Source organism: Perognathus longimembris, chromosome 16, assembly GCF_023159225.1.
Source record: "Perognathus longimembris pacificus isolate PPM17 chromosome 16, ASM2315922v1, whole genome shotgun sequence".
NCBI classification, from domain to species: Eukaryota; Metazoa; Chordata; class Mammalia; order Rodentia; family Heteromyidae; genus Perognathus; species Perognathus longimembris.
The window spans coordinates 140,523-347,500 of record NC_063176.1 but is presented as its reverse complement, the minus strand read 5'-3'; the positions used below and the strand labels follow the sequence as shown (position 1 = coordinate 347,500).

Sequence of the window (206,978 nt, the reverse complement as noted above, 5' to 3'; positions counted from 1 at the left end):
TTGAGTAGTTGTACCAAGGGGTTACCATTAACTAATCAGCTTGTAAGTACAATGCATCTTGATTGATCATTCTCCTCCAGCTCTCCCAACCCTGTTGTTTTTAAAGAGATGGGGAGAAAGGTGTAGCCCAGTGGTAGAGCATTTGTCTAACAAGACCCTGTGTTGAAATTCCTAGAGAGGGAGAGGGGGGAGAGAGGGGAGAAAGAAAGAGAGCGAGCGAGAGAGAAACAGAGATTCATTTCAGCAAAATTCTAAAGTCAAAATACAAAGTTACAAAATATTTGACATTGAGACACAAGTTTGCAAAGAACAGCAACACTCATCAGCATAAATAAAATATAACAAAGATCTGATATTTTAATGGAGGAAAATAACCAGAAGGAACACATACACAAAATACCTTAAGAATATAGCATCATTGCCACTACACATAAAGACATACATATGCACACAAATATATATGAACAATTTCAACTTGAACACTTAATTTTCCAGCCCTCTTTGATTTACATTCAGAAGTCCTGGTGATTTACTGTGGTTTGTGCACTGGTCACTCTCATTTCAGGCATTCAGAATGACCTGTCATTTCCCAAGCAATTAAAAGGAACACTTCCTGTTAGACATACAGTACTTACAGGCTAATTTTTAATCTTAATTGGCAAGAAGTTTAGTGCAAATAAAACTATACTTAGCAGCTGAGAAAAGTTCTGATGGGGAGACATTCTCCTCTTAATCCTACTCCATCCCCAGAGTGAAATTCTTTATTTTTTTTGAGTACCAAGGTTGGCCATTCAAACTTATTGAAAACTACTAGTGAGAATTCTGTTTGTTCCTCAGGGAGTTTCCCCGAAAGATGGTTTCAGTTACCATGCAAATGAGCCATGCTGTTTTACACTTGGAAAGTTCCTTTTAGGTTGATAATAAAATGTAGGGCCTAAATGCCAATCATTTCTCTGGGAGTGGAGTTGAGGTTAACTGGATCTTACCCAACTGCTTTTCTGCTCATATGACACCTACAGGAGGCACTAATGAGGTCACCCACTAGCCACCGCAGGTGGCATTCAGAAGGAGATTTGGACATGAGGCTTAAGGAATCTCTTTAAATTCAGCTCTCCAATAATGTTCTATTTTAGTGAATGCCAGAAAGGCATATAAAGAGAAAGAAAGCACACCATCTGACTTCAAACCTGGTGCCTTCCACTTCCAGCCAAGATTTATTCTGCAAATGGAGAGAAGCCAGAGTTTTGGGCCAGAGAGGAGCTTGTCTGAGCTTTGTAAATCTCTCGCATTGCTTCTTTTGGTTGGACATCTGTTCTCTCTCTAGCAAAGGCCTGGAATTGCTGATTTAGAAAAGCAGGGGGCTTGCCTTTGGCCAGACCTTCACTGTTACTGGAGAGGGAAGAGCCCTTCCTGGGTTGGAAATGCCTTGTTCTGTCCCTTGTCTCAGTTTTCTCTGGCCCAAGGACATGACCTTCTAAAAGCTGCCATGAGCCTCAAGTCCACAGTCCTGATGTAAAATCCAGGAAGGCTATTTCACCTGGCCTCTCTCCACGGCTCCTAGCACCTTCTAGCCCCAGATTCTCTCCCGGGTGATTGGAAGAGGGAGGCAGGGGTGTTCGGTGAGGAAGAGGAAACTCCCTCAGTCACTGTACTCTTCTCTTTCTTGGGGAGCATGGAACTTCTCATACTGGTTGGCCAATTTCCACTTACTGTGCTGATTTTTGAGTAGAGCAGCCAGGGAAGTTTTTCGGGTAATATTTCTAGATATATCCCGGCTCTTGGCCTTCCTAGGGGGGGAAGAGCTTCGGACCAGGGGGTATACAGGAAAAATGGGCTTGCCCCTCGGAGCCCCTAGGAGCTGCCATACCTCCCCAGAGGTATTACTGCTGAGATACTGCCATGGCTTCTTCCCACTGCTGTCCCGGATGTTCACCCGGGAAGCCAGCCTCTGCACCAGCAGCTTGATGACTCCCTGGTGGCCATGCATGGCTGCGAGATGGAGCGGGGTGTACCCACAGCCGGACCGCACGTTCACGTCCAGCGCGATCCCGGCCCTCCGCGCTCCGGACGCCAAGGCCTGCAGGGCCCCGAGGTGGCCGTGCTTGGCTGTCCAGTGCAAGGCGGTGTACCCGGTCAAGAAATCTCTGTGCAAAACCAGCTGCGGGTCCTCCCGGAACAAAGTCAGCACCTGCGCCCAGGCGCCCCGGGCAAGCGTCACGATCCACGCATGCTCCCTGGCGTCGAGGGGCACCAGGGATGACTTGGGCTCGGATCTTCGGGGGACCAAGGCCGTGAGCCCCTCCCTGCCGGGGCCGCCCTCGGTCCCGGCCGCCCGGACGTCCCTCTCGCTGGGTGTCAAAGCGGCGTCCACCCGGGGGCTCGGCGCCGGGCCGGCCTTGGGGGGCTTCCTGGGCCTGGGGGGGCGCCGGTTCCTTTTCCGCAAGGCATCCTCCAGGTGCTCCTCCTCGGAGGAGGACGGCCCGGCCCGGCCGGCCCCGGAGCTCCTGCGGAGGGACCTCCGCGGCCGGGGAGCTGGCTCCGCGGGCTCCGGCGGGCCGCCGGCCGCCCCTCCCGGGCCCCGCCGGGAAGCCGGGCCGCCCTCGCCGGGCGCGGGGGCGCGAGGACCCTGGCCGGCGCGGCCGCCCTCCGGGGACGCAGGGGGTCCTGCCGCGGGGTCCCCCGGCCCTCCCCGCCCCGGGGCGCCCCGGGGGGCGGGCAGCCCCTCCTCGGAGCCCCCGGGGGACTCCCGGGGCCCGCTGCTGCTCTCCTCGCTGCCGTGGCTCTCCTGGTCCACGAAGTCCCCGAGGTCCTGGAGGGACAGCTGGCAACGAAGGCTGCGAAAGACGCGCGGAGGGCGGGGAGCGCGCCACGCCGCCGCCTCGGGGGCCGCCGCCTCGGGGGCCGCGGGGCCGGGGGGCCCGGGCCGCTCCGCGCGGCTCTCCGGGACCCCGGGGGCCGGCTCCCGGGTCAGCCCGAGGAAGTCGTCCGGCAGCACCGTCCAGGCCCGCGCGGGCCCCCGGTCCCGGGCCGCGGGCGCCGGCGGATGTCGGGCCACCCACTCCTGGGTGCGAAGCTGCCGCAGCTGCTGGGTCCGGCGGCGCGGGGAGCCCGGGGGCCGCGGCGGGTCTCCGGGTGGCGGGGTCGGGCTCGGAGGGGCGCGGGGAGCGTCGGGTCCCGGCGCGCGCTCGGCGGGCGCGTCTTCCCGCGGCGGCCCCGCAGGCGCCGCCCCGCGCCGGGCCGAGTCCGGGAGCGCGCGGGCCGGCGGCTCTCCCGGGAGCGGGCCCGGGCCGCGCTGCCCGCACTCCCAGCAGCAGCGGCCCCGCGTCTCGGCCGCCGCGCACCTGCCGTCCGCCGGGGCCGCGGTCGCCCGGGCCCCGGGGCTGCCCGGCCGCCGGCGCTCGGCCCGGGGCGCCTCGCGGGCCCCGCCGGCGGGGGCACCGGGGCCGCCCGCGTCCGGAGCCGGGGCGGCGGCCCCTGCCGGCTGCTCCCCCCGCGGCCGCTCGCGGCGCCGCCGGCGGGACTGCGGCGGGGTGCGGGGCGCGCCGGGCGGGGTGCGGGGCGCCGCTCCCCCCGCGGGGCCGGGGCCGGGGCCGGCGGCGGGCGGCGGCCCCTCCTCCCCCAGCAGGTCCCGGTACCTCCTCTTGAGCACCACGTACTTGGTGCCGTCGGGGCCCGGGCGCACCGCGGCGACCGAGTTCACGAAGCCCTTGAAGAGCTCGCGGCGGCGCTGGTGCTGGGCGGGCTCGGCGCCGGGGTCCCGGAGGAAGCTCCTGAAGTGGCTCAGCAAGGCGGCGTTGGTCACCCGCCCGCCGGCCCGGCACAGGAAGTCCAGCAGGGCCTCCTGGCTCAGCTCCCGCGCCATCGCCGCCCGGCCCGCGCCGGCGGCCCCGGGCGCCCTCCGCCGCCCGCCGGAGCCGGGGTCGCGCGGGCCTCACCTGCACCCCGGGCGGCGCCGCGCCTCGCGCGCCTCGCCATCCACCGGCCGCCCGGGCGCCGCGAGGGCCGCGGGTCCCCAGGGGGCGGCGCGGGCGCGGCGCCGGCCAAAGTCCCCGGGACCGGCGGGAGTCGGCGGCACCTGCGCCCGGGCGACGCCGCCTCCGGGGCGCCGGGGGCCGGGCCGGGCCCGCCTCCTCCGGTCCCTCCGCCCGCGGGGGCGGCCCCCACCCCCGCCCCCCATCCCCGCGGAGTCAGGCCGGTCCCCGCCCGCCGGGGAGGTGAGGCCGCGCCCCGCAGGTGAGGGGGCCGGCCGCTCCCCGGCGTCCCCGCCCCGCCGCGCCCCGCCGCGCCCCGCCGGGCGGGAGGCAAAAGCCGGGCCGGGCCGGGCCGGGCGCGCGGGCGGGCGGGTGCGCGGGCCCGGGCTCCGCGGCCCCTCCGAAGGTGCGCTCGTGGGCGCCTTCCGTCCTTCGGTTGAGCGCGTGTGGGTGAGTGTGAGCGCGCGTGAGTGAGTGTGAGCGCGCGTGAGTGAGTGTGAGCGCGTGAGTGAGTGTGAGCGCGCGTGGGTGAGTGTGAGCGCGCGGGAGTGAGTGTGAGTGTGAGCGCGCGTGAGCGTGCGCGCGCGCGCAGGGAGGCGGGGACGCCGGCGGGGACCTCGGAGCTCGGCCGGCCCGGCAGGTGCTCCGCCGCCGCCGCCGCCGCGCCCCCGGCCCGGCCCTGCCGTTCCCCAGGTCCGTTCCCCCTCTTGGCCCGGGCCTCGCTCCCGGCGCCCGCCGACTCCGGGGATGGCCGCGGTGCCCGCCGCCGCGGCTCGCCAGGTGATTTTCCTGGCCTGCACCGGGGCTGAGAACCGGGAAACCCATCCTGGATCCCAACCAAAAGTCCTTCCAGATGTGGAGATCCGGAGCCGGCTGATCCTGCGGCCCAGCTTCCCGGCGTCCAGACACCGCCATCCACCCGAGCCTGAGAGAGCGGAGGAGTGGACGGGCGGCGGGGAGGGCGGGCGGCGGGGAGGGCGGGCGGCGGGGAGGGCGGGCGGCTCCCCCACCCCCCGGGAGGCCCGGGACCTCCTCCGGAGCCCCTCACCAGGGCGGTTTCTCCCTTTCTTTTTCCTCCATAATTGCGGGGGGGGGGGTGTCCTTATTGGGTAGTTTATTGTCCTATAAGTCAAAATCAATAGGAATTGTGTCTTGCCAGTTAAGGTATTTGATACATTATTTTGTTTTTATTTTGTCTAAATTTTGTGGACAGAAGAGATTCTGCAGTATGATCTATGTTGGCTTATTGATGTAGTCTTTGCTTAGGGAAAGGAAAGGAAGGTTTGTTTTTTTCCCCCCACAGATTAAAATTGTTGAGCCAGCCACCCTTGGCTCAGGCCTGTAACCCTAGCTACCTGGGAGGAACAGTGTCGGGAGCCAGCCCAGGCAGAAGAGTCTGTGAGACCCTTACCTCCAAAAAGCAACTTAGAAAAAGGCAGAAGTGGTGCCCTTGAGCAGTAGCCTTGAGCACAAACTGGCTTAGGGGCAGCACCTAGGCCCCAAGTTTAAGCCCCAGGACTTGCATACATACATACGTACATACATACACACACACACACACACACACACACACACACACACACATATATATATATATATATATATATAGAGAGAGAGAGAGAGAGAGAGAGAGAGAGAGAGAGAGAGAGAGAGAGAGAGAGCAGGCTAGCTTAATTTGCCCTCACGGCTCCCAACCAAAGTTACCATGGCTGCTTGACTCATTTTCCACTAAAGTGCCAGACTTCACCCTAGTTTATTTACCATTTGTAGAGCAAAGCTGTATTCTTCATTAGCCTTGTGAAGAGGTAGAATTACAGCACTGCCCCCCAACCCCCAGATGTAGCTCCCTTTATGTTTTCAGTTTACATGTTGATCCTTCTAGTCTGAGACCCTAGGAGCCTCTCATTGTTCTTTATCAGTCCTGTTTACACAACTAATTTACCCAGTGTTTTTATCTATGCATATTAGCATCTCTCTCTCTCTCTCTCTCTCTCTCTCTCTCTCTCTCTCTCTCTCTCTCTCTCTCTCGTACTGGGGCTTGAACTCAGAACCTGAGCATTGCCCCTTACTTTTTTGCTGAGGGCTGGCTCTCTACCACTGAGTCACAGCTCCACTTCTGGCCTTTTTCTTTTTTCTTTTTTGGTGGTTAATTAGAGATAAGAGTTTCATAGACTTTTTATTTCCTGCTTAGGCTGGTTTCAAATAGCAATCCTCAGATCTTAGCCTCCTGAGTACTTAGGCTTACAGGTGGTAGCACCTAGCTATCTCTTTCTTTAGCTTTGCTTTCCATTTATTTCTGTTGTAAGACAGCCTTGTTTTCCCTCCACACACACACCCCCACCAGCCCCTTTGACACTTCCCGGCATCTTCTCATCATTCCCCATGACAAATGCTCTATTTTCTCCTCCTCTGTCATCTGGCCCTCTTCTGTACTCTTTTCATCTTTCCACATTTTCTGACTGTATTTCATAATTTCTGAGTTTCCATCAGAACCTATTCTCTTTTTTTAAATCAAGAGAAGGCATTGTAATATGTTGGTGGTACAATGATAGCAGTTAGCAGGGACCAATCTTAGTGACTGTGGTAGAGGCCACATTTCTGAGCTTTATTTAAAAACCCCTAGCGGTATTTTTCCATGAATGGATTGGCCTCAACTCTAATTTTTCTAGGTCAGGAGAAAAAGAACTAGAAATATACGTACATATGTACTGGTCTCTTTTGAGCATTTTCTAGAACTTAAAAGCCATATAGGATTGAAAGGGAGAAAATAATGGTTCTATTACATGAAGCCATTACTGTAGTTATTTAGAGAATGGTTTTGCAACAAATTACAGCTTATCTTTGTGTCTATTTCCTTGTATCTCTTGGTGTGATTGTTAGAAAGTTCAGGTGGAATGCCGGGTGCTGATGGATCACACCTGTAATCCTAGCTACTCAGGAGATGAGATCTAAGATCATGGTTCAAAGCCAGCCTGGGCAGGAAAATCCATGAAACTCTTATCTCCAATCTACCACCAGAAAACTGGAAATGGTGCTGTGGCTTAAGTGGTAGAGTGCTAGCCTTGTGCTAAAGAGCTCAGGGACAGTGCCCAGGCCCAGAGTTCAAGCCCCATGACCAACAAAAAAAGAAAGAAAGAAAAAAGAAAGCTCAGGTGGACATTTCTATAAGTGGACAGAATTCCTCTTTAGCACTTTTCAAAATACCTGCTATCAAAAGAAAGGATTTAATGTAAAAGGGACCATGGTATAGAATGAAGCTTGGATTTAGAACAGTTAAGAAAACAAGAGAGAAAGGAAAGAGGTATAATCAGAGGTGTGGATGCTGAAATCAGGCCATCTTTAGTTGAAGGGGGAATTAGTAAATCTAAGAGAAAGCAGAGACTATAAGAAAAATAATCAATTGCTTTAGATTTCTGTGTGCCCAGGTAGACCTCTCTTTCTCTTTCATGGCCTCAGAGTAAGGGGATGGTTAGTTAGAATATACTATTCCTTCTATCAGGAAGAATTTTCCTGATTCTTTTGTAGCTACTTCATTTTAAAAATGTTTTTGGAGTAATTATGTTGCCTGGGCACTGCTGGAAATAGTTATAAAGAAGATAGGGGCCAGGCACCAGTGGCTCATACCTACACAGGACGCTGAGATCAGTCTGAGGATCACAGTTCAAAACCAGCCCAGTCAGCTACATCCAAGGGACTCTTATCTCTAAATAATCAGCAAAAAGTTGAAGGTAGAGATGTTGCTTAAGTGCCAGTTTTGAGTGAAAAAACTGAGGGACAGTGACTAGGCCCTGAGAACCTAGAAGTCATCCACATAATTTAACAAGGGCAACCACAGAATAGAGGAGGTACTTAGAGGAAGAACTTGGGGCAGGGGTCAGCACAATTTCCTCACAAGTGGCAACATTGATTTAAAAAGTAAGAAAGAGCTGGGCACTGGTAGGTGGCTTACACCTGTGATCCTTGCTACTCAAGAAGCTGAGATCTGAGGATCATAGTTTGTGGTTTTGTGTTTTTTTCCGGAGCTGGGGACCGAACCCAGGGCCTCTCGCTTGCCAGGCGGGCACTCTTCTGCTGAGCCAGATCCCCAGCCCCTGAGGATCATAGTTTGAAGCTAGCTTGTGCAGGAAAGTCTATGAGACTCTTATCTCCAATCAACTACCAAAAAACCATAAGTGGAATTGTGCATCAAGTGGTAGAGCACTAGCTTGAGCAAAAAAGTTCAAGGACAGGGCCCAGACACAAGCCTTAGGACTGACATCACAAAAAAAAAAAAAAAAAAAAAGCAGAAGAAATGTCTTTAAGGTGGAAGATATGTTGATACAGATGCGGAGGGATCTGAGGTACCATAGCTATTTTTGGGAAATAAAGCAAGTAGCTGCACTTGCCTGCTTAGAGTGGAGCAAGAAAATGTGTGGTGTGTAGGAAACTGCAAAGGCTAGGTGAAAGTCGGCTGAAAGGCTTTGGGGAGAGCAGAGTTTGTGAGGAGTTTTCCAGAGGGTAGCAGCCTGACCAGATCTATTCTTTACAGAGATCTAGAGGAAAGTGCTGGGTTGCATGATGAGCAGTCTTCCTGAGTAAAAACAACACATTGCAGAACAATACTGATTTGACAAAATTAAGATACATTAATTGCATGGCATAGTTTTATTTCAGAGATACTAAAATATAAAAAGTACCTCCTAAAATAAAAGAAATGAACAGCTTTTAAAAACATACTTTGGGGGCTGGGGATATGGCCTAGTGGCAAGAGTGCCTGCCTCCTATACATGAAGCCCTGGGTTCGATTCCCCAGCACCACATATGCAGAAAATGGCCAGAAGTGGCGCTGTGGCTCAAGTGGCAGAGTGCTAGCCTTGAGCAAAAAGAAGCCAGGGACAGTGCTCAGGCCCTGAGTCCAAGCCCCAGGACAAACAAACAAACAAACAAACAAAAAAACATACTTTGGCATAGAACCCATGGCATTGCACTTACTAGGCCAACATTTTGCCACTGAGCTATATCCCAGCCCCACATATTTAATAAGATTCTGTTTTTAGAAAAAAACAACCTGTAAATGTGCATTAAGGAGTCAGATTTGAGGACCACATGAAGGATAACTAAATTTTTCATTTTTAAAAAAATTTAACTTGAAAATACTCTCATAGCTATGTGCCAGTGGCTCGCATATGTAATCCTAGATACTCAGGAGGCTGAGATTTGAGGATTACAGTTGAAAGCGAGCCCGGATAAGAAAACCTGTGACTCTTCTTTCTTTTTTTAATTAAATTTTATTGACAAGGTGATGTACAGAGGGAGTACAGTTACAAAATAAGGTAGTGAGTACATTTCTTGTCTTATTTGCTACGCCCTCCCTCATTTTTGTTTCCCTTCCCTAGTTCAGATAAGCATATATACAATATCCAGTGTACCAAAATCATACACGGTGACCACAGGGGGTATGCCAAAGGAAATTCACTTAGTACATTAAACATTACGACAACAATAAAATCCTCCTGAGTGACTCTTATTTCGAATTAACTACCAAAAAGCTGGATATGGAGATATGGCTCAAGTGGTAGAGTGCTAGGTTTTTTTTATTTTTGTATTTGTTTTGTTTATTTGTTCAATCATGGGGCTTGAATTCTGGGCCTGGGCACTATCCCCGAGCTCTTCAGCTCAAAGCTAGTGTGCTAACACTTCAAGCCACAGAGCTACTTCCAGTTTTGTGGAGGTTAATTGGAGATAAGGGTCTCATGGACTTTCCTGCCCAGGCTGGCTTTGAACTGAAATCCTCAGGTCTTAGCCTCCTGAATAGCTAGGATTACAGGCATGAAACACCAGTGTCCAGCTTAGAGTTCTAGTTTTGAGCACAAAAGTTTAGAGACAGTGCTCAGGCCCTGAGTTCAAGCTCCAGTAACTAGCACAACAACAACAACAAATCTCATTGTGTTGCAATGAGATTATATTACTCTTTGAAAAAGGCAGTCAAGAAAAACTTGTCATAATGAGTAAGAACAAAGCACATAACAAGGATGGATAGGATGGAATACACTTATAATTCTAGCACTCAGGAAGTTGGGCCAGGAGGTTTTGAAGTTAGAAGACATCCTGTGTTATATAGGAAGAATTTGTCTCCTAAAAAGAAAGAGAGAGAGAGAAGAAGAATGAAAGAAAGAAGGGAAGAGAGAGAAGAGACAGAATGAGACTCAAGTTTTCATGCTAAAGGAGGAAGATTACCTAGCTATCAGGGACTCCGGCAATTGCTGAGATGGTCCAGGAAAAGGATAAAATAGGGTCTGAGTTGAGCAGCAACCAAGAAAGGGAGATGCACGGAAAGGGTGGAGAGGCATCTGGGAGGGAATTGAATAAGATTTGTTGCTGAGCCATCTAGGGGGTAAGGAATAGGCTTAACTCGATTCACCTGAGTGGCCAGGTGAATGGCTGAACTATCTACCTGGATTAAAAAAATTTTAAGGCATTGCTTTTGGACATGAGTAAATTCAGTTTGGGACAGACTAAGTTGGAGGTGCCTGTAAACCATGAAGACAGAAATATCTGATGCGCAACTGGAAATATATATTTGAGGCACTAAGGATACATGGCATTAAGATCGGTCATTTAAATCACAGGATGAATTTGGTTAGAAAGAGATAGGTAGGCAGTGGAAAAGGAAGAGATGGAGACAGAATCCACATTACCAAAGACAAAGGAGAAAAGGAACCTGTGAAAGAGATGTAGAAGGGGCTTCTGGGGGAAAGGGAGCCTCGGGGATTACCATATTGCAGAAGGGGAAGGAGAGACTGCCTTCTAGAGTCTCTGCCAAGGTAGATAAGAAGTCAGACAGGACCAGAGCCAGTCAGGTCACTGGGGCAATATAGAACAATGTCAGAATAGAGTGGGAACAGACCAGGTCACAGAGGAGCGAGGGGTGAGTAGAGGGAGGAAGTGGGGTGAGAAAGACTTCACAATGAAGGGAAGGAGAAGAGGCAAGTCCAGATAGGAAGAATATCAAATAATGTAACTTAAGATTTTTTTCCAAAGGACAGATCTGATCATATCTATGTGCTAAGGGAAAAGAGCCAGGAAAGGATAAGTTGAAAATCTAGAGGAGAGAGTAAATAATTAATGAAATCAAGATTGGGGATGGGGTGGGAGTCCAAAGTTCAGGTTAAAGGCTTCTCTGGGACAGGGAGGAGAGGGCAGGGAAGGTAGCTTAGTGGTAGTGCACTTAACCTTAGCCTAAACAAAGCCCCAGCTTTAATCCCTAGCACCCTGCCAAAAATATAGATAAATAGAATAAAAAAAGAAAAGTAGATATTGCACTAATTCAACTATACTATTACAACAAACAGACCCTAACTTGTAGTGACTCAAATACCACAAAGTTTATTTCTTGTGTCATATTTTGACAGTCTGTCAGTCAGGGATTAAGGCTGATGGCAACTTTGCCACCTTTAACATATTGGTTTCCATGTCACCCAACAGCTGGCCAGAAGGAGAAAGACCATGATGATGAGAATGTGGGACATTTTTTATAGACCAAGCACATAAGCAGTATAAGCCAATAATACTGAAATTCTACTGGCAAAGAAAATTAGTCACAAGGGCTGGGAATATGGCCTAGTGGCAAGAGAGCTCTCCTCGTATACTTCATGAAGCCCTGGGTTCGATTCTCCAGCACCACATATCTAGAAGACAGCCAGAAGTGGCGCTGTGGCTCAAGTGGCAGAGTGCTGGCCTTGAGCAATAAGGAAGCCAGGGACAGTGCTCAGGCCTTGAGTCCAAGCCCCAGGACTGGCAAAAAAAAAAAAAAAAAAAAGAAAATTAGTCACAAGATGACACAGAACTTCAAGGCAGGATGTGCGAAGTGGTGCTGTATGTCTAGAAGGAAGGTCAGGAAGTCTCTACCTCAGCTGTGGGGGTGTGAGTATTTCATTTGTACATTTTTAAAAATATACAATGACCTCCATTTCCCATGGTATAGAAGAAGGAGGCTGCTCTTTGCTAAGCACAAGTACCTAGGAGAGAGGAAGAAGCATCAATAAAGTCTGTGTATAATTGACAGGTACTGGAAGTGGGTAATGGGATTACCATTTGGTTTAGTGCCCAACCACAGACAAAATTGCTATATATGGTTTTTTTTTCCCCACTAGGACACAGAATCACAGGGCAGGAGGGTAGACACAGAGAAAGCAGGCACTGGACAGTTCTAGGGTGGAAGGCTGTCAGATAGAACATGGACAAATACGGTAGGAAGGTGATGGGGTGGTAGGATAGTAAGGAAGTCATCTCAGATGAGTGATAGGAGATTGGGATTAAGTGTTGAAGGAGTCTTGGGATTAAAAACCAAGTATAATGGAGTGAATGTGAGAGCCAGAAGGTTAGGATAGTGTGAGAAAAACCTGTTTTTCTTAAGTCATTTTTTCCAAAGTACAATAGCTAGAGATGGTGACAAATTCAGAGTGTGGCAATAGGAATGAATCATGGTAGAGGTAAGCCATTGGAGAGGATAGTACCTACCGTGGAGCGCTTCTCTCTCTCTCTCTCTCTCTCTCTCTCTCTCTCTCTCTCTCTCTCTCTCTCTCTCTCTCTCTCTCTCTCTCTCCTCTCTCTCCTCTCTCTCTCTCTCTCCTCTCCTGTGTGTGTATTGGGGTATAAGTGATGAGTTTTACACAGGGACACTGAGGTCATCTGACTGGGAGGGATGCCAAGAGCCATCTGTGTAAGTCCTTAGTGTTGTGACATGAGTAACAAAGGTGTCTAGTCAGCAATCACTGTAAGGTTGGAGTGACTTGTATCTGTGTGCCACACCTTAGAACACTCTTCTTTACTGATCTTCAGAACACGTGTTGGGGAGTATGGCAAACAGAAATCATTCCTATAATGGACTGTTTGTGCTCCCTCATTTGTCTACTGAAATCTTAACTCTCAATATGATGATCTCAGGAAGTGGGGTCTTTGGTAAGTGTTATGGTTTGGATTCTAAATGTCCCCCTAAGGCCATATATTGAAGGCGTGGCTACCTTCTCTATTACTGCTGGAGGTGGTAGAACTTTTAGGAGGTGGAGCCTAATGGAAGGAGTCCTTGACATGCCCTTGAAGGGCACCCTCCCTGCACTCTTTGTCTCTCATCACCCTCTCATCTCTCCTCCTTTTATTCCAGGCCACCAGGAGGTGAGCAGCCTTGTCCTACCATGTGCCTTCTGCTATGATACACTGCCTCACCACAGGTGAAAGAGCATTGGAGTCAGCTGACCATCAATTAAAACCACTGAAATGAAGAGCCAAAAAAAGCAAACCTTTTCTTCAAGCTGATTTTTTTGTGTATTTTGTTACAGTAGTGGGAAAGTGACAGACACGGTCATGACTAGGTAAGGAGGCTGGAACCCTTATGAATGGGGTGAATGCCCTATGAGAAGGCAGGGCCACCACACAAACAGGCGCCTTCTGTACACAGCTGTTTCCTTTCTACTTTTTGACAAGATAAAGCCAGGGGCCTATTGCAGAAAGCCAGAGTCATACTGTTTGGACTTTCAACCATTAGAATTACGCTCCAAATAAAACTTTTTGCCCCCTTTTTTGTGATGCTTTTGGAGTTGGAACTCAGGGCCTGGGTGCTGTCCTTTAGCTTTTTGCTCAAGGCTAGTACTCAACTAGACTAACTAGATTAGTTGAGCCACACCTCCACTTCCAGCTTCTTGGTAGTTAGTTGGAGATAAGAGTCTCACAGATATATGGCCTCATGGTAAAGTGCTTGGCTCATATACATGAAGCCCTGGGTTCGATTCCTCAGCACCACATATATAGAAAAAGCCAGAAGTGATGCTGTGGCTCAAGTGGTAGAGTGCTAGCCTTGAGCAAAAAAAGAAGCCAGGGACAGTGCTCAGGCCCTGAGTTCAAGCCCAGGACTGGCCAAAAACAAAACAAAGCAAAAATTTGATGTTTATGTCCTGCAATTGGCACATATCTAAAGAGTGCCAAGGAATCAAATTTAGCACTCTATTAAAAAGTCTGGCAGCCAGAAAAATCCTTGGCAAATGCACATATACAGATAGTTGGAATTCCCCCAAATTTCAAAATGCCAATTTCTTATCCTGCATCTCTACTATACTGAGGTAACTGAGATTCAGAGTACAGTTCTTTTTGTTTATTAATTGTAAATGACTGGCAATTTTGCTTTTTGTTGTTGTTTTAAGACAGGGTCTCACTATGTGGCCCAGGTTGGCCTGGAATTCACAATCCTCTTGCCTTAGGCTCCTACAGGCTGAGACTATAGGTATATGTCACATTTTCTGGCCAGTTTAGATTATCATTATCAGTTTGTTCTCATTTTCACTCATTTATTATCTTGGCAGCAGGGTTACAGATGGACTTTGAAGTTAGTGTCTCCCTACTACAACATGTGGGAACTTAAGCAACTTATCTAAATTTTCTGAGCTTCAGTTTTTGCTTGAGGTAAGAGCTGGGGGGGGGGGTAGTTTAGTGTTAGAATGCTTGTCTTTTGTTGTTGTTGTTGTTTGTTGTTTGTTTTTTGCCAGTCCAGGGGCTTGGACTCAAGGCCTGAGCACTGTCCCTGGCTTCTTTTTGCTCAAGGCTAGCACTCTGCCACTTGAGCCACACAGTGCCACTCCTGGCTGTTTTCTGTATATGTGGTGCTGGGGAATCGAACCCAGGGCTTCATGTATACGAGGCAAACACTCTTGCCACTAGGCCATATTCCCAGCTAGAATGCTTGTCTAACACACATGAAGCCCTGGGATTTATCCTAGTATCTTGAAATGACAGAGAAATGAAAAAGAAGGGAAAGGGCTGGGAATATGGCCTAGTGGCAAGAGTGCTTGCCTCCTATACATGAAGCCCTCGGTTAGATTCCTCAGCACCACATATACAGAAAATGGCCAGAAGTGGCGCTGTGACTCAAGTGGTAGAGTGCTAGCCTTGAGCAAAAAGAAGCCAGGGACAGTGCTCAGGCCCTGAGTCCAAGCCCCAGGACTAGCAAAGAAAAGAAAAGAAGAAAAAGAAGGAAAAGGGGGAGGGGAAGGGAAGAGAAGGGAAAGGAAAGGGAAAGGCAGGAAAAAGTTGTACAGGATGCTAGCTTACATTCTTATGTCCAGAGGGTAGTGTCCTGGTCACATCTACTTTTTTTTTTTTTTTTTTTTTGGCCAGTCCTGGGCCTTGGACTCAGGGCCTGAGCACTGTCCCTGGCTTCCTTTTGCTCAAGGCTAGCACTCTGCCACTTAAGCCACAGCGCCACTTCTGGCCATTTTCTGTATATGTGGTGCTGGGGAATCGAACCCAGGGCCTCATGTATACGAGGCAAGCTCTCTTGCCACTAGGCCATATCCCCAGGCCCTGGTCACATCTACTTTTGAAAAGAGCTCAGAGCTGAGAATGTGGCTTAGTGGTAGCATGTGCTTAGTGCCTAGTGCTTAGGCTTAGTGCCTAGCATGCATGAAGCCCTGGGTTCAATTCCTCAGTACCACATAAACTGAAAAGGCTAGAAGTGGTGCTATGGCTCAAGTGGTAGAGTGCTGCTAGCCTTGAGCAAAAGAATCTCAGGGACAGTGCTTAGGCCCTGAGTCTAAGCCCCAGGACTGGAAAAATAAAAAGAAAAAATAGGGAGTTTATTATATAGATATAGGTTTATCCATGGAAGCACTTTGGCCTTTGGTCAGGACAAGTCTATTGATGGATCATCTTGAGGATATCAGGACATTTATACCTTGAGGCTCCGGACACTGCTTTTAAGCTAATAGCATCATCTTCCCACTCATTTTGCTAACCTAGCTGTTACTGTGTACTTATAACTGACCTTATGGATTGTACTAACCTAAAATTTTTGGCTTCTTTGACAGGCATCATTGTATGCCTAGTTTATCACTTTTTCTGAAAAATTCTCCTTCCTATAGTCATGTATTGGATGGCCATCTTCTTTTTCTTTGTTTCTTCTTTCCTTCTCCTCTTTGGTTTTTGTTTGTTTTGTTTTGTTTTGTTTTTTGCAAGTCCTGGGGCTTGAACTCAGGGCCCCAGAACTGTCCCTGAGATTCTTTTGCTAAAGACTAGCACTCTACAACCTAAGCCACAATGCCACTTCTGTGTTTTGTTTGTTTGTTTTGTTTTCTGTGTATGTGGTATCAAGGAATCAAACCAAGGGCTTCATGAATGCTAGTAAAGCACTCTACCACTAAGCCACATTCTCAGCCTTCTTTTTTTCTTTTAAATTATCTTTAAGGAGTTGTACAAAGGGGTTTCAATTCAACATATTAGTCTATGAGTACAGCGCATCTTGGTCAACGTCATCCATCTGTTCCAACCTCACCTGGACGGCCATCTTCTTTTTTTCTTTATTGTCAAAGTGTAGTACAGAGGGGTTACAGATTCATATGTAAGGCCGTGAGTACATTCCTTGTTCAACTTGTTACCTCTTCCCTCATTCCCCCCTCTCCCTCCCCCTTTCTCCCTTTCCCTCCACCTTCTTAGGTGACTTGACTTCCCTGGCTACACAGATAAGGAAACAGATCAGCATCTGACTCAGGCTACTCAAAAGAAAATCTTTGTTCAGGTTGTCAAAAACTAAGGGGAATGCTAGGGATATGGCCTAGTGGCAAGAGTGCTTGCCTCATATACATGAAGCCCTGGGTTCAGTTCCCCAGCACCACATATACAGAAAACGGCCAGAAGTGGCGCTGTGGCTCAGTGGCAGAGTGCTAGCCTTGAGCAAGAAGAAGCTCAGGCCCTGAGTATAAGGCCCAGGACTGGCAAAAACAAAACAAACAAAACCCTAAGGGGAACAATTTTACTTTCTTTGTGAGTAGAGATATAAGATCTATTGGTCTGAAAACACTATTAGTGGAAATGTAAAACAGTGCTACTCTTCAGAAAACAGCATGGCAAGTCTTCAAAACATAAAGATGGGGGCCAGGGGAGCTTAAGGGGGAGAGCTCCTGCTGGGCTTGGAGAGGGAGGAATGGAGTGTGGGGCTTGCAGATTCTTTCCCAGCATTCCGTAGCCACATCTTTCTCAACCTACCATTACTTATTTAGCCTTAAGGAATTTCCATCTTTTTACCTGAAACTAAATAGGAAGTATACTTATGAATATGTGTATATATGTAATATGAGATGTATTATATATTTCATACATATATACCTCACATATATCAAATATATATGATGTGCCATAATTTGACAGCTCAATGTTAACTTAATTAAATGTTGATTTGATGTGAAAGCAAATGTTTATTTTTGCCCCACCCACAATTCTCTGCCAACCATCCCTAATCTCACATACACAGTGGCTCTTCATTGTCAATGCTGGCTGTTCTGCTCCCCCACAGGTAACCTCAGTCATTACTATGAGCATTTTTACTCTTCATAATGAGCCCTCTAAGCTTACCTGGACTTAAGCTACTGAAGTGGCTTAGTGTATAGCCTTTAGGTAGTTTTGCAAGAGGGGATGGCCAGGCAGCAAGAGCAAGCCCAGAGCTAGAGGGCTGGAGTTATTGCTTTAATCAGTTATGCCTATGTAATGAAGCTTGGATGAAAGCTAATGAGGCTCAGCAAAGTTCCCAGGGTGGGGGTGGCAGATGCTTACTGGTGTGCAGAGAAAGAAGCTGCCTTCTCTCCTCCTGCTTTAACTCTTTTCCAGGTGGCCATTTCCAAGTTGTATACTCTGAATGCTACTTGCAAGTATGGCACTTTCTTGTGTGCCTTGAGTCCTAGCAAGTGGCCAGATCTTCAGGGGAGTTTGAGGAGCCCTGGATGTGAAGCCATGCTGGCTAGTAAAAAGTGTCAGAGGCGTCTGAGACTGCAGTGTCTGAAGTGGAAGCAGTCTTCTAGCACAAAGCTCTCAACCCTTCGGGTTGGCACCAACTCAGGCAGTGTCAAAATGAACAGACTTGTTGGAAATCGATCCGTGTCAGAGAACCTTGGAGTGTGCAGGAGAAGGTTGCATTAGCTGAGCTGACATTATCTATCTACAGAGTTATAGTACAATAGCACTACACCTGGAATATAAAATAGAAAGCAGCGTCCTCGATGAGACACAAGTACCAACAGCTTTAAGACTTGAGTCATTCTTTGAGCACACAAATGTGTAAACATACTTTAATAACAAACAAAACCAATCACTTTCTTCCCTTACTATTCTTCATTGATATAAAAGAGAATGAGTCTTGTTTACTCAAAATTATTTGGGGGTAGATCTATCCAAAGGTCCTACATGACTATATTTATTTCCATCAAGACAAAGTCTCTCTGGATATTGGCAAGAATATTTAGGAAACAAAATAGCTACTGCTCTTCAGGGAAGAATGAAAGGTGTAACAAGTTGCATATCCTTAATGGATATTTTTGTTACATTGATTCTTTTAAAAGAGACAATTATTTTCATTGTTGCTAGCCTCTCTGGCCTCCTTCTTTTAAACCTGCTAAAAAAAAAATTACAGTTGGTCATGGCTACTATTCTGACCCCCAAAAGACTGGACTACAAATCAGAATGGAATTATTTTTCTTAAAATTGTATGCCACTAAATTGTTATCAAACCTTTCAGGAACATCAGTAGAGAAAAAATTATAGCCAAATTTCTCAAATAGACCAATTTTAATGGCCTGCTACTAAAATTCTCTTTTAATTCTCCCTTCTCCCTTAAAAAGAAGTTATCTGAAATAACTATACATTAACAAATCTGTTTGTTCTATTGTTGTCTTCCTGTTTCTAGTTAAAAGGAAAACAGGTTTAAAATAATCAATCCATGTTTTTGTTCTTTCTTTCTGCTTTCTCTAGAGCTCTGTCTATAAAATCAAAGTCCTTACTCAACTTGTTGGAATACTTGGTTTATTCTATAGAATGAAGAATATCCTAGAATTGCAGAATATCCTAGAAAGATGTGTTTTTTTTTTGAGAAGCAGCTACATAAATAATGAAGAGCTAGTTCAATGTGTGTGAGCAGAAGTCTTTATTTTAAGGAATAATGTCAAGATTGGACTGCAACTGTATCTTGCTAAATAAGGATCCCCATAGTTGGCATTGACTTGCAAATTAAGATTAAAATAAAAGACCAGTTTCTCCCTTTAGATGCAAGCAGTGAGTTTAGGGTTATTTCAGATGAGGATGTTTAACTGTATTTTGCTGAACTACTTCAGTACCTCATAATTGGCAGGATATAATGTTATTTTGTCTTATTTTAAATGATTATTATTATTGTCTATGATGGGTCTTTTTGGACTTCTTTTTGCACTAGAGAAAACATCTTATATTGCTTTTCTAATATTTTAAAACTATTTCAGTCTCTTCATAACACCATCAGGAAATTGTGAACATGAATAAAATTATGCTGCCAATTTCTAGTTTGCTAATTGAATAACACTTTTCCCAGAGTAGTTTCTAGAGACCATAACAAGCAGTTCATTCATTTTTAATTGTAAATTTAATTGTGTCAGTAACACTCTTACTTAGGAAATGACTTCATAGGAGTCATAGGATAAAGCATCAGGCAACAAGAACAGAAAAAATTCAACAGTATCTTAAAGATGGTTAAGATTCCATCAGGCTCAGGGTTTTTATTTAGAAAAAATAATAAGAAATTATTTAGAAGAAATAAGACTTTTCTGTAACTTTAACTCTCCAATGTAATGTGTTTTAAATTGCAATAAAATAAATATATATATATATCTTTTATGTAATTGTTATATGTTGTTATATGTAATTATGTGAAGGAGTTTCTGATTGTGTGAAAATCTGGAGTATTGGCTCCAGGTTCAACTCTGTCACCATCCATTCCTGTGATCTGAGGCTCAAGTTAGTGTAGCATTTCTGGACTTCAATTCCTGGTCTGAGAGAATTTACTCAGAAATCTCTAAGGTACTTCCTAACTTCTGTGATTGATTCTATGACCTTCAGGGAGTATTGGCCTATTAATCTGCTTCAGTACTAATCATGAGCATTGACTGTAATCATACATTATAGAGCTCAGTTCTACAGCCACTTGCAAGGTGATCTTGGGCTGGTAACCTTTCTGAATTCCAATTTCTTAAACTAAAGCAGGGCTGAAGCATGAGACACTGTCGATGCTTTGCACAAGGCTAGTGCTCTAGCATTTGAGCCGCAGCTCTACTTCCAGTTTTTCCTGGTGGTTAATTACAGATAAGAGTCTCAGGGCCCTTTCTTCCTAGGCTGGCTTTAAATGCAATTCTTTTTTTTTTTTTGCCAGTCCTGGGCCTTGGACTCAGGGCCTGAACACTGTCCCTGGCTTCTTTTTTTTTGCTCAAGGTTAGCACTCTACCACTTGAGTCACAGCGCCACTTCTGGCCATTTTCTGTATATGTGGTGCCGGGGAACCGAACCCAGGGCTTCAAGTATATGAGGCAAGCGCCCTTGCCACTAGGCCATATCTCCAGCCCTTTAAATGCAATTCTGAGATCACAGATCACAGGTGTCCAACTACAATTCTTTTATTTAGACTCCCCAAGTAGCCCAGATGACTGGCACAGAACGCCACACCCATCTATTGGTTGACAGTTTTCTTCTTTTAACTTTTTGTCCTAGTGACCTTTGAACCAAGATCCTCTCCCCCTGATCTCTTTCCCTTGAGCAGCTAGGATTATAGATGTAAACCACCTCATCTAACCAAAGAATTTTGGCTTCATTGTTTTCTTTGCCTTTTTTGTTTCATACTGAAGACCTAATTATACAAAAAAAATTACCAAGAATTGAGAACTTTTCCCTTGAAGAAATAATTAGAACATTAATAATGTAAGAGGCATCCTCCATAAAAGTATAACTCTTTTAACTATAATTGTGATTCCATGATTGTTTAATCATGAATAGGTCGCTTATTTGACTTTTCCATACCAATTCCACAGGAAATGCTAGATACTATGAGCTTCCTCTAGTATTTGGATTGAATTTCTTTAATCAATTCTTATGTATACCTTCCCTTGGCAAATACACACACACACACACACACACACACATCTTCTGATTTAGTGGCAATATCTAGTATTCTAAGGGACTTGAACTACATGCATTTTTTAGGCTCATCAAAAGGAATAGTAATGGTCCCATGATGATGGCTATGTGAAAATGAGCCATATTACAGCTCTTATAATGAACATGCTTTAAAACACATTCACTAACAAATTCTGCAGCTTAGCCAATGCTACACAAAGTGGAGGGCCCTTTGTGGTTGTCCTTACCCCTAGTTGGCAGTGTGTGGAGCCCTCTTTCCATCTGGTTTACCTGTTAACCTCCAGAGTGCTCTCACCTGGGAAGTAATCCCCACTCGGAGAAAGAACAAAATGCCCATCTTCCAGAGCTGCTGATGAAAGTATTTGTCTTCCGTCTCTATACAGCACGCAGCCCCGTGTAAACTTCATCCAACACTACTGAGCAACTATTCTATGTGTGGCATAAAATGGCTGCCCCTAATTTAAAAAGACTGGATGTCTATGGGACAGAAATGGATCCCAGCTGACAGGATTCGCACCGTGCAGGTCTGCATGGGCCACATCAGAGGCTGGGCGCGTGGCCCTCACCGTGCTTTCCCTCCGTCTCCGGGTCTCTTCTGGGCTTGTCCTCTCGGCAGAACTCAGCGTCGAGGCCTCCTCGCGGACCGACCCGAGCGCCCCAGCGTCTACTTCACGTCAGCCGAGAACCAGGGGCGGTGGAGGACCACACACCTGAGCCAAAGGTGTCAGCGCGTGTTGGGCCCCAGCGGCCGGCAGGAGGGGCAAACTCGAGGCCCCTCGAAGCCCGGGGCTTGAAGGTCTCGGCTCAGACTGCGTCCTCCCGGCCCCCACCCCTAGCTGCGTAGGCCTGGTTTCCTCAGGGCGCCATCCCTTGGGCCCCCAGGTTTAACACAGCTGGCTCACCCTATCCCCGCGGCCATCGGGTGGCCGTGGGTCCCCCCCTCCTGCCCGCGAACTCCACGGAACACGACACACACAGCTGTCCAGACGATGTCCAGGCGGCGCCCCCCCCTGCACGCCGCGGGAGCCGCGACGTCCCGCGCCCCCGACACGCCCCCGCGCCCCGGCAGCCCTCGGCCAGGACCCGCCCCCCCCGCGGCGCTGGCGTCCCGGGCCCCACGCGCCCGGGTCACGCCCCCGCCGGCCACCCTCGGGGCGCCGCGCCCGCCCGCCGCCAGGTCTCCAGCGGGCTCCGCGCGTGGCCTGTCCCCACACACCCGCGGGGGCCCGGTCCCTGCGCCGCAGAACCGCCGCCAGCCTCCGGCGCTTCTTTCTCTTCAGAAGGCCGAGCAGGAGTCGTCCGCGGCAGCCCTTCCCGCGCCGACGCGACCCACGGGGGCGACGGCTTCCGGCTGCTGTCGGTCGGTGTCGCCCGCGGGGAGGGAGGACGTGGGCCGGGCGGCTCTTTCCGGCGCCCCCCAGCCCCTCCTGGGTCGCCCACCGCCGTCCCCGGGGGCCGCAGCCGCTTCCTCGCCGGCTCTTCCGGGTGGGGCATGCTCAGCCACGGCTGACTTTCCGCGACCAGACGCGGCGGCCGCCGGCCTCTCCCCGGGCTCCCTCCCCCGCCCCGCAGCCGAGCCGGCGGCCCACGGCTCCCCGCGCGCGCGGCGGGACGCGGGGCTGAGACCTCCGCGCCCGGGCGGTGACTGGGACTCCAGCACTTGGTAGCGCCGGGGGTGACGGCAGGGCGCAGGCTTGGGGGGCGTCCGAGACGCGGGGGCGCGGGGCCCCTAGAAGAGAGGGACCAGTGGAGGAAAGGTGACCACAGCTCGCTGGCCCAGCCTCGGAGACCGCCGACTCCCTTTTCTCCATCGGCCGGGCACTGGAGCCGGCGCCCACCCCTTCCTCGCGGGAGCAAATGGTTCGGTCCAGGCGGGTGGCCATGTTGCTGGAATAAATCGGGAGGGGCGGCGGCGTGGGGGAAGCAGATGCCGCTGGCCGCGAGCGGGAACCGGGCGCGAGCGCGAGCGCGAGCAGAGCGCAGCCGCTAGGAAGGCGCGGGGGAGGCGAGCCGGAGCCGGAGCTGAGCCCGAGCCCGAGCCCGAGCCGGAGCGCTAGCAGCCGCCAGTGGCCGGAGAGCCCCGGGGCACAGCCGGAGCCGGAGCCGCCGCCGCCGCGATGGCCGTGGCCGTGGGGAGACCGTCGGTGAGTGCCGGGGCCTCGCTTCCTGGGCGCGCTGCTCCGGGGGTGCTGGGTGGTCTGCGTCTGGGGGGCGGGGGCGGGTGGGGACCCGGGAGAACCGGGCGGGGGCTCCGCACCCCGGCGCTCGGAGCTGTGGGTGTGTGCCCGGGTTTGGGCGCGAGTCTGGGGCCGGGAGGAGGTCGCGGATCCCCCCCGAGGCAGCCGTGGCTCGCCGCGTCGCGCCCTGATTCCCGGGGTGTGGGAGGAAAGAGACCCCTCTCCACCCTCGCGGCGCGTCTCCACGGCCTCCCGCAGCCCGCGCGCCGCGGCCCTCGTGACGCCCGGGGAAGGCGCGGGCGCGGGCGGGGTCCTCCCGGGGTCCTCCCGGCTCTCCCGCACGCGGGGCCAGTCGGGGCTGGCGAGCGGGAGCCGCGGCGCGGTGGCGCCGCGTGGAGGAAGCGGGTCCCGGGAGCGGGGCTTCAGGGGTGGCGGTCTGCGTGCCGCGCTCGATTCCGGACACCCCGGCGCCCACCCGGCTGCCCCCGCCCGGCCCAGGATGTGGACAAAGCCCTCGACCGACACACAAAAGTTTTCAAAAGGCTCCCTTGTCGGGGTGGAGGGGAGGTCCTGCCGTGCTCGGGGCCCGGAGGGCCCGGGGCGGCGGGCGGGGCGGCGGGCGCGCGGGAGAGCGCGAGGGGGAGGGCGGGCGCGGGGGAGCGCCCGGGGCGCCCGGAGCCCCCGGGCCGGGGGGGACCGGGGGGGCCCGGGGGGGAGGGAGGGAGGCGGGGACGTGCCGGCCCGAGTCTGTGGGCCGCGCCTCCTGGAGGGCCGGCTCGGTGGGCGACTCCGGAGCCGGCCTGGGGCAGCGGGACTTGGAGGATGCGGTTCCGCGGTGGCTGGACATCCCCCGGTGGAAGGCGGACGGGAAGGGTGGTGCAGCCTTTGCTTTCTGTAATTGAGAGAAGCCAACCCCATTGGCCCGGCGGAGACTCTTTCCTTTCCCCCTTTTCTTTGTGATGTTCCAAGTCTACTTTTGCCTCCTGGGCTCTGTGGGCGCTTGGGGTGAGATCTCTCGCTGGTCACCCCCCAACCCCCTTCCCTTTTCTGCTGCAGGTGGTGGTGGCCTGAGAGATTTTGTGGGTGTAGACAAAGGTTTTAGAGAGATGCTGGAAAATCTGAAAGGCCAGATTGCACAAAGCTGTGCCCTCAGACCCAGGGCCCCTTCCCACCTCACCTTTTGCACCCTGCAGCCCCAGCTGGGCGGGGAGTTCAAAAGATCCGTCTCGGCCAGGTCTTACCGGGCTTTTGTGCTTGGCTTCCTGAGTGTTTGAAAGACTTTCCACGGTCAGAAAATGGACAATGAGCCTAGCAAAGTATAGCTGTGCTTCTTTTAAACTACTATTTAGTGACAGAATTTTGATTTTGCTGGGGTGGGGGGTGGGGGGTGGGGGTAGGGGACTGAGATACCAAGTTCTTTTTTTTTTTTTTTTTTTTTTTTTGCCAGTCCTGGGCCTTGGACTCAGGGCCTGAGCACTGTCCCTGGCTTCCTTTTGCTCAAGACTAGCACTCTGCCACTTGAGCCACAGCGCCACTTCTGGCCGTTTTCTATATATGTGGTGCTGGGGAATCGAACCCAGGGCTTCATGCATACGAGACAAGCGCTCTTGCCACTAGGCCATATTCCCAGCCCCGATACCAAGTTCTTGGTTCAAAGCTAGCCCCTCCGTGAGATTCTTGCTTCCAACCAAAAATAGACCTGTGGCTTAAATGGTAGGAATACCATCCTTGAGCAGAAAAACCTAAAAGGCCAAGACCAGGCTTTGAATTCAAGCCCCCAGAACCCCCTCCTTCACAGAATTCTGGTTGGTTTCCTCTTGCACACAAATCATGCTCTTGCTAATTGTTGAATCTTGACTCTTCTTGCTGAGGGAATTTGCATACTTTCTGAGCTAATCTTTTAATTTTTCTAGTGAGGAAACTGACACTCAAAGAGATCAAGCTTATCTGGTTAAAGCTCTCCCTTTCCCCCATAATTATCAGGCCAAAGAGTCAGAGAACTAGAATAGCTAGCAATATATGCTTTAGAGAAACTGGGAATGCAAAATGTTCTGTGTGTGTGTGTGGGGGGGTGCCTTCTTCTGTAACACCTATTGTGGGTGTATTCTTGAAGGCTGGGGGAGGTGGAAGAAATTATTTGCTGCACATTCTCTATAAATTAGTAAGCTCATATGTGTCAGTTAAATAGAAACAATATGTGGATTTAAGATTTAGTTGTGTGACCATAATCATATCCAACTCCAGGTCTGCTGTCCATATGTAAGCTTAGCCCTTTCAGTATAGTGTAAGACTTTTCTCATTAAGATAATGGAGATTTTTTTCAAAGTATATGTGTCTGAAAGAGGTTACTTTCTTTATTCTCACTGTTGTCACGGGAATTAAGATCAAATGATTTAAAATTTAAAACCATAAGACTCTTTCTGAGTTGTATGGTGATCATAACTGACTATAATTGCGAAGTCTTCATATACTACAGAAAATGTGACTTGTGGGGCTGGGAATATGGCCTAGTGGCAAGAGTGCTTGCCTCGTATACATGAGGCCCTGGGTTTGATTCCTCAGCACCACATATACAGAAAATGGCCAGAAGTGGTGCTGTGGCTCAAGTGGCAGAGTGCTAGCCTTGAGCAAAAAAGAAGCCAGGGACAGTGCTCAGGCCCTGAGTTCATGGCCTCGGACTGGCCATAAAACCAAAACAAAACAAGAAAATGTGACTTGTTGAGCCACCACTGAGCTTTACTGATGATTGGATTCTTCTCTTAAATTACCTCTGCAAAACAACCCCTAGTCAGTGCCAAATGGCTCTAGTCTACAACTGTGGCCTTACAGCATGAACTCTGCTTCTCCAGTTCCCCTAAGACTGTAATTTAACACGGGAAAGAAAAGGTTTGGGAGGGGAAAGAAGCAATCCCTTGATTTGTGTGTGAATGGAATTGCCCTAGTGACACTTTTGAATTAAGTTTTTTAAAAGGTGGTATAGGGGGGCTGGGAACATGGCCTAGTGACAAGAGTGCTGGCTTCATATACACTTAGCCCTGGGTTCAATTCCCCCAGCACCACATATATAGAAAATGGCCAGAAGTGGCGCTGTGGCTCAAGTGGCAGAGTGCTAGCCTTGAGCAAAAAAAGAAGCCAGGGACAGTGCTCAGGCTGAGTTCAAGGCCCAGGACTGGCCAAAAAAAAGAAAAAAATGTGGTATAGGAAAACTTAAGTATATTTCCTTTTCCTGCAGACTACCTTGTCTATCAACATGGAAGAAAAATACAATCCATATAACTTGCCCACAGCTGGGTGCTGTGGCTCATGCCTGTAGTCCCTAGCTACTCAGGAGGCTGAGATTTGAGGATCATGGTTCAAAGCTAGCCTGTGCAGAAAAGTCCCTGGGAGTCTCTTATCTCCAGTAAGCTACTCTGAACAAGCCAGTTGTGGCGCGGTGGCTCAAGTGGTAGAGTGCTAGACTTGAGCAGAAAGAGGCTCAGGGACAGTGCCCAGGCCCTGAATGCAAGCCTCAGGACTGGCAAAAAAAGAAAAGAAAAAATTTGCCCTCAATTTTACACATTGTAATGTGCTACTGTATTTGAAGTAAACAATGGCATTTGGAGGGGCAGAAATGCTTCTGTGTCAAATGTTATTTATTTATTTCTTGGTGGCCGTATCCCTTTAATCTTGTCTCTTCCCATGAGCTATTGTCCATCCCCCTTGACCCCCCACATTGAACCTAGGACCTTGGGCTTCTAGCCCTCTACCACTGAGCTGCAACCCCAGCCCATCAAATGCTGTATTTTCTATCTTCTGAAGTGGTTATATTCAGCTACAACTGTTTAAATCTTTGGCTTATTTCAAATATGTTTCATAGGAGAGGTTTTTTTTTTGTTGTTGTTGTTGTTGTTGCCAGTCCTGGGCCTTGGACTCAGGGGCCTGAGCACTGTCCCTGGTTTCTTTTTGCTCAAGGCTAGTACTCTGCCACTTGAGCCACAGTGCCGCTTCTGGCCGTTTTCTATCTATGTGGTACTGGGGAATCGAACCCAGGGCTTCATGTATATAAGGCAGGCGCTCTTGCCACTAGGCCATATTCCCAGCCCCCATAGGGAGAGTTTTTATCGATTGTGAAACAAAAGCTTCAGCTCAGAGACATACTGTTGTTTTTTTTTTTCCAGTTTTAATCTCCATTCCTATCTGGTTGTGTCCCCTCCCCACAGGGGCCCTGAAGCAACAGAACTGATGATTAGCAAGAGCTTTCTCTCACAGGCATATGTCTACTTGTGAATGAGTTAGTCCTTTTGCCTTCATGTTCCAAAGCAGCTGTTGTTTTTATTTTAAGTAGCATACCATCTTTTGCTCTGCTTGGGTCCTGGGAATCAAATCCACCTTTATGTAGTTAAACTAGTTTACTCTCCATATGTGGTATCCATGAAGTTACAGATTCCAGGAGCTCAACAGAATGTTATCAGTTATTTGATTCAGTCTCCTTCCCAGTGAACAAGTAGTTTCTCCTTTTATTCCTTTCAAAGCAAATAAATGTTCAGCTCTTCCACTGGTGGGCATTTGCCTGTGACATCCTTCAAGATATTTGTTAATTGCTCTTTTATCTGTTAAAGCAAAAGAAATGGAAAACCATTTGCTCACTTAACTCCATTCTTGAGCATCTATTGGTCAGCTTGCTGCTGTCTGTGTGTTGGGTAGACAGTGAACAAGAGAGAAATTCTTTCCTTATCTGGAGTTTTCTTTTTTTAAATGAGAGTTTCTGGGGCCACTCTGTGTTAAAGTGACAAACTGCAGTAGAGTTTGTAAACTAGGGAAGAAATCAGTTATGCATCTGGTGCTGAGTCAACAGTCATGATTCAGATACAGGATCTTATCTGCCTGGGGCCACTGAGATAGTTGTCTATCTTTAAGGATGTGCTGTGTATGAGGAAGTGCTAACGGAGAAATGTTATTTTTCTTGGTTTGAGAAATTAACATTTCTATGACTTGAGGACATGACTTCAGATGAGTGAGCTGGCTGATCTACCTGGAGGAAGATGAACAGAGTTGGCAAAGGCCTGGGGAAGGGTCATCTAACCGTAAAGGGGCTGGCCTATATGGAGAAACTTTTAAAATTTAGAGCTCTTGCCTGCTCCGTAGCTCATGCCTATAATGCTACCAACTCAGGGGGCTGATTTCTGAAAATCATGTGTTGGAACTGGCCAGGGCAGACAAATCCAAGAGACATTTATCTTCAGTTTACCAGTAGAAAAGCTGATCTAGAGATGTGGTTCAAGTGGTTAGAGTGCCACCTACGAGTGGAAAAATTAAGCAAGAGATCTGCCTTCAAGTCCCAGTACTGGGACACACACACACACACACACACACACACGCACGCACACACACCACACAAATAGAACTCACTAGTTAATTATATAAATTAAAGGGGAAGGGGGAGAGGGGAGGGGGGAAATGAGGGAGGAGGTAACAAGTAGAACAAGAAATGTACTCACTGCCTTTCATAGGAATCTGTAACACCTCTGTATCACACTTTGACACTAAAGAAAAAAAGCCAAAAAAAAATTAAATATATTGAAGACATATACTTAATTACTAAAAGTGAGAAGTATTTGAAGTGCAGTAGTCTTCCACTTAAATAGTTTGAAAGTTGTAGATTAATCATTTTATTTTTTTAAATGATCATCTTTAAAAATGATGTGTCTACACTTACAATGAAAATAGATTTAAGGAATTGGTTCAAAATACTAAAACTATTGCTTGCACTAAAACGTGGTTAAAAGCACTAAAACTACTCCATATGCCTATAATCCTAGCTATTCTCAAGGCTAAGTTCCTTAAGACCTGAGGTTCAAAGCCAGCTTGGGCAGAAAAGTTCCCGAGACTCTATTTCCACAGAGGGAAGCTGGATTCATTGACTGCCACCTGTGATCCCAACAAATGCCTGGAAACCTGAAGTACATGTGCCAGGCACAACTTTTTTGTTTTTGTGTTTTTGTCAACTTTTTGCCAACTTTGTGGGCAAGCATAACCTAACTTGTTTAGACTGCTTTTGTGTGTCTGGATGGATGCTGAGTGTTGGGTATCAGCCACACCCTTCTATAAAGGTGAAAGATGGGTCAAACTCTGAAGCCAACTCCAGAATTTTTTCAGCCTTTTTTTTTTTTTTTTTTAATAGGACCTTAAAGTGGATTAGGGGTAGTGGCTGCTTCTGGGTTTTGTCATTCTACTGTGATATATCTATCCTGGTTTAGGTTTGACCTGTGCCTACCAGGGCCAGCAGAGCTTGAACGAAGAACCAGCAGGCCTAAAGCTTCTCTCCTTTTACCCAAGGAGATCTGCTTTACAATATAATGGTTTGGTTTGTGTTTTGTTTTTTAAATCAAGACTGGCAGAAAACTCCCTTCCAACTAAACAATCCTTCCCCTGTCCCACTCAGCTCTACAGGAGCTATCTCTATAGCTCCTGGTGAGAATAGAGAAATGATATTTGGGATAAGGTGATACTGGCAGGCTCCTGAAAGGAATTTGCTGGGTGATTTGATCTGAAATGAAATGTGCATCATCTCAGTTCTGGCCTGAGTTTTATCAGAATTCTGTCTCAGAAGTAATTAAAGCCAGGGTGATCCAACCACCTTGCATTTTGGGGTTAGCACCAGGGAGTATGAGAACACTGCTTATTGACTGACACAGGAAGTCCTGTTGTGCAGACTTGTTTCCTCTGTCTACTTGGTAAGCAATGGGATGGCTTGGGATTCCTTGGGAGAGCCGTGAGAGGGGATGGGCTGAGTAAAGGAAAAGGAAAGACATCCTGTTTCACAAAGGACAACTTTGGCACCCGGCAAGAAGACTTTGGCTCTTGGGTTTTCTCATTGTGCAAAAAGAAATCAAAGTCACACAACCTAAAGTTTACCTTCTTGTTTTTTGGTTAAGTAGCATTCCTTGGGAATAATTTGCAGGATTTAATTTAATTTTTTTTTTTTTTTTTTGGCCAGTCCTGGGCCTTGGACTCAGGGCCTGAGCACTGTCTCTGGCTTCTTCCCGCTCAAGGCTCGCACTCTGCCACTTGAGCCACAGCGCCGCTTCTGGCCGTTTTCTGTATATGTGGTGCTGGGGAATCGAACCTAGGGCCTCGTGTATCCGAGGCAGGCACTCTTGCCACTAGGCTATATCCCCAGCCCTGTTGTTGTTTTTTTGATACTGGAGCTTGAATTCAGAGTCTGGTTACTGCACCTTATTTTTATTGTCATGGATCCACTTCCTGCTTTCTTAAAAAATTTGTGCATGTGTGCACGTGTGCACATGCTCATGCATTAGAGCTTGAACTCAGGGCCCAGGCACTGTCCCTGAGCTTTTTTTGTTTCAGACTAGCGCTCTACTACTTGAGTTACAGCTCCACTTCCCACTTCCTGCTTTTTGGTGGTTGATGGGAAAGAAGAATCACATGGACTTTTCTGCCCAGATTGGCTTCAAACTATGATCCTTTCATCTCAGCCTCCTCAGTGAGTAGCTAGGATTATAGATGGGATACATCAGCGCCCAGCACTGGTTTTGAACTAGTGTCACAATGATATGTATACATTAGATATTGAGAAACATGAATCATTCTTGACTTTCTAATGCATCTGTCTTCTGTCCTACGTGGAGGTAGTGATGTAAGGTTGGGATAGGTAGCCCTTGCTACTCGCATGAAGTCTGAAGGATAGATAAACAGCTGGGCTGAGTAGGAAAGTGAGTTGGAGATGACTGGAAAATGAAGATGGAGAAGGAACACAGAGGAGGAGCGGTCTAGTTACAATATGACAGTGTGTCTTCCTCTAGTCATAGCATTGAATGCTTCAAGATTGAAAACTGAAAGTTTTTATTCTCTGTTCTGAATAACTGAGTCCTGAATGGTGGGGCAGGAGGAAGATGGAAAGATTTGGTCGCACCGTAGACCTGAACTGGCAGTCAGTGTTGTCTAAAATGGAAATTAAAAACCCTTGAATCTTATGAGTTTAAGAGAAAAAAGGGCTAAAGCAGTTTTCTTAAGACTTAAGACCTATTCATTGATCTCATATGTGTTTTCACACACACACACACACACACACACACACACACACAGAGCGAGAGTGTTTAAGAGAAAGTGACCCAATAGGGTACTCACTAAATTATTCAGACCAGTTTTTAAAATATAAAAAGTTTGACCAACACCTTTGGGCACAGGCTTCCTGTTTAACATCATGATCCCCCTATTTTTTTGTGATGCTGAGATTTGAATGCAGCGTCCTTGGGCCATACCCTCACCCCTTCCCGCTTTAGTTATTTTTTCAGGTAGTGGAGTATCTTGTTTTTCTTGCCCAAACAGCCTGGACTACAATCCTCTTCTAGGTATTCTGAATATCTAGGATAACAGATGCCTGTCACCATGTTTATCTTTTTATTGGTTGAGATGATATCTTCCTTTTTGGGGAGGGGGCTGGTCTGGTCTCAAACTGTGGCTGATTCTCTCAATCTCTGCTTCCTAGGATTACAGGCCTGAGCTATCATACCAAGCCCCACTTGTGGGGTTTTTTTTTTTTGTTTTTTTTTTTTTTTTTGGTGATACTGGGGTTTAACTTAGGATACTTACCACTTGAGTCACACACACAGCTCTATCCCTTTTAGGTTTCTGAGACAGGATCTTACTGCATACCTCAAACTGGCCTTGAACTTGTTTTGTAACCCAGGCTGGCCACCCTCTCAAGTGCTGGGATTACAGTGGTGTACTACCACACGTGGCAGCATCTTGACTTTCAAGTTTATTCTATTTAAATTAGTGTAAGGACAATCCTATCTCCATCCTCACACAGTAGCTATGAAGTAATATGGACAAGAAAGTGAGACACAAAGTAGTTGTCACTCAACTAGTCTGATTCAGCTGGTAGTGGAAAAGCCCAGCTTTGGAACCATCTGTATCAGTCAGTTACTCTACATTATATTGAGGAAACAAATTGGCCCTGAGGGTCTTGTCTCTTTCATCCTGTGCCATACTCCAGGCTGTATTGACTCCAGCTTCCAAGCTAAGCTTCCCTTTCTGCAAACTGCCATTGAGATTGCAGAGGGAAAAGGACTTGTGGGCCCTGAGCTGACTTCCATGGGTCCCTTCCTCGTGGATTTCGGAGGCCAAAGTAAGTGATCTCCTTCAATTCAGCAGGATGGGGCTTTGTATGTCACTTGGCAAGTGTGAGAGCCTGGAGACAGGAAGTCCTAAGGAGAAGCAGTGTTCTTAGTGACAAGCTGATCACAGCATTGTATATTGGGAAGCCAGGGGGTCTTTATTATTATTACTATTTTTTTTTTTTTTGTTTAGTGCCAGGAATTGAACCTTAGGTCTCGGGAATGCTGGGCATCCTGCTTCTGAGATAATCTCCAGTCCTATGAATTTATTTATTTTGGTAGTACTGGAGTTTGTTTTAACTCAGGGACTTGCTAGCTTTTTTTTTTTTTTTTTTTTTTTGGCTTTAGTTTGTCAACTAGAGTCTTAAACTTTTTTTCTGGTCCAGCCTTGGGCCACAATGCTTTTACCTCTATCTAGAATAGCTGAGATTACAGACATGAACTACTACCCCTGGATTGTGGGTTGGCCTCAAGCCACAATCTTAACTCTGCCATGCATGTTTCCATTTCTTTTTTTTCTTTAAGTGTCTGTCTGCAATGATTATTTTTTCACTTTTACTTGCCTATTTCTGATTCCAGCTGAACATGGTAGTTCGATGCTGATGAGTGTATTGTGGGGAGTGAGGGGGTGTGGGAGTGTGATTGCTCATCTTGCTCACCCATGATGAGCTTCCGGTGGTGTCCTCACTGAGTAAGTGATGAGTGACCTTCTGGAAGACCTGGGCTTCTCCTTGGTGGCTTCAGTTTGGGATTGGGCTCTGGGAAATGATTGTGAGGCCATTGCGACTTCCAGCTGCTTGACAGAACTATTTTCCTTCCCTTGGGAAGCTTCCAAATCAGATGGTTCCCAGCATGTCTGTTCTAGCCTGCAGATGTCTCAGAGACTCCCTCCCTTCCTGCCTCTGCTTTCTGTGCTGGAGGCTGCAGCGTGGAGCCTCTTGTGGATAATTCATATACTCTGGGCCTTCTTGGCTTGGCTTCCAAGGTTTCATCTTTGTGCTTTGGCAAGCTCTTTGGCCATAGGCAAGTTACTGCAGAATAGTAACTGGACCTCCACAAAGAAGTTAGGTGTTAAATGAGTTAGCAAATAAATAAGTAAACACTTAATTTATTTGCATTAGTCCACCAGCTGGTTATCCCAGGAAAGAAAAGAAGGCAGAAGTGCTAACAGTGTCATCCAGAAGGAATAGAATTATACTTCTGTTCCAACTCAGCACACCTTTGAGAAGCCAACCTTTTGCCCCAAGCTTTATTCTGCCTCCCAGCTTCGGTACTTTTCTTCTTTTAGTAGTAGTGGTCGCCTTCCATAGTTCTGTGGCATACCCAATGTTCTAGAGTCTCACTGTCATTTTAAGCGATTTTTTTTTGCCAGTCCTGGGCCTTGGACTTAGGGACTGAGCACCGTCCCTGGCTTCTTTTTGCTCAAGACTAACACTCTGCCACTTGAGCCACAGCGCCACTTCTGGCCATTTTCTATATATGTGGTGCTGGGGAATTGAACCTAGGGCTTCATGTATACAAGGCAAGCACTCTTGCCACTAGGCCATATTCCCAGCCCCATTTTAAGCAAATTTTTAAAAAAGTAATGAGGAATTTAAAATAATATATTGTGAAGTTTGAGAAGCATAGAAACCTTCATTACCCAAAGCAGTAGGTTCTAGCAGCCCTTAGCTATGTTCATACTTTCTTGGAGTGCATTTGCAGACTTAAGCATAGGGGATCGGTTATAGGCTTCCCTCAGACATTTGACTAAAAAAGGAAAACTCATTTGGCTCAGTTGGCTAAGACTACACCGGAGACCATGAATTTGGGCTCTACCTCCTCACTCTTCAGCTTTTAAAAAATTTTTCAGTGCTGATACTAGGGCTAGAACTCAGGGCCTCACATTCTTTGCTCAAGGCTGGTATTCTACCACTTGAGCAACACCTCCACTTCCAGCTTTTTGCTGATTGATTGGAGATAAGAGTCTCACATTTGTCTAGGAGAGCTGGCTTGGAAGCACAATCCTCAGAGCCCAGCCTCCTGATTATCCAGGATTGCCAGTGTGGGCCACCAGTGCCCGGCCCCTTCCTCTTTTATATCACTATCTGTTGCTGGGTGAGTGTCAGGAAGATGTAGATGCCATAGGTCCCCCAAACTTCCTGCTTCTCACTCGTGTCCGCATCTAGATCCCCATTCCACAGAGTAACCCTTGATTGATGTTCCATCATGGAAGCTGGTGGGTAAAGACTTACTCTATTGTCAGAAAGTTGGTTTTGACAGCTCTGGTCCAGGGTCCTCACTTTAGCCTCAGCATGCAGGGGTGATTAACTGTATAATCTTCCGTATGGTGTTTTCCCTTCTTCCTTATTTCACACTCTGGTACCTACTCCATTTCCTCTGGATTGCTTCACAAAGCAATTGCATGCATGAAGGTTCTTGTCTCAAGTCTGCATTTTGGGAAAAGCTAGGTGAAGGTGTTTACCTCCTACCTTGGGGCTTTGCTGTTACCTTATACTAATAAGGGAATGTGACAGTTTTGTAACATATAAACTACTTTGGATGTTAAAATATTGCTCAAAAGAAATTGACCTTCTAAGGTTTTACTTATAACTGGACTTCAAAACTTTTGTAACCGTGAGACCCAGAAAAGAAGAAAAAAAAGATGCATTACCTTAACTTCTTTAGAATTTTTATTTCTAGTTTATCCCAGTGAAACTCCCGACTCTTGAGTGTGTAGTGTATACTTTATATACTTTGTGTAATTTACTTTTTTTTTTTGGTCAGACCTGGGGCTTGAACTTGGCTTGAGTACTGTCCCTGGCTTCCTTTTGCTTAAGGCTAGCACTCTGCCACTTGAGCCACAGCACCACTTCTGGCCTTTTCTATATATGTGCTGAGGAATGGAACCCAGGGCTTCATGTATACGAGGCAAGCACTCTACCACTAGGCCACATTCCCAGCCCCTAATTTACTTATTTCTAGTCACATTTTTCATATTTGAGGAACTAGACACTGAATGAATGTGGAAAATCCTGATTTGGGTATACACAGTTATGAACTTGGGCCAAAGCTTAAAACTTGCAAAAAACTAAGAGAAAAATGTGGGCCTATACTGCCTGGGTAGATAGAAAACTTATAGTATGTTTTTTCTGGCTGTGACAAAATACTTGGGCAAAATAACCTGTGGGAAGAAGGATTTATTTTGGCTCACACTTTGAGAGGTTTCAGTCCAAGGTGCTTAGCTCTGTTGATTCTAGGCTGGTGGTAAGGCCCACCATTGTGGTGCAGGGAGCTTGTATCAGAGCTGCTCACTTGATGGCAGCCTGAAGAAGAGGCAGAGAGAGGCAGAAGACAATATATAACTTCCAAAGCCCCGCGCGCCGCCCCCCCATCTTCCTTCAACAAGGATCCTCCTCCCAGAGGCAATCCTAATGCACTAATATTCAGCAGTTTTAAGGCTCTGCATTAGTTGTCTGCCAAGAGCATGTAGGATAATTGTTCAAGTGATCTTTTTCTTCTTCACTTTGTATGAACTTAGCCAAAAGCAGTTTCTGGAACTATAGCAGAGACCTTAGAGGGGAACATGGACCAACTGATTCATTCTTAGATTCTCCCTAAATTTCACCTTTGCCTCCATCTTCGACAAGTTCAGTTTTATTTCCTTTTGTGGCCAGTCCAAGATGAGTACCTTAGACTGTTGCACCAATTGCACTATCTATTACATACCTCTTTGTTTTCCAAGTCTTTCCCCATCCTCAGTCAACCTCTTAATCACCACTCCCCTAGGCAGTTGTTGATGGGAATGTTGATAGTCTGAGCTGTAGTAGTTTTGTTTTTTTTTTTAATCTCAGAACCTGCTAAAGTATTCTAAATTGGTAGTCATTAGATTTGCTCCATTCTAAAACTAAGGTTCCAGAGTATTTTATGATCTTAAGGTAGAAAATTAAAGTAAGATTTCAGCTATGGAAATTGAAACCTGAGATTTTAGACCCCAGACCCCAAATCCATGTGTTCCAAATCAGGCCTGGCCACGCATCCCTATATGCCAAATAAAGAGATTCATTACATGGCCCCTGTCTACCACGGGAAAATAGCACTTTCTCCATCTTCTGGTTACACACTGAGCCTTAGGTACTATAGACAAACAACTGGAGACAGGGAAAGAGAAATTTGTATAAAGAGTCATAGTCAGGTTGAGCCTGGTTGTTCATTTTCTCAGTCCTTGTTTCTAGAGAATTCCACAGAAGTTATCAGCTGTCATCACTGGTCAGAAGAAACAAGTCGTCATTCCAGATGGGTGATCTTGTTCTGAGGAGTCCTTATTGTTCCTGAGGGATAAATTTGGCTTTTTGTCACACAGATGTTATTGATCAGTCTTGTCTTTCCTGGAGCTTGAGGTAATGGCAAACAGCTATCAAGAGGATAGCTTAGAGCAGAGGGATATATGCAAAGTGGAGCTGTGAATGCCAATTAAAGCCTTCTGCTTTAATTCATGGGCCCAACAAAAGCCAACATTTAGCTCTTGCTTTTCTTCTTAAGTGGTAAACATGGGGAATTTGGGTCAGCATTCAGAAAGGGAGGGCCCATTTTATTTCTCCTCCTTTTCCCCTTTGCAGTGTATTTTGAGGAGCACTTGATAGTGATCTCCAGGTGTCTTAGGCTACATTAATTCTTGGCCAGCACCAATGGCTTACCCCTGTAATCCTAGCTACTCTGGAGGCTTAGTTCTGAGGATCATGGTTGTAAGCCAGCCAGAGCAAGAAGGTTCATGAGACTCTTATCTCCAGTTAACCAGGTAAGAGCTGGAAGTTGAGCTTTGGGTCAAGTGGTAGAGTGAGAGCCTTGAGTGAAAAAGGGACAGTGCCCCAAACCCAGAGTGAGTTCAAGCCCCAATACCAACACAAAAAGAAAACAAAACAAAATCTCAGTCTTCACAGACTTTTAAAATAATTTTCCTAACTCCAGGTCCAAATAGCTTTAGCTAAAGAGATTTGTATTTCCAGAATAACTAGCCCTTTCAACTTCTTCTGCCCTGTCTTGCTAGTACATGCATGTTCCTGCTTAGGGGCTCTGTCTGTGTGTGTATGTGTGTACATGTGTATTGGTGCATGTGAATGAAACTGCCCTTGCCTGGCTCAATGGCCATTACTAGTTTGTCTTGGGTTGAGAAGCAAATTTTCCCATGTGGCTTATTGATCTTTTTACTCCCACCCCCATTATGATAGAGGTGATTGAGGGTTTTTTTCTGTTTTTGTTTGATTCTTTGTATTTTTCTGGTATCTAATCTACATATAGAAATGTGATCTTTTTTATCCATTTCCCTTTAATTATTCCAGAATAAGAGAAAATAATTCTGGATTCAACATATTTTCATGTAGTTCTCATAATGATCTTTTTTTTTTTTTTTGCCAGTCCTGGGCCTTGGACTCAGGGCCTGAGCACTGTCCCTGGCTTCTTTTTGCTCAAGGCTAGCACTCTGCCACTTGAGCCACAGCGCCACTTCTGGCCGTTTTCTGCATATGTGGTGCTGGGGAATTGAACCCAGGGCCTCATGTATACGAGGCAAGCACTCTTGCCACTAGGCCATATCCTCAGCCCCTCATAATGATCTTCATAATTCTCTCTCTGAGGTTCTCCATTCTCAGCAGGGAAAGCACTCATCCATAGATGAAGCTGAGACTATGGTCCTAGTTATCTTCCTGAGTTTTGCATTCACTCAGTTGCCTTGAGTGTTTGACCCAAATGGCCCATGACAAATGGCCTGTCTTCCATCATTTAACTTTTAATCCTAACTATGAAAAAAAAATTAAGTACTAAAAACCAAGTAAGAAGTTATTTGATAGCCCCAAATAAAGAGTGTAGGAGGAGAAAACAAACTTAAGGCTAGAATATGTGATTTTTTTCCCCCCCACTTCTCAAGCTAGAACTGGGCTCATTTTCAGATATATGTCTTTAAATGTTCTCGTGGAACTTTATGACCTCGCTACTCCTTGGTTTAGCCACTAAATTCACCATACTCAGTACATTGTTGCCCCAATTCTGATAGTGCATTTGCACATGCTTTCCCTGTGAGATTTCAATGGGTAAATGTTGATCTGTACAGCAACTTGGTGAACTATTGTTCTTGGTCCAACAGCTTTACCCCCTATGTGATAGATGAGAAATCAGAGGTGCCTACGGTAAACAGTTATGATCACAAGGTCACGTCTTCTGACTGTTGCTTTCACCCTATTCTTACCATAATGCCGATGCCAGGCTAAGCTCAGAAGAATGCTCAATGCCAGGTAGAATTTTCTACTTGATAGAGAATGTTTTTTACTGCATTGTCCAGTTATATATGGCTGTTGCTACTTAAACAACCATAGGGGGCTGGTGGCTACCATATTATATAACAACTTTAGGAATACAGGAGATAATTTCTCTGCTTTTCTTTTTTCAGTATTGGGGCTTGAACTCAGGGCCTCATGCTTGCTAATCAGGAGCTGTACTACTTGAGTCATGCCTCTGACCTAGCAGTTTGTTGAGACAGCATTTTCCTATGTATTTCAGGGTGGCCCAGAACTCATTATGCAGCCTATTCTGGCCTGGAACTTAGAGATCCTCTTGCTGCTGCCTCTTGTGCTTTAGTGTGCATGATGCCCAGTATTAAATTCAAAGTCTCCTGTTTGTTAAACAAGTACTCTAACCTTTGAGCCACACTCCTGTTTTTCTTAATGAAAATTCCAGACATCTACAAGAGCAGAGAGATGGTATAAATTCTTCTATCTTATCATTCAGGCCAAACCAAACAAAGATGTGTGGATGGTGAAAGTTGTGGCTTGACAAAAAGTGGATACTGAGTACATGGATGGGTAATGGTTTGTGTGGGTGAACTATTTCACTACCTTAAAAAGGAAAGTTTGAGAGGCTAGGTGCATAGTGCAAGTGTTAGAGTGCTTGCCTTGCAAGGGTGAAGCCCTGAGTCTAAATCCAGTATGGTCCCCAAAAGAACAAAAGTTTGAACTTAGGTGAAATACTTATTGAGCCAGGCCTCTTTTATCTGTGCTTATATTGAACTTTGGGCTTATGCATAATTTAAAACACCAAAACATTATTCATATGCAATATTTATCATTGAGCTTATTGAATGCCGGCAGGGTAGCATCATGGAAACTTTACAAGGTAGGGAAAAGCTAATGATCATTTTTACCTCTCTCTTCTCAGAACGATTAGACCCAGCTGGAACTGAGTTTTCATCAAGTGGTCTAGTGCTTTCTGACACATCCCAAGTGCCTTGCCCATGGATTCTCTGTGCTAAGTCTCTCCTACCCACATCTCCAAAGAGAGCAACCTCTCCTTAATACATTTTGCAGTGTATAGATACTTAGGTTGGGGAGAAGTGTTTTGGTCATTGACAGCATAAGGGAGTGGTTTATGAAATGTGAGGCTGAAATTTATGCCCACTACTGGTAGAGGTTATTATAGGAAATGTTTTTGTTCTTTCTGATTCTACAAGGAATGCTTGTGGCAAGGACATTTCAGTCATGTGGACACATCGAAGGAAATAATGTTTGCATCAGTGATTCCCCTTAGAGCATAAAGCAGGAATTGTAGTCATGAACTTGCTGTTGAACTTAAGAGGCAATCATGATTTTCTGTTTAGGATGGAGGGCAGACTGTGGACATTCCTAATTTGGAACCCTATACTTAGAATCTGAGGATGTAAGGGGAATGAACTTTTAATGCTTAAGCATCTTGTATCATCAGCAATGCTCCCAGGCCTTTGCTAAGATTGGCTATTGATAGATAAAGATAGTATGCTTTAGAAAGAAGAGATATTGAAAAATTCAGCACATTCTGGACTACTGCAAGCCTTCAGATGCAACATGACCCCATTTTTTTTTTTTTTTTACACATTTCAAACAGAGTCTGCGCTTTGGATTTTCTTAGCCTTTTGTGAACTGTTTCGGAGAGACAGGGAAAATCTTCATCTAATATTATTTATACTGCTGTTTAGTTCAGTGTTTTAAATTATTTTCTTAGTGGAGAGGGTGACTAGCTGGATATTACCTTATGTGATTCAGCTTTCTGTTACTGTAACAAATATCTGAGACCATCAACTTACTGAAGAGAAGAGGTTTACTTTGGCCCACAGGTAAGATAACACTTCATAGTGCAGAGTCTTGTGGAGTAGAGCTACTGACCTCATGGCCCTGGCAAAAGGGAGTCAAGGGAATGGACTTGAATTCAATTGTCCCGACCTTCAGTGTCGTGCACCCCATGACTTAGGATTTCCAGTAAAGGTATGCCTTTTAAGATTTTCACCCTGCTCTAATGGCATCAAGTTGGGACTTCATCATCAGGACTTTTGGGGGATAGTCAACATTCAAACTGTAGCCAGTCATCCACTGCCTCCACTCTGGAGGTCAGGCAGGAGGCTCATGAGTTGGGGGCCAGGGGTCATAGTGACACCTTGTCTTGTTTCATGGAACTGGTATTTGAGGTCAGGGTCTTACACTTGCTAAGCAAGTTCTCTACCACCAAATTACACCTCCAGCCTGCTTTTCACTGCTTATTTTTGAGACAAGGACTTGCTTCCTGATCAAGCATATGCCAGGGAGGTGATTACCTATTTTAGGATTCCCATCTTTTCCCATCATAGCTAGGATAAGAGGAGATCAACACCATGCTCACCTCTAGGTTGAGAAGGGACCTTACAAACTTTTCTGCCCAAGCTAGTCTCAAACTATGATTTTTCCCAATCCCAGCCTCCCATGTAGCCAGGATTACATGTATGAGACAGTGGTACTTAGCTTCAAAAATTTTAATTAAAATAAAAAAGATTCGGGGCTGGGGATATAGCCTAGTGGCAAGAGTGCCTGCCTCGGATACACGAGGCCCTAGGTTCGATTCCCCAGCACCACATATACAGAAAACGGCCAGAAGCGGCGCTGTGGCTCAAGTGGCAGAGTGCTAGCCTTGAGCGGGAAGAAGCCAGGGACAGTGCTCAGGCCCTGAGTCCAAGGCCCAGGACTGGCCAAAAATAAAAAAGTAAAAAAGATTCAAACTATAGCTTGCCCTATATATTACTACTACCACATTCATCAAGGTCTATGCCATTTTTGCAAATAATATTCTCATGAAATGAATCTTTTTGTCTCTAGTTGAATCTGTAATAGAGCTAAGAACAAGATTTAGGAAGATATTTCATCAAATCAGTCACACCGTCCTTTTTAATAAAAGGTGGTGACAAGCAACTGTTAAGGCCCTTAAAAGACTATGACCTGATTAGACAAATGTGGCAATGATTTTCAGCGCAAGATCAGTATAAGTAGTTTTTTTTAATATTAAATTTATACATTTTGAAATGCTCTTATAATATACCAAATTTAAATCTAGTACCTTCTGAAAAAGAAAGTATATAATCTAGATCTCAATGAATGCTTAGCATCAACTGAATGTTTAAGGGTTGGGGGAGTAGATTGTCAAGGCCTTTTGCTTGCCGTGAGCCATACCCTCATCGTTTTCACTTTTTAGTTTGTTTTTCAAATAGGGTCTCCTGCCTAGGCTAGTCTTGAACTACAGTCCTTTGGTGCCTACTTCCCTAGTAGCAGGGATTACAGGTATTCACCAAGCTAAGTATTATGATACTTAACTTTATATTGCTATAACATTAATAAGAAATAGATATGTATTTACTTTTTTAAAGGTATTTAGTATCCAGTGATATAGGTCATGGTTTTGATAAGCTTATTTGGTTCTAAATTATGCTATTGGTGCTATATAATATAAGATAGGAAGGCAGTCACATTCATAAATCTTTGATGAAAGGGATCCTCCTCTTTTATCTCATGTATTTGTGGAAGAAAAAGTACCAAGAAGGACAATGCTAGGATCTTTTAGTACATGCCACCTATTGGCTCTGGCTGAGAAAAGAGGGCCCTTGGTGCCATAGTTTGATTTTTTTTCAAGAGGAGGTGAACATTTAGAATTTGAAGTGAAATTTTCACATCTGAAAATTTTGGCAATCTTAAGGAAAATATTTGAAAAATACTGTGTGGGTCACATAAACATGTTTGTGAATGGAGTCTGTTGTTGCAATTTGATTTCCATTGAGGAAAATTTTTTGTTGTATTTGAATGAAAAAAATTGTTAAATTTTTGGTATAGTTTTTAGAATGCTTTCAAATTTGAACAATTTAAAGCCTTTTTGCATGAAAAATATGCCTTTTTAAAAGATAAAAGTGAAATAATTTTTTTTGACTTCTTGAACTTTATTTGTGAGTGAGTAGGTTGTTTAAGGCCTACACTCAGCCTTTCCTTAACAGGAACTCTGAGCAACTCTGGACTATTAGAGATGAAATTGGGAGAAGGGACTGAGGTGGGGCAGGGTTGAGCAGAAAAGGTCTAGAATTGTGCTCTAGTGTGCCTGGTAAAATATGCCATGTATAGTTAAAGGGTCCCATGTTTTCTTTTTAACTGAGAGTTCATTAACAGTTCATGACTATTCCCATCAAGCTACTTTATTGAAGAATTTCTCAGTAGGATAATATAAAATGCAAGTAGGAATAGGTAGGTAGGACAAGGTGTTTTTTTATTTGTTTGTTTTTTAAACCATATTTAAATACATTGTTGGCCATAGAGCCAGGAGGGACTTGAGAGGCTTCCAAATCCAGGACCTTTTTCCTTTAAGATGAGAAGAATGGCTAGGTGTGGTGGTACATGCTTATCATCTCAGATATTTGAGAGTTGGAGGCAGGAGGGTCTAGAGTTGAAAGGCCAGTCCTAGCAGTTAGTGAGACTCTATCTTAAAAACAAACTGAAAAGGGGTAAAGGGCTTAGGGGATGTCTTAAGTGGTAGAACACTGGTCTAGTATGAGCAAAAGCCTTGTGTTTGATCCTCAGGCCTGGGAGCAAGGTTAAAGCTTACATTTCTCATCGTTGTCCAGCAGGATTCAGTACTGTTCCTTCTTAGCCCCTTTCTTGCTTACAGAAAAATGTATTGGGCTGGGAATATGGCCCAGTGGTAGAGTGCTTGCCTAGCATAAATGAAGCCCTGGGTTCGATTCTTCAGCACCACATACACAGAAAAAGGCAGAAGTGGTGCTGCTCAGGTGGTGGAGTGCTAGCCTTGAGCAAAAAGAAGCCAGGGACAGTGCTCAGGCCCTGAGTTCAAGCCCCTGGACTGGCAAGAAAAGAAAAGAAAAGAAAGAAAGAAAAGAAAAATATATCGTCTAGGAATTTGTGGTGATATCTCTGAAGTCTTGGGAAAACCCCAAAGACAGATGTTTAGTAAATAGATGAATTAGACAACATCTTCCTAGAAGTCTGACCTTGCCATTATTCTAATTATTATTAGGACATTTCTGTTAACATTTGTTGCTTTGTATGGGTATTGATCCTCCCTCTCCAAAGCCTACCCTTTTCTAATTAATGATTCTATCAAGCAACCAACCAGCTTTATCACCAACAGCAAAATAATATAACAACAGCAGGCATAGTTTGGCATACCTGTAATCCTAGCCCTTAGGAGACTGAAGTAGGACAATCAAAAGTTTGAAACCAGCTGAGACTATACAGTGAAACCCTGTCTTAAAAAATTAGAACAAAACAAAAACAGTGGCAAAATTGCCCCTGAATTCTGTAGCGTTTTCCAGTAGTGGGTTGAACCACAGGAATAGTTGATATTTAGCCAGTTCTCTCCACTACAGAAAAGGTAATTTCATAGGATTCAAGGTGGTAGCCTGAACAAAGCAGCACTAAGGAGTTTTGGGGTATCTTTCTTTTCTTAGAGGCATCCTGGAGTATTTTGTGTGGCATTGATCACATAGCCCTTGGGGTTTGCTCTGCATAGGAACATGTGCTAGGGCCTTTTTTTTTTTTAAACTGAGAAACACAATTTGGAGAGTTACTGGTTTGGTGTGCACAAGTGGATGTCTCTTCCTTTCATGTGTTATGTTTGGCTATGGACACCTCCCTTGACTCCAAGAAAAGACTGCAACTAGAGCCAGATGCTTAGGCTGTCTTGAATTTTGCAGGCCAACAGAAATAAGTGGGAACTGGAAGTGCATCTTGTGTTGGGTCTTGCTATGCCATTACTGGTAGGTACTACAGCCTGCATGGATGACCTGAGATTTCTGAAACATGGCCTTATTATTGTAATTTGTCTTGTGTGGTTCTGATTTTGAGGAGGAGATGAATGGGCCCACGGAAAGCAAGAGAATAGACAGGAAATCTATTCTGCAGGTTTTCTCAATTGAGCCCATTGTCTGTTTGCTTTGTAAAAACTTTTCTAGGAGAAGTAGTGTTTTAGCATTTTGGATCTTAGAAAAATAAAGTAAGAATTTTAAGTGGCTAACTTGGAGAGTTATGGAAGAATTTGAAATGTTATGACCTCTGAATTGCATTTCAGGACCCTGACCAAATAAAATAAATCTTTGACTTTAGGCATCAAGGGAATTAGTGAATGTATGCATGTTCATTTTTCTCAAGAAATTAAAAAAGAAACCTGCTACATCCAATCAATAGAAGCAAGGCCAAATTCTCTGAGCTTCATGGTTCATAAAGACCAGAATGTCCCTCAGCTGAATAAACATAACTAAAGAGTCATCACAAACAGCAACTTGGAAATGGGATCTTTCTCTACAGTGTTAAGCCAGAGTGTTAGAAATTCACTTCTGACGTTAGTTAAAAATTTAGCATCAGGCACGGGTGGCTCACGCCTGTAATCCTGACTACTCTGAAGGCTGGGGTTTGAGTATCATGGTTCTAAACCAGCTTCTATTTGCTTTGGTAGTCAATTGGAGACTCTTACCTCCAATTAATTACCAAAGAAAGCTGGAAGTAAAGGTGTGTCTCAAGTGATGAAGGGCCCAGACCCCCAGCTCAAGCCAGAGTGGCAACAAAAACAAAGAACAAAATAGAACAACAACAACAAAAAGACTTTCCAGAAGTCTTATCACTCCCCCTCTCCCCTGCCCACCATAGTTAAAAGGGCTAGTCACCGAATTCCCAATCTTAGGCTTCTGTAGTAAGCAATACTTTATTGTTCTGTAGGTTTTCATGTCTATATTTTAAACATGGAGAGACTGATACAAAGGAGTTTATAGTACATGCTTCAGAAGTAATGTGCCTTCTTCCTATGTAGAGGAATTTAGTTGGGAAGAATTCCTGTGGCACATCATCCTTGGAGAACAAGGCATTTAACAGTCTGCTACACTTTCCCCAGGAATTCTCACAGTTATCTGTGTTTGCTTAGTAGCTGAGCATCTGACTGCAGGGGGCTTCAGAGGGCTGAGAAATGAGTGCATGTAGTGGGCTCAAGAGTTTCGTTTTCATTCCAGCTGTTTCTAGCCCAGCCTCATTCTCCACAGCTCTAGGCTGTGCTCCTTTATCACCTGGTGGTGATGTGTAATGTGACTTCTGCCTATTAATTAGAAAGCACTGCAGGGACTAGGAAAGGCAAAGGGGCAGTTAATTCCTTTGATGCCATGCTTGAGGCCTTCACTTCACCTTATTTTTCCTAATACTTGAAAGTATACGTATAGCAGTGAACTCTGAAAATTTTTGTATGGAAATTAATAGGCACTTTTCAGCATTTTAATTTTCATTGCTCAGTTACTTTCCAGAGTACTGGCAACATGCTTGGTGAAAGAAAGTTCTAGAAATAGTGTGAGAAGAGGTTATTCATACAGGTCTCTACCTTCTGAACCTGAAGATAAGAAGGCTCCTGAGAAGAACTACAGGATCACATTTTAAAAGTTTACCTATAATATCTTTGTGTATTTCATTAAACACATTATTAGATTTGTAGCAGAGTTGATGCTAATTGAGGGGGAAGAATGTTTTAAATATTGTTTGCTGTAGATTTGCTTAATATGGGGAAGACTGCTAGGTGCTTTGCAATTTCTTAGTTGGCATTGTAACAGATACATGATATAGGTAGATATTCTCTCCATTTACAATTAAAGAGGCTTAAAAATAACTTGCCCCAAAGCCATTGAGTAAATCATGGCAGAACGGGAGCATTCATATCTGACTTCCACCCAGTGCTACCCCACAGTTCCTTGCTGTTTTCTTTTTTATATTAACCACAGAGATGTTTTCCAAGCTTTCCTGTCACTTAAGATTTATATTTGAATGCTAAATTTAGGAACTGTGTGCAGGCTTTTTGAAGACATGTCTGAATGGATATTGGAGAAAGGAAACATGGATTATTTTTAAAGTTTACATAATTTTGTGCATTGTTTTGGGACTGAATGTTGAGATGCCTGTGTTAATTAAGTATTTTCCCTTCTTTTCCTCCTTCTTCCTCCTCCTCCTCCTCCTCCCTTCTCTTCCTTCTCCTCCCCCTCCCTCCGCCTTTTTTTTCTTCTTCTTTATCTCCTCCTCCTGTGGGCCTGGGCACTGCCCCGGAGCTTCTTTAGCTCAAGGCTAGCACTCTACCACTGAAGCCATAGTACCACTTCTGGCTTTTTCTGTTTATGTTGTACTGAAGGAATTGAACCCAGGGCTTTTATACATGCATGCTAGGCAAGCACTTTACCACTAAGTCACGTTACCAGGCCTATTTTAGCTAAGTATTTCTTAATTATGATCTTTGAATCTTGTGTGTGTTTGCCAGTATTAGGGTTTGAACTGAGGGCTTTGTGCTCTTCGTTAGTTTTTTCACTTAAGACGGTACTCTACCTCTGGAGTTATACCTCCAGTTTTGGCTTTTTATTGGTGAGTTGGAGATAAGAATCTGGCATGTTTGTCTGCCTGGGCTGTCATTGAACCACGGTACTGAGCTCAGTCTCCTGCCTAGCTAGTAATTACAGGCATAAGCCACTGGTACCCAGCTAGTCTTTGAATCTTAGTCAATGTCAGTACTTTTGTGATTTTCTTGAAAGGGTGGCATTTTCTTGGGAAAGAGAAAAGCACTTTAAAATGAATCCAGCTTGGGAGCTGTTGAGAGGAGCATTGCTTGCTGTGAAAGAAGCCAGACTGAACTGAGGAAGGTCAGGAATGAGAGGCCGAGTACAGGTGCCCCACAATCTCACCATGAGGTTACATCCAGAAAGCTCCACTGTTAGGAGGTTTACATCAGGACATCCTAATGTAAAACACATCTAATACAGGGAACCTACTGAACAGCCTAGCTTAGCAACACAGGAGGATGGACTGTCAGTTTCCCTTTGTGATCACATGGCTGATGGGCGCTGTGGCTGCTGTTGCCATTGCTGGAGTCCCAAGGGATCATCTTACACCACATCAGTAGCTTGGGAAAAGAAAAGAATTCAGCATGCAAAGTGCAATTTCTCCTGAATGCCCATCACCTCCCCACTATTTGAACCATTGGTGGGGACCATGTGTGTTTTGGTGCTGTGCCCTCCCTACTCCGCAGTATTTTAAAATACATGTCTTCCCCCCCATCCTTTCTTTGATTTGTAGCATTTCTGGGTCTTTGTTAAGGAATGAGGGACGAGGTAACAAACAGTACAAGAAATGTATCCAATGCCTAACATATGAAACCGTAACCTCTCTGTACATCAGTTTGTCAATAAAAATTAAAAAAAATACACGGCTTTTATTGGCTTCATACAAGGTCCACATGATCCTACAAGCTCTAGGTGGTTAGGATGCCCACTGCCAGGACTTAGTATAGCTGGACTTCTTTTCATATGGACATTTATATTTATTTCGTTGTGCATACCTATTCACATCAACTTTGTTCTTTTATTTCCCTTTTGTTGGGCTGTTTATCTTAACCACTTTATTGAATGTACCAGTGTCTTCTGGAAGCCATCTCTTCTTGTTAATACAGAAGCTTTCAATGTTTCATTATTTCTCTTTGGTTTATATGTTTAGTGTCTTTTAGAAATCTAGTTCACTGGTCCTGCGGGTTGAACTCAAGGCCAGGGCACTGTCCTTGAGCTTTTATACTCAAGGCTAGCACTCAATCACTTGAGCCACCTCCACTTTTGCCTTGTTTGGTAGTTAGAGATCAGTCTCGTGGATTTTCCTGCTTGGGCTGTCTTCTAATCAGGAGTCTCAGATCTCAGCCTCTGGAGTAGCTAAAATTATAGGTGTGAGTCACCAGTGCCTAATAAGGGATTCTATTTTAATAATTCTCTCAATTGCTTTATTCCTGGTTCATAGGTCAAAGTAAAGTTTTCCCATTAATAAAAATAATAAATAATATTGAACACTCTGTAACAAGCACGAAGTCTAAATATTTCAAGTGAATTATGTAGTTGACATGCTTAGGAGTAGGTGCCATTCATTATTTTGCCATTTTACAAATGAAAAAGCCTCAAAAAGTCTGAACAACTTGTCCAATGTCCATAGTTGTCAAGTGAGAGGGTTTGAATTCAGTTTTTTTTTAATGCTAGAGCTGCCAACTTTTCTACGTATTTTAAAAATAAAAAATTTAGTCATCCTCTGGTACCCTTAGGAAAGATGTGGCATCAAAATATGCTCAAGTCCCTTTAAAAACTAGTTTAGTATTTGTATACAACCTATACATATTCTTATATTTAAATCCTGTCTAAATCATATAATCTACTACAGTGTAAATGCTGTGTAGTTATTACATTTTGTGTTCTGGGAATGTCATGTACAAAAAGCCTGTACATGTTCAATCTGAGGACACATTCCCTCCTCCCCCCCCACCTTTTTTTTAAAAACACATGACAAAGGTTTTACTTTTAAATGATTATCAGTACACCAAGTAACATGTAGTAAGTTCTTAAGTCCTATCATCTAGTCTTTGTTGGTGGTGGGGCTTGAACTCTGGGCCTGCACACTGTCCCTGAGCTCTTCAGCTCAAGGCTAGTGCTCTACCACTTGAGCCACAGTACCACTTTCAATTTTCTGGTGGTTAATTGGAGATAAGAATCTCACAGACTTTCCTGCCCGGGCTGGCTTTGAACTTTGATCCTCAGATCTCAGCCCCCAGAGTAGCTAGGATTACAGGCGTGAGCCACCGGCCCTGGGCTCATCTAGTCATCTTAATTAATGTAAACTAACGGCAGTTAAAACAAGTACATTAGTATTCATTGCTCTAAACACTTAGTCAGAATGGACTTTTAAGGCTGGTTGCTGCTCTGTACAAGTTACAAATAACTACTTACTACTTTTTCATAAAGCCCCTGACCTTTAAGAAAGTGTAAGGGAAAAAATTACTTAATCCCTTTTCTTTCTTCAAAGAATTATAATTTTTTTGTTTGATCCTATTAACATCTAAGAAAGAAAATGGTGATGCACATCGTTTGAGCTGAAAGGCATATGAAAACAGACAACATATACTCATTAAATCTCTAACAAAGAAGAGATATAAAGATGAACCTTTTGATAAATACTAAATTTATACCAAGAAGCTAGACTGCCTACTCTGCAAAAAGTGAAGGAACCTACTGCAGCATACAGAAATAATTTAATGTCTTTCACAGAACAGAGCTAGAGCTTTGCTAACACTCCATTGTCCATGAGGGCGTCTACCACCACACCAACCCGTGGAAAGAAAATGTCCTCTCCATTTATGCGGTAGTTCTCGTGGATTTCTGGCTGGGTGTCACACACAGATGCCGAGAGGTTTTCTAGAACTTCCTCCCTGTTCTGCCGGACGCAGTTCTGGAGGATGGTCATCTTTTGCGTGGTCCCCTTCTCCACCTCACTGCTGCAGCTGCCGTGGGGTCCCAGGGCCGCCGCCTCCTGGGCCTTGAACCCTTTCTCCCTCTGCCGGCGGCACGGTTCAGTTTCGGCCTGGGCTGCTTCTTGGGCCTGCTTCGGCCTTCGGCTCTTTGGCTTGCGGGCCTCGGACACCTTCTCGGCGGCACGCTTCTGCTTCTCGGCCTGCGGCAGCTGCTGCATCCCCGGTGACTGACTAGCCGTGGCGGCGGGGACTCGGAAGCCGATCCTCCCCCTTTTTGATGCCAGTTCTGGGGTATGGATGCAGGGTCTCATGTTTTTATTTTACTTGTCTTGCTGGCTTGTTCACACTCTGCCACACCTCTGTGCAGGCTTCGTGCTGGTCGTTTTGGAGAGAGAATGTCACACATTTTCTGCCTGAGTTGGCCTTGAGACCACGATCCCCTGGATCTCAGCTTCCTGAATACCTAGGGCTCCAGCACAGCCTATATGGAAATTTTTTGAAGTGAATGTTGAAGTTAATGTTGACATGGGTTAAAGTCTAGGCTTTGTTCTGATATCTTAGATAAATTTCTTTATGCCTGTGATTTAGTTTCCACGTCTGTTAAAATGAGGGTAATAAAATTTATCTTACAGATTGTGAGAATTCAACTTGATGTGCATATACCTGGCAGATAAATAGGAGAACTTTCTGTTTTATAGATTCAGAGCAATAAGCCACTTAGTCCACACATATTGTTATTCTAATCTCTGATCCTTTGATGAATTGATATCACTTTCACTTCCTCGTTATCCATCAAAACATCTTGGTGGTCTTTTGAGAATTAAGGGCCATTTTAGCTGGAAAACCCTCCTTCTGGCTCTAGTCTGTCTCATCTCAGCAATTTTGGTCACTCAAGTGTTTTTGTCTCCTGATAGCTTAAAGGATGGGGACTCTTGCCCCTGGTACTGGTGTTCATAAGTTTTGCTCCCAGCAGCTGAAATCTTGATGCACACATCCTGGATGTCCTGGATGTGTTGACTCTCCCTATTTCCTTTTCCTGTTGTTCTCCTCCTTCTCAACATTACCCATCAGCTGTGGCCCTTGGTGACTGTGTAAAGGTCAGTTGCTTATGTGACATTGGTGTGCTCAACATCAATCCTGGCACCTTGGGCTATGGAGGCAAAGTGAACACCCTGCAGGTTTTGTTGCTAGGGGTTTGATAGAGTGGTAGTTCACACAGTTCTTTTCTTTTGTTTATTTATTTATTTATTTTTGGCCAGACCTAGGCCGTGAACTCAGGGCCTGAGCACTGTCCCTGGCTTCTTTTTGCTCAAGGCTAGCACTCTGCCACTTGAGCCACAGCGCCACTTCTGGCCATTTTCTGTATATGTGGTGCTGAGGAATCGAACCCAGGGCCTCATGTTTACGAGGCAAGCACTCTTGCCACTAGGCCATATTCCCAGCCCAGTTCTTTTATTTTATAGAGAAGGAAGTCAAGACCCAGGAGAATAGCTGACCTGCTTAAGATCCACAGATCCAAAACTGTAGCCAGGTCCCTTAACTTTTGTTTATACTACAGATCCCAGGATAGTAGAGCTAAGGCTTCCAGATTGTAGCATGCAACAAGTTCTCCAGTAGTTTCCCAGTGCCTCGTGGAGAGTAGCCACTGTCACTGGTCATGTATTAAGATTCTGGTTATCTTATTTACAGTGAAAAGAATGTGATAGTTTTGGGGGAATGGCTGCACATGGGCTCAATCAAATTTCACTTGAGTTCTCAGTGTAGCTGAGTAATGGGAGCTACTCTTTGATTTAAAAAAAGTGAGACAGTAAAAGACAGGCAAACATAGCTCAATGGCCGTTGGTGCTCTGTGTGTGTGTGTGTGTGTGTGTGTGTGTGTTTTCACCTCCAGCTCTGACTGAGGTACATAATGACTTATCAACAACATGAAACACTGAGAATGGAGCCACCCAGGAGTTTACTGTGATAGTGTCTTTTTGCTATACTTTCTGGTAAAACAAAGTATTTCTTTCCCTAGGCATTCTTTATAACTGCACTCTACTATTAAGTTTTGAATCATTTGCTTATTAATGAAAGCAGCAGTTCTAAACACTACATAACTAACATTGTTTTTTAAAAATAACTTTTTCAGGAGGGAAACAGTGAAATGAGCTGCATCATGTTGCATTTTTGCAAATCTCTTTCCTGTCTTACTTAATGGAAGACAGCTGGGTCTCCGGCCTGCTTTCCATTGGTGTGGATGCATGCAGTACATGGATTGTCTTGGCTGCGTTCCATGAAGAAGATGTGACAATGTGGTTGGGAAAGATGGAACTTGGACACCCTTCATAGTTTCCCCAGGGATCCTCTGCCAACATTTGGAGAACTCCTAAAAATGAACTCTTCCTAGCTTCTGTTTCCATTCTGTCCTCTCTAGGGTAGGGCCTGGAATTTCTTTCTAGGTGTCTTAGAGAAGGAAATGAGCTGTTGTGTTATTTTGAAGTTAAAGACTTCTAGTGTGGTAAGTAACAATTTAAAGAACACAGAAAACACGATTTAATTAAATTCTAGATAGTGTTTTTCTCTGGTTAGGTCCATTAACAAAGATGCCAATTATGTAGGATACTTGAGGTTCCAAAACTTTCAGTAGTGTTGTGATTTGGGGGCTGGGTATTCTGTGTGTAGGTGATTGTTCTATGTTCTTTACACTACAAAGAGATGTTGTAAAAGATTTTAAATAAACCTGGGCACTGGTGGTTCACATCATAATCCTGGCTACTCCGAAAGCTGAGATGTGAGAGCTGAGATGTGAGGATTGCCGTTTGAAGCAAGTCTGGGCTTCCTTCCTGTGAGACTCTTATCTTCAATTAACAGTTTCCACCCCCACCCTCCAAAAAACAGTCAGAAGTAGAAGTGTGACTCAAGCAGTACAGAAGTAGCTTTGAGCAAAAAAGCTAAGGGATAGTGCCTAGGCCCAGAATGGACATGTGTGCTTGCACACACACAGAAGGGTTATAAATATATGAGGGTGTATTCATCATATTTCAAGGCTATCTTAAAATTGCTTGGAAAGGGCAAGCCACTGTTTGACTTTCACTTTGATCCATCCTGCTGTCTTGTTTTCTCACTTGGCTTCAGTATTTTGTCCTTTTGTTTTGATGACTGATATCCACTAGCAACCTTTCCTGGTTATCTCATAGCCAATGATAGAATTCCATAATTTAAGACCTACATACATGTTGCCGATGAAAATGATGATGATGATGATTTTTGGTGGTATAGAGGTTTGAATTCAGGGCCTTTGTTTGCTAGGCAGATGAGATGATTTACTACTTGAGCCATGTCCCCAGTCAAAGACCTAGAGATTATTTATTTACCCTTCCTTAGCAACTCTTCTTCCATCCACTTATGTATGTGTGCGTACTTGTTTTAAGGTAAGTCTTCCAGTTATACAGTACAATGTGAAATGAGAGAGAAGGGCACAGTGCTCTAAAGAAAGTGTATATGGTAGGAGAGAAATTTAGATTCCAAGAAAAGGTTGAAGAAAAATGACTATTGATTTTTATCAGAGAGGGAATGTGATATTAAATAATATGTGATTTGAAATGTATGCAGATTTTGACTTTGAATGTTTTACTATTTGTTACACTTACAGAAATATTATTTCCTAAAACAATTCTTGAATTTTTTGTTTTATATTCATGAGCAACTATTTGTAATTAAATTACAGACTGCTGCAAAATCAATGCCTGGGCTTTTTGTTGTTGCTGCAGTGGTTGTAGTTTAAATATTTGTTCCAGATCTCAAAGCCACAGAGAAGTGTATGTTAAGGAATGAGAGTGTAATTAAAATGCCATCAGAAATGGGAGTTTCAATAAATGTTATTTAAGTGAAACAGTGTTAGTATAATTGTGTTAATACTCTGCTCAGAGAAGGCTGTAGAATCATAAATATTTGTATTACTAAATTTCAATAGTACTAACTTTTTAAAACATAAACTCCTTAGTAAACTCAGATTTTTTTGTTTTAGTTCAGTTTTAAAATAAATAGATAAGGCTGAACTCATGTCTGTAACTTTACTCAGATTGAGATCAGATAATGGCGGTTTGAAGCCAGGTCAGGCAAGCATGTTGGTGAGACTCTGATCTCCAACTACCAAAAAGCTGGAAGTGGAGATGTGGCTCAAGTGGTAGAGAGCTAGCCTTGAGCAAAAAGGCTCTGGGACAGTGCCCAGGTCCTGAGTTCAAGCTCCAAGATCGGCCTACTCCCCCCAAAAAAATTCCACAAAAACTAAACTAAACTAAACTAAGCAAAATGCCTGAGTAATGACAGTTTTTGGCTTCCCCTCTAGACAGGATGAGGGAATGGATCCCCATGGGGGTATCTTCTCATCCCACAAGGTGCATCTTTTAGGATAATTAAGTTTCTTGTACATCATGGTAGAGGTACAGAGACTCTCTCTTCTTTTCTAGCCCTCACTACCAAGAAATCTGGTTGTTGTACAGCCACGTGAGTGTTTGCTTCTCAGTGGCCCCAAAGAAGCTGAAGAGGAAGTTATGTGAAATTTCTGTTAGGCATGTGGTTTTAATCAGTCAGGATGGCTAACTGCATCCTGTCTTTTATTTTCTTTTCTTTTTTGCCAGTCCTGGGCCTTGGACTCAGGGCCTGAGCACTGTTCCTGGCTTCTTTTTGCTCAAGGCTAGCACTCTGCCACTTGAGCCACAGCACCACTTCTGGCTGTTTTCTGTCTATGTGGTGCTGGGGAATTGAACCCAGGGCTTCATGTATATGAGGCAAGCACTTTTGCCACTAGGCCATATCCCCAGCCCTGTCTTTTATTTTCTTTGCTTGATCTGTGCATGCTTTTGTTTTTTCTCTGCCTCTGGTTCCTACAGCTTTGTTAGAGAAAAGTAAGAAAGGAACCTTGCTCATCCTGGCCCTTAGAAGAGTGAGAGACTACCAGTGAATGATTGTGTGGACAGTTTACCTTTGATCTATGACCTTTAGGTTAGATTTCTTGCTTGTTTTCTGTGAGAAATACAAGATACAGATTCTAGTGGTTGTGATGGATTGTCTCTTTTCTTCCTTCCTTCCTGTTTGCATTGAATTTCTTATAAATGTGCTTCCACATGGAGGAATAGGGCTTGTGTGCCATGACGTGGTACCTTCTGTTGCTAATCTCAGAAGGGTTGCCGCTGTCCCATGGTGACACTCATGTATCACTCTCCCACAAGTTGCTTTTCTAGCTTCCCAGGCCTTACTTAGAAGTGGCCAGGGCCTCCAAGCAGCCTGCTTGTCTCTGAATCCTCTCCTGATCACTCAGGTGCTGTGACATTCCCTGAGCAGCTCTGTTTTTCCCAACCCTAGTTCCCTCACTTGTATAATGGGCATAGTAATGGATATGTAGCTGTGCATTATTTGTAGGTAGTTGTAAGAAATAAGTAAGACCCTTGTAAAGTGCCTGGGATGGTATTTGACATATATATGTAATTATGTAATATGAGGTTCTAATGTTAATTTTAATTATAGCAGAATAATTATCTCCTGAGAACAGGCAGCCTACCTAACATGAGTTCTACAATGTTTGACCTGGTTTTGAGCAGGAGCAAATAGTACTAGGTTTAAGTTCAGGACCTTGTGCTTGTTGGGCAAGCACTTACCACTTGAGCCACTTTACCCTTTTGCTTTGGCTAGTTTGTTTATTTATAATTTCTGATAGAGTCTAAAGCTTTTGCCTAGGCTGACTTAGGAATGCAATTCTTCTAACTATACTTACCACATAGCTGGATCACAAGGGTTTACTATCACAAGTAGATTATTTATTGAGATAGGATCTGACAAATATTTTGCCTGGGTTGGCCTCAGACTATGATTTTTCCCAATCTCTATCTCTCAGGTAGCTGGGACTACAGGTGTGAGCCACCATGCAAAATTGTTTGGCCCTTCTCCCACAGCTGATTGGGGCTTGAGTGTTGAGAGGTTATAGTTGCTGCACTGACATCTCCGTTCTCCATTTTCCCAGGACCCTCTTGAATGTCACCTCTTTTTTTCCAACATACCCACTGTGCATGTCGGCCCAAACTGTGAGTTCTCTGTCTTTCCCCTCCCACTTAATGGCATTTGCTTGTGATTGCCAAAGGCAAATCACCAGACTCTTAACAGCTTGCTTTGTATATATTTATCTTAAATGTACAACCCCAGCTAGGCATAACATTGTAGAGAGTTAGGTTCAAAGTGAGATGAGTAAGACAGAGTTCTTACCCTCAAGAAGCATTCTTCTGGGGGCCCTGACAAGTGAAAAACAACAGTGCACCACGAGGCATGAGACATGAATGACCTAAATGTGGTGGGCATTTGTGAACTAGAGAGCACAGGGGTTTAATTCAAGGAGTGAGAGGAAGCACATGAAGGTGGCATTTGCCTGAATGCCACAGCCATATGCAGATGGGTATGTAGGACCTGACACGTAGGATTGTACAGAGGTGGATGTTTTGCAAAGTTTCAGTGGTCCAGTTTAAGTGTAGGTGGTGGTAGAACTGGAATCTTGCAAAACTGGTTTTGAACTCTGGTTCTGCTGTTTAATTGAGCTTGGTTTCTGCATCTGTAAAATGGAGCCAAGAATATCTACTTCACAGGTTTATGAGGATTAAGTGGGAAGGTTTTTCTTTTAAAGGGCCAGCTATGGTACTGGACAAATAAGTACCCATTAAATCTTTTTTCTTTTAATGGTTGTGGTGGTAGAAGGAGGAATATGTTGAGAAACTTGGTAGCCTTGGAATGGCGCAATAGCCCATGCTTCATCCTGTGCTCGTCACACCAATGTGAGATAATTGTCTTTGGTTGATTGATTAAAGAAAATGTTAGACCCTCTCTCTTTAGTTCTCGGAGTAAAAAATCACTTGGTTTTCACAAAAAAAAGTGGTAGTATTCATCCCTTTCTCCCCCTTCTCTGAGTATTCAAACTTCATCCATCCTTTAGGCAACTTTAAAATGATGCTACTTTCATCTACTTTTCTGTCCTGGTGCCAGGATATTAGGTGAAGTGTTAGGCATATTTATTAGGGCTGTTTTCCATGGGAACTGAAGCATTAGCTTGGGGTTTTTTGTTTGTTTGTTTTTGTTTTTGTAAATATGTCTGGATTTACAATTTCTTTTTCCACCTGGAGTTCATGCATATGGCTGTGGCATTCACATGTTTCTTGAGTTACTAATATCTAGCTAAGGAGTGGGTGGGAAGCTGGACTGAGAAGAGCTCCTGGGGGATAGCCTTACATTTGTGGTTGCAGCTACCACACTCAAGGAAGCCCACTCCTGGTAATAACTAACCAATTGTATACACTTGGGGGATTTGTGGCGTCATGATTACAATAAGATATATGGTCTGACCTTTTCTCTGTGTGGGGGATTTTGAGGCTTGGATTTTTCTCCAATTCAGATAGCTGGAGTTTTTTCCAGGGTTAATTATCACTTCTTGCCTGCCTGTCAATTTTTGCTCCTTGAATAGTAATTATTCTAATGAACCATTTGCCTTTGGAAGAGTTTAATGGCAGCCACTTGGATCAGTGCCTAAAATGTTGGCTAATTCTGGTCTTTCTTTCACTCTGAGTCTCACTTATACTTTCCCAGTTTCTCCTTTCTATAGAGTGTATTAATTTGAGAAAGTATCTCCTGCCAAGCTATAATCTTCCAAGTTTTTATTTCAGCTTAATGTTTTCCTGTACTCATGCTGTCAGAGAATATGAGAAACATTCACATTTACCTATCTCCTTGCCCCTGAGCTATTAATCTAGAGGTGGAATTGGACTGGAAGTCAGTGGGAGTCTGGGCTACTGACCCAACTCTTAGTATTTGTGGGAACAGCATGGCTGGAAACAGAACCTCTGCTGTTACATATACTTGAGCATCTGTTTTTGAGAGCCAGTGGTATTTTCTTTTTTTTTTGGCCAGTCCTGGGGCTTGAACTCAGGGCCTGGGTGCTGTCTGTGAGCTTTATGTGCTTAAGGCTAGTGCTCTGCCACTTGAGCCACAACTATACGTCTGTCTTTTTGGTGGTTAATTGGAGTTAAGAGTCTCATGGATTTTCTTGCTCATGTTGCCTTCGAAGTGCAATCCTTAGATTTCAACAGGATTGAATTTTTTTTAATGAAAGTTTTTCTAAAAGTATACTACTTGGGCCCCTACTTGATTATTCAGCCGTATTACCCAGGCAATAATGATAATGAAAAGGCTTCTTTAAGAGACATTTTCAGTGGACAATGGAGGGGGTGGAGGGGGTGTGGGAACATTCTTGTGAGCTACCAGCCTGTGAAAAGAAGTTTTGTTTTGTATTAGCTGATCAAGACAAGAAAGCCAGCATCTAAAATCACCACCAATAGGACACTTGAGAGAAGAGGAGAATTATAATATGACTTCGAAGATCTGCTTTCCTAACTAGTCACCGATGTGTATGAGAAAAGCCAAATCCATACCCAACTTTCTCTTTGCTTCTACTATGTGCAGTTAACCTCTTAGGCAGAAACTTATCTCTTCTTCTGTAGAGCTAATTGGTCCTGTCCTCCTCCTCCTCCTCCTCCTCCTCCTCCTCCTCCTCCTCCTCCCTCCTCCCTCCTCCCTCCCTCCCTCCTCCCTCCTCCCTCCTCCCTCCTCCCTCCTCCCTCCTCCCTCCTCCCTCCTCCCTCCTCCCTCCTCCCTCCTCCCTCCTCCCTCCTCCCTCCTCCCTCCTCCTCTTCTTCTTCCTCTTCCCCCTCCCTGCCTCCTTTCATTGAGAACAGAGTAAGGAAGAAATAAGAAAGCATTAGCTTGATTAGTTAGAACATGACAGGAATTGTAGCTATAACTAGTGGAGTTTGACCTATTAGTGTCTCTGCAAGATGGGCATTTTTTTTTTTAATGCTCTGAAGAAAGTTTGCATCAAATTGCTTACTGTTCAAATGGTTACCTAGCCTAGTAATCTGGGTTAAAACCTTGGCTAGAGGGTGATTCTATACTTAAGTTCCTTTGTTCTTCCAGTCTGGTGGGAAGAATGTTCTTAAGTACATTGGTGACAGGAAACAGATGTGTCTGCTCAAATTGTTCCTAGACCACCCTTTCACTCAGCACTTGAATATGTAGCAACAGATCCTGGGCATGTAAATGGTTGTTGTTAGTATGTGTCTTTATAGTGCTTTACCAAAGAAATATTTCCAATTAACTGAAATATGAGTTTGTTATGAAGTCCTACCCTCTTGACTGTTTTTTATTTTTCAGTTCACTGGTTTCCATGTCCTTCAGACATCTTTCTTTTCCTGGTATCATCTTCCACAGACTCAGCTTATTTCTTGCCTCCAGTCTTTATTCCTTCTGCGACTGTCCAGTATATATTTCACGTCCACATAATGCAGATCACATCTGACCTCCTTTGAGGAAGCCTTACTTTTTGCTTTGTGAACCTTTTTCATACAACCTGATCATCTTTGTATTACATTTCATCATGAAATATTTTGAAGGCATCTTTTGTTTTATTTTTATAGTTTTATCTTTCTAATAATACTAAAATTCCTTTAGGATTTTTACATTTCCTAGAATTAATTCTTGTCACATACTGCAATATATACAAAATGTGTGTGCGCATGTGTGTATTGGGATTTGAATATACTCTTAAGACTGATACTTTATCACTTGAGTCATACCCTCATTTTTTTTTTTTTTTTGGTGGTTTTCTGGAAATAAGAGCTACCTGGGTTTGTCTGCTTCAAATCAGGAGCCTCAGATCTCAGACCCCCTGGGTAATTAGGATTATAAGCTAGAGCCACTGACTTCCTGGAAAGGCAGGACTTCAGCCAGTCAGCACCCTTATCAAGTTCAGTGTAAAAGAGGGAGGAAATGCCTTGATAACTCTAGAGTGATCCAATTTGCTATACTATTACTAATTTCTGTTTTTCCTCCTCCCCCTGGAAACTTCTTTGAGCTCTGGTTTGAGCTGGGGAAAGCTGATAGTCATGGTCATAACCTATATTAAAGTTATGCAGGAGAAATTACCTTGTACACTCTGGTTGATAGAATTCTAGGGTGACCCAAAGATCCCACCTGTTTGAAATATGTACTCTGTCCCATAATTTGGGACTATCATAGGAAAACTACTCCTTCAAGCAGATTAAAAGGGTCACAAGTTAGGAGATTATCTTGGGTAGTCATGACCAGATCAGATCACTCCAGGGATCATAGTTTATGTTAGAGGGTTATAGGGAAAGTTTCCATTGCTGGCTTTAGAGATAGAGGTAGCCATGTAGCTGGGTGCTGTTGGTGCCCTTTTGGAGCTCAGCACAGTCTTTGACAGCCAGTGAGGAAAGGAGGTTCTTAGTTTTACTGCATGGACTTAGATCTGCCAATAGCCAAATGAGTTTGCCTATGGATTTTGCTCCGGAGCATCTGTATATAATACAGCCTGGACAGCCCTTCATCTCAACCTTAGATTTTCCCTGAGAATCCAGTGTTGGTATGCCTAGCCTCTTGACCTGTGAAACTAAGAGCTATTTACATGTGTATCTTAAGCCACCAAGTTTGTGATAATGTTACATAGTAATCGATGCAACCAAACTCTTGTCTGTCCTAATGGTGTTGCATCTAGAGCTGAAATTAAGACACAGTGAAGCTCTTACTTAGAAAAGCTTATGAGAGTTTGGGACATAACTGTTCAGTACTATATGCAGAGCAAGGGTAAATGTTGATTTGTACGTTAATTTCCTAAGAGCACATTTACTATGGCTTTGGGTAATTTAGATATAGCCCCTCAGTTTTCACTTGCTGGAAGTCTTATGCATGAACTCAGGTGTTGTAAGTCAGCTGGCATAGGAACTGAACATACATTGAATGTGGAGAAAAAATGGCCAGATTGTGACTGAGGGACAGAGTCCTGATTCCTGGTGCTTTTGTTTGTGACTACTTTAGAATTGGCATGAGTTGTTTCTGTCTTTTTGAAAACCAATTATTATGTGGCCATTACTGTAACAAAAAAAAAAAAAAAGAAAGAAAGAAAGAAAAGAAAACGCTAGCCATTTTAGAAAGGGACAGAAATAAATACATGGTACTTTTCAGAAAGGAAGTGGCTAATTTATATCCGGTGATAGGAATGGTAGCATAAGGAAGGAAGTGCCCCATCTACATTTTATTCTTTACTGGTTAATATAGTTGATGAATAGAAATATGTAAATTAAGTCACATTAGTTCTCAAGTGGGAAACACTGAATGTATTTCTGAAAGACAGAACAGTACATAAAAAGATGGGAAAAATTTTCAGGTGATTTTCCTTTTAACTCCCTCTAAACTATTCATCCCTGTTCAGATAATAAAGGCAGAGCAGGAAGGATAAAAATGACCCAATGGCCAGGCATGGTATAAACACCTATAATCCCAGCACTCAGGAAGCTAAGACAGGAAGATGGTGAATTCCAAGCCAATTTGGAGCCTTATAGCGAGACCCAAGGCCCAAATGAAAACAGTATGGTTTTCTGCTCCACAGGAGACTGAATATATCTTAATGGGAGCTGAGTTATTTGAGATCCTACTGAAAAGCTGAGGGATGGGGGTTGACATGATTTATTGACTTCCATGTTTTATTCATCAGCTTTCCTAGGTGGCTGTGAGCTTGGGGCTTCTCATCCTCTCTGGTGGAGGGTGTGGAAACAGCTGCAGAATCTGCCTTTATAAACGCTTCTGGCTAGTTGTTGGATTACCTCCCTCCCATCCTGTCCTCCTCTGAGTACTGTGAAATTGGTGAGCAGCCCTGGAAGGCACACGTGGACTTTGCCTTTCCCAAGCATGAGAGTTTCTGCTGATCAGCATTTTGTAGATTTGTGAGGATCTTCTAGGCATTAGTCACTTGGCCTCCAATAGAAAGACTGTGGTCTTTCCTTGGAAACAAGAAAATGTCTTTTTTGTTGCTGTTAATTCTTGGCATCCAGTTAGATCAAGCCTTGTGAGTTTAAACAGACTTTTTGAAAAATGTTCTGTCCATAGAAAAATATGTTCCTACTTCATTCAAGTTTTGGATTGTCACACTTGGTGGGTATTTTCTTAACAACTCTTCCTTCTGTCCTGGATCCAGGGTTGTAAGGAGCAGCTGGGGCTCAGTTCAGTTTTCAGTAGTATTCTTATATTTGTATACATTTCAATGCTATTCGGCACTATTATACTTTTCGATACTATTTTACCGAATTGGTCTCTGAGAAATGTCACTTGTAATGCAATGAAAACTAAACTGAAGCCCAGCCAGACCCGCCAGATACCACAGGCAGATGTTGCATGGAGATGCCTGACCCTGGATGAAGAGGGGTGGATGATGGGCCCTGGATGATGAAGGGAGCCCAGGAGCTGGGAGCACACTGCTCTGCCAGTTGTGATGAAGGAACTGGGCAAGGATGAGATCATCCAAGGAAATGGTGTAAAACGGAGCTGAGGATAGAGAATTATGTTCATTCTTGCAACAGGCTTGTGAGATAGTTAAAGTTCACAAAACTGAGTTAAGTGACTTCTCCTAGGTCACACAGGTAGAAGATAGCAGACGTGCCCTTGTGAGGACTTTACTAATGTCAAGTGCTCCCTACTTTCTCTACAGTCCTTGGGCTGTCTCTTGTCACTTTCAGTGTGACTTGGTATTAGGAAAATTACCTTTTTTTTTTTTTTTTTTGGCCAGTCCTGGGGCTTGGACTCAGGGCCTGAGCGCTGTCCCTGGCTTTTTTTTGCTCAAGGCTAGCACTCTGCCACCTGAGCCACAGTGCCACTTCTGGCCATTTTCTGTATATGTGGTGCTGGGGAATTGAACCAGGGCTTCATGTATGTGAGGCAAGCACTCTTGCCACTAGGCCATATCCCCAGCCCGGTATTAGGAAAATTAAATACTCCCATTTATCCTGTCACTCACCTATTAGCTGTGATAAAAATTGTAGACGTACTTCAAAATAGACTTTTTAGCATTTATTATTGCTCTTAACATTCCCTGAATTATGAAAACCTTTATTTTCTATTGTAAAAGTAGGAGTTTTTTTTCTTCTGTAATAATTCAAATGTGTAGAAGCATAGTTAGAAAGTAAAGTTCCCTACAATCCTGCCATACCCAAAGAAAACCTCTGCACTTCTTTGTTTTTGCAAGGATCTGTTTTTTTCATTGGAAGCTTTTGGAGAAAGTTACTTTGAAATGGCACTTGAAATTGGGACAGTTTACCCAGTAGTAATCAAGTAATCTACCTGGCTTTGTGACCTGAGGACTGACCCCTGGACACAACTTCTCTCTGTCCCAACTTCTGGCTGGACTGCATTGAGAAGTTATTCTTTCTTCATACTAACAAAGTTTCCTAACTGTACTCTCTGTTCTTCTGCTAGAGTGAGACAATTCCTTTGGGGGTTTTCTTGGCTCCAGCCTTGAGATTTCATGGTATAGATGACAAACAGAGTAGCAAATGTTGTCTAAATCATCTGTTAGGAATGCAACCCTCACTGGTAATGAGATGCTTTAGACATTTTATGTTATGAAAGTTAACCCAGTTGTACTAGCTAGCCTTGAAAGTCTTTCAATGCAGTCCTTATGGTTGTGGTTTGGGTCCATGCTTTGCATTCCAATGGTTTCCCTTTTGTATGGGAGCTAAGGGTGTTTCCCATTTTCCCACCAAGCTTCATTTCTTTAAAAGAAAACGTGAAACTCATTCATTACTCTTTAGATTGTAGTAGGTTCACAGTATTTGCATTATGGTCATCAAAGCATTTGGGTAAAACTTACTTCTTGGTATTTGTCTCCAAATACCAGAAATTCACTTGGTAGTTAAGGGAGCCATATGAGAGTCAGCACGCTCTTGTCTTTGCTGCTTTGGCTCGTGGCATATGTATCATGCAAACAGTACCTCAGACCTTAGTGTCTTTATGGGAGCAAACAGAGAAGAGAGTGTGGTCTATACATCCCTTCTTTTTGTCTGCCTCCTCATCCTTCCATCTCAGCTCCATTTAAAGTTAGACAGCTGTCCCTTAGCACTTGACTCTTAATCATTTCTGCCTCCTCCCATCAGGCAGTGCTGCTGGAAAGATAGCTGGTTTCATCTGAGTACATAAATCCTTACATTGTGTGTATGTAGGGGTTGTCTATTATACCAGTACCTAACAATGCCTGGACCCGTGAATGTTTATATATCCCATAGGCTGGTGAACATGAACACTGAGTTATGACAGGAGTTACTAGGATGCCTCGTGCTCTGTGCTTTCAATAGTTTGTGGTGGTTTGATGAGTGTGGGGTGCACCATATGTTAACGCTCTATGAGTTTAGGGATGCTGTTTTCTCACCAGATAAATAATTTATACATTTGTGACTTTGCTAACACCTGCTAACGCTAGACCAAGTAAGCTTGATGAGTTAGGAATGCTTTGTCTTTTTACCTGCCTGTTCTTCCTATTTGCCAGAGTACGTAGCACACATTGGTACTCAATAAATGTTTTGCCATGTATTAACTTTTTTAAAGCAAAACAACAGATTTGGATTTGCGCATGTCTCATTTCCAGTCTCAAGAAAAGTAAGAACTGGCATTAGAATTGGATAGTTTGCTTAGCGGATCATTTGGTTAAGTCGACTTACTTTACAGATGAAGAGACCTAAGAGCTAGATTGTCTTGGATTGATATAACTTGTTATCTCTAAACTGGATCTGTAAGAAAATGTAATCACCATGTCCTTTTAAACAAAAATCTCTGCCTGTAATGGAATGCCTAAGTTATGTCAAATTAAAGTATATATTTTAAATTAAAAAGAGTTAAATTAAATTATTCCTTGCTTTGGAGTCTAAGCATTATTTTTATTTTTGCAGTTCTGGAGAGTGAACTCAAGTCCTTGCTCTTGCCAGGTTTGTGCTTGAGCCATGCCTGCAGCTCTTAATTTGGTTTAATTAAACAATTAACGCATCACCTTGTGCTCTCTGGCTTTGGATAGGCAGAAGCTGTCAGCTACCTATCACGTTTAATATTGAAGCCTTTGTGTTTTATAAGCAGTGGGAGACCACTTTAAGTATAAGGAATAGAACCCATCTTGGCACAGGAAGCTGATTGATTTCCAGACTATGGGCTGGACTTAAATAGAAGCCCAAGTGGAGACGGGGAATCCAGAATGATTCCAGCCTCCGAGGATGTTGACACTGGTAAACTGCTGATTTTGCAAACAGGAATGTGATTCTGTAATTTTTCTTCCAGCTTGGTAAAAGTGTCTCCTGTTTGAAGGTGGATTTTCTTCATGCTCTCTCTCCTCCCGTTTTTTTTTTTTTCTCTGTTCTTCCCTTTGTGATGTTTAATTTCTTGTTTAGTCTAAATGCTTTGCTGATATCAGAGATTCCTGGAGTGCCCAGAAGTTAATATTGAAACTCCTAATTTAGTTCTGATTTTGAAGTCAGGGTTGTCTTCTCCTCCTGCTTAGTTTAGGGAAAGGAAATGCAAGCTTCCTGAGGCTTTATTAAGTGCAACCCCGTCAAGAGCTCCTTTTTTTTTTTTTTAACTGGTGGCAGAACGAGGAAAAAGCAAGTAGGGACCCAAGCTGGCATTTAAACTCATAGGCTGGTGAAACGCCAAGCTTTTTGCCATCCTGCTCTGGTTAAAAGCAAGACTGAAGGTTGTGGAAGGTATTTTACAAGTAGCACTCTGAACGTAGTTTTTGCCATACATTCGGCGATAATTTGATTTATAATTGCCTCAGTAACCAAGTCGGCACATCCTGTGACTATAAATTTCAGGTGTACATTCATAGTGAGGGGACCATTTGGCCATTGACAGCTTTTAGCTAGAAGGCTCCTGTGAGATGCACCATTGTTTGCTGGTGAATTTTGGGATCCCAGCCTACTTAAAAGGTGCTCCTGATTTTCTGTAGCAAAGGTTGCTTCTCCTTATGTCTTCTGATAGGTCATGGAATTTATTACTTTTATTTCTGGTAGCATTACATTTACTGTATCGTATCTCTAATGTTTTGTTGTAAAGTTTACTAGGGAAGGGAATAGTGTTTAACAAACACATTTTACCTCCCTCTGTGCTTTTGGTAGCTTTTTTGTTTGTTTGTTTGTTTTTGTGCCAGTACTGGGGCTTAAAATCAGGGCCTCATGTTCTTGCTTGGTTTTATCTGCTCACAGCTGGTACTCTACCATTTGAGTCACAGCTGTACTTCCTGCTTTTTCTTGGGTTAATTGGAGATAAGAGGCTCATGGATTTGTCTTCCTGGGCTGCCTTCAAAACTTGATCCTCAGATCTTCCCCTCCAGAGTAGAAAGGATTATAAGTATAAGCAAACAGGACCCAGTTTATTAGTACTTTAGAATGAACAAATAATTATATCCATAATGAGAAGTTCTAAAAAGAGAAAAATGAATAGTCAAATAAAAAATCTTGTGTCTGAGTTTAGTCATAATTCTTTCAAGATGGAGTAGGCTGTAGCAATCATCTAATAACAAATCCTACCAGATAGATTAGCATACAGAGTGCTTTATCAATTATGGTCTTATACTTACTGACTTTGTGGCTTTATGTTGGCACTTTTGTTTTTAAAGTGGTTAAAACTAAGCTTTCTATTACAGGCTTCATGTGCCATAGCCGCAACAATCCAAGACTGGTGTCAGCATTCCTAGGACCAGTGTAAATATCTTTGAATTTCCAATTCTGATTTCCAATTTCCACCCATTAGGATTGCCCAAGAATTCATTTTAGAGAACAGTGTCTCTTTCTCTTTCAACTTGGATTTTTGTAGCAGCCCAAAGCATTGCTGCTTGTCCTCTTAGATCACTGTCTGAAAACAGTGACTAAGACGACTCTGGCCTCTGGATGCTTGCTTCCTGAATTCATATTTCTGCCCTTCGGGCTGAGCAAGTGACTAAACTTCTGTGCCTCTACTTTCCCATTTGTAAGTTGACATTGAGTAATAGTAACTACTGCATACAGTTGTTAAGAGAGATAAATTAGTTAATTTGTGCTTAATTTAGCATTCTAGGATATTGGAAATGGTCAGTAGCTCTTACCTATTATGACTGTGGAATACCAAACTTTATTCAATCGGGATTTTCCCCCCCTGTTGTCAAGGAGAACGCTTACAGATTTCTTAATGAAGATAATTTGGGAGGTAAAAACATCAGTGGGGACCAGAAGTTGGGATATGTCAATACTGGATATGAGTCCTTTCCAGTAAGAAAAAATAGTGTGTCATTATTCTGTGATGGGATTATTCTGGATTGTCTTAGGCACTGGAAGTGACTCAATTTAGCTGTGCTATCAGGTGTCAGATGTTCCCTCCTAAGAAGCAGGGGATTTCAAAAGAAATGTAGACATGGGTTCAGCCCACAGAGGCATTGAGGTGGTAGACTATTGAATTTGGATTGGGAGCTGGAAGCACTGAGGAAGGACTGGAGAGGGTGTTGTGAGCAAGGAAGGGACACTGTTAGAAGGAAGAGGTTGAAAACGAGTTGATGGTGGCAGGAAGGTGATTTCAAGCTTAGGTAGGCATAAGCACCATAAATAGAATAGGGAACTCTAGAGAACAATGAGTCTGGCATAGAAAGTCTGCCATATAATGTTGCAGTATAGATAATCTATGTTCATGGCAAAAATAAAAAATTGGAACTCAAAGAATTCAGCATTGGAGATAAAAATCGGGTAGTCCTCTCCTGGTGTGTGATGAGAGTTAGTGATGTGGTAAAATATTCAGTACTTTGAACTGAGGCTTTCCACTTAAAAGTGACAGCTAAGGCAAGTGTCATAAAATGCTGGGTGTAGAAATTCATTTCAATTGATGTGTGTGAGTCACCAGGTAAGTTGCTCAGAGCTGCCTTCATTTCCTCCAGTGCCATCTGGTCTTTCAGTCTGCATATGCACCAGAGGAAACTTCCTATTTCTTTTTTGACTTACGTACACTGGTGAACAGAGACTCCTGTCTGGTACTTGGGCTTGAACTCGGGGACTCCTGCTAGTGACTCTCCTTTAATCCTGCATAGAAAATTAGATTCCAATTATGCAATCTAAAAACTGCATTATAAAACAAATATTTTATAAGACAGGGACTTCAAAGGCATAACTTTAAATTTCCAAAAATTTCAAGACCAAAATGTTTTATAACCCTTCATTTTGTGTGTGGTTTTCAGTGGGTATAAAAATACTCCGTGGGTATGTGGGTGGTTTCTCATGTTTTGGAAAATGGTGAGAATTTGAGATGCTGAGCTGTGGATTCTGGGATGAGAGCTATAATTACTAACTGATTCTTTCCTAGGATTGGCTTATGAGTGGGTATCTGGTATCTAGAGACCCAGTAGTCCAGAATCTACAGCGATAACCTCGCCTGTTCCCTGGGAAACTGAAGGAATTACTGATAGGGAGGGGTGCAGTCAGTAGTGTGTGGTCCTCCTGTGCCTGGTCTCCTTGTCCACTGCTCTCCTGACTACACAGGTCTGTGATGCGGCCTAAGTGAAGATTGACGTGATGGCTTCTGCTTGCCTGAGACACCACAGCCACTGTGCAGCTGCCATGGAAACCGTTCTAAATATAACCCAGGGCTCACTTCAAATCTTCCTCCCCCATGCTTAGTAGATGTGGTAAACACCCTAAAAATACCTGTTGTTTGAACCTTTGAGGTATCTGAAGAGGAAGGGGGAAGGTGTGAGTATTGGGGCCAGAAGAAGTTGGAGGTATTCAGTGGCTTGTCCTCCTACCAGGACTGCTGCCCACTATGCAGGTTTCCGAAGCTGCTCAGTTAGCTGCCCGCTGTGCTATCCTGCTCAAGGAGAAGGGCTGCTCTCAAGTCACAGTCACTGTTGGCAGGTTTCAAGCACACTATTCATAGACTCGACATCTGTTGTCTGTCCCATTGACCTCAAACCTACAGCTGCCACCAAGGTATTTAGACAGTTGGGTTCGTTTTATTTCACATAAATCAGAATTTTTGGAGTTGGTATAATAGACTTTAGACAATCCCCTGTATATAAATCCATTAAAGCCACTGCATTTATTATGACAGCCCCCCACCTTTTTGTGCCAGTTCTGAGATTTGAACTCAGAGCCTTGCATTCTTGGCTAGTGTTTTACCACTTGAGCTACACCTCCACCTCTGTCAACTTGCTGGTTAAATGAAGATAAGAACCTTATGGACTTTTCTGCTTGGGATGGCTTTGAACCACAGTCAACAGATCTCAGCCTTCTGAGTACTGCAGACATCGGCCACTAGTGCCTGGCTTGAAGTCAGCTTTTTATACCTATAGTGGCATCAAAAATTGAAAATAAAGTATTTTTGCTTTGCTTATTGTCATTCTTCTTAACTTTACAATATAAAATAGGATAGTAAAAACTCATCTTGTAAAATTATTCACGTAAGTGATCTTTTTCATTAAAAAAACAAAAAACAAAAATGGAACTGCAAAGCTTATTTCCTCACCAAAAACTTCAGTATTTTTAATTTCATTGAAATTAGCTGAACACACAGCCACAGCACCAGGAATCTTGTCTTCCTGGAGAAGGCTTTCAGTGTACTTTCTGGAACTGCAAACCATCCCTGGTATTATAATAATAGGAGGAGCACAAGTGAGCTCTGTTTTCCCAGGAGAGAAAGGCTTCAGGGAAGAATTCTAATACCAATAAGATATGCTCACAGTTGCTGTAAGCTCAAGCAGTCAGCACCATTGGATAAAGTAGCAAAAGGCCCTGACTATAATGTATGGTAACTCCGTAGGCCCCTCCTCCATGGCTGTTCTGTGAGGGTTCTGTGCATGCAGAGCCTGCAGACGAAGGCAAAGAAGCCTCACTATCTTCACAGTAAATGGACGAGGAGCTAGTTTGTGTGCTGAGGTTTAAATATGTTGCATTATGGTGGTGGCAACATTGCATTAATTGTAAGGCGTATATATGCTCCACTGTGAGCTTCTCAAAGCTCTTTTATGTATCTGGAAGAGTGTTTGCTTGTTTATGTGTTAAAAAAAAGGAAAGTTTTTCCTGAATGATTCAAACTATCAAAATGGTTTGGGAGGGAGGGAGGGAGAGAGAGAGACACGCTGAGTGCATATATGAAGTAGTCACTTCTCAGAAGTTCATATTTCTTGGGTCAGTATACTTAAGACACGAAATGGAACAATGTGGGAAAGAGAGGTGGTTTTGTAGAAAGGGCAGGGCTTTGGAGTTGGGGGAGTGCCCTGAGTTGTGAGGAAGCTAAGGAGGTATGGGCACTACAGAGTCTCTTCCATGCATGTCCAGGGGAGAGGAAGAAGCCATTTGCTAGTGGCCCATGCCAGCCTGGGCAGGAAAGTCCTTGAGATTCTTTATCTCCAATTAGTGAGCAAAAGCTGAACATAGAACTGTGGCTCGAGTGATAAAGCACCAGCCTCAAGCAATAAAACCATAGAACAAGACACACACCTTGAGTTCAAGCCCCATACTTGCACGCGCCACGCCCCCCCCTCCCCCCCAAAAAAAAGAAAAGTCAAAAGGAGAGGAGAGGAAGGGAGAAGGTATTATCTATAATGTAGTATGAACACTGAACATTCATAGTTCTGATCTCTCAAATGTTTCTCTAACATTCCAGAATGAAGAGCTTCGAAACTTGTCCCTTTCTGGCCATGTTGGATTTGATAGTCTCCCTGACCAACTGGTCAACAAGTCCACTTCTCAAGGATTCTGTTTCAACATCCTGTGCGTGGGTAAGTGAGTCATCTTGGTTGTCTCACCTTAGATCACTGTCTGAGGTAAGTGTCAGATGTGCATATGCAGGGAAGTAAGGAAAATGGCATCTTTCCTCTTCAGTGAAGCAAGGTAGTAATACTGGCTTTACACATATCTCATTTTTTGTAAAGCATGAGAGTTGTATTGGGACAAAAGAAATGTGTTTGTGGTATTATTCAAATTACTATTTTTATTGATGTTGCCTGGTCAAACAACTGGCCAATTTACTACTAGTTTTTGGCAAGGAGAAAAATTTGGACCTTAATTGGTTTATAGGAAGTTGAAAGAATCACCTGAGATTCCTATAGCAAACATTGAAAAGCTCTTTTTTTTTTTTAAGGTGATTCTTTTATTAGAACAAGAAAGGCCACATTTTAACACACCATTCCCAGAAATGACAATGCATACCAAAGAACTGTAATAGACATAAAAAAGAAAAAAACAGGATGACAGCAGACATGATATATCACACCTCCAAGGAGCTTAGACTCAAACTTAACAAGAAATAAACACACCCCATACACCTCCCACACATATGTACAGCTGATACAAGCAATGATCTGTAAGACATATTGGAGAGAGAGAAAGTGATGAACATGTATATGTACAAATGTTTTTCTTACAAACATATTAATGGAGATGTGACCCTTCATTTTACTCACCTCAAAAGAAATTATTTACCTAAAACTATCAAATGCCTAACACAATACATTGGAGACTGTAAGAGTTTACATTTTCCTGTAAGTTGTCAATTCAAAGTATAACATGTTCTGTTTTTGTTTTTTTCAAGTGTAGAAGCCACACACACACACACAAGTTGTTACCGCACTTGCTGCTGAATTGCAACCTCCACACAGTCCTACATTACAGTAGAGTACATTACATGAGTGCTGACAGGGTGATTGGTGCTCCCAAACTTTTCTAGTACTTCTAAAGACATTGATGGGGGCTGGGGATATGGCCTAGTGGCAAGAGTGCCTGCCTCATATATATGAGGCCCTGGGTTCGATTCCCCAGCACCACATATACAGAAAATGGCCAGAAGTGGCGCTGTGGATCAAGTGGCAGAGTGCTAGCCTTGAGCAAAAACAGAAGCCAGGGACAGTGCTCAGGCCCTGAGTCCAAGCCCCAGGACTGGCCAAAAAAAAAGACATTGATGTATTTAGAACGTGTTCTGGGGTTCTCCCTACTGGTTGCTCAGCATCACCCAGAGGATTCAGGCACTGGCCCCCAAGAACCTACCATGAAGTCTCTCTCAATCAACAATCTTCCTGAGAGACGTTTGACCGACAGCCTTGGAGAGGGCCTGAAAGCCAAGCAGGGACGCCTTGCTCCCAGCCCAGAGGCTCCAAGGCAAGGAGAACTGTCATGTCCAATGAGGCCCCCATGTGGCAGGGCCCTTGGCATGATGGGCAATTGTCAGCCTTGGCAGTCTGCGTGTGGGGACTTTTCAGGTAGCACTTCATCAGTGGGGAGAACCCCAGCGCACGTTCTAAATACATCAATGTCTGAAAAGCTCTTAAGAATCTATTTGTAGCATCTCTGACTATATACAACAATATAAATCTCTACTAAAACCTTTTCTAACAGTATATATTTATAGTCAGTAAAATTGAAAAGTACTCTGTTCAAAAAAAAAAAAAAAAACAATCTACAGGGGCTGGGAATATGGCCTAGTGGCAAGAGTGCTTGCCTCATATACACAAAGCCCTGGGTTTGATTCCTCAGCACCACACATATACAAAAAGGCCAGAGTGATGCTGTGGCTCAAGTGGCAGAGTGCTAGCCTTGAGCAAAAAGAAGCCAGGGGCAGTGCTCAGGCCCTGAGTTTAAGGCCCAGAACTGGCCAAAAATATACAGTCACAGTTGGCTGGCACACTGGACCAGCCTGCTCTCTGGCACTGTGTTTCAAGCACTGGATAAGAGAATGACTTGAGAGAAATAGCCTGAGCAGCCAACTCCCCTTTTCTCACACGAAAGCCTTTTAAAATTCAGCAGGGCACCTCCGGAGCTGCTTGTTTCACAGAGTGGCATAAATGCGTTTTCTTTTGGTACATGCTCGTTGCAGAGCCGGGTGATTCTTCATTAGCATAGCAATTTGTTGGCTTTTTATTGAAAAGGCCGCTGAATTGTAATCATAGGCCAATTACTGTTCTGGCTGCTATTCTAAAGCTTCCTCAACTGTGTCTCCAAAGTTGGCTTCCCAACTATATCTGGTTATTATGTCCAGGCTCCTGAACTTTGGTGGGATTGGACTTAACTTGCTGGATAGGTTGGGTCTAGCCAAAGCATGGTGTGCAGTGACTCAGTAGCTGGTCCTCATATTGAATAGCACAGTTCTGATACTGATTGGAATTCCCCATCAGTCAGTCAGTCTGTGCTGCCCTTTTAGATTTATAAAGCAGACACTATTATGATTCTTCTTGGTAAGTGATAATACCTTAATTCCCAGACACTTATTCTGCTTCCATTCTTTTAACTACATTTATATTAGTTTATTGATTAATTAATATAATATGTGCTGGTGTTTAAAAGTTATAAGGTCTTCTCCTCTTACCTCCCAGTCCTGTTTCTATTCCTCAGGGAGAACACAGGATCCTTTTAGAAGTTTTTGACTTCTTTGTCCAAAAAGAATTCTGTCTGGTAGCTTATAACAACACTAGTGTTTTATCTTCCGCTTGTGATGTCAGCATGGTCTACAGGGTCATATCTCTTTCAGGAACTTCGGGTCAGGGAAGAGAGGAATAGTCCTTGCTTTTGTAGCCTTTAGAGGCCTTGTAGTTTTTGGCTCCAGGGTCCTTCCCTCCATCTTCAAAGCCAATGATGTGGCATCTCTGACTGTTTTGTATTGGGAAAAATTTCACAGTTGCAAAAATCCAGTTTAAACTCAAGCAAGATTATATCTACCTCCAACATACACTGAAAAGAAAATACATTGAACCATGGACGAACAGCTGGTCCCAAGGGGTCAGAAAGTGTCCTCAAGGTGCTCTTTCCTACTCTTGATCCTACTTGCTTGTGTCAAGCCTCACATTTGGGCTTTTGCCTGCCAGCATCAATCCCTCAGGGAAGGAAAAAGACATTCCTGACACACCAGACTGAGCATCACAGGATTCCTAAGATTGACCAGGACTAGGTCACATTGTCTGAGAGATAGGGTCAGTCCACTCCAAAATGCTCGCAACTCCCTATAGAGAAAGATAACAATATGAGGTGAAAAGCTCTCTCAGGGGTTGCATAGGTACTTGTTTTTAAAAATTTGTGTTTTACACAAATGAGACTGTGTTTATTTTGTGCTTCTTCCCTCCTTTTCCTCTCTCCTCTCCCTCCCTCCCTCCCTCCCTCCCTTTTCCTTTCCTTTCCTTTTTTCTTTCTCCCCCTCCCCTCCCCTCCCCTCCCCTCCCCTCCCCTCCCCTCCCCTCCCCTCCCCTCCCCTCCCCTCCCCTCCCCTCCCCTCCCCTCTCCTCCCCTCTCCTCCCCTCTCCATCCTATGTCCTGAATATCTTCCTGGGCAATTATCTTCAACTCTCTAGGTTATTTATAACTCTTTGGAGACTGATGTGGTTTCCATATGGTGTGACTACTGAGTTGACTTCTTGGGGGTTTGGTCCTTACTGGTAGGATTGAGAGGTCATGGGACATTTGAGATAGCGGTTTTAGTTGGCAGGAGGTCCATTCCATAGATCATTCTCTTATGGGGTTAAGGTAGTTCTCATCTGCTCCTGAATCTGTTCTTTTGAGATTATTACAAAAGAATAAACCTTGGTGGGGCTAGGAATATGGCCTAGTGGCAAGAGCGCTTGCCTTGTATACCTGAAGCCCTGCACCACATATATAGAAAATGGCCAGAAGTGGCGCTGTGGCTCAAGTGGCAGAGTGCTAGCCTTGAGCAAAAAGAAGCCAGGGACAGTGCTCAGGCCCTGAGTCCAAGGCCCAGGACTGGCAAAAAAAAAAAAAAGAATAAACCTTGGCCAAGAGCCAGTGGCTCAGGCCTGTAATCCTAGGTACTCAGGATGCCGAGATCTAAAGGTAGTAGTAGTTCAAAGTCAGCCCAGGTAGGAAAGTCTGTGAGGTTCTTTATCTCCAACTAACTACCAGAAAACCAGAAGTGGAGCTGTGACTCGAAGTGGTAGAGTATTAGCCTTAAGCAAAAACTGCTCAGGGACCGTGCTCAGGCCTTGAGTTTAAGCCCCACAACTGACCAAAAAAGGGGGGGGGGCGTAAACAAGCCTGGCCATTCCCAGCCTCTTTGACTCCTTGTCTGGCCATATGGCCTTGTGCTCTCACATGGTTTCCGCCATGTGATCACTGGAGCTGAGCTGATCCCTGCTGGTACCATGCCCTTGAACCTCCAGAATCATGAACTTCTTTTAAGCTTTTTTTATAAAGTTACCCAGCCTCAGGCCTTCCACTATGGAAAATGTATTAATACAGAGCCCTTTGATTAAGAACAGAATTAGTTGTTTGGAAGATTGGAATGTCAACATTAAATATTAATTTATCCTCAGTTGATAGGAAATATCATAACACCACAGATACTTTAGTAGCAAAATATCTATATAAGACAAACAGGGCTGGGGATATGGCCTAGTGGCAAGAGTGCCTGCCTCATATACATGAGGCCCTGGGTTCGATTCCCCAGCACCACATATACAGAAAATGGCCAGAAGTGGCGCTGTGGCTCAAGTGGCAGAGTGCTAGCCTTGAGCAAAAAGAAGCCAGGGACAGTGCTCAGGCCCTGAGTCCAAGCCCCAGGACTGGCAAAAAAAAAAAAAAAAAGACAAACAGATTCCTATATATAATGCAAAAAAGTATCCCAGCCATTAAAAATACATGGACCACCACTTAGAGGAGCAGACATCACACTTAAACCGAATGTCTGTGGTAATTTCTTCCCTACTTGTCACCCTACTGTCTATTTATATTTTTGCACAGTGCACTCATGTGTGATGTGGTGGTAACATTCTTCTCTTTTTCACCTTGGTAATTCACACGTGGATAAACTAAAATTAAGTCTGATTAACCTCATCCATTTTATTTTCATTTATTTTTCTACATTTTTTATGTTCTGAATATGTAAGTGTATTGAGTGAGTTATGGGCACTGTTGGCTCATGCCTGTAATGCTAGCTACTTAGGAAATTTAGGAAGTTTTGAGGATCACAATTCAAAGCCAGCCTGGACAGAAAAGTCCAAGATTCTTTTTTTGTTGTTGCAATCCTGGGGCTTGAACTCAGGGTCTGAGCAAGTCCCTGAGCTTCTTTTTGCTCAAGGCTAGCACTCTACCACTTGAGCCATAGCACCACTCCAGCCTTTTCTGTTTATGTGGTGCAGAGGAATCGAACCCAGGGCTTCACGCATGCTAGGCAAGCACTCTATCGCTGCACCACACTCCCAGCCCAAGCCAGTCCGAGAGTCTTACCTCTAATGAAATAGCACTATGGCCAAGTGAGCAGCCTCGAGGGGAAAAAGCTAAGGGACAGTATTCAGATTCTGAGTTCAAGCTCCAGTACCCCTCCCCCCAAAAAAGTTATAGTCAGACAAAGAAAAATCTTTTTATCAAAAAGCTGTGGAATCATAATTTTATTTAGTGGCAAAAGCTTGTAGGTAAAAAGCAGAGGACATAAACCAGGGCATAAAGGGATCCTAGTGTGAATTTAGGCTAGTTTCAGAGGTACCAAATTAAATGTCTGCTATTAGAACCCATCTCTGTAGTCCTGGGAATAAATGTAATAAAGAGTGGGTGAATGGATTTTGCTTCTCCAGGAAGAGAATCTTGATGATAAATCGAATAACAGAACACCATGGGGTTAACAGCTCCCTCGCTCTCCATCTTGCAACACATTTAATCACCCCCCAAACAACACTTCAGTTTAAACACAGCCTTTTATGTTAGCAGGCTGTATTTCTCCAAGGAATCAAAATTAGAGTAAAGGTAGTATTTAGCTTCTTTTACAGAGTGTTATTTTATTTTTTCTTTCGCAGTGCAAAAACATTTGGAATAATACACACACACAGTTCAAGCTTGATTGCTTTGAGGCAATGCGAGGAGAGAAATAAAATATAGACCAGGTTAGGGTTGTTTTTACCTACACTGTAATGCCAATGTAAACAAAAAAGTTCATAATTATATCTTAAACATTTACTCCTCTCTTCTTTTTTCTAGGCTAGAAGTAGCTTACAGAACAAAATGAATAAAGTGAAACTGACCCCAGCAATAAGGATACTCCAAGCGGGGAGTCAGGCTTGTCTATAGTAATTAGTTCACGAGGCAATAGATGTTAGTATTTGTTGGGTACTTGTTATGTGTCAAATGCAAACTAAAAGTTGAGAGATTTATAGTATCTGTAATGTAAAACAGCAATAGTTGCTCCAGACAAAGCACACCTGAAAAAACTCTCCTGGATTGTCAGAGAGAGGGTTGAGGTCAAGGTGTAAGGACATTGGAGTGCCAGCAATGGGTGCAATCCTGTGTCATGTACTATTCAAGCCCCTCCTGCGGGCCCGTGAGAGGCCACAGCACATTTCCCCAAAGATGTGTGAGGAACAGTAACAACACAGCTTATAGCTCTCCTCTCTGTTTACCTCCTCTATCTAAGAATAAGATCTAGATGCTAGAGGCCGCAGGAAGACCACCACACACAGATGACCACTTTTCTTGGTAGCCAGGCGTGGCTGACAGAGGTGAGCAATTTGCTCAACCGGCAGTGCTTTCTGGTTAGTCAGACAATCCTGCTGGGATTTTCCATATCCACTTTAGAGTCTGGAAGGAACCAGCCCCAGTAGAATGGAGGAAGTGGGACTGCTTTCTCCTGTGATGTGGGCGTCCTGATCACCAGTATTGGCAGGAGGAGCAAAAACAGAAACCACAGATAGCGCTTCACGATAGACTGTAATTACTCTAACAACTGTGTGTTTAAGCACATGAACTGACAATAGAATCAACAACAGACTGAAAAGTCTAACCAAGAGGCAAATCTCAGTATAAATGATAACCACTATCATTTTTATTTCCAACTAGCTTTTTAATACATGCCTTCTGTGTCTGGTACCCTGCTAGGGAGGTTGAAAATACTGCCAGGTTGGTGTTAGTCATGTTGGTCTGGTTGTTTGGTTTGACCTTGAACCTGTACCTATAGGCTCTCAGTTATTACTCAGAAAGGAACTTTGTTGCTCTTTTTTTGGTGTATGAGCCACACCTCCTCTTTCAGTTTTTTTGCTGTTAATTGGAGATTAGAGTCTCATGGAATCTTCCTGCTCTGGCTGTCTTCAAACATCAGTCTTCAGATCTCACCCTCCTGAGTAGCTAGGAATACCATCATGAATCACCAATGCCAGCTTGCTTTGTTGCTCTTGTAGATCCTCAAAAGTATAGACAAGACCTTTCTTCCCAAGTTCAGTGAGAAGTCTCAAAAGCTAATGCACTGAAAACATTTCATTTCGTTCTATAGTTGCTTTTATTCTCAGACAGTCATTTCCCACTGAAATGCTTTTGGTGAATCACACTGGCGCTAGCAGTACTATGTCTAATTACAGCTCTTACAAGCAAAGAACAGAGAAAAGGAAAGCAAAACACTTTGAAATTTAGAGCACCAGTGGTTCCTTCAACCCACTGATTAACCCTGTGCTATAAGTAGGGTCTGCATGCTAATTGTTCATAATTCTCACCTTACTGCAAGTAATCATTAAAATTAGTAGGCCTTTGAAAAAAAGCATGGTGTTCCAGATTTACATATGCTTTAGTAATTCTGAGTCTAGTAGAAGAGATGGAAATTTCAGGCTTGTCCAGGTAACCTAGAATTCTTGTCTTGTAAATTGAAGTTTTTATTGCTGTGCTGAGGGAGACAGATGAGAGTTAAGTAGGTCACTTTCTACTGACAGATCTTTTGACAGCATGGAAAGAATGCAAGGGAGCTCTGCTGCTGTTCCTTTGTCAATATCTTTGAAAGTAGGTAAATCTTGAAAAGAAGTTGGCTGCACTGCAGAACGTTGCAGCTCAGGCAAACAAACTCAAGTACTTTCAGTACTGAGGGGTCTACTATATTCCCCTCTCCCTCTCCCCCCTACCCCCTTTCTCACTTGATCTCAGAAATAGAGTATGCTCCCTTAGCTTTTTCAGTCAAGGCTGGTGCTTTACCACTTGAGCCACAACTTCACTTCTAGCTTTTTGGTGGTTAATTGAAGATAATAGTCTCACAGACTTTCCTGTCCATCTGGCTTTGAATTGTGACCCTCAGATCTCAGCTTCCTGAGTAGCTAGGATGACAGGTGTGAGCCACTGGCACCTAGCTGGCCTCCCACATTCTAAGGCTCCTAAAGGTGGGGACCCCACTTCAATTTTGTCTAATCCATCACATAGTAACAAAATGGCTCAAAGTTCAGACAGGAATCATGGTTGTAAAGCTGGGTCAGTTTCATTACATTAGGGAGTAAAGATTGGTTATAGAATTTTTGTGGATGGGTTTTTTTTTTGTGTGGATGTTGTATAGACATGCAGAAAAGTAAGGAAGAAAAAATACATCTCGCCTGCTACTCAACTAGACCCCAGAGCTATCTAGAATGATATTCAGGATGTTTTTGTTTTGTTTTTTTGACAACAGAAACCCAGTCTTTATTTTTAGCTCTTAAAAGACCATGAAAATATATTCAACTTATAATCCATGATAAAACACCTTTAAATTCCTTTGCTTTCTATCCAACTTCTCAGACTCTAAAGCTGCTCTAGAAATTTTCACATGCCAGATCTCAAAATTCTTTCTTTTTATTTAATTTTTTTATTTGAAGCATTCTTTTTTAAAATTTTTAAATTTTTTTTACAGTTTCATACGTTAGGCCATGGGCACATTTCTTGTACTATTTGTTACCTCCTCCCTCATTCCCTCTCCCCCTTTCCATCTCCCCCCATGAGTTGTTCAGTTGGTTTATACCAAATGGTTTTCAGGATGTTATAAAAGTTTAAATAAGCTTGCTGCCAGTGGCTCATTCTTGTAATCCAAGCTACTATTAAAAGGCTGAGATCTGAAGATCATGTTTCCAAGCCAGCCCAGGAAGGAAAGTCTGTCAGATGCTTATCCCCAATTAACTACCAATGAGCTGGAAGTGGAGCTGTGGGTCAAGTAGTAGAGTGCCGGCCCTGAGTGCAAGCCCCTGTACTGGTACCAGTGGCCTTCCTTGTTTTTGCACTATGTTATTCTTACACTTATGCTTGTCACATAGTAAATATTCAAGTATTCTCTTAACAAATGAATTTCTAATACTCCACTCTATTGCATTGACGTACTCTGTTCTATATTCCCAAGGAATGGTGTATATACAGCATGGCTTGTGTGTACCTACAACTCTGCTGCCTTATTGGTCCTGTTAATTTCCTTCTCACTGAGCATCTTCCTCTTTTCATGCCATGGCATTGTGTGCAGGCTGTACTCATTCAACATCTTATTTATTTTTTCGCCAGTCCTGAGCCTTGAACTCAGGGCCTGAGCACTGTCCCTGGCTTCTTTTTGCTCAAGGCTAGCACTCTGCCACTTGAGCCACAGCGCCACTTCTGGCCATTTTCTATATATGTGGTGCTGGGGAATAGAACCCAGGGCTTCATGTATATAAGGCAAGTACTCGTGCCACTAGGTCATTTTCCCAGCTCCCTGTATATCTCATTCAGATAGAGACATTCTGGTTGGATGGGTCCACGATTGCAGTGTGTGTGTGTGTGTGTGTGTGTGTGAGACATATACACACACATTGCAGTATAACAAGCCCTCATGGTTGTACTGAGCCATCCCTGTGCCTCCTGTGAGGCTCCCTGATGAGTGAGTTCCTCCAGCTCCTGTGGGGTATAAGGTTGAACTGGAAGCAATACTGGAAGTAAGGGTGCTAGAAGTTGTCTCTGGGCTGCTTTCTTTGCCTCCTGGTCTGCTTTTGAGTTACCCACTGCAGTGGCATCAGGTCCTGTCTGGTGTCCCTGGCAGTGAATGACAGCTACCTGTTGGGGAAGGGAAGCCGCTTCTAGGAGCTTAAGAATAAGGGAAGCATTAGTAATGGGGGTCCCTTTAGTAGACAGGAAACCACGCTCCTTCCAGATGGCTGCATGTGAATGGAGAATATGATAGGCATATTTTGAGTCTGTATAAATGTTAATCCTCCGGCCCTTGGCTAGAGTTAAGGCCCTGGTTAAAGCTATAAGCTCTGCCTTTTGTGAGGTAGTGCCAGGGGGCAGAGGGCTGCTTTCAATAATGGTGCAGTCACTAACAATGGCATAACCCACAACTCGGCTGGCTGAAGGGGTGAGTGTGGAGCTGCCATCAATGTACCAGGTATCTTCTGGGTCAGGAAGGGGGGTTTCCGAGATACCTGTAAAATGGGGTGTGACATCATCCAAGGTTTCTGTACAGGAGTGGACAAGAGGGTTAGAATTGGATGGAAGCAAAGTGGCTGGATTAAGAGGGGAGCAGCTTTCCAGTGAGAAGTCAGGGTTCTCAATAAAGGTAACATGAAGCAGCTGTAGGCGGGAAGGGGAGAGGGAAGACAGGGCTTTACGAGATAAAAGGTCCTTTAGCTTGTGGGGAGAGCGAATGGTAGTGAGCTGGCCAAAAGTGAGCTTTGTGCTCTCCTGTGCCAGGGTGGCTGCTGCTGCCAGAGCCCGAAGGCAGGCTGGCCAGCCTTTTACCGTTGGGTCTAGTTGTTTTGAGAGGTAGGCCACAGGTCTAAAAGAGGGGCCTGACATTTGCCCAAGCACCCCAAGGCCAATTCCCCACTTCTCAGTGACATAAAGTAAAAAGGGTTCTTTAAGATTGGGTAGAGCCAGTGCTGGAGCCTGTAGAAGCGCTTGTTTCAGTACCTTAAATGGGGTGTCAATGGGCTTTGTGGGGTCTGGTGGCTCTTTTAGGGAGCCCTTGGCTGCTTCATAAAGCAGTTTAGCCAAGGTAGCAAATCCAGGTATCCAAATGCGAAGAAAGCCCGCAAGTCCCAAGAAGGACAGAATGTCCTCCTTGGTCTGCGGGACAGAGAGAGACTCAATATAAGCTTTTCTATCAAGAGTATTTCTTCTCTCTGTAGGAGTTATGGAGAGACCCAGGTACGTTACTTCTGGCTTTGTTATCTGGGCTTTAAAAGGAGAGACTCTATATCCTTTGGCCAACAGGAAGTTAAGAAGGTCAGCCGTGTGTTGGCGCGCCAACTCGAGTGAAGGGCTGCAAAGCAAGAGATCATCCACATACTGAAGAATGACAGTAGGGGATACCTGGAGAGAGAAGGTCCTTTGCTAGAGCTTGTCCAAAAAAATGGGGGCTGTCCCGGAACCCCTGAGGAAGGACTGTCCAGGTTAGCTGTTGTGCCCTGGAGGTATCTGGGTCCATCCAGGTGAAGGCAAAGAAGTCCTGACAGTCAGGATACAATGGAATTGTAAAAAATGCATCCTTCAGGTCCAGCACTGAGAAGTGGGTGATACCAGGAGGTATCTGTGAAAGGAGTGTATATGGGTTAGGCACAACAGGATGAATAGGAAGGACTGCAGCATTAATGATGCCCAGGTCCTGGACTCGGCGATAGGTTCTATCAGGCTTAATTACTGGCAGAATAGGGGTGTTGAAGGGGGAGTTAAGAGGTCTGAGAAGTCCTTGTTTAAGAAGGCGGAGAATGATAGGCTTTAAACCTTGCCTATGTCTGAGGGAAATGGGGTATTGAGATGTGCTGGGGAAATGGATAGTGTTTTTAAGCTTAATGAGAACAGGAGTATGGTGTCTAGCCATAGTGGGTGTAGAAGTATCCCAGATTAGAGGGTTGACAAGATCTGGAGGGAGGGGGAAAGGGCCTAACTGGGAGGTTACAGGTGGGGGTTCATCTAGAGATAAAAGTAGAATAGGAATATGGAATGAGAGGGAGTCTTGGAATTTGGAGAGCAAGTCTCGCCCTAGGAGGGGGGTAGGGCAGCGGGGTAAGATTAGGAAGGAGTGTGAAAAGGGAAAGTTGTCTATTTTGCACAGTACTGGTCCTGTAGATGGGGGACAAGAAGGTAGGCCGTCAACACCCACCACTGAGATCTGGGAGGGAAAAGTCTTCCCTGCATATTGAGATAACACCAAAAACTGGCTCCTGTATCCTAGAGGAAGGATACTAACTTACCGGCTACTTAAAAGCACACCGTGGGCTCCTCCATTGTGATATTCTTGGGAGCCAGTGGCCCCAGGCACGGTCATTGTGTTGCTAAGCAGAGAATCTCTGTTGGGTCGGGCTCCTCCTGCCTGCATGGTTGGGGCCGGGGAGGAACTGGCCTACCTCGTGGAGGCGAGGAGAGGAGGGACAGTCGTCTGCCCAGTGCGCCCCAGTTGTCCACATCTTGGGCAGGGTCCAGGCGGTGGTCATGGTGAAGGGCAGATTTTTGCCCAGTGGCCTTCTTGCCCACACTTGTAGCATGTTCCGGATGGCTTACGTTGGGTGCTTCTTCTCGGAGGAGGCTGGATGGCAGCAGCCAGGAACTGATAGTTCTCCCTCTCGCGAGCAGTCTTATCGGCGATCTCCTGCTCCTCTCGATTATTGAAAACCTTAAATGCCATGCTCACCAGATCTCGTTGGGGGGGGTTTGAGGACCGTCCTCAGCCTTTTTTAGCTTTTTCCTAATATCAGGAGCAGACTGGTCTATGAAATAAATATTGAGGATTACCTTAGCCTCTGCTGAATCTGGGTCCAGCTTAGTATAACGCTGGAGAGCTTCAGTAAGGCGGTCAAGAAATTCGGCCGGATTCTCATCCCCTCTTTGGGTAATGTGTCTTAATTTGTCATAGTTAACTGGGCGATGAGCCGCTTTTGGGAGGCCAGCCACTAAGCAAGTTACCATCCTATTCCTATTTTTCCTCCCAGGGGCATTACTTTGATAATCCCAATTGGGCTCCTCCCTGGGCACGGCTGTTGCTCCCACTGGGAAGTCATTATCTACGCGGTGGGCCTCGTCCGCATGTGCCTGGGCGGCAGTCCACACCCTTTCCTTTTCCTCCGGGCTAAGAGTGGAGGATATTATTAAATATATATCATGCCAGGTAAGGTCATAGGCCTGAGCAAGGTACTTAAACTGTTTGACATAACCATTAGGGTCTTGGGAATATGATCCCAGCTTCTTCTCAATCTGAGCCATATCAAACATTGAAAATGGAGCATGCACTTACTATCCCTTCAGGCCCCGCCACCTCCTGCAAAGGACACAAGGAGTTTGGTGGGGCTGGAGTGTCATGAGATCGGGTGCGAGCCGCAGGAGGGGAGGGGAGAGGAGGTGAGGGGGGGGGAGAGGAAGGGGAAGAAGGTGAAGGTGCTGAAGACTCAGGAGGAAGAGGGGTGGAGTCAAAAAGGGGGTCAGACACATCAGGTTCCAGAGGGGCCTCAGAGCTCTCAGAAACTGTGTGTCCACATGCCAGCAGAATGGGGAAAGTCAGACATGTTTGACAGAGAGCCGGGTTATTCCTGAGAGCAAAAAATGCCTGAACATGGACGACCTCTGACCATTTACCATTGCGGCGACAAAAACTGTCTAAATCTCTGAGAACGATATAATCTAGAGCCCCATCTCTAGGCCATTGGGAGCGATTGTCAAGTCGGTACTGCGGCCAGACCTCAGTGCAATAATGAGTTAGCCGTTTTCGGTCAATGCAGTCCTTAAGGGACAAGACGTCCAGCGATTGCAGAAGGCATTCCAAAGGGGTTTCCTGCTTGGGGCGTGACTTGCAGCACCCCATTAGTACCAGAGGGAAATAAGTTTGGCAAGAACGGAAACAAGTGTCCCCGCTTTGGAGGTGACCAGGCCCTGGGCCTGAGAAGTTCTCTGGCACAGTACCACGTCCAGAAAAAGCAACAGAAAATCTGCGTAGCAGTTTCACTCACCGGAGTAGAGGAGTGGTATAGACGTGGATGCAGAGGCCAGCAATGGTATTGATGAAAAGTCCCACGTGGCGCCTCACAGCAGTTCGGTTCGCGGAAAAAGGGCCGTCAGGACTGGGGATACTCCCAGAAAAAGGAGGAAAATAGAAGGGAATTCCACCTGTCCTAACTCTTAAGCCCTATCCCGGGTTTTGGCACCATATATGTTAGGTTTTTTAAAGTAGGTAGCCGTTAAAGGAGACCACCATGAGGTATCCAGGCAGGAAAGAAAGTTTATTACCGAACTGCTGGAGAGAGAGGGACCCCCACCCTTATATCTAGGGTAGGGGCAAGGGGTGTGGCCAGGTGGATTAGGATGTGACCTCAGGGAAAGGGAAGGTAACTGCCTCCAGGTCTGCAGGTTACCCAGGTAACTGGGTGGAGACTTAATGAGGTCGGGGCATCTACAAGGAGCCTCAGGGAGAGGACCTTACACTACCCTCCTAAAATTGGTTACAGCAGGCCTTTGCTTCCAGGAACATTATCAGGAGTACAGTTTGTTGAAGAGGCTGCTACATGTTGACATATTTAAATTGAGCTGAATTTTTTGTTTGTTTCTTTTTATGGTACTGAGGGATAAACTCAGGACCTTGAATTTGCTAGGCAAAGTACACTATCACTTAAGCTACTCTGCTAGCCCTTTTTGTGTTGGTTGTATTTTGAGATAGCCCTGGATGCTTTATACTGTGGTCCTATTTAGGCTTCTTCATGTCAGTTGGATGACAGATGTGCACCAGTGGGTCCAGTCATTGACTTAGGTGGAGTCTGAAGTTTTTTGTTTTTTTTGAGTGGGGGGTGGGGCTGGACTGGCTTTGAACCATAATCCTTTATTTCTGCCTCCCACGCAGCTAGAGGTTAAACCACATGCCTGACATGAGCTGGAAATCTTAACAGATTTTTTTTTTCAAATTACAAAATAAAAGGTGTCTTTAGGGCTAATGTTTCTTGATTTTTACTTCCCTTTCTCCACCATCATGTACTCAACCACCATCACCAACAGTAAAACTTGGCTCATTGCCCACTATCTTTGACTCAACAGAAGAATTAGGACTATTTTGAAAGTTGAGCTTATGTTCACTATAGCTCCCCATTTGGGTCTCATTGTGTGTGTATGTGGTGTGTAGGTGTGTGTGGTGTGTGCGCCCATACTTGGGATTGAGCTCTGGGCCTGGAAGCTGTCCTTTAGCTTAAAAAAAATTTTTTTTTGTTTTGTTTTGTTTTGTTTTGCTCAAAGCTATCATTCTCCCACTTGAACCTCACCTCCACTTCCAGCCTTTTGGTAGTTAGCCGGAAAATTGAGTCTCACAGACTTGGCTTCAACCCATGATCCTCCAAGCTCAGCATCTTGAGTAGCTAGGATTATAGGCATGGGCCACCAGCACCTCGCCTCCCTCATCTTCTTTTTTTTTTTTTTTCAAGTAAAAAGATGGATTTATTGGGGAAGTAAGAAGTATACTGACCAGCCAGGGTCACGGCCCAGACTTGGGAGCTGGAACCGCCACCGTAAAAAGCAGGCTGGCCGGCCAGGGCCGCAGCCCAGACTCAGGAACTGGGACCATGTGCCCCTGGCCTCATTTGGGGTCCGGCTATAAAGACAAACATCACATGGTTAAGCCTGCCACACACAGGTGGTCAATGAGGCTACAACACTTAACAGAGCATGCCAGGTCACACGCAGGTGGCCAATGGAGTTACAGTCTGCCGCATAGCAACTGTTTGAACCAACCTATCATTTTAGTTAGACTTGGTGCATGGATTTGGCGGGGCTCAGGTGATGAAGGCGATATGCCTACTCATGGGAGGGCACGGGTTTAACCTTGAACGTTCCACTACTCAGGTGGTCAAGCAGTTTACACAATCTTATCACAGTGAAGGGGAACTTCCCTGGATAGGGTGGGGGAGATCTTAGTGAAGATGGCGTCAGCTTCTGTTCTCTTTAACTAATCTGAGATGGAGTCAATCTGACACCCCTCAGCAGCCAATGATGGTGCTGGCCAGATCTGACCTCCATATTACATTCCCCCCTTTTTTTCTTGTACATATAAAACAAATAATTGATTTCTCTTTTGGATCACTCACCTTCTAATTGGTGTAGTATCAGGTGCCTGCCACTCTGCTTTGCACATAAGAGGAGCCTAATCAACACTAGAATTAATATATTAATAAGAGCATTGTTTGAACTTATTTAACCTCATTCTAATTTTGTCATAAATGTTACCATGAATCTGAGGAAACTAACACATTTGCCATCTTGATTCTAGTTGAATAGGGAAATAAAAATGAAGAAAATGTGGAGGTGTTGTACCGTCCCACAGCCAGTGAGTGGCCAGAGTGGCTCTACCACTTTTTAATATGGCTTTAGGCAAGGTATTTAACCCTTATCTGACCCTACTTCTCTGTCTGCCAGGTAGGAGGAACTATATAGTACTTATGTCATGGGGGGAGTAGTAGCAGGGAATGTATTAGAAGTTCCAGAAAGCACTCAGTACCATTAGGAATTACTACTGTCAAGAGATCAAGAGAGTGGTTTTGAAGCACACACACACACACACACACACACATTATTATTATTATTGTTGTTGTTGTTATTTGTAGCTTAACCTTTGAGCTTTTTTGTACTTGCTAAGCAGGTGTTATACCACTTAAGTTACTTTCTGTTTTGTTTCTTTTCACTGTTGGTGGAGCTTGAACTCACAGCTCCTGTTCTGGCTCTTTAGTGTTAAGTTTTTGGCTGATTTAAAAGTACAGTCTTCCGATCTCAGCCTTTCCCGAGTAGCTGGGATTATAGGCCTGAGCCACTGGCATTTGGCAGGTATCTTGTTTTCAAGCGAGGGTCTCACTGTGCCTAGGCCAGTCTGGACTGCCATTTGTGCTCCTTTTGCTACTGGAATGGCAGATAATGCCATTTACCCGGCCATTCTGCTTCCCCATGGCTTGGGCTGAAAAACGTGCACCAGTGCTCCCAGATGTTGGTTGAGATAAAATCTCATGAACTGTGTTTGAGCTGGCCTGGCTTCTAACTATGATACCCCAATCCTCACTCTCCAGATAACTAGGATTATATGTGTGAGCTTCTGTACCTGGCTTTTTAATATCATGAGTGTTAGGTTTTTAAAGTAGGTAGCCAGTAAAGGAAAACACCACGCGGTATTCAGGCAAGAGAGAAAGTTTATTACCGAACTGCTGGCCTGTGGTCGAGATGATCCATGGCCGGAGAGAAGGGGGAGAGAGATAGAAGAGAGAGCAGGGAGAGAAGGGAGAGAAAAGAGAGAAGGGAGAGAAGGGGGTTACCCCCACCCAGCCCTGCTTTATTTAGGGCAGGGGCAAGGAGTGTGGCCAGGTGGATTAGGATGTGACCTCAGGGAAAGGGAAGGTAACTGCCTCCAGGTCTGCAGGTTACCCAGGTAACTGGGTGGAGACTTAATGAGGTGGGGGCATCTACATGGAGCCCTCAGGGAGAGGACCTAACATTCCAGCCTTTTAATAGTTATGAAAAAGGACGAAGACTCTCTCTGGCTGCTTCCTGCTGGCAAGGGCCGTCAGCATTAGGGTAAAAGGCAGAAATGTGGTCCCTCCTGGAGAAGGTGAGCAGCAGGGTCCCTTGGTGGTAGATGCCAGTCCTTGAATGAAGCCTGGAAGAAGTCTCATGAGGCAGGGGCTGGACAAAAAAAAAAAAAAAAAAAAAAAAAAAAAAAAAAAATATATATATATATATATATATATATATATATATATATTAAGGCAAAAGAAAGAGTTTAGGGCACACAGTTAAAAATTGGATGACTTGGATAGTTCTTATACTCAGGTATGGACATTAGATGGACAAGCTACTATCTTTTGATCCCCCGGCTATGATTAATTTTGAAAGGACGAGATAAAGTGACTCCATTTAGGATGTGATCATTTTCCTCTTACTCCACTCCATGATCCTTGTTCCCTGAACAGGCTGAGTCCCAGGGGTCTAGGGCTTGTTGCTGGGATGGCTTGCCCCCATTGGCATTCAGGGGGTTTGAACTCAGGGCCTGGGCACTGTCCCTGAGCACTTCTGCTCGAGGCTAGTACTCTACCACTTCAGCCACAGCTTCACTTCCAGCATTTGGCTGGTTAGAGAAAAGTCTCTTGAGCCATGCTTCCAGCCTGGCTCTTTGCTGGTCAGTTGGGAGATGGAGTTTTAGAGGGATATTTTTTTCCTGCCCGAGCTGGCTCTGAACTGCAATCCAAGGTGTCTTTGCCACAAAAGCCCTTTTTTTATTTCCAATTAAAACAACAAGGAGACCAAGGGGACTAGAGCTTACCTGTACCTTGTCAAGAATTGACCAAAATACTTTTCAGAATTCTGCAATGACAAAACTCAGTAGATGTGATGAGTTTTAACACAGATATGTAGCTAGATGGACATATAAAGAATGGCATACTGGTTTTACATCAGTGTTTAAGTCACAGCCAACAATTGTACACCAATTTAACAATCTTTGTTTTGTATGAATTTAAGACATACCCGTACCATCTTCTTCCTACACTGTTTCTTCAGTTCCCTTTTCTGAGACTTCACTAACAAATGAGGTTTACACAGACATACATACATGAACACACATACACATTGATAGAGAACACATGGCATAAATGTAAGGTCCTCTCCCTGAGGGCTACATGCAGATGCCCCCACTTCATTAAGTCTCCACCCAGTTACCTGGGTAACCTGCAGACCTGGAGGCAGTTACCTCCCCTTTCCCTGAGGTCACATCCTAATCCACCTGGCCACACCCCTTACCCCTGCCCTAGATATAAGGCAGGGCTGGGTGGGGGTCTCTTTTTCTCTCCCTTCTCTCCGGCCATGGATCATCTCGGCCACAGGCCAGCAGTTCAGTAATGAACTTTCTCTCCTGCCTGAATACCGTGTGGTGGTCTCCTTTACCGGCTACCTACTTTAAAAAACCTAACAATGAGATAATAAGAATTCAGCAATAGGGGCTGGGAATATGGCCTAGTGGTAAGAGTGCTTGCCTCGTATACATGAAGCCCTAGGTTCGATTCCTCAGCATCACATATATAGAAAAGGCCAGAAGTGGCGCTGTGGCTCAAGTGGCAGAGTGCTAGAGCAAAAAGAAGCCAGGGACAGTGCTCAGGCCCTGAGTTCAAGGACTAGGACTGGAAAAAAACAAAACATATAGGTGCCCCCCATTTTTATAGTTTTATGTACCAACCTTTAGGAGCAAACAAGATACACATTTTGTCCTTGTAATATGCAAACTAATCACAAGCAAAACACAATTACTATTTTTTTTATTCCAAGGTAAATAACCTCTAGACCTGTGAGCTCAAGCTCTTCTGCTGAATAGTTTTTGAAATTCATTGAGGCATTTCTAGGAAAGTGTATCATAGAGCATCCATAGAAAGAACTGACTGTCTTTTCATAGTGGGATTTCTGGTGTTAATGACTTAAAGAAGAACTTTACAAATGTGACTAATGAAAAAAAAACCTGATAAGTTGGACTGGCATCTGACCGGCATTGACCTGTGATCTGATTTTTCCTTTGTGTTTCTATAGGTGAGACAGGCATCGGCAAATCCACCTTAATGGACACTTTATTCAACACCAAATTTGAAAGTGACCCAGCTACTCACAATGAGCCAGGTGTCCGGTTAAAAGCCAGAAGTTATGAGCTTCAGGAAAGCAACGTACGGCTGAAGCTAACCATTGTTGACACCGTGGGGTTTGGAGACCAGATAAATAAAGATGACAGGTATATGTTGGCATTTTCTGGGGATACAAATGGATGAGGAGCGAGAAGGATCCATCCTAGGTCAATTCAAAGGAGTTAAGTGCTCTGGGTGTTCTTTAGTTGTGGATCTCGGTCCTCTTATTATGTGAAAGATATGACATCATCCTCAGAGAAATTTTCTAACAATATTCTTCCTTGAGGTCAGAATCAGACAACAAAATAGATTCTTGCTGGTATAAAGACCTTTCTGAGTTTGTTGTTGTTGTTTTGTGCCTGCCCTAGGGCTTGAATTCAGGGACTGAACACTGTCCCTGATCTTTTAACTAGAGGCTAGCACTACCGCTTGAGCCACAGCTCTACTTCTGTCTTTTTGGTAGGTAATTGGAGATATGATATGAGTCTCAGACTTTTGTGCCCAGGCTGGCTTCAAACCATGATCCTCAGATCTCAGCTTCCTGCATATCTAGGATTACAAGTGTGAGCCACCAGTACCCAGTCTCCTGAGTTTTTATAAGAAGGATTAAGTTAGCATATGTCATTTTTTCCAGGTAGGTCTTGGAGCCAGGTTTTAGGATTTTCTCACTAGGAAAGGCAACTTAGAGAAATACGTATTTACCCTGTAAAAAATGTTAGCAGAAAGACCTGCTATTATCCTCTTTCAATTTCTCAATATCGATGAATCTCAATATCAACTAAGGAGGGCCCTACCGGAACCTCTACATGACCTGCCTTAATTGTCCTTTCTGTCAATTCTTTTTTTTTTTTGGCCATTCCTGGCTCTTGAACTCAGGACCTGAGCACTGTCCCTGGCTTTGTTTTTGCTCAAGGCTAGCACTCTGCCACTTGAGCCACAGTGCCACTTCTGGCCATTTTCTATATATGTGGTGCTGAGGAATGGCACCCAGGGCTTCATGTATATGAGGCAAGCACTCTTGCCACTAGGCCATATTCTCAGCCCCTTTCTGTCACTTCTTGCGTGAAGCTTCTGCCTGTGTTGCTCTCATTTCCAAGTCATGTATGGTTGGTTACATCTGCTTGGCAGAGATGAAGCCACATCCACATACAGAAAACTAGCTGCAAGAGAGTCTGGAAGACATGGGTTTTCAGTTATATTTAGCTGTGCAGAATAAGAAGGCATTAAAAAGTAGAAGAAATTTGGGAAAAGTATCTGTCGTGTTTCCCCAGCCTCTCTCTAGAACAGAATGAGATATGTGACTTACTCACCAAATTTTTACTGATTTGAATGGGAACCAAGAGTCAGTATGCTTTGAATGCTTTTGTTTTAAGAAGCCATAGCTTAGGATTTAGGAGTTTGCAGTCTGAGTTTGTTAGTGACAAGCCATGGACCTTAGAAATCTATCTATGGCTACATGTCCTTAAGGATGTACTGGGGGAATTGCATTAGGTGTTCTCTTAGATGTAGTCCAGTATGATACTTCATGTAATGCTGGACTTATATGGATGCCTAAGGAAGGGTACTGTGAAAGATAATACCATGCAGAAGGATATAGTTCTTAAAAGGGGTTAGCCTGTATTTTGATATTTGCTTTTGGCAACAAAGTGAGAATAAACCCTAAAAACACATTCTTAATGGATGAACTGTTGGAAAAATCTTAGTGACTTTCCAGTTGGCACATAACTTTAATATTGATAGTGCTGGTGTGGCATGAGGCACTTAGGAATCCTTCTGTAAAAGTCTAGGTCTTCCTCTTGGCTGCTCAAAGCTGGGAAACACTAAGGCTGAGTGCTGGTGGCTTACTCCTGTAAACGTAGCTTCTCAGGAGGCTGAGACCTTAATTAATTGGAGGTAATCTCCAGTTAATCAGTCAGAAAATGTTGAGTTGGACGCATGGCTCAAGTGGTAGATCCTTGAGCAAGAACTGAGAGCATGAGGTCCTGAGCTCAAGCCCCAGTCCTATTACCTAAACACCCACCCCCAAAAAGAAAAGATGGCAAGGATATAGTATCATCATATTGATTCTAACAATAATGGCTGGAGTTTTAGTCAAACCTAATGAATTCAGGTCATTTGATGGGTTCAGGACTCTAGCTTTAAGCAGAGAGGATTTGTTTAGCTAATTAGGTAACTTATACATTAAAGTCATGTCTCTGTGTGAGGAAAGGGCATGGTTAACTTACTTAAGAAATAAGGTATTTTTAAAGCCTTTTGGTCTAGTAGTTTGTGTGTAGATAGACTTTTAGCTACCAGTGGTTCCTTGTACATTCATTCATTAGTTCATCACATTAACTGAAAGATACAGTTTTTAAATACTATAGTGAGTTTTAATTTTCATGCAACACATGCTACATTTGTAAAGTCAAATAAGCTTGGGTTGCCACTGTGAGCTGGCTTTTTATCTATGGGGAGCTATTAATCCTTAAAACTTGACAGTATACAACCCATATGCTAATCCCAAGATTTTGCTCACATTCTTTCTTTCTTTCTTTCTTTCTTTTTTTTTTTTTTGGCCAGTCCTGGGCCTTGAACTCAGGGCCTGAGCACTGTCCCTGGCTTCCTTTTGCTCAAGGCTAGCACTCTGCCACTTGAGCCACAGCGCCACTTCTGGCCGTTTTCTGTCTATGTGGTGCTGGGGAATTGAACCCAGGGCCTCATATATACGAGGCAAGCTCTCTTGCCACTAGGCCATATCCCCAGCCCACATTCTTTCTTAAATTACCAGTCCTGTTCTTCAATCTGTACTTCATACACCCTGACTATTTAAAATAATACATTCATTCTCCAAAGAAAGTTAAAATTGCCCCAGGGCCAAATGTTATTATGGAATGAGGCTACTAGAGACGGTTTGAGGCACTGACAGAATTATGGGAATGTCTTATCCTTTAGAGGGACCAGTATGTATATATTAATTATGATATGCTTATGGCTCAGAACCCTCATTGATTTCATGGTTTTTACCTCCAAATGGTGTGTGTGTGTGTGTGTGTGTGTGTGTGTGTGATAATATCTAGATGAACTTTGTCTTTGATATAAATATAAGCCCCACAGTAATATCAGAGAAATAATTTATTCTTTAGCTGAGTTCCAAGCTCTGTTTTAATCTATAGAGCACTCTAAATGCTCTTTAGTTGACGTTGCCCTATGATAACCAGAACAATTATTATATGTAGTAAGATTTGATTTTGCATCTGGCCCAAATGAACTATCTTCTGTACATTATATTGGGGCAGGGACAGCTAAGCTCTGATTCTGTACCCATGTACTTATTTTAACCTCAATGCCAAGGGATGATGAAGATGTTACAGCCTGAAGGCTCTTGAACTGCCACGTGAAGTAAAGGGAGAGAAAACCCCAGTGACAAGAAAAGGACACAGATACACTGTGGAAGCTGGGGAGAGGGCCAGGGAAGGCTGTTGTTTGCTGGATCACAGAGCATACTCAGATCAGGACCTGTTTTCCAGTTCTTAGATCAAGAAAGATATCTCCCAGGGGCTAAGGAATGCAATGATTGTATGCTCCCTGACAAAGCTTTTTCAGGATTCCCACAGGAATGAGAACTATCCTGCATGCAGACCTAGCTGCAGGAATTTTAAATTCCATGGGCTTTTCCAGCTCAGAGTCATTGCCTGTCCCCTAACCAGGGACTTTCCCTGAGGCTGGTGGGTTTTTACTCCTCAGTACTAAGCATAGAATAGCTGGGCTAGTACAATGCAGAGCCTTACAATTGTAGCTAGAGTCCTCTTTAAGAAACATCTGACTCATTTAGGTCAAATAATAGTTTCCAAGGAGATTCAGAAGAGAGGAAGTGTGATATTAACCTAACCTAGATACCAAGTATTTCTTTTCCTCTGAAATTTCTTGATAGCTGATTGCATAACCTTTTAGAATGGCATTTGCAAGTCTGTTACCCTGTATCTCAGAAGGAACTGTTATTGCTGTTGACTGTAAACCCAAATGACTTGTTTAGTTATTCCACCAAAAATTTTGAAGTGGCATATTCATTTTTGCATCAGCCTATAACTGTTACCCTAACCCATGATTATTTTTGTTTTACCTACTTTGAGGATTAAACAAACTTCTCTGCCATAGATGCAAGACATTAAGAATGTCCTGGTTTGCTTATGTAGGTTTGGGGCATATGAGCATTCCTGCATTCTTATCTGCCTCTAGCCAGGCTAGCTAGAAGGAGATTGGAAGGGAGATCTGGTAGGGTTTCCTGTTATGTTTAACTCTTGGTTGTTCAAGAGTTTACTTGATTTGGATGACCATACAAAGGAAAAGGGTCTGGAGGAGAAGGGCCCTGTTTGATGGTCTAGCTGCACATCCGCCTTTCAAGGTGGGAGTGGGAAGCCAGTGGTGTATCACAGAATATCAGGAGAATGAGCTCTGCAATACATAGATAATCAACAGTCGAAGAATCCTCAGGCTTAACAAATCACAGTTAAAAAATAAGTAATGATATGGACTGTTTGAACTTTTTCTTTTGTTGGGGGGGGGGAGGGGAGACGGGGGAGGTAGTGCTGGTCCTGGTGCTTGAACACAGGGTCTGGTGCTTGTTGTCCCTAAGTTTGTATGCTCAAGGCTACCACTGTACCGCTTGAGCCACTGCTCCAAATGGGGCTTTTGGTAGTTATTTAGTGATCAGAGTCTCAAGGACATTTCCTACCCAGACTGGCTTGAAACCATGATCCTCAGATCTCAGCCTCCTGAGTAGCTATAGGTTAAGCCCCTGACACCTAGCTATTTGAAAAATCTTTTAAATCTCAGTTTTGCCACACTTTTGGGCAGAGGTAGTTCAGAAGTAAAGATAATTATTTCTGGCTTGCAAGATAAGAGGAGAAATATGCTCACCCATTTAGTCATCTGCAAAATGGAGAGTGAGTCTCTTAACAATAGCATGGCCCCTTTCACAAGAATGACCAGTGAGTAGGTGGAGGAAAAGAAAACAGTCTGAAACAACTTTTTCAGTAATGTGAGGGTAAACCTGTCATTTTACTGCAAGTTTTATGGCTGTAGGTGTATGAATGAAGTGGGTAGTTGGTAACAAGGACTACTCCCTCAAAAGGAAATTATGGGAAAATGTAAAGACTAATTTGATCTGTCCCACTTTGTTTTGGTAGGGCTACAATCCAGAGACGTCTGAATTGGCTGCACAATAAAAATAGCTATTTTTCTATACAAATGGGGAAAAGGGAAACAAATAGTTGGGATTCAGCTTCTTTTGAGTATAGATAACAAGATGTAGAAATCATTGAGCATGTTGAGGAATACAAGGATGCATGAGTCTGAGAGTAGGAGGAAGATTCGGTTTTGAATGTAATAATTACAACTTGAGCCACTGGAAATATCTGAGAAGCACAGTTGGGTCTGAAGCTCAGAGGAAGACGTGGGCTGAAGTAGAGCTTTGTGACTTGTTAGTTGAGAGGTGGTAAGGGAAACAGGAGGCTTTGCAAGAGCCCCCAGAGAGTGGGAGGAAGGGAGACAGAAAATGGCTCTGGGTCTCCAGGAGGGGCAAAGGAAGCCTACTATATGCTGAGTAAGGAAGATACTATGTCTCTCCTGAGTTTTGAAGGAGCAAATCAAAACCACAGGGAAGAAGGAACATTTATAGGAAGCCAAAAGATCTGAGCAGAGGACACATGGACAGCCCAGACTGAGAAACTGAGGAGGCAGGAAAGGACAGGTGCTGTGAGCTAACTTTTGCTTTTCATCCTCTTGGGTTAAGAATGGAGGAAGGAGGGGCTGGGGATATGGCCTAGTGGCAAGAGTGCTTGCCTTGTATACATGAGGCCCTGGGTTCGATTCCCCAGCACCACATATACAGAAAACGGCCAGAAGTGGCGCTGTGGCTCAAGTGGGAGAGTGCTAGCCTTGAGCAAAAGGAAGCCAGGGACAGTGCTCAGGCCCTGAGTTCAAGGCCCAGGACTGGCCAAAAAAAAAAAAAAAAAAAAAAGAATGGAGGAAGGAAAGAACCCTAATCCTAGAACCTGCCTCCCTGTCAGGAAATTGTTGGGCCAGCCCCCTGACGTGGGTGGATCTTTTTGGAGTGGCCTGGTCCACTTCCTGACAGGGTGTGAGTGAGCTCAGTAGCCAAATAGTCCCTATGGAACTGGGTGGGGGTAAAATTCTACTTCTTTCTTTTTCTTCTCGGCAGGGGTGGGGAGGAAGAAGGATTAACAACACAGCTCACTTTCCTTTTATTGTGTAATTTTGTGTATGATATTATTATTGTAAAATATTTTTATGTGAAAGTCTTTTGCATATATTAGCTACCTCTTTTGTCCCTGGTTTGTCCCTGAGGAAAGCAAGTGGAACTGACAAAGAGTAGAGTTGCTCAAGACCATACAGCTGTGACTAAAGCTGGATTTTTGGTCTTAGGCAGTCTGGCCTGAGTCATGTTCTTTTTACTGCCACACCACATAACTACCCCATAATATTAACAATAATAAAATTATGACTACTGTTAATGTAATACATGCCTACATTTTAACATTGGAAGATACAGAAGAAAGTTAGCTAGTACTTGTCGTTTTGCTGAAATGTTGCTTGTCATGGTCCAGAGTATTTTATTTGCCGAGGCCTAGTCAGCCTTCTCCAAAAACCTTTAGAGAGTCTGTGTGCTTCTATTAAACCCAAGTAAACTACCAGAAGGAAGCACTTGACTGCCTTAGTCATAAATGTGTTATTTACTTTTGAAAGCTGTTTTACTTTTTAAAAAATAAATGAATTGTTAGAAAGGCAATGGAAAATTAACCCTTTTTATATACTATAGATTTGTTTCTGCTGCTAATCCCCAGAGCACTACCTTTGGAGACCTGAAGGGGTTAATGGTTTTCCCATAGAGACTGTACATACTACTTACTTCCTAGAGAATGTGTGATTTATTGAATGTATTCCCAATGTGCTATTAGTGGTTGTGTCTATGGTCAGTTAATAGAATCATATATCCTTAACAGAGCTGAACTATGATTTGGTGAGGGAAAGTGAGGGTTATAAAGTTTACAACTGAAGCCTGACTTTTTTTTGTTGTTGTTGTTTTTGGCTAGTCCTGGGGCTTAAACTCAGTGCCTGAGCACTGTCCCTGGCTTCCTTTTGCTCAAGGCTAGCACTTTGCCAACTTGAGACACAGCACCACTTCTGGCCTTTTCTATATATGTGGTACTGAGGAATTGAACCTAGGGCTTCATGTATATGAGGCAAGCACTCTTGCCACTAGGCCATATTCCCAGTCCTGAAGCGTAACATTTTTGTGTTGGAAAGAATCTCGAAGATTATAAGAGTTCAGACTTCTCAGTTTCTAGATGAAGTTAAGGAATGCACACAGTGCCGTAGAAGCCCAGCAAGTCCTTCACTTCTGGGAGGGAGGACCAGGGAAAAACTCCCAGGAGGCAATAATACCACAAACTGGTTTCATTTTGCCAATCAATTGGTAGAGGCTAGCAGAATCACTCTACTGGGATGGAGTTTGAGACGTAGTTCTGGCCCACAAGTAAGGAATGCCATAGTCTCTTAGCAGTATCTTCCATGATTACCCTGGGAGAAGAGAAGAGGCAGCAGACTTATACTTATAGTCTCTGTTTTAGAGGGTGAGGACTAAAGAGAAGGAAAGTAAGAAAAAGATTCCAAGCTAGAGGGCCAGGATGAACAGAGGCCTGGAAAAATAGGGTTGATATATGGAGTAATACGTGTGTGTGTGTGTGTGTGTGTGTGTGTGTGTATGTATGTGTGTGTGTATGTGTGCATGTGCATGTGGGTGTGACATGTGCACCCAGCTTATGCACTTGAAGTGGTGGAGCTAGGAAAGGGGAGACGTGAATGGAGCTGGAGAGTTATCCAAGGGTCAAATGACAGAGGCTTGGGAATCCAAAGTTCGGTTCTAGCCAGGTATGGCTAGATTATAGCTCATTCCTATAATCCTAGTTACTCTAGAGGCTGACACCTGAAGAATCACAGTTTAAAGCCAGCTCAGGCAGAAAAGTCCACAAAACTCTATCTCCAAAATTAACCAGCAAAAAGCTTGGCTGGACATACAGCTTAAGGGGTAGAGCACCAACTGAGCAAGCAGTCCTAGAAAGTGCCAAGTTCTTGAGTTCAAACCTTGGCAATGACAAAATAAAAGAAGCAAACGAAAAAAGCAGCTTGGTCTCTCCAGTTCTTAGCGGGGAGAATGGCTTGGTTGGGGACTATTTATGCCCAATTGCTAAAGAAGTTGAGACTAAGAACATGCTCATTTGACAATCGATTTTTACAACCTTCTTGTGCTTTCTAGCTATAAGCCAATAGTGGAATATATTGATGCCCAGTTTGAGGCCTACTTGCAAGAGGAATTGAAGATCAAACGTTCTCTCTTCAACTATCATGACACGAGGATACATGCCTGCCTCTACTTCATCGCTCCTACTGGACACTCGCTGAAGTCCCTGGATTTGGTTACCATGAAGAAGCTGGACAGCAAGGTATCAGCTGCCACTCTGATCAGCTATATTTTAAAGACCCCCTTTGTTCTCCATTTCTGGTGCATTTTGTTTTCCTCTGGATTGCAGAACCTCGCAGTTCAGTCATGCTAAGTGCCTAAAAGCCTCTTCAGATGTTAGACCAAAATGAGAGGAAACTAGCACAAAAAATGAGACTTATTACCTGGCTTACTTAGTTCCAAATGGAAGATTGAAAAGTGAATCTGATCTTTATTTTTTTAAAAAGCCTCTCCCTTTACCTCTAAAAATTGTTGTAAAGTTTGGCTTTAATTCGAGAATGGAATACAACTGTTAGCTTTTGCCTATGTGAGGACATTCCAGCTTGTTAGATATTAAAACTGTTACCCAGGCATTCACAAGAAGTAAACAGTTTGACCCAGGAGCTGAACACAGTTGTAGCTTCCAACATTTTTTCAAAGCAGTTGAAAGAAGGCACCGTTAAGTTTGAAAAGATTTGACACTCAGTCAGGGACAGTGGCTCATCCCTGTAGTCCTAGTTACTCAGGATGGCGAAGATCAGAAGATCAGGGTTCAAGATCAGCCTGGGTAAAAAAGTGGATCAGCTGAGCTAATGCCTGTCATCCTAGCTGTATGGGACACATACAGAGGAGGGTTATGGTACAGGCTGGCCTGAACAAATAGTGTAGGAACTTATTTGAAAAATAGAGCCAAGAGAGCTAGGGCATGGCTCACGTGGTAGAGCATCTCCTGAGTCGCTATGTTGACCAAGCCAGGGTAATATCTCACAGAATGGTTTTGTGTAACCGGAAATTTGAAAAGGAAAAGGAAAAACAGATATAAACCCCCAAACCCAGCCACAAAGCATGTTAAACTTTCAAGGAAGTGAATGGTAGGTTCAGACAGCTGGGTAGCATCTGAAGTGTTATTATCAGTAGGCTTATTTATTCAAATTAAATACACATAATTATTTCAGGAAAGAATTTTAAGTCCCTGCCCAAAAGAAAATTTAAAGCGAAAATAGCTTCATGTCTCCAGCTATTCTGATCAACTTGGCCAAGAAAATATGAACCACATGGACAAAAAAAAATGACATAGTTTTTCCATGTGGGTGTTAATTCACCACTAGCTATGTGCACGAAATAGCCAGCAAGCACAATAGAGACATTTCTTTGTTCCTCAAGTCCTGATCTAAACTCATTCTCTTTGACAGTGGTGTTTTCTTTATTGTGCAGCTGGCTAGAGGCAGACAAACCCTAGGGGCTCAGAAGTCAGTGGAAAAAGACTTGGAAGGGAAGGACTTTCCATCTGCATTCAGCCCTGACTGGTTTATCAGGGATTTCAGATTTGTCTCTTGGGGTTGGAGGAGAAGCCAGGAATGCAGACTGAATTGTGAAAACCCTTCCCCGCATACTCGTGTTCCTTGCCCTGGCCCAGGGAGAGAGCATTGCCCCAGGGATCACTAAGTGCCTTAGTGTCAGATCTGCACGGTGGGGGGGTTAATCCTAAAGCACATTTTAGCTGGGCACTGGCTCATACCTGTAATTCTAGCTCCTCTGGAGCCTGAGATCTAAGGATTGATGTTTGAAGCCGAGCAGAAAATTGCTAAAACTCTTACCTCCAAATAACCAGCAAAAAGCTGGTAGAAGAGCTGTGTCTCAAGTGGTAGAGCACCAGCCTTAACTGGAAAAAGGCCAAATGAGAGCATTAGGCCTGGTACTGCCACACACACAAAATAATAAATTTACAAAAAAATTTTTTTTAACTGTGCCCTGTGGACAGGGCTGATGGAGGTGGGAAAGCCTGTCCTGCCTTGGAGTTTATATTCTGAGGCTCAGAATCTGAGCTTTGCTTTTGGTCCTGGTCCTGGAGCTTGAATTCAGGGCCTGGGGCTTGGTCTTAGGGCCTGGGTACTGACTCTGATCTTTTGTGCTCAATGCTAGTCCTCTTGTACTTGAGCCACAGCTCCATTTCTGGCTTTTTTTTTTTTTTTAATATATTTGTTTAATTGGAGATAAGGGTCTCATGGGCTTTTCCTGCCTGGGCTGCTTTTGAACCCTGAGCCTCAGGTGTCAGCCTTCTGAGTAGCTATGATTACGGCATGAGCCACTGGTGCCTGGTGAGTTTTTTGGTTTTTTTTGGCCAGTCCTGGGCCTTGGACTCAGGGCCTGAGCACTGTCCCTGGCTTCTTCCCGCTCAAGGCCAGCACTCTGCCACTTGAGCCACAGCGCCGCTTCTGGCCGTTTTCTGTATATGTGGTGCTGGGGAATCGAACCTAGGGCCTCGTGTATCTGAGGCAGGCACTTTTGCCACTAGGCTATATCCTCAGCCCCATGAATTTTAAATTACTTTTTTTTTGGGGGGGCTAGTCCTGGGGCTTGGACTCAGTGCCTGAGCACTGTCCCTGGCTTTTTTTTGCTCAAGGCAGGACTCTACCACTTGAGCCACAGCGCCGCTTCTGGCCATTTTCTGTATATGTGGTGCTGGGGAAGTGAACCCAGGGCCTCATGTATAGGAGGCAAGCACTCTTGCCACTAGGCCTTATCCCCAGCCCGTGAGTTTTGTTTTTGACAGTGGATCTCATTATGGCATGAGGAATGTGTGTGTGTGCGTGTGTGTGTGCACGCGCACGCGCATGTGTATACATCCTTGTACTGGCCCTTGAACTCAAGATTTGTGCGCTCTCTCTTAGGTTTTTCCACTGAAGGCTAGTGCTTCACCACTTGAGCTACAGCTTTACTTCCTGATCTTTGCTGGTTAATTGGAGATAAGAATGTCATGGACTTTTCTGCACAGGCTGACTTTGAACCTTGATTCAGATCTTAGCTTTCTGAGTAGCTAGGATTACTGGCATGAGTCACCAGTACCTGGCCTGAAGGATATTTGCTAGTTTTTAAAGAATTAGCAGCCATGAGTTTGAAAATGGTTTAAGTAGGTGAAAGAGTTCTTTTTGTTTGCCAATACTTAAGATTCTCTTCTTCTAGTAATTTTCAGATCATTGGAAGAAAGGAAGGATGTGATCTTGAATACAGTTAATATTCTGCTGTTTTAACTAATGAGAACTTTGTTATTCCACTGATAACTATTGTTATGCAGAAAACAAGCCCCAGAAAAGCTGGGAGGGTCTCAAAGGAGTGGTTGGTTGTTCAAAGAATAGACTCCTTTATTATCACAATTTGTCACAGAAGTAGAGCACTTCCTTTTTACCTGGTAGTAAAGTAGAATGAGGCAGCTAATGCAGGGGAGAAAATAACAAGTACCTCCAGTGTAGGATGGGAGGAAGTCAGTGTGCAGAGATGAAACTAAAAGATTATTTTATGTCTTCTTCATTTTGCATCTAGAAAGGAAGTCTGATATATAGTCATCTATAGTTCTTGCAGTGAGGTATTTACTATTTTTATCTATTCACTATGTTTTATTTACTTGTGTACACATTAGAACTGTGTAGAAATGGACATGCTTGTTTTACAGGTGAACATCATCCCAATAATTGCAAAAGCTGACACCATTGCCAAGAATGAATTGCACAAGTTCAAGAGTAAGATCATGAGTGAACTAGTCAGCAATGGGGTTCAGATTTATCAGTTCCCCACAGATGAAGAAACCGTGGCAGAGATTAATGCAACCATGAGTGTAAGTCCTCAAGTCACATGGGAACAGTGGCTTTCTTAGAAGTGTTTCTTAGTACCAGCATTGCAGAGTGGATGCAGAAGCCTGTAGCGGAAACCCAAGGTCTTCACTTTGGGTCCAGCTCTGTTACTACTGCAAGTCAACCAGTGTGTGCCTCAGTTACCCCAACTGTCAATCTGGGGAGTTAGGCAGGATGATCTCAGACTTCTTTCTCACTCTAACAGTTATGCTTTCTTTTCTTTTCTTTTTCTTTCCAGGCCTGGGGCTTGAACTCAGTGCCTGAGCACTGTCCCTGGCTTCTTTTTTTTTTTTTTTTTTTGGCCAGTCCTGGGCCTTGGACTCAGGGCCTGAGCACTGTCCCTGGCTTCTTCCCGCTCAAGGCTAGCACTCTGCCACTTGAGCCACAGCGCCCTTCTGGCCGTTTTTTTTCTGTATATGTGGTGCTGGGGAATCGAACCTAGGGCCTCGTGTATCCGAGGCAGGCACTCTTGCCACTAGGCTATATCCCCAGCCCCCCTGGCTTCTTTTTGCTCAAGGCTAGCACTCTGCCAGCTTGAGCCACAGCAACACCTCTGGCTTTTTCTATATATGTGGTGCTGAGGAATCGAACCCAGGGCTTCATGTATATGAGGCGAGCACTCTACCACTAGGCCATATTCCCAGCCCCAGCAGCTCAAAGAAAAATGATCCCTGCTTGCTTCTGTCTTGACAGTTGTGTTTGATGGTTGGCTTCTGCCTTCCCCTTCTTTCATCAAATAGTAAAACTGGCAGTCAGTAGCACAGTATCCAAGCACAGAGAGGAACCAGTTAGGAGAGAAATGACAGTGTGTGCTTTGACATGGTCCCTCCTGAGGAACCTCGGTCCTGACCAATTGTATGTATTGTCTTCATGGCTGATCTGTGAGCCACGGTGATGATTCATACCTTTTCCCTTGGGGAAATGTGTAATCTCTTAACCACAGCATCCATGCATACAGTTGATGCCATGTGCAGTTGTTGGAATTTAGGTAGGAAAAAGTTTGGAATTTCTAGGAGACACTGGGGAGAAGTCACATGGGAAAGGTGTGAAAAGAAGGGTGTCATGGGGAGTCTTACTACATTTCCTCAGAAGAACCAAAACTAGTGGGAGAAGAACTGTGAGGGGTTTGGTCCAGTGTGGAGTGAGTGTTTGACTATTGGAGCCAGCATGATGGGAGAAATGCCTATTGAAGCAGTGAATTTCTATCCCACGTGGCTAGGAGTCAGTAGATTCTGATCCAATCCACTTAGGAGAGATGCCATAGGGGACATTCATATGGATTGAAATGGGTAATTGTAAGAAGACTTCTACCTCCAACCCTTTCTGGTTGTGGATTTTGAAGCCCCTTGGTAACAGTAGGCTGTGACATTTATGGAGTGGATAGGATATTACTGCGCACGAGGCATTTACACTTAGTGCTCCTAGCAGTGCTCTGGTTATTCCTGCCTCACTTGAGGAGGGTCAGCCCAGTACCTTTATTGCTTTGCTGTTGTAGAAGAGATAGAATTTAAACCAGGCAATTTGCTTTCCAGCTGACACTATATTTAGGGACACTGAGTAGAGCAGTGTGCTTGTTTCATTGTGGTCAGAAGTCCAGACTGAGGCGCCCTCTGTGGGGCCTGCTGTGAAACTGCAGAACTGTGGAACTGTGGGTAGCCTTCAGGAAACAGCACGAAGGAATGCTGTCTCCTTCATAGCTCTCCCTGGCCTCCTAAATAGTGTTTCACGGTCAAGAACTAAACTTGTGTCCAACCTCTTGGAAAGAAAATACCCACAAACTTTTGCTCCCTGTCTTTATCAAGCTAACTGAATCCAAAGACCTGTGACATCCCTAATGAATTGGGCTTTTTATTAGGAAGTTCTCTTTTAGGCTCTCCAGGGCAAACAGTTTCTGCTGATGATAATGCCATAAGATGGTAAGGTCACATTGGGACATGAGGCTTGGAGTTAGAGAAATAGAATGTTCTTTGCTTTCTTTCTGTAGAATGTGAGATGAACTGGGGAATTTAAGTACTTCGTGCTTCATACAAAACACCACTCAGAAAACCAGCTCCTAGAATTTTGCTAGGCTGTCTGTGGGAGAGAATTTGGCTTGAAAACATTCCCTTCTCAACTTACCCTGTCGGGGAAGGACACTAGATCATAGTTTTCTGAGCAGCTGTTTAAAGTTTCCTTCCTCTTGTATGCTAACAAAAGCCAATTAGATTTGTTCTACTCCACCTCCAGAATGTAGCCATAACTACCAAATAAACTAGTGTAGGAAGTCTATTGTCCCATATGCCATATCTGTTTGAGGTAAATTGGGGTGAAAATTAAGCCAAAATTTTGGGATAAATTGTGTTTCCTACTTTATCTGCGTACTAACTCCCTAACAGTTCCACTCACTAGAAATTCAAGGTGACCTATAGAAGTTATTGAAAAAGGCATAAAAAGGCAGAAAGCTATAAATTCCAAGGACCTATATAATATATCTAAAATATTATTTCAACATGTAATCAATTTAAAAACTACGAATGAGAGGGCTGGGAATGTGGCTTAGTGGTACAGTGCTTGCCTAGCATGCATAAAGCCCTGGGTTCGATTCCTCAGCACCACATACACAGAAAAGGGAGTGGAGCTGTGACTCAAGTGGTAGAGTGCTAGCTTTGAGAAAAAGAAGCTCAGGGACAGTGCTCAGGCCTTGAGTTGAAGGCCCAGGACTGGCAAAAACAAAACAAAACAAAACACAAAAACACCAAAAAACAAATTACTAATGTGATACTTTAATAATGGGTCTTTGAAATCCAGTGTACATTTTATAATTTTTAGATCTTAATTTTTTATCAGAAATATATAATCTGAGCTAGCTGCAGTGATTGCAACCAAATGCTTGGAAATCTCAGCCACTTGGGACGTAGAGATTGAAGGATCATGGTTTAAGGCCAGCCCAGGAAAGAAGTTAGTGGGATACTGTCGAAGAGCAAGCAGGCATGGTGGTGCGTGCCTATCATCTGAGCTATGTAGGAAGCAGAGGCAGGAGAATTATGGCTAGAGGTTAACCCCTTGGATAAAAGTGTGAGACCCTGTCTGCAGAAGAACTAAAGCAAAAATGGCCTCGCACATGGCTTAAGAGATAGAGCACCTGCCTAGCAAGGGCAAGGCCCTGAGTTCAAAACCTTGTACACACAAAGAACAAAATACTTGTTCTGTATTTACAGTCCACACAATTTATAGTTAAAAGGCAGATTCACATATTTTAAGTTATTCTTAACATATCTTAAAGCCATTTGGTATCAAATGATTAGCAAAATATTTTCCTTTAGAATTTCTATCTATCTTGGGAAAAAAACCTAATATATTTTTTTTAAATAGAGTTGATTTGACCTTGAAGCAAAATGAAATTCAGCCCCACCAAACAGTAAAAATACATGTAAAGAGAAAATATTTCCATTGCTCCCATTTTTAATTTAAATGTAAATTACTTAAAAGTAAGTACAATTTAAAAAGTGAGTCTCGGGCTGGGGATATGGTCTAGTGGCAAGAGTGCTTGCCTCGTATACATGAGGCCCTGGGTTCAATTCCCCAGCACCACATATACAGAAAATGGCCAGAAGTGGCGCTGTGGCTCAAGTGGCAGAGTGCTAGCCTTGAGCAAGAATAAGCCAGGGACAGTGCTCTGGCCCTGAGTCCAAGCCCCAGGACTGGCCAAAAAAAAAAAAAAAAAAAAAAAAAGTGAGTCTCTTTGTCCTGCTAGGATATTCCAAGTGCTCAGCTAGTGAAGCCACAGATAGTAGAAGTCTCCTGTGTTAGCTGGGACACACAGCTAAGGCTCACATTAGCATTGCTCTTAGTTTCCCCTGCATCTCACTCATATTAAATATGCAGTGTTTGGCTGTAGGGGGTAGGTATGAAGTGGTATGAAGTGTCTCCATCCTACTGGAGAGTGATTTACTCCCTGTTCTAAGGGCACCACATTTCTCTTGCTCCCTGTTTACAGAGAAGAGCACGGAGGTGTATGAAACAACCATGTTTGTGGTAGCCGTGGAAGATTGGCCCACTCTTGTCTTCTTTTACTTGGCAGGTCCATCTCCCGTTTGCAGTGGTTGGCAGTACTGAAGAGGTGAAGATTGGTAACAAGATGGCAAAGGCCAGGCAGTACCCCTGGGGTGTGGTGCAGGGTATGTCTGGCGTGGGAAAGTGCCTGTGGTGAATGGCCCCAATTTCTTCCCTCCTCGTTTTGTATAAGAAAGTGGCATTTAACAAGCAGCATCAGGAAGAGAGTGGGGCATCATAGAGAAGAAGGGGAAACAGTCCTCAGGCAGTTAGACAATGAGAAGGAACTGCCAAGCCTTACTTCCATAAGGCAGCCCTTTGAGAGGATGGGTAGTACGTAGGCATGGTGGCTCACACCTATCAATCCTCCAGCTACTTGGAAGGCAGAGGCAGGAGGATTATGAGTTAGGTCAGCGCAGGCAAACAAGACCTGTCTCAAAAGCAGAAAGTCAGAGGGCTGAGGGCATGGCTCATGTGGTAGACCACTTATTGAGGCTTGTACTGGGTTTAATGCCATGAAAAAAAGTGTTTAGTTGCATATGAAATTTAATCAGATAGAAATTTTATTTTCCTAGAAAAGGAAAAAGAAGGTCTTTCTTCCCTAGGAGTTTATATCAGTTGTGTTAGCAAAGTATCAGCTCCACTAACTTCTTGCAAACCAAAGGGTACTTGTTTCTCCGTTATTTCAATAGATATCTGGTCATTAGGAATGATGGTGGTACCTATTACAGGGCTGGTGGCATGGAGGGGTCATCATTGGCCTGCCTTTGGAGCCACATAATATGGTGTTTGGTTCTGTTTGGGAGGTCAGTTTCCTCACCAAAGCCAGGCTTCTGTATCTGCAGAACCAGAGTTTCAGTGTCTTCCTGGCAAAATGGTCAAGACAAGATTTGCAAAGCTTCCCAAAGGCAGCAAAGCATCTGCAGATGGCCTCTCATTTCAAGAGTGATCACAGCAATATTTTGGACGTGTCACTTCAGATTTTGTGACGGAAACACCCTACTTCCCCATCCCTTGCAGTTGAGAATGAAAACCACTGTGATTTTGTGAAGCTGCGGGAGATGCTGATCCGTGTGAACATGGAGGACTTACGGGAGCAGACACACACCCGCCATTACGAATTGTACCGACGCTGCAAGCTTGAGGAAATGGGCTTCAAGGACACTGACCCTGACAGCAAGCCCTTCAGGTACAGTGGGGCCCAGCACTCAGGAGTCTCTCAGACAGTGATGGCAGTATCGCACAAAGGCTTGTTGGATCAAGGCATTGGCGTGCTGACAATTAATGCACCTGTCACCAGGCATGGGAGGCTACTACCTCAAGTCACTGATACAGTGGAAGTCAATATGATCCTCTCTGTCTTACATGTGATGAAACATAAGGCCCTGGGAGTGTTAATAGCCTGCCTAAGGCATTGTGATAGTAAGCTTAGGGTGGACTTGGGGAAAAATAAAAGCCTTAAAGGTCTCAAAGCAGAAGATTCCTGAGTGGGTGTGCAGTGACTCTCGTCCTCCCCTTTGAGCATGCTGTTTTTCCCTATGCTTTCATCATGTGTTTATAATCAGATTGTGGCATGCTGTTTTTCCCTATGCTTTTATCATTTGTTTATAATCAGATCATGTCCTCAGAGACAGCCATCTCGCATATACATTACACATTGAGAGTCAAAATGAGGAATGGGAATGGGCAGTGTGCAAGTCCTGGAAGCACCCATAGGCAGCAAAACTAACACAGGAGGGCCCTGTTGTCTTCTTTGAATCTACCTCAACTCAGAGTTCTGTCTTCATTGTCCTCTGGCCATCAGCCTGCTCTTCCCACTTGCCCCCTTGCTGCTCTGAAGCAGGGTAACAAGCTTCTACCTGCCAGGATACCATTCCTTCCCTTGACCTATCTCCCTCCTTCCCCCACTCTCTCTGACTGGTATTTTAGGGTACATAAGGAGAGGGCTCATACACACAGTAGAGACAATGGTGTCTCCTTTAGCTTTTCTCTTGAGATCCCATTGTACTTTTTACAGTAGACCCTGCCCAAACTGCTTTTTCCTCCTGACAAAATACCAGTCTCCTAGACCTAACACCAGTCAGCTCACAGAGAGTGCTTACTCTCAAGGTTTAGGAAGTTCTGAAGCCTGCCTATTTGCTTTTTGATTCACCAGGCCATACAGGCAGGGGAAGATCTCCCCTACCTGAGTGAGGTGGCTGAGGTCCAGTCCCAGCTGTTATCTCATGTTCATATTTCTACAACCATAAGATGGAGGGGTGGATGCCTCCTGCCAAGAGCAAATTGCTCCCTAGGAATCCCAGTGGTGATAGCCAGATGCTAGTGGCATCTGTAGTCTTAGCTACTCAGGAGGTGGATAGAAGGATCACAGTTTGAAGTCCGCCTACCCAGAAGGACAGAAAAGTCCATGAGACACTTGTCTCCACTTAGCTACCAAAAATCCGGAAGTGGATGTGTGGCTCAAGTGGTAGAGCAAACAAGAACAAGAGCACAAAGCTCTGAGTTCAAACCCCAGTACTGGTTCGTCCACATGCATGTGTGTGTAACACACACACACACACACACACACACACTGCTTCACACCCTAGGATACACGATATAACTAAAGAGTTGAATTGGTTTATTTCATTAACAATGATATATGTCATTGTGATTTAAAAATAATAATAAAATTCAGAATGTCAAAGCTGCTACCACGACTTATGCCAAGGTCAGGCTTGCCAATGGCAAAGCTGCTCCTTAGACTTCTTCTGGACTGGGCATTGCAGCTGTGGAGGAAGCAAAAAATATGAAAACATCTCCCTTCATGATCCCGTGTGCACATTCTGTGTTCTTTACCAACTCTTGTTTGTACTCCGCTGTAGCATTTTAAGTCTTTTCTTTTTCTTTTAACATATTAGTCAAGACCATGATTGGGTTCTATTGTATAGGTTGAAGATGTGTCTCTGGCAAGTGGTCCAGTAGGTTCTTGTACTAAGGACTGGTCAGCAGTGGCTAGCAAATGTGTATTTGGCAGGTACCCTGAGTGAGCATAGGGACTTATATTTGTTTGTTTACTTATTTTGCTAGTCCTGGGGCTTGAACTCAGGGCCTAAGCACTGTCTCTGAGCTTCTTTTGCTCAAGCCTAGAGCTTTACCGTGTGAGCCAATGGGCCATTTCTGGCCTTTTCTGTGTATATAGTACTGAGGAATTGAACCCAGGGCTTTGTGTATGCTAGGCCAGCACTCTACCGCTAAGCCACCTTCCCAGCCCAGGGATATGTATTTAGAAGAGTAATCCTGATGTGCTGCCAGAATGGTGGAACATGACGCACTGTGGGGTCTCTGGAGGAGAATGTGTGAGTGGAACCTTCTGGAACCATCAGCTGGAAGGAGGTGGTGGTCTCTGGAATGTGTATGGGTGATGTTCCTATAGAAGATGCTCCATTGCTGGTCAGAAGGGGATGATTGCTTGTTGTATTGAAATCAAAGGAAAATGAGTTTTCTATAAAGTTTGATCGCAAGGACAAGCCATCCTTGCCTTTGGCAATTATGACACAACAGAATTCTCAGTAGCTCCAGGCCCTAAATTTGAAGTCTAAATATTGCTTTTACTTTTAGTCAACATTAACCATTGTCCAATTCATTTTTTTTTTTTGGCCAGTCCTGGGCCTTGGACTCAGGGCCTGAGCACTGTCCCTGGCTTCCTTTTTTGCTCAAGGCTAGCACTCCGCCACTTGAGCCACAGCGCCGCTTCTGGCCATTTTCTGTATATGTGGTGCTGGGGAACCGAACCTAGGGCCTCATGTATCCGAGGCAGGCACTCTTGCCACTAGGCTATATCCCCAGCCCCTAATTCATTTTTTAATTGTATCAGATAATGTGAAAGGAAACTGAAAACACATAATTGTTGACATGTTGAGGGCAGAATTTCTCACAAGCCAATGTATATATTAATTATGGAACTGTAATCATCCCACTAACGCAGTTCTTCAGTCCACTATAGATTTGCATGTACATGTGATCTTCCACTGGGATTTCCTTTTCACCCTCTTTAGTGGACAGGTGTGACTGGTGGCTCTGCAGGGTGCCTGGGAACAGCCCCAGTTACTATCCAATTTGTGGTCTGCCCTTGGGATGAACTTGGTCCACGAGGAGTGATAGAGGGTGCTGTGCTCCAGTAGTGTGTGACTATACAACAGAAGTGAGAGACTATACTTTATAAAATACCAGCTGACTTTGCTTTGAAATGAGCATGTGTGTGTTGGGGGATGGACGGGAGGTGGGGTGTGTCTTTTTGGCTATGTCACCAGTGGTGGTTTCTCTGTAAGTCTTTACATAAAGCTGAGATCATGGCATTCAGTGGAAAACATTGGGGTTTCAGCTCAGTAGACAGAGAGAGGATGGGAGTTTAAATGAAAATAACATTCTTCTCCATACTATTTCTCATAGTCTGTCCACTAAGCCTGCTTTTCAGATCAGAGGCTGGAAGGATATGAGTGGAGGAGGGGGACATTTATTAAGCACTGATTCTATGTCAAATGCTTACTTTTCCTACATTGAATTTTCATATATTCTCATCCTTGGACAGTGTCATTGTATCCGCATTTAATGTATCATATGTCAGAGGCTGTACATTCCCAAGATGAATTCACGGGTAGGGCCAGGATTGCATCCCTTGCTCTGACTCCAGCACACATGGGGCTGTCTCCACCCCTCCGCATCCTAATCATGTCTTCAGCCTGTGTTTTCCCTGTGGTTGTGTATGGAAGACAGCCCTTGGCTAGTTAGTGATTTGCCTTTATTGCTGCATTGTGCTGGTTGACTAATTTCTGCTTCTTGACTTGCTTGTCATTTCAATCACAGCATACATAAAAACAAAGCAGTGTCACTGCATTTGAGTTTTAATATGGTAAGCAGTAGCTTTATTGTTTCAAAGCAGAGGGGTAGAAATTTCTTACTGTATAATTTCATGACCTGTTTTTGGTTTATGGATTTTGAATAGTCTTCAGGAGACATATGAAGCCAAAAGGAATGAATTCCTGGGAGAGCTGCAGAAGAAAGAAGAAGAGATGAGACAAATGTTTGTTATGAGAGTGAAGGAAAAAGAGGCAGAACTTAAAGAGGCTGAGAAGGAGGTAAGCCATCTGCACTTCCAGAGAAACCTAGGCTAATGGTTTCATCAGTACTTCACCTTCTGCAGGTACCTGAGCTCTAGGTACCCTGATGGCCTAGGTGTTCTCTGCATTTTACCACAAGAGTGGCATACCAGCCCAGCAAGAAAAATGAGCCAGATATTATTGTTCCCCATTTTACAAATGATAAATTGAGAGTCATAAGACACAGTGAATTTTGCAGTTGGATACCTAGTTAGTAGCAAAACCAAGAGAGTAGATCTTAGCTTTTTGGATCTTGTCATATGGTGTTTACAGCTCTGTACTCACTCCACTCATGCATCTTGAAATCTGAGATTTGGGATTCTAGGACTGGACTATTACTATTATCCTAATCTATCAGCCAATTCAACAAGCTGAACAATGGAGGGCCCGAAACTGTCATTTTTAGAGAGGAATTTAGAAATTCCACCTGTTGGGGATAGCTATTTGCCCCCACATGCCAAATAGACACTGAAAGACAGACAAAAAAAGATTTATCACATGGCAGCCGGGGAAGACAGTACTTCCGTAGGTCTTCAGCCATCTTTAACTACATTGTACAGAAATTACCTTAGCTTTAAGTAGTAAAGGAACTGGGGGCAGGGGTAAAAAAGTTATGTCACAGTTGTAGACAGGCTGACCATTCCCTCAGTCTTTGTCTCTTGAGGAAGTTATTATCTCTTATCACTTGAGAGGAACAGGAACAAGTCCATTACTGTTAGCTGACAGGTGGTCTGTCCTGAGCTTTTTGGCTGTTTTCTTTGGGACACTTTTCATTTATTGCCAGAAGATAACAAGAAGACATTGTCTAAGGGATAGTTTCTTTTTGTCACAAGATGCTTATCAATGGTAAGTTCTGTCCTTCTTGGAGAATTGCAGCAATTATCTCCTCCTTCCTTCCTGATTTTGTTTTTGATTATTTATTTATATATTTGGTGCTGGGGATCAACCCCGAGTCTCACACATGCTAGGAGGCCTTCTACCTATCAGCTACACTCCCAGCCCTGTCACTGTGATTTAAAAAAAACTTACACTTGTCAAGGACTCGACACATCATTTACATAGCTAATATATGTATAGCTTACTCCCACATACTTAAAACCATTGTGTATATTTCTAGGTAACATTATTTTATACATGTTGATAAAGGACCAGAAATAAAGAACCACTTTAATCATTAGAGTGGACTTGTCATTATGGACACAGTTAAGCTTTACCTTCTTTTTGTTTAAAAAAAGATTAATATATACCTTATTATCAGAAAGAGTGTCTGAGTTTTCAGCCCTGAAGAACTGACAAAGCCCTTAGCTCAGAGAGCAGAGAGTGGGTGCTTTTCCAGTCAGACTACCAAAAGAACACTTCACCTTTTGACTTAAAGCAGTGTAGCCACTCCATGAATGTTTTGTTTCTGAACCAGTGTAAGCTGCTTATATTGTATATTGGTAAGAGTTTCACTCCTCCACCAAGCCTGTCTTCCCCTTTTCTCTCCAGCTTCATGAGAAATTTGACCTTCTAAAGCGGACACACCAAGAGGAGAAGAAGAAGGTGGAAGACAAGAAGAAGGAGCTGGAGGAGGAGGTGAACAATTTTCAGAAGAAGAAAGCAGCGGCCCAGTTACTGCAGTCACAGGCCCAGCAGTCTGGGGTCCAGCAAACCAAGAAAGACAAGGATAAGAAAAAGTAAGCCGCGGTCACTCTTGTTCTTGGGGACCTCTTAAGGATTCATTACTCTTGCATGCCTGCTTTCCTACTTTTCCCCATTGACAGACTAGAAGCTAGTCTGTTAGCAGAAAAATAATAGCCAGTATTTTCTGTACAGTGCAGGAAAGATGACAAAGTACTTTTTAAAAGTATTTTTAAAGGGTCCCCAAGGATTAATTTATATAACTTGACTGTTGATCAGCAATGAGGACTGAACTCATCTACCATAGCATCTAGGGCTCTCAGAGAAGATGAGTGTATTTCTCTGAAGACAATTCTCATGACATTTGGTAAAGAGGATCCTAAAATCATGATTGTTAAAATGGTTTTTCTACTCTGCATTGTAAGACATGGCAAACTAGTCATTAGCAGTCTTGTTCCCAAATGGCAGCACGCACAAGGGCTGAGTGGCCACCGTTTCCTTTGACGTCATCAAGATGGTGGATGGTCTTATTGTGAAAGATGCTCAAAGCCCATCCAGTTGACCCATCCTTGCCAGCCCTCCAGACACACCTATGCCCACACACAACATGTTAAACTGTGGCCTTGATTGAGTGTACCGAGCGGTCAGATTGTGCTCTGGACTGGGTCACTTCGGTAGCTAGCATCTGTCCAAGCCCCGGGGGAGATTTGAGCTTCCTTGAGATCCTCCTGAGGCTTTGAGACCTTACGCTCTCCTATGAATTACTTCAAAGAAAGACCAGAGAGTGCAGATTTATGACAGTAGCTGATGGGTGACAGTAAATACAATGGGAAGGAGACAGGTGGAGAACACTTTTGTGGTGGTCACACAATAAACCTGTGGACACCTCCCTCACGTCCAGGAAACATGCTGTGCTCTAGGGCAGCTATGCAGCCCTTGGAGCTTGTTTCAGGAATCTTGCTCTTCATCCTTTAATGCCAAGGTGCTTAGCAAAAAGCAAACAGCTAAGGACACAACAACGTTGGTACTCGAGCAGGCAGTTACATTCTTTAAAAAGGTGGCCAATAACATGGAGTTTCTGTGTAATCCTAGTTGAGACTTGGAGGAAAAGCAAGCATCGTGTTGATGCACCCTTAAACTTTATCAGGTTCACTCCTGTGGAATTGAGAGATGCTGCTTGTTGGAAAGATCAAAATGCACCAACAACCGCATGATTAAGTCTGGCTCTACACACTTGACTTTCCGAGCTCTGAGACAGTGGGCAATGTGTCAGGACAGCAGAATAGCAGGCAACTTTCCTAAGCAAGAACAAGTCGTCTACATGAGAAGGGATTTTAACTGGGGTTGATATGGACCCAAGTGACCAAAGGAGTCCAGGAGCTCAAAATCTGGTAATACTGCACTAATTCTCACAGAAACAATTGCCTAGATTATAACCTCCTTCAAGCAAACACTTGTAGCTGTGTGCTGGGGGAGCATGGGCTCCTAATACCAGCATTCCCCACAGGGTCTGAGATTACAGCCACTCTTTCAGAGAAGGCAAAGCCATTTGTCGTTGAACCCTGGATCCAAGCCAACCGAGGGGAAAGATAGGATAGGTGTGTGTGTGCACGCATGGCTGTGAGTGTGCACCTATGTCTCCAAAAGGTGTGAAAGAAAAAGCTGCTGGTTCACAGCTTAGGAAACCAAAGACTAGGTTTTCTTACCTTAAAGCATGTACAAGGTACAAGTTTTAAAATTAAAATGTTTATAAAAGACCAGCAATATTAAGAGCACATTCCATGTGTACTAGCTGTACCTTTAAGCAACACAGATTTCAAGAGTTAATTAGCATTGTGCCTGCATTACAAAAAAAGTCCATCTAGTAAGAAACTCCGAGTGTGGGGAACTTCTTTCTGGATAGGTTAGATTGTTTTCTTCCCATCCTGGGCCTTACCAATGAATAATGCTTTATAGAAAGCCTTATATGAAGTCTGTATGAATTCTATTTTAGCTTATTTATATATTTTCCTGGATTATTAGTGGCGTTAGTCTTAGTTCACAGTAGCCAACACCTACCAGTGGCATGTATTTTTTTGTGTCACACTTCCATTTGTATTGAAGGAAAAAGCTGATTAGAGGCCCCAAGTTACCTCTCTTAGTTACCAGTGAGAATGGACAGTAACCAGGGTCACCAGAACAGCACCTTGAAGAGAAGTGGAAGTTCTTCCTCCTAGGTGTAGCTGGAACAGGTTTCAGAATTCCCTCCTATGTGTCTGGGGAGCTGGCTTTGTTGGAGGTAGAACATTTGTAAAAGGACGCTTATTAGTTTACCTGCTATGCTTCTACCTCTGGGCTTAACTTAGTTTTTCTAGTAATTTTAAACTCTTTCTATTCTAATGCAATACTCTTTTTTTTTAAAAAACATAGGTAAGGCTTTATATTTCTCCTTGACTTGTAGTGGCATGAGAGTAATTAACATTTCCTAAAATTACAAAAGAGGACTAACCCTGGCATTGCCATTAGCTGGATCCCATCAGCCACCCGGCTGCTTGGCAAGTTTGCGGCTGCCCCAGCGGTGGGACTGCCCAAGGGTAGGTTACTCAGTGGACACAGTGCATGTTCCCTGAAGATGTGTGTCCAATTTCAGCAGGCGTTTGCTGGTGAAGGTCCATCAGTCTCAAAAGAAAGCTCTACATTTCATCATCTTAAAACTGGCACGTAATGACTATAGATTATGCAGCATCTACTCACTTTTTAAAATCTTTTTTTTTGTTTTTATTTTTTGCTAAACATAAAGTTGCATGTTTTAGACTTGTCTAAAATGAGCTGTGTAGATCCCATGTTTGGTGTTGCTTAGTACCAAAAAAGGGGGAAAGCTCTTGACATTGCTGTAACTATGACCACACAATGACTTCTTTTTCTTTCCTTCCCAACTAGATCAGCGCATGTCTTCCATCCACCATATTTCAGTTCCCAAGCTACCTTAAACCTCTCCAAACCATAAGGGTTTTTTGTTGTGGTTGTTTTTTCACATATTTATTCTTTGACTCCTTCGGCAGCTCAGAAGTGGAAGACTAAGTCCCTATTGAGTGCCAATGTGATGTCTAATAGATAATGGCTTTGTATAATTTTTTTTAAGAAAACAAAACACAAAAGGCATTTTCCATTGGAAATGGGGTGGCTTCAAGAAGTCACTTGTGAATTCTAAATTCGTGCAAATGGAAACTAACCATGTATTCTTTTATTCAGTATTGTTTGCTTTCGCTGTTGTGTGGAATAGCTTACTCAAGTTTTTGGTTTTGATTTCTGTCAGATTTCATAATCATTGCATGAGCAGTCACCATCACTGAATGCTGGTGCTGGCGCTCCTGATTTTCCTTTCTTTTTTAATTTATTATTATTTCTAACTTTTTTGTTTTGTGTTTTAACTTGCAGTGCAAGCTTCACATAAAGCCTGGCCCGCCAAGGATGTTCCCGCATTCACCTGCTTTTGCAGTAACCGTGTATCTCTGCCATCTTTGTCCTTTTGTTTTATTTGATTGTTTTGCCCTTCCCCAAATACCAATAACTCTTAACTCATTTTGCTGAATGTTGTCGGGTGGTGGAACACCGTAGAACAAGGGAATAGCAAACAGCAAATGCTCTGTGCAGCTGGACTCTATTTCTGGCAAGTCGATGACTGGCTTTGTATGCCTGTTCCAAATGGCAGCGGGAAGCATGCCCTGTTACTTGTATGTCGCTTTGGACAGAGGAAAGTGGGGGTAAAATGCTACCTGTACGTCTGATGTGAAAACTTCTCACCGCCTCAGCAGCTCAACTAAAACCCTGAGTAGCCATGGCAACAACTGATCGCACAGTCCCTGAGCTCACTGTCTCTTCTTCTCCACACCTGCCGCAAACCAAGGCAGATTTGTATGTAGGCAGAACAGTGGGTAAGCATTGCAGATATCTTCTACCTTTGCATGAATGTTTCACTTTAATTGCCTGCATTACTTGGCCTGAGCTTGTGGTCTGTTCAGACTGTCTCCTCTTAGGGAACAAGACTACATCTGAACACTGCCTCTTCAAGCCTAGCCCAGTTGGTATGGACGGGTATAAGAAAGTGATGATTAAGTTCACGTTCACCCGCGCACCTTTGCCTTTGACCCTCTCAAAGATCACAAGTCTCAAAGGTCAGGTTATAAAACCTTAATAGAAGAGTCTACCACTGAGCACAGTAGGCTTCCCACATCTCACTTCATAGACCTAAACCCTACATTTGCTCTGTGAGTTGAGAGTCAGGACCTTCTGATTCCCGGCTAAGGGGACTTCCATTAAAAGTTTTCATTCATGAGAAAATTGCCACAAATTCTTCCAATGGAAATTTTGCTGTGAACCATGTGTCATCAGCATATATTGGCAAGGACCATGTGAATTTAAGGTGGAATGGGGAGGAGTGTACATACCCATGGGTCAAGAAAGTTGTTTTGCTTTTTAAAAAGGAAAGAATAGAAATGAAACCTCCCTTCCACCTTCCTGGCTGGGATCTGGTTGTCAGGGCGTGTCCTCCCCTGTGCCCTCACTGTGACTAGCCCCGCCCACCTCACCAGGCGGCCTCGGTCTTACGCCAGGACGTGACCTAGCTGTCCGAGTGGTGTGGAGAAGGACATGTTTTCTCTCTGGTGCTCCCTTTCATCTGCACAGTGCCCCTTCCACTCCTAACTGGATCCTTCCAACTCTGCCATCTCCCGTTCTTCCTCAGAAAGGTAACCTTTGCATGAACCCAGTACTTCGTCTCAGACAGCCCCTCCTTACACGAAACAGGATAGATTATGCTGCACTTCCCTTCCTCTCCCAACATAAGACGGTTTTCTAAAAAAAAAAGAAAGAAAGAAAGAAAGAAAGACTAAATCTGACTCCAGCAGAGATGATTTCCCCCTTGTCTTCATCCCATCGTCATGAGCTGGTTTGGGCTTCCTTAAGCAACTGGGGAAATCCATTTCACTGAGGTGAACTTAAGCTGTAGACTTAGAAGCAGCAGCAGAGATTCTCACAAGTCAAGGGGCCACTGCACCAGCATTTTTGTCTTTGCGCATGTTTTAAAAATATTTCTGGCCTGAAGCTCGCTGCAGAGCGAGAAGTATCGATGGCATGCTGACTCTTAACCTTGGGCTGTATTTGCTCCTGTGCTGGGCGCTTGCACAAAAGCTTGAAAAGTTGTGTTGTATGTTCCAACCTCTGCTTGTGTGAGCATTTTTTGTGCCTGGTAATAGCTCATTGCTCAATTCTATTTCTTGCATCCCTAAAAGGTCTTAAAAATGAGCCTAGCAACATAAACCATCCAGCTGACTTTTTGATGCCAAGAATTATTGATTTTTTTTCATTAAATTTTTCACAGCAAAATGAATGGAGAGTCAGGGAATAAAAAGTCTAAAGGAACACAGACTTTTTTTTTTTTTAATGTGCTGCTTCTGAAACTTTTTTCTACACTGCTCCCCAACCCTGTTTAGTTTGTTACTGCTGCTCTTTTCTTTCTGTATCTATACCTTTTTTCACAGTAGTCCTTGGCTCTGCACGGAATAAATGATACCCTCAAATCTAATTGGATGTGCTTTCGCCTTTGCATGTAAGTACAGCAGGAAGAAACCTCTGAGATCTTTCTGATTTTAAAATTAGAGGAAACATTGGGATGGATTTTTTTTCTTCATTTTAGAGTAGGGTAAGGTGATAATAGTCTGAGTAGACTTTTTTTTTTTAAAGCTGAATATACCTATGAGATTGTCCCATTTATATATTTCCTACAATTTGTATGTTTTTCAATTTCTTGATCTCAAATGTGGATGTCAGAGATCGCTACTCCTAGCCTGTGGGCTTCACTAGTTACCAGAGGATCCTTGATTTTGATGGTGAAAACTAAGCTAAAATGAGCCACTCTTATCTTCTATTGGAAACAAACAAACAAAAAAAGGAACACTTTTATGCCAGGCTACCTTTATGGCTACCTCCCTACATTTGGAATCTAGTTTTGTGGCCTCTTCTTGGTGCTAGCTGCACAGTGGTCTTCTCTTTTGTGCCAGTTAGCTCTGGCTAGCCTCCCTCCATATCTTTTTATTCTGCTGGACTGCAGATACCCATAGCAGTTGGGTGTGCTGTAGCATATGATAGAAAAGCCTGTATGGAATTCATTGGCCATTTAGCTGTGTTTTCCAAGCTTCGGACCTATTAATGAGTCAAGGTTTTACCCAGAAGGGCATCTCACAACCATGGGAGTTGTTTCATGTGATCCTAGTTGTGAGTTTATCTTCCTTCCTTGCTTCACAAATCACCAGCAATAACACTTAACTCTGGATCTTATGCACCTCAGATAAACAGACTTGGTTGCCTTGTTTTCTTGACAAAGCTGAAAGTGTTTCACAGATCAAACTGTTGGATTTGGGTTCTCAGCTGTCCCGACACATGTCATACTGTCTTTGTGTGGTCTTCCCAGAACCGTCCAATCAGATCCCTTGGTTCTTGCCATGTGCCAGTGTCTGGATTGTCAAGTCTCACCTTCCAAAAGCCCTGCTTCCATTGGCAGGACACATCTCTGATGCTGATAACTTCTTGGCAGGCATTATGACCTATGAAGTTTAGTTTGTATGTAGGTATGAAGGGGAATTTTTAAAAAATAAATTGAAAATTAAGCTGTGAACAGCATTAGAATTGTCTATTTCTTGATTTTAAAATATGCGGATATGCCTTAAACTGTAGTTGTAGATTCTTGTCATTTTTGCTGTTTGAAAATAACCAATATGTTTTTCTAAAACGGTTGTGTAATCTACTTCCACTGTTAATGCAGAATTGTCATAAATGTAAGCTGCATGTTAGACCCTTGTCTTTTTTTAAGAACTAAAATAATTGTATTGATGTGAAGCATCGTTATTTCTTCAAGTGTGCAAGTACTCACTTGGCTACCTGCCAGGTTGTGGTGTCTGTTAAAGTAGAGAGTGGCAAACAGGTAATCTATGCATATATCATCACTAGTGCCAACACTTAGTGCGGGGGGGAGGGGAAATATATTTTTACCCAAATGTTGTTTTGTGTGCCCTTTTGTGAGTTCTTTTCTGGTCACTGCTTGGTATGCATATGTATGCACACGTGCTTGTCATCTGGGTCCAAGAAATAGGGGTGGCAATGTCTCCTGCTTTCTTGCCTTCTATGGGGGACTTCATTGTGCTGCTGTCTGGGTGGCCCCAGCTGCTCCAAGACACTTCCCTTTGCTATCCTGTAGCTCGCATCGACTTGGCCACCCTCCCCCACCCAGCCCCTACCTGACCTGTGGACCCAGGAGCCCTGTGTGCCTGGCGGAGGCACCCACCCTGCTGCTGCACCCCTCCAGCCATGCCTGGAGACACCATCCCCTCACCTGACACACTGCTGCTCTCTTTCTCCACTTATGGTAGATAAGCACGTTTTTAAGGCTTTAAGAACTAAATTTGAGTCTGAATCTTTCTCTTTTCTCTTCTGTAGCTTCTTCTTTATGTAGCCATCCTGTTGACAAGCCCCAGTCTCTCCTAATGGACACAGAGCATTAGAAGAGCAGGAGCTGTGTCCACACGTGTTGGGGAAGAGTTACCTCCTTTCCACCATCGCCTCCCGTTCTTTTAAAGTCTGGGTCATATATTGCACTGCTGTTTGTATTTGTCATTGTCCTTACAAACCATTGCCCAGAGCCACTACTGAAGTGATGTCACCACCAAAACCAATCATACTTAAATCATTAAAAGGAAAAGAGAAACTGAGTGAGAAAGAGAACTTGGGCCTGAACCCAAGTCTGGTGCTGGAACCCTCTTGTTTAGCTGTTATGTACTTGCAGCTGCTGATCTCAGAACTTGTGGGTGGAAGAGAAGGTGTGCCCACCCGAGGTGGATGTGCCTACCCTACTGAAGTGGCCACCCTCCTCTGGGGTCGGCGCGGCTCATGGTACTCCTGACCTCCCTGTCCCGTCAACAGCATTTTGAATGGTCCCATCAGGACCTCCCTGCCACAAGGCATATGACCTGGGTAGTTCTGAGGGTTGTTTTGGTGTGTGGATATTTTAACATTCTATATTGCATGAACAGAGATGGCTGAGGTTTATTTTTCCTTTGGAGTGTCCTATTGATACAATGTTTTTATTTTTCAGCTGACCATCTGACTCTTGAGAGAGAGAAGAGGGCATCCTTCCCTAAAATTCAGAAGCCATTGTTGTTTTATTTGACTCCTTGTTTCCTGCATCCCTTATATACATTGTTTCGAGATTGAGATTCTCTTGGGGGTTAGGGAGTTCCAGCAAGTCAGTTCTCTTTCCATTGGCCACTCAGACTTATTTTTGGTATCAAAGTTATGCCAGTCATAAGCTCCCTTCAAGAGGAAATATAAATGAATTTTACATCACAAAACTGTTGAATATGTTCTCCTCCTCTTAGGTACAGTTTTTAACGTCCCCACTTTTGTTCCTAGAGTTTTGATCTACAAGTCTTGATCATGTTTAAAATGTGCCAGCATTGGACAGATAGATGACTTTTCTGCCTTTGGGGCTCAATTTATATTTAAAGATACATTCAAATAACTTCCCTGCCTTTTCCTTTGTGCAGTTCTGTGTTACTTTGTGTCCATGGTTATTTTTAACAGGATCTGTATATCTCAGACTTGGGGAACAAACCCCAAACAACTACATACCTCTTCCCAGGTAACTGTCATTAACAGCAGTTCGTATTAGAATCCTTCTGGAGTAACCCAGTGGCTTTCTCCACAATGACTGCCAACTTTCAGAGAATCAAAACATTCAGACCGAACCACTTAAAATACACCCTCATCCAAACATAACACTTCTGCCAGTTGAGGAAGTCTGTGATTTCTAATGCTGCCCTGTGTCAGATGAGTCAGATTCCGGTTGCATTACCAAGTAATAGTGCCCTCTCCAGCAGTTTTCATAATTGAGACAGTTTGCAAATTCCTATCTATTGTAGAGCAAGTCTGCATTTTAGTTACCTTGCAAATTAATTAACTTTTTATAGCTTAGCTTATTTGCATCTTCGTTTTTCAGCCTCATAGTGGGTAGATCATAAAATTGGTTATTGGGGGTGTGACTTGCAGTTGGTTAAAGACCCATAGAATTGGTCCAGACCGTAAGAAAAGTAGCCTTATGCTTTGTTGGAGCAGTAAAAGGAAACCACAGTTCCTGCCACTTTGGTTCCTAGGAAGAGGTGACCACTAGATAAGCATGTTGGCAAGCAGCTTTCTTAGAACAAAGCCTTACTAAATGTGAAGTCAGGTTCATCTGAGCCATTAAATAATCAAAACATGAGTTGAGCCATCTCCTTGTATCATACTACAGTATGGTATCCTGAAGGAAGAGTCTGGTGACCAGTAGTGGGTGGGGAACTGCTGATACAGAATCTGATCCATTCTCAGTCTTAGAAGTTCAACGTAGGGATCTAATTGAAACCTCTGAATCACTAAATTTAATTAGTTTTAATCTTAAACTCCAGATCTTCAGTACTTTAATATCTACTTGATACTATCACTCAATCTTAAAATGATGCATCTGGTTGTAAAGATGGTTTGTGCAATATTTAAAAGTCAAATTACAGAGCATGTTTTTTCCTAGTAGAGAAACAGTTCCTCTTTTCACTGCCCTTGAATAGAGGCATCTCCTTGGGACAGAGGCTACCTAGTACTACTTAGCCCCAGTTCAGTGCCCCAAAAGCTGGCCAAGTATAACACCCACAAGTGCCTTGTCACTCCCTTCTGAAATAGGTTGTCATTGATCAGTTCAGCATTTCACTTATTTTTCTCACAAGGGTTAAGTTATAGTTCTTTGGCTGACCAGCTAAATGATTAAGCCATCCTGGGTATGATTATTGGCAATTAAAAAATAGTTGGTTTATCTAAAGCTAGACCATAGAAAAGGAAAGCAGGGAAAATTCAGCCATCAGAAAATAGTATTACCAGATTTCAGGTACAGACTCTGCGTTAGATCAATCTAAGTTTAGGTGATCTATGGGTCACCTTTATAGGGGAGGTCTAACCACCAGAACAAATGTGCTGTAAAGGAGCAAATGAAAGTAGGTCATCTCAATAAGCTGAGCTGTCAACAGCACTTACATCAAACTTCCTTCTTTCTGAGATTTTTGTTGTTGAGGGGAATAGGAGAGGTCTACCATAATAGATTGGGTAAACAGCTTTGGATGCCTGAGAAGCTAAGTATGTAAGTAACGTTTGACTGTAGTTAGATGACCTTTCAATATGAGCTTTCACTTTGCAAAAGACTTGCATCATTCACCCTGAAGATTGACAGTAAAGGTGCAATGGCTCCCTTCAATGATCCTTAGATTAGAATCTTAGGATCATGGTTAGTCCTATGACTGGCTTTTAGATCACTTGCTGTGACAAACAGGACTGCAAGACTAATTGTAACCCTATATTGCCATTTCCCCTCACCTCCCTCTCCAGCCTTGCTATTCCTGAGAAGTAGCATGTATATAAATGTGATTTGGTTATGAGAAGATCGCCAAATAAAATACAAAGATTCCACATCTGCCCCAAGTCATCTGTAGTGCCATGAGCTGGCTAACCCTTCAGTCCATGGGGCAACTCAAAACTGGCACCAAGATGAGAAGAGACAGGTTACTACAATGAAGTTGTTCACTGCCCCCACTAAAGAAATGAGTTTAAAGGGAAAAGGAATAAACATCCCGTTCAAAAGCTGCCCAGTGTTTTTAGAGCAGCATGTTCCTTCCATGCCTTTCCAATGACTTACTCTGTATAATGCAAGTCTACACCAGGTGTACCCTATTAATTACGCTTGTACCTCAGTATACCTTATATGCACAGCAATTTTTTTTTTGGTAGTCCTGGTCCTTGAACTCAGGGCCTGAGCACTGTCCCTGGCTTCTTTTTGCTCTAGCACTCTGCCACTTGAGCCACAGCGCCACTTCTGGCCGTTTTCTATACATGTGGTGCTGAGGAATTGAACCTAGGGCTTCATGTATACGAGGCAAGCACTTGCCACTAGGCCATATTCCCAGCCCTGCACAACAAATTTTTAGAGCAAAGGAAAGGTAAGTCCAGTCAATACATTTGCTGAAGATAGGTCCATCTGAAAAGCAAGAATCACATTCCCCACCAATCATGGCTCAGTTTGCCTGAAGTTGTCCTTCCTCACCCTCTCCCCCACCAAAAAAAAAAAAAAAAAAAAAAAAAAAAGGCTGTTTTTAGAGAGTGAGAAACCAGTATGCCTGAGAGTATTAAAAAGTTTTGGGTTGTCCCTCCTTCCCCTTCTACTGCTTTAACTATTATGTAACACAGTAAGCACAATTCTAGAATTTGATAATGCAATGGGATCAAGATAAAGGAAGAGTTTGCATTTCACCCTTAACTGAAGCTCCTGGGAAAACCAAAAACTAGTTGTGAGCTTATATTTCTACAGCTGATAAGGCAGTCTTGGTCATACTACATCTTTTCAAGTCATTAATATACCCACATGGATACCGCCAAAAACCACTAATCTATGTGGGAAAAGCAAGCTTTCTAACTCTCCCTTGAAGCTAACGAGTACACTTGGTCAAATCCACCTTGACCTGAAAGCTGCATGGCTTTGGGACCTGGCTGTGTTCCTGCTTTCTCAGTTGTATTTCTAGACCTTTGTAAAACTGAACACAAATTACTAGTTAGGATGCTAATTATTTTTGGCTTGAGACACCAACTTCCCCACTCATGGCCAGTTGTGTTAAAATCCTCTCGGTTTCACATGCACAGGCCTTAAGTGATATGAATTTGTGACCACAACAGATGTGCCCAGGCTTAGTAATGAGTATTCAATGGCCCAGTGCCGTAAGAGGCCAAACAAGGCAATTTCTCCCCAAATTGGTGCTTTACTATCTTCCTAGGAGCACCATCTAGTGGTCAAAACTCAAAGCATGACTAACAAAGATTAATTTAAAGAATTTGGGCAACTTCAACCAGGCACCAGTGGTTCACAGCCATAATCTTAGCTACTGAGGAGGCTGATAGCAAAGTTGGAAAATAGCCATAAAAAAAAAAAAAACCAAACTATCCTGAAAATGACCCACAAAACCAGGTTTGGAGGTGTGGCTCAGTGGTTGAATGTCAGCCTAGCTGGTTTGAAGCCTCAAGTTCAGATTCCAGTACTATCAAAAAAAGAATCTTGCCCAATGTAAAGGTTAAGGAAGCAGAAGTGTGGCTCAAGTAGTAGAGTACTAGCCTTGAGCAAGAAAGCCAAATGTGAGAGACCCTGAGTCCAAGCCCCATTACTGACATTTAAAAAAGGAAAAGTTGAAAGGTTTTAGTTAGAAAGTTGAACTTTGTTCAAAACTGTTAGAAATGTAGTATTAAACAAATGGAACCCTCAATTTGCTCATCTGAACTAGACTTCTCAGGTGGGAACATTTGGCCCCCATCTTCCCTTGGTTGTTGGGAATGTAAGAACTCCCTTAAAGATGCCCAGTGTTTTTAAGATGCAACAGGTTCCTTCCTTCCCTGCCTTTCTGCATAATGCAGGTCTACACTAGGTACAAGGGATATCACCACACACTACTAGTTGCACTTGAACCTCAGTATACCTCAAAGCACAGCCAATTTTTGGAGTAAAGGGAAGTTTCCCCACCATGGGGGCTAAGTATCAATAGCTACAGTACATTTTCTTCTCAAAAGGGCAACAGCTTTCTTGCTTAAGAAACTCGAGTGAATGAACTGGAAAGCTTTGTCATTAGGTATGTAGAGAACGCACATAAGTGGCAGGCTATAGCAGAGAGTGCTGCTGGTGGGAAGGGGGAGCAACCTACCAGCTTGGCTAAGAGCTCCCTGCTAACTTCTCATAGCCAAAAGCAGTGTCAAAAACACTAAGAAACAATATTTTAAAAGGTTTATTAGCATATCTAGTACAGAAGGAATAAGCAAAGCCAAAGGCAATGCCGAAACATGTAAGACAGTATTAAAAAAAAAAGTAGGGGATGTGAGGGCGATCTGGCTGCGACATCTGTCACCCCATTGATCGCCAGGGTTGATTCGGCTGATCTGGCTGGCTAGGCGGGTGCCCCCTTCCTCCCTCACCGCTCCATGTGCGTCCCTCCCGAAGCTGCGCGCTCGGTCGAAGAGGACAACCATCCCCAATAGAGGAGGACCGGTCTTCGGTCAAGGGTATTCAAGTAGCTGCGCTCCCCTGCTAGAACCTCCAAACAAGCTCTCAAAAAAAAAAGTAGGGCTGGGGATATGGCCTAGTGGCAAGAGTGCTTGCCTCGTATACATAAAGCCCTGGGTTCCATTCCTCAGTACCACATATATTGAAAAGGCCAGAAGTGGTGCTGTGGCTCAAGTGGCAGAGTGCTAGCCTTGAGCAAAAAGCCAGGGACAGTGCTCAGGCCCTGAGTCCAAGCCCCAGGACTGGCAAGAAAAAAAAAGTAGCATATGCTAATCTGTATGGGGTGGGGGCCTTGTGACATTCCCATGTATGCCTACAGTATATTGCAAACTCACCCCAGAGTACTATAATTTCTAATAAATCAGCTCTGACCTTTCATTGGAGTTGGGAGCACTCATTCCCAGCTTTCTTCCCTCCTCCACACTAATTAAGATAGTCATTTGTAGAGAGAACTTGTTCTCCACAGCTAACCAAATTAATCAGAGTGGAAATATATAACTTCTAAGTCTCATCTTGATCTATAGAGCATTCTTTTTCAGATAGATTAGTACTGAGTCCATTAAGTTTATACTCTTGATTTTTTTGGACCCATCATGAGGATGACAGGTTTTAGCCACCAGGAGGCACCAGACCATCATATTCATGGCTCAAATTTCCAAATCTCAGGAAATTTGAAACAGGTCCAAGTTTCAGGAAAAAAGTACTTATTTAATAGTTTGAACCAAAGTTCTGGAAGACCCCAGTTAGTAAGGGAGAGCTGAGTTCTCTCAAAGTGTGTGGCAGGAAGAATTGCATAGATGCCAAGGAGGGGCATGTCTCAAGCCACCATCAGACTTGGACGGCAAGTTATTTGTTTTGGGGCACAGGATCTTATAACGCAACTGTCTCTGATTCACTGTCCCATGAAAATGTGTTCCACAATGATTTACTATCTGCCTGTTTGTGTGTGTATGCCAGTTCTGGGGCTTGAGCTCGGGGCCTCAGGCTGTCACTTGGCTTTTTTACTCCATGCTAGCACTCTCCACTTAAGCCATACCTCTGTTTCCAGCTTTCTGGTGGTTCAGTGGAGATTAAGTCTCACAGACTTTCTGCTCCAGTTGGCTTTGAATCCTAAGCCTTACGTTTCAGACTGGAGTAGCCAGGGTAACAGATGTGAGCCACTTGGCGCCCAGCACAGTGTTTTTGAAATGGTTTCACTGTGTTGTTCAGGCTGGATTCAAACTCCTGGGCTCCAGCAATCCTCTTGCCTCAGACTCAAGTCACTTGGGACTATAGGTATAGGCTTGCTGTCTAATGTTAATTTAACAATGTTAGGACACCTTCGGATCAAGCAGTGATCTGACTTCTTTATTTGAAATGGAGTAACAATGAAATATGCTGACCCTATCCCTAGCTTTCAAGCATAGTTTCTGCTGGAGGGGAAAATGTAGGACTAAATACCAATCTCTTTACAGACAATGCAAACGAACATAGGCAGTTGTAAACTTCCTGGAGCTCCTATAATTCTCAATTCTTTTGAATGGATAAAGTAAAATGAAAATGTTTGAAATTTTTTTGAGTTAATCCTTTGCTATCTTTACAACTGTTCTTTCATTATTTTACCTCATTGCATACACTTCCCTTTTCTGTGAACTGGTAAGAACTCATCCATCCACAAGTATTTTCAAAATGTTTGATGCTGATGTATGAGCAAAATCAGTGAGCTAAAAAGTAACATTATCTATGGGGCTGGGAATATGGCCTAGTGGCTAGAGTGCTTGCTTCGTATATATGAAGCCCTGGGTTCGATTCCCCAGCACCACATATATAGAAAACGGCTAGAACTGGCGCCGTGGCTCAAGTGGCAAAGTGCTAGCCTTGAGCAAGAAGCTGGAGACAGTGCATAGGCCCTGAGTCCTAAGGCCCAGGACTGGCAAAAAAAAAAAAAAATTAAAAAAAGTAACATCTAGACACATAAATGGGAGCCTGCTCTCAACAGTCCCATTAAGAACAAGCCCAAACCCATTGACAAAATGCCTGAAAAGGGGAAATTCTTATGCTTAAAACACCCCTCAGTCACATTCAGATCATTTGTTTTATTTTTCATTAAGCATATTCTTAGGCTTTTTATTTTCCTTAGTTGAGAGAGTAATGCCCAAGCAATCAGGGAACCATACCTCTTCACAAGCAGAAATGAAGTTATTTACCGACACAAAGGTTAAGGACAACTCTTTATTGCTACCAGAGGCTTTTATCATCAGTACATGGTCTGACTGCAACACCTTCTTCAGACTGCAAAAGGAGCTCAGGACCCAGAAGTCATGAAGAGAAACTTCGGTAGGTTGGGAGGCAAGGGGAATAACTTTTATCAAGAAAATCTTAATCGTTAACATAAAACTAAGGTACTGAATTCAGTTATTATGTGTTACAGACTCAAATTCTAGAGCTGCCCCACAGACAGTCTCTCCTACTGATTACAGATGAGTGAAAACATCAGTTACAAAAAATCTAATTATACGTTACATACATGTTTCTTTGGTGTGCACCTGGATATATTAACTTTATCATGAATTATTTTATACAAATGTCAAAAATGCTGTAAACAAACCTAAATATCCTAATTATACACTATTTTAAAGCTTTGAAATAAAAATGAAACAATAATTTTGTTTTTAACTCAAAAGAAAATCAACTTGGTAATAATGAGAACTCTGCTGTTATCACCTCTGATTCAAATGGGCCAATACTAAAGTACCCTTTTCAGACAAACTGGAACTTGAATTGGATTATAAACATGGTTGTCATACTAAATGTATTAAATTGCTAAAAAAAAATTTCAGGAGTTACCTATTCAGTGGAAATCAGTATACAGAGCAACATGCATAAAGTTCATTCATATTCAGTGGGGAAACAAGCAAAAGCAACAGAAAATTAAATCAGGGTTGTGAGAGCAAGGGTTAATAGCTAGAAATTTTGGAGCTTTTCAAGCATCAAGTATGAAATTTTTTGACATGGGGCAAGAGTGGAACTGATACACTACAAACTTTTCTACTTCTTAAAAATACTTTGAATCTTTTGAGGCTATATATAAATTAAATAACCAATTGTAAGTAGCCGCCAAATGAAAAAGGGCTTTTGTTTCATTGTGGGGTTTTTTTTTTTTTTGGCTGGCTCACTTCAAAACAGCCTGTACTGTACAGCCTTTCCTGGTTTGGTATGTTTTCATTCCAGAGTAGTCAACCTTAGTTTGCCCTGGCAGGTTAACTAACACTTGGGTGAAAACTACATGACAGAAACAGGCTGCAGAGGAGGACAAGGGGAAGTATGTCCCTCTTGTCTTGACAAATCAGTGCCACACACAGAACCCACATTTTCTGAAGCATTCTCTTCATTATAGAGCCGTTTAATTCCATCATAGAATTCATCCACTTCCATTTCCTCTACTTTGCGTTTAGCAGAGGTGTGCTTACACCCGCTGGCAGCTGGGACATGATGACAGAAGGCTGCTGAACCTCTGACTGGCACTTCTGGCTTGCTGTTGTCCTTGGAGGAATCTGGGCCTGAGACAGAGGAGGGATGTAATCGGAACACTCCTTTGTCAGAGGTCACCAGGGTGTGCTTGAGGGGACGGTAGACATAAACGGAATTTAGAGGCAGGGAAGACTGCAGAGTAGAAAGATGATGTGCCACTAGCTCCCGACAGTGAATCAACTGGGAGCTATCCATCTAGGCCAAGGGAAAAAAACACAACAGTGACCTAAGTAACATAAACCATGGAACACAGGCTATTACCCTTGTCAGCTACCTTTCTATTTTGTGTCCTCTGCCCCTCGCTCCTCGGCTGCCTTTCTTTCCCCACATTCTACCTTACATTTGTTCATCTAGCCTACCTATCATCATCCTTAATTATGTTCAAATCTATATTTTTATGGAGAACTCTGTATTTGATTATATATTTGAAATGGTATCCTGGACATTTGTATCAGAGCAGAAACTTCTCTTTTTCATTGCTATGTAACCTACGTGTATGTATCTTTGAGCCTATTACTGTTTCGAAGACCCTTTACGCTACCCTTTTGGCCTCTTTTAACTTCTTTTTTTTTTTTTTTGCCAGTCCTAGGCTGTGAACTCAGGGCCTGAGCACTGTCCCTGGCTTTTTTTTTGCTCAAGGCTAGCACTCTGCCACTTGAGCCACAGTGCCACTTCTGGCCATTTTCTGTATATGTGGTGCTGGGGAATTGAACCCAGGGCCTCATGTATACGAGGCAAGCACTCTTGCCACTAGGCCACATTCCCAGCCCCTCTTTTAACTTCTTAATTAAGAAGTAGGACAAACAAGGTTCATTAAGAATTTAAGGAAAATGCCAGGGGAAATGATGAAAAATTAAAATCAGGATGACAGGGAAGTCTAGTTAAGAATTCCAAAACAATGTTTTAAAACAATACATGAAAACTGAACAAGTTTCATTTTTGTTGAAAACAGTAAACTTTGTTAAGAACACTAGGAATCAATGTTTTTGTTTTGAGCCCAGTAATGACAGCACTGTCAAACTAATCCACAGCATTGTATGTTTCATGTTTCCCCGTTTATCAGTTATCTTTAGCAGTATCGCAATGTCTGCCAGAAAAAAAAGTTTAACTTCACAATGTGATCCTAACCTCCTTTTCCAGCCTATTTCCTAGCATATCGTGAAACTTATGTTCTATATTCTAGATGTACAGGTCTGCTCTATTTATATACAAATCTGCTATGTTATGATGCCCTTGCTTTTATTTGCTTTTTTTTTTTTTTTTGCCAGTCCTGGGGCTTGAACTCAGGGCCTGGGCACTATCCCTGGGCTTCTTTTGCTCAAGGCTAGCACTCTACTGCATAAGCCACTCCACCACTTCTAGCCATTTCTGTTTATGTGGTACTGAGGAATCAAACCCAGGGCTTCATATATGCTAGGCAAGCCCTCTACCACTAAGCCACATTCCCAGCCCCTGCTCATTCTATTTCTACCTATTGAAACTATCTTATGCATTCCCTCCACAGCCAGCTAAATGCCTTACCTTCAGGAAGTTATAATGGTCAATAATCACTTTTTCTAGTTTTGTACATATTATAGGTGTTTTGGCCTTTTTTTTTAGGTCTTTTGAGATAAGTGTCTTATATATAGCCCAGGCTGGCCTTGAACTTGTGATCCTCCTGGCTCTATCTCCCAACTGCTCGGATTACAGGGAAGATGCCACCATACTTGGCTTCTTCTGGACATTTCTTAACCAAGTCTGGTTCATCCCTATATAAACTACCACACAGCACACTTGTTTGCAAAGGAAAATATCAAGCTCTGTAAAAAGATATTTGGTAACAAAATTAATTTATGTGTAGATATATTTATTTTAGGTTAACCAGAAAAGGATCAGTAGAAGAAAGGATAAAAGGTTGGTATTTGGTATCATGGAAATACAAATGTGAAATTGTCAAAAATATACTATATGGAAACTGTAGACATTAGTACCTACCATTTTGATCACTGATTTTCTCACCCTCTTTCAAAAACATATATTACATTGATGCTGACATTAGCTAGTATTAGAATTTTCTTCCTTAAAAGAAAAAAAATGCACAATACTTAAGAAAGCCTCACTGTCAAACTAACAACTACAGGATAGGTTTCATTATTACCCTGTAGAAGCTGACCCCTGCTAAATATCGGAAGAAAAGCAAAGGGATGGGGGCTCCTGCGAATTAGACAAGACAGAAAGAACTGGACAAGACAGAACTTAGATCATGAAAAGGCTATAGTGATAGTGTTCAAATTACTTCTCCAGAGCTCCTAGTTTGACTAATTCTTTAGCCACTAAGTAATTTGTTCTAGAAAAGTAAAAATACCACAAATATTCTAATGCCTTCATCAGTAGACAAAGTAAACATAGTCGACTCAAAAAATTATGAATTATAAGCTAGGTGGCTTACGCCTGTAATTCTAACTATTCAAGAAGCTGAGATCTGAGGATCACAGTTCAAGGCCAGCCTAGGCAGGGAAGTCCATGACTCTTATCTCCAATTAACCACTCAAGAAACTGGAAGTAGTGCTATGGCTCAAGTCAAGTAGTAGAGCACTAGCCTTGAGCAAAAAAGCTCAGGCACAGTACCCAGGACAAAAAAACACACAAACCATTCAAACTAAGCTGGGTAAAAATACTTGCTGGAATTACCTGACCTTAGGAACCTTCAGACTATTTACTTTGACTACTGCTTGACTTAAGGAGGGAGATCACCACACTAATAAGTAGATAAGATTGAGGGTGAGCTGTATCAATCAGAAAGAGGACTTACATGGCTCATGGCCATACAAGCAGAACAAGGGTAAAGTAGGGGATAAGAAGAGGAAGCGGTTTAACCATCCTAGAGTGCAAGAAAAAGCTCAAGAACTTATAAAGGGGCCTGGGTAGATGGAAAGACTAGGAGAAACAAGAGGTGGCTTACATTTCAAACCAGAAAACAACCGTAGTCTGTCCAAAAATCCAGGAGGGACATAACTATAGAGGTAGCAGAGCACAAAATACCTGTAAATGCACCCTTTCTTCAACTCACAATCATGTACAGAAGTAATATAAGCAATGGGCTGGGGATATGTGCAAGGCCCTGGGTTTGACTGCTTCATACCAAAGAATTTCCTCTAATAGCACCAGAAATCTGAACCTTACCACAGATCTATCTAATCACCAAGAACACACTGGAACACATGAATTTTAGCATTTAATAAAGCCAACAATGGGCCCAGAAAAACCAGGAGCTGTTCATTTTGGGGACCTAACAGTGGGTAGGTAATCAGCCCACACTGGTTTAAGAATAAAAGAACTGCTAAATCAAGTTCCAAAATCTCTACCAAGTTTGATGAGCTTACCTGGTTCTGTTCAGTCATTCTGATTGTGTGACAGAATGGAACAATGTTTTTTCACACTATGTATGAACATCTTATGGGAGAGAAAAGGCACTATTGAGACTGCATCCTGACATGTCTTTCCCCTGAACATACATTACAATGGAGAGCTTCACTTTGTGTTTGGGATTGTCTAAAGATACATTTTATTGGGTAGAGGGGGTTAGGAAAAGGCTTCCATTTCTAAAAGAAACTCTGGAAATCAGCGGACTCCAATCTTTATAAACTTTGTATATTAACAAATAGACACAGCCACACCCATACCTCTCTCTCTCAAGTTCTATCATTATTAAATAGTTCTATGTGATTCTAAGAAAAATCCCAAATTCACTGAACTACAACTGTAATAAAAGTTCAACAAAATGATTTCTAGAAAGATCCACTAAGGGGTAGGAATGTGGCTTAGCAGTAGAGTGTTTTGCCTAGCATGTATGAAGCCTTGGGTTCCTCAGCACCACGTAAACAGAAAAAGCCAGAAGTGGCGCTGTGGCTCAAGTAGTAGAGTGAGCAAAAGAAAGTCAGGGACAGTGCCCAAGTCCCAGGATTGGCAAAAAAAAATAATAATAATAATAATAAAGAAAAAATAAAAGAAAAGAACAAAAATCCATTAAATCTCAGGTATATGAGGAGACAAATTTCAGGAACATTTTCTTCTTCTAAAACCAGAAAAAAAATACTAAAGAGAATCAGTAGATTCCCTAGTGATCTTCAATAGGTAACAAGCTTTCCAAACTCTAGAATACCATAGTTTATAACAATCCCATTTGTGATTCAAAATTTTGTCCTTTTTTCATGACATTAATACTTTATACAGCATTTTTTTCTATGTTAGTTTGGGAACAGATGCAGATGTCAGGTCAGGATTCAGACACAGGCAATTTGTCCCAATAAATAAGACTTTCTTTTAATGTCTGTTTTCCTCACTTTCTAGTATAATGTTAGTTATTAATATTCAACTTTATTTTCTAATATACTTTAGGTAACCAAAGTAAACTTTCTATGCTACTCTTCATTTAATGAGATGCTTTCTAAGTTTCTAAAAATCCTCACTGAACAGCTAATATCTTCTATGAGTTATTTGTACTACAGGATTTAACTCAATGGAAATAAACACTAAACTATTTTCATCTAAGACATGCTGTTTAATAAAGAACAACCAGTTACACTACATAGGCAGAATATTGTTTCTCATCATCACTTGCTCAGCTCTTCTCTACTCACAAACCAGAATGTAAGTTTCTCAGAAGCTGAGAGGTATGATATACTTAAGTTCTGGTAAACTTTGACAGCTCACATTTGTAATATCATCAAATATCTTACCAGGCAATAAAGCCAAGTATTTATTTATTTTTCCTCTTTATTGTATTTTCACTAAAGAGCAAACTAGCAAGCAGGTTTTTGCTACATTTAGTTCTCTTCATATTCCAAAAATTTTTTAAGATAAAAATGTAAGTCATCCAATTAAACCAATAAATACTGTATTAAATATAAATAATGTAAATGTAAATAAATACAATCTTATGAAGGCAAAGTGGTAAATCTCTATGTACTAAGAGTACGGTTTGCAAATCTAAACCTGATTAATTCTATTAGGTGAAATAACAGAGTAAGGCTTCTCTACAGATAGTTGCTAATATACAGCACAATTATTATAACTTCACATTTGAGTAAGAATTTTCTCCACTAAATCATTATATATTACTTAGGTGGTAGATATTTTACCAACTGATAACATTTTATACCAACTTGAAAGTTACAAGCTAATCTTAGGTAATAATATTATCAGGATAAGGCCTCTTTCAGAAACAGCTTTTACCTGCCATAGTTTACTACAAATAACCTCACTTTCTAATCAACAATAAATTTATTTGTATAAAAAGTAATTTTTTATGGTCCATATTTTTAACTTCTTTGTAAGATGAATAGAAAAGCACTACATGAACCTACTGATATAGCTAGGTATTTCTTTATATAAAATGAAAATATTAAGAATCAGTTTTTTAGAATCAAGAAAATGGTAAATTTATAGGTGAGAAAAGGATGTCCTTACTATGGCCTATTTTTAAGATTGTTTGCCATTTCAAGATTAGAAATATCTGTTTAGTTTTATAATTATGTATAGTTACTCTATTCCAGTTAAGAGGAAGATTTAAAATGAAAACTATTTAATACACTGACACTCACCTGTGCTTTCTGAAGCAGTTCGATTGTAAGAGGAAGCCAATCGGGAATGAGTTTCTCCATTTCCAAACTAACCATAGCCAGTGCAAGCATAGATCCTTTGAATTGCACAAGTGGGTTGCAGGCCATACAATAAAGTAGCTGCTTGGTAAGTACTGCCAAATGTTGAGATGGGCTCAATATGGGAAAATTGAAAAGTAACTGAGGCCTAGTTGACACTGCAATAGCATGAAACTAAGAAAAAAGAAGGAAAAAAAAATCACATAAACATCAGTTAGTTTTATTTAAATGTCTAGGAAATTATGTATAGAAATGGATTCTTGCTTAATTATTGAATTTCTAAGTTCAAAATTTTAGCTTCTATTTCTATTTTTCCTTGACTTAGTTTTCCTTTTCTTAAATAAAATAAATGAGTGACCGATCTTTTTTTTAAGTTACTAAAAAAACTGAACACTCAAATAAGCAACTCAGGTGCCAGTTGACTAATGCATGTTATCCTAGCAGCTTAGAAAGTTGAGACCTGGAGGATCAAGGTTCAAAGCTAACCTGGGGAAAGGAAAATCTGAAAGACTCCATTGTCAATTAACCAGCAAAAAGCTGGGCTGGAGGCATGATTCAAGTGGTAGAGTGCCAGCTTGGAACAAGTAAGCTGAGTGAGTAGAAGTCCCTGAGTTCAAGCTCTGGAACTGGCAAAAAGGAAGAGGGAGAAGAAAGAAGAGGAAGGGGGGAATGAAAAGGAAGGGAGGCAAGAGGATGAGAAAAAGAGAACAACTGGAAGAACTTAGAAGTCTTTAAGTGTACTCACAATGTGAAGAAAATCCAATGGTGTGGCTGTATGAAGATCCCAATTCAACTTATCCAGAATAATTCTCTCCATTCTCAAAATTTCAGATGAGGAACAGCCACAGAAACTATCTCTTGCCAACACCTTCAGCACTGGAATTTTCTATCCAAAGCAAAGGCAGAGGGACAAAGTAGGAAGGAAAAAAATCCATTTTCAGTTTTTGTTTGGTAAGCAAAAGAAAATTTCAAAAAAGAAAACTAATCTTAGAAAGATTACCTCATCTTCTTCAACAGTCTTGGCAGCTAGGAAAAAACAACTGATTGCAATACAACTCAAATATTTTGGATGGGCCTAAAATTTTGAAAAGCAAAAAAAAAAACACACCACTTTAATTAGTTCAAAGACAGTTTAAATTCTTATAATTAAAAAAATATACAGAGGTGACAAGTATGCACACATTCTGTGGAATTCCTTAATTGATTCCCACACATTTCATTCTAGATCAGAGCTTTAACACTGTAATTAACCCTACTCATTTCTAAGGTAATCTACTGAAAAAATAAAATAATTCTAATGTTGAAAGTTTAACCAAAGTTATTTATCCAAAGTTAATTTCCATCTAGTAAAGGGAAACTTGATTTTCTTTTTTTGCTGATCCTGGGGCTTTCACACAGGGCCTGGGTGCTGTTCCTGAGCTTTTCTGCTTAAGGTTAATGCTCTACCACTTGAGCCACAGCTCCACTCTCTTTAGTGGTTAACTGGTGATAAGAGTCAAAGCTGCCTGGGCTAGCTTTGAACCATCATCCTCAGATCTCCATCCTGAGTAGCTAGGATTACAAGTGTGGGCCAATGCACCTGACAATACAGAAAGCTTGATTTTAAAAGGCAAGTTTTTCATATAATAATGTTGCCCAAGTTTTAAATTATGTATATGCACATGTGTTTTTAAAGCTAGTTTTATTCTCTTTACCTATTTAATAAATGATCACTAACAAACTAAGCGGCAGGAAAATTAAAGAGAATGAAAAAAATGTAACAGTAGAACTACTAGTATATTTCAAATTATTTTTAAAAAAACAAGCATATACTAGTAGAAAGTAGAAATTTTAAGAGTACACATACACACACACACACCCCTACAACCAAGAACAAAAAGGTTCTAAATTCATACAAGGTCAATTAATGGTAACAACATGTATTTCTTGCTGGAAGCCAGTAGCTCACATGTATAATCCTAGCTATTCAGGAGACTATAAGATCTGAGGAAGGCAATCAACCTGGGCAGACAAATACAAAAACTATCTCCAATTAACTAGCCAAAAATTATAAATGGAACTGTGGCTCAAGTGACAGAACACCAGTCATGACTGAAAAGGATGGGCCAGACCTCAAGGCCCTAAGTATATGTATTCATACACACACATATACACACACACATACACATACACATACACTATATATATATTTTTTTCTTGGGTTTGATATGCTTATAGGTGACTTAAATTTGCCTGTGTTCTTATCTATAAGGCAGGATTATTTTCAATGAGTCTGTCAGAGCAGCATGAGATGAGGAACAAATGAGGAATAGCTATCAGAAAAGCACCAAAATCTACTTTTCAGTAACACAAATCTACTAACATAGGTAAGTTGGTACCCCTTGTGTATCACTAAGGTAAGAAAAGTACGTCATAGTGATGTTTGTCTGCTAGGATTGAGGCTTCATTAACTATGCAGCCCCTTTATAGTTTAAGTGCCTGTATTAAGCTACAGGTTAGACTCTTTAAACACAGATTAACCATATGTAGGTAAGATTTTGATATTAATAAATGATAGGATCCAATTAGTAAAGAATATGAAAAATAAGGTTGTATTTGGCAAAATGCTTCAACTGTATTTAAAATATTTAATAAGCACAGGATGAATTTTATAATAAATTCACAATAATAATTGTTGGAAAATACATAACCCAAAAAAGAAACTTAAATTCATCTTCTTATAGAATTATCTGTGAAAGGGAGACTGGTTTTGTATTTTAATATACAGTATACAGAAAGAGGGGAGGTTTGTTGCTAAGATAAAAGTAGGTATTTCAGGCAAGGCTCAAGGTTGTAGAGTGCCAGATAATAAGCGAGAGCAAGTGTTAGATACCAAGTTCAAGTCCTGCTTTCGGGCAGAAAAAGAAAAAAAGAAGGCAGGCAGGCATTTTCAGATACTCCATATTTGGGCATTATAAATTAAGGGCTCTTTTTTTTAAAACCTCTTAAGATTAGAAGTTTGAAGGCATATACTTTTCTATTTGACTCAATGTCCAGCTCTAGTACACTAAAATGTTAGAAGATAACTAAATACCATCAGTATTATATACTATCAATGTTATATGGTTTGTACTGCAATCAAGAGGAAAAAATGTCCTAGGTTATGAGTACTTGCATCAAAAAGGAAGTTAAAGAGGACAAGCAATGCTTCAAGAATTTAAAACAACAGCAGAAGACACTATGTTTTCATATGGGTGCACATTTACTATGAATCTTAGTTCAACATATCAATCTTTAAACAAGAAGTTATTTATGTTCAAGTCTATCTTAAATACTTACCTTTACAGTAGCTAAAAATCTGTCTAAAAGACTGCTAGCCAGAGCAAATGTTTCTGGGTAAAGGTTGAACTGGTACTTGAGCTTAGCCAGCCACTGAATTACTTCATCTCTCTGGGATGGAGAAACATTCTATAAAAGGAGTAATAAAAAATCAAATGTTGCATCGAGAGTTTATTTAGAATTTGCTCACTAAAAAGTTAGTACATACATTGGAGGCTGGTGGCTCATGCCTGTAATCCTAGCTACTCAGAAGGCTAAGATTTGGGCATTGGGGTTTGAAGCCAGCCCAGGTGGTAAAGACTATGAGACTCTTATCTCCAGTTAACCACCAAAAAGCAGAAAATAGAGCTGTAGCTCAAGTGATACAGTGCTAGCCTTGGGCACAAAGGTTCAAGGACAGCGCCCAGGCTCTGAGTTCAAGACCCAGGATCAGCACCAAAAAAAAAAAAAAAAAAAAAAGACTTCAAATCAAACGACTTAGATGAAATTGAAACTTTATGTATTGGTTATTACATTTAATATCAATACTCAATAGTCTTTTCTTCTTAATTTAAATAAAACTACTACCAACTGACAATTTCATAATTCTCTCAACTCCTGAAAATAAAATATAACATAAGAAATAGCCACTAATTTATCTCAGAAAATGTAAATGAAGTACGATAACAGAATGATAGCCACAGTAACAAAAAATGACAGGGACAACAAACCATACAGTTAAAGATAATGAAAAAATACTGAAGGAGAAAGTGACCTTAACTAATTACTTAGGATTGCCAGAAACACAAAATATGATTATTTTAATTTTCCTACATACTTTTAAGCTGCTTAATTTTTAGAAGGTATATCACCCTTTAATACAATGATTTATACATGTTTACTCCTGAATTTCATCATTAGTAAGCAACTAGTAATAATGTAAGTGACTACTGCTTTGTGTTTTTTAGTGAAAAAGTATTTTCAATAAGGTAAAGCTCTAAAATAACTGAAGGACTGTAATCTTTATATCATTGCAATCTTGTAATCTTTATATCATTTAATCATTGTAATCTTTATATCATTTCTGATGAATCTTTTAAAAATATCTTGCTTCTTCTTTAGAAAGTATAGTAATCACAGCTCAAGCCTTTTTCCTAATCATTAGTAACTTAATGAAATTAATTCCTTTATCAAGATGTAATAACAAGCCAGACACAGGTGGCTCACACCTGTAATCCTAGCTATTCAATGTAGAAAACTATCTAAAAAATAACTAAAGCGTAAAGATGCCAGTGACTTACTCACGCAATCCTAGCTACTCAAAAGGTTGAAATCTAGAAGATTATGGTTCAAGGCCAGTCAGGGAGGAAATTTCACTAAATTCTATTTCCAAAATAACCAGCAAAAAAGAAGGAGTGGAGATGTGGCTCAATTAGTAGAATGCTAGGATAGAAACAGAAAGAAAGTACAATGCCTTGAGTTCAAAATGCAATATTGCCGAAAAATAAAGATAAATAAATGCAGTTCAAAAAGGCTGAGGCATAACTCAAATAGTAGAACACCTGCCTATCAAAGGTAAGGCTTTAATTTAAACCACAGTAACTCCCTCAAAAGGGGAAAAAACATACCAGATTCAGCATGGTTAAACACAGTCTGCTACATTTCTATTCCTCTCTCTTTCTCTCTCTCTCTCTCTTTCACACACACACGTTATTTCCTCTATACTGTTAGTCTCTTCATTAAAACAATAGTAGCCTATGCTTAACCATGTTATTTTTTTTATTTAAACAGTTTATGGTAAGGTTTTATCTTTGTAAATCAAAAGCACAAAATAAATTTAGACACTTTCAGTGTCATTGACTAGTTTTTAATTTTTACCCATTCATATAACAAATTAATCCTGAATCCTAAATTTCAAAATACTATTACACAAAAGAATTTCTCTACATTGCAAGTACCAAAAACATGGTAGGCTACCTGGATCAATTATAAAGAAATGATCATCACTATTCATTTAATGAATGTTTGAGTATGTGCCAAGACATAAAAATTATATTACCTCAAGAAAACTTACAGTCGAAATCACAATATTGTATGTTTTCATAAAATCAGTATAAAATTCTGTGTGGGAGCACAAAGGAATGATAGGTGTATAATATTCCTGACTGACCACACTGCTCAACTTGGACTCACAATAGAGAACCGCAAGAATGATCTCAAAAGTTTGGATAGGGGGCTGGGGATATGGCCTAGTGGCAACAGTGCTTGCCTCATATACATGAGGCCCCGGGTTCGATTCCCCAGCACCACATATACAGAAAATGGCCAGAAGTGGCGCTGTGGTTCAAGTGGCAGAGTGCTAGCCTTGAGCAAGAAGAAGCCACGGACAGTGCTCAGGCCCTGAGTCCAAGCCCCAGGACTGGCCAAAAAAAAAAAAAAAAAAAGTTTGGATAGGGAAAAGGATGGAAGAGCAACTAAAGAAGCATAAAAGAAGCTTCAGAGTATCTACTTCCTCCATTTTTATGAGCATCTAAAGAATAGAAATATGGAATAATAGTAGAAAGGAAAGACTAATCCTGCCCCAATAGTAGATTCAGAATTAAACTACTCTGGCTGTCACTCTGGCAAGCAGCTCAAGCTCCCTAGCTTTTTATATCTCTAACCCTACCTTCTCTCCTGTCATGACCAGACCAAGCCCACTCAAATCTTATAGGTATTAAGTAAAACTTCCACTTGGCATTACAAGTTCTTAAGAAGTGAAATGCTCTTTGATAGTGTCCTCTTCTCTTGTTATTTACTAATATTCTTAAACTACTTACAAAAATAGGCTAGGTTAAATATCACCTTCAAAGACCATGTTGTAAATGTTTATTATTGTTGGTTACATGCTGATTCAAGGAGATTGAAGAAAGTAAGTTTCTAAAAACAGCTACTTAGAGGGATAAAAAATAACAGGGGGTGAATTTGATCAAAGTACATTATATGCATATATGGGAACATTGCATGAAGTCCCTTTGTACAATATATGCTAATTAAAGTTAAAAAATTGGACATAAAAAAATAGAAGCAGCTGTTGAAAGGCATTGAGGCTCACTACACAAAAAGGCACAAATTAGGGATTTTTTTTCTATCATTGTCTGCCTAGAATTTTAAATATTCTAGGGCCTAGAATATGTTAAAATATGCAAACAACATTTAAATCTAAAAGAAAAATAATCTTACAAGCCCATGAAAATATAAACATGAAATACAAAGCATGAAAAGAGATTATCCCAGGCAAAGGTTCAAATCATAAGTATTACTCACTAGCATGTCTTAAGCAAATGAGACTACTACTTATTTTAGACCATTAATTGACATATTAAATAATAGCACATAGAAATGTTCCTTTTACAGAAGATACTCATTCAGGTAATCTTCAATTTGCAAATGACAAATAAGTAATTTATTTCTACAGCTTGTGAGAAAGGAATGGGTAGAATTAAAATACAGAAGGAACTTAGATATTTGTCATTCATTCACTCATTTCTTGGCCATATTTCTATATTAAGCAAACACCATGTTAGGTACAAGGAATGAAAAGCTGTATGTCTTATATAATAAAATTGTGGTGAATATAACTGTAGTTACTTTTAAAAACTGTAATATTATGGGAAGTATAAGAATGTTTAGAAGGCATAGTTACTTAAGTTATGTAACTGCAATCCCTCTGTACATCACCTTTATAATCACAATGAAAAAATAAAAAAAGAATACAGCCAATGGTAATTGGAGTTCAGCTGACTATGTTCCAAGAGGCTTCCAACATTGGCATTACCTTAGTAGTGTACTTCAATTTATTGTAAATACTGAGAAAATGAAGATTAATTTTGGGTTCAATGAAAATGGTATTAAGATGTTCTGCCCCTATGGCTAATTATGTATTCTGGAAATAAAGGCAGCTTATTACTGTTAGTATTAGTGGATGAGAAGAATGACAGGCCATAACTCTCTTATAGCTGTAAATGAGACAAAAAAAGCAAAACAAACAAGCAAGCAAACGAATGTTTCAGAAAAAACGAATGTTTCAGAAAAAATAAAATAAAAAAAGTTTCTCAAATAAAGAATAGAGCATGTCTTTAATGGGACCTATTTTCCAATGCAGTGTCAAAAAACTATTATATATGCACAATATACATATTTCTAATAAAACTCATCTGAAGAGAGAAATCATTACCTGATTTGTAGGCATTTTAGGCACATTCACCTTCCACATCTGGGCTTCCCTAGAGATTGCCTTTTCCAATAGGAAAGACAATCTCTGATGTTCTAATGGTCCTGGAAGCTTCATGATATCCAATGGAGCTGTCTGCCACCCAGCCTGATGTAGCTACCTATAAAACCAAATACAAATAATGCTCATTACTTAATTATAGAATACGTGTAACATCACACACACACACGTATGCATTGGTACTTAATTAATTCATAAAAGAATGTTATGAGGTAATATAGGATTTTATAGCACTTTAAAATGCAATAATCAGTTATTCAAAACATTCTCACCTTAAATTTAAAATTCAGTTACAAAGAGAATGAAAACAATGTCATATAATTAACAGAACCTTATCAAAATGGTAATATCAACAAAAGTTAAAGTGACTGGATTTTTATACTAGACATTCTTAGTTATCACAAACATTATTCCTAAAAAAAGCTAAAATGGACTGCTCATTTTTTCTACATTGAATTTATATTTACATAAAATAATAGTTCAACAAACACTGTGATAAAATTAGGCTAAGAGAGTAAGGGGACGTAAGTATGGCTTTAGGGGAAGGTAAGATAAGAATCTTATCTCTGTTCCCTAGTGGGTAATCAAGGAAATAAAAACTAAAAAGAAAATAATAAAGTAGAGAATATTAAAAGAAAAAAATTCACGAAACCAAAAGCTGGTATTTAGAAAGATCAAAACTAGCAAACTTAGTCTAAGAAAAAAATTAGAAAAGGTAAATTATTAAAGTCAGAAATAAAAAGATTACTACCTATCTTAATTGTAAAAAATTTTACAAAAAATTATGAGCAAATCACACAATTTAAGACAAAAATGAATAAATTCCTAAAACCAGACCTACCAAAACTGTCTTAAAAGCCACAGACAAAAGCCAGACAGTACTGCTCACATGTGTAACCCTAGCTTCTCAGAACGCTGAGATCTGAGGATCTCGGTTAAAAACCTTCTGGGGCAGGAAAGTTTATAATTGTTTTCTCCAATTAAGTACCAAAAAGCTGGAAGTGGAGCTGTGGCTCAAGCAGTAGAGCACTAGCCCTAAGCAAAAAAGCTCAGGAATAATGTCTGCCCTGAGTTCAAGCCCCAGGACTGGCAAAAAAAAAAAAAAGCAAAGCAAAGCTGGGGGAGGGTTGGACTATTAAACCTACACCCCATAATGCACAAGGCTGTACTGCTTAACTATACTAAACAATTACAAAAAACTGCTACAAGTCTTCCTACACTATTTCAAAAAACAAAAAAGGAAATCATCCCAATTCATTTTACAAAACCAGTGACTACTCTATCAAACCAGAAAAACAGCACTAGAAAAGGGCATTAATCAACAAGATAGTAGCAAACAGAATTCAGGACTATGTAACTATAAGCAAGTGAGGTTTTTTTGGTTGTTTTCTGCTCCCCCCCCCCCCACCCTGGGGCTTGAACTCAGGGCCTGAGCATTGTCCCTGGCTTCTTTTTGCTCAAGGCTAACACTCTACCACTTGAGCCACAGCACCACTTCCATATATGTGGTACTGAGGAATCGAACTGCAAAACACTCTACCGCTAGACCACATTCCCAGCCCACCAAGTGAGTTTTGTCCCAAGAATGTAAAGATTGATTTCATAATCAGAAAACAATTAATGTAATACACCATATTGACAGGAATAAAATTCTTTGTTCAAACTAGGAAAAATGTAACAAAGGAAAGGAAAAAGTTCTGATTTCCTTAAATAATAAACAGAGCTATGAGTAGTAGTATATGTCTGTAATTCTGCACATAGGAGGCAGAAGCAAGATGAATTTCAGTTGGCAGGCCAGGTACTGGTGGCTTAAGCCTATAATCCTACCTAAGCTTAGATCTAAAGATATAGGTTTGAAGCCAGCCATGGCAGGAAAGTCCATGAGACTCTTAGCTCCAAAATACTACTAAGAAAAGGCTGGAATTGGAGCTGTGGCTCAATGGTAGAGCACTAGCATTGAGCCAAAGAACCTCAGGGACAATGTCCAGGTCCTAAGTTCAAGCTCCAGGATCCCCGCACCTCCAACCCACAAAAAATTCCAGCTGGTGTCAACATGGGCTGTATGGCAGGATCATCTTGAAAGAAGAAAAAAAAAGATTAACAGGAGATATTCTACATTAAATGAGGATGTCAAAATAAAAGTGCAATACCTACTCTGGACTGTATCCTATACTGGAGAGAAATACATTTATCATGGTCACAGATCAAATGATATAAATGGACAATAGCTTACATAAAACTAAATGTATCAATGCAAAATTTACTAAAACAGAAAATTTTACTGATTCTTTTTTTTTTTTTTTCCAATTCTGGGGCTTGGACATAGGGCCTGAACACTACCCCTGGCTTCTTTTTGCTCAAGGGTAACACTCTACCTCTTGAACTACAGCATCACTTCTGGCTTTTTCTGTTTATGTGGTGCTAAGGAATCAAACCCAGGGCTTCATGCATGCTAGGCAAGCACTCTACCACTAAGCCACATTCTCCCCTGTGACTCTCTTAAGAAAATATTCCTACTGTCAGGAACTTTGTTTCCGTAATTTTAGGAATACTCATAATGTACTAGACATATCTAGAGAGAAATGTTAATAATGCTAATATATGTAAATGTTTTAGTATTTTTAATACTTTTTTCCCCAGACCTGGGGATTGAACATAGGGTCTGAGCACTGTCCCTGGCTTCCTTTTGCTCAAGGCTAGCACAATACCACTTGAGCCACAGTGCCACTTCTGGCTTATTCTACTTACGTGGTTCTGAGGAATCAAACCCATGGCTTCATGCATGCTAGGCAAGCACTCTACTGCTAAGCCACATTTAATACTCTTTTATAAGGAAACTGACATGGAGATCACAGTGGTTTCAGTATTTACTGACAATGTACAGCCTATTTCTTAACATTGTAATTTACATTTTAAATTTAGATGAATGAATTTTTCTAAGAAATAAAATACAAAATCATAAAATTTTACTTTTCTCCTCGCCACTGGGTCTCATTCTGAGCCCAGGTTGGCCTCAAACTTGTGAGCCTCCAAGACAATTTTTACTAACTTTATAGCTATCTCGTTAATGTATGCTCAGTCACATGCAGAATTCTGAATGCTTAATTTCTAAAACAATAGAACTACGAATACTTGCATATACATAATGAGGTGGATGGGATCTCAGTCTGAAAAAGGAATTCATTTCTATCCATTTTATACACATAGCCTAAAGGTAATTTCATACAATTTTTCAGTAATTTTGAATGTGAAATGCTTCAGGGTGTGGAATCTTCCACTGTGGCTGGACACCAGTGTTTAAAAAATCTTTTGCTCTCAGAACATCTCATAATTTCAGGTTAGGGATGGCTCAACTTGAATTTTGGTTGGCATACTTCACACAGATTAACTTCAAAATGGTCTTACATTTCTCCTCCCACTTTCTCAACTATTGTTTCTGCTAATTATTTTCCATGATTATCAAGAGCTTCATTTCTGAATTAACAGTTTTAAAATGTTTATTTTGGGGTGGCACAAACCTTATTACCAGTATACATACAGGGCTTCCTGCTCTTCTGAATAAAACTTACATTACATTATTGTATTTATGATGATTAAAATGCCAACTTTATTAACAATCCTATACTGATGTTGATTTCTGGATCTTAGTTCTTCCTCTGAAGAGAGATTTATTAATGTGGACTATAAGAACCTCCTTCACTTTATCTACCAACGGTAATCAATTACTGGCAATTCATCTAAAAAATGTTTATTTACAATTCCCACACACTGATCATCTCTAACTTGAAATGTCCATACATTCCTTCCAAAAATTGCTACCAGTGTGAATAGTACTGTCTTCTGGAATTGTGCAGTTGCCCCCTGACTTCCTGAATCTGTATTTGGACATAATTTTACTTTGGCATTTGATTGTTCTGTGATGATCACTTGTAAACCTGTCTCATACTTGAGGTGAGTATCTTGATGACTAACACTGAATTTGCAGAGTTTAGCACCATGCCAAACCCCTAAATCCATTTTTAAAGATGAATAAGCCTGAATAAGATGAATATTACACGATCAGTACAAACCATGAGCACTCACAGCTTCCAATCTTGACCAAGATGAGATCCACTCTAACCTACTAAGATGTTACACTACCACATATTCATCTATAACTGCAGATCATGTCTACTATACCTTCCTGGTCAGTACATGCTGATTCTATTAGTCTGTCAGTATTAAGAACCCAGTATTAAGAAATTTCCAAGAAGATCAGAATCTCTCTTCCCTCTGGTTTCAGATTAATCTCCATTCTTCCCTAATGTGTTTGTCCATTCCTTTCTGTTCATCTGACACAAATGACCTGCAAATAACACAACTGTTAATACAAATTAAGACTCAGGACACAAGCCATATGGGCATTAAAAGCCAGACGATTATCTGAAGGGATACTTAGTTAAGGTTGTGGAGGCTAAGCTCCTCTCCTATGAGGCAGGTACCATCTGCATCCTAGAGTCCTCCTGGTGATGAAATGAGTAGCAAACACTAAGGACAGGTGCCTTGCAAAGTATAAGCCTCAAGTGTGCTGCCCAAATGTCGAGTGGTTTTGTTCCTTCACTGTCAGAATAAAATCGAAACTTTTTACCTGGACATTCAAAGATCTTCGTCAATCCTTCCTTACCTACCGACAGATACCTGTCATTAGTTTGCCACAATCCTTAACTTCTGTCAAAATGGTCAGCAACGGACCCCCTAAGACTCGGAGGCGTTTGACGCCGCTTTCAAGGTGTAGCATTTTAATCTTGTCCCTTGGGATGCAACTCAATTCTCACCTCCTCTGGTTCCACCCACTCACCGATCCTGGGTTAAACACCAGCCCCCTCCCCCCGGGCAATTTCCGAAGCTCTAGCGGCTCGCCCCGGGGGCTTGGTATTCACGCCGCGGGGCGCTGTAAGTTATTTTCCCGAAGGATCCGTGGGGTCCGAGGGTAGAGGTGTGACCCCTTCTTTGTGCAATACAGGGTCAAGAAGCCCAGAACACGCACCTGAGTGGACGTGCTGCTGTCACACACACACAAAAAGTTACTCGCTGACCAAAAAAAGCCGCCCATTTTCAAACCCGACAGGTGCTGGATGGCTCCGCCGGAGAAAGAAGGGGAGCCGCACCAGTCCCCCCCCCCCCCGGGGGGCGGGCCTCGGCGGGGAGCGCGCGCCTCCGGCTCTTCCCCCGGGCGGCGCGCGCGCGGGCGCCCCGCGCCGGGACGCTCGAGCCCCTCACCCCCACCCCCACCCGCGTCCCTCACCTTCTCCTCCTCTTCCTCCTCCTCCTCCTCCCCGGCAGAGCTGTAGGCTTCGCAGTGGTGACGCGGGGTCATCCGGGGGCCCGTTACCACTTCATCCCCTGGGGCTCGCGGCGGCAGGGCGCGCGGGACGAGGGCCGGGCCGATGAGGAGGGACCAGAGGGGGACCGGGCCCGGGGTGGGGCGCAGGCGTTCGAGCGGGACGCACGGCCGCGGCCGTAGGTCAGTCAGCGAATTAGTTCCATGATGACCTCGGACCCGAGGCCGCCGCCGCCGCCGTCACCGCCGTCACCGCCGGTCCTGCTCCTCCGACCGCCGCCGCTGGTGCCCGGGTGAGGAGGGGGCTCCCACTCGCCATAGGGCGGCGGGGGCCGGGGAGAGGCGGGGGAGGAGGCCGGCTCTGCCCCTGCCCGGGGGAAGCGGCTTCGAGGGGAAATGGTGAAAGGGGGAAGGGAGAAAAAAAAAAAAAAGAAAAGAAAAGGAGGGGGGGGAGGAAATAAGAAAAAGCGAGACCGAGGCGCTGCCGCGTCCGCTCGCGGGGAAGGCAGGGGAGGGAGGGGAGGAGCCAGAAGTGCCGGCTCCCAGGCTCCGCCCTCGCGGAGGGATTCGCTGGCTTCTGCGGCTCTTGTAAACAACGCTGCACTAGCTTCCCTCCCCCTCCTCGCCTTTTCCCTTCTTCGCTGCCTTTTCTTCCAACGAACGTATAGAGAAGACTGGGGGGGAGCGGGAAAGTTAGACAGCTGAAGTCGTTGGCATGAGAGTAGAAGGAGGCCAAGACCTTTTCTTTGGGTCAAGATTAGTCGAGATGCGGGGACTCGTTTTCCTCGGCAGCGGAAGAGCCTCTTGCCAGTCGCACGGTGACGTAAGCGCCCTCGGTGCTGGCTGAAGAGGCGTGCTGAGGCCGGAGAGTGCGCTGCGCATGCGCCCCTGGAAGAAAGAAGCGGCTGGCTGAGCGTTCGCGCGGGGGGCGGGGAAGGTTCGGCTGGGTCCTTTACCCCACCTGGAGCCCCTGACGTTTCCCACCGTCACTTGTCTTTACAGCTTCTAGCCGCGTTTATAACCGGGGGGCCAGGTGATCTGTTAAGAAAAAAAAAGGTTTTCTTACCACTAACGAGTAAATGGATTTACCCTCCCCCTGCCCCCTGTAACATTGTGTGGGTGGAGGGATTCGAGAGTGCTTCAGAAATCGGAAAGGGAGGGAGGGGATCGCGTCCTCCCGGGGGCTCCGAGCTACGTCGAGACGGAGCCGCGCCGGGGGCGGCCGGGGGCGGCCGGGGGCGGCCGGGGCCGGCCTCGGGTGCGCCCCGAGACCTCGCCCCCGTGAGCCAGCGCGTCCGGAATATTGGAGGGTTTATTACCAGCCAGGTCCTGAGGAGCAACACGTGGTGACACACACCGGCGTCGCTTGGCCCGCTTCTCCGAAGGTCACGTTGGGTAACTTTTAATCGCTTGAATGGTGAAAAGGGCACGTAGCCCGGATAGAAAAAAATGCAGTAAAAAGCATTCGGAAACGGATAGGTGTCTTAACAGAACGCTTTAGTGGAGGAAAACCCAGCGTTTATGGGAGCGGTCTCCTGGGTGCCTCCTTTACTAGTGAGAAAGAAGCACAAACACGCCGCGGCTGGGTTGATGCTGGCTGCCAGACTAACCGCGGCAAGTAACGGGGACCCGCGGCCGCCCCTGCCTTCCGAGGAGCGTTGACCGTCCAGCCCCGCGGGGGCTGCCCGCTGAGCCCGTGCTAGTTAGTTAGTGGGGGGGGGGCTGCCCGCTGAGCCCGTGCTAGTTAGTTAGTGGGGGGGGGGCTGCCCGCTGAGCCCGTGCTAGTTAGTGAGGGGGGGGGCTGCCCGCTGAGCCCGTGCTAGTTAGTTAGTGGGGGGGGCTGCCCGCTGAGCCCGTGCTAGTTAGTGGGGGGGGGGGCTGCCCGCTGAGCCCGTGCTAGTTAGTGAGGGGGGGGGCTGCCCGCTGAGCCCGTGCTAGTTAGTTAGTGGGGGGGGCTGCCCGCTGAGCCCGTGCTAGTTAGTGGGGGGGGGGCTGCCCGCTGAGCCCGTGCTAGTTAGTGAGGGGGGGCTTCCCGCTGAGCTCATACTAGTTAGTTAGCAGATGCTGCCCGCTAATCTCATACTAGTTAGCGGTGGCTGCCCGCTGAGCTCGTGCTAACTAGCTAGTTAGCGGAGGCTGCCTGCTGAGCTCGTACTAGTTAGTTAGCGGAGGCTGCCTGCTGGGCTCGTACTAGTTAGTTAGCCGGGGCTGCCCACTGAGCTTGTGCTACTTAGTTAGCGGAGGCTGCCCGCTGAGCTCCTGCTACCTGGTTAGTTAGCGGGGGCTGCCCGCTGAGCTCCTGCTACCTGGTTAGTTAGCGGGGGCTTCCCGCTGAGCTTGTGCTAGTTAGCAGAGGCCGGCCGCTTTGCTTCTGCTAGCCAGCGCTCCCTGGAATCCCCCCGCGGGATCTGGAATCCCCCCCGTGGGATCTGGAATCCCCCCGCGGGATCTGGAATCCCCAGTGGGATCTGGAATCCCCCCGTGGGATCTGGAATCCCCAGTGGGATCTGGAATCCCCCCGCGGGATCTGGAATCCCCCGTGGGATCTGGAATCCCCCCGCGGGATCTGGAATCCCCAGTGGGATCTGGAATCCCCCCGCGGGATCTGGAATCCCCCCGCGGGATCTGGAATCCCCAGTGGGATCTGGAATCCCCCCGTGGGATCTGGAATCCCCAGTGGGATCTGGAATCCCCCCGCGGGATCTGGAATCCCCCCGCGGGATCTGGAATCCCCAGTGGGATCTGGAATCCCCCCGCGGGATCTGGAATCCCCCCGCGGGATCTGGAATCCCCAGTGGGATCTGGAATCCCCAGTGGGATCTGGAATCCCCCCGCGGGATCTGGAATCCCCAGTGGGATCTGGAATCCCCCCCATGGGATCTGGAATCCCCAGTGGGATCTGGAATCCCCCCGTGGGATCTGGAATCCCCCCGCGGGATCTGGAATCCCCAGTGGGATCTGGAATCCCCAGTGGGATCTGGAATCCCCCCGCGGGATCTGGAATCCCCCCGTGGGATCTGGAATCCCCAGTGGGATCTGGAATCCCCAGTGGGATCTGGAATCCCCCCGCGGGATCTGGAATCCCCCCCGTGGGATCTGGAATCCCCCCGCGGGATCTGGAATCCCCAGTGGGATCTGGAATCCCCAGTGGGATCTGGAATCCCCCCGCGGGATCTGGAATCCCCCCGTGGGATCTGGAATCCCCAGTGGGATCGCCTGTTGGCTGGTGACCCCTTCCCGGCGCGCAGTCACGGATGGCAGGGATGGGATCGTGAATGCTTGGTTTCAACCTCTAGCTCAGCCTGTAAAGGCAGGCAATAGTGATTACTGACTGAATAAACAATTACTAGTATCACAAGAATTAACATGGGAAATCGAAGACTCTAAGAAACACTTGTAGCCTAGGTTATGATAGCAAAGGTTTTTCTGAAGTGTCATCTAAGATGAAACTTGAATAGGAAATAAAAAGATAAAGGGCAGAAGCAACCACACGTGCAGAGGCTCCCGAGCTGACATGTGAAGTCTCTGGAAGCCAATGTGGCTATTCCTCAGAACTGGGGGGGCTGGGGGGCGGGAGACAGACAGAGAGACATAGATAGCGCACCAGAACGAAAAGCAGGGGACTAATTCCATGAAGCGAGAGAGAGAGGGGGGATGGGAAAACCCAAGGGAAGGAAGGTCTGGAAAGATTTCAAATAGGTTATATGTGTACCCTGAAGTAGATTTTTTTCAAATCTACTTCATGTGGCCTTTTTTTCAAGGTCAACATTTTCCTGCATGATGACTGGAATTATGCATTTCTGCGTAATATTTTTATTGTAGCATTCATAAACTTGTCAGATCTTGAAAATGCTTCTTATTTTCACTTGCTGGGTGGAATATTCTGTAGATATCTGTTAAATCTAGTTGGTCTATGCATTTATTTACTTCTGAGGGTTTTTTTTTGCTCAGGTTTTGTCATGTTGACAGTGGTGTGTTAAAGTCTCCAACAATTAATATGTTTGGATCTCTGTGTATTTTTAGAGTCAGTAGTGTTTGTTTGATGAAGTTGGGTGCTCATATATGTGGCATATAGATATTTAGGATGGTTATATCCTCCTGTAGGAGAGATCCCTTTATTACTATGTACTAACCTTCTTCATCTCACTGCTTTTAATTTGAAGTTAATTTTATCTGATACTAGGATTGCAACTCTGGCCTGCTTATGGGGGCTGTTTGCTTGATAGATTTTATTCCAGCCTTTCACTTTCAGAATATGTTCGGTTTTGTTAGCAAGATGTGTCTCTTGAAGGCAGCAAAAGGATGGATCTTGATTTTTGATCCAACTTGTCAGTCTATGTCTTTTCATTGTAGAGTTAAATCTACTAATATGGAGAGTTATTACTGAGAGGTGTTTGTTTGTTCCTTTTACTATGTCTATCTTTTTAAGGCCTGTGTCTTCCCAATTCTTGCCCTAATAACCTTATTCTCTATTTAGGGTTCATATCTCTGCCAGTATCATGATCTCTTTGATTTTCAATGTATAGGGCATCTTTGAGGATTTTCTGTAATGCTGGTTTGGTGGAGATATATTGTTTCAGGTTTTTCCTTGCTGGGGAAAGTTTTTATTTGACCTTCGGCTATGAATGAAAGTTTAGTTGGGTACAGGATTCTTGGTTGGTACTTATTTTTCTTTAGAGTGTGGCATGCCTCATTCCAGGCTCTCCTTGCTTTCATGGTCTCTGCTGAGAAATCTGGAGTAATTCTGATTGGTTTTCCTTGTTATGTGATTGTTCTCTTCTCCCTGGCAGCTTTAAGGAATCTTTCCTTGGTTTCTATTGATCCTGTCCAGATTACAATGTGTCTATAGGATGCCCTGTTCTGGTCTGGTCTGTTCGGGGTTGTAAAAGCTTCTTGTATCTGGATGGGCCTATCCTTCTGGATATTTGGGAAGTTCTCTGCTAGTATTCTGTTAAACAAATTGCCTATTCCATTAATTTCCTTCTCTAGGTCCTCCTCAACACCTATTAGCCTTAAATAGGGCTTCTTGATTGAATCTTGGAGCTCCTGAAGTGATCTGTCTTGCTTTTTAGGTTGGGGCTTGACCTTAGGGCTTGGGGTCTGTACCTGAACCATTTTTGCTGAAGGCCAGCACTCTACCACTTGAGGCACAACTCCACTTCTGCCTTTTTTTTTTTTTTTGTACTTTCTTGGAGATAAGAGTCTCACAGACTTTTCTGCCTGAGCTGGCTTGAAACCATTCTCCTCAGATCTCAGCCTTCTGAGTAGCTAGGATTACGGGCATGAGCCACTGATGCCTGGCCCTATTTACAACTTGTCACTCAGTAAAGTTTGCTGCAACCCACACACATTCCCCCTCTTTCACAGAAGATCAAAGGGATGTCACAATACTAAGTTTCTGATGAGTCTACGGCCATACTACCCTGAACGCGCCCGATCTCATCTAAGTTTCTGGTGGTGAGTCCTCACCCTTGTGGATGCTGGTATTCCAGTCCTTCAAGCCTCCAAGGAATTAAATTCCTTCTTTTCTTGGTAGGTCTCAGAAGAGTTAATATTACCTTTTTGATACTCATTAAAGAATTCCAATGGGCATGGGTATGTGCCTCTTATTGCAGAACTTGGGAGACAGAGGCATCAAAATTGTGAGATCAAGCCAGCCTGGGTTACACAGCGAAACCTTACCTCAGAAAGAAAACAAATACAGAAGGAAAAAAGGAGAAGCCAAATTCCATCTCTTTGTTCTGTGCTTGGTTGTTTTGGTACAGCTTTTCTGCTGGCACACAGCAGATATATCCTGAGTTTGGCATGGCACTAGGGGGTCACTACTTCATAGTTTATACTTACCAATAATCATAGTGCCCTGCTGCTGATGCACGATTAGGGCTCTTGAAGTCAATGTCTATGTACTAGGGAAAGAGGGAAAGAAGTGAGGTAGAACTCTCTGCCAGTGTTTAAAATTCCTTCAATGAATTTCTAAACAGGACTCCTTTGGCTTCTCTTATAGAACTCATTGTTGAATCTTCGGTTGACCCGTTTTCTTGGGGTTCTTAGCTCTTATGCTGTCATCATCTTTCATGATGCTAGATCAGATAGCATTTAATCACCCCATGTGTCTGTTAAAATTCTCAGGATGATTTATCTGCCTATGTTAGGTCATCTCAAAGACATTAGGGGGCTGCTCTGTCCCCTGTCTCATCTCTTCTTCCCTCATCCTTTCAGTGGAAACTACTGTAAGTTCTAAATTATTCTCTTGTTCTCTCTCTTTCTCTCCTCTCTCTTGCATTCTCCCGCCGTCTTCTTTCCTCCTCTTCTCTATTAGAGCCTCTCATAGCCAGCTACAATTTGCTATACTTTCTAATATACAAGCAAACAAGGCCCATGTTGAATTTAACTTCTATTTTTTAAGACAGAAATCCACTTTCTGTCAAGGAAGACATTAAAAACAAAATTTTATTGAATAAATATAGATTCATTATTTAATATGATTAGTTAAGAAAAAAGCAAGGACAAAACATTATAAGCCAAAGATTATATTTGATATCAATCCTCATTATTCAGTTCTTTAATTTTACTTTTCTTATTAAAAACATCTTTTGTGAGGAGGGGATGGACCTGGGGCTCGAATTCCAAGCCTAGGTATTGCCCCTCAGCTTTTCTGCTCAAACTAGCACTCTACTACTTCAGTCACAGTTTTCCTGGCTTTTTGGTTGCTAGTTGGAGACAAGAGTCTCATGGACTTTCCTCTCAGGCTGCCTCCTCGGTAGCTAGGTGTGAGCCACCAATGCTTAGCTTCTGAAACATCTTCTGATGAGATATACTAATTTGTTCCTTCAGAGTAAAGTGGACCTTTAAAATTTTTAAGTCACATTTTTCTTGGCAGTACTGGATTTGAACTCAAGCCCTCATGCTTGCTAGGCAAGTACTCTACCCATTAAGCCATGCTCCTAGCCCTTTTTGAGTTATGTTTTTCAAATAGAGTCTCATGCTCTTGCCTGGGGCCACCTCATGCTACTTCATCTTTCCATATCATTGGGATTACAAGTTTGCACCACCACACCCAGTCTGAGTAAATGAACTTTTATGATCTGCTGCTTGCTTTTTTTTTTTTTTTTTTTTGGCCAGTCCTGGGGCTTGGACTCAGTGCCTGAGCACTGTCCCTGGTTTCTTTTTGCTCAAGGCTAGCACTCTGCCACTTGAGGCCTCAGCACGCCTCTTCTCAACATAGGCCTCATTTTTTTTTTTTTTACTTTCAGGATCAGCTATCTTTTTGTTTATTTGTTTTGCTTTTTGTTGCCATTCCTGGGGCATGGACTCAAGGCCTGGGCACTGTCCCTGGCTTCTTTTTGCTCAAGGTTAGCACTCTGCCACTTGAGCCACAGTGCCACTTCTGGCTGTTTTCTATATATGTGGTGCTGGGGAATTGAACCCAGGGCTTCATGTACACGAGGCAAGCACTCTTGCCACTAGGCCATATTCCCAGCCCCATAGGTATCTTTTCAAAAGTAAGATTTAAGTACCTTTTATTTCTTGGACACCCATACTATAAGCAATTCTTCCAAGGATTTCTTCATTTAAACACAGCATGGTACAGTATATGGCTCAGACTAATGCTGTTAGTTTTCCAAGTCATGTTTTATAGTAAAAGCTAGAGTTGCTAAGCCCCAAATGGTTCAATAAAAAAAATTTGAATGTTTATTGAATATCAACTATGTACAGGTCTTGGCTGAATTAAAATATCAAGCTGACTAGAATTTTCAAGAGAGAAATCCATTTTCTGTCAAAAAGATATAGAAACAAAATTTTATTTAATAAATATCAGATTCCATCATTTAATATGATTAGTTAAGAAAGAGGTAAGGACAAAGCATTGCAATTTAGGAGATACCTATTGGGAAATAGGTAGGGATCATACATTTAAGAGAAGATTGGTAACTGCAAAAATATTTTGTCAAAAAATAAGAAATTTCTATATACATCTAGAATAAAATTACCCATGAAGTCATAGAGGACTTAATTTAGAAGACTTTCTCTCTGTCTCTCTGTATGTGAGAGAGTGTGTGTGTGTGCGCGCGTGCACATGCGTGTGTGCATAGTTGGATTGGATATACACTGAATATTTTCTAGGATTTAGCTAAGCCAGAGGGAACAGAAGCCAATATTCCCAAACTTTTAGGCCAATTTACCATTCCTCAGGGCCTCCAATGAAAGATTTCCAAAAGAAGTAGAATCAAATGCTTCTAACTTTTTTTCTAATCACTTTGCTATTGATTGAATGTATGTCCTGATAAGGGTCCATGATCAAAGGAGCGAGACTGGCAGAAAGCAAAATTATAATAAGTTGTTTTTTTTTTCAAATTTTTATTATCAAACTGATGTACAGAGAGGTTACAGTTTCATATGTTAGGCATTAGATACATTTCTTGTACTGTTTGTTACCTTGTCCCTCATAACCCCCCCTCCTCCCCCTTTCCCTTTCCCCCCCTGAGGTGTTCAGTTCACTTACACCAAACAGTTTTGCAAGTTTTATTTTGTACCAATCATCGGGGAGCAAGCTGACCAGTCAGGGCTGCAGCACAGACTCGGGAGCTGTAACTGACCCCCTGATCACTTTTTAGGCTGGGCTTAGAAAGGAGAAAACCACAATGCAGATGGGAAAGCAGACTACACAATCTTAGTACAGTAAGAATTTGGGGTAGTTTTGACTTGTCTTGGAATCTGAGGTGCTTATGAAGACTGGCTGTTTTCCAACAGGGATGCAGTCACCGGAGATAACATTTGAGTAACAAGCTAGTCAGTTGTTTTCAATTTTCAAGGGCGGGTGAGTTCTTAGTGAATTTAAGATGGAGTCAGTCTTATTTTCCTCTACACTAACCCCTTACATGTCCTCCCCCCAATTTATATATTGAAGTCTGATCCCCACCCTAAGTGATTTGGAAGTAGGGCCTTTGGGAAGTGATTACATGAAGAGGGCAAAGCCCTTATGGATGAAATTAGTGACTTATGAGGAGAGCTGTGAGAGAGATGATCTCGCTCATTTGTATGAAGATGGAGCCAGAAGACAGCTGACTACTGGCCAGGAAGAAACTCTCACCAGACATTGACTCTGCCAGCATGTGGTTCTCAGGTTTACCAGCCTCCAGAGCTACGAGAAACAAATGCCTGTTGTTTAAGATGCCCATTCCATAGCAGTTTTGTTTTTGTTTTTGTTTTTGCCAGTCCTGGGCCTTGGACTCAGGGCCTGAGCACTGTCCCTGGCTTCTTTTTGCTCAAGGCTAGCACTCTGCCACTTAAGCCATAGCGCCACTTCTGGCCATTTTATATGTGGTGCTGGGGAATTGAACCCAGGGCTTCATGTATACGAGGCAAGCACATTTGCCACTAGGCCATATTCCCAGCCCCTCCATAGCAGTTTTGTTCAGCAGCCTGAACTTAGGAATGAAACATTAGGGATTGAAATACTAGGATTTTAGCCTTTAGGTTTTACAATTTTTGGAGGACCCCTGCTGGATTACTTCCCAAAGGGAAAGTCAGTACACCATCATCACCAAGAAACGATCTCTTATCAACTATTTTTATATTTATCCTCTTTATTCCTCCTTTTTATTGAACATTCTTAAAATTGTACCTCTCTTCATGGTGAGTGCCTGTTTCTACAAGTAATCTCCAGCATTTTTCTTTATTCTAAGATCCTGTGTGAATATAGTCTCGGAGGTCTCTTGTCTCTTAGGCCTGTTTATTACCACTGGCGGGGGTTCACTGTACAGTCATTAATATTGGTCATCTTTTATCCTGTTCTATCCTGTCATAGCTTTATGTTGGGTTCACAATGTATGTGGAGGGAATCATCTGCACCATGGAAGCCAGGGAATAAAATAGAAGGTATTAATTAGGATACTGACTAGGTGGTTGGAACCAGAGATGCAAAAATACAAATACCCTGAATGGTGGCTCTATAAGTAGAGATTTTATTTCTTCTACTTTGTTGCTTTCCCATTCTCTCTCTCTCTCTCTCTCTCTCTCTCTCTCTCTCTCTCTCTCTCTCTCTCTCTCTCTCTCTCTCTCTCTGTGTGTGTGTGCGCGCGCGCGCGCTAATCCTGGGGCTTGAACTCAGGGCCTAGGGCCTGTGCCCTGTCTTTGAGCTTTTTTTGCTCAACACTGGTGATCTACCATTTGAACCACAGATCAACTTCCAGCTTTTGGTACTTAATTGGAGATAAGAGTCACATAGACGTTCCTGCTCTGGCTAGATTTGAACTACAATCTTTAGATGCTACTCTGTGAGTTGCTAGGATTATAGGCATGAGCCACTGGCACCTGGCTTGGCTTTCCCATTCTGAGGGAACTGGCTATGTTTTTGTGGCTGAAAATGGTTCTTCCACATACTCAAAGGGAAATTAATGAATGAAGCATCTCATTCAGAAGCTGCGTATATCACACTTCTGCTTACATCCCATTTACCAGGCACTGTTTAGCTAGAACTCAATCCAGCTTTATTAGTAGTATAGGAAGATCTACAAGATATTGCAAGGAAAATAAGCAGACTCTACCATGTGCTAATATGATTCATTTCCCTCTTTTTGTTTATTTAATTAAAAATAATCTTTAGTTGTACAAAGGAATTTCAATTTGACCCATATCTATTAAAATAAAACTTTAAAAAGCAATAAGTAAGCAGTTGGTGTTTTGGCTGGTGTAGCACTTCCATTCTCAAGTCCTTGAAATTACTACTACTGTGAAGAGCATGGACTGGAGATGGTAAGAAAAACAGAAGATAATTAATCTCATGTCAGTTCACTAGGTAGTGGTATCTCTAGGCTGACTGTCCTTGAAGAATAGTCTAGTCAGGGGGCTGGGGATATGGCCTAGTGGTAGAGTTCTTGCCTCATCTACATGAAGCCCTGGGTTTGATTCCTCAGCACCACATATATAGAAAAAAGCCAGAGTGGTGCTGTGGCTCAAGTGGCAGAGTGCTAGGCTTGAGGAAAATGAAGCTAGGGACAGTGCTCAGGCCCTGAGTTCAAGCCCCAGGACTGGCAAAAAAAGAAAGAAAGAAGGAAAGGAAGGAAGAAAGGAAGGAAAGAAGGAAGGAAGGAAGGAAGGAAGGAAGAAAGAAAGAAAGAAAGAAAGAAAGAAAGAAAGAAAGAAAGAAAGAAACAAAGAAAGGAAGAAAGGAAGGAAGGAAGGAAAGAAGAAAAACTTGACCAGTACAGTGTTGCACAGTAATATAATGTGTTGAAGGCATAATTAATGCCAGTAAGACTGGGAAGCTAAATAGATTCCTTTCTTCTGTACTTAAAATCTCAATCATTTTGAGTATCTTTCACTTTATCCTACAAAGAGGAGTTTTCCCATTTGGGTGTCTCTTGCCCTCAACTCCCTCCTATTTTTATGCTCACTAGCCTGAGCTTCAACACTGAACTTGCATTTGACAGGAATTCCAGCAGATTTGAGCATATTCCACATGATATCAGTGCCACTCTGAAATCTATGCCTAGTAAATACACTGTTGTCTTAATTAGGCATCTTTGCTAAAGTGAACCAAAATGTCCTCAATTCAACTCCATGAATGTATTTATGAATATGGGAAGGGTGTTTATTGAAGGAATTCTGGGAAATATCAGGAAACATAATTTCAGAATATAGAATCCTATCTTGTAGAAAGTAGTGCCCTTCCTATCTAAGAACAAGTGATTCTCATTTTGGCTACTTTGGGTATGTCCACTTGTCCTTCCTCTTTATCACATTCTTTCTGACCTGCCCAAGACTTTTGAAATGTGTTCACTAATAATTCTTACCCAAGGCTTTCATTTGCTGTGATAATGAGGCATGTTTGTCTCAAAGCACCCATTCCTCAAGAGGTGACCCTTTAGTCTTGATCTTCGTGTTTTGGTTCACATTCTCCTAAATCTGTGTCTACCCTTCCATCAATCAGTTATGGCCAGAATGGTGGGGTCACCTGACCACTAGCATTACTACACATAGAGGGCAGATTCTCTTAGACTGTGGTGTGGTTAGAAAGATGATTGATAGTTTGGATAGTGACTTTTCTTTTCTTTTCTTTTCTTTTTTTTTTTTGGCCAGTCCTAGGCCGTGAACTCAGGGCCTGAGCACTGTCCCTGGCTTCTTTTTGCTCAAGGCTAGCACTCTGCCACTTGAGCCACAGCGCCCCCTCTGGCCATTTTCTGTATATGTGGTGCTGAGGAATCGAACCCAGGGCCTCATGTATACGAGGCAAGCACTCTTGCCACTAGGCCATATTCCCAGCCCTCTTTTCATATTTTTAACCACAGTTCAAATTTTGGATAGAGTGAGAAAGTGCTGGAATAGTGCAATTAAACATCTAATAGTTACAAAATAGCATGTGATCAAACCTTTGTTAGTACTCCAATGATCTTCAAAAACTATTAAAGGTCAGCTGCTCCCATAACCACTGATTGAGAATTGATGGATGCATCTTTTTCCCTGGTATCAGCCCCTGGAAACATGAATCATGTAAATCCCAGGATTCCTTATTGTTTGGAACACAACTTCCTTATCCCTTTTTAAAATCTTCCATGTTTCCTATCATGGGTTAATTAACTAATTAATTATGCCAGTCCTGTGGCTTGAACTCAGGGCCTGGGCATTGTCCCAGAGCTTTTCTGTGCAAGGCTAGTGCTCTACCACTTGGGCCACAGTTCCTCTTCCAGCTTGCTTGCATTTATTTATTTATTTATCTATCTATCTATTTATTTATTTATTTATCTATTTATTCATTTATTTGGTGTTTAATAGGAGATAAGCCCCTCATGGACTTTCTGCCTAGGCTGGCTTTGAACTGCAATCCTCATATCTTAGCCTCCTGAGTCCCTAGGGTTACAGGCGTGAACCACTGCTACCTGCCCACTTTAAAAAATTATACGACCTCTGGTTATTATTTAAAAATAGAAAAAGAATACAAACTCTCCTACAGCAGGAGTAAACTGAGGTTCCTGTGGTTTTGAAGCTTATACAATTTGTGAGACCTTAAAAAAGAATATAAAGTTACCAAAATGAAGTTAAGTATAAAACTGATTCGTGAGAAAAACAACATAGTAGATATCTATTAAATAAGTGATTATTCCATTTCATAAGCATCAAAATAACACGACATTGTTATTTGTTATTAAAATACAGATTTCTGGTTCTATTCTGGACCTAGTCAAGCAGAATTTATGAGGCAGTCTTGCAAATCTGCATTTTAGTTGTGACCCCAGGCAGTCTGAATACCACATTTTGAGAAAAACTAAGAGCACTATAATGAACTAACAGACATTAGCGATATATTTTATCTTCTGGGAGGATACATTTTACTATGAATTATAATTATTGCTATATGAAAGAAATAATACAAGTAATGTACACAAAACTTAAGTAGCATTTGTTCTGAAGTTATATTTTTACTTAGAAGAATAAGCCAATGAAACGAAGGCCAACAGACATCTCAAAAGAAAGTATAGTAATTCACAATAACTCACAGGATATTTTCATTAGTTGGGAAATGAAATTCCCTTTAGCTACTATTTTTCCATAGCATAAAATAAGAAACAAACATATTTATACTAAATGCAACCTAAAAAATAATGAGATTAGAATTTTTTTTTTTTTTTTTTGCCAGTCCTGGGCCTTGGACTCAGGGCCTGAGCACTGTCCCTGGCTTCTTTTTGCTCAAGGCTAGCACTCTGCCTCCTGAGCCACAGCGCCACTTCTGGCCATTTTCTGTATATGTGGTGCTGGGGAATCGAACCCAGGGCTTCATGTATACGAGGCAAGCACTCTTTTTTTTTTTTTTTTTTTTTTGCCAGTCCTGGGGCTTGGACTCAGGGCCTGAGCACTGTCCCTGGTTTCTTTTTGCTCAAGGCTAGCACTCTGCCACTTGAGCCACAACGCCACTTCTGGCCATTTTCTGTATATGTGGTGCTGGGGAATAGAACCCAGGGCCTCATGTATATGAGGCAGGCACTCTTGCCACTAGGCCATATCCCCAGCCCGAGGCAAGCACTCTTGCCATTAGGCCATATTCCCAGCCCCGAGATTAGAATTTTAAAAATTACTATAATTATATTTTATTGTTCATAATGTGTTTATGGTACTTGCATAATGCAAGTATGTGTCAAAAATGAAATTTTAAAAGATTAATTTTAACAATCTAATTGCCTTTATAATAAGGAAGGGGAAGGGGAAAAGAATGATAGAGGGTGAATAATTTTGAAATACATTTTGAAGAGGTTGAATATGGTCAAAATACATTGTTAGCAACTATAGAATTAAACCTTTAAAGAATACTGCTAAAATTATTTGGAGAAGAAGAGGAGAGAAATAAGAGTGATAGGGTTTACAAAATTTTGTAAATATGTGAGGAGATGTAATCATGGAATTTCCCTCTGTATAACTAATGTAAACTAATTTAAAAAGAAAAAAGGTGTAAGGAAGAAGAAAGGGAAATTTCTGGTTTGTTTTTCAAACTAGGGTCTCGTGCTAACTTTTTCTAGACTAGCCTCACACCTCTTCCTACTGGGATTACATTTACCTCAATGCCAGGCAAACCTGGCATGTTTTTTGAAGACTAGTCTGGTTTAAAGTTCAGTTTGCGTATGTGACTTCTGAAGTCATTGACTTCATTCTGATGTGGTCTGTTGGGGCCTGGTGCAGGAGCTCAGTCCAAAACATAATTTTTTTCCCCAGTCCTGGGGCTTGAACTCAGGGCCGGGGCACTGTCTCTGAGCTTCTTTTGCTCAAGGCTAGCACTCTACCACTTGAGCTACAGTGCCACTTCTGGCTTTTTCTGTTTATGTGGTACTAAGGAATTGAACCCAGGGCTTCATGCATGCTAGGCAAGCACTCTACCACTCAGCCACATTCCCAGTCCTGATCTTTCATAAATTTTATGTAACAATATATAAGATAGGTGCTGGTGGCTAACGCCTGTAATCCTAGCTACTCAGGAGGCTCTGTCAAAACCATTGGAGACTTTTATCTCCAACTAAATACCAGAAAACCAGAAGCGGCATTGTGGCACAAAGTGGTAGAATAAACTTTGGCTAATCTTATGATGTAACGGTGCTTTCTTAGTAGATTAACAGATTTAACACACTACCTTATTACTAATATGCATAAAGAGATGCTCCACATATTTATTTGCAATAGAATAAAAGCACTTAATAGAATTTATTGAATTAGGTACTGAGGCACTTGGACAGCCTAAGATGTCTCAACACACCCTCTGTGTAATTCATACTTACAGATTAGTTAAGGGGAAAGAAGTAGCCTGACTTTATAGCTTCAGGAAGATCTGTGAAGTATTTAAACTTTCAGAGGTAGCAGAACGAGGTGGCAAGACTATAGAGTTATCATACTTTCTTAATACTTGGAGCTCAAACCCTTTGGACATAAGCTGCACAATTTGTATCCCAGAGATGAATTCCTTGTGAACAATTTCCTGAGGGTCCAGGTCTTCCTGACACTGAAAATAAAGGGCAGAGTTTTCATCTCAAGGTGGCAAGAGAAGAAAGCAGATTTCAAGACTAGAGCCACTGTAAATCAGCCAAGGATAGAGTTCTCTAGATCCAACCTTTCTTGGGATATAAATCATGTTTATTTTAAACATAAAACTCACTAGCTCCAAGTGAAGGGGAAAAAAAGAAGGAAGAAAAAAATCTTTCTGTCTTTACAAAGAATGTCACACTGTGCCAGAACATTAGGAAATAACTGAATGGTCCAAGTCTTTAGGCCCTGTGGCTCATTTGCCAACCTTCCCTTCCTTCCGGGCTATATCAATGCCTGTCTGGCCTAAGCCAAGCCCTCCTTCTCAGTTCTGATGCTGCCTGAAGAACAAAATCGGGTCTAGAATGCAGGCTGTTTTCCTTGAGTCTGTCACCTGCTCTAGGTAAGTCAGTGTGTCCCAAGAGAACCCTTGGGACATAGAAAGTAAATGCAGCCTTGTTATAGACCTGCTGCAGAATTTGTCCATACACAAAATCATACCTCTCTACTTTTTAGAAAGTTTCCTTCAAGAGTTTGAAAAGGCTGTAACATGATTTACGTCTTTATTCATTTTAGTTGCAGGCTTGCACAATACCAATGGTCTTCTTAAACCAGGAATTAACCTATGCTATATTGAGTAGGGCTGTATTCATTTGCAAAGTTGAAGTTTACCACAGTGTGTTTTTTTGTTTGTTTGTTTGTTTTGCCAGGGGCTTGAACTCAGGGCCTGAGCACTGTCCCTGGCTTCTTTTTTTGCTCAAGGCTAGCACTCTACCACTTGAGGCACAGAGCCACTTCTGGCTTTTTCTATATATGTGGTGGTGAGGAATCCAACACAGGGCTTCATGTATATGAGGCGAGCACTCTACCACTAGGCCACATTCCCAGCCCCAGTTTACCATGGTGTTATAAAGTTAAATTCTAGCCTCTCAAATGTTTTTTCCCAAATGTGGTAGCAATTCTTGCAGAGCCTCTTTTGGACAATAACTATGCATTTGACACTAACATTTTAAAACTCAGTTTCCAGCAGACTCCAAGGCCCTGCATCTAGAATAATCTGATTTATTTTCTGAGACACAGAAAACTTATGTAGAGCAGGGTTTTCAACTCTGTCATCTATATTGTTTGGAATGAAATAACTCTTTTGTTGCAAGGATCGTCTTGTGCTTGAGAGGATGATTGGTAGAATCTCTGGTTTCTTCTAGGCCTGAAACTAAGTCCTGTAGCTCAGAATGCTGGTCTCTGGACCCCATCCCCTGAGTTGAATGTTTGAAGCCCATTCTCCCTTTGGGAACTTTGGTCATTATTTCCAGTGTCTGAGCTTGGAACTCATAGCAGGCTTTATCCAACGAATCTAACATTTCTGCCTGTCATTCTACCCTGAAGAAGGAGATGAGATAGCTCACCAAATAATGAATTTATTTGGGACTAGTTTCTCTCTGCAGTATCCCTAAATTTAGGAAGTGGCAACTTCATTGTTCCAGTTGCTCAGACCAGGTCACTTGGAGTCAGCTTTGACTTCTTAGTTTTCTAATATCCTCTGTCATTCAGGGTCCTGGCAATAGGGGTATCCCTAAGAAAACTCAATGAGGTATTCATAAATGTGTGCTCAGGTTAAGGGAAAGTGATAATAAATCATGAAGCACCTGAGATGAAGTAGCATTGCCAAACAATATTTGGACAGCCAAGGAGATAAGAGAAAAAGTTACCCATTCTCCTTCAGCTCTCCTAGCCTCTTCTAGTTAAACCCAACCAAAGGACACTGGGGATCCAGTATTTTAGTCTATGGAGGCTTTCAGGCAATGGGAGGGGTGGTATAAAGGGGTACCCAGAGAATTCTCCATATGCCCTCACCAGTAAATCTATTGGTTCTACCTTGAAATATATTTAGAACTTAACCATCATTCACTACCTCCTTATTACCTACATGGTCCAAGCCACTATTTCTCACCTAGACAACTGCATACTCTCCCACTTTTTTTTTTTTTTTTTGGCCAGTCCTGGGCCTTGGACTCAGGGCCTGAGCACTGTCCCTGGCTTCTTCCCGCTCAAGGCTAGCACTCTGCCACTTGAGCCACAGCGCCGCTTCTGGCCATTTTCTGTATATGTGGTGCTGGGGAATCGAACCTAGGGCCTCGCGTATCCGAGGCAGGCACTCTTGCCACTAGGCTATATCCCCAGCCCCGCATACTCTCCCACTTCTATTCCACTCACCTTTGTATTTTGTAGTATTCTTTAAACTATATTATTTATTTTCTTCTTTTCTATCTCTACTTTAAATGTAAATTCTATAAAATCACAAAATATATCCATTCCTTGTCCATGGTAGGCATTCAAGAAATATCAAATGTGTTGATTGTTAAGGTAATCTAATTAAAGTTGCTTACATCCAAAGAACCTTTGATGATTCAGATTTGTACAATATACTCCCATTCTGTTTGTAAAATTTTATTTGTGCATATAAAAAAAAAGCCTGGCATTATCTTTAAAAGCATTCAAAGTGATTATCCCTGAAAGCTGGGATTTTTTTGTGTGATTTGTTTTTCCTTTAGTTATAACACTTAAGAAATTTTCTACAAGAAGTATATATGGGGCTGGGGATATAGCCTAGTGGCAAGAGTGCCTGCCTCGGATACACGAGGCCCTAGGTTCGATTCCCCAGCACCACATATACAGAAAATGGCCAGAAGCGGCGCTGTGGCTCAAGTGGCAGAGTGCTAGCCTTGAGCGGGAAGAAGCCAGGGACAGTGCTCAGGCCCTGAGTCCAAGGCCCAGAACTGGCCAAAAAAAAAAAAAAAAAGAAGTATATATGATTCTTGTAGTCACATAAAAATAAATGCCTTTATTTTGAAGTGCTGACTAATATCAACCAGCTCTTCTAATTGTGCTTTTTTGGTTCCCCACCCTCTTCTCATAACCACCAGTTATTAAGCTGGAAGCTTCTGTAACCTCTGCTTTGCTCTGTGTCTAACAATTTGATCCATACAGATTGCAATGATCTGGGCTCCCTGGCCTTCTGGCTTCAAGGTGGGTCTGCTAATAGCATAGCTGAAATTTACAGGTTAAAAGGAGAATGAATAATGTGAGATTAGTTCCCTAGCCTCTCCCTACTGTTTCCTGCAAATGGGCATCTTTAATCTATCTGCCACAGCTTCTGTCTTCTCCAAAGAGCTTTCTTTTTTTTTTTTTTTTTTGGACCAGTCCTGGGGCTTGGACTCAGGGCCTGAGCACTGTCCCTGGCTTCTTCTTGCTCAAGGCTAGCACTCTGCCACTTGAGCCACAGCGCCACTTCTGGCCATTTTCTGTATATGTGGTGCTGGGGAATCGAACCTAGGGCCTCATGTATACGAGGCAATCATGAGGCAAGCACTGTTGCCACTAGGCCATATCCCCAGCCCCCTCCAAAGAGCTTTCTCTGGGTCCCAGAAACTGCTTCTTCCTTTTGCTCCTTCAAGCCTATGATAAGAATTTCTTAGATGTTCCTGCAAGGCTGGCTTTGAACTGCAGTTCTCAGATCTCTGCTTCCTGAGTAGCTAGGATTGCAGGCATGAGCCACCAGGCCACAGCCAATGTCTTTTTAACTATAGGACAAGATTGTTTCAACACTGACTTCAGATTTGAGACTTTCCCATCTTTGTAGAATAGTGCTAATATGCAGTTTTAGAATATAGCTCTAATATGATTATAAATGTCATGACTAATATCTACTAAGTACTTGTTGTATGAAGGCTGCTAAATCAAATTCTTTTCACATGAACTAATTAGCTAATAGGGATTGATGATTTCAACAGAATAATATTACTAAATAATTCTACACATGGAAGAATTTTAGAGCAGATAGAAGCTCCCAGAATCATCCAGAGGATGCAAAGGTCATTTGAAACCGGAAGTCCTGACCTTAATCTTTTTTCTATCTGCAGTCAGTTCTCTCAGCCTCATTCTGCTCTACCAGCTGCTCTCACTCTTCAGATCCAATCTCAGCTTTCATTTTGCTCTACATTTATACTGAGAGTGAGTTCCCCAATGCACCATAAACACACCTTGTTCATTGTGGTTTTTTTTTTTTTTGGCCAGTCCTGGGCCTTGGACTCAGGGCCTGAGTCCTGTCCCTGGCTTCTTCCCGCTCAAGGCTAGCACTCTGCCACTTGAGCCACAGCCCCGCTTCTGGCCGTTTTCTGTATATGTGGTGCTGGGGAATCGAACCTAGGGCCTCATGTATCCGAGGCAGGCACTCTTGCCACTAGGCTATATCCCCAGCCCTCATTGTGGTTTTTAACACTTGTAACTTTTCTTTTCCTCCCATTCTCAAATCAAATTCTCCTCTTAAGTTAAGGTCTGGCTCCAGACCACAATAAAACCTTCACAAAATGTTACAATATGCGTGGACTTTTTGTTTCTGAGGCCTCTGTAAAACTGTTTACTGTCTATACTGCTTGTGTTCACATTCTATCACAAAGTACTTTAAATTGTTATTTAACTGTTATTTGTACAATTACCATATCTTTCTCCTAGAAGAAAAATATGGATTATTTTGGCTTTGCCAGGAACTGTGTCAGTCCTGAGAATACAAAAATAATTAAGATCTGGTCTTTGAACTTGGAGTTTATTGGGGGGGGGAGAACAACAAATACATATATGAAACTATTACAATATAATCTGATAACTGCTAATGTTGGAAGGTTGTATTGCCTAATGATTTAACACATGCGTTTTGGAGAATCCCATACCTCAGTACAGTTTGCAGGCATGCTTCTTCCTTGCTGGTATGGACAAAGCCCCTCTAACCCTCTGCTCCCTCGTTTGCAAAGTAGAGATCAATACTATCAACTTACTGAGGTTCTTAACAAAGCTAGAGTATGAAGTCATTAGAACAGATCCCAGTATTCCATATATAAGAAACCCCTTTGGGGGCTGGGGATATAGCCTAGTGGCAAGAGTGCCTGCCTCGGATACACGAGGCCCTAGGTTCGATTCCCCAGCACCACATATACAGAAAATGGCCAGAAGCGGCGCTGTGGCTCAAGTGGCAGAGTGCTAGCCTTGAGCGGGAAGAAGCCAGGGACAGTGCTCAGGCCCTGAGTCCAAGGCCCAGGACTGGCCAAAAAAAAAAGAAAAAGAAACCCTTCTACATTATAAATAAATTCACACATATTCTGGTTACAGTCTTCACTGGAGTGAGGAACTGGAGTGGATCACCTGTACCTGAGTGTTTGAGGATAACTTAGGGCAATTTGAACTTGGATTCCTAGGGAAGGCTGAATTTGAGGCATCTCGAAAGATGAGAAGTTTACTGTGTTTTTGTGACTTGGTTAGAATACAGGAAAGGCATGGAGAAATTCTAATGAAATGAGCTGAAAATGTAACTCAGGCAAATTGGAAAGGGTACTATATCTATGCAGTAAAAATATAATTTCCAAAAGCTTTGATCTTGTGCCAGAGATTTCCAAAACTATGGGTCCAACAAACAACATCTGTGCATTTTAAAAAGCATATTAACAAATGAATACCAGGAAGCTAAAACATGTTTTGTTGAGGAAGGGGGAAGACAAATCGAGAGAGGAAGAGCAGGCAAATAAAATAAAATGTCTATTTTATGTATTTATGTCTGTCTTGGGGCTTAAATTTAGAGCCTAGGCTCTGTCCCTGAGCTTTTATGCTCAAGGCAAACTCCCTATCATTTGAGCCATAGCTTCACTTCCAGGTTTTTTGTTGTTATTGTTTAATTGAAGATAAGAGTCTCATGGACTTTCCTGCCTGGGCTAACTTTGAACTGTGATCCTCAGATCTCAGTCTCCTGAGTAGCTAGGATTATAGGTGTGAGCTACCAGTGCCCAGCCAATATGAAGCTTTTTGAGAATCAGTTTAGGAAAAAGCAGCCTGAGTCACTCGAGTTATTCCAATGAATGGGGGTGGTCCGGGGAGTATGGCATTTATAGGGAGAGAAGTTGATTTGTTCACTTCTTGTTTATAACTTTTTTTGCTATCCTTTTGCATTTTAGAATTTTAGCAGTTTCCTTATGTTGATACATTAATGGCACTAGCACTTAGAGTCTCATTTACTATAAGAAAGATTCATTTTTTTAAAGTTTCAAACAAATGACTTCTTAGGTAAATGAAAACCAAGGGTGAGATATTACTGTAAGAAAAGAGAAAATTAGTAAAACAAATGACCCTTATAAAGCCATTCAAGTATATAGTATGCCATAAAAAAACCCCACATTAGTTGTTTGCAGATCATTATTATCATTTTTCCTTTGCCATTAGTTTGATGGATTCATCTAATTTTCTCAAAGTTGTCAAATTTGTTAAATAATTTGAGACGTCAACAGTAATGCCATAATACCAGTCAAGTAAATTTTTCATCATTACATGATCTCTTTTATCTCTAATGTATTTTTTTAATCTTAGAGTATGCTTTACTATAGTAGTTTTTGGTTAAAATTTGCATGATATGCCAGGTACCACTGGCTCATGCCTGTAATCCTAGCTAATTCCTGAGCTATGAGGATCAAGGTTCAAAGCTAGCCTGGCCAGACAAATTTGAGATACACATCTTCAGCTAACAGAATGCTGGAATGCAGAATGCAGCAGAATGCTGGAAGTGGCTCAAGTAGTAGAGTGACAGCCTTGAACAAAAAAGCTAAGGGAGCTTGGAGCTCACACATTTAACCCTAGCTACTCAGGAGGTTGAGGTCTGAGGATGAAGGTTTAAAGCCAGCCCCAGGAGGGAAGGTTGTGAGACTCTTACTTCCAATTAACCAACAAAAATCTGGAAGTGGAGCTGTGACTCAAATAGTAGAATATTAGCCATGAGCAGAAAACTCAGGGACAGTGCCCAGGCCCGGAGTTCAAGACCCAAGGGACAAGTACACACACACACACACACACACACACACACACACACACACAGCTGATCAAAAGTATGAAATCCTATGAGGCCCTGAGTTCAAGTTCAATCCCAGTATAGGTACAGACGCAAATTTGCATGATATGACATCCTTGAACATTTTATGTTAATTTTTCAGTATCTTCACACTTTATGTATAAGGATTTAGGACCATAGTATATAAATAGAGAATGTAAATCAAGATGTTAATTGAGGGGGAGGGGGGAATGAGGGAGGAGGTAACAAACAGTACAAGAAATGTATCCAATGCCTAATGTATGAAACTGTAACCTCTCTGTACATCACTTTGACAATAAATAAGAAAAAAAAGATGCTAATTGAGAAGAGTTTAATGAAGGAGTTCTTATCAAGGGCACTAAAGTCACTGATAAAAGATGGTGATATACCATACCATAGCATTAGTGGCAAGGAAAAGACTCTATCCCCAGCCACAACGAGTGAACAAGGAGAGCAACAATGTCAATGGAATGTAGAAATAGTAATATTCCTACTTCTTTCTCTCTCTCCTGTAATCTCCTGCTGCAATTTCTATTGGCTAAACCCAGTCTGTAGTTAAAGAGCAAAAAGAGGAACTTAGGTATGCAGAGCACAGAGCCAGCAGAGAAGGATGAAAGGGAAGCAGCACACTATGAGCAGCTCACAGCTGGAATTTTTTGTGATGGTGACCATTTTAACTTAAATGGATTACTCGTCCATGTATTGCATTTATTGAGATTAGTATATTTCTACCATCTAACATTGTGCCTCATCTGTTTTTTCTCAGTTAGGACTGCTTTGTGGTTATTCATGCATTTTTCTCATTCCATTAATCCCATCTGTACTCCATTTCTATTATGTTAGTAGTTACTAAAGAAATGTATTATTCACTATATCTTTAACCCCTGGCTGAACAGAGAAGGCTCTTTGGAATAGTTTTCCACTCTTCTGCCTTATATGCAAAAATTACTGCTGTGTATCTTAACCCAATAGGATATTAATACTTGTTGTTTTCTAAGTCAATATCTTTTTCAGATTTGTTTACTTTTCTTTGCTTATCATTCATCCTTGCTTCCATTCTCCATCTTTTGGCATGTCTTCTTTTAAGAGGATGCCTTTACTGGTGGCCAACTCCTGCATTTTCTTATTTCCGAAAAAAATCTATTTCACTCTCATCATTGAGTAACATTTTTTCCCAGGTATATAATTCTAAGTTGACATCTTCATATATATTATTCTATAGTCCCAGATTTTTTATATATATATATCTGCATCTTGAGAAGTACGCTGTTAGCTGAGTTATCACTCTATAGAATGATAGTTTTCTTTCTCTTTTCCTTTTTCGTGTGTGTGTGTGTGTGTGTGTGTGTGTGTGTGTGTGTGTGTGTGTGTGCTGGTCCTGGGGCTTGACCTCAGGGCCTGGGCACTGTCCCTGAGTTTTGGGGTTTTTTGCATGTAAAATATGTTTTATTGTTCTTTAAAAGGATTCAGGGTTTGGTTTTAATCAGGCTGCACACCTCTCATCAGTCTGACATTGCTTCTATGTCAAACTGGCTTCAGCTAGTGATACTTCATTAAATCCAAAACAACAAAAAGTTCTAATTTTGAGAGAAAGAAAATCCAGTTCTAAGAACATCAGTTTGCAATTATAAACAAAATAAGGGCAAATGTTTCATGTTGCTTTATACACCCTTCTCACACAGAACCAGGAATGTAATTCTCCTTAGGCAGGTACTGACACCGATATAGGCAGTCGATAAAATTTAGAGCTTGTCAAATGAAAAAGTTTTTTGATGGTATTGATCAAAACTCGTAGAATCAACAGCCTTTATCTACACTTAGAAAGTATGATGTTCTGATCTTGAGTCTATATTAAGTATGTACTGTCATGTTCAAAAATAAAAGAATTTTGGTTAGTACCATCATTTTTTTAACTTTAAAATTCTAGAATGAATGGCAAAAGGCATTATTTTTATCTTCTGGTATGAAGGAAGAGAAAAATCTACAGATTTGCACTTGAGTTAAAAATCAAAACTCTGGCAATGGAAAATAGGCAGTTCACATAGCCAGCCAACATGTGAGGTATTATCATTGGTGTAAGATGGGATGGGGTCCCAATCCATTCCTACTGGCCTAGCTGATGCTACAAAATGAGGCAGACGCTTATAGCTCAGACCAGTAAATTCCAGATGTCCCTGAGTTTTTAGTTTAAGTCTAGCACTCTACCACTTGACCCACAGCTCTACGTGCAGCTTTTTAGTGGTTATTTGAAGATAAGAGTCTCATGGATTTTTCTGTCCAGCTGGCTTCAAGCCATGATCCTCAGATCTCAGTCTTCTGAATCACTAGGATTATAGATATGAGCCACTGACACCTGGCTTGAAAGATAGATTGCTAAATATCTTCTGGTTTGGAGTGTTGTCGTTTCACCATAGTATGTCTATGTGTATATTTCTTTATTTAGGTCTCCCTTGGCATTCATGGGTGACTTAAGAACTATTGACTGGTATATTTTATTGGTTCATAAAAATGATCAGATATTGCCTTTAAATATTGCTTCAACTTCCTTTGTGTCCCCTCCTCTCCTTTGTAGAACTCTAGGAGGTATATGTTAACCTTTCCCTCAGTCCTCCATTTTTTTTTGTCAGTCTTGGGACTTGAACTCAGGGCCTGAGCCCTGTCCCTGGTTTCTTTTTGCTCAAGGATAGCGCTCTACCACTTGAGACACAGAACCACTTCTGGCTTTTTCTATATATGTGGTGCTGAGGAATCAAACCCAGCGCTTCATGTATATGAGGCAAGCACTCTTGCCACTAGGCCATATTCCAAGCCCTGGAACCTTAAAAAATGTTTATCATATGGTAAATTTATATTTGGTAGCTTTCTGCAGGTGGTTTGGGCAGGATGTGTAATCCATCATCTTCCTGGAAGCAAGAATGTGATAAGAGCTGAACTGTGTCCTCCCGAGTTCCTATAGTGAAGTTCTAGCCCGCTCCCCCTGTACCTCAGAATGTTACTGTATTTAGTGATGGACTCTTTAAACAGATACTTAAGGTAAAGTGAGGTAATTCAAGGGCACCTAGTCCAATACAACTGATATCTTCACAAGAGAACAAGGACACAGACATGAACAGAGGGAAAAATTATTCAACAGATGAGAAGATGACCACCTGAAAGACAAAGAAAGAGGCCTTCAGCACCTTTACCTGAGACATAGAGCTTGCAGAATTATGCAAAATGAATTGTTGTGGAAGTTCTCCCCTCTGTGCAATGTTATGCTGCCAATCCTACCTACCGCTGTCACTCCTTCATTTGTTTGCTTAATCAATAGAGCATAACGTCTACTAATTTAGGAGGCAAGCACTCTTGCCACTAGGCCATATTCCCAGCCCGGCACGTCTACTAATTTAGTAAGGGATTAAAAATATGTGTTTTCTTTTTTACAATTTTTGGGTTTTTTTCAGATTCCTCCTTGCTATCTTTTTGACCATTTTATTGTTCTTCAGCAGGCACAAATGACATGAGAGGGAAACCAAGGCAGAAAGCCCTAGTTCTGATGTACAACTTGCTTAAAATTAATATGATTTTGGAGAGAATGAAACTCAAGCTGAAACAAGGTTTTTTGTTTTGTTTTGTTTTTTGCAAAACTGCATGTAGTACCACCTATATCTCTGAAAGTTTTAATAATACAGCCTTATGTTGTATTGGTTATAAATGATGCTACGTAGGTCAATGTCTGATCTATTATATAGTATATGTTGTCAAGATTCATGATGGTTGTAAGCTACTCAAATAATGTAGTCACTTAAAGATGCACTGAAGAAACTATCAGGAGGCTCTGTTTGATGGACACATTATTATTAGAATAATTTATATAGTAAACTTCTACCAACTAGTTCATGTAATTTTGGAGTTTTAGTTTACAAGAATAAATGCTTAGAAAGAATCATTCAGTTGCAACTTGAATTAGTTCAAAATTTACAACAAAAGTGATGTATGGATTTTCTTCTATGGAAATCTTATAAAGACTTTCAAAATGTTTCAGACTATTTTTGGAGAAAATAAGATGTAATGCAGAAACAGATGAAGAATCAAAACCCTCTTTGATCAAACCCAATTGAAGTTGAGCTTGAGAACTGAATGAGTCACGGTTTCTATTCTTTCAGACTAATTTAACTTTCATATAATCATTCAGGCTTACTGGAGTATTTTTTCACTTGTGAGGAAGGTGTGGTGACACTTGTATCAATTTGGCTGAGAAATGTGGGGATGCTGAGACCCTTCAATAATAAATGGATGGGAAAACTGAAGCACTTGAAGAAGAATTAACAGCCTCATTTTCTTAAATTCGGAACAACTTAAGGCATTTTCCTATTAAATCATAATGTTACAATGTTTCAGAGAAGGAGTAGTACAAAATATATTTACATAGTGAAAGTAAAATTGTGTTCCTAAAAAGGAAAATAATTATCTCAGTTCTTAAGAGCCCAGGAGTAGGAAATGTTAGAATTTGGAAATAGGAAGAGTAAGTTAAATTCTTCTTGTTGAGATGGGAGAGGATCAGGAGTTATGAGAGAGGTTTTAAGAGAGTTCTTAGGTGGCCGAAAGAATGTCCAGCCCTGGGGTAATGTTTGCCCCCCACTGCAGGCTCCCGAGCACAGGCCTTCTCACTAGCTTCCACATCCCACCTGGTCCAGCAAGGTGCCCTTAGAAGAAGAGATTGAAAATGCTATATTTTCTAAATCTTCATTATCAGTAACATGAAATAGTCTTGATGAATCACAATTGATCAGCTTCAAATTTGGGGTCAACCTGCTTGCTAAAAGTAGTCCTTGTGTGACTTCATGGGTGCTCCATCTCCCCCAAACATCTGGAGTGTTGATGTGTGAAGTCAATGTAATAGGCCAATGCCACAGTTAGAGATAAAAGACTTCCCAGGGAAACTCATTCCTACCCAAGTGTAAACAATGAATTCAATGACAGAATAAGTTACCGATAAGATAACATATGGTATATAGACAGCAAGTAAAGTAGACTGGGGAAAGTAGGGGAGAGAAGCTCCAGGCTCTCTTGTCCATCTGAGCCTCTTTATCTCCAACATCTGGTGATTCACAGAAAGGTCCGTGGAGGTATTTTTATGCAGGAGACATGACTGGCACATTTCCTCTAAGCCCCATGGTACTGCCAAGGCAGAATTTATGTGTGGAGCTTTCTGTTTGTCTTGTTCACTAAAAGCATTAAAAAAAAAAGTCATTTCCCCAGAGTAAAGTGAATTGATGTCTCATAAATGTACGTAAACTAACTTCCTATGTGCTTTTAAAAAATATGAGTGCTCTCTCTTTATCTGACCTATTATAGGTCAGTAGCTCTTACTTCCTACATCCTTTATTTTCCATTATATCTTCCCTCCTTCTGCAAAGCCTCTTAGGCTTCTTGCAGAAAATATACCTTATCAACGTTCATCTCATGTTGCTGAAGGAATTTGGGTACTCATCACTTTTGAGCAGCTAGAACAGGTTGGTGGTCTGTGTCACCCTGCCACATGAAGCAGACCCATGCCAAGTGTCTTTAGATGGCAGCAGCCAGCATTGGGGTGAAGCTAATCATTATTAAAAATTCATTTGGGCCAAGAAATTCACTTGGACTTATTTCAAGGGAAACTCTAATGGTGGTATTGAGTTTTGAACTCAGGGCTTTATGCTTACTAGAAAAATACTGTACTACTTGGATACCATCCCCAAATCTTTCTATTATCTGTTTCTCTCTCTCTTCCTCCCTCTCTGTCTCTGTCTCTGTCTCTGTCTTTGTCTCTCTCTCTTTCTCTCTCTCACACACATACACATTGATTTGCACAAAGGGGTTTCATTGTGACATTTCCACATATGCATATAATGTATAATGTACTTGAATCAAATGCTTTAGTTATTTTTGTGATAAGGTCTTGCACTGTTGCCTGGATTGGCCAGGACCATGGTCCCTCTACTTAGACTTCCTGTATAGTGGGATGATACGCATGTATCACCATACCCAGCTTTTGGATCAAGATACAGTCTTCCTAACTTTTTGCTTAGGCTGGCCTCAAACTCTAATCCTACCAAGTAGCCGGAATTACAGGTGTGAGTCTTAATGCCTAGCTAAAAGATCATTTGTTTAAAAAGACAATTGTTAATCCAAATTAATCTTTCAATAAATGGATTTGGAGGATTTCCCCCAAAAATTGTCATTATAAAACATTCTCAAAATTGCCTGAAGGTTTTGTAACTTAATTTTTCAAATTACACAAAAAGTACATTGTAAGAGATCTTCACAAAGCATACAGATATTAAGGTCTACTTGGATGAAGGTATTTCTTTTAGGTCTTCTTTTCCCATCCTGGAGGCCCTTTCTTTGTTCTAGAAAGTGTTAATGAGAGCAGGACCAGCTAAAGGCCCCTTATTAACTCTTCTTCTGTATCCTTCCCTGTATTAGTCAGGAGAGACTCTACTATGCGGCTGCCATGAACCAAATTAAAACCTTGCATTTCTTGCTCATGTGAATTCCACTGTCAGACCCCCCCACTTCTCAGGACAACTCCCTTCCAAGAGGTGACTTAGGAATGCAGGTTGTTTCATCTTAGCAGCTACTGATTGTGGAACAGAAAGCTTCTGGGGACAAAGGAGCAGAGGAAAATTACACATGCCACCAACTGCCATAGGCTTGAACAGAACAGACAGCCTCTGGCACACTGCTGGAGCTCCTACATGTCTCTAGCCTGATTCTAAGGAAGGCTCCAGGGAGTTCTCATGTGTGCTCCAGGAGAAGAAGAAAATGTGTCAATTCCAACACTATATTTATTCTAATACCTTCTGCATTGCCTTTGGTCCCAATGCACCCAGGCACTCAGCAATGAAGACCCCATGTGAATTCTTGTTGTTGTTTGTTGGAATCACTGTGGCTGTTCCTGGGGGCCATCCCAGCAGTAACCTCCCAGAGGCATGTGAAGGACTGAGAAAGAGGAGGGTTTAGATAATGATATATTAAGAATGTGTAAGATTCTCAAGCTCAAGAAGCAATAGATCAACCAAAATCAACTTCTTTCCCCCCTAAGCCTGTTTACAATCTGGCTTTGCCATGGTATGGCAGGTAGGTGCAGTGGAGTGCCATCCAGTCCCACTTTTGCCTATTGAGGGGAGGGGGGTTGTGCAGTTCTCTCTCATGAATGTCCATTGATTTTTATTCCCTCCCACTTTAATGGAAAAAAAGCATATAATTTCATTTCCTTTGGATATGCCCAGAAGTGGAATTGCCAGGTCTCATGTAATAATAATGCTTCTTATCTTATAAGAACCTATCTTATCTTATCTTATAAGGAACCTATATACTATTCTATAATGGCTGCACTTACTTACATTGTCACCAGCAGTGTACCAATGTACCCTTTTCTCCACATCTTTGACAACACATCTTATCTGTTGAGCCTCAGTTTCTGAAGACGAGAATGTTTCCATGTAGTTGCCAAGGGAAGAATAAACAAAAATGTATGTTTTAGAATAGGTTAAAATCTCTAAAGAACCCGCTAGACTCTATTCCCAAGCTACTAGAGCAGATCTAAAACTTTGTGGGAGGAATAGAGATCTAAAGCCCTAGAATTTTCTAGGTCTAGATTTCACAGCAAACAGAAGGAACTACAAAGTTGGACAGAATAATTTATAATCTCATCTTGGTTTCTGTGCCATCATGAAAGACAGTTTTAGATTAAGTAGGTCAGTTTCTAGGATGATTTTCAATGCTTTACATAACAAGGAAGTTGAAGGTATTGGTGATACTTATTAACATGTATGTAAATATCAGGTTTTGTTTTTTTTTTTGTTTGTGCCATGGTGCTGGTTTTAAGGCTTGAACTCAGGGTCTGGGAGCTATTGTTGTGCCAAGTCGACCACCAAGAAGGCCACCGAGACTCAGACGTTCCGAAATGCAAAAGCAAGGCAAGGCTTTATTTAAGTGAGCTGCAACTCGGGCCACGTCCTACCCACCGACACAGCGGAGGTTAGGAGGAAGCCCTGAGCTACGATTCCACAGGGCTTATGTAAAGGCAAAAAACAAAGTTACAACAATCAGGTGTTCAAGCAAGCAAGATTAGGACACAGGCACAAATCTGATTGGCTCAGGGTTCGAGGCATTCTAGGGGTGGTCAGAGTTAAGTATTCCCAGCTGTTAGAGTTCTAGACCTACTGGGCCCTAATGGGCTTGTCCTGGGTCTGTTCACAGTGCCTTCTTATCTCAGGTTCACATGGTAAAGTGGGGTTCACGTGGTAAGGTGGGGTTCACGTGGTAAAGTGGGGCCTGACTTCAAAGTCTGGCACTTCACTATCTTTGAGCCTTTTCAGCTCAAGGCAAGTGTTCTACCACTTGAGTCAAACCACTGTTTCTGCCTTTTTGATGTTTAATTGGAGTTAAGAGTCTCAAGGACTTGCCTGCCTGGGTTGGCTTAGAACTGTGATTCTCAGGTCTCAACCTCCTGAGAAGCTGAGATTACAGGTATGCCACACCAGTGCCTGGCTCTGTTGTCTCCTTTTCAAGGAACAGGTTTTTTTGTTTGTTTGTTTGTTTTGTTTTTTACATTTGCGTTTTTAGAGACTACAAACTTCAGAAAGCTTTTATCATCAAAAATAATGAATGTGTTCATTCATTAGAGTTTTGGAACACTCAGATATGGGTGCAGGTGCATCTGATAATAGATGCCATAAGTACTTTAATAACATCACGTGTATTTATGAAAAAGTAGGTTGGGGTTTGGCTCAATTTCACCGTAGGATAAATGCTGGCCTTTGTTCTGACAACTGGTTCATTTAGGCACTGTTGCTGTTACATTGCTTTATTAATTGGGTCCACTGACCTCAAGGTTGGCCTGCTAAGCTTGGGTCACGGATGTAGTTGGGATTTCCCTCCAAACTTGAGTTATTAACGTCTAGACTTTTTTTGTGAATGAAGAAGGATGGGTTCTGTCACACACTCCTATTAAGATGGGTATACGTCCATGAGATTAATATTTTCCTGAATACTGCATAGTGAAAAGAGTCACTTTCACAGAATGAGTGTCTCTTCTCTTTGCTCAGTCTTAGAGCATGCTAATCAACTAGGCATGCAACAAGGTCAGATGGGAGAGAGCTGTTTTGTTTTAAATGTTGCAATTTATGAGAGAATGTAAGACTGAAGACAAAAATAGTGCTTCTGTGCTCTGAATCAAGCTATTCATTCATACCGTGTGTGTCTATGAATTTCCTGACTGTTGTTTCCCATGCCTCTTTCCCCTGATCTATCCTGCCTTACAGTGACCTGTGAATTTGGCAGCCATGGATGGTTGCCTTCGTCTAAGAGAAAAGGAAAACAGAGTGCATTGGTGTGCATCAACAGAAAAAATTTCTTTAAAAGGGGAAATACTGGTAGTGGAGCTGTGACTTAAGTGTTAAAAATATTAGCCTTGACCAAAACTCAGGGACAGTGCCCAAGCTCTGAGTTCAAACCCAGGACTGGCACCAAAACAAACAAAAAACAAAACCAAAAAACAAACCAAACATGGGAGGGTAAATATTAAAAGGAGGAGTGTGTGTGTGTGTGTGTGTGTGTGTGTGTGTGTGTGTGTGTGTGTGCTCCAAGTCCTGGAACTTAAACTCAGGTCCTAAGTACTGTCTCTGAGCTTTTTTGCTAAAAGCTAGTGCCATAATACTTGAGCCACAGCTCTACTTCTGGCTCTTTTTTTTTTTTTTTTTTAGCACTTTATTGGCAATAGGAATCTCATGGGTTTTCCTGCCTGGGCTTGCTTTGAACTACAATCCTCAGATCTCAGCCTCCTGGCCAGCTAGAATTACAGATGGGAGCTACTACTGCTGAGCTCGGAGAAATATTTTTTAAAAAATCATATAGGGCTAAATGACATAAAAAGTGGGAGGAGAGAAAACTACAAACAAAACAAAAAAACACCCAGGGAAGAAATATTACATTGAGAAAAGCATAGAAAGATAGAAAGTTGCAGGCTCTTTCCAAGGCCCAGGAAAACCTTTAATGCTTCTAAAGTAACTTCTGCAAGTATATTAATAAATTCTCCCATTTAACTTAATTCAGCAGGATTTGTTTTTCTGTAACTAAGACTCCCAACTGGATATACCCTTTTTACTTATCATGCCAGTGACATGTAGTTCAATTGTTTTTCTTTTTTTCAATGAGCAGTAAAATAGCAACAAATGTGTCAAATAGCACAGTTCCCTTGGGCTTGTGGCCTCTGTATAGCTGATAGAATGTTAAAAATCATATCAGCTTTATTTTTCCTCCTACTGCCCCTGATATTTGGAATCCCAGTATTCTTGGTACATCTGCATAAACTGAGAAATAACAATATAAAATCGAGATGATGTGAAAGTACCTAGCAGGAAGCTTTCCCCAGAACTTTGGTTCCATTGGATGCTGGGAACAGAGGCTCACGCAAATTGTCTAAAGAAGAAAAAGTTAGGGCACAGTGGCTCATACCTATGAGGGGAAGAGAGATAGGAGGATTGTGGTCCAAGATCAGTCCTGGACAGAACTCTGAAACTCTCTGGAAAATAACTAAAACAGAAAGGGCTTGGGGGTGTGGCTCAAGTGGCAGAGTGCCTGCCTTGAATGTGTAAGGCTCTGAGTTCAAATTCCAATATTCCAATAAATAAAGGATAAAGAATGATTGGGTTAAAGAATGATCGTTTTTTTTTTTTTTTTGAAGGCTATACAAAAACAAAAGGGATCTCAGCTACGCTTTAAGAAAGACATGCTGTGCCACTTCAAGGCTTGGATTGAACCATTCAGAAGCAGAAGTTGATCTTCCACTGTTATGATGATTTGGTTTTTTGTGTTCTTACTATTTCTGCCTCTACTACTCTTTTTTAGCCTCTTTTTTTCCCCCTCATTGGTTTTTCCAACTCATTGTGCCTCTGCTCTTGAAGGTACCAGCCCGTAACTGTTTTAAGTTCTGGACCTAATATAGTCCTGGCTGTCTTATTTCTTCTCTGGGCATTATTTTCCCTTCCCAGCCTCTATGTTGCCAGCACCTGGCCACTTATTTGTATTTCCCCTTTTACACACTGGGTAGGAATCTGATTTCTGTAGTTAATATCTTGGTTTCTGTGAGCCTTTCTCATGAATAACTTCAGTCTAGAATCAAGACTGGATAATGAGTTCAGATGGTCTTTCTCTTAATATACCTCTCAATAAATCTTTCCTGGAATTTAATGGGATCAAAATATTGTGTGTGTGTGTGTGTGTGTGTGTGTGTGTGTGTGTGTGTGTGTGTGTGTGTGTGTGTGTGTATTGGTCCCAGGGCTTGAACTCATGACTTGGGTGCTGTCCCTGAGCTTTTTTTGCTCAAGGCTAGCACTCTACCACTTGAGCCATAACTCCACTTCTGGCTCTGTATGTGTGTGTGTGTGTGTGTTGGTCCCAGGGCTTGAACTCATGACTTGGGTGCTGTCCCTGAGCTTTTTTCCTCAAGGCTAGCACTCTACCACTTGAGCCATAACTCCACTTCTGGCTCTGTGTGTGTGTGTGTGTGTGTGTGTGTGTGTGTGTGTGTGTGTGTGTGTGTGTGTGTTTGTTGTGTCTGTGTTTGTTTTTAATTGGAGGCAAGAGTGCCATGGACCTTTCTGGCTTCAAACTTTGATCCTCAGATCTCAGCCTTCTGAGTAGCTAGAATTATAGTTGTGAGCCACCAGCATCCAGTGAGGTTAAAATTATTCTTATAATGATACTAATATGATATGTTCTTACAGTGCTGTGCTGACATTTTTACTGATTATGTAAAATAAATGATAAGATTTAAAACAGTGACTTAAAACTATATGGATTCTTTGTGTTTTCCCATTAGTGCACTTATAATAATTTATTTTCCCTTGTTTCACCCTTGGTGACACTTTTTAAACTATTCAACATAAAATAGGAGCAGAATGCTGTATAGATTCAGCTTGATGTGACTGCAGCCATTTGAGTCATAGCCACGGTGAATGCCCCAGAGTAATTCTAGTTGGTTTTTCCTATATATTTCCCCCAGAAACTATAAATAGACAAAACCATTATAATGATATGTGGAGCTTTGCAACCAAATCTTGGCTTTGGGAATGTGCCTGACTCTTTGATACCAGCTTAAGATAAACCAAGTACATTCCAGGTAGTCATTTTAATCTGTCCCCAAATATATGTCCTGCTTTCTGGTCCAAATTATGAGTATTTATTGGTCTTACCGCTGCGTAAGGCTGTATATCCATCATCAAAAGTCTCCCAGCAATCTTCCCTCCATGCAGCCCCTCATCTGTCTGCCTGTCTTTTTTCGGTCTCACTACACCTAGAGGCTAGGCCAAGTTGTTCTTGAACACATAGACTTGAAGCACGTCTGCATGTACAGAAATACAGTGGTTATGCTGTGGAAAAGCTCTTGAGCAACTGTTTTAGTTACATGCCCAGTGATCTGCCTTTCATTTTTATTTTAGTGGAAGACTTCTTACTTGGAAGAATAGGTGGCAGAAAAAACTGTAACTGTAATACTTATGTATCTGATGGGTTTTATCTGAAAAAAATGCATGAAATGAATTTGCTTTCAGAAAGATGATTTTTATTTTCAATAATAAAACTTGAATGAAAATTAGAATTTTGGAAAATTTGTATGTCCTACTCTTGTTTTCTTTTTTCTAGTTTTCTTTTGTGGTGGTACCAGAGTTTGGGCTGACCCTTCCCTTTTTTGGCTCAAGGCTGTTACTCTACCATTAAAGCCACAAGTCCACTTCTGAATTTTTGATAGTTAACTGGATATAAGCGTCTCATGGACTTTTCTGCTTGGACTAGTTTTGAACTATCCTCAGATCTTAGCCTCCTGAATAGCTAGAATTACAGGAGAGAGCTACAGGCACTGACTTAAATTGCTAATAAACTGGATAGGATAGTTTTCCATTACTTGAAGATTTGGTGATGAGATTGGTGATTGATGATATTAGTGAATATAATTTTTACACATACAATAAGATATGTTAACATTTGGAAGATTCACATCCAATATTCTCCAAATGATCAATGTTTTCTGTCATAAAATCATGCATAGGTAAACTATCTACTCAAAATGCAGCATAGACAAGTGGACAGTTTTTGTAATAGGGCTTTAAAAGTTTATTATGTGCCTTCTGCTTGAGAGCTAATCTTTAACAAACTACCACTTTTTGAATTGTATAAAGCTTTGAAAATTCCCACACTTACCTGAAAAGGCTATAAAAATACACATAATTCCTTTTTTGTTTGTTGGTTTTGATTTTTTGAGACAAAGTCTCAGTGAGCCACCCAGGTTGGCCTTGAATTTGTGAACCTCTGGCCCCATTCCCAGACCTAGTTGTTTTCTATTAATCTAGACACTAAGAGATTTGTCAAAATATGAAGCAATACCTCTCTTCTTACTAACTGATTTGGTTTTGGAAAATGCAGTTATATTCTGCTTATTAAAAACCTTATTTTGAGTGACATTGTCCCAAAAGAAATATACTCACTACCTGACTTATGACATGGTAACCCCTCTGTAAATAACCTTTTTATTCATTGTTATGTGTAATAACAATAAAATATTTAATAACAAACATTTTATTTTGCCTGGAATAGTGCCAAATGCCTTTAATATCAGCATTTAAGAGGTGGAAGCAGGTGGATTAGGCCAAGTCAGGAGATTTGAGAGTTTGAAATCAACCTGTGCTACATAGAGAGATCCAGTGTCAGACCAAAAAAAAAAGTTCTGCCAATACCAATGTAATTGTTATTGTTAATTGCATTCATACATAAAATATTCTAAAAATGTCTCAGTTCTAATTTTGAATGCTGTAAATATTATAGTCTACACAATCTAAAGTTCTTTGAGAATCCTCAGTAATATTTATGAATATAATACCATGTGGGTTGGAGCCAGCTGGCCCTGGCTCCCAATCTTTCCAGGGAGCCAATCTTCCCAGTTCTGCATTGAGGGACATCATCTTGATGACTTGAAATTGGCTATAGGGGAAGTATTTACAACAAATCAGCAAATGCCACAAATCAAAAATTTCAAAAATAGTTGTTTCAGCTAGGTGCTGGTAGCTCATGCCTGTAATCCAAGCTACTCAGGAGGCTGAGATCTGAGGACTGCAATTTGAAGCCAGCTCAGGCAATAAAGTCCCTGAGAATCTTATCTCCACCAGAAAACCAGAAGCAGTGCTGTGTGGTAGAGATTAGCTCAGGGACAATGCTTAAGCCCTGAGTTCAAGCCTCATGACTGACAAACAACAAAACAAAACAAATAAACAAAAGTTGTTTTATTAAACATACTCCAAAACATCACATCATTCTGAAAAGGAATCCCTATAATCAAAACTCTGGTAAAACAGTGGGCTACCCTGTGAGGATACCCTCACTCTCCCCTCTGTCATTTTCCCATGAGGAACATTCCTGAGTCATTCTTTTATTATTATTGTTCAATACATGGTCATTGAATATCTACTTTCTAGGTATTATACTGAGTGATGAATAAATGAGGAATATATCTGTCACTGCAGAGTTCTTTATTTAGTGGGGATTTGTGATCATTGTTTTGCTAGGAGTGTTCATTGTTAATCAATACTATGGAGAGAAGTCTCTAGCATAGAGCAGAACAGAGGGACGAATGAGAAAATGCTAGAAATGTGTCTGTATCAGTCAGAATACAGACAGCAGACAGAAACCATGCTAACAGAATGTAATAGGAGGAGTTGTTTTAACAGATACAATTATTACATGTCACCAAAAAAAGACAAGAAGTAATATTTGCAAGAAGCAGCTGCCACTTTGAGATTTTTGACGGAAGAGAAGAAACTGGAGTGACTAAAGTGTAGCGGCTTTTGTAGAGTGATGGCTGAGAACTGGTACTGTTGTCTCCCAAGAGGAAGAAACAATGCTGGTTCTCATGTAGAGTGGAAACTTCAAATAGTTATTTTCTCCCTTACTTTGGAGGAAATAAATGAGGCTGCCTCATTGTGAGGGTAGTGCTCACAAATACACACACACACACACACACACACACACACACGCATACAGGAAAAATATGTGGAGAGATCCTTCATCCTCCTCCCTCTTTGTAGTATCGTTCTAGAACATTCTATTAGCAGTGCTTAATAGGAAGTCATCTGGCAAGGCTGAACTAGGGTTTAGAACACAGATGTGATAATAACTTAGTAACAGACATGATTATCTCTTAGCTACGCAACATCCTTACTTACCCTACTGTGTCAATCCCACTTTTCAACTGCCAACAAAAATGCTCTACATTTCTGCTCAACAGGACTTCATTATACTTTGGATAAATTAAGTCATTTTTTATCTTTTCCAGAAATGAAACATGCAAACTGCTAAAAATCAATGAATCACCATCTGGGAGAGATTCATTCCATTCCTCTCAGGACCATGTCAATTACCCTTTAAAGTCAATCATAGTCTTATCTGAGTATTCATTCTACTGAAGACTAAATTGTGTAGTGATCACTCAGCAAAAATTGTGCAAAGTAATAAACAGAGAAGAAAATAGTGTCTGTATGTCTGTCTATATACACAAATACAATAGGTATTTATAATAGTAGTAACAAATAGTAAGCTAGGAAGAAAATATACAAAGCTGCCATCTTCATTTTTATTAGTGGTCACAAGACCATCATTAGTATTTATAACTTCCTCCTTCCCTCCCTCCCTCCCTTCTTCCCTCCCTCCCTTCTTCCCTCCCTCCCTTTCTCCTGTCCTCTTTCTCTCCTTCCCTCCTTCCCTCCTTCCCTCCTTCCCTCCTCCCTTCCTCCCCTCCTCCCTCCCTCCTTTCCTTCTTCCTTACCTACCTTCCCTTTCATTCATCCTCAGGTGACTAGGGGTTGCTTGCAGTGGGAACCAATCTCTCATACTGGGGAACCTGAATATTCACTTGTCTTGACCTTTATTTATTGCTAAAGGCTTCCATTTCATTATTTCATTATTGTACACGGAAGCACTAAAAGACTCCACTTTTCAGACATGGCCCACCCTGCCACCAGTGAGTAGCAGCTACTCAATTTTTTCTGGGTAATTTGGAAAACTCATTCCAGCCAGTAGTATAAACAGCCAGACAATGGTCAGAAGTCAGTCTCAACTTCCAATTCAATGGAGCCATTGTTTGTCTCCTGGCAAAATCATTCTGTCCGGGAACCATGACCTCCCAGTCAATATAATTGAAACCTTAAAGTAGGAAAGATGAAACTCCTCTGTATCTGAATAACAGGTATAATCTTGAGGGGCTCATCCCTATTCCTCCCTTGATTTCTAGACACAGGTTTTCTGGTCAAGAAGAATATCATCTACTATATTTCATCCTGTATATTAGAACCCCATTCTTCTGGCATTATAAGTGAGGTCATTTGGGAGGTTATTCAACAAGTCTATTAAGCCAACTGCTCCTGGATGAGAGGGTATGTACTAGTACCAGTGATTTCTATGGGATAAGACCACTGCTTCCCTTCTCTGGCTGGGAACTGAGTTCTTTGATCAGGAGCAATGTTGCATAGAATGCCATTAGGATGAACAAAATCTTCTAAACCTCTACAAATGGTGAGACTTGCAAAAGTATCACAATCAGGACAAGAAAATCCAAATGCAAAACACATGCCTGTTTCAGTGAGGTCAAACCTTTGCCTTTCTTGTAATGTAGAATCTATTGTATGGAGTGTGGCCCAGGTGGTTGCTGACTCCTTAGACACTCACTAGGAGCAGTAGCTGGATCAGCCCACGTGTTTTAAGCTCATACTAACCTCCATTGTTGTCACTGTTGTTATGTCATACATAGACACATAAGCAAGCCCTATAGTGGTGTGTGAAGAAATTGATTGAAATGTACAGAAGAAGTCATTTTCCTCATCCTGATTATTGAGACTCTGCCTGCTCTGTAGTGAATGCTCTTTGGAGGAGCATGCGTTTTTTTATTAACATGAGAAACAAATGTCTTCACACTGTATGCCCATAGGGAGAAAACCATCTCCAGACCTCTTCCATTTCTGTTCTTTCCAGGTCTGCAAACATCCACCAAACTCTTAGCAACTATACACAAAGCACAGTAAGTCCATGCACAAAGCCATCATTCAGCTGGGGCAAAATGGCTAACTGGATATATTATGGAAGCTCTTCTCAGATGTGCATGGAATTGCAATGTTATAAATGTCCATCCACTGATGCAGCATTATGTGTGGTTAATCATCTGTAAATCAGGCCCAAGCTTCCTTTTCATTCAAATGGCAAGAAGACAGTCCTCCATGATACCACAGGGATGGAGAAAAGGAGAAAAACCAGAGTGATACCAAAGCAGAAACCATGCTTAAGTAACTTCTTGTGTCTTCAGAACCTGCCTGAGGTCAAAATCTTATATTCCATTTCTGCTTCATGATACATTGCTTCTGTGCACACAACCTTATGGTTAGGAAGGCCATGATAATAATTATCTTCTTTTCTCATCATTGTGACAAAATGCCTGTCAGAAAAGAGTTATTTTGGCTCATAGTTTTATAAACAGTCTGTAATCCTTGGCTATATTGATTCTGGATTCATGGTGAGATAGAACATCATGACAGCAGGATAGGTAGAAGTAGAGGATGTTCATCTCATGGCAGACAGGAAGCAGAGAAAGAGAAAAAAAGAGAAAGAGAGAAATAGACAGACAGACAGACAGACAGACAAAGGAAGTAGTCAAGAACAAAATACCCCTGAGGGCCTATTGCCTTCAGCCAGTTTCCTCTCCAAATAGTGCCACCAGCTGGGTAACAAGGCTTCTATACATAAGTCTTCAAGGTCATTTCATAGTCAAACTAAAACCGTCATAATGGGGAACTCAGATTGCAGGTAGGGCATTTGGCTACCAAAATGAAGACAGAGCTTCTGGAAAGCACAATGGTTGTCTGCAGAAAAGGCAAAGATTTGCTTCAGAAACCCAATTTCTGCACTATGATTCTCTACTTGTTTGTCAGACCTCATGTGGCATTTTATTTATCCGAGACACTTAGGTATTACTAGGTTTGCTGAGTGACAAAAAGCAGCTTGTGCCAGGCCCCAGTGGCTCACATCTGTAATCCTGATTACTCAGGAGGCTGAGATCTGAAGATCAAGCTTCAAAGCCAGCCCAAGTAGGAAAGTCCTTGGGATTCTTATCCCCAGTAAACTATAAAAATAAAAGTTGGAAGTGGAGCTGTGGCTCAAGTGGTAGAGTGCTAGCCTTTAGCAAAAGCAGCTCAGGGACAGTATCCAGGCCTTGAGTTCAAGCCCCAGGACCAGCCTGCACTTGGTGTGGTTCCCCTCACAAGTTTATAGATGTCTTGTAAGTGGGATCTAAGCAGAACACCGAAAGGTAGCATAGATTGCCAGTAAGATGCCACCATGGGTCTAGCAAGTGCCTAGGTTGTGAATGCCTGCCGAACATGCACAAGACCCTGGGTTAGATCCCTAACAGCACCAAAGAAAAAAGAACTCCAAACAAAGCTCACCAATGCCTTGAGAAATCTTACAAGATCAAGCAATTTATCTTGGAAAGAATTTTCTTGAGATATCCCTTATCATGTGACTTTCAGAAACTTCACCTAGTGAATGAGGCTCTTTGGATTTTCATCAGGTTTATCTCCTCTGATTCTCACGTGTCTTACTGAGTCATCTGAAATACTTGTTGCTTCCTGTCCAGGTTCTGATCAATCCACAAATACAATGGTATCAAATGCAATTGACCATTGTGATTGCATGGCAACTGTCAAGAATCTCATCATCTCTCTTCACTGTATTATGGCAGAAAGCAGGAGGCTACGTCAAGTAACAGCAAAATTATTTCTGGCAGTGTTTGAAAATTGGGATGGAAGTAAAAAAGCTTTTTGGAGATCAATAGCAGAATATCACATTGCCAGGGCTCTTGATATGTTCCAGATTAGACCACAAATAAAGAGCTGCTGCAATTATAGTTACCTGTTCCAGTTCATAATATGGTTATCCTCCAAGATCCATCTAGCTTCTCTATAGGCTAAACAGACAAACTGAGTGGGGATTGTGACAGCACTAGCCCTTCTTTCCATTGAGTCTTTGATGGTGGAACAAATTTCTGAAGCTGTGTCAAGAATAGGGTATTGTTTATAATCCTGGTAATAATAGACATTTCCAAAGGTTCCCACTTGCCTCATTTTGACCATAATGGTCCTCAGTGGGCAAAGACTCAATAGAACAATTGAGGAACATATAGTAGAATTATCTGACCTATGAGTTATCTCATATGGATGAGGACAGAGCTGGAGAACACAGCCATCCAGCCATACTGTTCCAAGGCTGTTCTCCCAGACAGGCAGAACAGACTCTAGAGACCAGAGAAAATTATTATCAGCTGCTACAGCTATTGGACTGCAATGGGGTTTTCAATTTTGTCTTGAATATATTGAACAGCTAATGACAACCAGAAGGTTGTTGGATTAGCAACTCTGAAATTCAGGAAAGAGGATTTAACTCCTCGCCCTTACTTCTGGGGCTCTGTGCTTAGCTCTAACATAGCATTTATTGTTTTATTTGGATGACCTATTTCTATGCTTGCTTTTTGACCAGACTATGAAAGATAGTGTGCTTTTTTCTAAAGTAGCCATTGTGGCACCTGGCCCATAGTTAGATGCTCATTAAGAATTCATTTAAGGGCAGGGGATGTTGCTTAGTGGTAGAGTGCTTGCCCAGCATGCATGAAGCCCTGGGTTCAATTCCTAAGTACCACATAAACAGAAATGGTGGAAGTGGTGCTCTGGCTCAAGTGTTAGAGTGCTAGTCTTGAGCAGAAAGAAGCCACGGACAGTGCTCAGAGCCTGAGTTCAAGCCCTAGGACTGGCAAAAAAGAAAAAAAAGTATTAATTTAACTGAAGTAAATGTCTTTCTGTTCATTGGTGTTCTTTTGCAGTTTTAGAAAATGCTTACAGAAGCAGTATGATGACTGTTGATAAATAATCAAGAGAATTTTAACCATATTTTAGACACTGGCCCTGTACCTAGATAATCTTAATAAAGCTATCTTTAGGTAGTGGGTAAAACATTCTTCCCATGGAACACTGGGGTGATTAGAATCTATAATTTATAAGCTGCATGCTAGTATTATATTTCTTTTCTTTTCTTTTTTGTTTTGTTTTCTTGGAGTTCTAGACATAGAATCCAGTGTTTTGCACATGGTAAGTAAGCACTGTACCACTGAATTTCACCCAGCCCTAATATGATATTTCTTATGTTAGGATATGATATGATATAAGTGTATGTAATTGTCTCACAAAGAAATACATTCATTGACACCATTTACAATTCCTGAAATTTAGAAATTGAGGAATAGTATTCACATAGTATTTAATTATCAAATTTAATTATCAACAGTTCAACAGTAAGGCAAAGAATAAGAATCACACGGTTTTGTTCAACAAAGTTGCTTCTTACAATAAACATGTATATGGAAAGAAATGTATTGTTTGTTCTGAAGTAGAATATGAGTGGATTTTTGGGCTGGGAATATGACCTAGTGGTAAAAGTGCTCGCCTGGTATACATGAAGCCCTGGTTTCGGTTCCCCAGCACCACATATATAGAAAAAGCCGGAAGTGGCGCTGTGGCTCAAGTGGCAGAGTACTAGGCTTGAGCAAAAAGAAGCCAAGGGGGGCTGGGGATATAGCCTAGTGGCAAGAGTGCCTGCCTCGGATACACGAGGCCCTAGGTTCGATTCCCCAGCACCACATATACAGAAAACGGCCAGAAGCGGCGCTGTGGCTCAAGTGGCAGAGTGCTAGCCTTGAGCAAAAAAGAAGCCAGGGACAGTGCTCAGGCCCTGAGTCCAAGGCCCAGGACTGGCCAAAAAAAAAAAAAAAAAAAAAAAAAAAAAAAAAGAAGCCAAGGACAGTGCTCAGGCCCTGAGTTCAAGCTCCAGGACTGGCAACAAAAACAAAAACCAAACTGAATATGAGTGCATTTTTTAAGTCATTAAAACCTAGTGATCAAGTTCTCTTAGTTGCATTAACAAATAAAGAGGTATTTGGTTCCCAGTACTTGTGCAACTGGTTAGGATAAGATCAGAAGTTAGTTACCATGATTCAGTGGCTTCTGAGAAGGCACAGTACACACTTGTAGAGAAATGAAACAATGAGTACTTGGTTTACATCACTGTCATTGCCATGCACTACAATCCACCAAAAATTCTGAACTTGTTGATTGAGCATCAATTTTGTTTTCTTTTTACAGTGGAATCTCATGAAGAGTTAATGAACATCATCCAGAGCCAGAATTGTCCCACACAGCTGTCTGGTTTTCCTGGTATGCAGCAGATCTGAATTTGGGGCATAAACATCTTGGACATGTATGACCTCAGGGGTTGTAGGAAAAACTGAATTTGGCCTGTGAGACATAACACATGGCTTTTCTCCATGGTGACTCACTTTGTCCACCTGTAAGAGCAACATGGAAAAGACAGATGGGTGGTGATGGCCAAAGCCATTTGGTTATATAAGTTGGTGATAAGGAAATACAGACTGCAGATTTGCCAGGACAGGGCATTGCAAAAACAAAAGCAAAGAGAGAGAGAGGTAAGTAGGTCATCACTCAAGTGTCCTTGTAAGACATAAACAAACATTTTATCAGTGAATTATACTGATCTTTGGTCTTTGCACCAATCTTATTTGCACATGAAATTTGGTTATGTAGTTGGTGTCCATGTTGGGTCATCTAGCTACTTAAGAAGGACAAAACTTAGTTTTCATCTTGGCCTCTAGACAGAGGAAGGCTCTGTTCTTTTGCCATATGCTATCCAATTTAAAGCTCTCCTAAATATGAATAGTTTGGTAAAATTGACTATAATAATTATTGAAAAGAAAATGAAAAGTGATTCCTCTTTTGATAAAGCTGATAAGTGACAAGATATGCTAGTTATGGGTAGGGAAAGAGAACCTAATAGAGAAGTTTGTTTTGAGCAAAATGAAATATATGCATGTATGAAGTACCATGACACACCCCCTTGGTGTACTAACATACACTATAAAATAAGATAAAACGAACCAAACAATGAGGAAGAATGAAAAAAAGGTGACATTGACCACGATGCATTGTACTTATAAACTGACTTTAGTTGAAACCCCTTTGTGCAACTACGTGAAGATATTTAAAAACAAAACTAAACCAAAAAAAGAACAACAAAGAAGGACAGGAAAGTAAAATAAACTCTGTTGGGTGATGGTACTAGCAGGAGAGGGTTGAATTAACATGGAGAGAGACAGGATGAATATATTGAAGCAATTTGCTTGCTTATATGAAAAGAGAACAACCAAACCTCTTCAAATTGTTTTAAGAAGGAGGAGTGGATAAGGAGGAGGGGAGTACTGGGGTGAAACTGATTGTGACTTATAATGTACATGTGTGGAAATATTACAAAGACCCCTCCCCCTTGTAAAACAAATGTGTTAATAAAAGAAAAAGAATGTAGTGTCAGACACTTGTGATCCCAGGTACTAAGGAAGTAGAGGCAGAAAGCTTGAAAGTTGGAGATTAGCTGGGGAAAAGATGATGAGTCCCTGTCTCAAAAACGAAATGAAAATGAAAGGGCTGGGGGGAATGGTTCAAGCAGCCTAGTGAATGCCTAGTAAGTGCAAAGACTCAGATTCAGTTCTCAGTACCAACATCCCCTCACGCACAGTACTAGTTATTCTTAGGAAGATATTCTTTGGGGGAAGGGGTAGGACATCAATAATGGCACTTGAACTCAGGACCTGGGCTCTATTTTTTAGCTTTTTCACTCAAGGTTGGAGCGCTATTACTTAAGTCACTGCCCTGCTTCTGGCTTTTTCCTGGTTGATTGGAGAGTCTCACAGTCTTTTCTGCTCGGGTTGGTTTTGAACAGTGATCATCGGACCTCAGCCTCCTGAGTAGCTAGGCACATAGGCATGAGCCACTGGTGCCCAGCCTTAATAAACTTTTGTTGATAGTATACTTTAGTTAAGTTCTACTTCTATTGTTTAATCTTCATAAAGCTACCATTTTCAGTGAGTAAATGGGCTTTAAAAAGTGGAGTAATTCACATGTATGTCATAGATATAGAATAGTAAGGCTGAAATTGAGCACAAGAGAATAATTAACACGTTTAGTATTTATATATGTTCTTTCATCATCCAGATGGTCTTTCACCGTAGTCAGGAATTATGATCCTGGACCATGAGGCTAGCAGGTGTTAGGGCCTATGCTGAAAGGCATGTCTTAGGATCACTTGATTGCTAACACAGTCAAGGTCAGGCACATGTATATTGTGAAGCTATAGCCTGGAGGATAGGAAATTAAATGTAGATTTCATAATTATTCATATTATGCAGGCTCCAACAGAGCTCAGACACCATATTTTTGCTTCATGAAAGGAATAATACAGATCAAGTGTTATTAATGAAATGCATATAATACTTTAAATACTAGATGCATATGGATCTAGCAATGCTTCTAGAAAGCTTATGTTCTCTGCTACTTATTTCATTATATTTTCTAACTGGCAGAACAGAACTTCTCAACTGACTTATCTGAAAAGTATTATTTTCTCCCCCCCAGATTCCTACATAACAATTGGGTGCTAGTGGCTCATGTCTGTAATCCTAGCTACTCAGGAAGCTGAGATCTGAGGATCCTGAAGCCATCTGGGACTGGAAAGTCTATGACACTCCTTTTCTCCAATTAACAACCAAAAACCTGGAAGTAGAGCCATGGCTCAAGTGGTAGAGCACTACCAGCCTTGAGCAAAAGGGACTATGCCCAGGTCTTGAGTTCAACCCCTGGTACTGGCACACACACACACACACACACACACACACACACACACACACACACACACACCCTACATATCAAATGCAGTTGTCATATTCTTTTTAATGCATTATAGTTTAGCAACCATTTTAATTTTGGCTAAAAGTTATGTATTTAACTAGTAAGACATGCCTTTTTAGAACTATAGTTTCAATTTTTTAATCTTTTGCTGATTGTTGAAATCTCAAAAGTATAGTATTTTTGCTTTGAAACTCTTAAAGTTTGTATTAAAATTGTCTTGCTAAGTGAATAGAAGTTTTATACTTGAAAACAATGCTGACTTCTAAAGTTGGGGATAGTAGAAAGATGACAATCTGTTAAAGGGAAACTGAAAAGTTTCAAGCAACATTTTATTCAGAGACTCCAATGTAAGTAGGTGCTCATTTCGTGTATGCAATGCATGAGTGTGAGCTAGTGCAATTTAACGGTATTTCCTTTTTTTCTCTTGATTTGATGGTTAATCACCATGAACTTGATTATATGAGAGACAGACACCTAGCAGATTATTAAAGCATGCTTCTGGATGTATCTGTGTGGGAGTTTCAGAGACAAGTAAATCACCAAGGCTCTGACCTACTGAATGATTTAATCCATGATGGGAGGTACTGGAAACTCCTGCCGGGTTGGCGGAAGTAGGTCACTGGGGGCATGTCTTTAGGAATTATATATTGCCCTACTCCTTCCTGTAGCAGCTCTCTTTTTCCTGTTAGCTGTGAGGTAAAGAATTTCCTGTGTTACAGGCTCTTGTCATCATTATTGTCTGCCTAAGAGCATGAGGCCAAGCAACCATGAACTGAACCCTGAAACTGTGATTCAAAGTAAGCCCTTCCTCCCTTTCGGTTATTTATCTCAGGATTTTGTCATAGAGTTGACAAAGTAACCCATACAGTAAAGAAGTACTGTCTACTTGCTCCCAGTTTACATGGGACTAAATACAATACACTCACATGTTTCTGTCTGTGTAAATGTGCTTGTCTTAGTATATTTATGCATGTATTTATTAATTTAAAAATAAAAGCAGAACTGCACTGGTAGTTATTAATCCTAGCTCCTCAGGAGGCTGAGATCTGAAGAATCAAGATTTGAAACCAGCCCAATTAGAAGACTCCTTGTCTAATTAACCAGCAAAATTCTGAACTAGAGGCATGGCTCAAGGAGCAGAGCAACAGGTGTGAACAAGCTGATTGAGAATATAGGGCCCTGAGTTCAAGAACCAGTAGCAGTACAAAAAAAATTTGGCCTGTAATTTAAAGGATCCTTATATATTTAAGTATAGTTGTTGCTGACTTTATAGAATATGTCCCCCAAATTAAGCAACCACAATATTTTTGTTAACTATCTGCTCTTTGTTGAGGAGGCTAAAGAAGTAGGTGATTTGGTTTTTAGTGTAAGAACAGGTAACATTTCAGTGAGGATATAGAACAGCAGGAACTCTTCCAGAGTGCAGATGAAAGTGGAAAATGTTTCAATTGCCCTGGAAACTGATTGGTGCTCTCAGTCAAGATGAAACCACATACATATACACAATGGAATTTTATGCCTCTATCAGAAAGAATGACATTGTCCCATTTGTAAGGAAATGGAAAGACTTGGAAAAAATTATACTAAGTGAAGTGAGCCAGACCCAAAGAAACATGGACTCTATGGTCTCCCTTATTGGGAATAATTAGTACAGGTTTAGGCAAGTCATAGCAGAGCATCACAAGGCCCAATAGCTATACCCTTATGAACACATAAGATGATGCTAAGTGAAATGAACTCCATGTTATGGAAACAGTTGTTACTACTTTCAATGTCCTATGTGTATCTGTAGCTTCTATTATTGATGATGTTCTTGTATCACCTTCCTGTGGTTGTACCTACACTATTTCTGTAATCTTATCTGAGTATATTGGAAACCGTATATACTGGTATTGGAAGTAGGAAATTGAAAGGGAATACCAAATTTGAGAGACACAGGGTAAAAAAAGACAAACAACTACAAAAGCAATACTTGCAAAACTGTTTGGTGTAAGTGAACTGAACACCTCTGTGGGGGGGGGAAGGGAAAGGGGGAGGAGGAAGGGGGGTATGAGGGACAAGGTAACAAACTGTACAAGAAATGTATCCAGGGGCTGGGGATATAGCCTAGTGGCAAGAGTGCCTGCCTCGGATACACGAGGCCCTAGGTTCGATTCCCCAGCACCACATATACAGAAAACGGCCAGAAGCGGCGCTGTGGCTCAAGTGGCAGAGTGCTAGCCTTGAGCGGGAAGAAGCCAGGGACAGTGCTCAAGCCCTGAGTCCAAGGCCCAGGACTGGCCAAAAAAAAAAAAAAAAAAGAAATGTATCCAGTGCCTAACGTATGAAACTGTAACTTTTCTGTACATCAGTTTGATAATAAAAATTAAAAAAAAAGATGAAACCACACATGGCACATGGCCAAGAAATTCCATTTCTAAGAAGGTTGTTTTTTTTTGTGTGTGTGTGTGATTGTATGTGTGTGTGTGTGTGTGTGTGTGTGTGTGTGTGACAGTACTTGAACTAAGGGCCTGAGTACTGTCCCTTAGATTTGTCACTCAAGGCTGGCACTCTACCATGTGAGCCACAGCTTCACCTTTGACTTTTTTGGTGTTTAATTAGAGATAAGTGTCTTACAGACTTTCCTGTGCTGGTTGGCTTCAGTGATCCTCAGATCTCAGCCTCCTGAGTAGCTAGGATTACAGGTACAAACCAAGGGTGCCTGGCTACTAAGAAGGTATTTACTGTAGAGAGTTTTCCGGGTGTGTGCACAAAGGGATGGAACAAAAACATGGGTTGAAACATTCTTTTTTATAACAGCAATAAACTGGAAAGATTTCCAAAGCAAGTCCATAGTACAATTGATAGTTAGAGAACAGTATTTTTATTCAGTTGAAAGGTACTGCTATAAAAGTTGCATGGTTATAGGAAAACATGGATAAACTCAAAAACATAATTAAAAAACAGGAAAATATGTGCAGTATGACTGTACTTACATAAAGTTAAAAAACTGAAAAATATATTACATATATAGAGTATATCTACTATATAGTAGATAATATATATGCTCTACCTAACAATATATAATGTATTCTCTATATTATTTGTATTACATGTAGACATGAACCAATGCAAACATAGTACATTGTATATTCTCTATATAATATATACTCTATATATTACATATTATATGTGTTACATGTAGACATATGTACCTATGCAAAGATAGTATATTATATATATACTCACAAACATATATAATCTAGGTGTGTGTGTGTATATGTGTAGTACTAGAGATTGAGCCCAGGCCCTTAAACTTGCTGAGCAAGTGTTGCACAGAGCTGCTTCCCTAATCCAACATAACCTATTTTAAAAAGAAATGGGTATTAGAGTAATTGAGTGTGGCTACCAGGATTATTTTGAGGAGTGGGAGTAGAAGATGTGATCCAAGTAGGCATCTAAATGTTTCAGATTATGTTCTATTTAGTAACTTTGTGGGTAGATATACAGTTACATGGCTATCAATAGCCTTGAAAAAATACATATCTCACATATGCTGTTTCATATGTATATTTTCCAATATATCTTTAAAGTATCAGAAAAGAGACCAGATAGATTTGCCATAATGTCAGTTGTAGATTGTTTAGTTACAAGTGACTTCTGTTTTCTTTTTCTACATTTTTCTGTAATGTAATTTTACTACATTAATAGTTAGAAAGGTAAGAAATCCTTTTAGAGGAAAATGACAATGTAGTCACCAAGCTTAAACAAATCACAAAGCATTACTTGAAGTAGATTAAGACCCACAAAGTTAATAAAGATCTGGAAACACAGTGCTAAGGAAGAATATCCGGAAGGTAAAAATTCTACCAATATGTTCTCTCTCTCTCTCTCTCTCTCTCCCCCCACCCCGTGTGTGTGTGTGTGTGTGTGTGTGTGTGTGTGTGTGTGTGTGTGTGTGTGTTATTGGGGTTTGAACTCTGGGTCTGGATCTTGCAAGACAGTCGCCTAATATTTGAGTGTGCCTCCAGCTCTCTTTTTGCTTGTTATATTTTGGAAAGAGTCTTGTACTTTCCCCATGGATTAGCCTCAGACCACAATCCTCTAACCTATGCTTCTTGTGTACTTGGGATTGCAGGAGAGCTACCATGCTCAGATTATTGGTTGAGATGTGCTCTCACTACCAAGTAGCTAGGATTATAGATGTGAACTACCCATTCTTGGCTCTTTATTTTTCATTTTAAGACCGATTCTCTCTTTCTTCTTTGTATAACTACTTAAAATTCTACTACTACTCCTACTAATTTTTTTTAAAAGTTTTGAATCTCTGAGCTTCCTTTACCCAGAATGCATCCTAACTCCCAAACTTCTTCCTGAATCTACTTCCTGAGTAGCTGGGGTTATAGGTATTCACCATCAACCCCAGATACCCACATATACTATTGAGTAGCTTGGATTGTGTTTATCTGTTTTGTGTGAGAAAAGCAGGTCACTCCTAAAAAATGAATGTAACATTTGGAGTTGAAGAGAGAAGACAGTGTCAAAATAGAAGCAATTTCTAGAAGCAGTCATATATGGCCTCCTCTGAAAGATTTCTCTAGCCCTCTCCCCTATCCTGAGATTAAGCGCTTCAATCCTCTTTTTTGTTGCTTCCTATACACTTCCACTTCCATAAATCCATTCATTGATGTATTGTTTGTTGACTTCATTCATTCCCATTAGGCTCTGAATTCTCTAAGGGCAGAGCCTAAACTGTAGTCACTTTTTGTCTTTCCACCAGACAGACACCTTGGGCCTATAATAAAGTGTTTTTTAAAGCTGAATAAATGAAACAAGGATTTCAAAGCTATGTATTTGGTGGGGGATGATGGTGGCATTTGTAAAATGTCTAGGAGAGTCTGTATATTCTAAATGCTCGTATTACTATAAAATGAGTCAAGAAGTTTCTATTATATTTAAATACAAGATCTTGAGATAACATACTTTTATATCACAAGCATTTACCAGACACAATAGTCATACTAAGTTGGCAACTACTGGTTTTCCTGTGCTCAGTGTGAGCTTCCCTCATCATGTCTATTTTCCTACTGCTTAGCACAGACTATACCCCTTGACCTTGCTGTGTTTTTTTAATAATGAGTTCTCACAAAGCTTGGCTTCCTCTTACAACTATGGGATGCAGATGCTGAAAAAGCCCTGGAAGAGTGAAGAATGTGCTGATTGTCATCTTCTGTTACAAAGAATTAGAAAATGTGTCCTGCTCCAGCCCACACATCTGCTAAAGAGCCCCAATCAGGACTGCGTGGAACACACTGACAACTCACTCTGGGACCTAAGCTTTTGCCAGAGATTGATAAAACACTCTCCCAGGATGTGACCAATCTTTAGATAGCTCCCATGCAGACAAGAAGGATCCTTTTTTTCTTTCACTCATGCCTTCCTTGGGTTTTGTGTGGTGGGTATGTGGTGAAAGCAGCTTTGTTAGAAGTTTGGCTAGATCCAGGTGCTGGTGGCTTATGCCTGTAATCCTAGCTACTCAGGAAGCTGAGATCTGAAAATCAGAGCCATCCTGGGAGGAAAAGTCCACACAGACTCTTGTCTCCAATTAACTATCAAAAACTGGAGGTACAGCTGTGGCTTTAGTGGTAGTGTGTTGTCCCTGAGCAAAAATCTCAGGTCATAGAGCCCAGGTCCTGAGATCGAGCCCTAAAACAAGCTCAAGGAGAAAGAAAGGAAGGAAGGAAGGAAGGAAGAAAGAAAGAAGGAAGGAAGGAGAAGAAAGAGAGAAAGAGAGAGGGAAAGAAAGGAGGGAAGAAAGAAACAAAGAAAGGAAGGACAGGAAGGAAGAAGGAAAGAAATTTGCCTAAAAATACACTCATATCTCCTACCTTTTGAGGAATTGCTATTTACAAAAAAAAAAAAAGGAATAAAGGAAAATACAAGTACATATGCAGGTAAATGTTTTATTGATTAAATGTGTCAATAAAACAGCAATCTTATGTTGTCTTGGTTGAGACTAACAAACTATTAATGCAACTATTGTGAATATATGTAATACAAAATATAGCTAACTGGATGGAGTGGGTTCAAATCAGTTTTGTCTCCTTTTTCCTGAATTCAAAAAAATACCATGTAAAATAGTGATGAAGAGGTTGGGGTGGGCATCTTGTCAGCCTGCTAGTCTGTCTCAGAATAGAATGTTTTCCATGTGCTGTATGGTTCTACAGATCCTGTTGGTTTGCTGGAGGACACAACTAATTAACAGTTCACAAATATGTTTTTCTAAGTTTTCCCTTCCTGTCTTGGGGAATTGAACCCAGGGACTTCTGCCACGTGAGCTATATATACCCTACCCCTATTTTCCTGCGTTTTGTAAAAGGAAGAGATTCTCACAGCAGTCAGTTAAGGCTGCTGTCTGTGCTGCTTGCTCTCTCTCTCTCTCTCTCTCTCTCTCTCTCTCTCTCTCTCTCTCTCTCTCTTTCTCTCTGTGATTTGGAGGTAACTGAATGTCCATGAGCATCTGAAATCTGGCTGGAAGTGAATTACAGACATTCTACTTTAGCTGAACTTTGAAAACACATTTTGAGACGTTGCAATGAAATAATTGGAAAAGAATAAATAATTGAATGTAAAAGAGAACATAACTTTATTGGTTTGTTTATTTGTTAGTGGTGTTGAGATTGAAACCAAGACTTCCTACATTCTGGGCAAACAGTCTATCATGGAATCAGATCCCCAGCATCAAAATACCTTATTTTTTCCCCACTTACAAATGTTTTTATTAAAAAGAGAGAGATGGGGGCTGGGAATATGGTTAGTGGCGAGAGTGCTTGCCTTGTATACATGAAGCCCTGGGTTCGATTCCTCAGCACCACATATATAGAAAACGGCCAGAAGTGGTGCTGTGGCTCAAGTGGCAGAGTGCTAGCCTTGAGCAAAAAGAAGCCCGGACAGTGCTCAGGCCCTGAGTTCAAGCCCATGACTGGCGAGAGAGAGAGAGAGAGAGAGAGAGAGAGAGAGAGAGAGAGAGAGAGAGAGAGAGAGAGAGATATTCAGATACAAAATGAGTGGACATGAAGTAAAAGTAATAAAATGTATGATGAAATTGGTAGCATGTGTTTGGATATTAAGAAAAAAATGTCACAGATTTTTCCTTTTTTCTGGATAATGTCAAAAACAGTACTTCCTTAAAAGGAAGGGCAATGATCTGGGCTTGTCAGTACATGCCTGTAATCACAGCACTTGGGAGGTCTAGACGGGAGGCTTGTCTCAACCCATGTGCTACAGATCAGCCTATGCAGTTATACCAAGTAAGAGAGAGGGAGAGAGGAAGAGAGGAAAAGGGGAAAAGGGAGAGGGAGAAGAAGGGGAGAGAAGGAGAGAGGGAGAGAGGGAGAGAGACAGGGACAGACAGTTGGAACAGATAGACATGAGCAGGGGAGGGAAGGGAGGAAGGGTGAGGGGGAAGAGGGAAAGGGGAAGGGAGAGGGAATTTGTAGAAAGTAGAATAGGTAGTTTTTTGGGCTACAGTGAGTTTTTTGTTGTTGCTGTTGTTGTTTTTTCATTTCAGTACTGAGGGCCTTAGCCTGACAGGTGACAGGTAAGTGCTCTCCCACTTGAGTCATGGACCCTGCCCTTTTGTTTTTTATTTTGAGACAAGAGTGTCACTACTATCTTTGCTTGGATGGCCTTGAACTAATCATCTTTCCTGCCTCTGCTTCCCAAGTAGCTCGGATTACAAGAGTGTGCTAATATGTTCAGCCAGTCCTCCAACTAATAAAGAAGAAGAAATCGTAAGTTAATATTGGAAAAGATAGAATTTTTAAGTGATTTTACACAAAATCAAATCAGCCCTAAAATATAATTTGATACTAATTAACAAATCATAAAATCAAAAGGGACATTATTTTGATAGGTCCAATGCAATTACAAGGTCCATGTAAGTGAAAGAAGGAGGCAGAAGAATGAGTCAAGAAAGGTTTGAAGACACAATATGATGACATTGGCTTTGAAGAGGAAAGAAAGGACCACAAGCCAAGGAGTGACCTGTGGTTAGCAGAGAAGGTGAGGAGTTGTACCCTTCCGAGAGCCTTCAGAAGGAGAACAGCTCAGCCAACATCTTTATTTGAACTCATTGAGAACTATTTTGAACATCTTACCTCTGGAACTATGAGACTCAAGATGTATTGCACAGATGGTATGTGTTTGGCAAGGCAAAGCTAGTCATAAATGGAGACAGTGTTTATCTGACTTTCTTTAGACATGTCACCATAGCATGAGGAAGTGGAAAGATCACATGGCAACACCACATAGTTGAGGTCCCAGCCCACAGTCAGTACTGACTTAGACAATTATCATGTGAGCCACAAGATGACTGCAGCCTTAGCCACCATTTGACTAGAGCTTCATAAGTGGTTTGTGACTATAATTCCAGTTCTTTGGGCAGTTGAAGCAAAGGTGGATCACAAGTTCTAGGTCAGCCTGGGCTACATAGCAAGAAGCTATCTCAAAGAGAAAGAGGGGGGGAAAGAGAGAAAGAGAGTGACAGACAGACAGACAGACAGAGAGACAGACAGAGAGAAAACATGCCTGAGAAAAAGCTAACCACTTGACATTGGCCAACTCACTTCCCAGAGCTATAGAACTATGGGTGATAATGGTAAAAGTGATTGCTTTAATCTACTAAATTTGGTTGTCCTTCATTGCAATGGCAAGAAAATATAAACACTTATGGTCCATATTGAATCATCTCATTTTAATTTTGTACTTGTTAATTCTCTCTTTCCTAGAGAAAATCCCTCAATGTTGTCCAGCTTAAAATTTCCTCTCCCTAAAACTGGTTTTACTCCTGCATGTAGCCATGATTATGAATGTGACTGAATTTTGAATGATTGAAACATAATTTATATAATTAAACAGTCACACACATCTTTATTATAGGGTAATCCTTTTTAGAAGTTGAAAACACTTTTAGTGAACAAAAGCAAAATTTGTACTTATGCTCCTATTCATATCACTTTAAATGTCATCTGTCTGTTCAGTTGAGGCAAAAATAAAAGATCATTATTTTCACAGATAGTGAAGCTTCTTTGGGAATCAGATGATACATTCAACAGATGTCTCCTGACTGGTTCTTTATTGAGTATCAGCTTCCCATACAACTGGAACATCAAGAAAAGACAGGAACTATCTGAATGTTTTATGTAAATAATAACGTATGCTATTCCAGAATGTAATCTGGGTCAGTTTGAAGTCCAGCTACTGGCAGGGGGTGGGGATTTGAGGCAAGAGGAAAGAGGATCATTAAGCTTAGGAGTTTAGTTCCAGCTTGGGCAGCATATTGAGACTTTGTTTAAAAAGAAAAAAAACAAAAACAAAAAAACGCTGGATGCCTGTGATTCATGACTGAGGGCTGCCATTCAAAGCCAACCCAAAAGTCCTCCAAGTGGAGGTGTAGCTCAAGTAGTACAGTACTTAGGAATAGGGCCCAGGCCCAAGTTCAATCCCCAGTACTAGCCAGAGAGAGAGAGAGAGGCACAGAGACAGAGAGACAGAGAGAGACAGAAAGAGAGAAACAGAGACAGACATGGAGAGGCAGGGGCAGAGAGAGAGACATACACACAGAGGCAGACAAGAGATAAGAGACAGTAGGGGAGGGAGGGGGAGAGGAAGAAGAGAGACATTTACTTTGGGACAGACCCAGCTTTGATCTCAGAAAACTATATTCTTACTTATCCTTTTCTTCCTCAGCCTTTCACACCAAGTCAAAGCTACTTCATTTATTTCAGTTGAGTTTTAGCCTATAAGAAAGAGCTTTGGACATTGAGTCAGGATTCAGAGCTAGTATACCTAAGGTTAACTCCCTCTCATATAAGCTAGTAGAACTGGAAGGTGCTTAACTGTCTAGCTAGAAAAACTGGTCCTTATTGGCTCCCAGTGGATCATGCTAGCAATCTTAGCTACTCAGGAAGCTGAGATCTGAGGATCACCATTGGAAGCCAGCTGGGACAGACAAGTCCAAGAGATTTATTTTCAATTGGCCAGCAAACAAACAAAAGCAAAATCAAAAAACTCCCCCCGAACCCACAAATGGAGCTGTAGTTAAAATGGTAGAGTGTCCACCTTGAGTGAAAAAGCTAAGGGACAACATCCAGACCCTGAGTTCAAGCCCCTGTACTGACATAAAAACAAAATAAACCCAGTCTTCTAGCTATAGGCATTCAGGTGGTCACTAAGGTATGGATAATTGCCACAGTTCTGGGTCTGGGCATATCAATATCTTGGAATTGACTGTATTGTGCTTGTATGTGTTTATAAACCCTCCCCAGAAAGCAAAAGCATGCTATTATCATTAACAACAGAAATATGATATTTATTTTGGTAAATAAATTGTTAAACGTTGGGCTTGGTGAGGTGCTGATGGCTCACACCTGTAATTTTAGCTGATTAAGAGGCTGAGATATGAGAATCAAGGTTCAAAGCCAACCCTGGCAGAAAAGCCCATGAAACATTTATCTTCCTCCACTTAACCACTGAAAAACCAGAAGTGGAGCTGTGGCTCAAGTGCTCAAGCCTTGAGCACAAAGCTCAAAGACAGCACCCAGGTCCTGAGTTCAAGCCTCACAACAAAAAAAAACCACTGGGCTTGCTGATTTCAGGTTTGAGAAGATCTTTTCCTGGACAAATCAGAAAGGAGAGTGAAGACTAGCAGAGTTCTTAAAACTGATTTATTCTGAGGATTAAATGCTGAAAGGGATGCATTGTTTAATATGTACATTGTTTAATTTTCCTAGGTTCAGATTAAAAAATAAACTCTTGGTTAAAAAATCTGAATCACTAACAGATGGCTTCTGGGTTGGGTTATAACTTCCCTGTTCCTGTCCCTGGGACAGGCATTCCTGTCTCCTTTGTGGGTTCTGTTAGCAGAGTTAATCTAAGCAGGAAGTTTGAGCTTCAAAACCATCCAGAGAGGGAGCCAAAAAGAATGGGGTGGGGGTAGCGGTGGCTCACATCAGCTTTACAGTCCTGGTGTTGAATTTCTTTCCTCTGAGGGCTGCTTTCTAACAGATTTCTTTCCTGAGCAGATCCCACCTTTCTCTCTCCTTCAGGAAGTCCTAACATTGTGAAAACTATTACTGTGGAGAGCAAATTGCTTTCACAAACATTTGTTATTTGTTTCTAGTGAACTAGACCCAACCACCCCAGGTGGTTTGATTTTGTTTTTTAGATTAGAAAGCAAGCTGAAACTGAGGGCAAAGGAAAGTCTTGCAAGTATTCAAAGGTGCTATCCCCAGGGAGTAGGAAAGCAGGGACTCAAAGCCATGAAGATCCCTTAGTCAGCCAGCAAGCACTTAGGCCACACTGCAGATACACTAGGGTAAATTCTGGTATCTTATTTCATTCATCAATTTCTACATCCCCAAGGTCTAGGACAATACCTAGAATGTAGCATGTGCTCATTAAATGTCTTGTATAGGAGCTGGGGGTGTAGCTCAGTAGTAGAGTGCTTGCCTAGCAAGTACAAGGCCCTGGGTTTGGTCTGAAGAACAGAAAAGAAAAAAATTCTTGGAAAAAATTAATATTGGCGATCACAAGCCATTATTTCTGAGGAGACAGATGCAGTTGGGAAGGTTGTGGGATATTTGATGCATTACATAGTTAGGGATATACAGCAGGGCCCTGCCATACCCTATATTATTTAGCTAGAGCTGGAGTGTGGATAGGTTTGATGGACACACCATATGGAGTCAAGCATTTGCCGAATCCAAGCATTGTCTCTGTGAGTGTAGTTTCAGTGTCAGATATCACTGAGGGCAGATAACAGGTTCTATGTCAGGCCCAGTATCACCAATCCCATTGCACTCTTCGTGCACTATTCAAAACCAAGTATCTTAAAATAAATTCACTTAGTCTTTTGGGTAGGCTGCAAGGTTTATTTTCTTATCTTGTAGGGGTAAATTGTTCAGGAAAGGCTAAAAAGTAGCTAATGTACATAAAGTCTTATTACCCTAGTGGGACTGTCTTCTAAGTAAATGCCACCTGTATCTGTAGCACTGAAAGCCAAAGTTAGAAGGACATTGAGAGTTTGGAGAAGTACCATAAAACAATAAAAGATAAATTAGCAAACAAAATAATCAGCATACCTGAAAAATCTACACAATTTCCCCCTCCTTTTAGAATATCATTATTGTTTTGTTGTTGTTTGTTATTGATTTGGGGCTCACTCCAGTAATCCTAACTACTAAGGAGGCTAAAATCTGAGGATCCTGCTTCAAAGCCAGTCTGAGCCAGAAAATGAACTCTTATCTCCAAGTAACCAGCAAGAAGTCAAAGTGGCTCAAGTGGTGATAGAGTGTTAGCCTAGAGTGAAAAGGCTAAGTGATAGCACAAAGCCCTGAGTTCAATCCCCAATATAGGCAAACATACAAGAAAGTACTTTGAAAACAAAACAAAAGGATGATGTGATGACTAGATCCAACTAGTAATGATTGCTTTCCTTTAATCTTAAAGAGTGGACTGAAGTAGAAAAAGGGCTTCATATGGATAACTTGGCCAGGCTTTGATTTTTGCAGAGCAGGTATTACAAACAGTCGGAAACTTAACACATCTCACAAAACTTTACCTTAGAGACTG

General features: G+C 42.4%; 4 protein-coding genes and 1 long non-coding RNA gene across 7 annotated transcripts; 2 read left to right on the top strand and 3 right to left on the bottom strand.

The window, feature by feature from the left end:
• Positions 1–332: 332 nt before the first annotated feature.
• Sowahb (sosondowah ankyrin repeat domain family member B) lies at positions 333–3,865 on the bottom strand. Its single transcript, XM_048364845.1, has one exon. It carries the CDS (start codon positions 3,860–3,862, stop codon positions 1,640–1,642), a length of 2,223 nt encoding a protein of 740 aa, XP_048220802.1. The 5' UTR covers positions 3,863–3,865; the 3' UTR covers positions 333–1,639.
• Positions 3,866–22,845: 18,980 nt separating this feature from the next.
• On the top strand, positions 22,846–121,482 carry Septin11 (septin 11). 3 transcript variants are annotated; one of them, XM_048364281.1, is made up of 10 exons: positions 22,846–23,062; positions 70,330–70,444; positions 89,913–90,108; positions 98,316–98,502; positions 101,950–102,111; positions 106,188–106,284; positions 107,180–107,348; positions 111,144–111,276; positions 112,786–112,973; positions 121,043–121,482. In XM_048364281.1, the coding sequence occupies exons 1-10, from the start codon at positions 23,036–23,038 to the stop codon at positions 121,044–121,046; spliced, it is 1,278 nt and encodes a 425-aa protein (XP_048220238.1). In that variant the 5' UTR covers positions 22,846–23,035; the 3' UTR covers positions 121,047–121,482. The 3 variants fall into 3 exon arrangements, with proteins under 3 accessions (XP_048220238.1, XP_048220237.1, XP_048220236.1); XM_048364280.1 differs by lacking the exon at positions 121,043–121,482 and adding an exon at positions 120,388–121,036; XM_048364279.1 differs by lacking the exon at positions 121,043–121,482 and adding an exon at positions 116,335–119,952 and having other exon boundaries at positions 22,847–23,062.
• On the bottom strand, positions 49,614–50,120 carry LOC125364758 (V-type proton ATPase subunit G 1-like). The gene has a single exon (XM_048364440.1). The coding sequence runs from the start codon at positions 50,118–50,120 to the stop codon at positions 49,614–49,616; it is 507 nt and encodes a 168-aa protein (XP_048220397.1).
• On the top strand, positions 51,217–63,659 carry LOC125364663. Its single transcript, XR_007213553.1, has 3 exons — positions 51,217–51,255; positions 51,763–51,764; positions 62,946–63,659. It is a non-coding gene; the product is annotated as an uncharacterized LOC125364663 (long non-coding RNA).
• A 7,724-nt stretch (positions 121,483–129,206) lies between the features above and the next one.
• Ccni (cyclin I) lies at positions 129,207–148,626 on the bottom strand. The gene is made up of 7 exons (XM_048364282.1): positions 148,067–148,626; positions 142,724–142,881; positions 138,529–138,657; positions 136,211–136,285; positions 135,956–136,096; positions 135,154–135,384; positions 129,207–129,766 (listed from the first exon to the last, which is right to left on the bottom strand). The coding sequence occupies exons 2-7, from the start codon at positions 142,835–142,837 to the stop codon at positions 129,323–129,325; spliced, it is 1,134 nt and encodes a 377-aa protein (XP_048220239.1). The 5' UTR covers positions 142,838–142,881; positions 148,067–148,626; the 3' UTR covers positions 129,207–129,322.
• Between the last annotated feature and the right edge of the window lie 58,352 nt (positions 148,627–206,978).

Bases quoted from the DNA above. Each gene is read 5' to 3' on its own strand.
- LOC125364758 (XM_048364440.1), bottom strand. From the start codon at position 50,120: ATGAGACCCTGCATCCATACCCCAGAACTGGCATCAAAAAGGGGGAGG.
- Ccni (XM_048364282.1), bottom strand. From the start codon at position 142,837: ATGAAGCTTCCAGGACCATTAGAACATCAGAGATTGTCTTTCCTATTG. The intron at 136,286-138,528 runs GTAAGTATTTAA...TCAAAATTTTAG, and splicing joins GATTTTTAGCTACTGTAAAG to GCCCATCCAAAATATTTGAG. The intron at 136,097-136,210 runs GTAATCTTTCTA...TGCTTTGGATAG, and splicing joins AGACTGTTGAAGAAGATGAG to AAAATTCCAGTGCTGAAGGT.
- Septin11 (XM_048364280.1), top strand. From the start codon at position 23,036: ATGGCCGTGGCCGTGGGGAGACCGTCG. The intron at 23,063-70,329 runs GTGAGTGCCGGG...CTAACATTCCAG, and splicing joins TGGCCGTGGGGAGACCGTCG to AATGAAGAGCTTCGAAACTT. The intron at 90,109-98,315 runs GTATATGTTGGC...TGTGCTTTCTAG, and splicing joins CAGATAAATAAAGATGACAG to CTATAAGCCAATAGTGGAAT.
- Sowahb (XM_048364845.1), bottom strand. From the start codon at position 3,862: ATGGCGCGGGAGCTGAGCCAGGAGGCCCTGCTGGACTTCCTGTGCCGG.